Source organism: Sander lucioperca, chromosome 15 (assembly GCF_008315115.2).
Source record: "Sander lucioperca isolate FBNREF2018 chromosome 15, SLUC_FBN_1.2, whole genome shotgun sequence".
NCBI lineage: Eukaryota > Metazoa > Chordata > Actinopteri > Perciformes > Percidae > Sander > Sander lucioperca.
The window spans coordinates 18,920,532-19,152,764 of NC_050187.1; the positions used below are offsets into that span (position 1 = coordinate 18,920,532).

The following is a 232,233-nucleotide window of genomic DNA, read 5'->3' on the forward strand; positions in this document are numbered from 1 at the left end:
ACATCACACACCACCTCACTGAACGATGGAGACGGACGCAAATTAGAGCAAGGGTCAATCTGACAGATCCATCAAGCTATGAAAAGACCCTGCCATCATATTCCCAACACGTATTACATATATGCTCTCTTTAGAGAGCGAGCTCTGGGATAACAGTTTTTTTTCTTTTGAGGAACCTTAAAGCCATTGGGTCAAAGTCAGCCCAACAGAAACAAACCCCATATAAATCTCAGCAGGATATTGTACTGAATGTGTGTGGGCATATCACATTCTGGTAAAACACAATGCATGCGTACACAAAATTATCACATCTCACTGAAGAAATATACTTCGTCCATTCTTCCAATCTCAGAACTTTTGTTTTACAGTTAAAACACTCAAGCTCATTTCCAAGAGTTTCGTCTCTGTTTTCTGTCAATATCATGAAACCTGCTGCAATTCCCATGCCTTAAATAAAACCTCAAATTTCACTTAAATTTTAGAATAAAATGAAATAAAAACAGCGTGGTCTGTCAAGAAGGCCAAACATTCCTATTTTTGTTTGACACAGTCAACTACCAAAGGCACAGTCACTCAGGCCCCATTGTGAAATTCGAATAATTAAAGGATTTAGCCAATCAATCTCCCAGTGCAATTTCCTCCATCCTGGCTCCAGCCCAATGGGGTTTAAGGGCAGCCTGTGGAGGTGAAGGTCATGGGCCTATGGGACGTGTTCAGGAAGTAGCAGCACACAGCGTAGCCTGTAATGAATATCAAATATCATGGGCGTCAGAGTAAACACAACACCACCAGTCACAGCGCAAATCCCACTCTCTCTAGAATATTCTGCATTCCGAGCTAACACTGCAATCTCAGTTACTTCAGAGCTGCTCGCTTGGTACTGTCTGTAAAATAAGTCTAACTGGAGACTGTATGGTATGAATGGATAACTGACAACCAATGGTGGAAGAAGTATTCAGATCCTTTACTTAAGTAAAAGTACTAATACCACACTGTGAAAATACTCTGTTACAGTAAAAGTCCTGCATTGAAAATGTTACTTTAAGCTTTAGTGTGTAACTTTTTTGTATTAATGAACACATTTACACAGTTACATTCAAGCCATTGCCAAATAACTACGCATTATAGCTTTAAGTAAAAGTATGTAAGTATCATCAGGAAAATTTACTTAAAGTGTTATAAGTAAAAGTATTCAATACAGAAAAATCCCTACTTTTCAGAAACTGGATACGATCCAAAAAGTTCTGTCAATTAAGTGTTTAATCGGATAATTATTTCAGCTGGACTTGTAGGTCTGTATATTGCTGGGTGGTTTAATTTATAATAAAACATCATATTTTATAAACTACATGTGTTTTGCAAAAAAATAATTTGTAAAGTAACTATTAACTAAAGCTGTCAGATTAATGTGGTGGAAGATTAATGGGTTAGGGTTTAGTAAAAAATACAATATTTTCCTCTGAAATGTATTGGAGTAGAAGTAGAAAGTGGCATGAAAAGAACAGACTCAAGTAAAAGTACCTCAAATTTGTACTTAAGTACAGAACTTGAGTAAAAGTCCTTAGTTACATCCCACCACTGCAGCTGACAACAAACAAAAAAAGTCTGTCATGGGGGCAATTATAGTTAGCACAGAAACACAACAACATGAATGTGAACCACAAAAAAATAATAAGCTATTAGCTATTAGTCGAGGTACATAGTATGACATTGATTTTCTACCAGTGAATAACGTGGCCATTGAGAGATGGAGACAGAACAAAGGCTGTATGTCAGACCTGGGAAAGGACATCAATCCTGCAAGTGTTTGAAACACACACGGACACACACAGACACACACATATTCCATTTATTTTCCTTAATCACAGATCAGCCGTCCTGTCAAATGGTTTGAGCCACGCTCAGAGAAAATACTCAGTCAGTCATTGAGATCTAAAGCACAATGTGTCTCTCTGTACCTCGCCACGGGCTGTGAGGACAAACGTGAACCAAAATGAGTCAGTCAGATGTCAATTAAGCACGGAATAATACTCTTCGTTCACTGTGGGATGTTTCTTTCCATACAAAAGTCAGGATGTCACATGAGGTGAAAATTGTGATAAGTCAGGTTGTGTCCTCCAGTTTTCAACCCAGTTTAAAAGAAGACCTCTACCTTCTGAGATTAACGTGACCACCTGTGTGTTCAGGAGTCGTCTATCAAAGGCAAAGAGCCAGAGGAGAAAGAAAACCCCAAAACACAACACTATTTATTGAGACAAATTCAGAGCAGGAAGGGAAATATTTGGTTAGCTCGGCGGCTAACCGTCGGCAGCGTAGGAGCAATCCATGGTTGAAGTTGGGGGGAACAGCCGGCCCTTTGTTTGCGGACAGAATGGTGCACTCCGTGGGGTCACTGCAGGAGGCCCTACATCACAGACACAAGGACACACACACACACACACACATTCTCCCTCTCTCACACACATGAATGCATGCACACACACACATACATGTTTGCCTGCACATGCATGCACACTCACACAAAAACCATAACATTCCTCTGCTTCTATGAATGTTTTATTAACCATGTGAATGGGTCACAGAGTTACACCCCCTAGCATAACTATAGTCTCCATAGTCACACACAAAAACACGCTCCTGCTCATTCTCACACTCACACCTACCTATAAGGCGGAGTGGATGACAGTGACCTGGTGGGATTCCTGGTCTTTAAAGACCAGGAATCCCACCAGGTCACACTGTCTGAATCTGGCCAAAAAACATGAATCTCCAGGTGAAGGCAGTCTGTGTTTTATTGGACACTGGTATCCTGGTTACTGCTGAAGCAGGGCATTCTTTGCCACAAATAAGCATTGAAGTATTAGTTCATCCAAATCCCCTCCAAAAACGTTTACTTGCCACTAGTGGTAGTTTGAATTTTATTTGCTGTAACCAAGATTTCTGCTTCCACCCAAGAACAATGGAATTTTGTTCGTGATGGTAACATTCTGCAATGAATTGGGAAACTGTTTCTGGAAAGAGATGTTACTGTTGATTTTTTAAATGCCATTTTCAATGATGTGAGCACCACAAACAACATTCCTTTCAAGTAGGAAGCAGAAATTTCCAAGTTGTAAGATTTTGAGAAATCTCAAAATTTGGACAAATAAAACAAAACTACTTGCATGTCTACTACAAGAGTTAAAGAATGTGTTTGACATTTTGTGAAATATAGGCTACTCATTTGTTTTCCTTCCAAGATTTAGATGCAAGGATCAATACCACTCTCATGTCTGTAATCTAAATATGAAGCTATAGAACCAGCAGCCACCAGTTAAGCAAATTGGTTAGCTTAGCATAGCTTAGCGTAAAGTTTAGTTGTGGTTTTACAGAAGGGTTATGTGCTGAACTATTTCTTGGTAAAGCCAGTGATTCTTGGATTCTCTGCTAGTTGTGAGACCATGGTAACGACAAGACTCCACAACTTCTTGTTTTGTTCTTTCTACATTTTATCTGGCTTTAGCTTTATATTTAGCATACAGATATGAGAGTGGTATTAATCTTCTCAGCTAACTCTCACCAAAGCAAATATTTCCCATACTGGTTTTTTTTTCATAATTTGTGTGACCTGATGCTTTATGAAATGCATCCAAGAAAGAGAAAACTCCTACAGCAATGCAATGATTTAGATGTGGTAGAAGTTGGCATATTCCTGAGGTACACAGGCAAGTCACATATAGCAGCTGTAAACATCCTAGAGGATGCACAACATGAGAACATTTGGCTCAAATTACCCCCTCTTTATTTTTTATGAGCACAAGACATTGCCAGTTAGTCCGTCCCCTATACGCACACAGCACTGTTCTTTTTGGAGAAACCATGATAACATCAGTAACTAGATGATGACTGGCCAATAACTGGTACATACTAAATCCCCTGTGCCCACACAAAAACATATATCAGATCCTCACTGCTGAGCTCTGGAACCAGAAAGTATCAACCAAAACCATGCAAAGGTGTTAAACTAGGAGCATTTCCAGAACCAACCATTGGTCCTTGCACCACACACACACACACACACACACACACACACACACACACACACACACAGGCATGTTCATTCCTCATGCTCCTTCATACCCCCACAGAGAGCACAACACAACTCCTGTTTGCTTTGGATGGCCCTACGAGGGGACCTCCATGTTGAACAAACTATAACACGCCGCTGCCCTGTAACACAGCCGAAATAGTCAGATACAGCAGGCTTCATAGTGCAGTGCTGCTGCAGAGATCAATGGGCAGTAGCTACTCACATCACTTACGTATATATCAGTTATGCAATGATCCACATTGCATCCAGCTGGTAGTTTCTGTTTCATGTCTCTTTCAGCTCTATGGTGCACTGATGCATGCTGTGTATCATGGTGGCTGCAGTTTCAGTTATCCTTTGAATGTAATTTCTGATTCTAAAGACCACATTGCTGCATGTCCACACTTGGCCTGAAAGTGTCTTTATGTGGCTGTATTCATCAAATTCATAATGTGTGGGATTATGATCTCAGTGTGAGCCTGACTACTTCCATGTGTGGCTTTAAAGATCCAATAGCAACATAAGCAAAATCCAATTTTTTTGTGCGCTATGACCTGTCACAGTAATACACCCGTGTTTCAGACAGAAACATTAAAGTAATACTAAAATGACACGTGTAACCGTAGCCTCAGATTACACGCCTGGTTAAGATTGAAACATTTACCAGCGGTTTCTCTGTCCTGCTGTTTTTTTTTTTGTTTTGTATTTTTTTATCTTATTAGATCTAGTCACAGTGATGCTGCTGTCCTCACAGTTGTGATGGAGAGTGGAGCATTATTGTAGATAATGCCCAACATTAATCTCACACTGCCCTACATATTCAGGTTTAGAGGTCAAAGCCATTTCATGTCATCGTCCTCACGCTTGAACTTGTGTTCTCCCCAGGACTATTTATTATGACCCTAATGTCCTGGTTTCAGATATCACTTTAACTCTCCCTTCCTCTCTCTCTGCTCACAGGAATTTTGGTCATAATTTTGAGGTATTTAAGTATAAACTCCTGCATTTTGTTAAATAGTGACTGGTCTGAGTAACATGCAATGGTCTCCTTGTTTTTTTTCCATGTGTTACTTTAGAGAACCGCAATGAGATACTCCCATGCTGTCATAATGACAAGGGTTTTTAATGGCGTATTAATAACAGAGAACGACAACTCAGTGTTGGGCAATTATTGTTTGGTTTTCAAATGTTATTACTTCCAAAGAAAAAAAATTCAACATGTGTTGGTGTAGCCAGGGAGTGGTCATTCCCAAATGCCACTCTGAATTCTTACATTATTTTTCTAAAGATGACACTTAACCAAGCAGAAAACAGTATTGCATGTATTCAAACAAATAACCACAACAATTAATCATATTTTGTTTTTCAACAGAGTATAACTCTGAATGGTATGGGAAAACATTCATGTGTGCTGTGACAAACCCATGCCACTTCAGCCAACTCCTTCATAATGCGCCTCCACTATCACACACACACACACACACACACACACACACACACACACACACACACACACACACACACACACTTTTAAACAAATGTCCAGAATAGTCTCGATTTAAGACCTGTCGCTGGTGTGGAACATAGTGAAAAGGAGTATCCTGTGGGGCCCTTAGGGGCCAGAAAAGTACTATGTAGCTTTGTATGTGTGATCGTGCATGCATGCATGTGTGTATGTGTGTGAGTGTGTGTGTAGTAGTAGACCCGAGAGGCCCAGCTAGTTACAGCTTCTCTGCTGGAGACCACCACTTCTACAAAACAAGCATTGTTGGTACAGAGCTCCAGACACCAGAGACACACACTGGAAACAACTTGTACACACACATACAAAAAATAAATACATGCCAGAGAAAAAAACAAAACATGCGTGAGTTTGAAACCGGCAATCCTAGCAGAGATCATGTTCTGTTTGCAATGAATAAAATCCCAGTAAGTCCTTCGGAAGAGTCTCATCTCACAGCTACACCACAGCCTTTCACTACAAAACTCTCTCTTACACACACAACACACTGTACAAAATGTGGATCACTGTCGCTAACAATAGCCCATGGGTGGTTGGTAGGACTATTATTGAAGGTGTTTCTATGCTAATTATGTGTGACTGAGAGCATGTCAAAAGCAATTACTGGAAATAATGTGGTGAGCTGGAAATGGTGAGGTGGAAAAAAGCACAGTTTGATTTGTTTCAACAGTGCTATGTCTGACCAGTGCTAAACAAATGAGTACTGCACTGAGACACTGTACCAAAGCCACTGGATCAATGTTATTACTCCACGAATGCAAAACAACCTAAGGAAGACATCATCATCTTCATCATCGTCAACATCATCATCATCAAAGAGAGAAAGGGATGGGTCAGCATCATGACCTGCACTTCTGGCTGTGCGCTCTGCAGAGACCTCGTTGGCTGACAGGAGTATACGTCAGCACCTCTCACCGCTCCAGTATAACCCCCTCAAGCCTCTGGCGGTCACACAGACGCAAGTGTAAAAGTAGCAGCTCCAACTGTTGCCCGACCTAACCGATTCAGCATCACACACCGTCTGACACAGAGGAAGGAGACGGCTCACTGAGCACGAAGCGGAAAAGTGAGAGAGGTGGGAGATTTACGCACAGCCTTTTTTTAGTCTGGATAGTTTTGGCGCGTCTTTAAAGTCCACCTTGGATCGTTTTGGACATTTTTCCTCTTGGATGTTGTATTCATTTCAGCACTTAAATGGCAGCTCTGAGTATGATTTCCTCGCACCTGTTCCTGTTGATGTTAAACTATTTCCTGGGTGCTGCATCAGTTAGGATCATGAAAGGGGGCTCTGGGAGCGCACAGGGCAGTAGCTTCCTCCAGCCCTCGTCGGACCCGTTCTTAGATGATCTGGAGCAGGACATGGTCTCCCAGCACATGTCAAAACTGTACGAGAAATACAACAGGGAAAACCGCCTCAGAGAGGGAAACACCGTCAGGAGTTTCAGAGCCAGCCAAGGTGTGTGAAGATATTGATTCATTTGCCTTCAGTGCGTAATCGATAGGTATCGCCTCTTGCAAAATGCAACCATTTAGATTTTTTATTATGGAACAAAAAAGCCTGTGTCATTAGTTCACAAGTAATTCAAGAAAAATTGTAATGAGTAGTCAGAAAGCTCCACTGATCCTCTACATGGATGGTTATTAAAAGCGCTCAGTGGGGCTGCATTGCTCGGCCAGACATTCTAAATAGGTAGGATTGTTTTGGAACAGTCTGAGAATGCATTTAAATGATTTTGGGACGCTGTGCGCACACTGTGTTTGTAGCAGCAGCTGTGCCCCTTCTGCGCGGAGTCTGGTCAACTACCGCAGACAGACGCGCAAGAATGCATGCGATTCCCTGCGAGCAATGCCCAGCTTCAATACAGTGAAACCTCAGCAGCAATAACGCGCTGCAAAGGGTCATTGTCGTGGCTTCTACGTTCCTGTTGTGACTACAGGACCTGTGTGACTCCACGTTCTGGAGTCAAGGGGCTCAAAGCACAGTCGTTCCTCCCTGTCTGATGCTGTTTTTATAAACACAACTCATAGACATTTATATCCCTCATAGTTCTCAGATGGCATATCATAACACGTGTGTATTTTTACTGCTTAGGCTTAGTGTAATCCAAGGAGAGATGTAAGAGAGTTTTCACAACAATGTAAGATCTGTTAAAACAGTTGATTATGTCTTGGTGTCTGGGCAGACAGTGCTGGCTGTATTAGGCTTAAGGGAAAGCTTTAAGAGAAACTGGGGTAAGCATTTCCATATGCAGACTGAATCCGAGGTAATGTATATCTCTTGAGTCAGTCCATACTTCCGCTGAACTCTTATACAATGAACAATAACTCTGCTGTTGAAGTTAATGTTCATCATGAATATGTAGCTCTCTGCTCACCCCCGTCCACCCCTACCAGCCAGATCCCCAGAGTCTGGTTCCTCTTAAGGGCACCTTCTGAAATCCTACCAAGGCATGCAGCCATGTACCAGCCACACAGCTCAGTCATGTAACAAGAAAAGTTTTTAATAGTAACATTTTTTAAGATTTAAGAGTGCTTTTAGTGCTATTTGATACCAACTATTTAGTTCTTTCTTTCTCTATACTTTTTCTGTCATTCCTTCCTTTGAAATAACTGTTTAATAATAGTATAAAATGTGTAAAGTTAAATAAGGTTCAATTTCTGGTTACTATCATCTAATTATGTCAGCTCAACAGCCAAAGAACAAACATAGAAATCTAATCTGTTTCTGTGTGGATTCATCCTCTATGTCCAGGCTCAGTGGGAAATCTTTTAGAAAACATTTTGCTTTTACAAACATCATTCTGTGGATACAAAAACAATGTTTAATTGCCAGGTTGTTCACCTGCCACTGACTGATTGATTGTCTTTGCAGACTTGTCTGACCACAGGACGCTGTACCGACTAAACCTCACAACCCTCCAGGACTCAGAGGTCATCCTCTCTGCCACATTCCACTTCCTGCTCGATCGGCACCCTCATCAAAAACCCTGGTTCTGTAAACGCTTCAAACGCCCATCCTGTCGTTCCTCAGCCGTCCACCCTTCTCCGTCCATCAGCCTGCTCCTTCGCTCTGTCTCCTCTGGGTCAGAGGTCAGATCTGGGTCAATGGGGTCACTTCTAGGCAATGTGACCTTCCACCCCCACAGGAGAGGGGTGTGGCAGATGAAAGATGTGACCCAGGTCATAAAGGAGGCATGGGACAAAGGTCATCTCCTGGTGTCTGTGGAGTTGGACTTAGGGCAACAGTACCAGAGGAAACCAGAGGGGGCGCTGTCTGGTGGTAGCCTGCCCTACCTGTTACTGTATGCTAAAGACCAAGCCTTGGCAGAGCCCAACAGCGTGGCTGCAAGCCTTCAGAGATATGACCCGATCAACGAGGGAGGAGAGCCCTCACATTCCTCCCACAGACCTAACTCTTCACCGGAGTCAAAAGGACGCAAGAAAAGGGAAGCAACGCTGCTCTTTGACCCCATTCAGAACAATGAGCTGCCTGAGGTTGACTACATGCCTGATGGGTACAGGAAGGATCACCTTTGGGACAGCACTTGGTACCTGGCACTCAAACCTAAATTAGGAAGGAAGGAAAAGAAGAGAAAGAGCCAGGAGGAAGGAGTGGAGCAAGGTAGAGGAGCGCATGATAAAGAAGAACCTCGGGTTCTCAAAGAAGAAGAAAGAACATTACAAGGGCTCAAACCTGATGACTCAACAGAGAAAAAACCCAAAGACAGTCGCATGCTGACTACCAGCGACGGACGAAAGCATGAGCGGAGAAATGAGGGAAAGGACGGAAAAAAGCACAAGGAGAACACTAACTCTCAGTCGCCTGTTCTGAGTTTTGATGAACAAACGATGCGTAAGGCCAGAAGGAGGCAGTGGGGCGACACCCAGCACAGAGGCTGCTCCAGGAGGAACCTCAGAGTGGATTTTGCAGACATTGGCTGGAGCGAGTGGGTCATAGCACCCAAGGCCTTTGATGCCTACTACTGCGCTGGCACATGTGGATTCCCAATGCCCAAAGTAGGAGCACAAACACCTATGTCCCTTTCATTTGGTTCCCAAAATGAATTTACCTATTTATATTGAGTAACTACAGTATGTTGTTTTTTCCCTTTATTGATTTTCTCCTTTGCATGCCTCTCTTCTCCACTCAAACTCTCCCAGGCGGTGAGGCCGTCAAACCACGCCACCATCCAGAGCATAGTCCGTGCCGTTGGGATCATCCCCGGTGTTCCTGAGCCCTGCTGTGTCCCAGAAAAGATGAGTCCTCTGGCTGTGCTCTACCAGGATGAATCCAGGAACCCAGTGCTCAAGGTCTACCCCAATATGTCCGTCCAGTCCTGCTCCTGCAGATAGGAAGGGGAGGTCAATGAGGGCAGAGGACAAAACAGGGTGGATGTGCAGAGAAACAGAAAACAGGACTAATGGAGACAGAACCCTACCTCTGTTTGTTAAGTGCTTTCTTGATACTGAGAAACAAAGTCACTTTGGCCGTCGTTATTCCTTGAGAAACAAAGGCTGTAGAGAAATCACTTCCATCTCTTTTGTCCTGCGGCAGCAGACATGAAGAGACACATTGTCTGGCATCTGCCTTAGCAAGAGGAACAGAGTCACACATGTAAAGTCAGGGCTCTGCATGTCTAAGAAGCCCAGTTGTTTTGATTCTGTGTTTGAGATAATATTGAGGATTTCATGGACAGGAGCATTTTTTCCTTTTATCTCAGAATGTAATTATTTTTCAGACAGCTCACAGTGACTTTGTGTTCATGTTTTCTTTGGACACAAAGGCTATAAATAAAAGACTATCAATGTGTCATCGGGCAGCTTACACAGTCACATACAGATGACAGAAATATATTCCATTTTTACATACTGTGTACAGCTGTTCATACTTTTAAACAAATCATACGCCACATTGTAGATACATGCAACATTAATTTGTTTGTGAGACAGGAAGGTTATTGTATATTCTTGTTCTGTACATCCTAAAAAGGAAATATCCAATGGATCGTATAGAGCATCTGGAAATCATTTACACCGACCAACCCCCTCATAACACTTCAAGAATGTTATAATGAAACCAGAAATATTTTTCTATTTTGAATGTGAAACTTGGTTAAAAATAATTTGTCATTGTTACTAGGTTACGTATTACTATGTTCTAGATGAGATGGTGTTTTGTACATGTGTATTGTTTAAATTATGAAAAGGTAGCCTTCTATAAATTAGAATAAAAAAGTAATTTAATCCAATGCTCTTGCTGGAATATTATTGTTTCATACACTTTGTGTTGGTCTTTACTTGGTCATTACTGCATATAATGTTTGATTCCTTTTCATCAAAACAAACCAAAAGGGCACCACTGTTCCAAAATAACTTTGGACAAAAGCAGGAAGGTTCCACTCAAAGATAGCCAACATTCCCCTAAAGCCCCTTGAACCCATTATTACCCCACACCAAAGGCTCAGACGTCTGTTGTCCAGCAAATAATGTGGCTGATGCAGCTGCCGTGGATTAATGGTTGATGGAGGAAGCAGGCACGCACCTATTAGGATCTCAGTCACTTGAACTTCAAAACATGGTGCACTTCCCATTTTTCTACCCCTCCATTCAAAAGCAGAACATTTCCAAGGGCAGGATGTTCTCCTCAATAGCCTTTTTTTAAACAGATGGTTACAGACAGATTATATAAACCACTTTAACCCAACTGCTAGTCACTTTTATTCATAAGAGGAAGAAGGTGGCCCATGTGGTGCCTAAACAGTGTGACAAACTGACAGTGAGATGACAGAGGGAACCTTTTGTTTATTAACTCATTACTCTGTGGTTGTTCTGCCTTGAGCCTGGAAAAAGTTGGCACAAAGTACCACATCTGTTTGCAACAACATAATGCTCTGAAGTTCAAGACCGGACAGTAATTTTGTTTCAAAGACAGAGACATAACCAAGTGGGGGGGAAAGGACCAAAAGATTGAGCCTTTATACTGTTTATTGCAGTTGAGAGTAATGCTATGAGTCTTTTGGCTTGCACTTGTGCATGGAGTCACCTGTTATCATCTCTAAAAATAAATGGTGCCACCGCTTCTGTCTGGATTGCTTTGTCCATTAGATATACAAATACTATTAAAAGCATTCACCCTCTTTGGAAGTTGTTATGTGTTGTATTGTCAGCAAAGGCGGTTTAATGTGGCTTTTTTTTTTTACATTGACCAACAGAAGACCCTTTAATGTGAAAGTGAAAACAGATCTCTACGAATATGACCAATGACTGATGATATGATCAACTCAACAAAACCTTTTCTAAAAGGGGTTGAATATTTTTGCAAACATGCATTTTGTATTTTATATTTGTAATTAATTTAGTCAATTTTCTGCTTGACCAAAATGTTATTTTTTTCTGTTGATCAGTGTCAAAAAAGACACAATAAATGCCATAGGATTCAATGTTGGGTGACAATAACACATGAAAACTTCCAAGGAGAGTGAATGCTTTGTATATCAAACCAGTATAAAAAAGGACAGCGTATTATTTTAGCCTGGTAATAAAAGTTAAACATTCACTAACAAAGTGATGCTGTTTTACTGTAACATATGATGATGATGATGATAAGCAGTATCACAACCCTAAAGATTCAAGAATTTAAATCCATATTTGAGGACGACAGAGAGAGACAGATGAGGGGAGACAGAAATCAGTTTTCTCCATTTTAAACAAGTGGAAATATTCAGCAATTACAAACCTTTTTATGAATGCACCCTTTATGGGGTCTAAACTCCATTTAAATTATGATAATGACTGTAATTAGGGTATTATAAATCATGTTTACATTAATAGATGTTTTAGCATCAGAGTAGGCGGCCCAAATGTAATGAACACATCCAGGTTCATTTTTTCCCTCATTTCCTGACTGATCCCTTTTACAGTCCGGACCCACAGTCTGCTATTACAAAGTGAACCCATGTCAACCGCAATCACAGTCACAGGAGAGTACTTACAATGGTCAATTCCAGCCGAGAAAACCACAGTAGTCTAGGCTCGTGTTCAGAGCCCAATATGCCTAAAAGCCAAAACCAAACGAGGCAAGCGGGGAACCAAGAACAATATTTGTTTTTCCACATGATGACTGTTCAATTAAAGGAGAGCAATACAGCCATTATTAGACAACAGAGGATTTTCTGTGTCTGGGCTGAAATGGCTCTTTCCTCACATGGTTACTGAGCTAGGAGAACTAATAGTTCTGTTCATTAGGACATAGCTTTAATAGAGTGACACTGTGCCTCTTAATCACCCGTTTAATCATGTGGGCCACTGGGTATTTTATTTTAAAATTTTATTTTTCCTTTAGAAAGTAAAATAAATCTACTTTTACCAGTATCCAAATTATAGAACTTTTATTCAGCCAAGAAGTCCATTTTAGTCTGGAAAGAAATATTATTTGGGCTAAAGATAAACAAGTATAAGTGTATTTGTTCTCATGTTTTTCATGTGTAGATTTCAGTCCCAGTAATACAACATACAGTATTATCAGTAGTATGTGAAACTGGAGGATAAATTCTGATACTCAAATAAAAGTAGATAACAGCAGTGTGGGCAGGTTTACATCCCTGCTTACATTACAGAGTGGCTGAACAGGGTCGAGGCATGACTTTCCCATGAACTTCATGCTTTCTTCCCGCCTCATTTACCTGCAACAGAGACGGCTATTTATGTCCATCTGTCGGCAGCCTGACCTGAATGGGACGTGAGCTGCTCGCTATGGGTGGAGAAACATAAAATCACAAATTCAAAGGCTTATGTGGACTCCATCCAAGTCTGTAGATGAATGATAACCATGAAACTTTTTAAACTTGATTTCATTTTTTGAGTGGCAGCCTGGAAGTCTGCCTCTTATTGTTTTCAGCTCCATTTTGTTTTTCAAATAGCATGCTGAAATGTTTGGTAGTCTCAAATGACATGCAGATATTGTATTGATGCATCTTTTAAACAGTAGTTTTGTATCATATTGTCAAGTAGGTGCATTAGAGCAGAGTGAGAAAAAAATACATGTTCATTTCCTCCCATACACTATTCTTTTTTTCTACAAATAAAACTTGTTATTATTCAGGACAGTCTCATAACAAAGCAACATGTTTAGATGTTCTTTATATTGAATCATCTACAGGGGACAACAAGAAAAGTTGATCTCAGTCGCCGCCTGTTGGAGCACACACAAACTGACGCCCAACATGATGGTGGAACCTATGGGTGGAACAAAATACTCAACAGGTCTGTTTCTTTTTCATAATTTTAGATTTCAAAACGAATGTGCAAACACACTCAATCCACATCTTCTTGTACAAATCAGAGCAGAAAAAAACTGATAAATAAGAGGATTGCGTCGAGATATTTATGACAATCATGAGCTGTCCTCGAGATATCTCCGTCTTTTTTCCCTCCTGAGTTCCATAAGGCACAACATAATCATCAACCTAACACACAGGGCTAAAGGACAGACAACACACTGCAGTGAGTTCAGCTTACACGTACCTCTATCGTCATCTAGTGGACAGGCTTTGATGGCCGCGTGTGTCCGTATTGCTATTTTCTTTACAGCTACCTACATTCACTGTTACACACCAAAGTCTCGTGAATCTGGAGTCCAAACCTGTTAAATACGAGCATCATTTAGGAAATAAATTAAAGTGTTTGTTGTCCCATCTTGTCTCAGTTATGAGACGTCATGTGTCTGGACAGGTGGTGCCGCTCCCGGAAGTATTCGTGGCAGATCGGGCAGGTGAGTTTCTCCTCCCTCCTCCTCCTCACGTGGGACTCCGCCGCGAACTCCTTCTTGTGATGAGAGCGCATGTGGAAAACGAGGTCGGAGGTCATGCGGAAGGACAGGTTGCATTTGGCGCACCAGTTCTGCACCGACACGCCGAATGAGGTGAAAGTCGGTGGAAGGATCGTGAGAGAAGATGCGGTCTGCAGCTGAACGCCAATATTCCTGGACCAGTGCTCCGGTGCGTAATGGAAAGCATTGTTTATTGCAACCGGGGAGGGTACAGTCTGTAAGTCACCGCTCAGGATGTTGGATGCCATCAGATTGTTGTATCCCATAACAGTCCTGGGGGTAAAGGCATCGGTCATCTCCTCTAGGCGGCTAGAGGGGGCTGTTGAAGCGCTGCTGAGATGCGCCTGGGGGTCAATAGGGGAAGTTCTTTTACTCGGTTTACAGAAAGCGCTTTTCTGCTCGCCCTGACTGTTGGACAGGACCAGAGAAAATGCACTGCTGCTGGTTGAGTACACACCAGAGCTCTCACCTGCCTCCGACCGTGCGTCCATCTCTCTGTCGTGTGTAAAAGCATCATTCTTACATCCCAAATGATCCGGTCTGATCTTATCAGCTTTCAGTTTCCCCGCAGAGGGAGATGCATCTCCTGCAGTCTGGTCGTAGCCCTTAATCAGCGGTGTAATATTGTCATCGTTTGATATATTCGTTTTCTCCAACAGAACCGTTTTCCGCCCTTTGGGATAAAGTGTTTCCTCGTATTTCCTTCTCTTGGGGAAAATCTCTGCGTCCTCGTTGCTGCCAGATTTTTTGTGTTCCAAATCTCTGGCGATGTTGTGGAAATCTGTCACTCGGTGTTGCCTCTTAATTTCCACATGCTTGTGCTCGTAAATCTCGCGGCTCCAGGTGTCAGTCTTTACTTGAGTACACAGGAATCGGCAGTGAGCCAGGAAAGGATACAAATTCTTGAAGGCCTGGTTACATCTTCCACATTTGAACTCTGAAAGAGGCAAACATCACACGATGGGACTATGTACAGATAAATCCATATATACAATTTAAATTAAATTTACGTCCTCACAGAAGTCAAACATGATAGTACATCCTGCAATAAAATACTCAACGGTGCTGTAGAGGCACACCCTGACCTCTCACTCGCATCACAGAGCTCTGCTCACCTTCACTTGATCCTCTGCTCATGTTTGTGAAGCCCAGTAGGTGAGACAGCTCCTGGTCGTACCACACCAGTAGCTCTTCCTCCTGCCGAATGTCCCGGATGGTCCGCACATACAGCTGACCCGCTTTCAGAAAGGCCTCTGTGTTCTGCTCCTCTCCATTGCGCGCAGCCTGCACGAGCCGCAGCCAGGAGAGCACCAGCGCAGAATTACGCATGGCCTCGGGGTCCACCTGTTGACAGGAATCATTGACATTTTACTCGAGCTCTCACATTTTAATTTCTATCTTTCATACAAGCTTGGAATTCCTAAAAAAAAATAATTAAAGTTACATTTTTAATCAGCAGGTGGCAATCTTTTAAATTATTTAATCCACGTTTTTAAATGTTAGTCCCTCTGACACAGCACCCAAGAAAGCAGCTTCATGACAAACACAGCATACAAATATATTCTCTTAAAATAAAGAATAAGGGACATGAAATGTGTAACAAACTAATCTAGTTCAGTGGTCAATAACTCACCAAAGCAAAGCAGAGATGCCACAAGAGACATACAGTAAGTTAAAATGATGCCTGACAACTGGGCACAGAATCGTACAACTCACCCTGAACACGTAGGATTTGGCTCTCTTGTCGCAGGATTTCTGCGCTATGAAGGCGATAGTGTCGTAGAAAGTGTTTTGGAGCACACATGGACCAAAGCACGTGCCTGCAGGGATGCTGCGCGTAACGACCACACTGGTGTAGAGATCCGCTGGATGCTGGAGGAATTTACTGTCACCAGTCCAGATGGACCGAGGCAGGAAAGTGTGATCCATCGTTGAACTGTAATAAAATACAACTGTTGTTAAAGAGAAGCTGAACAATATTGATGCAAGTTATTTCAAGATGAAGATAAAATCACGAGGCCTACCTATTCTGTAATAGAATTAGACTAAAATCGTGAAAAGTGTTACAACTTATACTGCCTGTAATTATGTTTTAGTCAAACTAAAAAAAATATACAGGAATAATTGGGATATATTAAATAAAATATAGGTTGGAGTGACCTGCCGATTTGGATTCAGATGCTCTAAACCTAGTCTGGATTTTCTTGCATGCAATACTGGAAAAATCTATAAATACAACAGTATTTTATGTTATTTCTGCTAAAGATAAGCGTCCCAATTGTGAAGCAGACGCAGCCGGTGTTGAGGCAAAATGATTTCTAACGCCCTTTGTCTCAGTTTTTCACTCGGTTTCTCCTTTTGTCTCTCCATCTGCCGTGGAGCCAACTGCCCTCCTCTCTGCGCAGGATAAGTTCAATATGCTTTTCCCTAATTCATCAACAATATTAACACATGAAGATTACGTGACTATTGATTTTGTCCCTGTCTGGTCAATACAAATGATTGGATCTTTAGGGTTTTATCTTTTAAAGAATGTTGACAGTTGATTGCACAGCATCATAACAGCATGAGCTGGTGTCTGAAAATGACTTCCTAGTAAAAATAAATAATGACACTTGAGAGAGAGACCGTGTGTCCCTGTGGAGAAAACAGAGAAGTCATATTGATAGTGTGGCATGTGGACTTACCCGCTGGACATTGAGGAGGATGTTTGTGTCGTGTGGCAGCAAGTTGCAGCAGGTGCAGTGGACCTCGGTAACGATGCCCTCTTGGTGACGAGTTACTTATCCGACTGAATCTTCCTCCGTACTGTCGCCCCTCTCCTCTCCCACTCCCACTTATCCCCTTCGGATAGCGCACTGAAGCGTGGCGCATTGATGTAAACACGTGCGCGCTCACGCACACACGCGCGCACACGCCTTGAATTTAGACCCTTGGCATATTTCCCCTTGTCTGATTTACAGTTCTTTCAGGGAAGAAGAGAGAAACGGGCGCTCGCGAGGAAATACAGTGATAATTTAAACAATAATGCATATTATGGAGTCTTTATAATAGGGGTGTTCATCCAATACAGCATGCATGACTGATGTGGATATACTGTGCACCACATATCAACAAGAGTAACATTTTTACCTATGAAACGATTTAAATATATTTGTTCCCTGTGTCTTTACTGTGTGCAAATTGTACAATACACCTACATTTCCTAAAACCACGAGCTTAGAGGACCACATCATGTGGAGCAAGACCTCACACCAGCCTGGGCCAGCCAGCATTTAGTCCGAATTTATTATAATGTGTGCATGGAGCTATTCTGACATCTTATTGTCTCTCATGGTTTTAAATTAAAGTCACTCCACTAATTGTAGATATTACGACTATAGTCTATAAACGCTATGTGGGATCCAGAGAAATGTGTTGGTCACGTTTCTGAAAACTGTAAGTCCAGCTACACGAGAGTTACACGAGTGGGCGAAGTTGTCCTGGCTAATGTGGGCATTTGGAAATTGTAAAATTGGCCACTATTACATGACATGATGCAGGGTGGTCTGGGTTTGCCACCGGGCAAATGCATTATTCATAAACTAAATGTTTCTGTCTAATGAGCATTTAATGGATTATTCTGCATCAAAGCCTTGGTTTGGGTAAATGTCCTGCTGGTTATCGAGCCAACTTTCTGTAAAAAGAAAGCGGGACATAAAAGCCTTTCAGTGGGGACTCCAACTGTCTGGTTACAGTACAATTACACTATAGGCTGGAAACTTTTTTATTTCATGTCCGAAAACATTTCCTCGAATTTGAGTAGCCTATCACATTACATTGTGTTGGGAAGTTTGATGACAACCTCAGGAACCCTTGGGAACCTTTCAGCATCACATCCTGTCATGGGTCGATTTGCATTCAGGCCCATAATTGAATTGTCTTTACAGTTCCCATGTTTTTCATTTGAGGGCGAAATGCCTGAGATAGTGAATGGATGGAACTAAAAACACAAATTCTCCAAATTACCAAATGATTGATTATTCAAAACAAAATGAGGGGTTTACTAAATATGACATTAAATCATTTACCATACTAAAACCGACCTGCTTATTTAATTTCAAAATAACTGTAAAGCGAAACATATTGAGGGGATATGTTGCATCAAAGGATGTGAACATTTTAATTATTTATTGATCTTGTCTGGTCCTCTCATGGTTCGTGAACAAACAAAAAATAAGGCCGATTTATGCGAGGACTGGACGTTTTTCCATTTTCAAACAGTCTGTTATTTTGGGTAATCCCACTCTAGACAGTATATTTATCCCACTGAAAAATGTCTGTGTTAAAGTGGAGTTTTGTATCTCTCCTCGGGTGTCGCTCCTCTCCATCCTGTTTTTCTCGCAGTTGAAAGAGAAGACTTGGAGAGCCCGGCTTCAACTGAACAATACTCCTGTAGGCTGAATGCACTCAACCAAACAGGACGGAACACCGAGGAACAACGCGTTATACACACGCAGTCGACTCACAAACAGATGCTAGAGAGAAAATGTGAAGGTCTTTAGTTGTCACAGTGTTGGAGTAGTCAACAGTAACCGGGAAAGATGGCGAGGACACAGACTCGCACGTTCCTCGCCTTGGCTTTGCTGGGAATGTTCTTCCTCGATGTCTCGGTGAAAGGAGAGCTGCAGGGCGAGCAACAGGAGGAGGAGGAGAGGTCCTGTCAGGGCGCCTTCGACCTCTATTTTGTCCTGGACAAGTGAGTGTCCGATATTATTTACGGCTTTGTTACTTTCTCATCGCTGCGCATTGCCATGCAACCGCCCAGTTGTTTGGAAACGCGGTGCGCATCCGTCACATTCAGTCTGTTGTAACGGTAGGCTACTAAAGAAAAGTAACTTACAAGTTTGAGCTTGCAAATTCGGAAGTGCAGCTTTTATTAATTGGCTTGTTGTATCACAAAATCTTTTTTTTGTTTGATGGGATGACTACACGGAGAGCCCGTCCAAAACCATTTTAACCCTCATTGTTTATCTTTAAGTGTCTTTTCGCACATGTAGGCTATACAGCATTGTATTTGAAGTATGAATAGTATTTCGTACATTGGGGCATGCTATTATTTTCTTTTCGTCCGGTTCAAAGTGGAGAAGAAGCAAACAGATTGAGCTTTTACCCACGGGATGTGGGAAGGGCGAGCAGGATGGATAGAGTTTCAGGCTGGTGACGCCTGCAGACACAGCTGCAGCCCCACAGCGGTGCTATGTAGCCTGGTGATCCTTTCAACTACTCTTCTCTCCATCTTGGCTACTGAATGCCGATTGTATCCTGAACCGACCAGAAACAGAGTCCATTATTTATTGTTTTTCCATATGGGGAGTTAGATTTCTTAAATCTGATTAGGTTGATGATTTATGGAACAAAAACACCAGAAACATGTATATTAGCACCACTTTCTCACTTTCATCATTGGTAAATAAGTTATTTAAGAATTATTTATAGATCAGTTATAAGCCATTTGTAAGAACAACATTTGAATTGTCAAATTATGACAATCCCTTTAGATAGTGTGCATGGCAGCCTAACTTGCTTTGCCTTTTACCTGGCTCCAGGATGACACTTGCAATAGACAACTCAACCACGTACCTTCCAGAAAAAGGGCTTCAGAATATCTGAACAAAGATTTATTTATTTTACAATTTTAAAATCCCTTTTAAAGAATGCCTCATAAAATATACTGTATATGAAAGTGGTACCACTACACCTTCAGAAATGAAGCATGCAAGTGTGAGAATGCCAAAGATCCCCAGCCTGATTTCAATCCGAGACCTTTAGACCTCTAGGCCACTATGACCCTGTTTCTAACTTTAATACCAACTCTCAGACTAACCCCAGATCAATCTTTAAACATCTGTATGCCATATTTAACACTACAACCTGGAATAGACTTTTAGGTGTTACAAATTGTAAGCCAAGAGGAATGCAAATCGGGCCACCTCACAGCCCCAACAAACATACTTGACTTTATGTTAAATTTCATAATAGTACGTTTTTTGAGGCTATATGGTCAGTGAGGATGTTTTTACCACTTTTTTTTGGGCTGTGTAAGCGGCCAGTAATTATCCATGTGTGATCTCTCTGCAGTCTCAGACTGTGCTGCTGTTCATAGCTGCTCAGACATTATAATTTACATTTTTGTCCTATCTTACCTCCAGTCCCAAGGTGAGATCAAGCATGTGGACACAAAACGATCAGACATGTCAAAACATGCTAAGTGAGGAGAGAGAGAGAGAGAGAGAGAGAGAGAGAGAGAGAGAGAGAGAGAGAGAGAGAGAGAGAGAGAGGGAGAGAGAGAGAGAGAGAGAGAATGACAAAAAATAAAGTATGGTTGAAATTGTTGCCCTATTTGTCTGGAAGAATAACATGATGTCAAAAGAATGACTGAGAGCAGTGATTTAGTGGTGAAGCTGTTAAACACTGTGGTATTTGTGTATAACATTTGGGAATATGGTGAGGTAATGGTTTTCAAAAAGCTTGCTGTATACGTCCTCAGTTGTCATATTTGCACCACCTATGAACTGGACACGTTGAGTGACATTTTACTTTGGTTTTCGACACATTTGATGATCTTTCGGATGTCCACGGCAAACATTAGTCACCCCAGTCTTTACTCTTTGCTTCCAAAAGTTTCGGAGAAGCCTGGGGAGCGTGTCACGCATGGCCAAGCCTCTGGTACGCCTCTGTTTGTTTGACTATCTGGACATGCATGCTCCAGCAAGCCTTCAGGAAGCTTTTGCTCTTTTTCCCCGAGATGGCACCGACTTGTTGGCTGTTTTTCAGATCTTAAATGCCACACAGTGACCTAATCTAATCTTCAGAGAGAATGGAGCAAAATCATGCATGCTGAGAAGAGAGAGAGAGAGAGTGTGTGTGTGTGTGTGTGTGTGTGTGTGTGTGTGTGTGTGTGAGAGTGAGTGCGTGCGTGCGTGTGTGCTTCCAATGGATGAATCTCAGCACACACAGAATGAGCATTAGAAAACAATCCTACACTCCACGTCTGGTCCACAATAAATACCAGACTGCATTTTTCCTCTCTATCTGGTTGCCCACAAATAGAATAATAGGTGTTATGTTTTATGGCTGGGTTCTGAGCAGATATCTGTGTTCACTGACCCAAGGACTTGCAGCCAAAAAGAGATTCTGCAGTAATATTATGCAAACGTAGGAATGCAGGTAGAAAAGGTGAAGAATAATTGCTGAATTGGTTGGATGATGGCAGTGATGTAGGTCTGATGAAAGTAGTAAAGATACAGTGTGTATACATGAACTGTACATGAACAATACATGAACTGTCTTTGAATTTATAGTACATTTGCAGAGAATGAGAACTTTCCTAATGCAATGTTTAAAAGCAATTAAATTAACTCATACAGTGTCTGGAGGGTTGTTTTTATAAGTGCTAAATCTCTCGAATAACCTTTTATTCCAAAAAATGTCAGAAGATAATGAAAAATGCACAGAGCCCAGGGTACTGTCTCCAAATTGCTTGTTTTATCTGAAAAAAAGTTCAAAACCTAGAGAAATAAAACAGAAAACATCAAATATTTACATTTGAGAAGCTGCTTGATGATTGCCTTAAAATAATTAATCAATACTCAAAACAGTTAATTTTAGATAATTAACCAATCATTTCCACACATAGAAAATGACAAATATTGCTAATAAGGTCAACTCTTCTTCAGTCATTCATACATATAAAGATAGACTGGCATTGGAGCCCTTTGCTTGACTTTCAGTTTAATGAAAAGAACAAAAGGACTGGTAAACATGTTTTACTTTAGCAATGTTTTAAGGTGTGTTCTGTCCTGCTCACTGGATTGAAACTGTTACAACTGTTGTGTATGTGTAACAGTAAACTCTGTGACTCTTAAAATAAGATTAAGATTTTTTTCAAAGTGGAAGACTTGTTCCCCCAGGAGACTCCTCCTGGATCAGGGCTTTTAGCACGCCCTCCCTCCCAGGGGAAAGGATAAGTAGAGCAGGAAGAGACTGGTTAAATGAGAGCAAAACAGCCATCATGAGAACCCAGCTCAGACCTTCACTCTGTTTATGACCCTGTTACACACACACACACACACACACACACACACACACACACACACACACACACACACACACAGCCTTGCTTTTTGCTGTTTGATGTTGCATCCTTCAATATATAACAGATGACTGAGTGACTGAGTGTCAGACTATAACAGTCTGACACACACATTTACTCCCTGCTGAGTGTTACTTCTGCGTCCCTCTGTTGTTCATGTCACAGTCTTTTCACTCTGTGGACCGCCAACCTGTTGTAAGACTGCCTGTGCTCACTGGGACCATCTGTTCACCCTCACAGTCACACACACACGCACGCACAATCACATAAACACAGATACTACACACACACAGACACACAGGCCAGCTGCCTGCTACATGGTCCCTGCTAGAGGCGGACTGCTACATCTGTCCCTGTCTAACCTCAACCCTCTGGCCCAGTAGCAATTAGCCCCCATTAGTGCCCCCCTGGGACTGGGCTTCATTAAGGACACTGTCATGTACACAGCAGCATGTAGCAGGCCAATCAGCAGCTCTCAATGCTCACAGGTTACAGTCCAAACTAATGGAATGTGACTGAGTGGCCAGAGGAATGTCCTTGAATGTGGAGCAGATAACACTGTTCCGGTTGTTCCTGAAACATATCATGGCCATTAAATCCAGTTTGTACATATTCGTACGTGTCCTACAAAACCTACATTAGGCCTTCCTTTGAATCACATACGACAGGTGATGGCCCTATTCAGATAGTTTTGTATTTTTAAGAATTATTTCTGAATTGCACATCTCTTTTTGTAGGTTTTGCTTTAGTTTTATGAAGCTAAATTGAGGTTTAATAATTTTATGAAGGTAATAGCAGTTTTACCTATGGTTTTACCTACTTTAGCATAAATTAGTCTATAGCCATGTTACCAGCTCTGGCTGTATTTACATACAGCAATTATTGAAGTTATGCTAAATGCTAACATCAGCATGCTAAAATACTCAGAATAATATGCTGATTTTTACCATGGCATTAGGTTTACCATGTTCACTATCTTGGCGTGTTGCAAGCTAACAGCTAATTAGCACTGAACAGTTTAAGAGGTATTGGTCATTAATACAAACATTTGAACAAATCAAAATCTTGACCCGATAATGGCACTAAATAAAAAGATTAGGGATACTTAAAGTCATTACAGTTCATCCTGTGGGGACCATGAATGTCCAAATTTCATGGCATCCAAAACTTGAGTAGACATCTCACTCAAAACGACAAAAGTTGACCTCATGTCGGAAATAGATGGAAAGTCAGGGGACTCCAAAATAGTAGGCTTCATCCTTTGGGGACCATGTATGTCTGTACCAAATTTCATGGCCATTTGAAAGTTGTTGAGATATTTTAGTCTGGACCAAAGTGGTGGACCAACCATTAAAACTGCCATAGTTTCATTCAGTCATCTTTGTTTTTAACTTACAAGACAAAAAAAAACATTTTGTATGAAGCCCAAACTTCCTGTGAGAGCTGGCCACGAATCTAAGTAACCCTGCATTTAATTCAATACTATTGTTTTGGCTTTGGCTGATGATAATTAGTCATCTGTGGCAACATCCAATTTTTTCCTTATAAGGTTGTGTTCTTGTTGTTTCAGATCTGGAAGTGTGAAGAATCACTGGATAGAAATTTACTCCTTTGTTGAGCAGCTGGCAGAGAAGTTTATCAGGTACAAGCCGGATTAGTCATCCAAGAATTTGAATGTTTTCAGTTTTTTGTCTGTCAATTTAAAACAACCATATTTTTGCAGCCCCATGCTGCGAATGTCCTTTATTGTCTTCTCCACACGTGGAAACATCATCATGAAACTGACAGAGAACAGGTAAGACCCATACCTGAACACTGTCACTGCAATTCAACATGTAATTGCACACAGATTTCATCCAGCTTTAGGTAATTCAAAGCATTGAATTCAGTTTACTAGGGATGGCTATTGGCTGATAACTAACCTTGGATACTACCTGAGTACTACTACTACTTGCCATCTCGAACCACTCTCAACCTCTCACTTTCTAACTTCTGTATTGTAAATATTTCCTAATATCTTTTCTAAGAGCAGCTTTCTTTCAATGTATTTTATCAGGCAGTCTGTCTGTTTACCAACAGGGAGGCCATCACTGGAGGCTTAACAGCTCTGAGAAGGGTTATCCCTGGAGGAGACACATTTATGAACTTAGGCCTGGAGATGGTAAGGATGAGACTGAGAACCCAACAAATAAAATCTCAAGAGCTTAGTCTTCGCTACAAGATTTATTCTGGAAAATATCTACTGGATATTAATTGAGCCTGGCAGCTGGAACCAGGGCCAGTTAGATCAGTATGAGGAGTGGCTCAGATAATGAATGACTTGCTGTTTCTTAAAACTGCTGAGCCTTGTTCACGAGTATTTAAGGCATTGTAAAATTAAGCACAAATCCACACTTCCACGTGGTGTAGTTCTCTTTCTTTTTTATTCAATCAGAAACATGTTTTGGTGGTTAAAGATTTAACATCATTTCCAGATGGCATCCCAAGTTTAAAAATGTATAGCAAAGACCAATCAGGTGTAGGAAGGGTTCATGTTGATGTCCTAGCAAAAGAGCAATCTTCAGTCATTAAAATGACACCTGTCCCAAGCTAATGAGTAATGAGCATCACCAGACCACACTGAGCAAAGTGACATTTGTGGGCTGGCTTTGTAACATGTTTTAAACCATCACAGGCTATTGTAATGTCTGAAAGTGTACTTCTTTTATTTTTAGTTAATTTAACTGATTCACAATCGTTACTACCGCCTTCTTTGCAATTGCAGGCTAATGCGCAGATATACCAAGAGAAGCAGGGTAAGCTATGTCTAATACATTTAATTACATTTAGTGTATTGTTTCAGAGAACATGAAAGTTTTGTGCTCTGCAGGTACAGCCAGCGTTATCATCGCTCTGACAGATGGAGAACTGAATGAGTGGCAGTTTGACACAGCTCAGCGAGAGGTAAGATGGATTATCAAATAGACGTTTCAGGGACACTTGATAAATGGATTTTCACTTTCAAACATTGTCACGGGGGTATCAGGGGGTCTTATTACTGTAGGGTCCTGTTCATTCTAGTCCTGTTTGTTAAGTTGTTATTGCTTTTCTTTTTAATGATGCTCTTTGTGATTTTCATATATATGACATCATAATGTTACAGTTTTGTTTTGATAGATGCACCTGCAAATCAAATGACTTGGCTGCTTTAGTGCTCCATTAATTGTTTCACACACACACACACACACACACACACACACACACCCCTCATCCTAAAAGTCACAAATCTAGAGTACTTCCTTGTTTCATGAATGAAGCGCTAGGCGAGTTGAAGCAGCAGCACTTTGTGTGTTTGACCAATCAGCGATGGTCATCCCTGCAAACCCCACTCTGAAGGTTCCTTTACTTTCACAAAGTACTACCCTCCGATCAGGGACTTTTTGGGGGGTAAAAAGGTCCCAACATTTTTTTTCCCAGAACTTAGTTTGGTCTGGTTTTGAGTTTCTCAAATAGTTCCTAGTCCCTGGGAAAAGTAAAAAAAAAAATAATGTGGAATATTTTAGTTCTTGGGTCGATTTTAAAGTTGGTAAATAACTGGTATTTAAGAAATAAAACCAACCTTCATATTGGTATTTTAATTATGTTACTTCAGAGCTAACATCATGTTGTCTCGCTCCAGTCTAAAATTTCTACTGTGTGGACTAAGAAAGTCTGAGTTTTTTGGGAGATGTATTTGGCTCCATAAGCCTACCAGAGTCTCTTTAAAGCTGACTGCATTTTGGTTTATTTGTTCTTTTTTTGCAGGCACAGAGGGCCAGATCTATGGGAGCCATTGTTTACTGTGTAGGGGTCAAAGAATTCAACCAGACCCAGGTTTGATCCACAGAAGGATATTGAAGATGTTGCAAATACATAAAAAAAACCAGATACAAATGTTTCATTTTGTGTCTGTGTGTTTTTGTAGCTTGCAACTATTGCAGACACTGTGGAACATGTGTTTCCTGTGTGGGGAGACTTCCAAGCCCTGAGGGGAATCATTGACTCGGTATGACACATACATACAGCATGTATACAGATACATACTCATCCACACGCAATCATATTAATATGCAAGTAAATTGACTTGTGACTGTGTTTTTTTCCTTTTGTCTGATCTCTCAGATCATCAAGAAGTCCTGCATTGAGATTCTAGCAGCTGAGCCGTCCAGCGTATGTGCAGGAGGTAAGAGGTGTGAGGTGCAAGGGTTTCCCCTCCTTGTTAAGACACTGGGCAGTCACGGTGTGCGATTGTGTCAGATGACAGTCATCTAAAGCCTCTGGAGTGGAACATTAGGTTGAGTAATCGCATGGACGCTTATGACCACGGAGTGACAGAGAGCGTATTGTCATTCACGGCCGGGGGAAATTAGCATAGCCGCTTCAGCACAGCGTGTGTGCAAAAAAGAGGAAGGGGGGGACGGGTGTTGGTCAGAGGAATTAGCCGAGAATCTTTAAGCATGGCTGCTTCTTTGGCCTAGTTTGCCACATCGTATATGTTTATATGGTTGTTTCAATCCTGTCCTCCTTCTTACCTCTTCTTCCATGTCCAGCTCTTCTGCTTCTGGACAGCAGTTTGAGGAAGTAAAAAAACAGGATAAGAGAGACGGTGAGAGAGAGCCGTTATGTGTTGCCAGTAGGATGGATGAGCTTTGACATGACCTTATTAGGACTCACTTAAGAGAGTGCATTTGCAGCCTTGCTACCAGGACAACCAGTTTAGATTAGCATCCATTAAGGGATATGGAGAGGAGAGAGGAGGGGAGAGGAGAGGATATTTAGAGCAATGAAAATGTTGCATTCAAGGACAAAATGAGGAAGGAATAATAAAGAATCACAGTTGTCCCCATGTGATAATTACTGGTCTGTTGCCAGAGCCTGAGTGTGTCACTCGACATGTGCCCAAATATCCTCCAACAGCCTCATTTATTATTCGATTGATGAGCAGCCTAATGGTCAGTGAACTACAAACCAAGGACCTACTTTAACCAAAGCCTGATTCTAATTAATGAAGGGCAAAGAGTGTAGTGCACTAAATACATGCTGCCTTTGTTGTAACACAATGTGTATAAATAATATATAATTACATCTTATGCTTATGGTTGACTTTAAATTGTCCTGTAAAGAAATAACAGGCACTTCTGTCCCTTACTCAAAGCTCATCCTTGCAGTATAATGTGATTTGATGTCAAGCACTTGTCACAATTTAGCAAGAGTTTGCTTTTATTTTGAACTGCAAGACTGTGGACAAGATTCCCTATAGGTTTGAATATAACCATCTACCCACATCCATCCATCCATCCTGATGCATTTACATGTACTTACATACTGACATATTGCATAGGTATTGTGACAGTCTCTCTCTCTGTCTTTCTCTCTGCCTGCATGTACAGTAGTCACATACCATACATGATTTACACCAACACACACATGTTAAGATGTCCTTTAGTCAGAACACACACACACACACACACACACACATCTTCAAGCACATGTACACACATGCGCCTCACATTGATCTGAAGTGACCAGACTGAGCTGCCTGCAAACAGGCCATCAGACTGGACAGTGAACGTTGGGCCACACTATCAGACATGACAGCAATGATTTCCCCTCTCTTACACACACACACACACACACACACACACACACATATATGGGCCTTAGATCTAACATGACAGCAGAGATTGCTGCTTTCATTAACGTCTGACCCTTTCCTCACCGTTGTTCCGTCCTCCTTTGCCCCTCCCTGCCCTTCACTGTCCCGTCGCACTAACGTGATTGAAGAGCCACTGTTCGGACAAGCCATAGTCAATTTTCTCTACACACACAAGACACACATGCATGTACATGTGTATAGTCACACACAGCCACACACTCATACAAAGCTTATCAAATGTTCAGGTGTAAATGTAAATGGACATGTAGCCACAGAGGCAGGCAAGGAAAGCAGAGGAGAGGGCAGAAACATATGTGTTGTACATGTCAGCAGGGCACCACCAGTCCCTGGTCACCACGTGTCTGACAGCACTGACCTTTTAACTCTGTGTATGTGTGTGTGTGTGTGTGTGTGTGTGTGTGTGTGTGTGTGTGTGTGTGTGTGTGTTTTGGTTTGAAAATATTCACGATGACTCAGGATTTAAATGAATAAGATAATTCTCTCATATCTGTTAAACATGTAGTTATAATGCAATGCATACTTAATTGCTGATAAATAAAGCAACACCAGTAAGCAATTTTCTATTACATTTTCTACAGTGCTCAAATTATCTTTTTGTCTTTAAGGGGGTCTCTCTATCTCATAAAAAAAGTTGGCACACCCTGCACATATATGCAGTATATGCGCACAGTAGGCCTAGGCTATTATCTTGTCACACGCACACAACAGACACAGATTTATTTATTTTTTTTACAGAAATGGAGTCCTTTTAATTAATTTCAACATATTATTGATTGTAATAGTCCATATTTCATTTCAATTTCGCAATACAAAGAAATAGACTAAACGACATTCTCAATTTCACAATGAAATAAAACGTAACTCATTTGAACCAGACCACCGTCTCAGATATCCTCAGTGTCAAACCCAATAATGCATGTAGTCTTTAACTTCTACACAGGGAAAATGCACTTCCTGGCAGAAATGAATAAAGCCATTGCACAGCCAAACTATGTTCTAGTCTTATAATGTACACGTAGTGATAACAACACCTGGGTGTTCAGTCGTCTCGTGTGTTGAACCGTGGAAATAAATAGACAAACAATTTTGGAATTTGCACTGCAATGTTGTCAGGAAGCCTATTCACTGAATATTCCGCCATCAGAGATTGCATTGTATTGCTGTTAGGTGTTTCAAAATATCTGGGAACTTTTCCGGAGCTCTGAATGGCAGAGGATAGCTACAGATTTATTTATTGAAGATGTATTGGTGGTATTTACCTCAAAAGCACATTAAGCTAAAAGCAAGGTGACTTCTTCGGACTTGTGAGTGCTGTCAAATTGATCGTAGCCTATGCGGTTTGCTCACATAGTCTAGTGGTGTGGTGGTGAAGTGTAGTCATGCTGCGTTCATGAGCGTAGGGTAGGCTCAGGTCTACGTCCCGTAGTAGCCTATATTTTATATTTTAATTTAACGTCTTTAATGGTAAGAGACCGCACAGGGATGGATAATGAGCGTTGTTTAAGATTAAATTACAATGCCACATATGGCAGACACCTTCAGATATGAGAGACCCCCTCAGATTTTTGACTTTGTTGCTTTCATGGGAGCCAGTCCTCACTCTTTGGGAGCTCGCCTCCCTCTGGCTCCCACGTAATTCGAGCACTGATTTTCTACCTTTAAAAGAGTAGGACAATAATCAGTCCCAAAGTTAGACAGTTGAGTATTTGAGTAATTGAGTAATATCTGCCATGTACCATTTCCAAGTTTGTGCGTGCGTGCGTGCGTGCGTGCGTGCGTGCGTGCGTGCGTGAGTGAGTGCGTGCGTGCGTGAGTGCGTGCGTGCGTGAGTGCGCACGCACGCATACGCATACGCCCCGTCACAGTGCAGCTCATGCTGTTTGATGGTAACATCGTGTGAAAGGGGAATGATTACTAAAGCATGCACGGCACTGAGCATTAGGAATAATTAGTGTCAAGACCTCCAATTAAGTTGCACATTGTTGCAAAACCACATAAACCAGCAGTTTATGTGAAGATTAATACAATCTAAGTTGTATAATATTATATTATATAGTTGTAATTCATTGTTCTGAATGTTGTGGTTTTGTTTTACAGTCAAATTAGGGCAAGAGGAGGGAGAAGACATGGGGCATGGTGAACAGGAAATGATTAGGCTGTCTGTACTGAGATGTGTGGTTAATCGGGTGGTGTATGTGTGTTTGTGTGTATGCACATGTAGAATCTGAGTCTAGCTAAGGAAATGACATGAGCGACACTGACAAGTTGCAATCTTGAACATCTGTAAATAAGCACAAACACACATGCAGAGAGGCACAGTTGTATGAGGTTCGCTGTGGGCACAGTGGAAGGATATTAGAAAGTTAGAGAAGGTTTTATCTTTCTGAGGCTATAACTGCACTAATGCAACGTGTTTAGTAATATTTATATCTAATACCTATATCATATCATATATGTAATATGTACAACATATCCCTGTTTTGTGAGAGCTCAATTTCCATCTGTCTTGTACATCACCAGTTTTCCTTCAGGATCTTCTCCAACAGCCAATCTGCACTCTACAACATTTTTACAGCATCTGTAAAAATGTAGAGATGTGCAGGCAAAAGCAAAGTTAGTTTTTTGCCTCTGTGTATCTATATTTATGGCTTTCATAGCAGCCTGTCTGACCTTTAAGGAAATACTGTCACATATACACCCACACACTGTGATGTTTTTATCCAGTGATCTTCATGCTGGAGCTTTAAATGTTAAAGGTGTGGCAAACGTTCACTTCTATTGGCCAGGATAATGCTAGAGGAAAGCTCAGTGCACAGCCAGAGACCACACACACACACACACACACACACACACACACACACACACACACACTATATGCACGTTCAAACACATGCCTGCACATACATTCATGCATGCACATAATGAAGACATGCAGAAGCTTAGTGCATACATACAGTATGTACACCATGTTACATGCAGATGCATACAGACACAGACGTGTTAATGGTGCCATAAGTAAGGTCAGACCTGCATTGACAGTGCTGTGCTGTTGTCAGCCCTGCAGGCATGTTTTTAAGCAAGTGCTTTTTTCCCCACTCTCTAACATATGCTGAGTAGCAGCCACATAGACACTCCAGCATATGCTGGCAAGCCTCTGTCAGTGCACTTTAACAGTGCCTGGGGGAAACTAAAGGTCAAAGACAGACACACACACACACACACACACACACAAACCTTCTGGCTACTGCACAGTATGTACTTGTGAATAGCAGCACTTTTAGCATTAGCACCATTGGAGCTTATTACGGCCTTTCCATACATACACACACACAGATATAAACTAGCAGTAATGAGGCATGCACAAGTTTCTCCTGCTTAAGTTGAGCACATCAGAGAATGGCAATGGCTGCCAGCACTCACCATAATGGTACAACAGAAATATTATTCTACTTAAAATAAAATAGGAGACCTATTTATGATATTTTACATCTCTGAAATACAGCTGAAAATATTTGTCTTACCACTGTCATGCATGATCATTTCTGATGGTGCCTGTACTCTTTTTTTGTTTGTGTCTCAGAGAGTTTCCAGGTGGTGGTGAGAGGCAATGGGTTTCTCCATGCCAGAAACATTGACCAGGTCCTCTGCAGCTTCAAACTGAATGATACACTCACTGTGGGTAAGTTCTGCAAATGTACACAAGCACACACAACCTTTTAAGGGATTCTGGTTTGGCTTGTGCATTTAAGACAAATGTGGGAACTGTGTTTAGGCTGCAGATGTTAAAATTATTCCTACATGAAGTGTGATTTTGTTTATCCCTGTGCAGATGAGAGACCAGCTGGAATAGAAGATACCTTCCTGCTCTGTCCTGCTCCTGTTGTAGAGGAGGTTGGGAGGTAAGTTACACATCTCTTTTGGCTCTGACTGCCTTTACACCACTACACTCCTTCTCACTCAGCCATCACTCCAGTTGCCAAACTCTCCATATTCAGCTGTAACACTCTGAGCCCAGATATTTGCCAGCTGCACGCAAGTTTGGTGTGGACGCAGAAGACTGCTGTCCTTGAACAAATTAGGGCCAAAGTCATTGAGTGTCTGTGATCAATCAGTGTTTGTCACAGCTAACGAAGCCAGACACCAATCACAAGGGGACAACAGGAGTAGAGCCCAGGAACACGACTTAATGAGAGCCTGCTGGAGAGGACCCTCCGCAACCATGTATGCGTGTGTATGTGTTTGTGTATTTGTGTGTTATGTGATGTATCCCAGTCTTTGTCTGACACTTTGGGAGAGCGAAAGTGTGAGTGAAGTCGGTGGGGCAGTGTAAAGTTTCCTCTGAGGGCTTCCAGCTTTGCTACTGGTGATTCTGAGCAGAAGTTTCTTGCGGGGCAGACAGAGCGATGCTGTGGGCTTAGCTTGGAGAGGTCCGAGGTCCAGCAGCCTTACTGTCCCCACTGCCTGCAGTCCTGTGCATAATTATACACTCGGGCCTGCGGCCTCAGACACCTCCCAGTCATCATCTGTCTTGTCGCTGTCACTCAGATTTCTAGCATGATTTGAGCTTGTCTTGTCTGCCAGTGAAAAGTAATGCTTTGATGGGGAAAGAAGACATTTTGTTTTCACACTGTGGCAGCAGGCAGATTTAAGAGTCTGTCACATACAGTATTATTTTACTCACACATGTTATAGCAGACGTGGCACTTGGAACTCACAGACAATTTTGGGGGATTGACAAAAAGACAGCAACAATTCACCTAAATCACAATCCAGCAATAGTTGTTGCCAGCATGGCTTTATTGCAGGTTGTGCTGCTCCTCCTGAGAGTGGAACAGGGAGCGTCATTACACACTGCAATGGTGCCTCAAGCAGGCGTCCTTCCATGTAACCGAAGCCCATTAGAGCAGAGTCAGCACTGCCCTAACACCCTGAGTGCTACTAAAGAGGAAGTCAGCTGTGGATGGCTGAAGGGCCCAGAGAGGAGGCCAACAGCTGGCTTATGAGTTCTGGGCTGCAGTGCAGTAATGTGCTGAGAGATGTGGAAATATGTAGTGAAGTGAAAGTGCCACACTGTGCAGGCTGGACAGGTGTTTTTTTCTGTTATTTAAGTTTTTATCATTCTTTTTTTAATACAAAAACAAAAGTGTGGTGAATAAAACACATTATCAAAAGAACCTAACAACACAGACTGACTAAGATAACAGTAACAAAAAACATACTCACCACAAGGTCCACTTGCAGGATTTTTCTGAAGCTTTCAACCCCGTCTAATAGTATTCCTCAGTTGATAGAGTCGCTCAAAATTAAACACCAAGTAAGTGGACATTGTGTTGAAAACTCTTTTTTCAAGCTGCTGTTTTCAAGGTCAAGAATTAACTTTAAAGCTGTTGAAGCAAGTTATCACAGCATCTGTCCGAGGCAGAGTCATTGAGTGACCAGTAATACACCAAAACAAAAAAGCAACAAAAATAGTCACGACACTTGTATAAACAATAAATAATACAGATAGAACAAATCAGATGTTGAAAGCTGAACCCACCCACACATCAGGAATTGGACAGATTATACCAATAATATAGATATTGCCTCCTAATACAGATTACAAAGCAAATTCTTTACTTTTTTCTGCCATTTTATTGACCAAACTTGATCAATAATAAAAACAATCATTAGCTGCCGCCCTAAAATTGTCAGATCACATTATATGTGAACCTCTTCCTGTTTTGGGGTTTGTAAAGCCTATACATGAGGTCTGAAGGACTCCAGCTCCCAGCATCACCTCTTCACCCAAACCCCAAAGACCCTCACTCACCTCCTGTTCCACCCAAGCCTTGTCGCATATAATGAAGTCATTGACGTTGCCGTCACACAAATCTATGTTGACTGGGAACCTTCCGGATGCAGCTCCCCCTCCTGCACACGCACAGACACACACACACACAGACACACACACACACACACACACACACACACACACACACACACGGCAAAGACATATATAGTGGGCAGATTGATGATTGATGGGGGCTGAGATCTATCTGTCAGAGAGGAGCTGATAGCACCGTGTCCCCTGCCTGCCTGAAATGAGGGCTGACCAATAAATGGGGATGGGGGGACAAAGAAGGGAGGGAAGAAGTAGAAGAAAAGATGAGTGGCACCTGTACCACCAGTTTCCCAGTCTGAAGTCAGTGTCAGCATGAGTTATGAGACCAGCTACAGTGGTATGGAGAGGAGAGGAGGGGGTGAAAACAGAGTCAGTGATTGAGCAAGTGATGCAGGGGTGTCAGAAGGGAGGGACAGTGCTAAAGTGATGTATAACAGGAAAGGCCCTCCTCCTACCATCCCCCACTCTGTTTCCTCTCCTCTAGCCCCCCCCCCGCCCCCTGCAGTGACCTCCCCCTTGTTGCCCCCTCGTCAAATCTAAACCCAGAGCTCAATGCCCCACTTGTCTCTGCATCCCCAAACCATAAGAACAGCACAAGAAGCCTTTCTCCATTCTTTTCCAAACCTATAACTACAATCTAGCTGTCTGCATTTCAACCCTCAAACGCTGGCCTATCTGTCTTGTTTTTGTTCATATTTTTTAAGAACTATATGAATAACGCCGCAATCCTGTGTACAATCTTTGCTTCCATCAGCCTCGCTATCCCGTCATCTTCCCAGCCAAAAAGTAAACGTTTTCTCCCGTTTTTTGTCCCTGCCCTGTCTGTCTTTGTGCAGTCATAGCTGCAGATATATCTAATGGATACTGGAGAATAAGAAGTCATTTAGCTGTCTGTGGTTTCCACATTAGAGGTCTGGGTCTAATCCAAACAGAATAGATTCCTTCTGTGGGTGGAGAACTCCCTGACCTCTTTAGAGACTTTGAATTTGTGTCTATGTCAGCATGTTTGTGTGCTTGTAAGGCAGCATGTATGGACAAAGTAGATGGAGGAATGTGTTTGACACCTCGGGCGAGCTTGTACAGTAGCCGAAACAAGACTGTGAATGTGAACACACAAGAAGGTGTGCAACTCAAGCGTGTGATGTGCGCTGCATTTCTGTGTCGGATGATAAGACCAGTCACGATTGTGTGTTTTTGCAGGGTGATCTATCTGCAGGTGAGCATGAATGAGGGCCTCTCCTACATCACCAGCTCTGTTCACATCACTACTACTGAATGTGTGAGTACATCCTGTGTATATAGTCCCCACTATCACAACAAAACGGGATGATATTTCCTTCTGGCACGCTGCCTTATTTGATAAAACTTTTTTTTCAACCTTTTCTCTTGGTTTTCTAGTCTTCTTCTTCTCTCCTTCCTCTCTGATGTCTCCTCTGTTGTGTCTGTCATCAGAGGAGGCTGTGAGTACTTTCCCTTTTCATTTTCACCTTTTTCTCATCCATTATTTTATAGTCCAGTTTAATCTCAATCTCGTCATCCTGTGTTTGTATGTAGTTTGACGGCACCATCGTGCTAATATCGTTGCTGGTGGTGTTCCTGCTGTTGGCTCTGCTGCTGATGTGGTGGTTCTGGCCTCTCTGCTGCACTTTGGTAAGTTTGAACTTAATGAGACATTAGTATCAGTCATTTGTTGATTATGTCTTTGGTTCCCTCATAGCATATTTTTTTCAACCTTCAGGTGATCAAAGAACCTCCCCCACCTCCTCCACCAGAGCCAGTAAGACTTCTCATAACTACTTATTAGTATTGTTATTGTCATTGTAGTATTGGTGTTGACATTGAAAGTACTATGTTTGAGAGAATATGAGCTGTGTCATGTAATTGAGTCTAACTCTCAGGACTCAGACGATGAGGATGGGATGCCAAAGAAGAGGTGGCCCACAGTGGATGCATCCTATTATGGAGGAAGAGGAGTGGGTGGCATCAAACGCATGGAGGTATGTATGCACACACACACATTTCCAACGCTTAAAAGAACATACATCTTAATGAGGCTTTCCTAGGTGCGATGGGGGGAGAAGGGGTCCACTGAGGAAGGTGCGAAGCTGGACAAACCTAAGAATGCAGTTGTAAAGATGCCAGAGCAGGAATTTGAACCATATGAGCCCAAGCCTCGAAAACAACCACGCTACCCCCCACAGCAGAGAAGGTGGTACTCACCCATTAAGGTTAGTCTTTTATTCAATTAACTTTCAAAGTTAAATGTATATTTAAAGTTGTGTTTTTTATTTGAAAATCTCCCTTTTTAAATATATATATATATATATATTTTGCCTTCATTTCTTTCTTTCTGGGTCTTCCAGGGGAAGCTAGATGCTCTGTGGGCTCTGTTCAGGAGAGGTTACGACCAGGTATCTCTAATGAGACCACAGGCTGGAGACGAGGTGAGCCAACACCAACACAACACTCAACTGCAGTCTCATTTCATTTTTATTTTCACCTAATACATGACTAGAAACTTGGGTGTACCACAAACAGGCATGATGACTGATACAAAACTATAATTTGGTAATTATGTGTAATTATGTGTTTGGGGGATTGCTCTGTGGGTAACAACCACCTAAAAGCTTTTTAATGAGTTGGATGGTACAGAAGGTTTTAGTGTGTTTTCTATCTCTGCATGTGGACAATTGAGTATCTGCATTCTGTCTGTCACATTGCATAAAGACAACATGTGTCAGTGAGCAGCATGTACAATCTTTAACATAACACAGTAGCTCAGTACTGATTTTCTACATGCACACACACAGTGAGTCATTCAGCTACTGATACCGGCTCTATTCGTCAAAGCTGCCATTGTTCACACACAAGGAGTACTGTACTCTGCTGAATTCCCTGTGCCTCTAAGAAAATGACTGGGTTTCTATCAGGTTTCCAAATAGCATGTTACACAATCACTCTCTACTTTCAAGTGATAATTATAGTAGACATAACAGTGTCAGACTGGGTTTTATTTCAGCTGAAGATTTTAATGTGCTATATTACTGGCCAATACTGCTGCTCCTGAAAAGTCCTAAATCATGACATCACTGTGAACAAGAGAGAGCAGAGCGGCCTCTGTTATCTAACCTTGACCCTGTGTATGGCATCCCATAACCCCACCAACATGTTTTCATCATCATACTGGTTGTCATGGTGAAACAGCTGCTCCGTTGTAAATGGTATCATTGTCGCCTCTCATAGCGGAGGCCATATTGCCGTAAAATGTATTGATTTGTTCTTTGAATGGCATGATTCATCTTTACTATGTAACAGTAGCAGTGTGTGTATGTGTCTACTGTATCTGAAGTCTATATAAATGGTCATCAATGGTTTTATCCCCCTCTTTCCATCTTGGATTCTTTTTTTCTAAGCGGAACAATTAATCTCTGTCAGGACAGACGTTTCTAGAGTCTTTGTCAGCCACTTTCTGTGGGGCTGTGGTTCAACAATGCTGGATGACAAACAGCAGAGTGGGATTACAAAAAGCCCAACAAGGTGGCAAAAAGCACAGCAATAGCGAGCGTGGATCAGACTTTTCAATGCAGATTGTTAACCATCAGCTCAGGCGGAGCTTGTCCTGCTTTCTCCCCACATTATATCTACTTCGCTGCCTCTGCAAACGGCCATCAGCGGGGCTGCCAGTTTCTGCAACACTCCCCGTTTGCTTTTGATCTCTCTTTACCGTGTGTGCGTGCGTGCATGTGTGTGTCACTGCAACGTGTGTGTCAGTTCTCCCGAGTGAGCGTCACACAAACAGATGGGGAGTTGAAAGGCCACGAGCCATATTGTGACAGAAGAGATTCCCTTCTTTTGTCCCCAGAGCTGATGGCTCTGATGGCCCCGTCACACAGAACAGACCAGACCAGAGGGTGGCCACCATCCCTCCGCCCCCCCACATCACTTCACTTAAAGGATTAGTTCACCCAAATTACATAAACAAACATTTTGTCACTTACCTCTAGTCGAATATAGCCATGCTGACAGTTTTAGTTTAAGGTTGTGCTCGAATTATGGTGTAAGTTAATGGTATTTTGTTTGTGGTGCCAATTTTGTTGACAAAGACCACTTACTCACTTGTTTTGAAGCTTTAGTTTGGAGCGTTAGTAGAGCGAGTTTGCGCAGTTGCCATGGATTTTGAAATTATTATTTTTTTATTATTAGCAACATTTGTTTTAAGTAATAGTTTCACTGGTATCCACAGAAAGCGCTGTCAACAGTTTTCATAGGGACTATTTCTTCTATGGAAAGTAGTTCCAGTTTACTTCATTATCTCAAGCAGTGATTCACAACCGATAGGCTGACTGCAAAGTAAATGCATCCAACCAACCTGAGTAAAGGGGGTTATATCAGACAAAAAAAGGCTGGGAACTACTGATCCAGGACAACCGAGCCATTGAGTCTGGGAAAAACGTGTTACTGTTAGAATTTGTAAGTGTAATTTTTTTTTAAGTTAAATGTAATGAGCAAAACAAATGTAATTTACCTCCATTGTGTTGGTATGGAGGAAGAAATCTCAGAAAATGATAAGTCAAAACCTCAGTAGATAAAATCTAAACTATTAACATAGCTAGATGCTACTACATGTAAGCTATAACATATGTATTTTTGTAATTTGGGTAAACCGACCCTTTAATACTCAATCTCTCTCTTTTTTTTACACTTTAGTAGCTGTTTATTTATCGCAAGTATCATTATGAAATTCAACCACATTATCATATATTTTCAGCATATTGTGCTGCCGATTAAGATCTGGGTCCGAGGATATCATGAAACATGTTTCTTTGTCATGGCTGTTGATGTGTTTTCATCTTTTGTACTATATGTGTAATTGTTGTCTAACTGTGTACTTTTCTTTCTCTCTTTTTTCGAGCGGAGCTGCTCAGGAACCCAAAATACATTTCTGTGTAAACCAATAATAAAGTTGTATCGTATGATGATTTAAAAATGCAAATTTATCATGTGGACAGCAACATTATGTTACTGTTTAACTCATTATTTCATCTGTTTCCACATCAGACAGCTCTGAGACTCTTTAAGAGTTTTTTCATTCCTCACATTCATCGTTATCTGCTCAGAAAAACGAGTTTGGTACAAGTGTTGAACACAGACTGACGATCAGCTGAAACAGAAAAAGTTCCTCATCAAAAGTCACTTCACAGAACAGAAATGAATGGACGAATGGATTAAAACATTAACAGGGCTACAAGTAACTTAATATTTTCATTGTGGATCAATGGGCCGATCACCCCCTGGATGAATGGACTAGTTGCCCGGCCTCCAAAATGTCAGAAAACGGTGAAAAATGTGGATCAGTGTCTCCCAAAGCTCAAGACAGCGTCCCCAAATGCCCTGCCCCGTCCACAACTCAGAGACACCCACTCAATCTCTCCTTCTCAGATCTGTTATCCTGCCATTATCTAAGTATTCCATGCTTCAGATCAGCATATGTAGTCTATGATGTGTGTTAACTCTTGTGAGCACACATGGAGCATTTTCCTTATATGAGTGGATCGCTGTAATGTCATGCCAGATGACAGGCAGAGCTGTCAGGTCAAATGTGTGTCTCCTCTCTCTCTCTCTCTCTCTCTCTCTCGTCTTTCTCCCGCTTTCTTATAATGGTGACAAATGTGCGCGCGCATCAGTTCCCTGTAAACGGCCGCAAAGTATCTGCTCAATGTGTGTCTGTGAGGGAAAGGCAAAGTCTTGGGGCTCAGAAGAAGAAACAGAGGCTAGACAGAGAAGTGGTGTGTAGAGGGATGCTGGAGGCGTTTTTAGGGTTTTGTTTTTCTCCTAGAAAGGAGTTGAGGGTTTGAAGTAAACAATCGCCAACAGGGGAAGTAAAAGAGTGACAGACATCACAGCCAAAGGTGCACGCAGGGAGACTGACTATCACAAGTGGCACATCGTTGACCTCTCACCTAACGCATCTATTGTACATATCTACTTTTAAGTGGAAGAATCTACTTTTTCTCCAATCTTATGTTATTTGGTGCTCTCTTGCAGCCAGCCCCCTAACCTTTCTCTCCCTCTGTTTCTGTTATTCATGAGGCCAAGGTTTCATTCAGGCCATATGTTCTGGTGGAGGCATGCTTACAGTCACACACAAACACACTCATATTCATGAGCTTGTGTTCTCATTGTGTCCATATGCTCTCTCTGGTGTTGTGCTGCTGCTCTGCTGCTCACAAACTGGCCTTTTCACCGCGGCCCGGCAACAAGACCGAAGCAGTCACCCCCCGAACCGGGCTGCCCCCAATCAATTACGCACCCCTCAAACAGACACAAACAACAATGGCCCCCTCAGTCACAATGCTACTGCTGCTGGGGTCCCTTTAGGGCCTCTCTGTTTAATAAGGTGTTATAATAAGACCACCAAGGGTCTGTGACACAGAGACCTACTCTCCATCCTTCACACACTGACTGAGCAGGACAAGAGTTTGTGTGTGTGTGTCTCTGTTTATGTGTGTCTGCAGAAGGAACAGAGAGGAAAACCATCAATGAGAACAATAAGAGAAGTGTTCCATTCTCCCCGACTTGTAAATTATGTTAAACGCTAAGGGGCCTCTGTTAACTATTGTGGGGATATTGAAATCCCCCCTTTACATTCCAACAAGTCAAGCACATAAGAGACATAAACCACTTTCTGTTCTGCATCAGGAGAGGCCGAGTCACAGCAGAGGCGCCTAGAAAAGAGGAGGGGAAAGCGGCAGACTGAAAAAGCATGCATGTGTGTGTGCGTTTGCGTCTCTCTTTGCTAGCATCACAGCTATTGTAGTGCAGGTGTGGACAGAAGACAGAAGCAGCTCTATGTGCCCTCCAAGGCCTCAAACACACATGCCTCTGTCAGCAGAGCTGGACCCACACAAACCACTTTGGCTGGTGGATCTTAGAAGCTCATTGATTTTGCACAAAGATGCACTGCATTTGAATCTGCATTCTGCAAAAGATGTGTAGTTGTGGTTTAACCTTTGTCTGCCTGCTTGCGTCTTGCAGGGTCGCTGTATTAGTTTTCAACGGGTCAAAGATGGGGAGTCCTCCCCAAACAACCAGGCTCGTCCTCGCACACATCACGCTCCCTCACCACCGCCGCCTCCTCCTTCTCATCCGCCCGCCGAACAGCAACCTCTGGTCTGTAACTCTGTCCCTCGTACGAAGCCTCCGTCGAGAGGGCCCCGCACCACACCACCCTCCCGCACACCACCTTCGGTGGTCCAACCCCCTCCAGGTCCACCCCCGACTCGTGCACCCCCCGGGCCCCCAGGACCCCCGCCATCTCGACCCCCACCCAGGCTCTGATGATGAAGAGAGGGCCTCCAATTAACAACTGTTACGTCAACTCATTTCATAAAACCCACAAATCTAAGAAGCCATGAGCTCTGACGTGAAGCTCTGTGCTTTGTTGCTGGACAGCAAAAATATTTATCTGATATCAAAAAGTTTCATAAAAAATTACACATTTATAAAAACACAAACATTATAGAAACAACAAGCATGTAGTTACTTGATAAAGCCTGTATGTACAGTATTAGATGTCATTTGACTTAAGTGGTAAGAGGAAGTGCAATCCAACAGAAAGGATTTATGTGTTGTTGAAAGTTAGATTGTGGCAATTGTGTGTGTATGAATGATGATGGTAAACAGTTTACTTTGGGTTGGTAGAGAATAATAATGTTGAGCAAGGATGTGGTGAAAAATACAGCATGTAGTGAAAGATGATAGCAATGTTGGTTATATTGGCTTTAGTAGTTAATGTACACTCTCTTAGTTGTATACAGATCAGACTGATTTATCATTTTTACCTTTTCAACCACAGAAACGTTTTCTACATCCTTAACTTTTAGTGCAAAGGTTCAGTGAACTTATTGCAACTGCAGGGCAGTTTCTCCATTTTATTTATTATAATACAAGCCCTGTCTGCATTTGTATTCTATTGAGTATCGGGTGAGTTTCTGAATTTTCAAATCTTTGAGGGAGGGGAATATCGAGGTGGATATAAGGAAGCATCCTGGCATGGCTTCTGATCTATTAGCATCAAGTGAAAAATTGCATTGAAAGTTTGTATCTTCAGGGTTCTCCTGTATACTGCATTTACTGACTGAAATGATCATTTGCATTATTTCTTTATTAACAACCTTTTGTGTCCGTCTTCAATAAACAATGTTTTTTTAACGTGCTGTCTGGCAGTGATTTCTTTAATATTTATTAAGTATGTTATATTTCAAGAGGACTTTTTTGCACAGTCATATTGTGAATCAGCTTACGAGCACGTTGGGGTCAGTGCAACATACACCTAATGACATTTATTAGTTAATTGAATATTGCAGGATGCAACATTTGGTGTGTTCCTCTTGGAGCAACGTTCTTTAATAAACTAATTACACTCAGGACACTAATAAATCTATCCATGACATTTATATAGGTAGTCTGCAAAATGAATACTAAATTCTAAGATTTTTTATCACTTTTGGCTCTATGGAAAGTCATATTTCTGGGACACATCACTTCTGATATAACTTTTTTTTTGTGCGGTAGTCCTGCAGTGCACTTACGGAAAGTATTAAAACCAAATTTCTTGCTTTGGCCTCGTCATTATGCGTTAGTGTGTCGCAAACAAACATAATAAAAACTATAAGACAAAATGTGTCTGAATACTTTCTGAAGCCACTTTATATATATATTTTACCACAGTGCTGATGATGCCGGTCTGAGAATGTCCTGAATCATTCCGGGACATCTGCTCCCCTCCTCAGAAACACTGACTGACACACTGAGCTCGGACACAAAAGAGTGCCATTAGGAGATCGCTACATGATTCATTTTTGCTGCAATCCATCCGGGGGAATGAATCACACAAGGCTCATTGTATGTTCACTTCCCCAGCACAACAACCACCTACAGTTTCTCTCTTAAGGTCTTTAAGCAGCTGAATTGAAGGTACACTGTCATATGAAAAGTAACCGCAGGCCCGAGATAACTGGGTTTCTCATAAGGAAAATAAGAGATTTTTCCTTTTATACTTTTCAGTAGAAAAACTGCTTTGATTGTTTTTTTTATCATCTTAAAGGCAACACTCCAGTTCACCATTAACAAGCCAGGTGTTCAGCGCCCTCAAGTGACCAAATAACACAATAACAAAGGCAGACTTTACTCTTCCCAAACCAATCTTATTGTCTGTCTACAGATCTAGACAGTGTTCACACAAATACATTTATGTTTATCAAAGAGTTGCAGAGTTTTATCTGATGCATTAAACAGATTACAGTTGAGTGATTTTTTGACAGCCAAAGGCCTTCAAAGCTAAATGACTGAGTATTTCGAGAGCTTTGAAAGATGAACAGTTTAAAAACAAACTGATTTTACCTTCAATGACTGTCAGAAACACACACAGACATACACACACATCCAAGGTGCATGTCTACATTTTAGTATGTTTATAACACACCATCACACACGATGCATTTAAAGTCCATTGAGTAAAACAAGTATGTTCTTCAGGCTTTCCTCTTTCTCTTCTGCATTTTCTTTCCAGACAGCGCCCCTTTCTGGGCTCCTCTCACCATGCCCTGGAACTGGCCTTGCAGTTTGGCACGCTTCCTGTAAACACAAAGAATAAAAAAATGTTAGCCTCTGACATTCTAATATAAATCAATTCCTTGTGAGAAAAGTTTATGAAATTGTGCAATGACAACTGTTACCTTCGATTAAGCTGGGCCTTCTTCAGAGGGACGTAAGCGTAAGGATCAAGCTTTCCTTGTTTCTTCACATCTCCTTTTCCTTTCTGAGAAATATAGGATGAAATAATAGACTCAGAATGATAGCTTCTAACCAGCAACTCCTGCAGTGTGTGTTCCTGCCAAGGTTATAGTTTTGCATTTTTCATTAGTTTTTATTTCATTTTTACTTTTTGTTTTCAAATTCAGTTTAGTTTTAATTAGTTTTTAAAGCGGGTTTTCTAGTTCAGTAAAAAAAGGTCAGAAAAAGTATCGTGTAATAACTCAACAAAAACATACAATTTTAGAAATATGTATTCACAATGTATTCAACGATAACATCAGTACATAAAATGTAGCCTACATAGGGTCATAAATATGTAAACAGTCTACACAAGACGCTGCAGTAAGGTCAAAATGTGTAAGTGACGTGTTCAAGGAAAAAAACCTAAATAGCCAACAGACTAAAGAAGACATACATGAACAGGTGTTTTGAACTTTGATTCGAGTAAAGTGGCGAACTTTTTGAAGTCAATAGACTCACACAGTTGTTTAGACATCCCAGTATCAATCCACATATTAACCCACGCTTCCTCCTTTTGGTGTTCCTGCGTATTTACTAACCAGCAGCTATCGGGTCGCCGGTGAAAGCCCTCCTGTAGTGTTCTCTGTCCTGCTATTGTCTCTGTCATGCTGCCTGGCCCTGTATCATACATCCATGCCCTGTACCGGGGTTAGCTTCTGTTTCGGGGAAAGGGGGCTTCGCGTTCTCCTTTACCTTGTTAAGGTAAGCTATGTTAGCCTCCTTGTGTGCGCTTCTCAAATGTACTTTGAAATTCGTGAGATTTTTCCCTGTAATAAATTGTCCACATATTTTACCACCTTCCACTGCAAGGAACTTGCTTTTATCCGACACAGTCATAATCAAATAGGTCTCTGCCGCTTTCTTCTGACTTTCGGAAATTTCTGGGTTCCCAGTCGGAAACTATACATGTCTACGGGAAATGTCACGGTCGAAAAGATATAACGTTATTTGCTCTATGAAAGACATCGACAATGATGAAAACTAAGGACATTTACTCGATAAATTTTATTTTAGTTATTTTTTGCAAACAGACATTACAGTTTTAGTTTAGTTATCGATTTTTTGTAATGCCTCGTTTTTATTTTTATTTCAGTTAACGACAATGTTTTTTCCCACCTAGTTTTCGTTATTTTGTTAGTTTTCGTTAACGATTATAACCTTGGTTCCTGAATGCTGCCGGACTTACCTTTGACTTGTAGTCTGCCCCGGTGTCTTCCCTTCTTCCCAGAGGTCTGTGGATGCCTGAGCCGCCAGCTGAGAACAAATAAAATGTGCTGCTCAGTCGAAATCACAAAGTTAGCCTAAAAAGAGTCAATTTAATCCCAAACTATAACTATAACCCAAGCTTTATGCACAGGCTGATTTATCACTCAGGATTTTTGGTGCCAGTTCTACCTTTGTATTTTAGATGGGGTTCAATGTCCATGTCCTCATCAAAGTTGTCATCTCTGAACTTCCTTTTCTGTGACTTTTTCTGAAGGCGATTAAAAAAAAACGTAGATGATAAAAGAAAAAACAGCAATAACAATGTCTCTACAGCAACAAGAACGCTAAATAATACAAACTGCGTAACATATATAAGTACTCACACTTTTGACTCCAGCCTCTTCTAGAATATCTTTCATATCTCCCTCATCTGTGGGAAAAGTAATGAACAGCCTGTTCATACATAAAGCAATGCAATGTACATGATGGTTGGATTAACTACAGGATTGCTCTTACCTTTATCTTTTCCATCCTCCTCGTCATCCTCTCTGATGATCAGCCGTCCGTCTGATGTCACCTTGAAGCCGTGCTCAACCTTGGCACTCTTTTTCAGCCCTGGGTTGGTGGCTGAGAAACAACAAAAACATTTGAACAGATACCTCCACAGGAGGTTGACAAAAATGCAGACTCACAGCAACTATCAAAAACAAAGTGTGTTACCTAGCACTCTCTGGGAAACCTTGGGATCCAGGAAGTTAAGTGGGTCATCTTCTGCTCCTTCTTTGAGCCAGGCCCGTGCTTTCTGCGGTTTTCCTGCTTTCTTCTGAGCATTACGAGCCTTTCCTTCATCCTCTGACAAATCACTGTCTGACTCTGCAAGGATGTCCTCAATACTGGAGAGGAGAGGAGTGGAGCTTTATAACAGGAAAAGGGTAACTGCAGGAGGGAAGTCAGGGCTTTGTGTGGGGGAACAGTGGTCTACCTTTGGCTCTTTGTTTTAGGTTCCTCCTCTTCGCTCTCGGAGTCGTCATGCTGCTCTGCGACCTGTTTCCTCCTCTTGGTGCGAGCCTCGGCCTTGCGGATGTTTACAAGCACCTTGTGGTGTTCTGCAGGCAGCATGCTCTTCACCAGCTCAAAACTGGAAATACGGCAGATAATGAGACACACAAAAATACACACAGTACATGACAATGTAACATATAAAAGTGATGTAGTTGTGGTATAAATGTCCCAGAGGAGACCATCTGGTACCAAGACATCCAGTGCAGAACTGGCTTCATGCAAGTATTGTCTGAATATATGGCCCTTCCAAAACAATCCGAGTTTAAAAGGGGTCAGCTGTGTTAACAAACAGCTGGTGCCATTATTAAACAAAGCACCCCTTTGTTAATGTTAATGTCAATGATGGTGCTAGCAGGCTAATCCTAATATAAATATAATTTCACTGGACAGACAGTGCTTTAATCATTCTGGTAGTAGACAAACGGGAACAAAAAGGAATCAATCAGATGCGTCACTGATGATCAAATATCAGTTCCCCATCAAAACAGCACAGAAAGAAATCAACTCTGTTCACTTCCACACAAGCACTTACAGATCATGATTACATAGTCATTTTGATTGTTCTTTGTTGAAGTAAAAGTTGCAGGACGGCCAAAGAAATTACCAACCCAATCTGAAATAATTCACTTGTTTTGAAAAAAGAGTAAAATCAGCTTAATTGGACAATTTTTGACTTTTTGATTATTACACCACCACGTCTCCTTTAAAGCTACAAGTTAGCTAAATTGTGCCCAGTTGAGGCTTATAGTTTCTTTAAAAAAAAAAAAAAAAAAAAAAGTATAAAAGAAATCCAGCACTTACCCAAACTTTCTGATAAACTTAGTGAAGATGTTTTTTAGTTTGGTTCTGAAGTGCCTCCTCACGTCATCTTTGATATTCCCAACTCCCTCCATCTGAACACAGAGAGTGAAATCTGTATTAAATGAGGGCACACCTGTCTCTTATAGTTGATTAGAGTATCTATAATGTCAATGCCTACCATGACAGTGGCATGTGATGCCAGCGTCTTGGGGTCCATGATGAAGAGGATGACCTTGATGAAGCCTAAGGCAGCTTTAACTATTTCTCTGGTACGCGACGACAGCAGCAGACAGATGTTGTGCAGCAGCTGCTCCCTGGTGGTCTCCTCTATAGCGTCTGGGGAATAAAGTACACCAGACTTTATCCAGTTCACAAATATAATCATTTAAAACACCAACAGGAAATTGCTGGAAAGTCAGCAGGCCTACCTTTATATTCAAACACCAGTCGAGTTAGCGCCAACACTGTACAGGTGATCATGGTGACGGAGCCTGTGAGTCCTGCGTACACCAACACTAAATACTGCTCCATGGCGTCTGGATCAGAGACAGATACTCAATTAGTATTTTAAACCAAATCATCAAAATGAGAAACTTGCATCTGCACGTACACAATAGAAGGAAGACAGGTGTGTTACCTTTTGTGTTCCCACAGAAGCGGACAAATGCGCTTCCTATTTCCACCAGCAGGTTGTAGGCATTCTTACGCGCTCCAACAGACACCTCCTTGGTGCATATAATCACCTGACAGAGAGAACAACCTCATGAAGATTTTAAATATCCGTACCCAGTGTGTTTGTTTGTTAGCAAGCACTCATTTGTGTTTGTACCTCTGGCAGCAGCGCTGTGATAAAGTCTTTGTGTTCTTCATTGAGCCTTTTCACAATGTGGATCAGACACTTCAGTCTCGGCTGAGAAAGAGAAACACAGATAGAAAGACCTGGTCAGACAGCGCCGTAAATAAAGATATACAATTTCATCTAATGTCAGCTCTTTTTTCTCCCTCTACACAGCAGTCTCACCCTCTTTGCTGGTGAAGAGGCCTTTTTCAGAGTGTCGAGCAGGACGACTTTGAGTGTTTCCAGATTAGCCATGACAAACGACCTGCACTCATCTCTCTCTCCTCCGCACATCTCCTCCAGCACACGGTACGCCTTCTTCTGCATGCCTGGCTCTTTGTTCTGGAAACAAATGCACCAAGAGACATAGTTTACAAGAAATACAGTTAGGTTCAAAAGCTTTTTATTAAAAACTGGACATTCCGTTAAGCACACTGTGCATACCCTTACCTCTAAATATGGCCTAATCAGTTCAAAGGTTTTAGTCATGGTGACCTCATCGACAGAGGGAGCCATGGCGACTACAAGGTCCATCATTGACAGCCTGAGAGGTAGAGATGGAGTGTAAGTGTACTGATATTTACCCATTTCTAAAATGTATTTAATGAACAGACAAAGGCAGACATAATACTACAGCAATATACTGATATTCATGTCCCACCGTGTGAACTCAGTGGTGTCGGTGCTTCTCAATCTGTCTATGGCTTTTTGCAGGAACGTGCAGATCATCTGAGGAGGATTGTTTTAATTAAAGATAAACCAGCACAAGAAATATGACCCACCACAAGAAATACCATCAGTTCTTCATGAAAGAAGACTAGACATGTTTTTTTTTCTGATCAAGGCCCAGCCCTCCAGCCCTCCACCCCTGGTACACGTCAGAGTGTTCAGTCAGATCATTAAATTATGTAAACAAACATGAAATGCTTCGTCACTGAACCGCATGAGAACATTATGCAGCAGAATGTGAGCAAACTTAACTGACCTGTGTTTCGGTGACAGTTAAGTAGACCTTGATAGTGTCTAGTATAGCCATCCTGTAGGTGCTGGACTCTCCAGCGGCAGGCTGCTGGCCGTACACATTGAAAAGGATGGGCAGGAAGTTCTTGGAGAAGCGGCCCACTTCAGCTTTTTCTTCCTCTACAGAGATAAAGCAGACAGAGTAAGTAGCTGCAGTACTGTTTATGTGTTGTCTCTCTCTGTGAACATGCGTGTCCTCCTACCAGTGGAGCAGCTCTTGTTGACAATAGTGCGTAGAGCCTGGCACACTGTGAGCCTCAGGTCTGGCCGTTCATTAACAGCCATACCGAGTGTGCGCGCGATGCCTTTGAAGGATGCCAGCAGGTCCACAGGACATGTACAGAAGCCAGGGAGCATGGTCCAAATCTGAAAGAAAAAGTACAGGCATTTGAGGCACTTCTCAACAACTCATTCACTGGAACTCTGAATACACCAGAGTTAAGTCAGTGTAGAGTTACCTGCATCTGTAACGTCTGGTAGACTTTGGCTTCGAGTTTCTGCCCTGCTTGCTCTAATTCTTCAGCTACAACACAAAAACAGAGTAATCTGTTAATACACATAAAAAGTAAACTCAGCATCACAGTCATCCAACCCTTAAGTGGAGCATCACACATATGTTTACCTCTATGCTTGAGTGTAGAAGCCAGAGGGAGGAAATAAGAAGCGAAGAAACCAAGGTGAGTGTTCTTCACGTGATCCCGTATGACCGGGACCAGCCAGCTGCGTGGGAACTCCAAGTCATCACTGGTGAAAAAGAATCCACACACAGTCAGTTAAACCACTACAATGACATACAGGCAACTCCGCAGTGTTTTTGTGTCCATGTTATTTGCACTTACTCGTAGCCGGTGATGTTGAGGGGAACAGCACCCAGCACAACTTGAGGCCCCATGCTCTCTACAGCTCCTCCTACGGCTAGGTCCAACTCCCCGCTGAAGGGGAATTGAGGAGTGGAGCGCAGGTCTGCCAGAGACTGCAGGGACTGTCCGGGACACAACACAAAGTCTCAGGCAAACTTTTACTTTTTCTCCACTCACAGAGTGATGTGCAAGGTTTTGTGGCTATGTACCTTGGTCATGATGGGGTGAGCTTGTTTCCCTGCAGCTCGATAGAAGCAACCCAGGATCTGCAGCACAAATGGCCAGGAGGCATGGAAGCGATAGGACAATCCTTCTTCTACGATACTGAAACACAGCCACAATTATCATGATGAGCATTTACATGTAGTCTCTACAAAGAAAAGACTGAGACCAGCTAAGAGTGAGAGAGCTTACCGAAACATTTTGCAGACATAGGAGGGGTTCCCTGCAGAGGCTGTGGCGGTGAGCATGCCCATTTCCTCCATGTGAGGGGCAACACATTCAGCCAACAAAGTCTGAAACAGAAACAAAAATAAATTGTCAATTAGGTTTTTAATGATTTTGCAGACTTCCCTCTTCAATTATAATCCAGAAAAACCTTGAGTCTAGCCTTGACAAAAAAAAAGTTGTCCACTTGAGTTACTCAATGTGGATGGATGACTTCTTTACCTTTAGTGTATTGGTGGCTGCAGAAACCACCTGTGTGTGAGGCGACAAAAGGCAGGACATGGCAGCAGAGAAGAGGCGAGGGAGGTGGCCCAAACTCAGAGAACTCTGCAAACTACACAAAGACACACAAACTGTTGATCCACAAACGTAATCTTACTAGAAAGCAGAGAAAGGATTTGTGATGCCATTGTTTTATTACCTCGCCAAGTGAACATGTGCTTTCTCCATGACAGCGAGCCAAGCCAGCAGAGGCTGCAGGTCGTTCTCACTGGGCAGGTAGTCGTACAGAGCCTGAGGATGAGAAATGGTATATTAGCTTGCACACTACATTTTGCGTTATAACATTATAGCATTGGTTTTGTTTGTATTCTCTCACTGTGATGATCTGTGCGTTAAGTTCCGGTGAGAGGGTTGAAGCATTTGGCTTCCCGCTGAACAGCCTGTGAAAGGCTTGCATGGCACTCGCCGTCACCAGCTACAGCCAGAAACACAGCAGCAGTGTTAAAAGCTACATTTGAGTATCTATGTAGATGAACAAAATGGTATCTGGCTGCACCTATGAATGTCTCTGTGCTCTCACCATATGGCTGAGTGTCATCACTCGCAGCAGAGTTTCACAACAGGATTTGACAGCTCCCAGAGGAAACGTCCCCATCAACTCCTTCAGAAGACCCAGCACATGAAGTGTGGTGGTGTCCTCTTTGCTGCCTGAGGGGGGGAAAGAAATAGACATGAACGACAACTTGCTGGACAACCATAAAAACTCTTTACCTTCCCACAGTAAGAAAGAAAAAAAAAAACAGTTGTCTTACCTCCTGCCTGTTCCATTTCTTTCATGCAAAACTTGGCTGTAGTCACTGCAGCAGGATGATGGGTTGGAGCGTTATCTGTAAACAGGAACTCACTACCTCTGAGAACAGAGCAAATGCCTTGCTGTGCTGCTTTACGGACCTGAGAGGGAAAAGCGGACATGAAATTAAAAGGCACAAAATTGTACGATTTCAGCATTTATTCAACATGGAATACTTTTGAGAAAGTTATTAGCAGGCAGGTGAGACAAACCTTAGGCTTGCTGTGAACTGTGAAGCTGAGAAGGCCGTGGTAAGCCTGAAGAGTAGTTGGGTAAGTCCAGACAGATGCATCCTGCTTCCTCAACAAAGTGGCCAGGCATGACAGGATCTATAGATGCAAAAATGACAAACCTTCTTCAACAGTGAACAATAAAAAAGACAAATGGACACAGAGACAAATCCACTCACCCATCTAACCGCCGAGGCAGTCTCAGACGTGGCCTGTTTAGACATGACGTCCATCAGAGCCTTGGTGGTGTCTGAGAACTTAGACATGAGCACTGGAGCAGGAACCCTGGGGAACACAATACACCAATCGGATGAAAAACATTTTGTGTCGTATCTAATTAGCCTCGACATGAAGGGAAAGGTTTGTTTTGGCGACAAAAGTTGTTAAAAGTCCAACCGTTTCATGACAAGGTTGAGGAGGTACGCCACTGCCGCCTGAGACTCTGGTGAGTCCACAACCTCCAGGGTGGTCATCTACAAAAAGCACATGTTGCATTTTCAGACACAACACAGGTGTAAAACTATCACCTTTCAACACCCCACAAGTTTTTTTGGAAAATGTCTAAGTAAACACTTTTTTTTAATTTTTTTTATTAAAAGGCAGCACTCACCAAAGCAGCAAAGTACTCTGTTTCAGTCTCCTTCCCTCCTTGACCACGGATCACCTCAGTCACAGCTGCCAACACTGCACAGATCTGTGAGGCACATCAGCAGACAATGTTACAGCTACAGGAAAACTCTGCGTCTTGGATTTCCAAGTACATTTGTTAGTAGTGTTGGTATCCTTGCATCAACTCCTAAAAATGTCATCCACAACTCCTCAGAGCTACCCTCAATTGTTTTAGTTTTCGCTCCTAATGCAAAAAGGCGATTTGCCTATATCAAAACAAGACATTTGCAAGTATTACAAATCAACCGTTTAAAGCCATTTATTAATGGGGTTTTGTGAATGTATTGCCTACCTCCTTGTGAGCAGCTGAATTGGACTCCCAGTAGCGCTGCACCTTTCTGAAGGTCAGGTTGGAGCAGTCTGACAGGCCGCTGAGGAAGGTACCTGAGGTTCTTTCTGAAAACGCCTCAGGCTCCTCTTCCATACAGGCATCTTTACGGCCACCGAGCTCAAGCGGACCTGCCTGCAGATCATTGTGTAGCTTAAGAGCATCAACTGTTAGATCGCTCTTTCCTGTGGGGGAAAAAAAGATGTAGAGGTAGCCCATTACATTTAGCTAACCTCCCCATAGTGCAAGCCATCCTAGGGCATGATAGGGTTTCCACATGCACACACTTTTTCATATGTAGCCACCACATTCTAAGACAATGCATATGAATGGATTATAAACATATAACCAAAGCAAACAAGACTGAATGAATGAATAGGTATGCACATAACCTTGATTCAACTACTGTAAGTATGCATTTCATTTGCTGAGAATCAGGCTGAAACAAGGATTAATTGAAGCTTGGTGCAGCACAGGCCTGACAAAGCATCACCAGGAAGGGTAACAAGTATTTGATCATGTCTATGAATTATTTACTTCCAGCAGTCATTAACTAATTGATTTGAAACGTAATATTAAATATGATAACATAATTGTTTTGGTACCCTGAAATTGGGGGGACAATGGCCATGTATAAATAGGTCTGCAATTCCTCATTGTGTACCAAATGTGTGGATGTGAAAACACCCTCAAACTTCAGAGTAAATACATTTAAAGTCTAATGTGCTGGAGCAGAGAGCCAACACAGCTAAATGTCTTGTATCTGGCCAAATACTTAAAAAACTATTTGCTATTATTGTCGAGACTGTTTATTTCAGGGTGTTACCTATAACGTTATGACATCAACAATAATGAGCTTTATCTTAATATATCGACACAGTTAAACAATGTGTCTCATTCAGTCACAAACACACAGCAGTTGTTATCATGTAAAATCGAAGACTGAACTGACTGACACGTTATTTCAGCGGACCAAGGGGAAAAGACAGACAGATAGGAGTTAGGCTTTCTGCTGACAACTTTATTGGGTGGCTGGTGAACATTTAATGGCACAGCATAAAGTTAGCTTGGGCTGTTGCAAGTTAAATGGCTGACGCTAGCTAATGTTAGCACTAGCCACAGACCCACGTGTAACGTTGATGGAAAGCTTACCGCTGGGTCGGCTGAAGAAGCGGCTTTTGGCAGCCTGCCTAAAACGACTAGTCTGTGGGTTTGAGTCGCTACTGTGTCCTTTCTTCCATCGTTTGAGTTTTGACCCCGTCCCAGATCGAAGTTTCCCCGATTTGACCATTTTCGGGGTTGAAAATAATCACGTTACCCCAAACTGTCTCTGCGGGTCCAGATCACGCTGTCGCTTACCAAAAGACGTCACGTGTGACTCATGTGTCTGCCCGGGCCTTGTTGTTATTTGCCAGTAGATGACGCTGTTCAGCAAAAAACAACACACACACACACACACACACACACACACACACACACACACACACACACACACACACACACACACACACACACACACACACACACACACACACACACACACACACACACACACACCTTCAAGAGGAACCATTATCAGCTTATGTGTGTGATGCGGTTGAAAGCCCCGGAAAATCAGAATTTCTGATTCTGATTCTGATTCTGATTCTGAAAAAAGCTTTTAAGTAACGTTACTGCCATTCTACTCTATAAATGTATGAAATATAATGTTTTCCTATCAACACTATTCCTGTTTATTCATAATAATGTATACTCGTATAAGCATTTTGATCACATTTTCCTTCTTAGAATGTGTCATTTGAAGGATTTTATAGCTTTTAGTATCCAATAACAAATGCAAATATTGAGAAAAGTCTGAAAATAAACTTCATTATCATTATCATTATTTGTGTAATTACATTGCTTTAGAATAAGTTCTTATGTTAGATACTTGTGGTTCCCAACAATCAGAGAAGCAGAGAATGGTTTTACATTTTTATTAATAAGTTATTCAAGTACAGTGAGCAACATATTGTACATAAGACTACAGTAACTTGTTTGGAGTGATGAAATAAAAAACAAACCTAATCATTTTCAATCGTATTACCTTTTAGAGAGGTGACTTTGTTAAATGTGTGTCTTTGTTATGAGTTGTGAATTGTAAAATGTAGTGTGCACATAGTTACATGACCAAACAACACATATGGAAACTGACATTTACATTTTTTTCTTTTGTCTTAAGTTTTCCGTTATCTCTACTTCTCAAATCGCATGACATAAATCTAAAGAATAATTTAAAAAAAACATATTCAGTTTAGTACAAACACACATGAGAAGGAGGGGGACCTGTGTAAACAATAGAGCTCTGAGTTGATGTCCACACAGACAGACAGACACTGGAATGTGCATCTTAGGACTCTACTTTTAATCTAAAGTGCTTTTCAATAGACTTCATTTGGAAAAAGGAAAAGTTACAAAAAGGAGCAATATAAAAGCAATAATTTCTTGTATAAAAATGTACACAAAATTACACTGCAGTGCCAACTGGAAAATGATTTCAGGCCCTACTCCTATTCCTGCCCCCCTCTCTGGCATGTCCCTTATATTTTCTCCTCTTCATAGCCCTTTGTCTCCCTCCTCAGTTAGCTATGACTTGAGGGTTCATATTGACAATCACTTGAACGACAAAGTCTTTCTGGATCTTGGCGTCTTGAAGACGAGTCTTGTCAGTCAGGAGCTTCCCGGAAAAGAACCACCTCTGGCGGGTCACGTCAATTTCTTCCCGTTCTTCCAACTGTTTCTTTAGCTCAGCGATGGAGTCCGCCATGCTGGCTGTCAGACGCACATCATTTCCTTAAAAAAACCACAAGGCATAAAAAGAGTTGACACATATTTCTGAACAAGCTGTGACACACTGAAAAGCTATGAATTATGAATCAATCTTCAGCCTAGATGAGCCCAGATGACCTGATGAAATGCTGTATGCATGAAATCTGCACAACATGTAGTTATGTAGATTTAAATGTCATATTATAGGTCTTACTGGGTGTTTCTCACCTGTTGACAATCGCACCCGCAGCTGGAACTCTTGTCTGCACGGAGGGGGTTGAGCTTGTTTCTGTGAGGAGTCAGAGACTTTGTTCTCACTGGAAGTTTCAGAGATGAGATTGACAGGCGGGGCTAAAGTGTAGGCTGGGAGTTGGTAGCGGTTGCCCAGTTCATCATAACTCTCTGTGAGAGAGCCTGCAGAGGGACAAATGGACTACGTAAATTACCAGATTTCAAAAACCCTGCTACCAGTAATAGCAACTGACTTTAACCCTGATATATAAACACCCTTCTCTACTCCAATAAACCAGTAGAAATATGAGGTCATCACATTTACATTATACTTACCTACATCACATTTACATCAACAACACCAGTGTCCTTGAACTAAATGCTTAAAAGCAAAAGCCCTCTTGTGTGTGAGTAGGTAACACGAACAGTGTTTGTTTTCCAACTTACTCTGCCATAGCTTTCTGTGCACCAATCCATTCAAAGTGGTCACGCAGCACTGTGACTATTATGTAACTATTACAGCCGTAATCTCTAAACAACTGATGCATGGGATTCTGCAAAATGTCCTTTGACATTTTGAAAATTATTACAGTGAGTTTATGCATTTGTACTGGAAGTTCCAGGACATTTACTGCTTACAATTGATAGCTGGATAAAGAACATTTCCACATCTGAGGGGTGTGTGTGTGTGTGTGTGTGTTCGTATGCCTGTGGGTGGTTTCATACCGTGTGGCAGAGTGATGCAGGCTCCATCCACTATAGCCTGTGCTAGCTCCAGGTCATTGCACTCTGCAGCTAGGGCTGCTGCTCTGAGTGCATCCCAGATCTCTTTGCGTCCATCAAAGGCGGGAGCCGTATCCCAAAACTCATCCCTCTTACTCCTCAGTTGACCCTCCATCATCGGGTACTCACTCTTCCACTTTGGACGCTCCTTTTTTAGGGGCTCATTGCGCCCTGAAAAAAAAAAAGAAGGCAGTGTTCAGTCTAATCTAAAGACTAATGTAACAACTGATCCAAAGGCTGTAACCCAATATCATCAGGGCTGTGCTCTGCTGGCCGCTTATGCAAACAACTATGTTTTTAAAAGGTGCTATATTTGCAGTGACTTTTTTAATGACATAATGGCCACAGCTAAAACAGTTACTGTAAAAGGGATTACAGGGCAGTAACCAAGTATCTGGTAGTGAAGTTCTGAGAAACCTGCTTAGTATGTAGATGGTTGCCAGGTTGGCTCAGGCCACAACTGCTGTAAAAAATGCTGAGCTATCTATAATAACCCTGGGGCACGTGGGAGTTTAAAAAAATATTGTTGTGTAATTCAAATGTACTTTCTATTACTAATATATTGCCCTAAGCAGAGCTATAATTTCTGACAAAATAAATCACGAAAAACAATATGTCAAAGTTTTAAATGGTCTACTTCTTTGAACATATAAGAGCATCATCACTGAAAATGTCCCTATATAAGATACATTAGAAAAGGTAAATGCTTCAAATGTTCTATAACTTTATTGTTTTATTTACACTTGGTCATGTAAACACCAGTAAGGACAAAAAAAGGCTAATTTTAAGACTCCCATACTGAAGAATCTTCAGTAAAACAGCCCTTGGACGTGGCTGGGTCGGCTCAGTGGGTAGAGCAGGCGCACATATACTGAGCGGTTTATGCCTCGACGCAGAGGTCCAGGGTTCGAATCCAACCTGTGACGATTTCCTGCATGTCTTCCCCCCTTTCTCACCTAGCTGTCCTGTCAAATTAAAGGTGGAAAAGCCCCGCAAAAAAAAATAAACAGCCCTTAAAAATTACAATACTGTTTTATGTGCTACATAGGCTAAGTAACTATTATGCATGCAACTGTTCTTTAGCACTCCAACAACACATAAACCAAGTAACTTTATACACCCACTGCAGGTGTTTCCATGCTGGCATATACTGTATGTTATATCCACTGTACCAGCATACCAAGGAAGTCCATTTGATTCACAGAGGGAGAAACATCAAAGTGATTATTTATAGTACTGTGGATTACTGCAGTGGCTAGTAACACATACACGTGCAGTGACTTGCACTCACACATACACAAGCATACACCAGTGGATTATAGGCAGTAATCAGGTTGCACATAACATGATTTATTTGTCCCTATCCCGTAAGGCATTGGTTGGAGAGATGAGCACTCTTTGGCCAATACAAACAAGCAAAAACTCTCAGGGACTATTACAAGTCTAAAACAACAAGCACACTGAAATATAAATACAAAGCTTATACAAATCAATGATCACATCATCACGCCTCACTTTGGTCAAATATATATTCTTATACCTGATGCAAAAAAATTTCAAAACAAGAATAAATGTCTCCATCTGTTGATTGAGTTGGGCATTGGGTTGCCATTCCCATTATGCGATATGCACAGATTTAAATGTTATTAACAATGCAGGCCAATATATATGATGAATGTGACACCATCACCTCATCCTGAATCTCCAGTTGCCAGTTGGATTTAAAGTGCTTTTCTTGCTTGTGTGTCTGCATACGTATTCACTCAGACGTACACAATTTACAAATTTTATCATTTAGATTTTATGCATTAGTATTAAAAAAAAGCACAGTTTTAATATCAAATCAGCTTTTTCTCGGTTTCAAAGCCATAATTACAATATAGCAGAAGTCCAAAGAAAGTAACTGCTATCAAAGATTATACTCTATATTCCTCTGTGACATTATTATGTTAATAAATATTCCATAATTTGTACCTATCTTGCATAAACATGTGTTTTTAGTCTTTATGTCTACTTTTGTTATTGTGGACTGGCGGCTGCAAAGTTGCAAAGGGATGCATTAACATGTGTCTGGAATCCTAACAAGCAACCTGACTGAAAGAGACTTGCTCTGATCTGTTGGGTGATGACAAATGACTGCAAGAGGTAATCACATTAACAGCTGGCGAAAAAACAAAGTTTTCTGAAACACATTCAGAGATAATGAGGACAAAACCCATTACTAGTTTTTAGAGAGGGACATTTTTAGGTCATGACGTTTGAAAGAACAGACATTAACAGGACATTACACACTTAACAAAACATGCTCAATAAGAGAGTCCTGGTTGTACACACAGTAACATAACATGACTGTAGGTACCTTTTTGGTTACATGTTTTTGCTTACTAGATGAGGTGGACGCATTCAGTGATGACAACCTGCATTATTTGAAGAATGTTTTTTCCACCTCCTTGCCTTGCTGTAGTTTTTGTGTACAGTGTTGTGTGCGTGTACAGAGAGCTCAGCTTTGACAGCGTGTCCTCAGCTGTAAGCCTAGCTACCTATAATCTAAGTTTAGCCAAGTTTGTTTTCCTCAAGCGTAAACATTTCTAGTGGATGGAAAAACTACCAACTAAAAATCTACCAAAACAGGAATTGTTTAAGTCTCTGTCATGTAAAACAAAGTGTTATTTTTTGGCTATTATCGCTGCACCATTTCTATATACTTTTTAAATAAATACTACAAGTTGTAATAGTCGTAGTATTTCAGTGTTTCAGCGTAAACAGCACAAAATGATTGATGAAAACATACTGAAAAATACATTAAATCAGAAGTATCAGCATCTAGGTTAATAAGCAAGCATCTCCTAAACATCAGCACTGCAACCTAATATTATCAGTCTCACATCTCATCAAAGTGACATCATTGTACGTCTCCGTGAACACATGTATTTCACTGAGAGGCAGCAATGTTGATGTTGTGTCAATTATATTGTTATGAGCGCTTTCTGTTTGTTCTATTTTCATTTACATTTACATTGTTTGTTACCGTAAACACCTTCATACAATAACAACAGCATCAACAGCGCAGACAATCTTAAACTCAACATATTATTATTACTATTATTATTATAGAGTGACCAGTGCAAACATATTAACAGAAATAATAAAAGCATTCTTTCACACCACACAAAAACTCTATACTTACTTTTCAGCAAAATCCTAAAGGGTGTGGTTGGACCGTGATAGTAGTTGTATTCCCTGGAGTTTGGTACTCCCATAGCTGTTCTTACACAGATGTTTTGATGTGAGTCACTTAATAGTCCACATTAATGACCTAAAGACACCAACCCTGAGGAAAAGGACAGCCCTGCTGTGTCCAACCAGCTTGTTTGCAACACGCGACTCAATGGAAGAGACAACTACCTGGTCTAGTTTGCCATGATTTTCAGACTCTGACTCAGAGGTCACTTAACGGTTGTGACACTTTCCCAGTTGCTTAAAAATGACCACACTCCAACCACTTACAACTCTTCTAATAACAAATACTTCGCAACACAAAAATACAACAGGATCAGTTCATTGAAAGAGGTTCAATGTGCTGTGAGAGTAAGTTGAATGTCCTAGACAGAAGGTAGCTTCTTTGCACAACAGCGCTAATCCTATCAGCTCTATTTAGAGACAGGATAGAAATACCCAAAGGCAACCTGCTTAACCTATTAACAGACAATATACCTTGTCAGGCTATTACAAGTTGAAGGAGAAGCCACTGTACTTCTGCAAAAAAACAGATGACTGCTTTTCCTTCATGAAGGCTCTGCTATTTGTATAAATAAATGTAAATCTGTCTCCCACATCATGCATCCACAATAATATTAGCTGGGCAGTTCATTACAGAGGCCTTCTGTGTTTGCATCTCACAAAATCAGAAGGCCTGAGTCTGTAAACATGATCTGTGAGGTCATGTAAATATATTCCAAAGCAGGTCGACAAAAGGCAAATCATGCACCAAGTAGGTCAAACTTTGATATGAAAACTCTGAAAGCAGGCCACTGCTGTTGCTGCTGCTCCATACATAATGCATGACAATCCAGCTGAGTGCACAGCCGCTTTTTAAAAAAAAAATGTATTATTATTTTTTGGGGCATTTTTTCCCTTTATTAGATAGTGACAGTGGATAGACAGGGAAGGTGGGAGAGAGATGGGGGATGACACGCAGCAAAGGGCCGCAGGTCGGACTTGAACCCGGGCCGCTGCAAAGGACTAAGACTACATGGGGCACACGCTCTTACTGGGTGAGCTAGAGGTGGCCCCCACAGCCGCTTTTTCCACAGGGAATGAAATGATCAGCGCAGGTCCTCAGCACAGATTAGACTAAGCCATGAGGTCTGAACCATTTAACACCTGAGACAGCGAGCTCTCAGAGAAAGACGTCAAGGCAACAGGGGTGAAGCTAGAAATCCTACCCCCAACCTGCATTTTATCATAAATGCATACATTGTTAAGGCTTCATCTTGTCGTATGTGTCTGATGTATCAGAGGATGTGTGCTGTAACACTTGCATTTACATGCATCAACCCAGAAGCAATTTCCCTTTAACTATAATAACATAATCTAATTTAACGTAACAGTGCTACTTGTGGGCTCTTTTAAATTATATTCTCACCACATTTCATCTCTCTTGTAACAGCACCCTCTGCAAAAAAAAACAAATATATAGAAACTCTTAGTCCCAGTTTCTGGTTTAAGAACATCGTATCTTATGCTTAGATCACTTCCATTACTGCAGCTCTGTTTCTAATACATTCACAAAATAGGCCTACTTATTTCAGAAACTGAAAGGCTGCAGTCCAATGTGTTCCAGCTTCTTACCTCCACGTTTTTTAGTTCTGGTCGAGCTTCGGGCACTCCCTTGTCCATCCATCCTACTCCTCCCAACACAGCCTCCCATCACTGTCCCTACAATCCACACCAAGGAGAAATATCATCAGTCTTCTACATATTTGCCATATAAATGCTTTAAAATTAATAAGTGATAACGCCGGATAAATACAGTTAATGCTGATGTAAAATTAAGTGCCTTATGTGAAAAGCATCATCGGGGGGAATAATGACACCTCAGCACTCCTTGTTCCTGTGAGGTCAGACAAGCTGAGATGTTTACGTCACGTGTACTGCCAGCTGACGGCCGAGGGCACGCGCCTGAACCTCATGCCGCCGTTGCTCTGATTTTCATTCACATAGGCTATTAAAACGTGTTTATGTTTTAAATGTAAAGGATGTAGGCTTACATCCGGTGGGATTTAATGGGATTTGCCGCCTTATTAGTCACAGGTATTTTGCTATATCGGGATTTTTAAATAAACAGTTAATGGTGATTCTTCTTGCCTACCGGAAATCCAGTCTGCTAAATTATGCATTCGTCTGCAGTTTGCTTGCCACATCAGAACTTGCTTCCAAGTGTTATCACCCTGACGCGACGATCAGCAGGAGATGCGAGTTAGCAGGTTGACAGACACAAACTGGGAGCAGTGTGTCTGCGCAGGGCTGGCGGACTGGTGACCAGTCTGGCCCTGCAGAGCCTCCAGGAAATCTCAGCTTCTCCACAAAAAACAGCAATCAATTTCCGTATTCCCCCCGAATCATTATGAATGCAGCTCACCGGCACAATCCGTTTGCACTGATCTAGAATTAAATCCTTATCAGTCTGCACGCATGCGCATCTTAGACCAATTATTTTATCCTGCTTCAAAGCTCATCAGAATAAAAGCGGAAACTGAGAATGACCCCTCCAGAATAGTTAAGCGATTGGAAACAATTATCCACTCAGTTTGTAAACAAGCTGAATTTTAAAATAATAATGAAAAACTTGGTTATAAAACAAAAATGTAAAAAATAAACGTTAGGGGTTATTGTGCAATATGCTAAACATTTGTAAACCTCTTTTCAGGGGTTTTAGTCTGAAATGCGAGGCGGAAGTATTTATTGGATAAGGGTTAGTGTGTTAGTTAGTATTAATTAGACGTTTCTCCTCTCATTTTAAATAAAATCTAGAAATTTAAAATAAAACGCACATCCGTTTACATAGAACTCCTGTCCCTAATAATAAAACAGTTGTTGCTGGTTTCTTCTCCAAAAAGTCCAACTTCTATGAGGTTATTGCTTAGTCATTTACAGTTTCATCAGAATAAAATTGTGTGGAACCAGCCTGATACACTGCAAAACTACAAATATGTCAGTTTAGGTCCACTATTTTTGTATGTAGCCTAAATAAAAGCAACTATAAATGTAAAACTATATTGGATTATGTTATTAGTCTGGGAACAGGTTAATCCCATCCAATTTAATATTGGCACAAAACATTACACAGTTGACTTTAGGCTATCCTATTCATTGATAGGTCTAGTGCATTTGCTGGATATGAAGGTAAGAGTAAAAAGTGCGTGTGTGGTGGAATACTTGATTATTGCTCATGAAGCCAAGCATCCAAATCTTTGAGGGTTGATGTAAGAAAAAAGTGCTCTCAATAAAAATGAGGAAAAGTCACTCTGTAGCCAATTCACTGTGCACAACTTGATCCAAGGCCTTCATGAAAACGCTGAATTTGTTCAAGAGTGAGTATAGGGGTTTTACTATCTGGAAATAAGAGCACATAATGAAGCTATGTATGGACGTGCTTAGCCTAACCCGTGGCCATTATAAACTATGCCAAGCATTCACCACAGCATGTCACTCTAGTGAATGGCTGTTCATGCAAGCACATCCATATGTAACACCAACATACCCAAGTACCAACAGGAAAGTAAATGGTCACAATAAATTAATAGTATATTGTTTTAATATTACTACTGAAATCACGTTTCCTAATTATCCAAACTGATGACCTCTAATAAAAACCAAATTTATATAAAATTCTTATCAATTATCCTCCAAACATAAACTATCTTTCTACCAAACTTGACCAACACTGACATCTGCTGGAAGATTGAATATTGACTGTGTGTGTGTGTGTGTGTGTGTGTGTGTGTGTGTGTGTGTGTGTGTGTGTGTGTGTGTGTGTGTGTGTATACTCTGTTTCAGACAGAAACAGACTTATCAGTGGCTGGGTTGAAACAGGCTGAAATCTGTTATAATCCCTTAATCCAGGGGTGTTAAACTCAGCTTCCCTAAGGGCCACACTAGAAAATGAGAATCACATCAAGGGCCAGACATAGAATGTATTGCTTTTATGTAATGGGAAAAGTTAAATATCTTTGACTGTATTATTATTATATTATTATTGTCTCATATAGGCTTCTCACTTACAGTTTGGTCGACAAAAATGTCCAAAAACGTTTGGAAAAAGTATCAAAAATGTAAAAAAAAACCCGTTGTGAATTGTCTGCTTATCAATTGCATTAAATGTCCTAGGAATAGTTTCAAGTCAGCAGGATTTGCTTTCATCTTTGTGCCTCTCCACTACTGTGGCTGCTTGTTTTTTGATGTAATATATTCATATAAATCTGCAGATTAAATCTGCATATCAATTAGTCCTCCCCTACTAGCAGTGTGTCTCAATGTCTGTCTGCATAAGTAACACTGTGACATAACACAAGCTGGAGTTTGTCTGCTCAGTATTGTAAAGTGATTCTGGAACAAAAAACCTGAACACATAATTGCAAAAATGCAACCTGTGTATGTGTAATACTGTGTATGTGTAAAAATGTCCAATTGTTTAAATAAAGCAATTTATAAAGATTTATTAAGTAAGGACGTAGTAAGTACAAAATACAGATAAATAACACATTATCATGGTACTGCAGTTTTCACAATGCTCAAGAGTCAAGTAAGAGTTTGTATGACTAAATAAAACCCAGCAGAGAACAAAATATCCTTGACATATTGCCTTTTCACTGGTGAAAAATGTAGACCGTCAAACCATGAGCAATGCCACTGCGAGTTTTTGAGGTATTGACGGTTGGCATGACCCCATTTCTTCAGCTGTGTGGAGCCACCACGCTAGGATCCTTTAAGCCAACCAAAACAAATGACCAGAGTAGGTTGGACACAGCAAAGACTGCTGAAATTAGGCTACAAGTATGCCTGAGTAGAGTCTGTCATACAGGTATTAAGTCCTTTTTAACTGGGAAGGCGTCCCATGTCAAACCATCACCAGGTGGGGTGTGTCCAGAGGGAAGGAGAACACGCGTCAACCAGTGACTAGAGACAAAAGATAAAGCGGAACAGGTTACAAGAATTACAAGGCAGAGATGATGAAGAATGGGTAACTTAACAGTTACAAACATCAGAGACACACCTTTTCTTCTCCACCCCAAGGAAGTATTTCCAGTTATTTAGCCTGCCATAGTCGAAAGGGTTTCTGTAAACCTGGCAGAGCAGTCAAAAAAAAAGGAGCATTTAAAAACCATGTGATTTCACTGCCATTTAAACCAAGATAACTTGTGTCTTTTAATTGTGGCTCATCATAAAAAATCTCCCTCAACTTATCACAACCTTCATTATTTTGACATTTAAAATATTTAACATGCTCGCCTCACCCGTCCTCGTTTTGCCAGTCGCTTTCTTTCTTTGCTGTTAATGTGTCTTTCGATGCTGGTCTCTCCTCTGGTTATTAGAACTGCATGCCATATGGTCAGAGCTCCCAGGGCCACTGCCACAGTGCTAATAGAACAAAACACATTTTATTCGATCCACTGCCAAGATAGTAAAAGAAAACCGCCATGTTACAATTCTATTCCACATACTGACACTTAACAGTATGTAATATTTAGTACAACCATGTTTGGAGTAGGCATGAAAGAAATCAATGTACTTTACTGTTTTGTACTAACAGGAAGTGATTAAAGATGTGTCAATCACATTGTAAACTTGGAATGCCTCTGCAAATTATGCTTGACAAAGAGGAGGCAAAATGTTTTTCATAGGGCTGTCAGCATTAACGCATTAATCGCGATGCGATTAAGGGTCAAGCATAACGCATTAAGTTTTTTTTAATCGCATTAATCGCATGCCGCCATTTATTAATTTATCTTACACTTCACTCGGCTTCGCGTCGTGCCTAACAACGCCCCTTAGCTGTTCTAAAATCACTAGAATCTAGCTAGGCTACTATTTTGAACCTTTGCTTTACTTATCATCAAGCTGCCATACTTCCTCGTAACACATCCTGCTGCTGCAGGCATGATGGAGAAAGATAGCAGCAACACAATTCTGAATAGCGCATTTTATTTTCCAAAACTCCCGGACGGCTCAGTAGACAAGTCGAAAGCCAAATGCACATTGTGAAAAGCCAAATTAAAATATCACAAAGCACGTCAAGCTTGAGCTACCACCTACGGAGCTAAGCATAGTAGTACAGTTAACGTGACTCAGGTTGATGCTAGCGGGCTCAGGCAAAACACTATTTTGGGGAGTGCTACTTGCCGACCTGCGGATGAAACCAAATCCAAAAGAATTACTAGGCTATAGCTCTTGCAAAATGGGTGGCAACTAACTGCAGACCTGTCAGCATCGTAGAAGTCTCGGGTCTTAAAGACGTACTACGGTTGGCATGTTCTGAATTGTGCAATAATGAGAGATTCACACATTTTTCTTTTGTTTACAGTAAATAAATAATAAACAAATACAAATTTGAAAGTCAAGTTCATAAAGCAATTATCTTTGCATTCATTTGATTCCCAATCCAAATACACTGGTAAGAATTGCTTTCCATTGTTAATATGTACTTAAAAACAGTTCTGAAATGCAACTGAATTTTAATCATGTGATAAAACATGTGATTAATCGCGATTAACTATAGAAATTCAGCGATTAATCACAATTAAGAAAACATTAAATCGTTTGACAACCCTAGTTTTTTTTCAAACATTTCATACATTTGTTTGTTTTCTGAGATCAACCTGGACCTGTTTCACCACCATCCACAATTTTTTTTGCAGCTATGAGCAGCTCCTCCATTTCCCTAAGGGCTCCTGCACACTGCCTGCGTGGTGTGAGCGTGGCATTTCTGTTGCGTTTCTGTTGCGTGGCGTTTTCTATGTCTTTGCACACCAGAAACGTGTCTGACACGGTGCTGCTGCTGCTAGCCTTCTCTGTGCAGATGTATGTTTCGCATAAACAAACATAAATATATACTGATTTGATAACAGCAAACACAATGTCGGCAGTATTGACGTCAAAATAGGCTACAGAATATTTCGTTCTGTATTGACAGGTGCAAAATTTGATAATCGATAATTTTTTTTTAATTACATATATACCTGCATTTATGTCAAAACCTAGAGACTTTCAAACATCAAAATGTCATTTATTAATATGTATTCGTGTCAAAATGACATATAAACAGCTTTTCGTATTCTATTTTGCCTGGAAGCGCTTCCAACACACTTGCGTGTCATGTGAAAAGTAGGCGTCGGTCCTATTTCTAGCATGCACGCGTTTTCGGCATGGCTTGAGCCACACCTGAGACTTGCGTGTCACGCAGGCAGTGTGCAAGCTCTAACCTGTTAACATGGGAGCCGAAATAAAAACGGACACGCCACGCAGCGGACATGCTCATGCCACGCAGACAGTGTGCAGGAGCCCTAATGCATTGCATTGTGGAACAAGTAAACTTAATTGTGTCATTTTTCCAGTGTGAACACACACTGCATACAGAAATTAGTCCTATATGTATGGTAAGTGGCAATATTAAATGCATATTTTACCTGGTAAGCACCCACATGTAGATGATGCTCTTATGAATCATCTTGTCCTTAAAGGTGTACGGAGGTGCAGGTGTCTGATAGTTGGTCTTGACAAAAATGAAAAGAGCCCATATTACATAACTAACAGATAATGAAAAAACACGTAAGCTTTATCATGTTATTGCGTTTGTACTTTTGAGACTGTACCTGGCCAGGGGGGAGAAGCCCAATGAGAACTCCCATCCCTGTTACTGGTACCCCTGGCTTTACCACATCCAAATGCTTAAAGCTCTAATGGAGTGACAGACAGAAACAAGGCAGGGTCAGTAAGGAACAGTTAACCTTCGAAAAGAAAGACACTAGACATGGAGGAAAAGTAACAGACAATACCAAACAAGCCTTAAGTTACAAGTACAAAATGCAGAGCAGGCCCACAGGGACCAGCTGTGGTGTGTGTCAGAGCAAATCACCTCAATAGCATTGTATGCGTCTAGGAACAGGTCTCTGCCACTGATGCTACAGTAGACACAGCCCAAGGTCAAGGCGACGCAGAAGGAGAAGAAGTAACGGTGGTTTAAATGGCCCACACAGTTATTCAGCCAGGCTGAGATGCTGACGTTAAGGAAAACCATCCCTTCATAGTCACATCAAAAAAAGTATTTGAAATAATGTTGGTGAAAAGGATACGACAATGATGGTCCATTCTCAGAATGCACCTGCAAAGGAAAAATAAAATATAATATGCAGTCTGAAACTCATATAGACAACACTTATTCCAGGTTTTTTCTTGCTTAACATGAGGCAAATGAGTTCTTGCTAGCCAGGTCTGTCCCCTGTAAGTCCATTATATATTCCACTAAGCAGTCGAAAGGAGATTGGTCTACCAAGACAGCTTTTTTTTCTCTTCTTTTTTTAAGATAATTTTAGTCCTTTATTTGTATATGACAGCTTAAGCTTGAAAGGGGAGAGAGAGGGGGAATGACATGCAGCAAAGGGCCACAGGTCGGAGTCAAACCCGCAGCTGCTGCGTCAAGGAGTAAACCTCTATATATGGGCACCCGCTCTACCAGGTGAGCTACCCAGGCGCCCTAGTCAGCTATTTTTAATAATGTCTTTTCATGAAGATTGAGCAATCAGATATTATAACAAAGTGATAATAAAGTGATAGCTCAAGATTCATTAGCTCTGGCAGATACACATTTGCGAACTATTCTGGCGATGCCACGCCCATCCAAATTAGCTAGACACTCATCAGACCACTCATCAATTAGGGAAATACCAGAACAGAAGAAACACAACATTGACTCACCTGTTACAGATACCACAGTGGTGTGTTCTTGCTGGTTTGGGCATGATGCATCTTTTGCAGACTGATACAAATGGACTGTCATTTTTTTCCTGATTGAAAGAAGACATTTTCATTGAATTACTAAATGTAAGTTTATTTATAAAACCCAGATTAGCAAAGCTATATGTGGTTCTGCAGAAACGTGTAGTTGATATCTTACTGTAGGGGGGTACCCAGGGGAAGTCGTGGTGGCCTTGTAGTAATGGAAAACAATCATGACGAGGTTCCAATGTCCATAACAAAGGTGCCAAGCAATCCCTTCAGGGGAGTATGTTTTGAGGACCATAGGCAGTAGGATCACATAGCAGATCACTAAGATGGAGCTCACCAGTATCACCACCAGCCAAACAAACAGCTGTCAGAAAAAAGATAGGTGACATCACAGAAAACTTTTTTCAGAGAAAAACTTTAAAACTCCCTGCAGCTAATTAAAGCACACACACACAGACAAACACACACTCACCGTGCCAAACCAGCGGGTGACATAATCCACAGTCCAAAACACTGGTTCAAAGACTGAGTCGAAAACCACATCTGAGTCTGTGAGAGAGTTAAAGTAAAAGGACTGCACCAGCAGTCTCATGTAAGCCCATATTTCCCTAATCCACAATGGCAGTGTGTTCCTTCCTCTCCTGGGACATGACCGTAACCGCACACACCGCAGCAGATGGAGCGCTGAGCTGGGACACCACCGCATTCTGCATCTGTAATATGCACGCACCTTCGAAAGAAAATAAAGAAACCAACAAAAGATTAGCTGCTGTTTGACAAACAATCCAAAACCCATATTAAATGAATATAAGACACAGAGAAGCGGCCCTCCTCACAAATGAGAAGCTGTAAGCAGACAATGTTTTGCATTTTAGCTTGAAAATATGATTAAAACAATTAATCGACAAGTACTAGTTGGCAATTAATTTTCTGTCGATTGACTACCCTAATCCAGTGTATTAAATCAAACTTACCAAACGCTGAATTTGGGAGCCAGCCAACTTGAAAGTTGAGTTGTTTTTAAAACTCGCCTGTCTGTACCAAGTTCTGCCAAATGAGACTTAAAACTCATCAGGTAAGCCAGAGCATTCATTTGCGAATCCAAACCAACATGTATAAAAAGGGCTGGCAGTTAAATATGTCGAAAGCCTAACCTAAAGTGAGTTGCTTTGCTGCATTCCAGACAGGGTGGAGTCTGGATAGAGGTTTTGCAGCCACCTGCTCAGCCAGGTGATGACCGAGAGGGACAGTCTGAAGTCGAGTTGACTTTTGTCAGCAGCGGCAGCATTCAGCTTCACATCATCAGGCAATGCTAGGCTATTCAAGACCATTACAAATGTAATAGCTAAACTATCGCCTCGTGATGAAAGCGTTAACATTTTAATTTGGACCACTTAGTCCATAATACACATTTCTGTGGACTGACTCCCATAATCCTAACGCTCCCAAATCCCTTTTGTTTGGATGTCATCCAGTGCTTTCCCAAATAAACGTTAACGTTACCCGACGCTGTGTGCTGCGTTCTTATTTAATAACATTTGATTTCAGATTTATTTTGGGGTATACTCACTGTTCTATGAAGGCAAGATACCTGCCGAAACCACCCCTCCCGTCGACATTTTCAAAAGCAAGGCAAAAACAGGATTAATGCCACATATTAGCGAAGAAGAGCAGGATCAGGGACCTGACAGATCCCAATCCTGATCCGGAGTTATTGCGCGTGCGCCAATATCGAGGCGAAATGCATCATGGTAGTATGAGTCAGGAACTAATTACGGCATTTTTTACATCATGGATGTATTATAAGTGTGCGATATGCATCTAAACCTAATACATTCATGACATAAACCTAACTACACTTGACAGGAAACAGTTACTTTACTTCATTAATAGAAAAGTTAGCAGCTGGGTTTCGGTTATGATTCTCAGACTTCTGGGATTTGTAGGTCGTACACGCAGCGGGTCTACCAAGCCTCGCCATGTGGAGCCTGCCGTAAGCGGGGATACCAACTTTCCAACCTCAAGCTAGCTGTGTGCGGTGTTGTCAGTCATCATGTCATTTTGTTTTAACTTCGACGTTCCAGCACGAACAACAAACCCGGACGACGTGGATGGAAAGGAATTGCAAAATGGAAAAAAAGATACTGCTGCTAAAGCTGTGAGTAACGTTAGCTCACTGATAAATTGTGTTCTAGGTTAAGTTACTCAAAGTACTAAAGCTGTCAGGTCGTGATGTCACATTGTAGTTTCTTTTGAGCAGGGACTTCTGCCGAGCGACATTCTGACATGATAATGGCTCTTAATACATAAAAAGAAAGTTACGCTATATGCATGCAGTGGTGGGTATCATTTTAAAAGGGCTAGGGGAAAGAACATGACCCCCTAACCTTCCATAAGACACTAGGCTTAATGCTTAAACCTGTCTTTTTTTAAATAACTTTATTACTGTACAATATCAACATTGCATTCCCATCTAGCAATGCAAAATCTTAACTCAAGGACCACTTACTACCACTTATGGTCTTCATTACTTATTTATACTGTGTATACTTAAAAAAGCTTAGATTCAAGGGGTTAATAACACTTTATAAAACAGATTTCATAAAATCTGTAACGAAAAAGGAACTGAGATGACTAAAACCTAGTTTGGCTCAACGGATGTACATTGCTGGGATAAAGCCTCACGTCTCTAAGGCTGTTGGGGCTTCACCACGTTTTTTTCCCCTATCCCAAAATACAGTAGATAGGTTGTGTAGCCAGACCTAACTAAACCCCTACTGGTTAAGTTGTTGAAAAAGAGACACTGATGCAGACTTTTCTGGACTGTCTGCTCTGCAGGTAAAAACACCCACAAGGAAGAAAAATAATTTCTAAACCCGTTAATGAGATGGGTGGTATTTACGTATAATAATTGGGAAATAATTTATTTGTCTTTTTAGATATTTAATTTTATAGATGAGAGTTTAAATCTATTTGACTAAATCAAAGGATTGATTTTAAGATATACATCTCTTCTGTTATAATAGATACAAGGAAAGATGCTCTTAAATGGACCAGGAAATGGCAGGGACACACCCCCTCACTTATATTTTTTATATATATATATATATATATATATATATATATATATATGCATACATACACACTCTGCATATGCAAATTATTTCATTTAGTAATTTCCACTGTATTATTCCATCACAATGAAAATTGGAATATAAGTTAGGTGTGCATCAACTAGAGAGCGTTGACTAGCTCCTTGCTCATGAGCCTTGATGTCACAGGACAAAGGCATGTCAATAAAAAGTCATAGCGGAAATCATACTGATGTATATTCATACTGATAGTAGACTGTATGTGTTCAGTTTAATGTATCAAACCAAAGTTCAGAGGTATGTAAAAAAAAAAAAAAAAAAAAAAAAAACTTGCACATGGTATTTGCAAACAGTGATTCAGTCGCACAGTGAATAACACGGCTGATTTGTAATGGTTTAATGGTTAAGCATCAACCAGTCTTAATTAGAAAAAGTCAATTGTATCAAGCTAAGAGCATTTTGTTACAAAAAGTCTGTAGCATTATTGTAAACTAATTAACATCCAGTCGAACGCAGCACTGCACGAAGATCTTACATGTTCATGGTGTTTTCACATCCAGAAGGATCCCAGACCTCACAACATTTCATAATTTCACGAGCAGATGTCACGTGAAACTGAAACCCATTTTACGCCAATATTAATATAGTTATCAAAGCCTCAAAAAGCAGTGTTTCAACATCACCTCCACTTTATTAGTAAGAATTAAAAATAAGTTAAGTGAAGTAAGGTGGTGAAGTTCGTTGACAGCTTTAATAATACATTTTAATTGTTCTAATAAAACATGAATGATTGTTTATTTTGTTTCTTTCAAAACACAGCACACAACACAAAATACTTAATTGCTTATATTTATTACTCCACAATTCGTAGGAAATACCTATGAAGACCCAAAAGCACCATGACTAACTCAATGTGAACATTCCTGTGCTATGAGTAGTTGCCTCTAGCTACACAGCCTCAGTAGTGTATTGCTGATTTATATATCTTTACTGTCAAATATGCCTCAAGCCATGATATTTTCAACTTGAAGCACGTGTTTTTCTGTGTACTGTAGTCATATATGCGCACCATCAGACACATTGAAAACATCCCTAACCTCGCCCGCTGCTTTATGTTTTTCAGATGGAGGATGATACCAAACCAGCAGAGCCAGTAAAAGAGGCCAAAGAGCACCTTCCACTATCTGACCCACAGTTTCTCCTTAGGGATGCTGTCACTGAAACGCTTACCATAGGAACTCTTCCTCCTCTTCACTTCCTCAACGAGACCGTTTTTGAAAAGACCGCCTCGGAGAGAGAGGACGGAGAGAAAATTCTGTCTCGCACTGCAGAGCAGAGGTCTGATCTCATCTCTGGCGTGTACGAGGGAGGGCTGAAGGTGTGGGAGTGCACTTACGACCTTCTGGAGCTGATTGAGAAAGATGGAGAGACCTTTGGGGGGAAGGCAGTTTTGGATTTGGGCTGTGGTGCGGGGCTGCTGGGGATATTGGCTCTGCAGAGAGGAGCCAGGCAGGTCCACTTCCAAGATTATAACAGTACCGTTATTGAACAGCTCACAGTGCCAAATGTTATACTAAACTGCCAAGAGGAGGATGAAGTAGACAGTGAAGACGACAAAGAAGGGAGGGGGAAGGGAAACGTACAGGAGGAAGATGGTTGTAAAAAGAAGGTGAAAGAGAAACAAGAGGTAAAAGATGGCATCCCGCCACCTAAAAAAAGAGCCGCAGACCTTTCCCAGCACCCATTACTAGCCAAGTGTCGTTTTTTCTCTGGTGACTGGAGCACATTTCTTGCTTTGGTTAAAAAGGAGGACCCACAACCTAAATATGACATTATATTCACCTCAGAGACCATCTACAACACTGCATGCTACCCAGCGCTACACGAGACCCTCCACAAACTGCTGGCACCCGATGGACTGGTCTACCTCGCCACCAAATCCCACTACTTTGGTGTAGGTGGCGGACTGCACCTGTTCGAGACCTTTGTGGAGCAGAGGGGTATTTTCTCTTTGGATCACCTGTGGGATAGGGAAGAAGGACTTCAGAGACATGTAGTAGTCCTGCGTTTTACAATGGCAAAGGGCACTTAAATAAGTAAAGTAGTCCTGGATTGAATATGCAGCTTTATTTATGTAATAACGGTCAGGGACTCTGTTAAAGAATAACTACTGCACAGTTTAATGCAAATGACAATATTAGGATTTCCTTTCTATTTGAAGCTTGTAAATTGTATACTAGAGCAACCGTGGTAAAACAAAGACAAGTTGTAATAAAATATGCTGTCTCATCTCCTATTTGCACTTTGGTTACCTATACCTTCTTTCACTTCCTATATAGAAATTTGAATATGTCTGCCAGTAAGTGAAGTGCAGTTGAAAGGGGCTGTTACAGGTCTTTAGATGCACAGGGAGGAAAGAAAGGAAATGGGCTCAGTGACCTTTGCAAGTGATTTCCCCAGTGTTCAAACAGCAGCATGAAAGCCAGGCTTGTTTCTGAAGTCTGGCGCAAAATGTCAATTGCAACTTATCCCACCAGCCCAAGGATGTAGTTTGAAAGTGGATTCTAGAGTCACTGCACATCAATGGTGGGACTCTATGGGGTCCCTGTACCTTTTATTCAAGTAATGGCTTCTCTTGATTCTGTCGGTTTTTACTTTCAGTTAATGTCACTACGTAATCTGGGTGTACTCCATTGCAAAACAAAGACATGACACATATTGAGTATGTACATCAAGGAAATACAGTATGTGCAAATATACATCCAAGTACAAGAAGGGAACTATGCTGTAATTTTCCCATCACCATGTGGAATCCCCTTTTTGTCCAGGTCAAGGAAATCAATTGAATTACTCTGACAGGGCTTTTTTTCTGAGGAAGTATGCATTAAATACAGACTAGTTTCTCGTATTTGAGGTGACTAGGTAAAGAGGATGAGGAAATCAGAGGGTTTTTACACGGTCACTGAACAACAAAACTGTTATACTATGGATATAACTCTACTCTAGCTTGTTTAATAACTGTGGGTTTACCCTGCTGAACCAGTCCTGTCATGTTCAGCTGATTGAACACAATCAGTATCACATCCCTGTAATATTTGACTAAGACCAGAGAGCAAACAAAGTTAATTTAGGAAGGCTAGGTTATTGAATACACCACTATCAGACCTAACCTGAATAAGCTACGCAAATATGCACATGAATCGATCTCATCATAAGCATGCCCATGACGCAAGTAGTACACACTGCCCTTCTGACAAATAATATTTTGCTAAGATAAAACACTTCTAGGAAACATAGTGTCACCAGCTCAAACATGACATGTGCATTGCAACACCCACGGTGTGTGGATAGAATTTCCACTTACTTATTGTGTAAATATAGTGTAGTGTTAAAAAATATTTCACTTATACGCACATACAAAACACCCAACACGGTTTCTGTTTGTATATGCCCGGCCAGCAAACTTCCAGTGTGTCCGCTTCGTCATCATCTCTCATCTCGACAGCTGTTCGTGGCCTGTGGGGGAATTCCTGGTTCCTCGAGTAGACACAGCCTTTCCCCTGCTTACTTTATGGGAACAGGGGCAGGGCCAGTCAGATGGTTTTCCTCAGAAACTATTATGTGTTGATTCACTGTGAGGGGGCGTGCTGTTCACCACTCCCACTGTTTCCTTCTTACTGGGAAGTGACTGTCAGGCTTACCGAACGAAGGGAGCGTATGAAAAACAGATAGAGAGGAGGGAGGGCGACTGATGGGTGATGTGAAAGGTGGTGGTATTTAAGGTTCGTTGCTCTGAATGTCAGACAGTATGCTGTATCCTTCCTTGGGACTTGAAGGACATGGGAGAGCGAGCAGAACATGCAGGTGAACCGGGGAGGGATGGCTTACTGTATGTTCATTCAGTTTTGAGACTTACTGCTGATTCAATGCTAAAACATCTTTTTGTTGAGATGGGACTGCTGAAGAGTGTTTAAAGCTCGACCCTGCAAGAGCACAGTCCTGGGAGGCCTTTTATGAGGAGATGTATTAATATGTCCAAGATCTGGAGAGAACGGTTTCATTGAATGACTGGGGTAAGTATATAGTTAGAAAACAATCTCAAACTGCTCAGAGTATGATCAATTTAAAAAATATATACACTGGACACATTTGATCTAAAACTGTCAGAAATGCCTTTACAGAACTTTAAGCTACAAACTTTCAACATGTTTTAAGTTGTGAAATTCTTGGATTAGTTAGAAGTTTTCACAAAGAAATACCAACTTCCACATTTTCTGAGCACTGGCAGATGAAGGGTGTTAATGCTGTCCTCATACTGTGTTATGAATGAACCTGATCTTTCTGTGAGAGCTGTTTAAACTAGTGCAGGCTTTAAGACTGAACGCATTCCCTCATAGGGGAATTATTTTTCTGTAATAGACCGTAGAACCGGTTGTTTCCCAGTCCAACGGCCGGAAAGATAGGAGTTTCCTGAACGTGTTCAGGTGTGGCCTTCCTCAGAAAGTTCATTGTACTCTATTGCATGTATCCTAAAAGAATGTACACTCATACTGAATAAACCCCAGTGACTGAGATAACATTGAGGAATTATCTCACTGTACTGTCACTGTAACTGACTCCAGGCCTTGAACAAGGTGATTTTGCAGGTCGGTTAATATCAAACTTACATTAAAGAAGTCAAAGATACATCGACCAAGTGTATGTCAGTAATCACACTGTCCCAAAGTTCTTTTCCTGGGAGTGTATGGCCATAAATGATGAGTCATTTCAGGCCTCGACCAGAGCACTATCACCAGCGCTTGCATCAGCCCAGTGGATAGACTTTCATTTCAGTGGTTGAGAAGCATTTCAAGAAGTACTTAGAATGGTTGGATTTCCTCAGACAACCCTGAAACTCTCCATAGGCTCTGTCTAACCACAGTATTGGATTCAGTCAATCATAATGGCATTCTGGAGGTTTGTTTCCCACTTGGGTTTTTATTTCACTTACATGAAAATGCCTCTCAACCTGTTGCCAATTTATGAAAAAGTCTGTTTTAAATTACATAATGCATTACTGTATAATGCAAATGCTAACTGTGATTGATCACTGTTTAAGTTGAACTTTCCAGTTGCCTGTAATGGTCTCTTGCTCAATCTTCCATCGAAAGAAGTAGGGCTGACGTTATCTCATCACCACCCTACATTTCTTGAGAAATAGGGAAGGTCATGATTGACTTAACCTTAATGTGCTGCTCAACATCTTGAAGATTATATATCTTAAACCCACTTTTATTGTTAAATACAAAACTCTTTATGTTGTTTTATTGATTATGCATGGTTTTATTTGGGTTTTATTTAATTAAGACAGTAGTAAACTGAGTTGAAAATTACATTGATATAAGGATCATTCGAGGTTCCTGAGGACCAACTTTTGATAAGTGCTGTACTATGAGAACTGAATTCCATAGATGGTGGCGTCTTCAGGTGTCATCTATGGGCTCAGTTCTTTTGGAATGGTACTAGTTTGTCAGCCTTACTGCACACCACCGGAGAGCGGAAATCGTGACCATCAGAATGGATTAATACTTGTGTGGTTGCATGTCTACGCATTACTTTTGTTGTGTTTGTGTATATTGTTACCTTTCTTCAAATGATGATTGAGGAATTCATTTCAAATTGAATATAACATTACTGTGAATAAAATAAACTTGTAAATTACCAATCAGAGTTTATCAAGCATATTGTATATTGTTAATAAAATATATCAAAGTTAATTATTTCCTCTGTAATTTGTTGACGCTCATGACATTTCAGTTGAATTTTAAAATAGGCTACTGCAACATTTTAATACAGGACAAAGAGTGACAATGATTTTCAGAAATACAGGGGCTACCATGCAACATACAACGCACACATGCAGACCGCGTTTTTTCAAATCTTATCTCAGCTTTAGTTCCATAAAAATCTGCAGCCATGTCAGTTAGATAGATTACTTATAAACAATATGATTAACAGCAAACATCCTTTTCAATTAAAATGTCATGGGGATCTAACAAAATGTCCAGCTGCAACTATTGAAGTACAAAATACAAAACAGCATGTTGTTATGTAGACTTTTAAGAGAGGAAGACACAAGCATAGATAGTTGTAGTATACCAGTACTGGTTTAAAGCAGTTTTTGAGGTACCTATAGTGTCTCAAAGTTATTCATGTATATGCCATGCACTGTCCTCGGGGCCCTCCTGATAAACTCTGTACTTGCACATATATCTCCCACATGGCTTGAACAATATTACAGGATAAGGTCTATAGTAGTGGTTTTATTTTCACCATCCTGGTTTGCTAAAGTTCCTGGCCTTCAGGCTTCAGGCATGGCTGTGTATAGCGATAATAGGCAGAAAAAGATGGCTGCTGTTGTACCACTGGATGTGTAGAGTGAGGAAACCAGTTGGCTTATAAAACATTACTTCACTACCGTTGCTCTACTCTTACATTCAGTATTATGAAAGAGATGACAATGCCATGATTATCAGGATTTTTTAAAACTATAAGTTCCTCACCTCAGCATGTTGTGGTTTTTTCTCTCATGAGAAGTGTCTGCGAATGCATATTTTTATGTTTCTGAAATAAATAAATTGCATTCTACAAATATAAGCACTCCTTCCCTGTTATCACTCATTTAGGATACAATAAGGCCTCTGCCTGTGAGTCAAATATAGACAGTTGGCTATGATATGCACTCTCATGCATCAACATTACATAAATTCTATTTTCTAATTAAATAATGGTTTGACGATTTTAATTCAAAACATGCACTATACCGCATATACAGTGTGCAGCACAGTGGTCACAGGTAGGCTACATTTACTACATTAACTTAGTTAGTTTCAGAAGGAAAATGATTTACTTTTACTTTCTGATTTGAAACCAGGTGTTTTTTATTGGATCAGCTCATAAAACATGATGCATTGTTACAGTATAGATTAAACAACTTAATAAGGATGTTAAAATTAGCTCCACCTCAACCAACTACAACATTAAAATTATGATTACATGTTACAATATACAATACTAAAACGTATACTCTCACATGGGCAATTTTTATGTGTAATGTATTCTTTAAATACGTTAAGTTTACTGATAATACCTCTGTACTATTACTCAAGTAAAATTTTGGATCCAGGGCTTAAGAAGAGTGTTGTTACTTTTTCGTCGTAGTATTGCAATAGCAATAGTTATTCGTTAGTTGAGCTTTTGTTTACCAGTTTGGTTCATCCGTCCATCATTTGGCCACCCCCTTGATTGACAGTTTATCAGCCAATCACAATCATCAGAAAATCCACACAAACTTAAAACCTCATTATTCATTGGCCATAAGTAGTCGTCAATCAGTTACGTCACGATACTCATCCAACCAATTGGGAGGCAGTTTTTTGTAGAGAATGAGCAACAGGCTGTGTCCCACTGCCCCTGCTGAGAGTACCATAGCGGTCGGTGTTAAACCTGTATTTTGTCGGTCAACATTTGTAGTGTGAAGCCGCTGTGATTTATGGTTTTCTCGTTTTTGTTGAACTGGGGCTAGATAGCAGAAGATAACTGCATATACGTTGTTGTTTTTTTAGAATAACCAGATTTGTTCCAGGCCGTGGCATGGATGAGGTACGGCCTACCAGTGGTGCTCAAGCCCACGGACTGGTGCCGCTGTTTCCTCCTGGACTGCAGGCTATCTACGGGGAATGCCGGCGTCTTTACCCCGAGCAGGCCAACCCGCTTCAAGTTACAGCCATTGTAAAATATTGGTAGGTACCCCGTATTGTTGTTGCTTGTCTGACAAATCTGTAAGCCCTACATTTGTGGGACAAGTTTATGTAACTTTAGTGATGCTTAGACGTTTAGCCAATAGTTAGCTACTAAGCTAACGTTAACTTTTCAACTAACTACGTCCAAGAGCCCTACTATAAGTAACTGCTACTTTTGTTTCGGGGTGATTAAGGATTCAGTCATTCATTTAATTAAAATGTAGCTCACTACTTTTATAAGTTATGGGCTATGGTCTTTACATAGGTGTACTTCAAAGTAAACACGGCCCACTGAAAACAATAACAATTTTTGACATGGCCGATTGTTTTCATTTTATGCTTCTCACAGGTTAGGGGGACCTGACCCTTTAGACTACATCAGTATGTATAGGAGTACGGGCTGTCCAGCTCAGGACATCCAGGAGCATTGGCACTATGTCAGCTTTGGACTGAGTGACCTGTATGGGGATAATAGGGTTCATGAGTAAGTACGCTAATGTAAATACTTGACTTCCTGTTGCACAGAGGAGTTGGGGTAATTTCAACACGTTTGATGAAATGGATGAAGAGCTTTTTCTTCATATATATTCTATTCTATATATATATAATATTATTTATTTATTTATTTGAGAGTTTACTTTTCATTTAATTAATTTTACATTGTAAAAACCCTGGGAAATCTGTACATCACATCAGGCCTTTAAGTTATGCCAAATATTTGCTTATGTCAGGAGCCCTTAGAGTAGACCACCTACTGACTTAGTCAAGCATTGGGATTTTTACAACGCTCCTGCATATAATAAATAAAAGTACAGCTCATGTTATTTTGTTTACCCAGTTTCTTATTGTGTGTGTCTGTGTTAGATTCACAGGGGCAGATGGGCCCAGTGGGTTTGGTTTTGAGCTCACCTTTCGACTCAAAAGAGAGACGGGAGAGACTGCACCACCAACCTGGCCAGCTGAACTTATGCAAGGCTTGGCTCGCTATGTGTTCCAGTCAGGTAAAAGCACAGGGTTTATGGGAGGTTCAATAGAAATGAAATAAAGCTCTACTTCTTGTATCTTTGCATGGAGTAAGCTACACATTAAAACATCCCAAGATCAAGGCAAGCATTTGTTCTCATACTCTATTGCAGGGGTCTTCAACCTTTTTCAAGCCAAGGACCCCTTAACTAAGAGAGATAGAGCAGGACACCCTACTGCATTTATTGTATAAAATGAAGTTGCGTAAACTGGGGCTACAATAATGTGTAGGGCGGCCTAAAGTCTTTATACATACCTTTTTTGCATAGAATACTAAGCTATTAAAATAGCCTAATAATTGTTGGCATGCTTTTATAAATCAGGTTTTAATGTTAAACATACATGTGGCACAGTGAATCCTTAGAATTAACTATCTGTGGATGGCCTTAGTGACTACCTTACATAAAGGCCAGTAAGCAGTGGGGATTTAAAACAATACTTTGGAGGCCCCCCCCTGCATTGACTCTGAGGACCCCCTTTTGAAGATCCTTGCTCTATTGGTAAAATAAATTATAAATTAGTTTGAACAACTTTATTGTGGACACAGCAAAAATGATGAAGAATTATAATAATTCATACTCGTTCCAGTGATAAGGGATCTTTTTACATTTAATTTATTGTATTGAAATCACCATAATTTGTATCAAAATTATAGTTGGCTTTGTAAAAAGTTGCATGCTTTTAAAAGTTGTAGCTATTGGTCAGATTAAACAAGCAGTTTTGACATAGATTTTGGCTCTGGAAATGTCATTGTCATTTCCTGTTATTTTAGACTTTTTATGGAGGAACTGATTAATTGATTAATCAATGAAGTGACCAGAGGTAATGAGAAACATTGTTAGTTCCTGCCCTACATTTTTCATCCTTCACCTGTAAAATGTTTGACAAAGAGACACACTTTGTTAATAGTCTGGTAAATGATTTACTATCTGCACAGGTTTTGATAGAACAATTCTTTGGCATGCCTGCTTGTAACGTCTTTGTGAATGTAAAGAATGTGTTCTTTGTAAAGGTAGCTTGTAATTCCTGTGATGCATGCAAACATGCGAGTCTGCTGCAGGCAGCAGTCTTAGGTTTGTTGGAGCTCTGGGTATTGACAGGAAGTCTAATCTCCCCTTTCTTTCCCTTCGCCGTTTTAAAAGGATTGTTTTTACGAATGGCAAACGAGACCATTGTTGTAGTGTGTGAATGTATACTCTGTGTGTAATGGGTATGTACTGTGCTGCTAAATTCTTTAAATCGGTCGTGTATTATACTGTGCACAAGAAAGTGTGGTTGGGCCGGCCGGGGCATTTAAAAGCCATGAAAGAGAAGAAGGCTATTCTCTCCAGGCTCCCCTCTTCTCACCACACAACCCTTCTCTGCTATCCAGCTGGGGTCAATTTGCGCGTGGGTGGGCTGGGCTCCTGAGCTAAATGAAGGCTGATTCCTGGCCATCTTCCCCTCGCTTTATTCTTGGAGTGAATCTGGACTGGGTGCATGTTACCTCCCAAACAGACAGATTCCTCAGATGGTTTTTATGCTTCTTTTTTTTTTTGCCCCAGTTCTCGATTTCTCTTTGCTCGCTCTCATTCTCTCGCTGACCAGTGTCCCTTTTCTTGTTACTGCAACTTTCCTTTAGCAATTCTGCACCATAATCTAATGAAAAGTAGGAAAGTAGGACTGCTTCCCACTGGTGGCGGAAGTAATGGACTCTGGAGACTAAGACTCATGACCATGTGCATTCTAGACAACTTAAAACGGCATATATTTATTTTAAAATGAATGTCTACTTTTGTCGTCTCTTTTACAGAAAACACATTTTGTAGTGGCGACCATGTATCGTGGCACAGTCCACTAGACAACAGTGAATCTCGTATCCAGCATATGTTGCTTACAGAGGACCCACAGATGCAACCAGTTCAAACGCCATTTGGCTCAGTGAGCTTTCTCCAGGTGAGTTCAACCATGTGATATTCACTTTGATATTCACTTTTAAGTAACTTTAAATCAAGCACTTTTGGGATATTTTTGTCAACTAAATTAAAGCCGATAACGGGCATTTGGACAAAACATGGACCAGCACTAGAAGAGATGAAGATGACCATAGCACTGCAATTTTATATCAGTGATGATAATGACACATTTAGTTATCCTAAAATTCAGTGCATTTGGCTGAAATACCAAACTAAAATAATAAAAGTTAACACATGAAATAAAAACCTTTTGTGTAATCTAAGTAAAAATTCTGTTTTGTTGTCCAGTAAAATGATAGATCTTTGGAGCCCAAGCGTGTGTGTACACACATCTCGTTTTTTTAGTAAGTTTGAGGAAATGTCTTCATTCAGTGTATGTGTTTCTATGGCACCATGTTGTAGTGTCTCAGTGTCCTCTTTGCATCAAGTCACATCAGCTGTATTGTTAAATGAAAATATTATTATGCAGCTGACTAAACTCACTGTGACATTTAGTTAATATTACATAATGGCATCAAACATCAATTAAAAATGGTGAAGCAGCAACAGTACCCTAACTTATGACAGTGTGTTTTATGCACATTCTTTTCCTTTAATGCTCTTCACTGTCTCCTATAGATTGTGGGTGTTTGTACAGAGGAGCTAAAGGCGGCCCAACAGTGGAATGGCCAAGGCATCCTCGAGCTGATGCGTGGAGTCAGAGTGTGAGTACAACTGTGCATCAGTACGTAATTTGGCTAGATAAAGAAGCCATGTTTTTAGGATACTTTACATACTGGGCTGATATTTTCCTTAAGTTTTATTTTGTTTGTGAAGTGATAGTCAGAACAAGCTAGGTTATCTCTCTGTTTCATAGGTTGCTGTGTCAATATAAATGTCAGTCTTAGCAATTTTAGTATGTGATGGGATACTCATCATTTGGATTTGCAGTAAATATAACTTGACACACACACCATAAGTCATTATCTGTCCTTTTTTGTGAATTTGTGAACTCATTGTATGGTATTAGCAAATCAAATATAGATTACTTTGTTTGTTAAATTCCCTTCCAAATGGTCAGTCATTGAAGTGAAGTGAAAGCAGAAAACACTGTTGCATCGATGCCACTCCTGTAAAGTAAAATGTGTGGAGTCCAGTTTGAGAAATACATTGTGAGCAGCAAGTGAAGCGCTTAGTTACTTGTTCATTTATTAACCCAGTGTTAAACTTGATTAATGGTTAATGCTGTCTGGGACTAATGTTGAATTGTCCTGTGTACAGAGCTGGTGGCCCCTGGCTAATCACAGACATGAGGAGAGGGGAGACCATTTTTGACATTGATCCACACCTACAAGTAAGGCTTTATTAAGTTCTGCACACTCCGCAAAGTGAACTGTATTGTATTTATAGTGTGTGAGATGAGGAGTAGTCTTATGTGCTTGTGCCAGCCAATTGTTTAACATCATCGCAATCCCCTGTTATGTTGCGCAATTGGTTTATTGCGACCTGGGATTGGATAGATGGTCAGTAAAGGGTATTGGGTAAAAAAGTGGAGCTAAATTGTAAAGAGTTTAGTTGAAAGTGATGCAAAGGAAACAGATTGTCCATATAAAGATATAAATGGATAAAAGGAAGCCATTTATAACTTGCAGTGCTCACTTGGACTGGCCTGGAACAGGTCAAGGATTTATCCTGGAAGAGACAAAGTGACCCTGACACCTATGAATCATTTTAAAGGGAACCCTTTATAGATAATGTAGTGTTGTTTTACAACTACTTCTACATTATTTTGCTTTCTGACAGTATTTAGTGCCCCCTGTTGGCCCAGAAATCTGTATGCAATGTCTTCTTCTCATTTCTGAAAATGTTAACCGCATGTGAATTTTATGTGAGCTAGTGTTGATGATTGCGTATATTTCTTGCTCATCTAAGCAGGAGAGAGTGGACCAGGGTATCGAGGCAGAGGGCTCCAACCTGAGTGGGGTCAGCGCCAAGTGTGTGTGGGACGATCTGAGTCGACCGCCAGAGGATGAGGAGGACAGCCGATCCATCTGCATAGGATCCCAGCCACGGAGGCTCTCAGACAAAGGTATGCCCAAAGGAGTGAACAGAGTAGATCCTCTAATTAACCCAAAAATGCTTAACCAATCTATACACAGGAGTTCTGGTTTCATGCTGTCAGCAGTGCATGATGGGATAATTCCATGCTGATCTTTGTTTGTGTGTTGACAGACACAGAGCAGATCAGGGAGACCCTGAGAAAAGGACTGGAGTTTAACAGCAAGGCAGCACTACCGCCCATCAGCAGCCAGAGACAGAGCCACGAGAGACCTCAGTGGGTGTTCCTCCCACACACACACTAACATGGGTTTAGCTCAGCACAAGGGTTGCAGCAGGATAACTCCCTCCGCCATGTGCAATGACTCACAGTGCAACAGACATCTGAACTCTTATCAGCACTTTTCTTAGCTATCAGCATAATATGGTGGTTTGTCACTAATTTGTTGCCATTTTTCTGTCGAAATCGTTGCGTCATCTGCAAAATCAGGTAACTGCTCCATGAAAGGAGTTGTGAAATCTGTGTCTGTACATTTCCGTTTGCAGACAAAGGCCAAGGACCAGCCATTTCCTTCACAGTAGCTGTTTTTCATAGACAGCCATTCTCATATTGTTAACTGTACTATTTCCGACTTTCTCACTTTTGTCGCATCTTCCACTCTTTCTTTTCTCTTCCTTGTCTGCTTCTCAGGAGTCGGAAAGACAGTTTGGAGAGTGAGAGTTCAGCAGCCATTGTTCCTCATGAGTTGGTCCGAACACGACAGTTGGAGAGCGTCCATCTGAAATTCAACCAAGAGTCAGGCACGCTGCTGCCCCTCTGCCTGCGGTACTGCACCACTCTCTCTTTTACTCCCACACATGTTTTCATCCTTTTGGAATGCCCCAAAGACAGACAGATAAAAAAATAGTCCAAACATTCAGGTTGGATGGGTGCGGTCTTTTTCAGATGTTGAAAAGGGCCTTCTGCAAGTCAGACCCAAACTGATTTTCTTTCTTCTACTTTTGATTCCACTTCCAAGTGTCTAGAAGTAAAAAGCTAGCCAGTGAAGTATACATAAATGTAACCTGTTACATGAATACATTGATCGTCATGCATTCATTGTCAGTCAGCTTGTAACTTAAAGAAAGGATATGGACTGGTCCCCTGTATTTGTCTGGCATGTTTTGTGCGAATTACTTCTTTTCTGACCCTTGACTAACTAGAGAAGTCAGCAAAGGTTATTACTGTACATTGACACCATATTTGAGACACTTGAGTCAACACAGCTCATGTACAATAACTGGCTCTCTTTGCTGCTCACCTACCCAATGACAAGTGCATCAAAGGACAGGAAGTAGCTTTAGACGGACAAAGGTCATAATCTGCTGAAATAAAATTGTGATTTTCAGTGATATAACTTCTATAACAAAGTCGCATTATTATTGTGCATTAGCTATCATATGACCAATGGATCCTCACCATGTCAACTAACTTACATTTAAGTCTCACAAACATAAAGGCAATCTTAAAAAAAACATTTATAGCACATAAAAACGTGCTATTAAAACACAAAAACATTCATACACAAACGGTTATTGCATTACATGCTATGGTGACAAAGCAAATGGTAAAATGCATACATAGAAGTTTGCAGGATCTTAACATTTGTGTTTTGGCTTTCTCTGATATGCTCTGTGTCTTTTGAAATGTACACATCCGTTGCTAACCTTTTTTTTTTTTGGGAGTGTGACATTTTTTGCAAACAAAATGCCACCTCCCAAGAAATTACTGTTCAATAGGGTTTTTTTTGTTTTTGTTTTTTATAAATGCTCCTCTGGTGATGCTCCTCTGTACAGACAGGAGACAAACCTGTTTTATGTAATCTCTATCAGAGGAAAGAACAAGACCAAAGTTAGCTGACAGAGAGACCTTTGTGTGAGAGAGGGAGAGATGTGCCGAGAGTGAAGAGTGAGAACACGGTGTAAAGGGCCCAATTATGTGATACTGACATGGGGTGTTATTAGGTCAAATGTTACCTACAAACGATATCACTTTTAAATATCCAAAAAGGTTGTGGGTGATTTTGATTTAATCACAAAGCCACTATATGTTGTTTCTATCAGTGAAATTCGCCTGTCACATTTAAATTATCATAATGGCAGCAGATGCAAATATCTTGAACAGTTTGATTAGTATCTTAAATTATATCTAAATAGTTCACTGTTTCTGTGTTCTAATGTCTGCCAATAATCAGGGAAATTGGCACAAGTCCATGAAGTCAAATGAAGAAACATGAGACATAAAGTTTGTTTATCTTAATAATTTGCAAACATTTTAGTCCTTGCAGTGTATTTCTTCAACAGATTATTTCTTTAAAGCTATCCTGTAAGATGCTGACTGTTACGCTGTCACCTTAAGCGATAGCATGTTTTTGTAAATATCAAAATGGGAAAGTGGCTATCTTCAGTCATCACAAAAAACATTTTTATAACTATCCTTTAAAAGCTTGCTAGTACTTGTCACATGGTAAGAGAAGTATTCTGTTATGGTTAAAATAAATGAAAACACACTCAGGCACTTGTACTGACCTTTTGTAGTTCATACTGTACTGTATTTAATCTATTACAGGGGCCGGTTGCTCCATGGGAGACACTTCACTTACAAAAGTATCAATGGAGACACAGCCATTACATTTGTGTCTACGGGAGTTGAAGGAGCTTTTGCTACAGAAGAGCATCCATATGCAGCCCATGGCCCCTGGCTTCAGGTATACACACAGACTTGCACATAAAGTCAATGTTTCCATGTGGTGCTTTCATATTTGATGCATTTATTTGACCTTCTGCTCCCCTTGTATAGATATTGTTGACTGAGGAGTTTGTGGAGCAAATGCTTGGGGATTTACAGGAACTTAACACTCGTGAGGAGGTAAGTAAACCCCCTTGTATTTAACTTTTATTTTCAGTTTGGTTTTGTTCAACTGCCAGTTTTACCTTGTATATCCTTTCTCTTTGGATAGACAAAGTTACCAAAGGAGTACAGTTGGCCAGAAAAGAAGCTGAAGATCTCTGTCCTACCAGACTCTGTGTTTGATAACCCACTGCAATGAGACAGAGACACTTAATCACCAGCAAACTCCAACACCCCCCCCACCCCCCCCACCCCGCAAACACACACTTCCAGAGTGGACCATCATGAACAGGAGACCTCTCAGAACATGCAGTGACCCTGAGCTGTCAGGGCACACAGATATGTTGTTCCCACACTGGGCGGCCAATTTCACTCCTGAAAATGATGTGAGGGATGACCTAAACACTTTGACTGTTACTGCATTCTCCGACAACATTTCTCTGAGGCCTGAATGCTTTCAAGAATGTCAAACCAGCCTGTCCAGATGGTTGACCTGTAAAACAATAATTATAGGTGACACACTAGTTGTAGGGCAAAACAGGATGTTGTCATTCCTCCAGTAAGGCCTGCCAAGGTCTAAGGTCCAAAATATACGTCACTAATACAGTTGAGAGTGCATCCTGTGATCACCAGACAGTGTCCCAAGCGATAACTGTTGCTGTTCACAAAAACAGTTTTTATTTATTCCACTGGCCTTAGAAAGGACGGAAAAGTCACATGTTGAACAATTTTATCAGTGTTTCTTTCAATTGAGCTCGTGTGTAGTATATTTACAAATGCTGGTCATTTTTCCCTTATGTGTTTGTGGTCATACCAAAGTTTTAACTGTTGGCAGTTCGCTGCCAGTACCGTCTGTGTGTCATGATTCTGTAATAATGACATGACAGGCTGAGCTATGATAAACTAATATTCACTGCCTGTTTGTCTGGGATAATCCAACAAGCATCGGACCTGTTTTCCTAGGTATCTGGCAAATGCAGCAGGTATCACCACCTTTTTTCCCCTTAATCAAGAACAATACACTCCTGTATTGAGTTTTTTTTTTTTTTTTTTTCTCTCGCATGATGATGCGTGTTTTAAAGTTATGAAATGCATCAAAAACTGGGAATCTGTGGTCAGTGTCCTCAAGTGTTGTCTACAGTAGCCACATAAATATGAATTTGGTTTTGTTCATCAGTAGGACCTGCCTAAAAATGAGTTGGATTAAAATTCCTCAGTGCTTTGTGTTGAAAAAGGACCCCATATTCTTTGGTGACTCTTAATGCTGCCTACGGCTCCTAGATTGTTAGAAGTGAATCTGACCTTCAAGGCTGCCTTGTTCGGTCTTTTTCTGATACTGTCATTGCATTCCATTTTAAAACAAAAACAAAGAAAAGACTACTTTTACTACAGTTTCTAACAAAAATGTACTCTTATACAACGTGATGGCTTCTTATTTTTGTTTGTATTTTTCTATTAAGAGTGACAAATGTAAAGTTTAGACATCGTTAATATGGTATTTTGTAATTACTTTTGTTATGAATGAACTGCCTGATTGTAATCCCAAGTGCATTAAAGCGTGTAGGTATTTACACAAATAAAGATGGAACACTAATGCACAAATACATAGGATCTTATTTCATTTAAATATTTTGTATGTAAATGGATGCTTTTATCCATGTGTTTTACAATTTGCCTCTTATTCAGCCATTCACAGACAAACACACCAATGCTACCATGTCAACATGGTGGTTGTGTATACAGTATAGTATATTGATACAGGATTATTCTATTTTTTATGTTCCTATTAATGCCTATAATCCTATAATGGTGATTATTTAATGAATAATAAAATATATCTGCTTATTTATGATTTCTTATAAAATATATGAAAATATTGCACATTTTATAAAGGGTTTAACATATGGCGTAACTGTTTACAATGTTTCCCGTCATGCACTGACCCTCTCGTGGGCCCCTGGGGGTCTCTTTCCCAGCCAGCCAGGACTCGAATTAGAAACCATGGTGCAAAGGATGGCAGGTCACACAAATGTCTCCTGGTCATTTACAATCTCTCCGGTAGAGTTTGCTGTGGCCGTTCCCTTATGGTTCCCTTGTCTTCCTCCTCTCGGCTCCTCCCCGTTGATGTATCAACTCTGACGGGTCACGTTATCGGAGGGGGGTAGTCTGTGTGGAAGCACTGAGCTCCCTACCGACGAGTCACAGTCTGCCTGCACTTACCATTAAATATTAGTCAGAGTTGACGGGAAAGCGAAACCAGCCGAATAACAGCCGGGATTGTTATAAAATTCCCCGACGTTGAGCAGTACGTCGGACACACGGCTGTAATCTAAACTGAGGAGCTAGATCTCATCGCGGGCTGGATGCGAAGCTCGGCATTATAGGTGCATCGGAGTCTGCCGACGACATGAGAAATAAATAGTTGGTAACGTTGCTTTTCTTCTATAAGAACGCATCTAATATGTTTCGTTGGACTAATATAATGCTTTGACAGTAGGAACGAGTGTATGTGCGTAAAAATAAGATGTCAGTTTAGCCCAGAGTGACATTTCCAGTGTTATTCTGAAGCAAGTTGTCACTTGCTTTCAAACGCCACAGCTAGTACCGTCCTGTCGTGAATTCCCCAACGAAAATGTACAAGCTAAATGTTATATTGTCATTGTACGTAATGTGAATTGTTTAATTGTGATACTAGTTTGGGATGTGTTGTCGAAGTTTCACTGAGGTTGGACTTTGTAGGACACTTGAGTTAATCTGACTTGTTTCTTTTAAGTGGAGTCGTCGCCTGCTAATGCTCCATTTGCTAATTGTTGTCCAATTATGATATAGGCCTATTCTTCATACGCATTTACTTCAAAATAAGTTCTCACCTGTGGGTTTGCACGGCCCACAAATTTCTATTCCATTTTAGACTAGATATATGTCAAGTAGAAATACGATGTGGTAGGCTTAATTTTCACAGGGGTAGTTATTTATAGAGCGCCCTGCAGAAAACAGTATTCCATGTTTAGAAATCAATTTTCAGTTTGTTCTCTTTTTAGTCACACAGCATCAGTTTGGATCCAGCTGACGTCATGGATGAAAGTTGGAAAAACTGCTTCGAAGAGGAGCTTCTGTGTCCCATTTGCCTGAATGTCTTTGATGAACCCATTCAGCTGCCATGCAAGCACAACTTCTGCAGGGGTTGCATCTCTGAGGCTTGGGCCAAAGACAACGCTGCGGTCCGCTGTCCCGAATGCAACCATGACTACGAGCAGAAACCCACGCTGGAGAAGAACTTTAAGCTTGCCAACATAGTGAAGCGGTTTAACGCATTGAACACTGAGAAAGTCCCTGCTGTGCTGCACTGTGTCCTCTGCAGACGAGGCCCCCCTCTGCCTGTGCGGAAGGTCTGTCTGCGCTGTAAGGAGCCCTGCTGCCAAACTCATATCCAGACACACCTACAGCAGCCGTGTGCAGCCCCGGGACACCTGTTAGTTGATGCTGAGGAGCTGAGTGCTTGGACCTGTCCCAGTCATGAGGAGTACAGGCTTCTCCACTGTGAGGAAGAGCAGGTGGCTCTGTGTCCGTTCTGCTGTATCTCTCACTGCACTAACCAAAGACACACAGTCTGCGATGTGGATACGCAACGCATACAAATGCAGGTACATAAATCGCTCCCACGCATACAGTAGCCTACTCTTACTTACCCATTCACTTGAAACTATCAGCTGACAGTAATGTGACTGTCAAAAGAATTGATAGATGCACTTTCTTCAATGGATTCTTCTTTGAATTTTAAGGAAGCCGCAATTTCTTTCAGTTCATTGGTCTATAAAGGCCTTCTCTCTTTGCCTCTTCCTTTTAATCTTATCTGACGTAATAGGACTGGACAGGTGAAAGCCACCCCTCGGGGCAGATGATAGCACACACACGCACACACGTCTAGGCATATGTCCCAAACAGCTTTTAACCTTGATCACACCGCCCATTCTACACTGCCACGCCTTCACATTAGCCACCCTTTGCCCTCCGGTAAGTGCTGTGATGCAATCTGCATCCACCGGAAACGATGACCCCTGTGCGTAGGGGGGGGGGATCCACATGTAGTTTGTTTATGTTAGCTACCCAGATTAGTTTTAAGGATTTGTTTAGGAGGAAATGAACACTGGCAAGGCTGCAGAGGCTGATAAACAAATTGAAATACTGTTTTCATGAGAAGGAAATGTGGTGATTTGTGAAAATGTTCGCAAGCCAGCAAGTTTATAACTTTGCTTTTTAACCATTCACCACAGGGAGTTGGACATTTTCAGGGAGAAAAAAAGGTTAGAAAAGAGGAAAATATATTCTACAGTTTGTGTGTTAATCTAACTTGACAGTAGGTAAATAATGAACAGTCTTGGCAGGGTTAACCTCTGGATGAATAGAGGAATGTGTTTTGCATAAGGCCAGGGTGTCATGGCTGTGTCCACTTCTATATTTTTCTTAGTTCTATACATCATTTCAGTTTGCTCTCTTCTCACAAGTCTAATGTAAGTGGCAAGGTGTAAAAAAACAACCACCCACACTGCCTTATACACATTTCTTCCCTGTTTCATCCTGCGGAGCATCTGCCGCGTTGCTTTCTTGTAGATACGTTTGGTGATCGCATTATTCCAGTTGGGAAAGTTACAGACACATTTCTTTCCAGTGTGTGGATCACAAAGTTCTAAATTGGTTGTCTTGAGTCTTAAGTGCAAACTGTTGCTCTGGGTCAGAGCTATTATTGGGACAAAAGATGTCTGTTCAGCCCTTTCTACAGCTGCTCTCTACGCACACACAGATGCACACACCCACCCAGCTTTCTGTTCTTTCACAACTGTATGTCTGCAGGGTAAATGGAGTTATCCAGGAATCAGAGTTCCTGGCTCTTCTCCGATTAACACTGTCCATGCTTGGGCCTTCAAACAGACTGCACTGTAATACTGATAAATGTGGCAATAGCCAAAAGTTAGGCTTCTTGTATGCTGGTTCATTTCTTCAAGTAATTTGAGGCCGAGTGGCTTCTCTTAGACTTAGAGGTTGTTCTCCTTGACAGAGCTGTAGTCTATTTTGGTAAAAAGGATTTTAAATTCCCCTGGCAGCACTCTTGTTACTTTTTGGATAAACAAAAAGGGAAAAACCAATGTAGCTATGTTCATATCTTTGGTTTTCTTTGGCTCTCAAAGGAGACTTTTACAGTAACCTTTTGCAGGCTTGCTGGTAATTTCAAGACGAGAAAGGACGAGTAATATAATAGTTATGTCGTCCCTGGGACAGGCGGAGGAGGAGTCCTCCCACACAGCCTCACCTTGGTTTTCTCAGGCATCTCAGCAGGAAACCATTGCTCATGGAAGCTCTGCCGTTTGCAGTTTCTTGTATCTGGGCTGAAGTGAGTCAGTTCCCCAGAATGCTGAGGGCAGTCCATTGACATCAGAAGTAGGGAATAGTTGTCAGTTGATTGTGAAAGAGACTCTCTGTTCATTGAGCCTGAGGCTCCTCATTTAAACATGAGCTTCCTGGCAACCCACGGGTGTCTGGATGCCTAAATAGGACAGTGGGGAAAGTGATCATTGTTGGATTTAATCTTGATAAAGGTAGGCTTTCACGCTGCTACAGAGAGATCAGCAAGCAGACAGTTCCCTCCCGTCCCCTTATGCTATTTCAAGCACACAAGACAAAAAGGGTATTGGAGGAAACACGGCAAAATGAGGAAGACACAATTGTTGAGCAGAAGCATCTAGTCACAGTGAAGCTGTTGCCATTACGTGAAGCCAAGTCACATAGCAAGCAGTTCATACACTGTTTACGAAAGCAAACATCCCAACAAAGTGTTCATTCCTGTTTTTGTCAAAACAACAGTCACACAGAAGGTATGAGATACCACTGAGCTTTTAAGCACTGTGTTAAGACAGTTATTATTAATGCAGGTGTGCTGTCTGAAAAGTATTGGACAGTGCACACAGTAGTAGTACATGAAAAACTGGATAAAACAAGAAACAGCCAAGTAACTAGGTGCCACGTGAGTTTGCAGGGCAGAGTCAGGTGTTATGGGTTGTTTGAAGAGGACTGTTCAGCTAAAACTGCCTGTATAAGCAATATGTAGTGTGGAGATGTGCTATGAGTGCGTGACACATGATTAAGGACCACACACACACACTTTTCAACATGAATACTGCCAGTTTCATGTGAGAAAATGACATCCAAGTGAGACCCCTTCAATGCTGACTGTTGAAACTGCAACAGGGATGCAGCATGGTTGATCATATTATTGAAAATGCAATGTTTTGAGCTGCACTGATCAATATTTGTGTATGAACAATAGATTAAGTGACTCTGTGTCAATTGGGACTTTGGTTTTATGGCCTAATGGCAACTTTACTGATTTGGTTCACCCTCACCGCTCTCATCAGTAATGTTTCCATCCACAGCAAGGAGCTAGAAAACAGCTTTGAAAAAGCCAATGTACACTTCCTGCCCAGCACTAAATATCAGACTGACAAAGGTAGCGATTAGTTAACATTAAAGTTAGCTAACAGTTAGAGGCTGTGTCTGAAATCACTCCCTCGTTCACTTATTCACTACTCCCTATATAATGGACACACATGTATTGCATTGTGGGATTGTTAGCAGAAAGTAGCGAAAACAATACTTTTGTCTTTCCATTGTGGATTTTCTTATTGAAATTCTTATGAAATTCACACACCCAGAAGTTAGACAATCAGTCAGAGACTAGCTAACATTGAGGAGCATTTAGCTGCTCAGAAGCCAGGTAGGAGTTGGTGGAGACCTTAACAGTGCTAATAGGAGAATGATTAGTGGACATATATTTGTTGGGTGGCCAGAGACATGAGACCATGTCTGCTGGATGTGTAATTAGGCTACTGTTTACATTCACTAACAACTGTATATGGTGATAGTATGCCAATGTGTTTACAGGTTGTTCCACTGTCCCTAAGTAGCCCAAAATGTCACTTTAAATTCTGTTTTTGTTTATTATATTATTCCCTTGTTAGTGCATCCTTTGACAATAGACCAAAGTCCATGTCATGATCCAAGTTATCTTAAATGTGAACTCGAAGAAGACAGAAATATTTCCCTGGTGAAAATTGTCAGCACTTCACTAAAAGGACAGTTTAAAGAATATACAAACAAGCAAAAGTGGGTGTAGTATTATGAATTGGCTGGTATTTAACGTCATTTAGAGTCTTTCTTTGCTGTTTTGTTTTAGAAACTGATGGACTGTTGAAAGTGCTCACTGTGGTATAGTATAGTTGCCAGCCAGTTGTTGTACATAAGACTCCATGAGTGTTGTAAGCAGCTGAAGAGGCCTGTTGCTGTGATACCACAACGTAGCTACCCTGAAACTCGCTCACTAGAGACCACAGGAATGTCCTCATTCTCCGTATCTCTCTTTTTTGATTCAAACTTTCCCTCTGTTGGTTGCACTCTCTTTTTGTCAGTCATTCTCACTTTCTTTGTGTCCGTTCTTGGCATGTGCAAGCAGAGCCCAATAGTACTTTTCCTCTCGTTCTCTTTCTCCCATGCACACTCATGCGGAGGGAGAGAGCAGACCCCAGCATTATGCACACAGACATGACAATCTGTCACTGACACAGGCCAATGCAAACAATGGGAGTGATGCATGTGGCAAAATGAGAACGCAGAGAGGGGTAGTAAGACACCCCCGCTTTTTGCTCCCTCACATACACATCAGCTTTCACATATAAATACATACACACTGCTTTGTTGCCATGACAGCAGGGTTTCTTTTATTTGGGCATGGTGCCTTTCCCATGCAGAAACAGTTCATTAAAAAGTGTACCTGCCCTCCCCTGTTCCTAGTTAGCTGTCAACCTATTACTGTAGATGGATTTCCATCTCCTGCAGTAAATGGAGAGGGATTATGTTTTCTTCTGTGCTCGTTTACTGGCCTTTAGCTCTTTCTGCACTCTGATTCAGCCAACAGAGGAAGTAGGCTGGTCCCAACAATGGACTTCACTTGATGTTGTCACCCTGACAAACTTAGAAGCAATCAGAGATGGATTTTTGCAATTGTGTTTTCCTTTGCTGGTTCTTTCCTCATCAATAAATGCATGTGGTTGCTGCTGGCAGCTGTTGTTTCCTCTGTCAAATCTGGATTATGGATCGGGAAGTGGTCTTAGTTACTCATGAATAGCAGCCAGGTTTTCTGAGGTCACAGCAGAGGTCTGAGTTTTAAGAAAGAGTTAGTATGTATGTTTTTCTTCTTTTTCTTCTTTTTTTTATAGATGTATCCTGTTGGGGATAATCTGTCAAACCCATCTCTTGTATGTCATGTCTCCACAGGCCATGCTAATGAGGCAGCAAGGCAGACTGGATGGTCGTGTTCAGAACATCGATGAGCAGCTCACCAAGCTGGAGTCAGACAAGACACTGATGAAGGTACAGTACAACACGCACATTTCATATACTTACAGAGACACTATTCTAAACATTATCAGTACTTTTTTTTTTCTTCTATGTCTTTACTTGTTTTCTGCTGAATGGTGTTAATAATAATGTATGTAGTAAAGATGCTTATGCTAAAAAAAATGCAGAAATAATTGGTAACATGGCAAAGTTCTTTGTTAAAATTGGCACTCCAGTATTCAATATTGCACCTTCAGGGGACTCGCAAGAGACAGATTAAAGAAAGAATGGTGAAGTCAAAAGTGATGACCTTTTAGTCATTTCTTCTCAGACATGACAAAAACCTCCTCTTGACCCACCAAAGACATTATACAACTATTTTCAGTCATACTCTGCATTGCTAGTAAATTCATTTTTACATGTAAAAGAGGTGCCCATATAGTTTATGTGTGTGTGTGTGTGTGTGTGTGTGTGTGTGTGTGTGTGTGTGTGTGTGTGTGTGTGTGTGTGTGTGTGTGGTCTCCAACCTGTCCTTTCTTCACAGGATGCAGTGTCTGAACTGAAGGAGCGTGTGAGAGCTCAGTATCAGAGGATGCATGCGCTGCTAGAAGCGAACCAGGCTGAAACCCTGCAGATGCTGGAGAGCTCCTACACCATGTATGTGAGGAAAAACTCCCAGCAGGTTTTGCAGCTCAACGAGAAGCGCCAGGAAGCAGAAAAACTCCTGAGCTCAGTACAAATGTTCTTCAAAAGAGCAGACGGCATTAACTTCATGAAGGTACACATGCATTCACATCTGTATACAGCCACACAAACACACATAATACACACACACCTGCTGAAAATGTTTTACAGTATTTGCATCAACATTGTCGCACACAAACCTCATTTGCACGAACGTTGATGCATGTACTCAGACAGACCACAGCAGGCTCATTGTCTATGTATTCTTCTGTTCACCTCATAGTAGCTGTTAGCGATATGTTCAAAGGCAGAAGGTGGGTTTGATCTTCTTATTGTCTTTTTCAGAACACAAAACCTTACCAGCTGCTAATGGACAGGTAAGCATTTCTATGCCTGTTTTCACTTTACTGGGACGTGACTGTGTTTAGCGTTTATCATATGTTAGACAATCAGGGTGAGGATGTACATAGAAGTGCATAACAACTTTATAAATATTGTAGTCACTTAATATGCCAAAGTGGTTCATTTCTTGCTGCTTTGATGCTTTTATACACACTTGTTTTGGTACACTGACCACTATCCTGCTGTAATCAAATATTGTTTTCCCAACCACAATTTATTTTCATATACCTTTGCAAATTTGGAGGACTCTAGCAAATACAAAAGATATAGGAAATCAACCATACTTTATTTCTTTATCTCATTTTTCACATAATCCTACTCAAAATGTGTATGCATAAAGGAGAGATGTATACTTCACTGTTGCATGTAAGGTATACGTCACCAGCAACATAGGCTTCCAGTCTTTGTGTCAAGTAAAGTGCAAGTCTCAAGGTGCAGAATGCATGTCAAGCAAGGTTGCAAACGGCTTATTAAATCTGGTCCACAGTATTTTATGTATCGCTTTTTTTTTTAGGTCAAACTCGCACATAAGTAGTGCTATCCCTCCATTCAGAGTGGGCCAGCTCAACTCTAATCATTTGCTATCTGAACTTTCAACAAGAGAAAAGAACATGCGAAAAATGCTGGAAGGTAAGAAAACATTGCAAGTAGGAGTAAATAAAGATGAGGGAAAAGTGTATTTTAGAATATTTAACATCAATCTCTGGGATATAGTATGATCAGAATTAACTGTTATCTCTTTCTGCCACACCACTACTTCTCAGAACCATTCAATGAGGCGCCTATTGTTGAGGTTGTCCAGTCTCACAGCAGCTCTGCTGGCTCCCATATGGGGACTGCTTCAGGACTACAGAAGAGGAAATATGGCATGGCGTTTCTGGAGAGTAACACAGCAAACTCCACCTCCCACGATCCTCCACCATTGCTCTACAGCAGCAAAAAACCCTTCCTGGCTGATCAGAGCCATCATGCTTCATCCATATATTCCTCTGAAGGCCTCTCCCAGAATCCTCACGACGGCCCCGGCCATAGCCGACTCCTTGACACTGCAGCCCATCACATGGTGGGTCTAGGGTCCAGTTCTAGCCACCACTCAGGGACCATATTCCCCTCCTCCCATTTCTCCAGTGGAGGTGCCTCGCAACAAGCCATGTACGAAGGGAGGAAAGTACTGATGTGCACTCTGAATAACTGCTGCTGCTCCAGGGCCCCCGCTGCTCGTGCCCGGCCTCCGTATCCAGCATTGGACTCCTTCCCCTCCATGACCTCTCAGGAGTTTCCCCCACATGCCACGCTACCTGCAAGCCAACCACTGCAGCATTTTCCCATGAGGGGACTGATGGAAGCCTCCCAGGCAGCCAGACACCCTGACTTCTACGGCCTGTACGGCCAGTCTTCAACCAAGCATTATGGGACCAAGTAATATACCAGAATCAGCATTTGTTCCGTTTTTATGAAATCAGAATTTCCATGTTTGCTTTTTGTTCTTTTCCATTTTGGTTCAGTTTGTGTCTGCAACACGCCTTCATGATAATGTCATTTACTTGAACCCATGCCCTGTTAATGTTGGTATCCTGTTTATTTCCTAAATCACAGTGACAGTAATAATGTTCTAATTTTCAAAACGGAGTTAGTATTTTTATTTATTTTCTGTTTCAATTTGACTGGAAGTGCTAATGTGAATAATGTAGTCTTAAATCCATTCAAGCGGTGAACTAAAGAAACAACATATCCTTCATCACGGGTCCTGACATAGGACACCAGAGACTTCAGTGCCTAAAAAGACTGTTAACATGCTCTTATTGTACTTGCCAGTTCCTAGCTCTTGATTATTTCCTGTTTGTGGCTGAAAGCATGCAGGGAGCCTCTCCATGCACTCCAAAGTCCATGTGGCTTTAAAAACACACTGGACTCCAAATGCTTGTCAGGTTTTTCATGAATTTTTATACAAGATTATGAATAAACCAAAATCAGTGGAAAATATTGAATAAACAAGCATATTATATATACGACCTTTTGTCGTGATTTAAGCATTTTAAGTTTACACTTGTATGTAATCTTGTGGGCTTTTACCTGTGCTTATAGTGTAAACTGTATGGTATCTTTGTACTGAGAAGCACATAGTGTGGTTTGTTTAGGTTAAGAGGTTTTATAGTTTAACTCACTGGGTTACAGTTGAAATGTCAGAATTTCCTGTAAAAAAGAAAAAAGAAGCAAAGCCATTATTGCAGTGCATCCCACCCTGCTATTCACCCACTATCTATTCATAGGCTCAAAGGATTGTAAATGGAAAAAAAAAACACTGGATGACCACATGTTTAAGATCTACCGCATTCAGAGGAATCGTAGAACACAGTGGAGGAGGTTTGGACAATGATTTGTTACAGACCAGGCCACAGCAGGCCCATTATCTGCCAATTTAGGACAGTTCACTTCCTTGTCAACATCCTGGTCTCTGGCAAAATCTGTGTCTCATCCCTCTTTGTCTCATTATTGGAGCTCATTGTCAAGTTAGGTCAGAGAACAGGAATAACTGATGAGCAGCACCTCCCTCCCCTCAGCTCTCTCTCTTCATCTCCCGACTCTCTCGAGGTATCATTTGCTGGGGCTTGACACGTAGGAGGAGGAGGATTTGAGCGGCAGATGATATAAGCACAGAGTTTTAATGAGAGCTGGGACAGCATAGTCATCTACTTATCTGTCACTCATACTCCTTTCATCACCCCCCCCCTCCGAGCTAGACCGTGAGATAGAGGGAGGGAGCTGAGGGGCGGGGTGGACGGCTTAGAGGGAGGAGAGGAGAAAGGGAGGAATGGTTAGAGAGGGGGGAAATACAGGGGGGGATACAGAGCAAGTGAGGCACATCACTTATTAATAGGTTATAAAATGTTCTGTCTTCCTGTTTCGTTCTCCTTTTCTCTTGTCCAGTCTGTTTTTTTTATTCAAGAGAGTGAATACATTTCTTAAATTTCTGATATCCTTACCAAAGAACCCGGCCCCTTTTAGCAGTGAACACATAAGGCAGAGTAGGAGAAGGAGGAGCTGAGGTTTAGTTACAGTGTGGCATGATTCTGACTGTGTGTGTGTGTGTGTGTGTGTGTCTAAGCCTATTAGCATTCCCCTTGAGCACCGTTCCTTCTGTGTTATTAATAAAACATAGAGTAGATAACCTGAAGGAGGCCATACCATTAATTTAATCCATATCATTTCATCTGTATCTGCATGTTTATATCAACGTTGCCATTTTAAACTGTAAAATCATCAAAAATTAGGGATTTAAATGTTAAACATGACTTGAATTCTGTCTGAATTTTAGTTTGAACAATATTTGGAATGCCTACTACAGATGATTACATAGTAATTTACCAACATTTGTATTAGCACAAACTTGAAAAAAAAAGGTATGCAGCTTTGTGCGTTTGGTTTGTGCCACCTTGTGTGCAGGCTTAGTGTGAGTCAATTCTTGGTGTGTGTGTGTGTGTGTGTGTGTGTGTGTGTGTGTGTGTGTGTGTGTGTGTGTGTGTGTGTGGCACAGTGAGGTTACATATAGGGTAAAGGGTGATGTACTTGACAGCTGTGCTCTGTTGTGGCAGGTGTGTTGGAGCTGTATGTATGAGTACAACACGCCCCTGCCTGCAACAGGACATGAGCCTGTAGTGTGTGTGTGTGTGTGTGTGTTTTTTCAATGCATGGGGAACTGTCAGCTGTTGTGCAGCTGTTGTTTGTGTACTTTAGTCAATGGCTAGATCTACTTGGAGTTAGTTTTTACAGTGGGCACTCTCTCTGAGTCTTTCACACACACATTTTCTTGCCCAGAATTTATTATATTCTCAGGGTATATTTGCGTTTGCTAAAATGTTGATACTGTAACAGATGTTTGCATCCTGAGATGTCAGTAATAGCTCTGTAACATTCACATCGCAGCCACAGATCCACTTCTGCTTAAGGCAGATATCTTAAAAATGTTGGTGTCAGTCCCTTAGAATGGGCTTTGTAGATTTACCATTTTTGCGCTGATAAACACTTCATCAAAGAATAACTCCTGGAATCTACTGAACATCACAGACTGATATATAGCAGCTGAGGGTGGGGTTTTCCTCTGTAACTCAGGCCTTTGATAAATAATATTGACATAGTCCCAATACATTTGCACAGCTTGCAGCTTGCATAACCGTCCCGTTGGTTCAGGGGTGGATGTGAGAAGTGGCTGACATGGCAGCCTTAAGTATCGTAGCATGTGGAATAAACAAGTGGCCATTAGCGCTATTAGTCTGGGCACACAGATTCTCAGCAGTCCTTCCAGTAACACTGACAGGAACATGGACATGTACAGCATAATGCATACAGAGTGGCTATTCATCAACCATGCAGAATGCTAACCTTCATCTGATAAGGCCTTTGAAATCAGTGCCAAAACTCCAATCCAGGATAACAGTGTACACACACACACACACACACACACACACACACACACACACACACACACACACACAGTGCAAAAACATCAAAGAAAAATATCCGTGGCCAATGTTTATTGATCTCCAGGTCTATTTTTGCCTGTGGATATCATTGTAATATTAACCAGTCTTCTGTCGAGTTTCAGCTGAAGGGAAACAGGCAACAATAAAACAATGTACATGTATATAAGTGAAATAAGCAAAGACAGGAAGGGTGTGTGCAGGGTAACTTTACCAGTTTGTATATATGAATATGGTAGGCGTTTTAGACTCCCTCTGTAGAGAACAGCTGTATGCAGTTATTGTGTGAAAATACAGTGGCGTGCCTCAGATGTTGCCATAGTAACTTTGGACCACACTGGAGTGACACATGCGTGTCAGAGGTGGAAACTAATAAAATATCTTTACTGAAGTACTTAACATTATGATTATGATTATTATTATTATTATTGCAGCTGCAATATTAATAAATTATAAAATTTTCTCTAAAAGGCTGTAGTAGAAATTATTATTATAGACTTATTGTATCCTAAATTAAACCTTCATTTTATGAACTTTTGTCCATAAGATATATGAACATTTTGCTGGACAATTGAGGATTTTATTTGTGTGTTTTGTGTATGTGTGTGTGTGAGAGATCTTATGGTCTGGTCATGATGATGTGTCGATGACGAGCTAGCAAACAGGAAGTTGTTTCTGCCAGGTATTTAGCAAACAAACGACTTCTCAGATGAACATACATACTTTGAAGTGGCACTTTATTTTTTTTAGTGTTCAGAATCTCATATACACCTATTTCAATTTTTCAGATTCTATGACAAACATACTTATTCTCTTACTTATTCAAGTATAGAAATTAAAAGATGAGATAAACAAACAAACCTATAAATTAATCAACAAACATAACACCATAGTAACAAAACTATAAATAAAACAGAGAGAAATAATTTTCAATAAAGTGAAGCAATACAGTCACACTTCTGCCAGTGCTCAAGAAATTTTTCCATTCTTCGTTGAAGTGGCATTTTTTAAAAGTAAAAAAACGCTAAAAATCCCCTGTTAACTGTCTCTCGGGTTCAATGTAGCGACATTGACAGTAATGCTACTCTCCAAAATAATCTTCATTCCAACATTTGAACGTGGATCGACACTTGAATGAACTAAATGAAGCCTACAACATACACATTTTTTTCTTTACATATGCTAATGTTTTTACACACTAGATATCACATACATTAGTAAGAAATACTCCATCCGTATGTCTATTTGTTACCTAGTTCTCCCTATAGTGGCCTTGACATTGAGGTTCTCTATCAGAGTATGTTTACTAGTGTTGAACTGTCCTACTGCCTTATGCCAACCTGGCCCAGATCACAAGACAGACAGACAGCTGCAGGTGGACAGACGACAGGCCCCTGGCAACCATGGCACATATCTGGATGGATTCACTCAGTCGGCATGAAGAGGAAATGTTTGGAACTGTGATATGCTGTTAATGATATCATGTTTATGTGTGTGTGTGTGTGTGTGTGTGTGTGTGTGTGATTAGAGTGGGCAGTATAACACTGAAGAGCAGCTGTTCTACACTCTTTCTTCCACTAGTGAACTATTGAACACAGAACCTCCAAACTCAGCAGGGTCGAGAATTGAAATCCACTGTGTTTTTTTACCGTAATAAATGCTGCTATTCTTCAGGACAGTACCTGTGGCGTTCTGGTTTGGGTGAACCAGTCTTTCATCACCTTGGTCAACTACGCCAACCGCAATGCTGCATCATCTTATTTCTCATCACATGGCAACAGCTTTTCTGTTATTTGATGAGAGTGGCGTAAAAAATTAGTGACTCAGCATCAGCAATATTTATGATGATGAAACTACTTCTGGCAAAGATGAAGTTGGATTATTTTGTACTTAATTGCTCTCACTGTACTTCATGGTACTTTCCAATCATCAACCATTTGTATTAAAAATCAGTAATCCATGTAGGCTACTGTATGCTGATCTATAATACTTCCACAGATCAGCAGTTCTAAGCCCTCTCTTAATGTACTGAACATTAATGAAGCCAACCTTTTTCCAGATACATTTTTTTTTATTTGTCTGCACCCATTCTCACCATATGGTTGATGGATAGACTTGTATTATATTTCACAAGCTGTTTGGAGAGTTGTGACATTTTCTGCTCATTTGGAGCTGTAAAAAGCTCATGTCCTCGCTGTCATTTGGACAGTTAAACTGTATAATTAAATTAATAATTTCAGGTTTAACATAAAAATATGGAAGAACAGATGTGAACTATGTGACATAGGAGCACATAATTCAAAGAATAGACAAGTAAAGCTATGTTTCTAGTGCATATATTAAAAAAAGGACTCAAATTTAAACGAATGTGTCAGCAAAAAGAAAACTGCTAACACTGTCCCCCAAATGTCAGTGGAGTTTGACATGAAGGTAAATTCAAGTTTGACGAATAGGGGGAACTCTTCCCACAAGACATTTGACCTGGCAGTGAGTGATGTCTCATTTTCATTGACATTTCTTTCAACATGCTTCACCGTGTTAACCAGCAGATTGTTGCTGCCTATGCTACAGACACAAGCCCTGCTCTGGACGCAGCTTTAACTTCTACATCGAAGGTTAAGGACGTAACGCACCACACAGACGCTGCACCATAAAACCCTTATGCCCAATAAATGTGGTATAAATGTTCACAAAACTCCCACTCAGCGTACGCCGAGTTGGACGTGGTTTATGAGTCAGAAAATAAGAAGCAGCAGCACCTGCTCCGAGCCAAGGTGACATGAGGGTTACTCATCTTGTTGCTTCCCTTCACTCCCCACTTTACCCTAATAATGCTAAATCATCTATTTAAGCTTCCTCTGATTAAAGCATCCCTACCCTCCTCCTCCTCCTCCTCCTTAATCCTGTCTCCTTGTTAGCAGAATGCTGCCATCAAGGACATCACACAGGTGGTCATTTCTCATGTTACCATGGCCGCAAATGGCATGACTTATTTGTTGGGACAACACTTGTCTAATGGACATCTGCTGCTCAGCGGTGTGGCTTGTTTGGCAGTTTCTCCCTCAACTTTTCCCTCTCCTACTCTCCCACTGTGCCACAGACATGCTGCCCATCATCATGCAGAGACAGGAGAGGTGTGATTTCACTTTACTCAAGTACTGTACTTAAGTACAAATTCGAGGTACTTGTACTTGAGTATTTCCATTTTATGCAACTTTATACTGCTATTCCATCTCAGGGAAATACTGCACTTTTTACTCCACAACACAGCTCATTTTTCTGATTTCTCCCATCGCTTTCCCTGTATCTCCTCCTCCAGTCTTATCTTCATGGAGCCTGCAGCCTGCTTGCTCTTCCCACAGAAATGATAACAGAAATGATAACTGTGACAGATGGGCAAAACTTTTAACTGGACTGTGGTTTATTGGCTGTTGCAGTTGACAGTTATCTTCCAGATAAATCCTTTATTATACAGTAAAGTACAGCTAAGAACCACTTTTAAATGTGGAGTAAATGCATGTGATGAGAAAGATCTGTCTTTGTAATTTCCTGTCTCTATGTCTGTGTCCAAACTGCAATCAGAGTTAAGGAGCTCCAATGCATTTCAGTTAGTGTCAGTATGAATGAAGATAAAGTGCAGTACATCTACTTCAGCCAGGGTCTCTAATGAATCTGCAACAAACCTGTTGTACAATACAATACAGTAATTTGCTGTTTACAGCCGCCTTGCAAAGACTATGTTTACACGTGAGGATGTTTGTACAGTGCAGATGGGATCGTGATGTGTATGTATTATTTGAGGATGCAGACTGAAACCTAATACAACCACATCTGCTTTCATGAAGCTTTAATATCACACTATTTACTGTCAACATTCAGCCACTCCAATGAGCTGTCCTTTGTTGGTGCTTTACTGTCAGCTTGGCCAATAATTCTACACAGTAACAGTCAACTTAGGAAGTGGTGCCTTCTGGTCAAATATTTGCATTTATTTATTTGTCTAGCTCTCCTCTCATGGTTCTGTTCTGTAGTTACATTGCTTTTTCATCTTTGGAGACTGTAGACCCACTGAATTCAGCTTTACTTTAATTAGACCATTTTGGTTATTTCCCTTAGGAGATTTCTATATTTTTTGTTTTGTCTGGGTCATTTGCTTATAATGGCAGGCCACTGTCAATCAAATTGGATGAAACCAGACACATTGAAAGTCTGAAGTCTTGAAGAGTCTTTTCTCTGAAATGTATTTTTTTGCCATTTTAATCATGGATAGTTAATGTGAAAGTGGTGTACATTGAAATTAAACAATTTTCAGAGGCTTTAAAAAAAGTGCCGTGGTTATAAACTTAACATTGACTAAAATGCAACGTACTTACTGCGTATTTCAAAAAAGGCACTAAACTTAACTATGTAGATACATAAACTGTATAATTTGTATGTAATAGGCTAAAAATTACCATGTTATTTCAAAAGGAAGCTAAATGAAAACAAACAAAAAGTGTTTTGATGCATTCACCAGAAGTACAAAATCTTCACATTTATGGTTGACATATCACATAGAAAAACAGCATTTTTGGAACTACAAACAACTGGAAATGAAGATACTTGTGTGCACCGACAACATTTAATAAACTGTATGTATGCAAGTCATGTGATTGAAATCACAACACACACACACACACACACACACACACACACACACACACACACACACACACACACACACACACACACACACACACACACACACACTTTTACAAGAACAGTATCTATAAACGATACCAGAATCCACTGGTGGTAAAAGACATTTCCACTACTGGTGCAATACATCTGTCAGTGGTGACTGTCTCATATACAGTACAGTATAAAACACTGGGTCGCATTTAGTAGCAAAAACAGTTCGTCTATAATTGAATGTTGTAACCGCAGTTAAATACACTGCTGAGACTAAGAACTCGCAGTGAGAAACTGACGGGTGGAGAGGTGAGAACGTCAAAGCCCGTCATGATGTCACTTCCTCCAACAGCGTGTTCAGCTAAGTTAAGCATTCACTTGGCTGTGTGGAAGAAGTAGTAACTTTGTAAAAAAAAAAGTCTGTCCGGTAAAAAAAAAAAAAAAAAAAAAAAGAATTATTTCTAAGTGGGGCCATTCCAAAAACCTATCAGTGACTTCTCCGCCTACTGCTTTTGCTTCTTCTTTGCTGGTTTAATGGGGGTGATCTCTTCCTCCTCCTCCTCGTCATCATCATCATCGTCGTCTTCGTCATCCTCATCAGAAAAGTCTGACTCTTCAACCTGGGAGGCTGCACAGGAACAGTGGACAAAGTTAAATCACTGTTTTAAACTGAATACTGATATATTTAATTATAAAGGTCAGAAAGGTGACTTTATTTAATCTGCCCTTTTAACTTCCTGCACAGTTAGTAATATGCAGCTGCACACACTCATAACCACTCAAAGAGCAAAAGTTAATCCCTGCAGTATTGATATATACATACATTTAATAACTTACAATCTATATTTAAAACTTAATTGAAATACATATAAAAAGTGTCAAAGGTCTTTTTTTTTTTTTTTTTTTTAATTACAAAGAAATTTGCCATTTTATTGCCTTCTTTTTAAAGATGCATTTAACTTTTCATGAAAATTCACAATGCATTGACATTGTGAGATAGGGAAAGCACTGGGGGAGAGCGCCCTTCTAGTTCATTATATTTTAGGAAAAACTACTCCCACCATTTGCCCAAAAAATAAATATAGTATTATAAGAAAATGGCTGGATCTCACAAACTAAAAGAGCACAATCAAGTATTTGGTATCTATGAACTCGTAATAAGTTGAATATGACACACATAATACATACAAAAAAATATTTCATATGGACGACATTTAATAAACACAATGTTATCGTTTCTCCTAATTTTGACCATTGACCATTGATAAAAGTGTGATTTTTAATGTGATCTAAACATTTCAACGTTGTACTGTTAGATGTTTCTCCAAAGTGTGCCCATAGCAGATTTCAAGACTTCAGACCCATCAGAACAAATGTGGTATTTTTCCTTATCATGCTAAACTTTAAAAACAGTTAAAGCACTGGGAGGGTGAAGTGTTACCTATGAGGTGTAACCCGCTGACAGTAACTGGTCCTGTCCCAGCCTTGAGCCGGATGGTCACTGGCGCTTTCAGCTCAAACTCTCCCAGACTCACCTGAGGAGAAAAAGGTCAAAGTTGAGATACATATCTACCATGTGCGGTACATCAACCTGCTTGAAGACAGAGATCACTGTACTGTACCATAGGCAGACAGCTGATGTGAAGGTTGGCGATGGGCACTGAAATAGTCTTTCCTTGGTGGTTCATGGCCGTTACCTCCACCACATTACTCTCCTCCTTGGCACCCTCTCCCAGACAAACCTACCAAAAAATAATAATTCAGTTGACATTTATACAAACTGTTGGCAGCCAGATCAAAGTATGTTTTTAGCCGAGTTGAAGACAAAACTATGGTTCAACAGCCTTGGATTACACACTTTCCTGTAAGCTTTGCATCCAGTGAATCTGATTATACAAACTCAAGTTGCAATTGTACATACTGTTCTGAGTTCAAGGAAGTGCTCCAGGTCCTCCTCTTCGTCGCCTTGGAAAGTGTAGAAAGGCACTTTAGAGGATAGCTCACAGCCTGGAAGACACGTCAAAACCACGATGATTTTAGGGACAGTTTTTGGATTTCATGTAAGTTAGTGCACTAGCTGAAATATAGAAATATCATAGCAGGTTCTTCACTGTCGGAACATCAAAGATGAGACCCACGTGTGAGCCAACAGAGCTGATAAAACTATTTAAATGGTTCTTACTAAACAGGAAGCTCTCCAACTTCGATTGACCAGCTAGTCCGTGATCATCCGAGCATTCATCGTCGTGGCAAGACATTTTGTCAAAACACTAGATTTGGGTTTGCTGTTAACACTAAAGTCGAATGAAGCCTCCACGAAAAATAACAAGCGCGTCGCAAACCTCAAGCATGCCTGCACGCGTCATCACTATGCGCCAGTTGCTCGCTGACGTTTTTGTTTTCTCTCTCCTCCAGACCAATAATAGATGTATTATCATGGATATATTATAAGACTGTGTATTATACTTCTATATACAGTTTATGGTATTATACAAGAATATTGAATTGATGTAGCCAACTTTCTAAATAAGGAACTTAAGATGAATGTTGAAATAGAGTGAACACTGTCTATGTATCTGTTTTAACCTCTGTTTACATGTACAATAATTACAGTGTAAAAAATATAATGGATGTATTAGACCAATACATTCCACAGGGGTTAAAGCAAGAAACCATTTGTGAGCCTGAAATGTTGCCCTAGAAGAAATGTGTACTGTATGTATTTAATTAAGTATTTTATAAATGTAAAACTGGAGAACTTTAAAGGTGCAGTAGGTAAGACTTATAAAACTAACTTTCTGTCATATTTGCTGAAACTGATCCTATGTTCCAGTAGAACTACATGAAGCAGGTAATGTAAAAAAAATCCAGCTTCTCTGGCACCACCTACAGCCTGTAGTGCAATTTGCAAAAATCCACCGCTCCCTGTTCAGATGCACCAATCAGGGCCGGGGGGGGGGGGGGTGTCTAACTGCGTGTCAATCACTGCTCATGCACATGCATTCATTCTCCCTTGTGGGGGGAGGGGCTTAGGAGACCGTTTTGGGCTTTAGGGGGCCCAAAAGGGGGGAGGGACTGAGAAGTTGTCGATGTTCACATTTTTTTGGCTAAATCCTGGATCTTCACAATCCTACCTACAGCACCTTTAAGCCCTGATTCCATGCTCCTAATATACCTGACATGTTAATTAAAACTAGATAAACAAAAACATTAAGTAAAAAAAAATAAAAAATAAAAGAAAAGAAAGAAACAATACATGGTACTGCTATTTTAAAAGGTTTTCTGATGTGTGGCTATGGAAGGAACCAAAATATGTATTTTATTTGAAGTCAAAAGAGCTTGAAGTTGAAATTAACAATTATCTCTCTCCATTTATATATATGTATTTTGCTCAAGAGCCCTCTCCAAGAAGCAGGTGTACATAGATTATTCCACACAATACACACATGATACAAGAGTTTATGTATAAATACGATTTTGCATAAGGGTTTGTTTTACAATGCAACAGGTAAAGGACAGTTTACAACACCACAAATCCAAGCTCGTGTAAGTTTAGTGCTGAACCTGCGTGCGTACAGTCTACATAACCTTCCTTTTATTTGTCTAAACAGAAACAGCGAGGCTTCTTTCAGTCCAGACAGGCTTACAGAAGGATCTGAGCAACACAAAGGACAAAAAGCAACAAAGGAACTTATTATGGTTTATTAGTTTTGAATCTAATGTATCTTACATACAAATTTTACATTGGTAAACTGTCACTTTTATGACCCCCCCCCAACCCAACCCTAAACTCAGATAATCAAAATGTACAATTTGAGCTTTTTCCCCTCAGTCACAGCCCATTTCTATTAAACCGGTGGGAAGAGGAAGAAAGCTTGAGCATCGACCAACTGCAACATGAACCGTTTAAAACAAGAGTGAAAATTCTGCTGTTGTTTCAGAAGAGGGACAGCAGATCTGTTGGTCAGATTCACGCCTTCAAGGTCAGCACTTTGTATTCCTTAAAGGACAACAGAAAACTAGCCACAATTCCAATGAACATATACAAAATAACACTTTATGATTGACAGTGTTTACAGACTGTCTACGAACTACAGTATCATACTCATAGAGTTGAGTGGCATGCTTCTTCCTCTATGTAGCATAAGATGAGGTTATTCTAATGACCGCCACGGCAAATCCAATACACCTCATGCACATTATGAATGTACACAGTATCAAAACATCACATTGGCAGGCAGCTACTGAAGAGCAACTGATGACCCTTATGTTACAAACGGAACACTCCTATTTATAAGTCCTTTTTTTTAGTTAACTACACAAGATTTACAAAAACAAATGGGAAATGCGTCAGCATATAAAACATTCAATGGACACATAGGAAAAGGCCTACATAGGGATTTCTGCTCCAAGTCCCTACAAGTACAGCTCAGTGCCACTTTGGTGATGGGGTACAAGGGTGCTCACCAAGGCTCATCTGAGAAGACATTCATTTGAGAGTATGCAGTGTTGGAGGGATGCAAGCTGACAGAGGTAAACTGATTTTTCTTTCTATTACCAATGACAAGCAAAAGATCAGCACAGCACATGAACACAAGAACATAGCCCTGCTTAGTGGTTAAGAAAAAAGTGACAGCGGGAATTATTAATCCTTCCAAATCTTCAGGATTCTTACTTATTTTGAACTAATGTATTCTAATGTAAACTGGTGCCAGTCAAATGTTACATGTTTCTTCTTAATAGCAGATAAGAATATCAAGATTTTGGTCGCACTGCTATCAGAAAATGTGAATTTGAGTTCATTCTGTTAAAGAGTAACTGCTTAAATTAATTTGACATAACTTAATTAGATGGTCTGAACTTTCTCTGACAGTCATCTTAGGTTTACTGAAGGATTCTTGTGACATGTGACTGTCAATGTCAGAATACATCTCTGGAATTTGAGCAACAAGGCCAATGTCCTAAAATCCCCCTTCTCTAGCTATATCTGACTGATACATGTTAGAAAGCCTTTAAAACAGAAGACACTGGGGTCTGCAATGTAAACCTAAAATCTAAAAGGCAATGAACCAAAAGGCAATAGCTCAAAGGGAAATAAACCCAAAGCAAAAAAACTGCTGAATTATAAAAAAAGAAAAAAGAAAAAAAAGAAAAATGGCCACAAGCAAAGTGCTGAACAGAAATAGGCTGAGAACCATGTTTGTCAACTTGTGGAAGCTTGTTACTGCTTTCCAAATGTCTACTACTACTACTTGAACGGAAATTCAGAGGCCCTGCTGGATGAGTCTTTAACAATCTCAACAAATACTTTCCCCTTGCTGGTCTGTGATGATCTTTTATTGAGGGTTTCACAAACCCCAAAAGCTACAATTTGCAGTGCAGACACAGCATTGATCGAAACACGGCATTTAAAAGGCCTCTTTCTCCAAGTCTATTGTGGAGCAACTGGAAATACCATGATGTAATGATGAAAGGCAAACTTTCACATAGCACCTCACATCCTGTATAAAGGTGTCCTACTTATATCGACAGCTGCGTTATTTCTCTCTGTCAAAGCTGGGAAAGCAGGATGTAGGGGTAGTAAGACACTACCTGAGATACAGGCAGCCCTCATTTCACAGCTCTGCCTCCATTTCAGATACAGACACTTTGCGTTAGGGCACGCGGGCAATATTAATGTAGTGATTACTGGATTAAATCAGAAAAAAGGCTTATGGAGTTATCACTTCCTGCCTCCTGGAGGTATACGAGTAGTGGGACCCCACAATCATTGCTGGAGTGCCACTCTTCCACGTTGGCTCAAATCAACTGATTACAGATCACTCCTCTGCCTTTTAGCTTTGGGTCTGCTGAATCCAACAGAGCCATAACATCTAAGGTAAAAAGAGGTTTCCCGGGCTAGCCCAGATAGTAATGTAGTATAAAATCATCATGGAAGTTTTTCTCATGAACGTAGCAAACATGGTTAAGCCACGTTGACTTGCTCTCTGTCTGTTATCGAGCAGGACGTTTCTTCATAGGCTTCGTCCCATAATGATGACATCTTTGGGAAAGCCTTCCATTTTGGCCACTTCAAAGCATCCCAGCTTACCGTAGAAGTCCAACATTCTCTTGTCAGTCTGACGAACCTGACAGAACGCACCTAGGGAACCTGGAAGAAAGAACAGATAACAACTACATGTAAGTCAATGACAAAAATTCCAACAATTATCTTCCCCACAATCAGTGTGGCCAAATACGGTGTTAAGCTGACGGTAATCTTCTACTCTGACCAGAAATAAAATGGTTCAAGACCTCTGTCTCAGGAAGAGAATATTATTTTAGCCATTACTTTGATAGTTTATGTTTCTTAAAGCTGAAAGCCCTGTTTTCTCTTTCTTTGCATCTCAAAGGGATGAATTTGATCATTACATGGATAAAATACGTCGTATGAAAACTCAACTCAGAAAAGTTCTTGTTGTTTTGGACTAATTTTCACATTACAATAAGATAAGATCAATGTGCCTGCTTGTTTTAAAACGTTATAAACACAGAAAAAAGTGTTCACGTTACTGATTAATGAACCTTTGTCTAATGTAAAATTTAAATCTCTAACACCCTCTTACCAACAGGACTAATGACACTAATACAATATGCCCTTTCTGTAGTTAGTACAATGAACATTGCTGTCATGATGGAGGCAGCTGCCACCTACCGTTGGCCTTAAGAGAAGATAGAAGACATCCCATCATGCTTTTGGCCACACTGGGGTCAGTGACCTTGGCGTGAATGTCAACCTTGATGAGAGAGGGGAAGTTGGAGAGGAAAGAGGCTGGAAGACCCTCCTCCTCTTCATGGAAACTCAGCATCATCTTCTACATGGACGAAAGGCAGAGACGGTAAAGCATTTCAATTTATCACTAGTGCACACAATCAAATGCAAACCGATACAGAGATCATGATAGTAAGAGAGATGAATTGAGAACCTACCTCAGCCTCTGTGAGGTCCTTCTCACAGTCAGGTTTGAGGTATTTCTCTTGCATGAAGGGAATCCAGTTCAACTTGCATTTCTTGACAAAGGGCTGGACATCCACAGTGCCAAGAGCATAACCGCAGATCCCTTCATCGTCCTCTAGCACAAACCCGTAGTCTGAACTCAGTGCCAGGAGACCTCCGACTAACCTGTGAACAAACATTTTGTCAGCCATGTTGATTTGCAATGCAGGGGATAACTGCAGTCCAGGCTTTAATCTTCTCCATGTTTTACCTGTCTCCTATGAGGTCAGGATCCTTATCAGAGACTGGTATATCCTCCATTCCTTCACAGTACATTTCTTTACAGATTTTATAAATCGCAGTCTACAAAAAAGAAGACAGATACAGCTGTAACTTTTATGACACCAGATAGAAAATCCAAAACTAAGCCCCAAAAAATGCCACAAAGAATGTCAATGTGCATAACAAATGTTTGGAAATACACAATCTGAATCTACAGCAGCACTACAAATGTATGAGCTTCAGAGTGTGTATTTTCAAATACTGAGCAGTTAAGCACACATTAAGTGTAAAGCATTCACAGCTTAAACTATTCCAGTTCTGCTGGGAATACTAGCAACTGGCCAACATTATTTCTGCAACCATACATGTATGACGTTTCGTAACGGTTAGTAATTAAAGCGCACTACTTGGGTTAGGTAGGTAAGGTAAGGTAAGGTAAGGCATAACCCAACAAACATCTTACCACATCTTTGGGGTAGTATGGCCTTATGGAATAGATTTTGGAGGTTGGCATTGCAGGTGGAGGTTGGTAGAAAAGATCGTTTGCCCCCTCTATTGGCAACAATCTCTGTGGGTATCAAAAGAAAGATTCAGTTTCACTGAGACCAGGAGGTGTGCTGCTGTGGCTGCCTCACCCTGCATTTGCTACAGCTGAGCCACTATCAAACCAAAAGGAACTACAGACGAGAGCAAAGTGCTTTGGAATGACGAATATTTAAAAAAAAAATCATATAAAGATATAAACTGACGTTCCTTATTGATCTGACAGTGGACAACAACAGCAAACATCACATCTTTCTCATTTTTGCTAGAGGAACATAGCACAACAAGCACATACACATTTGCTTTTCAAATAATAAAACAAGGGTGGTATTTTGGTCTGACTAAGGTTATACTGGCTGAAGGAGATGCTCCTTTCCCTTTTGTAAGACATCGCAATATTTCGCTGCGCAGGACCCTCCTGTTGAGAAAAATAATGATGCTGGCGCAGAGAGAACTCCAGGAAAAAAACCAATGAGGCAAATTAAATGTGAGCTAACTGAGTAATTCAATGGCATATTGGTTGCCATCATGAGTCTTGCTACTCTCCAAGGATGGAGATGCTACTTTAGACTAGACAGGTGTGTTTGATCATGGAGTTTTCCCTTTGCATACATGCTTGCTTTCTTGCTGGCGCTGCGATGCTTGCGCGTGCGCTTTGCAAAGGGTTGGCTTGGTAATTTGTGCGCTGTTGTGCTTTCCTGCAAAGAAATGAGATGTCATGAAAATAAAAACCTAGTAATGCTCGCTTGCGCCGCATGCGCTAGGGAAAAGCAGCATCTCCTTGGGCAGTTGCTGAAAGAAATTCAAATTAATCAATCAGAAAATGCCGTGCCAAACACTGGCTGTAGCCTCTTTTGTCAGGATGGGTTTCAGGTCGCCCACTTCCCTCCCACAGACAATATCCCCAAATAATACAAGGTCATGAACTTCTTTGGAGAACAAGTGAAGGGGATGGAACCCGGATGTTATGCAGCCCAACCCATTACAATCAGCTCACCTTGGACAGACCAAAGTCCTTCATATCTACGCAAATATTACCATTGTTGTCTTTGCTCACAACACTCTTTTTTTTCCCATTAGATTGCGGTAAATTCAGTGCATTAGATACCTGGAACTCTCCTGCTAGACCGCCCCTAAAGGCCCAGGGTTCTTGGTCTCCTCTAAGGAATTGTGCTGAGGACTGACTACGACACCCTGTTAGGAGCAGAGCCAAGCGGACATTGTTACCACAGGATGGGGCTCTCTGACACAGATGAAGGGAGTGGGGAACTGGGGAGGAAGGGGGTCATGTATCTAATAGCATAATCAATTTAAATAAATAAATTTTATTTTACTCATTAAAACATAAAAAGGACCTAATTTGGACTATATTCAAAGGAAATATTTTATGATAAAATGGGGCTCAAGCAACTAAAGCTTACGTGTTTGCAAGAAGAAATCAGGTCCAAGATATAAATGCACCTTAAATTCTCCGTGTCAATACAACAATGTCAAACTGCTCCACATAAAATGGTATGCAGGTCTTAAGAAATAAGTTATTTCACGCAGTGAGGAACACACGCTCTCCAAAAACTGAAGAGAGAACAGAATTAAGTGCAGTTCAGCCCCCTTTCGTGTTTTAGTAAGGGTAATTCTCGTTTGAAAAACTGACTGACTTCAGAAATATTACACTGACCATCAGAACTGAAACCCATTCTGTTTGTGGACTACAAAAGTAAGCTTCAGCTGCCGTCACCCCACTCATCTTAGCACCCCGTGTGAAGTCACATTCTCATCTTATCTGCCTCGTCACATGACTGGGGAGCATGAGTCATCAAACCAGGAAGACAAAACGAGAGGTAGTATGAACAGTCCCTGAGTTAAAGGGCCTCTCAGCTTTCTATTAAAAGCCATAATCAGACAGACCAAAGATGAAATACACAGTGGGGACAAAGCAGATAAAGAGGAGTGTATATCTGCTGCACACAAGGCTCTCAGAGTCTGTATACAGTGGTGTTCCTGCTAACAAAGTCTAACCTTGGTTGACGAGAAGCCCTTTCATGTGACCAGACAAATGCAGCGCGCGGGAAGGACACCTAATAGTGTTTTACATAACCTCACCCTGATACCTAAAACAATTCCTCTGATGAACTGACACGACACAGCACGCAGATGCACCCACAGGAAGGAACTCTGAACTTGCTTACCTAAATAAAATTAAAAAAAAAAACACGAAACGGACAAAAGAATGATCTCTTGTTGGATGACATCCACCTCAATTATCTATTCAGACTGCATTGCCTTAACACAATCACAGTTATGCAGAAAACATGCAGCTTTTGTTCTTGCATGATCCAGCCAATGTGTGTGTGTGTGTGTGTGTGTGTGAGCACACTTTTTGTAACTACACAATCAGAAATATCCCTGAGTAGAATGAAGATCATGTGTCATGGTAAATTTCAAGCATAAATTCCCTTGAGTAGGTGCACCGGGCTGGTCTGAGCCATTTCTATAGGAAAACAAAAAAACAAGTTAGAGAGATGCTGGCAAAGGGAGAAATTTACAAGTTAACACTTAAGATTCAAAGCTATATCGCTGCGCAAAATGTGACTTCATCCGGAGGGCTGCTTCCTTTCCTCCTAATCAGTGTTTTACATTTATAAATCTAGTTTAAAAAAACAAAAACAAAAAAAAACATAAATCCCTTTCAAACGCAAACAAAACAAAAAGAATCAACGCTTGCACTGTGCACACATCGGCCACTGTCGATCCAATAGCAGTGGAAACGTGTACTGTGGATTCTTCCGTCTGTACATAGTGAAGGGAGAAAACAGTAGAAAATAGTTATTAGTAAGTTTTCTCAGTACATAGGTGCTGGCTGCACAGCTTCTATTAAGGGGAAACATGGGGACTGATGTAAATCCCTGATAATAGCAACAGCAGAAGTCAACAGTTAGGCACTTAATGACACTGCAGTTATTAAGAGGAATATTCAAAGATAACTATATTTATGGGGCACTTGGTTTCCTCTATGTTGCTAGAGTGGTTGGATACAACAATTTACTGAGCCAGTAGTCTGGATTTTTGAGGTGGTTTTGCCAGTGTGGGTATGCTGCCTGCTGTGTACTGTGTCCTCAGCTTGACCATATAGGACAGAAACCTGTGAATGAAACTGGGTTACAGGAGGTAACCTACAGGCCATGCTGGTGCTTCAGACTATTCAAAAGAACACTCCAAAAAAATGGAGATGTTATGGGCTGAATGTCACTCAAACTGCATCAAAGTGCACCATCTGAGAGAATGAAAGAAGGCGTGAGGTGAAGGGAAAGGGAGAAAAGGTGGAGAGAACGAATATCCTGTCTTACAAACAAAAATGGTTGCCGCACTAATACAGATTGAGCAAACAATTCAGAGGGTTAAAATCCACTGAAAGCCTCATTTTAGAGACTACTCAGTGACACAAAACGTCCTGTAATATATTCTTGTGGTTTATGTTAAAAACCAGCAGAAACAAACAGAGACCAATTCAGATATTTCGGACTCAGTTTATGCACCAGAATGGCCTTCCATAGACAGTCAGCTTGCTCTCCAAGCTCGCGTGCGCAATAGGGCATGGACGGGGGAGGGGGGACGGGGGGGGGCTCCCATTCCCACAGACAGAGAGATGGAAGCAAGTGTGTCTGTGTGGGAATGCAGCAGTGATGTTACTGGATACACAGCAAGCAGCAGTAACCCTGCTGGGACATTTGCCACAGAGACCCAGTTTAGATATCACTAAGATGGGGCAGCTTGTTGTGGAATAAATAAGGAGGATGCTAGCAGTGCAAGCAGCATTCAGTCAGAAAAAAAAGAGAAAGAAAATAATGTGTGAAACAAGAGAAATTAATAGAATCATAACTACTGAGAGCTGATGTGAGTAGCCTGATATGTACTTAGCTGATCTATTTTAAGCATTATACATATATGTGGAGGATAAGAACTGTAGGAGTCAAGTCTTTGATCAGTAATATTACCATCTGTTAAGCAGAAATGTGCCTAATTAAACTATAAAGCACTGGACTACGGCATAATCCATGCAACTAACCATTAAAGTGCTCTTTCTTTATATAATCTGTTTGCTCTTTGATTTTTTTCAAAAGGTAATTGATTGAGTTGTGTGTCAATGTGTATCTGAAAATAGCGAAAGTCAGGATTACCAGACTTGATCAGACTACTGCTATGCTACTGTAATGCTCTCGTTTTAAAGTGAGTGCCTTATGGTTCCCTTCATACATACCTAGCCATTGGACAAAAGACTTGACCATAGAAATGATGCTCTTGATGTCCCAGATGTAAGAGTAGAGGTCGTAAAGGATGGTGCGGTTGGCTGAATTGGACAGCCGTGTGAACATCTGGATGACTGAGCAGCACATCTCCTCAAACTTCTCTGCCCTTAATTGCCATTCTTCTACCTGCATGCAACACAGTGATTGGAAATAAGGACAAATAAATAATAATTACCATTTTGGTTTGTAATAGGCATTTTTGCACAGCAGACATTTTTTTACTTGCCATAGTAAGAAAATTGCAGGTTTTTCTTATACCATTTAACAATGGTTGTGTTTTCTTCAAGTGTCAGCCATGACAATTTTGACACGTCATAACTTATTATTTGTTATCTATACCTGTGCTTTTATGTGACATGTCAACATGTCTTTGAGAAAAAGGCAGATGGTTTAACAGGGAAAGCTGTAGTTAACACAAATACTCACAACACAATACTCTTTGGTGCACTCCATCTCCTATCATAACCACACCACCCAATGGGCAGTATGGGTAGTACATATCCACCATTTTGTTTTCAGCATCCAACACTATCAAAGGCAAGTTTAGTTAACAATGAACTAGTTTTCTCAGATAGACCTATTTCTCTCAACTGTGTGTGTGTGTGTGTGTGTGTGTGTTTATTTCAATGAATTAACCCACCTTTTCAGTTTCCTTTCTCTTGCAGTTGACACTGACGACGCTGCTGTTGGCTCTTAGCCAGTTAAACTCCTTTAACATCTGCATGGCCTTGGGTCCATGCTCATAAGGCAGATAGAAGAGCTCTGCCAGCAAGGTCAGGTCCTCCAGTGTGAGGGGCTCTGCTGTGAACAGGGTCTTCTCGTTGGGCCCAGGCACAAACACATCCTGAAGACACAAACCAGAAATAATGCGACTTTGTAGGTAATTCTAATTTGTTTTGGCCTTCAACTGCAGATATAAATGACAAAGGACATGGTGCCATATTACAGTATTATTACATTATATATTGTATTGTATTATACGTTATCTGGGCACCTTGATTGACAACCGGCTTAAATTCGAACTGAACACTGCTTCTGTGCGCAAGAGAGGCCAACAAAGACTCTTTGCACTCAGGAAACTTGCTAAATTCCAGGTGGACAAAACATTAATGACTTTGTTCTACAGAGCTTTTATTGAGTCTGTCCTGACATTTTCTATCATCTGCTGGTATGGAAACCTCACCATCAAGGATAAAAATGTGCTTTTCAAAATTGTGAATATGACCAGCAAGATAGTGGGTGTGAAGTTCAGTAGCCTTACTGACATTTTTAACAAACAGATTCTTTAAAAAAGCCATGTCTATTTACAAGGACACCACTCACCCTCTGTACAGAGAATACATGTTATTACCATCTGGCTTACGTTTTAGCACCCCCTTGGCTCTTAAACAGAGATACAAAAACTATTTTACTCCTCCTTCCATTCAAGCACTCAACTCAGCTAAGAGGAGGTGATAGCCCTTGTTTACATTGATGACCCATTTATTTATTTTATTTATCTTTATTATTATTATTATTATTATTATTATTATTATTATTATTTTCAGTTAGTGTAGTTCTTTTTTTACTTTCATTATCACTCCAATACAACTCTGCAACTATTTATTCTTTAACTCAGGCTGAAACTCCTGTTTTTATTTGTGTTCATTGTTGTGTGGTTTGTGTTGTATATTCTTCATGTGATGTCTTCCTGCTGCATACAAATTGCCATTTTGGGACAAAGAATAAACTGAACTGAACTGAACTGAAGGAAACTCAAAAATGTGAGCGGAACCTGCTTGAGCTGATCATCTGTCTGCATAGGGGCGATATCACTCCCAGGGTCCTCCTGGATAGACCCTTCAGGGGACTTTGACTCTGTCAGACTCTCCTTGTCTGTATCCATGGGCTTCAGGTCCTCAGCCATCTTGTCAGCTAAGATAGGACCAATCTGCTTCTCCTCTGGGTCAGCTTCTGCTTCTGGCTCATCAAGCTTCTCAACCACCATCTCCATGGGCTCCTCATCTGAATCCTTCTTCTCCACCTCCACCTGCACAGGAGCAGTAGAAACATACTTGTAGAACCATATAAGATGCTGTTCTCTCCAGTAAACAAATGTTAAAGAAAGAAAGTGAATGTACTGTATAGCAGAAAGAAGCCCATTCAGTAAAACTGTATAAATGACAATATATTAATCAGATCATATAATATACTGTATTAATAACGTATGTCTTCTTTTATTCACATCAATAGAAAGCTTGATTTGAAGAAGAAACATAATACCCATTCCAGTGCAACTATATTGTCTCATAGTAACAATAAACCTCACCTCCTCTACCTCCCCAGGTCTTTTTGCCATGGGGTGTGAGAGTGGATCCAGACCGAGAGGCGGCATGGCCGGAGACATGATGGGCTGCTGGAACACAGTTGTGACTGTTGTGGAAGAGCAGAGAGAGGAAGCAGCCATTGATGACACGTCGATGGCTGTGCTTTTGGCACCACTCTGAGGTACCTGTCGGCCTGAAAGACAAAATTAAGCCTCACTGCATCATGTTCTTCAGTCACAAAATTATAATTTTAGGCTGTCGATGGCCACACTATGGGTGTATTCCAAGTAGTACTGCTAGAAAATCCATTAGCATAGAGATATGATATAATAATGGGGCTGCTCTCACTGTTGTATTGATGTGGCACAACAAAGTCCTCGAGCCATTCGGTGAGAGCCAGTTTTAGAGCAAGCTGCGGGCTGTAGAGCATATCTGTCTCCAGTTCTTCATCACTGCCTTCATTCTCTAACTTGATCTGAATGGAGACTGTGCTGTCCTCGCCATCTGCTGGTAAAGGGCAAGACGGAGAAACAAACACAGGAAAAACAGCATTAATGAAGGACCTGCATTATGGTACCACGTGACAGAGTATAACCTCATACAGAGAGATCACAGTGTATCCGCATTAAAACATTACAAGTTGGTTAACTTTTGGATCATACTTACTCATAACCACATCCTTGCGCACCCCGTTCATATTTGACTTATACCATGTGGCCAGAGTGTGGATCGCTACAAAGTTGGACTCAAACTCGCAGTTAGGGTTGGTGAGGACTCCCTTCAGCCTGGGGATGAGCTCTGTGGAGCGGCCCTTGTATGGACCCAAGAAAAGCCTCTTCTGGTCATAATCATTGGCGTGAATGTTGTCCCAGATCACAGGGGCTCTTCTTAGGATTTTTGACACCTCCTCAATTGACTCCACTGTTATATCTTTGGACACCACCTTGGGGCCTGCAGAAAAGGAAACATTTCTCAATTCATTGTTTTATCTACTACTTTGACATGTGTGACTGTATGCTAAACAGCAGTAATGGTGTTGGTCAGTTGTCCGGAAACTGTGTTAGGCTTACCTGTCCATAGCACTTCAATGTCAGGCAGAAGCTTCTCTCCTACTGTGTGGAGGTAAGGGGACTGAGGGACATTTGGGTAGCAGAATGTTCCACAGTACTCTGTATTTCAAGGCAAGAAAACAAACAAATAATGAATAAATAAATCAGCAGATGAAACAATTGTGTAAAATGTGCAAATTCAGACACAGAACTGATGTACCTGTGGGACAGAAGAGGAAGGTTTCGGGCTCTCCCAGGTACTGGTAGATTTCGTTGGTAATGGAAACCTGAGCGTGTGCAAATGAGCTAAACACCTCTTTGTCAGCAGGGCACATGTTTTGGTCAATATCGTCAAAAAGTAAGGCAAATGACTTGCAGCCGAAGTGAGTGACCTAAGGTTGGGGGGGAGATAGAAAGGGATTGGAAATGAAATCCATTAAAGTAATTACAGAATGATGCAGAGTGTAAAATGCATGGAACATCTGAAGATATCAAGAGTTTGTCATACAAAATGTTGCAATACCTGATCGAGTTTCCTCTTGAGTGCAGACACCTCTTTCTGATTGGAGAAGGTGATGTCCAGTCCAGGGGAAATAGCATATATGAACTCTATCCCACGCTCCTTAGCAGCACCAATTAAAGTCATGAGTTGCTCTAGGAGATAGATGGGGGAAATCACTCACTGAATGCATTATTGTATTATATGCAACTCTAAAAGCTTTTTCCCCATTTCACCCATGTTTAAAACTGGAAAATTCAGCCTGTCCTTTAGAAGATAACTAGGCATTACTAATTTTCCTTGCCTCAAGACAGCTGATCCCAAGATCTGTTCTGAATAGTCACCTGCTTCTTCCACAGAGTACAACTCTCTCCAGAACATTCTGTGTTTGTAGTCATCTTTGGGTGCATAAAGATACGTATTCAGTCCCCACTTCTGCTGCCTGTGAAATGCAACGTTGTACAAACTCAGTATAACAACTCAAATCATCAAGCTGCAATATTATTGGTATTTGATTAACATGCATGCTTAAATAATTCACAAAGTTCATCATACCTTGTGAACAACTCTTTTCTCTGTTCCATTGTCCATGGTCGACCATAAAAGCCTGCATCAGCAAACAAAACATTTAGTTTCCATGCAGTCTGCAGTGCTGATTTTCAGCTACATTTTCTGTGCACATTCTGCTGCTTGACTGCTACAACCATACAACTAAAACATCTGCCTCCAGGTGTTGGCTGGAAGTGCCATTAGACATGCTTTTTATTTTGCTTATTAAGACTGTAACAGGTTTTCTGTACTTACCAATCTCAAACGAATTATTTTGTCTATGAATTGTCAGAAAGTATGAAAAATGCCCATCTTGAGTTTATTTATTATAGGCCAATACGAATCTTATTTGTCCTTATTCTGTCTGGCCAGAAGCCAAACCACACATTTTATTTATAATATGACACTAACAAAAACGAATTATTCTCCACCTTAATTAAGATGTAACCTGCCAATGTTTGGTATATTTACTTTACAAATGACAATCAAAATTAATCCTATAATTGGAATTGTTGTTGTTATTGAATACCAACTGGCCACCTTAAATATTAATTTAACGATCTGCCCGTGAACGACCTGTGAAAATGTTGATTTATTATCTGCATAACGTTACATGATTACTTTAACTTGCAACATATGAATTATACGCTTTTGTGTTTTAGGCTATTTACAATCGATTTCTGACTATTGATTTCCACTGTACACTGCCCTAATGACTTTAATTTGCAACTGATAATAATCTTCTTCCCCAGGAAGCAGGATTGCTGCATCATTTTGATGCCCTATTTATATAATAACAATACTAATAATAATAAATGTATTTATAAAGCACTTTCCCAAAAAACTCAGGCCATTTATGATATATATATATATATATATATATATATATATATGATATAGATATGACAACAGTGTGAATTTCCCCATTGTGTATGCACAGCACAACTAGATTCAATTTGATTGTTTTAGCTAGCTACTGTTCAATATTACCTTCCACAACTCCACAGATGAATTTCCTGTGGGCCGTCGGTTCGATTCCAATGCCGCACTCATCACCCGGGCCGGGGGCCTCTGCACAAGCATCTCCGGAGACTGGGCTGGGACTAGGCTCACCGTCCACTTGAGGCGTCTCCAGCGTCTTATCTTTTTGAACCATTGTTAGAGATTTCCCTCGGTGTAAAGTCGCCAAATTCAGAGAGCAGCGAGTTATTTTTATGTCTGTTGTTCAGCAGACAAATTCGCCAAGCAAAGCCTGGAGGAAATAAATCGCGTCACTGCCTGTCTGTCTAACGTTAACGTTAATACCGTCTATCAAAAATGTCGAAAAAGTAGCAACTGCTTCTACACGATGTAATCGAAATTACCATCTGGTGTTATAGGACAACATTTATGGTGGTTAATATATAAGGAAAAACAAGATATTCGTTCGTTTTTGTCCGATCATTTTCTTCTCTTTATGCTAGATTTGCCCTGGTTTTCAGTCAGTTCTTCCTGTTTACACAGAGTGCGCATGCTCATAGGACTGGACTAAACCAGTCAAAACTAGATCTGCGTGACCAAACACCGCAAAGATATCACCATGGCAAAGAGATCGGTAACATTTCTACTCCACAACCCACAGTGGTATGTCCGACTCCGCAACGTTAACATCCAATCAGAGAGGATCTTTGATCCAATGTAGCGAACATAAAAGTAAATTACCGTATAAATGCAGCTAACGGACAAATTATTTCTTGATTAAGGCTAAATGACAGCATTTGCATTTGTACAAACTGTCCTAATCACGTTACATGTTTTTTTTTTTTTATATTTGATGTTCTATCTATAAATATGGAATATATAAATCGTGGAAATGTACTCTGATTATTTGTGGCTATTAAGAGCAACAATGACATCGCTGAGTTAGTTCATAACGCTCATTGACGCGCTCTAATCGGTGATTGTGTTGAATATCTCAACAGCTTTCTAATATCGTGGAATTCCAGTCCATATTAGGAATACTGCTGAGCTACAACACCACACCATGGATGTATAATAAAACACATTCAAATGGGAGGTGCTGCTCATCGGTTATGACCGGAGCCGGTGTACCTTGCGTCAGCAAAACACACATGCTTTGTATTAAATCACCATGAAATATACAATTATATTTTGGCATAAATCATCAGGAATTTCTCATACAGCAAGAAACCCCACAAAGGAAGTGCAACGTCAATGTCCATTGGTTAATGAAATCAATGCAGTGCATGCTCTATGAGAGGCCATTTGACTGTTATGTGCCTTTTTAACAGCAGAAATTTTGACTCGAAAATCCTAGGTGGTAAAAAACAGATTAAAAGGTGGGTATGTTTTATTTGGGAGAATCCCAGTAGGCCAGACCCCTTTCAGATATTTTGTCATAAATGGAAAAGCACAGGAGTAATTAATAAGGTTACTAAGTGCAGTTCAAGGGCCCTGGTATTTTGCATGTTGGCTCACTGAGACGCTTCAAGAACTGAGCAATTGTTGATAGTTAGTTTCACCTGTGCTTTTTCTGCAGTCAATACATGTGCAGTGAAAGAATGTCAAAGACCCAGAAACAAGCAGCAAAATAGAATTCAGCCATTATTTACTTACACCTATACTCTTCCTTGGACATGTCAAAATGTCTTATGTGAAAAAGGCCTATCACCTCTCTGACAAATAACTTCCATTTATGTTTTTAAAGATGCAACTAAATGACAAAAGCAATGCAGATATGCAAGTTGAAATGAAAAACAAACTACGCATTTGAGGTTGTTTTTATTTAGGTTTGTAGTACATTTAATGTATTACAACCTCTCCCAGTAATTGGGGAGCTCCATTCCACTTACCTTTCCCCCTTTAAAAATGATTCTCTCCATACAATTCAAATTTGATTATACATTTAAATAAACTTTTAAAAAATTTAATTTTATTTATTCCATTTTTTTTTCTTTTACTACTTTCATTACAAATCTTCACTTCAATAGAAGGTGTTAGCTTGCAGAAATAAAATAAAACAAACAAGAAATAATGCAACAACTAAAAAGTAAAGACAGTGTTGCATGTGAGGAGCCAATGGTTGGCTCTGAGGTAAGTGTCAGCTGCTTCCTGCTGCAGGCCTCCTGTTACCTCTTCTGATTCTGCTGGGCCTGCTTCAATAAAGTGTCGAAATCTAGTGCATGAAACTTGCTTTTCGCAGGCAATGGTTCGTACTCTCTATTCGAATCTGAAAAGGGAAAGACAGAAGTAGTCAGCATTGCATTAAAATAAAAATGGCAGCAGAACACACTCATTTTTATACTAAACGTTTTCATAAACATTTTAACAAAATATGTTTCTGAAAACATTTGAGGCAGAAATAGGCAATGCAGTAACATAATCTTCATTTATATTTGATCAGCGCTGCCATGTAGCACTGCCAGGATATAGTGTTCAACATTCTGAATCAAAGTATACTTTTGATGATAGAAAATTGGGTCCCTTTCCTTTTTAACATGCAAAAAGTACATTAAAAAGGAGAGTATGCTTCTTCCTGCAGTGTGATTATCCCTCCATAGTTACTGGCTGTAGTTTACAAAGTACAATGACTCGCTGGACTTATGGGTAAGGGCTACAGGAAATGTCTGTTGATTTATGTGTACCCAGGTCAGCATAGTTGGTCTTGCAGAACTGCCTCCTTCCACCAAAACAGAGATCAAATGGCAGTTCATCAGGCTTGCGCAGCTTGCCTCCATTCTCGATGGCGGTGAAAGCATTCTTGGTGTCGTAATACGTCACAAACCCATAGTTGTCCCTGTGACAGATTACCAAACCATCAGCATGTATTCATTTTCCATTTGTCAGAAGTGTGGTGAAGGTTATAACAGGTCTTGTGCATAGTTTTGAGCTGTGACTTGCTTTTAAAAGAGCAACCTGGGGTTGTTGCCAGGACGCTCCAGTTATGAACAAGTCTGAATTCGCTTTAGCACTGTAGCTTGGCCTAAAAAGGTCACAAACAAGACCAACAAGGTTCAAAGACAGTGCAATTTGCTCATATTATAGCTTTATTAGAATGTCAAAACTAAAGTAATCCATTATTACAAAAGCTGTCTATGTAATTACCCATGGTCTCTAAAGTGCAGGGTGCATTCTTCAATCTCGCCAAATAAAGAGAAGCGCTCTTTAAGTTCTTTTTGAGTCATCGTTCCCCGAATTCGACCAACGTAAACAACCCGGCGATCCTCCTGAGAGAAGAACGTAGTCGATCAGATGATTCATAGTTACAATATTTTAACCACTTTGCTTAGAGATGGGTGTACTCAGATTAAAATAACTTACAATGGCTTTCTCCTTGCGTCTCCTCACCTCCTCCACATTTGTCGTTGCACTGTGACCATAGCTGGACATACATGAGGGACTGAGGAAGACAAGATAATGCCTTTAGTCATTTTTTTTAACCGCTTGGCAAAGTATTTGCAATGCACAAGTGAAACAGCTATAAAATCCATATAATGACCACCACCCAGATGAGCATGATTCATGTACTGCACCTGTACAATCTTCTGCTTCTACTACACTGTGCTCGTCTCTGAGGGGATCGAGACCGCGACCTGGAGCCACTCCAAGAGCCAGAACGAGAGGATGAATACGAGTACCTCCACCTCCTGGGAGGGGAGCAGGACACAGAGGTAGAGGACCGAGAGGAGGAACGGGATGAGGAGCTGGAACTACTCTCAGAATGACGGAGGCGATACCTAGAGAGGAAATAGGATGGAATGCCAGTCATGAACAAGGGAAATCATACCCCCAAAATGGTAATCAAGATGCTGCATCCACCTAAAATATCTTGACTGTGGGTCTAACCTTTTCTTAGCTGGTGTGTTTGATCTAGAGGAATGGGAGTCCGACTCTGAACCGCTGGACATAGGGCTGGGAGAACGATGGGATCTTCTTTTCCTAGACCGGCCTCCAGTCCTCTCTTTGGAACCAGCTCTGGGGCTGGGTGTGCGAGACACAGCATGCCGGCGGTAGGACCTCCCAAAATGCTCTCTCCTGGGGCTTCCTTCTTTAACAGTATCATCAGTCTCCTGCCGAGCAGGCGAAGCATCAGGAGTCTCCAGGACAGAACTTCTCTCAATTTTATCAGTCCTGTGATCCAGGGGCTCTGTCAGTGGAAACTCTTGTGTTTTGGTTGTAACCACAGGGTTTGTGGTAGACTGGGCAGACAATGACAGAGCAGCTGAGGGTGTTTGTGTAGTGGTTGTACCGGGTTGCTTGATAGGTTTAATAGTGATAAAAGAGGGCTGTTTGACATTCCAACGCTTGCCGGGCTCCCCAGAGGAAGTGCCTTTGTTGGGGAGGCAATAGTCATGGTCCATGCATGCCAGCTCGGGGGCTATAGTGGCAGCAGCAGGAGTGGGTTTGCTGCGGGATCTGACTGAGGGCAGAGGCCGGGCTTCTATCTGGATAACCTTGGAGGGGCTCGACTTTGAGGCATCAGCGACCTTGCTCTTTCCCAGCAGGGCCACAGGGGCCAAGGGTTTCCACATCTGGTGGGGAGGAGTAGCTGGAGGAGTCAAAGCTGAGGCAGAGATAAAGACAGTGCACTACAATTAAACCCAACATTTAAGAGCAGTTTGTCATCTGTATTACGATGTAGTGTTTCATATAATCATATCTAATGACATACAAGGAAGGAATAGAATGGAATTCTAATTCACTTTTCTTTGTTATTTTAATGATTTAACTTAATGGACTCATCTTGAAGCCAAAGTCAAAACGCTGAATTACCTGCAGTACTTGAGAGGTCATTAGCTCTCACACGCTCAACAACCGTTTTCTCTGGAACCAACTCAACACTGTAAATGGAGCACAGAGTCTATTAGTATACCACTGGTAAAGTGAAGTAAAGTAAAGTCTAGACAAAAAAACCCTGTAAAGCAGGTTGCTCGTGATGAGAAGGCAATCACTGTGGCCAGACAAAAGCAGGGTTTGCGGTAGGTCTTGGCAAAAGGTGCGAGTGTGTCATCTCTACACACTGAAAACCAGTTTCATTCAGAGAAACCGTGACTCCGTCACTCACACAGAGCAGCTTAAGGCTGTAGGGTAACTCACCTTGAGTTTCCTACAGCTGCTGCTCTACCAGAGACCTCCGGCACACATTGCTCCCCTTTGGCTGAAGAGAGAAGGAACAAAGGAAATTAGTGCAACAGCACAAGGAATAACAAAATAAACAAAGCAAAACAAACACACCAATAAAAAGAAAGTGTAGATATAATTCTGCTTGACCGTCCAGATAACTGTACAACCTGCATCATACCAGGTGTAAATGCAGTGTAACGTGTTTTGCTCTTGTAATACTAGTACAGTAGTGTATTTTTCCATGGGAATTTACAGAAAAGTCAGCAGTTACATTAGCCATAGTACACAGTATGATGGTTCAATAATAAGCCCACTGACATGAGTAATGGAACATACAGAGGCCAGCTACTTGGTAGGGCTTGGGCTTGTACATCCGCCCAAACAAAGACAGCAGGGTGAGAGTTAAATGGATTTGCGGACAGCGCAGAATTTCAGCAGCTGAGCAGACAAGAGCACAAAGCGGCTTCTCTGCCCCCCCTGCAGCACCCATCTCTTACAAGGGGAATGTTTCAGTGGGGGGAAAAAAAAACTGCCATTTTGAGCCATCAGAAGTCCCCCACAATCTTTGAATGTTAAACACACTTCTCTAGGAGGATCAGATAAGCTTTAAGCTCATAGGAACAGCCCGATAATAGCTTTGTTCCGTAGGTCACCTTTGTGGACTATGAACTCAGATGGCTCTCGTATATGCTCTGTGTCATCTTTCTATCACTTCAAGTCTTTTAGTCAAAGTCCCACTACCCTCCAACCAAAGATAGTGCTGCTATGTTGTATGGCTGTTCCCACCATTATGAAACCAGAAAACTGATACTCTGACTACATTTAGCTTGGTTCCAACTATGTGACACACCAAGCTACTGGCCAGTACAGCAACCACTATGCCAGAAATGAGGTGTGACAACAAAAAACTTTGGTGTGTAACATGGTCAAACATTAAATGGAAAGAGCCCTTTTTTTTGTTTTTTTAGACAGAATGGATACAGTAAAAATCAGCCATTATCGACTACCTTGGGTTTCCTCAAACTGCTCGAGCAAGCTGGTCAGATCAGCAGCTTGAATACCTACAACAACAAAAAAAGATATAATTAGGTATTGTCGTAAAATACAAAACACATAATATAATTATACTTGTATAATAGACAAGACAGAACCGGCAAACAGGCTAAAGTGGTGACAGACAGGCAGGTGTAGGATGATTATAGAAAACAGTGTTGAAGCTACAGAAGGGTGCAAGTATTTAGATTTTTACAGTGACACTGCATATTATTTTGCTGCAATAGCAGCAGACACAGCCTGTCCTAAATTATTTCTCATGCAGGCTTCCTTCACATCAGCCAATCACTGGAGCAGATTAAGTACAGGCTAGAGTTGAAGAGCAGCAGAGATGAGACACTGACAAGGCAATTTTCTCACAAGGACTCTTTTCTGCTAATGTGTTACTTAATCATTTAAATGTGCTTTTGTTCACAAGAAAAATAGCATGCCTTCAATCAAAAGGAACATGTGGAGATAAAATGGTCATTATAGTCAGCATTTCATCAACACAACTAAAAATAGCGATCAACTTTAAGCTCACCTATCTCACTGGTGAAGGCCTCAATCAGCTCCTGTGTGGGGCTCTTCGCCCTTTGGAGTTTCACTGCTGTAGTGGGTTTCTTTTTAGTTTCAAGTACAACAGGTTCGACCTTCGGACTCTGGGAGTCTGAGGGATGGATAGCTGGAGAAGAACAGAGCTGGGTACCATTGGCTGTGGGTTTGAAGAACTTGCCATCAGGTGTGTTGGGGTTATTTAATGACATAGGAGCAGTAACCTCAGGCACCTTCTGGGAAACAACAATGGTCCTCTGGGGAGCACTGGGCGCAGACACAGTTTCAGTGGTGGGTTTGAATGTAGTGGTTTTAGGACCGGTTTTAGTAAGCTCTACCAACTTAGGAAATGCAGGCTGAGATTGGGGTCTTTCATCGACTCCACTCTTTTCTCTTGAACGTACAGGAGGACATTTCCCATTTGCTGACGACACAAACTGAGCGGCAGCTATTAAAGAAGTTGGAGACCCAGAGCTCTGAGGCACACAGGGTACTGCAGGTTGAGCAGTGGTGTGTTGATGTGTGGGTACATTCTTTACTGAATTAGGGGCAGGAGCTGAGGGCTTTTGGGGCAGAGAAGGTTTGGAAGGTTCAGGTGTTTGCTGTTTAGAAACAGGGGTAACGGTGGAAACCTTGCTGGATGAGGCAACCATGTAAGCTGGTGGCACCAAAAGCGCCTCAGGGGTGGGTGGTGCACACGGTCCCCTTGGCTGCCAGGCAGGTCTGACCTCCTCCACTTCTGCCTGGGGGCTGGGACGTCGAAGATCCTTAGGGCTGGGGTCAGGCAGGCAGGGAATGGGGAGAAGCTCTTTAGGAAGCTCTGGAAGGCTGGGCCACTTGGTGCTGTTGTCGTCTTGTTTTTCCACTGGAGCTGGCCTTTTCTGTTGTCGGAGCCGCCGGTACTCCGCAAGGCTGAGCGATTTGGGCTTTGGCTCTGAGACCGCAGGGGCCACATGAGGGAGGGCCTCACTAACAGGTGGTGTCTGGGGTGTTGCAGGACTAGAAACAGCTGCAGGGCTCTCTGTAGACACTGGGGGCAGGACAGCAGAGGGAGCTGCTGATGAGTCTTCAAGCTTCTCAGGAGCCAGAGCAGGCTGCTTAGGCATTTCATCAGGCTGTTTGGAGCTCAATGTTGTAGGTAAACAGCTAGGCTCACTCTTCTCAGGGTTAGAATTTAACAGCGCCATTTCCTGTCTAGGTGACACAGATGTGGCAACTTGCACATTACTTTCAGGCAATAGTGTTGTAGTGGTGATTTCTGTTTGTTTTTTAGTTTGGCATCGATTTAGTTTCTTAGGATTTACAGATGAAGAAGATGGAGTAGTAAGAAGGGTAACCTTTGGGACTTTGTGTTTCTTTTCTTTGACTGACCTTTTTTCAGGCTTTTGGGGTGATTCTTGTGCCGTCTTTCTTACTGTGCCACTCCTAAGGACCCTTCCCTCCACAGGTTCGGGTTGGCACTGTTTCTTGCATTTCTTTTTCTTTTTTCTCCGAGAGGGGCTTTTCTCTTTTATCTCTTCCTTCTGTCTTTTAATGATGATCTCATATTTCACATCTGAACATGGGTCTGGTGTCACAGGGGCTGCAACTTTCACTGGAGCTTCGTCTTCATCGTCAACGACTATATGCTCTGAACTGTCAGAGGCCACTTCTTCTGCTTCATCAAAAACGTCCTGTTCAGTTTCTGAAGCTTGCTCTTGAGGTGGAAGAGTGACCGGGAGATTCATGTCTGGGATGGCCAGGATGGGTTCTCCATTTTCACCCTGGTCCACAACTTCAAGTAAGATGCCTCCTTCGGGCAACATCTGTTCACCTTCATCATTCTCCATACGAATGGACATACAGTACGGGTGCATATGCCTGACCAAGTCCCCCAGGCTAATTGAAACACCATCTTCAACCTCCTGCTCAAAGGTGACAGGAAGCGGGAGGGTCAGACCTTCCCAGTGTAGCAGGTCACTGCAAGGAGAGGAATTCTGACTCAATGGACTCAGAGTGAGGGAGCCATCTTCCTCTTCCTCCCCATCACTTCTCTGGAGAGAGTTTGCCAGTATCCTGGGGAGGCTCTGAGTACAGAGAGGGAGACAGACAAATAAATATAAATATAAATATATATATATATATATATATATATATATATAAAAATTCAGAAAAACCTGATGTACAATTGTATATATATATTGCTTATGAGTGCGAAAAGCTACCTTTCCCGTTGATAGGGCTCTTGCGCTACATAGTGCATCTTTCTCTGGAGGGGAACGGGACAGACACAGCAATCTCCTGAGCTAGAGCGTGAAAGATGAACAGAAGCATAATGACTGACTTATTTTTTTTATATTTGTAGAACCCCTTTCACTCAAGCAAGAATTTGTGAGACACTTGAAGTTATGCATGACAGCTGGGCACTAACCGGAGAGCGTTCCCTGCCCTTCTGACCTGACAGCAGGTCTGAGTCAGGCAGTGTGTCAAATGGGGACAGGGTCTCATCATCCACATTGTCAAGTATCTCCGTCAGGGCAGTTAGCAGCGTGGCTTCACTCTCCTCATCTAGACCCTTAGTCTAAATAAACACATGGAAATTAGGTCACTGGGGAGTATAAACAAACAACTGTACAATGCTTACACATCATATCTCTCTTATGCTACTGTAATACTTAAATTTAACCATGTGACATTTGTCTTGCCTCTATTGTTGGCGTGTCCTCAAAGATAGAAAGAATGGAGGGGTCTAAGCAGCTTTGAAGGGCCTCCAGAGTTTCTGCAGAGTGCAGCCCATCAGTCTACAGTGGGGGAAAAAAACACTTCAGATTTATTTGGAAAAACAATGAAAACATGATTCGCACAAAAAAAGTGCAACCAGCCATGCACAAGTACAGTATTGTGGCTAACATTTAATTACCACAGTACAAAGTGAAAACAAAGAGTTGTTAATGAAAATATGGTTAATCCCTTAGTACGCCAAAATCTAAAGAAACTAAATAAAACCACTTCCATCAGTATCATTTAAAACAGCTCACTTAATTCTATATTAAGCAATATTTAGAAGCGTGACTTATTAAGTAATGGCAGCAACATTATTTTATAAAAAAACGAATGCCTTTTTTAAAGGTTTGTAGAGGGGGGGTAAACATCCTTGTAGTATCATATATGGACCACTGGGCTGTATTCCCATTACAACTGGACTGAAATTAAATAAACAAAACCAGTGGCGTATAATGTAATCTGTTGAGTCAGTTGACAAATGTTCACAGAAAATGTTAAATTTTAGTCTGTGTAAAAAGTCGGATGGTGAAATAGTCAATCTAGCTGGTTTATTTGGTGGTTGAAGGCGCTGGGAGTAAGCCCAAGCTAGGCATTTAAAAATGTACTTCATTTTAGCTCCAGCTTGAAGAAGAGAAAAACAAAATACCAAAGGCATTTTCCTACAATGTGAAATATACAAGAACATTGGAGCAAGTACCGATTGGACATGCAGGACTCCGATTTACACTTACATTGTCAAGTTATAACTTTTACATATAACTTGAACATAAATAAAGTTAAATACCATAACAAGTAATCTGTCCAAAGAGGACAGCATTGTTAAGTGTCAAGTAGTTCCATTTAAATACAAGTTTACAAAATGCATATGAAATTAGTATTAGAATAGTTGGAATGTGCGCGATAACATGTTGAGTCACTTAGTGAGTAACTCTTCAGATTTAAATTATATGCATAACTACAGTAAGTCCAGCACACAGGCCAACCTATATGAGCAACCATAAATGATAACGTTATGTAGTTTCAGCTAAAAACGCAGGAGTCTGACAGTGACCCACGTGTTGCTTTCTACACATGCACATACAGTGCGCAGACATATTTGATCCTCGCCTCACCCCGTCCAAACTAAGGGTGCCACCTAGCCCACGTGTTGCACTACAACAAACACGACAAGGGCCCCCATCTCTGCCCTGTCTATTTGAAGAATTGCCAACTGATAGGCTACATTTAAATACACGTTTACACCAAACGTTATAAAAAAACGCTTGGTAGTCATTTATAAACTACGGACGGGTTTGTGTAGAGAATAAACTGATTTTGCCTGCTGCGCATGTGTGAAGGAAGCCAACGTGATTCACCACGACTTAAGCACATGTGGATATACACAGGTTTTAAATAAAAACGTGGTATGCTGCTACAGTGTGTGTGAATAATCACCCAGGTGTGTGTAACTGTCCTGATTGCAGTCATTGTCTAACGTTAAATACAATAGCTTCATCACTGTGAGCATCACTGAGTCGATCACACATTAACGTTACTGCAATGTGCTGGCATGGAGCCTCTAAACTACATAGCATACTTAACCTATAGCACCTTAACCACTGTCAAGCAAATAAATAAGTATGCAAAACGTTACGCACTGCAGTGATGATAAGCTAACGTTAGCTGACTAGCATCTTGCAGTGTTTGTTACCACGTGTGAATGAATCAGTTGAGCAGCATATTCCACAGTACTTTTGCACATTGATGGAGCTTAAACGCTTATTTCTTATATATTGATTATACAAGTGGTCACATGCCAGGCCTACTGCCAATAAAAACACACAACTGTCACTTCCCTTGTTTAAACAACTGTTTATATTTTATGGGAGAAAACCGGTCTTTCACTAACCGACCGGCCAAGCTACACGACTTAGCTAGCCTATAACGTACAGCTAAAAAAAAACACCAGCACATTTATAATGAAGCATTATGTAGTGTTAAATAAATATGCCAACGAGTTATCTAGCTGTTATCGCCACAAAACAATGAGTACTTTTTAAAATAAGTTTTACTAGTGATACTACGGTGGCATCCACGTGTCAGTTTTCCATGCGCAGTGCACAGCTCGTACACACAACACGCGCTGCCTCTGCTTCTAAACATATACACCAAACTAGTAACAGTGGGATTACATGATAAGAAATAAAGTATAGAACATATTATTTACCTCGCCTAGTGTATCCATAGGGAAAAATTCCATATTGCACGTAGTTAAAGTCTCCTCGCCTACTCCCCACCGCGCCGCCATCTTGCAAGTACACTCCCTGCCTGACTCGTTTCGGAATGAAAAGTGATGAATCGCGCATTGGAGGAACAAACACGCCGGCACGAGACACGTGGTACAACATTCCCGGTAAAATGACGCAAAGTGACGCAGAGGGTCAGGGGTTACGCGACTACGTTTCTCTGTAGTTCTATTTAATATATCTATAAATTGGCTCGGCTGCTGCCTTGTGGTGGCTCGCTGTTTTATCTCTGCTGCAAAAAGACACACCAGTCACAATACCACAATATTATGTTATATTCTATTTTATATTTTAGCCACATTGGTTACAATGACAGAAACATCAGGATTCCAACTATCCAGTAAATACATGCAGGTATGTTAGCTAGTTAAGACGGGTTTTGACTGCAGGACCTTGGGAACTTGTGATAAATCAAATTGCCAAATATTTGCTGGTTCCAGCTTCTCAAATGTGATTGGTTGCTGCTTTTCTCTGTTTATAAATGGAGTATTTTGGACTGTTGGTTTGACAAAACAAGACGTTTAAAGGTGCAATATGTAATATATTTACTGTATTAAATCCAAAAATGACCCAATGCATCATCAGATATAAGGAAACATGCTAAGATGAAATACTATCTGTCGGTACACGATCCGTTCTGCCTGCACGATCCGTTCTGCACATGCGCAAGATAATACTGTTTTACGTATCCATACGACCTGCACGATCTGTTCCACGCTAGCCTATGGCTAGCCTCCACCGGGAAGCTAACGTTAGTTTAGCTAACAGCTAATTCGGCTAACCGCTAGCTGACAGCTAGATTCAGTCTAAAATAACATTAACTCAAACGTAATGGGAAAAGCAGGCTACAGCTAAATTAAGACTTCACAGTAATAACAATAAAGACAAGTATTGAGTGATTGTATTTTAAATGAGCACAAGTAAAGTAGAACTGACGTAACAGCTGTTATATATGTTAGGTGTTTGTTATATATGTCAACGTTTATTTTCAAGTTTTATTTTGAGGGTCTTTTAAAGTTATTACATGCTGTCTCAGCTAGCAGTTAGCCGAATTAGCTGTTAGCTAAACTAACGTTAGCTTGGCTGTCGACCGGAAGCGTGGAACAGATCGTGCAGTGTCGTAAATCCTCGTACAACCGTGCATGCGCGAACATTTTGCGCATGTGCAGAGCGGATCGTGCAGGCAGAACGGATCGTGTACCGACAGGTACCATAGACTGTATATATTAATGGACAGAGCATGTGTGACGTCACCCATTGGTTTGTGGAGATTGTCGGTACACGATCCGTTCTGCACATGCGCAAGATAATACTGTTTTACCGAGGATACGACCTGCACGATCTGTTCCACGCTAGCCTATGGCTAGCCTCCACCGGGAAGCTAACGTTAGTTTAACTAACAGCTAATTCGGCTAACCGCTAGCTGACAGCTAGATTCAGTCTAATAAAATAACGTTAACTCAAACGTAATGGGAAAAGCAGGCTACAGCTAAATTAAGACTTCACAGTAATAACAATAAAGACAAGTATTGAGTGATTGTATTTTAAATGAGCACAAGTAAAGTAGAACTGACGTAACAGCTGTTATATATGTTAGGTGTTTGTTATATATGTCAACGTTTATTTTCAAGTTTTATTTTGAGGGTCTTTTAAAGTTATTACATGCTGTCTCAGCTAGCAGTTAGCCGAATTAGCTGTTAGCTAAACTAACGTTAGCTTGCCTGTGGAGGCTAACGGCAGACCGCTACAATCAGCTAGCGGTTAGCCGAATTAGCTGTTAGCTAAACTAACGTTAGCTTGACTGTCGACCGGAAGCGTGGAACAGATCGTGCAGTGTCGTAAATCCTCGTACAACCGCGCATGCACGAACATTTTGCGCATGTGCAGAACGGATCGTGCAGGCAGAACGGATCGTGTACCGACACTATCTTTTCTGACAACAAAGCTAATGCCAGTATTTTCTCCTTTTGAAATTTCTGTTCCGTGACGGAATGTTTGTTTGTGTTTTGGCCTGTATGTTGGTATAACTGCCCAGTTTGACAGCCAGGCCGGGTTGCCAGATATACCTGTAAAAACTTAAACCCAGCGTGCCACAGCTGTAACGTTAGTACAGCCATGGAAGCAACAAATAAACGAACGGGAATCAACGGAGATAGATTCTAACCGACCTAAAAAAAAAAAGGCATGTTTCTAACAGTTGCGTGACCAGAGACGTAACAAATCCCGGGTAACCCCCGAGACTATTTATACTTTAGTCCAGATTTGATAAATCTAGGTATAGTGGTTTTCAATGTGGACCTTGTTCAAAGTTGTCATCATGTGAAAAAAACTGTGAAATCTTCCTTCATTGTATTTTCACAAATAGAATAAAGCTTTCACAAATCTGAGACTGTGTTTTTAAGACTCTTAAACCCCTCTGGGATAATTTAGTCCAGATTTGACAAGCCTAGGTATAGTGTTTTGGATCTGGACCTGGTCCAATGTGGTCTACATATGAAAAAAACTGTGAAATCCACCTTTATTGCATTTTCACAAATAGAATAAAGCTTTCACAAATCTGAACCTGTGTTTTTAGCCTCTCTAGGATAATTTGGTACAGCTTTGACAAGTCTAGGTGTAGTGGTTTTGGATCTGCACCTGATCTAATATGGTCTACATATGAACAAAACAAAAGTGAAATCTCCCTTTATTGCATTTTCACAGATAGAATAAAGCTTTCACAAATCTGAAACTAGTTTTTTTAAGAATCTTTAGCCTCTCTAGGATAATTTAGTCTAGGTGTAGTGGTTTTGGATCTGCACCTGATCTAATGTGGTCTACATATGAACAAAAAAAAAGTGAAATCTCCCTTTATTGCATTCTCATAAAGACAATAAAGCTTTCACAAATCTAAAAGTGTGTTTTAGACATAATTAATAATTTACCTTAATGACTAACACACTTTCAATACAGTAAGAGGTTCAAAGAACGGAGGATCAGTCACTCAGCAATGTAAGTTATGTTTCCCTGCTGAATCGGAAGCTGCGAATCGGAAGCCAACTTCAGCGTCGTGCCAAGAAAGGGGGGCTGTAAAGGCTCTGACACATGAACCCGACGGCCGACCGTTGGCAGAAAAGACAGTCGGACTGGACATTCGGCTCCAGACGGTCCAAAAAGTGCCTCGGAACACACCGAAGCGATGCCGACTTGAGCATACGTTCTGCACATGCGCGAGATGTAATACGTCTTCATAACAGCAGGCGGCGCTAATTTGTATTGTCGCCCAAAACATGCGACAAACGTGTCACGACCATAATGGCGCATCATTCGGAATACGATTTTGTATTTTAAGAAATTAGTTCACCGAAACGTGTTTCTGAAAACATTTAAAGCGAGAAATAGGCCATACAGTTGCTGAATCTGTCTGTTTTTTTGATCGGCAAAGGTCAGTTTGAAAGATTTTTGTCAGATTTTGAGAGCCGTTTGTCACGCTCATCCCGCTCGTCATTTCCGGCTAGTACTCTACCAATCAGATTGGTCATTGAGTTCGACTGCCCACTGGCCGATTCAACAAGTCAAATCGGCCCAAATTAAAGCCGACGGCTCCTCCGACTGACGACGGCACGGAACACACCAAACAGACTCGAGTCACGACCTCGCCAGACTGTCCAACGGCCGATAATTGGGTTGGTGTATCAGCGCCTTAAATTGGGAAGAGAGGAACGTGAGTTTGCAGTGTGTTTAGCAATTGTTGCCGTAATTCTAAGCCAATAAAGTGTGTATTTCAGTCGGGTGGAAAAGGACGGCAAGGTAGTGGTATTTTTAGCGGTTCCACCGTAATGATAACGAGAAAGTGTGTCTGCCCAGCAGGTGGAGAGGACAGTGAGGTTGTGTGTTTTTTAGCGGTTCCTACCGTAATTCTAAGCAGAAAAGTGTGTCTGTCAGTTGGGTACAGAGCTCCACGTGTGCGCAGGCTTTTATGACTGTTAATATAGCCAGCATCTAACGTTAGCTACTCTGCTGTGCTGTGGAGTAATGTCTGGCTATGTGAGACAAGCGTCTAGCAACACTGTTGGATGCTGCGGTCTCAGCCTGGAAACCAACGTGAACTTCAAGTCTGGGCAGGAGGGGGCGGGGGAGACAACTCTCTCCAGTATTTTGAATTTGGACTGCAGTAATTGACAGTAAATATTGCACCTTTAAAGAGTCATCATGAACTCTTGTGATGGGCATTGACTAAACAACACATTGATTAAAAAATACGTAATAGAGAAAGCTAATTGATTATGGAAATAATTGCTACTTGCAGCCCTATTGTGAATTCCAGTCATGTGAAGTAAACCATCTAATGTTGAAGGTATTGGTGGACAACATGCAGTGCAGACATTCTATAATATCCCTTTAGGGTATAGATGTGTGTTATATGCATCATTTAATATTGTTTGAAATATATAATATTTAGCATGAAATGATTGTAAAATTCATCATGGGATTATTATGGTTGTTTTGTAAGAACAGCCCAACTGTCTGTTTGTCATTAGTACATTGAGTGAAAACTATTCTGCATTGTATAAACACTATTTTCTAATATAATACCAACTCCATTGCTGAAAAAAAACATGACTTTACAATGCACAGGCTGTGTGAAACTATTCTGTTTGTTATACATCTACTTGCCTTGTTTTAGTACACATTCTAGTAACTTGTGTTAATTATAGGAAGTTTGGAAAAAGTTATAATTTTTAGAAAAGGTTAATTGGCAGTGCCTATACTAAAGTTTCTTGGTTATTTTACATCTGTTTGGCATTACTGCTCCCACAGTTTTCGTCTAATTGCTTGTACTTCCAGTGACTGGAACAAGAAAGTAAGGGGGGGCTCTTCAGGAGGACTGGAGGACTCTTATGTTGTTCTTTGTCATAACTCAATACACAAAACCCAGAATAAACTGGAGCCAGAGACTGCTATACCAAACATAAAGATTTTATTGACAATGCATGAAATAAAAGACTTGTCTCCATTCACCTAGGGGACAGCAAGGGAGTTTCAATAGAATGTCTAAATGCAGCCCATAATAAAAATGAGGGCTATAGTAAATTGTACAGACAGTTAATACATAAATCAAAACAAATAATACAAAATATACAAAAATAAATAAACAGGCAAATAAAATAAACACAGCAGAAAGCCCAGGTTACAGACCCACTGCACTGTAGTTGTCCAGTCGATCCAGGAATCCCTCAGGCAACAATAATGAGTCTCACTGTCCCTTGCTGCATTTCGTTTGAAGAACAAGACCCTTTTAGTTATGTGCCACAGCATATAACATTTAATATAACATTTATAAAAAAATTGAAGGGTTTGTAGTTCAATCCCTGGCTCTTCCTGTCCTGTTGAAAATCCTCAAGCAAGACACTGAACCCCAACTTGCTCCTGATGAGTGTGATGTATGGAGAGGGAAACATTTACATGGCTCTCGACTGAATGTGCCTAATGGCTGTAGCAGTGTTTTCAAGGAAGAACAAGTAGATGAAAAGTAGAAGAAAGTTTTAAATATTTGTTCCTATAATTGTGCGATTTACTTGAATGCCACAAGAAGACATTATTGTATTTTTCATCGTTTTGTTTCAAGATCTCGTCTTTGTCTTTACACGGAGACAGTTGGAGTTTTTTGGTTTTAGTCTTTAGTCTGTCTCAAATCCTTGTGTTTGCAGTATTTCACACCATCCCTGCTGTGTACTTTATGTAGTAAGAGTAATCTGCATGTTTAGAGTTTAACTTGATGCGTGATGCAGTTTGCTGCTATTACAGTAGATTTAACTTGTGCTTGCTTGGTGCCTGTTCCCCACGTGTCTAAGACACAACTGGTCCAACCATTCTGCTTCTCATTACCAGTCATGTCCTGATGAATCCACTGCTGCTCAAATTTCCTCTACAGCTTGGGAGCTGAAAGCTGTATGAGCATGTCTGTATGTGAGAGAGACAGAGAAAGAGAGGAACACCATTGTGCCCCAACACACTACTTAACCGCTACCTACCGCTGCTCTGCCGTTGCCATGGATACAGTGCCCTCTCTCCCCCTCTCTCCTCTCTCTTGGTGGATATGGAGGGATGGGGCTGGAGAGGAGAGGAGAAGTGGCTCTGGCTGCTGCCTCTGCGTCATATTCATACCAGTGCAGCTGAGAGCCCCCCCCTTTTTCCCCCCTCATCCTCCTCTTCTTCCTCCTCCACTTTCCTTCCTTCCTTCCTTCCCTCCTTCCTTCCTTCCTTCTCATCATCCAATTTGCACACTGCTAGATCCCCCCTCCATTTGTGTCTCCTATCTGCATCTGTTCATCACAGTCTCCTTCTCTCTCTCTGCTGGCGCAGCTTGGTTACCTCTACTTTTTCGAGTGAGGGTGGGCACAGAAGAAAGAGAAAGGCAAAGGTAAGTGTTGAAAAGGGGGATGTTTAAGAGTGTTTGTCTGTGAGAAAGAGTGTGCAGAAAAGAAAGGGGGGGGGGGCAGAACAGCTGCAAGACAAAAGACTGAGAGGTAAGCATTAATGGCATGAACTCACCTGAGATAACAAGTATACCACCTGGAGCTTTTTAAATATTTTGTTGGGTATTTTGGAAAAAAAAACAAGGTTGTGAGTGCATGTGAGCAAGTGTTTGTCTGCTGTCAGAGGATAACATGCTTAGAGTGAATTAGTGTGCGAGCAGATGTATACTTCAGTGAGCAAGGCAGTCAGTGTGTCTGTGTGCAGGCACTTTGCTGTCTGTCACATAGTGTTATGGAGCTGCTGCATGTTTCCACAGTGAGAGAACAGAGGGAGAACTTCATTATTCTCAGAGCAGCTTTTTGAGCGATATGTTGATGTGTTGACATAGCAGGAATCTCTGTATCTGCAAGAGTAGGAGAGTGAGAGGAAGAGAGGAGAGAGAGAGAGAGAGAGAGAGCATGCCTGACAGTGCAGTCAGTGGTGAAGTGCTCAGCTTCAAAGCCTAATCGCTCCTGGAAACAGAAGCCATTTCCCAAATCACATTCACGCACCCCTCCTCCTTTTCTGCTCTCTCACTCTTATCTCTTCATTTTCTCTCTGTTGCAGTGTTGGGATGCCTCTCTCTATCTCTCATATCTGCCTTTGTTCAGAGTTCACCATTTTACAGTAGCAGAATCTGCTGTAAATGTCAAACCCAGCAGATCGCGACCTACAAGGCGCACAAAGGACCGAATGGTGACAGAATAGCAGCATGACAGAGAGACAGAGAGAGAGAGACAGACCCTTGTTGAAAGAGAAACAAAGTGTTTGTGTGTGTGACGTGGAAATGAAAAGAAGGGGAGAAGACAAGTAAGGGGAAAAGAAGAGGAGGCCCGCAGGGTTATTCATTGTGTCTTGGTCCTGAAAACAATGTCTGACACCGTTTATGACATTTAACTGTGATGCCTCTGCCAGTGCGCTGGTGTGTGGGGAATGCACCTGTCAGCTTTCACTTCAGTTGTGATAGTTGTTTGTCTTTTGTTAGTATATTGGTTGGGAGTGACAGACAACAGAAATCTGAGGTTTGTTAAACTAGGCTTCAACTCACTTTTGGGGGGCTTCTTTAGTGCAGAGGATACATAGATAGGCTAGGCCTATAATAGACCAGTGGTTTGATGTACCCCCACAGTCATTATTTTAAACTGAATGGTATTTAACACCATTATAATATAAAAGTGAATATTACTACAACAACTTTTTATATAACAATTGTCAAGTTTGCATTTGTATGACCTCAACAGAAGCTGGACATAATTTTAATCAGTTTATCTATTACTTTTATCCATTTCAACCATTTATCAATTACATTCAACTAAGTATTTCAACTGTTAATATGTCATTTTACCTAATTACTTGAACTGTTTTTTCTGCATTATTTTAGATTTTTACAATTTTTCCATCAAATTTAGCCATTTATTTCAACCGTTCATGGGTCATCCATCACTTTTAAGCAACTATTTTAACTATCCATTACTTTTTAGCCAACTGTTCAGACTTCTCTGCTTTCTTGCTAACTATGTAGTTTCATGCACTCTCAATTACAACATGTAATATAATAATAAGAAATCATAATTTCTATTTTGTCAAATAAGTAGAGCTCTACAGTCTTTACAAGTACTGCAGAAGTACCCCCTGGGGGTACAATTAGCCTTTTTTTGGTAGTCACTTTATAGTGTAGTCTTTGTCACCAGTCCTGGTGTATTTCTTTGCAGTCAGTTAAGACGGAAGCTGTATTTCTTTAAACATTTTCAATTTTTTCTTGTATTACTTCAGTCACAATGACTCCATGATATGGCTCAGTCTGTAACTACCACCTGACAGAATCAGGTGCACAAGCAACAAAGACATCCAGCTCATGGGAGTCAGTTATGTGTGCGTGTGTTTGTGTAGTACAGTGTGAGATTATGAGATTATTGGCTCGAAGAACAGGCACGCTTAAGTCAAGAGAAGTTATGGGATGAATGGGAAGGGAAACCAGAGACGTGGAGGAAGGAAAGGAAATGAAACAAAATCACATCAAGCTGCAGAAAGGTCGAAGTAATATCAACAGGGTGAGGAGATTAAATAGACAGAGGAAAGTAAGATTAAAAAGCGAGAAAAGAGGCAGCTTCTGCGCAAACAGTCTGCAGTCAAGTCAGACCGTTTACCTGCAGCTCCTGTTGGGTGTGAGCGTGTACACATCCGTAATGCGCGCTCTTACTACCTCCCATGGGTCTCCAGTGTCCCTGCACTCCAGGTGGGCTTTGCATTTTTAATCGATACTGTCTGTAGTGATTAACACCAGTCTTCTCTGGGCAACAGAAAAACAGACGAAAGAAGCAAGAGAGGGAGACAGAAAGATATATGGAAATGTGTCAAACAGAAGGCAGGGTGTGTGAGTGAGTGTTTGTATGTGCTATGTGTTTGGTTGGCAGTAATGACCCTTTGCCTCTGGGCTCCTACTGAGTATGTTTATTTCCCACAGTAGCACCGGGCAAAAATGGACGATACATCACTGCCACACACACACACACACACACACACACACACACACACACACACACACACACACACACCTTATGCATTTTTTTCTCTTTCCTTTCCTTTGCTCTAATTGCATCCCTCTTGCATGTTCCCTTTCATAAACAAATGCACAAACACACAGTCCCTTGCTCCATTCCATATTACTTACTCCAGTCCCACATTATGTAAAGGCTCTTTCTTTCTATTTCACTACTCTCTCATTTCCCCTCCCACTTGTGTTGCAATATGCCTATTAATGATGCAGCTAGAGCTCAACTGCCAACTTCCTGCCTCTGACAGAGAGAGAGGAGTGTAGTTGTGGTGTGTACATGCCCTGCTTTGTACCACTCCCTCTAATCTCTCCAGCCCTCTGTCTGTGTTGTTTTCCCTCAGAGTTAGCCCATGCGAGCAGCGTGTGGACTGAGTGCAGCTGTTTCGTTCAGAGCAGAGCCCAACATGTGAGAAGATGTCTGTTGGAGGTTGTGCTTGTCCCGGTGAGTGCCTACTCTTTTTCTCTCTCTTTCTCCCGTTTTCCTCCTCCGTCTCTGTGCTCAGTGGTGCTGTCAGAAAGATGACTTATGTAAAAGTGCTGCAAAGCCGCCTAGGGCCAGCGTCAAGCTGTGTGTGTGTGTGTGTGTGTGTGAGTTTGTGTGTGCATGCGTGTGTGTGTTGGTGAAGCCATGCTACACTCTCAACACATGTCCTAAAACAAGGTTATAGACTGAGGCTACCACGCTTTAGGATTGAGTTGTTCAGCAGACCCTCTCAGTCACGCTAGCTTGCTGTGCAACAGATCAATGGCTCTTTGAGTTTTGCCACGTACAGACACTGATATATCAATAATGCTTTACTTGCTGGCTCTTTTCACTCCTTTTCTCCACTTTATCTAGCTACTATAGGTCATTATTTGTGCTCTTATAGAGTTGTTGGAAATCACTACTTACTGTCACAGGAACTGTTTTTCATATTTGTCCCATGGGGCAGAATTGAATGAGTCAAAAGTACTTTACTCACTTCAAAATGGTTTAAAGCTGGTCTTTTTTGATGATGGTACTTAAGAAAATGTAACAAAGAGTTACATTTGCTTGGAGTTAAGCTGCTGTTTGGATATTAGGCAGCTCTTTGTGATTGTGACTTTGCATTCCTGCATATTTTAGTTTTTTAATGCAGTTGTTACGCTTGGCTTGGATTTTTCTGAAACCAACATTCTTGAGCTTTAAATTAAGGTTACATAATATGTTATGGTGTCTTATTGGTAATCAGTATCCACACTCTGCTCTTGTGCTACTGTGTCAGAGCAAGAGGAAGGAAATCTAGTACTGTCCTAGTTTGTTTGCACACGTCAGTCTTTGGCAAGCAAAATATTGTAGCAACTTTTATCAAGAAGATCTTATAATCTGTTCTCTCCCATAGAGTGTTTGATTCTGTATGACTTTGGAGCAATTTCTCTTTAACGGTACCACAGTGAGAGCAGGCGGGCTACAGAGACGGTTGTCTTGTGCACAGTGAAAGCCTCACAGTGCCAGGGGACGGAGTCTGTGCAGCACAAGGGAGCAAGTAACAGAGAAAATTAAATCGTAGCATCTGCTCAGGGGGATCTCAGAGAGGGGAGATTGAATTAGGGTGTCAGTATCATTTTAACTGGGCTGCTCTGATACATTGGTAGTTGCCTATCAGATGGAATAATATTAGAGAGGCCTCTGCTTGATGTTCTTCCTCAGATCTTTTCTCTACTATCTTGCTTACTCGCTCTCTCCTGTAGTTTTCCGCTCTCTCTGATGATAGACTTCACTCTGGAGCAGAAACTTTTAATGACATCCATATGTTTTTTTATGTATGCACGGAGAAAGAGGCCGAACCAGAGAGATCTGCCATGTGCATGTTGTGTGCACCAACACTCAAACACTCACAGGTTTACATATGCAGGAAATGCGTGCACATGTACAGCACGCACGTACACTCGCACACAGACATACTGTACATCTTCACAAGGAGCCTGCTCAAACAAGTTTAGGCTGGTGAATCTGTCAGATAACCACAGGGCAACATTGATCAACAATTTCTCTCTTCCTCTCTGTGCGTGCGCTGTAAATCATTATATTTGAATGCTGGTTTGTTTACATTCTTGTACAATGGTGGATGGAAGATCCTCCCCATCCTTTGTGTGTGAATCTGCATTGGAAAAACAAATCCTCTCTTATTCTACACCACTTTCTATTTTCATCTGGTCCCATTTGTCTTCATTTTGTTATTGGGTTAAAGCATTATAGAATAAAGGGATCTAAACTAAGCATATTTACATGTGGCAGAATGTGAGCCATAATACTAAACAGACTCCTCCTGTCTGTCTAGTTCATTGACAACCCTGTGACATCCTGCTGTTGTTGTGACTTTGCTGTGAATCAGCCTTTTTAAGGCTTTGTTCCCGGCATGAAGGAGATCCGTCCTAACACAGTGGAGCCAATCACATCCTTTGTTCAGACTAAATGGTAAAAATAGATTGCCTGTGAGCTGAAGATACCCCCCTCTCTCCCCTCCATTCTCACATGCACTCAAGCATGCGCTCCCCTTTGCTCACCACTCTCTCCATCTCTCACCCATCTCACTCTAACCACCCCCCCTCCCATTTTTGCCTTCCTCATCTCACTCTCTCCCCCTCTTCCCCCCCCACCCCCTCTCCCTCTCTGTCACTCCCTCATCCCTCCTTCACTGCCTTTTTTGCAGTAACAGTGGTGTTACCTCATGCAGAAAGTCACATGGCTCCTGATTGGAGAAAAGTGACTTAAAGCAGAGCCAAGATGGCAGCCAAACAGCCAGGGCTTTTTTGATCACCGTTACACAACAACAAGACTGCCTCAGCTTTATCTCACTGCGCTGAAAGCCTATGCCTCTTTTTTTCCCTTCCTCAATTCTTCACTTCTTCTCTTCTCCTCGTCCCCTCCTCTCTCTACCCTAGTGAGTCTCTCAGATCTTGTTTGCTACATCAAAATGGCTGTGTGTGCAGAGGCAGAGAGAAAGAAGGAATGCGTGGGAGACAGAGATGCTGGGGAGTCAGAGAGATGAGAGGGGGTGCAGATTGGAGACGTGCTATAGTGATGTCACATCTGCTGCAGGCCGACAGGATGGCAGAGGAAAGCTGGCATGTGCCACAGCCGGGAGGAGGGGGAGGATAGGGAGAAGACTAAATGTGTGGGATGGGGAAAATGATTTTCTATAAAAGATGTGCAAGCTGCAGAGTCTTTAAAACATGAAAGCAGGTTTGGTACTGAGGTAGAAGGTGATGGTAACAGTGCTCCGATTGAAACAAAGCTGTGCTTAAAACAAAAGGTGTAAAAAAAAAAGCTGCAGTTATTTGAAAGCTTTGTGCTGAATCTCTCTGCCACCTGTGTATGTGAAAGTGTAAATTTAGCATACAAACCATCTACTAGATAAGTTTATTTTTTGCACAAGACTTTATGAATGTATATTGAAGTAAACAGCCTGCTTGATCTGGTGGGTGTCAAAGATTAATTGAACAGACTAGATGTGCTAAAGTGTATGCAAATCAAGGCGAATATTGATATTTTAGCTGTTAAAGGGATTTCTGCCATACATCCAAATGTTTTTTGTTCTTTGGACAGTAAAGCCTAACAAATGATTTTCTAAACTGATGTCAGAAATTGGAGGAGGACTTGGTGGAGTTGGTCCATTTACTTGGAATAAGCGACTGACTCATCAGGCTTATAGTATTCGTAATGGGACATTAAAATAAGTATTCTGGGCCTAATGTTGTGAATTAGATAAAGTGCCCATATTCCAGTAAATTCAGGTGCTCTTTAAATAATTTTGTGCTGTCTGTTTTTCTATTGTTCAGTTTAAGAACCAACATTAAAACTGAGTTGTTGTTGTTATAATAAGAAGTGTACATTATATTTTATGGTGGATTTAAATATTTTTTTAATAACACATTGTAGTAGTACGTTTGGGTGTGACATTTATTTCAGGCCACGTCATTTCATTCCTTGGATGGCACAACAGAAGCTGTAAAAACGACCAAACTGCACCAGATCCTGTCTGTCAACAACAGACTAATTCTGCCTAAATTCAGATCAGTGACCTCTGTAGCAATGTCTAGAACACCAACCTTCACACAGACATTCACATACTAGCTTTCTTTTATTATCCTTCTTTATCTTCAACACATGCTGTTTAACTTCCTCCTGTCAAGCCACAGTTGTGTCCTTTTGGTGCAGTCTGTGTTAGTTCTGTCTGCTGCCTTTGTTGCTATCACTACCAGTCAGGTGTCACATTAGTTTCCCTGACGGGTTTGTGCTTTCACTGTGGTGTCTAGAAAAAGCAGCAACAAGAGTCTGAACGTGCAGTTCACTCGGCTCTCTTCAGATTTCCTTACTACTGCTTCACTCTCTGTCATAAGACACAATACGTTGGAAGATTTCGAAAAATGCATTCAAAGCATGTTTCCACGTGTATGGTGTATGGCCTGTGTGGAGTCAGTTTAGACTTGTTTACAGCTCATCTCAGTTCTACTCAACTGTAAAAAGAAAAAAAGAAAAAAAAAAAGGTCTAACTGTAAAGACGTCTGAGTAATGGACCAATCTATTTTATATTTTTCTGTATTATAGATCACTTTATTACGTGCCATGAAAGTGCACGTAAGGCAGTTCAGTGTGAATGCTGCTATGCAGTCCACCTCTGCATAAAATAGCACACGCAATGTGGTCTTAGGAGCTAGGGATCTATAAATACAAGAGATCGTGTGTAGTACAAGACCAGTTTTCCAAGGACTAAAATAGGACTTAGTTCTTGTGTATATGACTGCCATTTAATGTGATCACTGCCTGCCAGTCCTACTTGCCAGGTACTCTGTGTGTATGTGTGTACTAAATGTTACTCTTACTAAATACAGGTGAAATAGGATCCAATTCTCAAGACTGAAACACTCCAACAGTAATGTATGTACTGTATGCAATATCCCATATTTTGTGTCGTATGATCCACATTTCCATTTGGCCCATCTTTATTTGTTTTCTGTAATGATAATGCAGATAATGCAGACTTCCTTTAGATGCCTAAGTCTTAAAATATAAGCAGTATTGTGCACGTAAAAGTTATTGTTATAATCATGTATCATAACTAAATGATACAAATGAGAGATTTTATAGTTTTTTTATTAAAAAGATGTTAGTTGTAAATAGTGTACAGTATAAACTCCTGGAAAAAGATCATTTTACTGTATTATACTCTTTTCTATTGTGAAGCATGAGGATGTTTGCAGCATTTGCCAGCAGAGGGAGATGCTGTTCTGTCACATCTCTTCTTGTGCCACTCCATCAACACTGAACAGAAAGCAGGCTGGTGAATCATTGTTTTCAACAAGAGATCCTGGATCTGGTCCTATGTTAAAACAAAAAACTTTAGTCTTTCTTTTATTCCCCTTTGCAGCTGTTTAATAATTAATTTTCTGGTATAACTACACAGTCACTTCTTTAGAGAAAGAGGTTTTGAGGTGCATCTTTTTCCAAAATGTAACCAATGATGTAACCACAGTTCACACCAGATATTCTTGTGGCACTCCCCTCCAGTCTGAACACTGAACACAATCTACAAATGATGCTGTATATCTCTGCTTGATGTGGTGTTTATGCAGTATCTGACTGGTGTGGGTCAGATGTGTTAACTTTCTCAATGAAATGCATTGCTTCGCTTCTCTCATCTGCTCTCCTGGTTTATACAATTCTACAAAATGACAGCTCAAGTGAAAGCCTCAACAAATTTAGCTTTAAATGCACTCTGAGACCACAAAAGGTTTTCCGGGCTTCAAATATATTGCTTGTAAACATTAGAGTGGTTATTGATTAAAAGTGAGGCTGCAGATTATACCCTTACATAATCTGGGGCTCAGGACTGTGGTCTAAAGGATTTGAGTCATCCGTCAAGTCAATCATTTTTCCTTTTAAGCCTTTACAAAGTTCGTTTGAAACAGCCTGTTTAAGTAACTAGTCTTTGTCGCAGATTTGCTAAACAAAACGTCTAAACCTCTGTCATTTGTTTTTTCAATTTGGGATTGTTACGGTCAGGGCGGACTGTAAAGTACTGGATGACCAGTGCTAGTTCACATTGTTCTAGTAGCCCTAGCAAAAAAATGTCCCTATCACTTTATTCCTCATGACTGATTATTATGACTGAATGAGGTTTCAATGCCCCCACCATACAAAGGTTTTATAAAAGCACTATGTTGGAAAAACATTCTCAAATACTGCAGTTTCACAGGATATAACCCTGCAAAAAATATGAATGAATATAATTTCCATTGCACTGGCATCTATTGTTTATATTTGAAATGTAACCGTTATATTATTCCTCATTAAATGTGTTGATATAATGTTAATATTTTTGCACATCCTACACACAACTGTACAGATTCCAATTTTAAAACAGCTATATTTTACATATTTGGTTATAGTCCTTGTTATAGTATGTTGGTAGTATCTTTTTCATATGTTTATGGTATGGTTTATCATGAATCTGAGGACATCATATCTGTCTAAGACTTGCAACAAGAAACACTGTAAACTTAACCTCTGATCTGCCAGTTGGTCACACATTACAAACTCATGCTGTACAGCCAAATATTGTTCAAACCCACACAACTTCTAAATTCTAGTCCCCAAAGTTTCCATACCTAATATGTCCTGAGTGAATTCTGTGGACATGTGTATAAAATTATGCACATTTCAAATATACTTCCATTTGATAGAATGGTGAAGTGATACAAACATAAAGCCAATTGACACAGTGCAAACATCATATAGCTTCAATGAAGAGCTGGACCAAGCTGAGCTCATACATAATATATGATGCTGCCAGACTGTGGAATAAGATTATTTTTTCCATCCGTAATATAGGCTGATAACTGTTCCTCTCAAGTGGACCAACCTTGTACCACTCTGGGTTGGGGACCAATGATGTACGTATGAGTCCTGGACAAGACAAATTGGGGTCCCTGGCTGTCAGGCAGGCCTGTGTTTTGTCCCGGGCCTGTGTGATGGGATGGGCGGGGGAGCCTGGAGGAGGCGGGGCCTTTGTTTTTTTCGTGTCTCGGCTGGCAGGAACAAAGGGTCCTGTAGTAGTAGTAGATAAGATAGCACCATCCCCCAAACAAATGACATTTAAAACATTTAGTTGGGGATTGCTAATTGACAGGAACCAGGGCAACTAACTGGAGTGTTGTACTTTCAGTCGCTATTCGTCTTGTTTGTGATTGTAAGACTAAGGTTACATTATCAACGACCGGGAGCTGGAGTTTTCACCATCCAGCCGCTCCGGCTAGCAGCGAGGCTAGCTGGCTAGAAACACCGAGCAGAGGTGTTGAGCAACACCGCGTATCGGTGGACGTTTCTCTGCAGGTAACTCAAACTTACAGCCTCACTACTTTGGCAGCAACACTGGTTCCCAATAAACCGCTGAAACTGCTTGTAAACAAGCACGGGAAATTATAGCTATAAGTGTGTGGCGGTGATAACGGTAACGTTAGTTTAGCAACTAGCTAGCTAGGTTAATAGCTTAGCAATGGCATCCATCCTCTGCAAACGGTTAATGAATGCGGCCTGCCGTTCAGTCTACGTCTGGTCGCGTGTGTTAAAGTGATAACGTTACCGGCCTTCGTCTTTTGTTAATGTCGACTGTGCATTTCCACAGACCGAGAGCAATGCATTTACACCAGTAAACAGAGCAAGTATGTTTGCATTCTAAACACATCGCTTTGGATGTGTTATTGGCTTAGGGCCAACCTCTGGATGCAGCTCTATTGTTTCCAATGAACAGTTTGGGCGGACTGAACTGCACTAAATTCTCACTCTTTAAAGCTAACCTTTGTTGGAGTGGTTATGCATCATGATCTCTCATGTTATCTTCTTATATTAAATGATGCTGACTGGCAAGACCTTATTGCTGGCTCGTGAAATTGTCATTATGCATGCTTCTGTTAGATTGGGTCCTATAATCCGTAGAGGCTGTAGATAGGTTTAACTCTGTCGACAGGACTTCTTTTTTAGGCTGTGTGTGTTGGTGTTTATATAAGGTGAGAATAAACTGTCAGCAGTTGTGCAGAATGTATATTTCTGAATGTGGAGGCGTTATATATCAGAGAAAATAAGACTCATTTGTTGCATTGGCATTTGTGTTTTGGCACAATGTGCATCAGATTCAACAAAGACTTCATAAGTGGTTGAATGCTGTCTGGGACTGGTGTGGGGGGAGGGGGGTGGTTCTATAGGTCAGCGGTAATTCACAGAGAACCATTGTTGGCTATTCCTCAACAGGTTCACCCATATAGTAATGGGGAGGAGAAGATGACCTGCCATGACTCTTTTGGGTATACTGAATCAAGGGAGTAAAGGATGAGAGAGTAAATGAAGGAGTTGTAGTTGTTCAAGGAGCGGAGACTGGGCTGTGAAGGAAGACAGACAGATCACAGAACACAGACATACTTAACCCCAACACATGCCTTTCCCCTCCATTTCTAGTTGTCTTGACTTAAACCATCACCATTTGTAGTCTGCCGGTGGGGTATCCATTAGTTCACCAAAAGTGATGTGAAACGATTAAAAGATACAGCTCTCGTCCTGTATTAGAGTGGCCCATGTTGATTCTTTCTCCCTCTGCTGGTTTTGATTTGGTACAATCATCATTTATATGCCAAGCTGATAGCTTGAGTGTTGTGCATCAATTGTGACATAGTCACAAATTAACAGCCTTCAGTTGCCTGTTGGGAATATTGGATTTACAAGCAGGGCCAGCATTAACAATATTATCAGGGGGCAAATACAGGAACAGTTAAGACTCTTTATGATCTCAACATTGCCATATTTGTATCACATTTTTCTCCTTATGTCCTAGAAAGTAGTGAAGCTGTAGGGTGGTTGTGATTGGCCAGTCTGGGATTTTCAGGGATTATTTTTCTCAACATCCCGGTCTGCCGCTGGTATACACATTTTTGGGTCAGACCTAATTACAAGCAGTAGTAGTCCAGTAGGTCTCCGTCTCGAGTAGAGATACAGAATAGATATTTTCTCAGAGCCCTGATTGTTTGAGCATGAATGCCTTATATGGACAGACAAGGGTTAACAACAGCTGGGGTAGCGAAAGGGAGGGGGGATGGGTAGAAGAGGCAACTTGAGGGACACACACAGCAGAGGCGCATGGTAAGGATCATATGGGGCTGTATGCAGAAAAGAGGGTTCTCTATAATGGTATGGATGGTACAAGAACACAAAGAACATGCTGTACCATCTCGTCTGCTTGTATCCCCCCATTTCACTCGTTGTTTGTTCACATTTCTGCAGGCTAATAATATGGCTTGTTTTTTTTCCTCCTTGTGATATTTTTTTTCTTGTCCGTTTACCAGATTGAAGATGCATTAGATAATGAAAGCAGCAGGAAATTGTTTTGGCAGCGTGTGTTTTATTTGAGTAAATCTCAACAAAATCATCCAGCATTGGATTACTTAGATGATGCTGTGATTTAAATGAGCTAAATCTAAAGTAATCTAAATCTCCTCTAAATCTCTGCCCTTTTTTCTCCTCCTCTGCTGTGTGCTTGTGTGCAGGCTGTTCGTCAAAGTCATTCAAGCTGTACTCTCCTAAGGAGCCCCCCAACGGCGGCAGCTTTCCCCCCTTCCATCCAGGCGCTATGCTGGACAGAGATGTTGGGTAGGTCTGGGTTATAATGTCACGACACGAGAGTTTCTGTCAAAAGGAAAATATGTCTAAAACTAAGGCTCCTTTAGCATTATTTCTTTGTCTCCTTTTTTACTTCTTGCAAGCTGTTAGTTTTGATGTCATTGTTGTCTTGACAAATATGTTTTACTGAAGAATACAACATATATCTTTAGATGCTGATATATATATTTTTTTTTTTTTTTTTTAATAAATAATCATCTACGTCTAATGATGTTTTACGGCTTATGTTTTTGCACATTCTTCAAATTGGAATGTTTGATCACCCCATCTTTAATAGTGATATTGGAATAAAATCAAATGAGAGGTTGACTACCAAAGCGGATTGGTTTTAAATGTGGTCTAATAAAGCAAAAATAGAGAAGAAGCTACATTCACCCTAATTAAAAGTGGCAGACAAAGTTGGATGTTACACTAACATGCAGTGTGGCTCTCATTTCTTTTTACAGTACAATTTATTACATGTATACTTTTTTAGTTGCAAGTGCTTTTCTATACATCCCTGTTCTATTGTAATGTGGATTATTATTATTAACGCTCTGATAGCCTTGAAACCTAACCCTGAGATCAAGGTTCAGAGGTCATGCCATATGATACATTCACCATACCTAGAGATTGGCATGGTTTTATTTCAGTTAGCCTAATAGCTGGTTTGATTTGCATTGAGAGATGATTTTATGGAAAGTACCCCATGCCAATCTCTAGGTATGGTGAAGGGTATGTGATGATGTGGGGCTATTTTAATTCCAAAGGCCAAGGGAACTTTATCAGGATGCATAGTATCCTGGATCCATGAAATAACTGGCCGTTAAAAATAAAAATCTGCCTGCCTCTATGGGAATTTAACATAGGAGTGTACTTACTTATGCCCCCTGTATTTTAAGGAAGAACATTTTATTTACGATACATTATTCATTCACAAAGAAAATTGGTGTCCTTAAAGGCTGGATTTTTCCTCATTTATTTAAGTAAGGCATAAAGATCAATTTCCAAAAGATTTTTTTTTTTATTCCTCTTTTTAGCTTTAACTTTAGCATGGGTTCATAAACTTATAAGTGCCACTGTATAGTACTAAAACACACATTCTTGGTGTTACTTATGTTTATTAAAAAATGATTGATGTTTATATTTTTTGTTCCTCCTAGGCCTACACCCATGTACCCCCCATCATACATGGAGCCTGGAATGGGGTGAGTACACTCAGTGCATTTACATGCAGTTTAAAAAAACGATTATATTCGGGTTAAGGCAATACCCCGATTTCTCAAACGGCATGTAAACACCTTACCCCGGTTAAAATCAGAGTTCTAATAACCTGGTTAACAGAGGTAGAGAACTCCTTCAGTAACCGCGGTATTCCTCCATGTATAGACCTTATCCGGGCTATGATCGGTTTAAACGTCTACGCATGCTTCAACTGCCCCTCCCCACTCCACTGGAGTGGTTTTTGAACCGGAAATAATCAGTCAGCGCTGTGAGTCGGTGAGCGATGCCCGAATTAGCGGGCCATTGGCAGCATGGAGCCTACGGTCCATCTGTTTTACTCACCGCCGTGGCAGCAGTGGATATCAGGAGATGGCTAGACAGATTGTCCATCTCCAGGGATGTCAACTTTGTGTCTCAGCAAAAAAGAGGGACCGAGCAGCCCAAGCTGCTAAATGTTAGTTAGCTAACGAAGTTAGCTTGCTACTTCCACCTGACACAGGTTAACGTTACTGATACAAACAAGTACTGAACAAGTTGTCAGTCGTCTGGTGAAAACACTGTGCGTTCCTACGCTGTGACAAGAGTGTGTAAATGAACCATTAAGTTGTTAAATTTGACTAATTGAGAGGCCAATTGGTGTAATGTCGACATAGGTCAACCGGAAGGAAACAACAGTAATGCGTTGGCAGATCGCCACCAACTGTATCGGAGGTAGAATTACTCTGCGTGATTACTGGTAGCTTCAGAGCGAGTAGCGACTCTAGATAGTGAGAGGAACAAAGCGTCTCCCCTGTTCTTTCTGACCACGGTGAGACATCTGTAGCAGGAAAAGTTAACCCTCTCCTTGATTTCACGTTGTTTATGGAGAAGGAGAACCAGGAAATAAGTCAGGGGAAATGCAACGCTACCACGCTACGGCCGAGCGAAAATTACATTTTGAAATGCTTGAAAAAGCCTCGGAATCTGAATTGAAAACGTTTACAAGCAAACACATTTACAAAAAACAATGCCCATAACGGGTTTGAATATTAAGGGCTGCCTAATATTCATTTGAATATCAATATTTTTTTTAAATATTCGAATTATATTCGAATACCGAAGTTCGGAGTCAAAGCCCTAAGGTAAACGCACTGACTGATGCTTGCATAGTGAACAAACGGTTGTGGTTTGTCCCAGAGGTCCCATAGGCATTCAATTTGCCTGTACTGAACTTGCTCGTGGCTTATGTCATTTGTTTGCGCTATGGGTGTGGAAAAGCCACTATAGCAGCTTGAACTACAGTGTTGAATCCCCTTGTTTTCTGTTTTAGGAGACCCACACCGTACGGGAACCAGACAGATTACCGGATATATGAGCTGAACAAAAGGCTACAGAATTGGACAGAGGTGAGAGTCACTTCATCAGTCATACAGAGTAATAAGAACTCAACATGCGGTACAAGAACACAGTTACATTCTGCAGCTCCTGAAAACTGTGTTTTCAGATTTTCCCTCCCAGCTGCTGTCTGTGTATCTAACCATGCTAGGGATTTTGTGGGAAATTAAGCCTGAGAATGCACTGACTTAATTTACATTCAGGCTCTTAATAGGATTATCTGATCAACCTGGCTAAAATGTAATTGGAGTGCCAACTGTTTATATGCCTGAGAGCCCAACTGAGTAGCTGTTATGAGCAATGCTTTTTTTATGTGGCTGTCAGTCTGCACACTTTTACATATACAGGATTTAAACTACAATTAAGTCCAGCAAAACACCCAATGTCCCAAGTTTTTGCTTCTTCACTACACCAACAAAATAGGTATTTATCTGCTCATCTTTTAGAGCCCTTCCGTGACTATCATGAAGCATGCATATCTGCTGTCACGTGATTTTCAAACATCCAGTGTTTTACACAATATATAATCAATACAGATTATACGGAAGAAGAGTTGAAGGATTGTACAAGTGGTAAATTTGAGGAAACAAGAATTTCTTCTTTTTGAGTGTTAGTATGTTCATTGTGTTTTTGTTTATTCATTCTCATGCAACTTCCTCATCTCTTCATAGTAAACGCTATTTTTACTGGAGAATATAATAGCATGTATTTCCTCTTCCTGCATTAGACTTGAATGCTATGTTTTATTGTGATTTGAGATTATATGGCAACACAATTTGCCTAGTTATGCTTGCAGTGTTTAAGGAATGAGAATTGAGAGTAATGGTTCTTCCTCTGCTTTCAGGACTGTGACAATCTCTGGTGGGATGCCTTCACCACAGAGTTCTTTGAGGATGACGCCATGCTCACCATCACGTTCTGTCTGGAAGATGGACCAAAACGATACAGTAAGAATAAAAAGAAAAAAAGGAAATGCTCATGTTTATTTGTATTTTCAGGTTCTAATTGTAATGTATGGCATACATTTTGTCTTGATGTTTCATATATCTTTTAAATTTATCTGAGAAATGTTATCATTCATCAAGATAAAGATTGGCATATCACAGTTAGTAGCATTATGTATATCCTTTCTGCTCTATTTTTTTATTTGATTCTTTTCATGTCCGTGTCAGATTTTGTACTACTATAACCACACACCCTCTCTACGTGGAATTGTATTCATTTGATTGACAAGGTTTTGACAAAGTTATCATTGTTGTGTGCAGCTATCGGCAGGACGTTGATTCCGCGATACTTTCGAAGTATTTTTGAGGGGGGCGCCACTGAGTTGTTCTATGTGTTGAAACACCCAAAGGAGTCCTTCCACAGTAACTTTGTGTCTCTCGACTGTGACCAGTGCACCATGGTGACCCAGAACGGCAAACCTATGTTCACACAGGTACTGTTAATGTCACACTGGATGAAAAATGTACAGCCTTATCTTCCTGTTCCTGGTGCGGTAACTTCTAACGTATTCTATTTCTCTCCTGTGGATAAGGTGTGTGTGGAGGGCCGCCTGTACCTAGAGTTCATGTTTGATGACATGATGAGGATCAAGACGTGGCACTTCAGCATCAGACAACACAGAGAGGTCCTACCAAGGAGCATTTTGGCTATGCATGTGAGTTCCAGACTCAAACAACCACACACTCACACTCAAATGCACATACTGTACATGCACTTAAGCATCTCATCTTTTCAACCCAATCATGCAGGATCCCCAAATGCTTGATCAGCTGGCTAAAAATATCACCAGATGTGGGCTGTCCAACTCCACGCTCAACTACCTCCGTGTAAGCAAATCTCCTTATGTTGATCTTATTCTTCTTTTGATCAATCAAAATTGATTTAAGCTAAACTACACTTGGAACAACATATTAATACAGTCATGTCTGTTTGGTTCCTCTTTTTATCTTCCCTAAAGCTATGTGTGATATTGGAGCCCATGCAAGAGTTGATGTCAAGGCATAAGACCTATAGCTTGAGCCCCAGAGACTGCCTGAAGACCTGCCTCTTCCAAAAGTGGCAAAGAATGGTAGCACCTCCAGGTAACGCGCACACCGCAGTTATGGCAGTGTTGCCCTTCCATTCATTAAGCTGTGAAGTACCCACAAACTAATCCAGTTGCAATTGCCTTAAAGCAGCCATATTATGCTCATTTTCAGGTTCATAATTGTATTTTAAGGTTGTACCAGAATAGGTTTACATGGTTTAATTTTCAAAAAACACCATATTTTTGTTGTACTGCACCGCTCTCTCTCACTGCTGCAGATCCTCTTTTCACCTGGTTTCTGTTTCTTCTTCTTCTTCTTCTTCTTCTTCTTCTGTACTATCTTTGATTGCACTTGCACATGTGCAGTAGCTCAGATGTAGATCATGTCAGCTAGCTAGCTCCATAGACAGTAAAAGAAAGGCTGTTTCTACAACTTCGGTCAGTTACAAGGCAGGATTAGCTGGGAGACTTCTAAATGAGGGCGCACATGTAAGTAGTTCTTTTGTAGATTATGGTGAACTTGTGTGTGTTGTAGCAGTGCTTTGCTATTGAGAACGAGGTAGCATGCTAGCGTTAGCATGCTAGCGTTAGCATGCTAACGCTAACGCTACGAGCTAATGGTTGCGGTTAGCCTGCTCGTTTCGGCTTGTGACGTCACAAGCTGTGCCGATTTTGAACAGCTCACCCAGAGACTGAAGGCAGGACACATTCAGAAACTGTATCTCACTCTAAACAGCATGGGTGGATTTTTTTTCAAAGTTTGTATGTGTGTGGAAGCACCAGAGACAGAAAAAGTGTTTTTTTTTCATAATATGGGCACTTTAAAAGTCGTTAATCTGCAACAGGCCTAATAACAACAGATGTACAGAGACTTAAATATGTTATTATGAAACACATCTTCCTTTTGTCTACTTGTAGCTGAGCCAGCCAGACAAGCTCCAAACAAGCGGCGGAAAAGGAAGGTGTCCGGTGGAAGCACCGTGAGCTCTGGCGGTGGCAGCAATAACAACAGCAACAGCAAAAAGAAGAGTCCAGCCAACAGCTTTTCACTCTCCAGCCAGGTACCTGTAAGCATTGCATCTACTTGACCTCTATCTGCACCTCCAAGTTCAGCTGAGCAAGGTATTGGAGGATAAGACAGAGGGTGGATGGGTTGGAGAGAAAGGCAAGCAGGTTAGAAAGTTTTTTGTGGGTGTTGGGGTTGGTAGCTGGGGTTGTTGGTGTGTTTTTAAGGAGGAGGTGTAGCAGCAGGATAGCGATAGCATAGGGTGACTTCTGGAGGTGGGGTTTGAATTCAGGTGTGATAGGGGGAATATGGCTTGCTCTCTTAATTATTTTGAGGATGAGTAAATTTACTTAGACCCCCTGATATGAACCAGTGATGGGCAGTCCCTGGTCCTCTGGGGCCACAGGTTTATGGGTTTATTTAGAGGAGGTACAAGTGACCTCCATTATTATGTAATGTTCAAAATATTTGGGGCCATGGGGTAGGGTTATCTTGCTCTGATTTCCAGTGTGACAATTAGGTTTTCTCTCTAAAGCCGCTGTATCAACACTGTCTATCAGAGCACATGATTCACACAGCACTGCTGTCTTTGCTTATTTGGTTGCTTGATTGAGCGAACGAGACCCGAGGTGGAATGAAACCCCCCCCCCCCCGATGCAGCACTCAAGGATCAGGGATGCCCACTGCTGGCCAGTAGGGAGGGCCCCTTGACCCTGGTTCTTGGAACAGCGGCAGGGAGTCAGGGCCACATGGACTACTGAACTGTGAGGGTAGATGCCCAGACAACACATTGTTCTGTTGTGATTGGGTTAAGAATGAGAGGACACGAATACCTCAGGTTTTTAATACTCCCTTGGTCCGTAAAACTTATCTTGAAGTATCAATTATAATGCATTTCATTAGAAAAAATGAATTTGTAACGCTGGAATTGAACCAAGTTAGAGACCATAGGCAAGAAACAACAGTTACAACTCGTCCGTGCAGCCAGTCATTCCGCGCACCCCCCTGTATTATGGGGATAATATGTACCGGCCCTTGCTGTCCCCTTTAGGACGTGATGATGGTGGGAGAGCCCACTCTGATGGGAGGGGAGTTTGGTGACGAGGACGAGCGTCTGATCACGCGGCTGGAGAACACGCAGTTCGATGGGGCGAATGGCCTGGAGGATGAGGACAGTTTCAACAGCTCGCCTGCGCTGGGGGCACAATCGCCCTGGAACAACAAGGCTCCCTCCAGTCAGGAGAGCAAGAATGACAACTCCCAGTCGTCCCAGTAGAGTGCTGAGGTCCCAGCCAGTCCCTTTTTCAATGCTTAAATCCTACTGGGATCCACCTGAGCCAACACACTAGTGAAAGGAGTCAGGGAGGGTGGCCTCGGGCACTTGAGTTCAATTGATTTTTGTTTGTTTTGTTCCGTCATGTTCTTTTCGAGACGAAAGGAGAGTGGAAAGGGACAATAGCAACAATAGCTGATGGACTGATAAAGCTCTTTTAAAGGACAGGGTCAGCAGAATCCCTCTCGCTCCGTCACATTGTTGCACATGATCAGTGGTGCTCAGCCTTGGCCCTTGTCTACTCGGCTCCAGTCAGTCCTCTTAGAGGTGTGGTGAGGGTGGCGGCGTGTGTGCATGTGTCTTTACCCCCCCATCATTGCTCACCACAGTGTTTGAGCCAAAGTTGGCCTGTCCTGTTGGCCGAGTGCTCGCCATGGCGACCATGTCAGTGGGTTCTTGTTCCAACCTCGGGTCTCTCAGGCGTGCGTTTTCCTTGACGACGCACCCCGTTGTTTCTGTTGTGCTCATGTCACAGGGAAGAAATGCTTAGCTTTTATTTAACTTATTTTTTTGCAGGCTGCAGAAAACTGTGTGCACTCTTAGTATCAAAATTCAACGTTCGGTTTTTAAAAACTCAATTATTTGTTTTTGTAGGACCTGGTTGGAACAAAAACCTGTACAGTGCCGGAGCTTGAGGACCGGAGTTGAGAACCACTACGCTAAATCTTAAATACACACACTCACACACTCTCACACACACACACACACACACACACACACACACACACACACACACACACACACACACACACACACACACACACACACACACACACACACACACACACACACACACACACACACACACACACATACTCACTCACTCACTCACCTACACCTACAGCATAAAACATTGAGGTACTGGAGAGAGGTGGTACGCAGCATGTCTGGACCAGAGCACCAGATGCTACAGAAGTGTGTTTTCATTTTCTATGTTTTAGAACCTGTTTTGAATTGTTTTTATTTTTGTAAACAATTTCTAAAAACTAAACAGACAAACAAGCAAACAAAAACACCCCAGACTATTCTTTGCACTGTTTTCCACTATTAACTCCAATCTATTTTTCTTATGAATTGACAGTGTATTTTTTTTCTTCTATTATTGCTAATGTAAGAATTGTAAAACATCTGAAACCTGCAGTATATTAATGTATACGTATTGCTGTTAGATCATTCTTATTGTGATGGTAATAACTTCCATGTAAGTCTGTGCTTAATATAATGTCCCCTATCTGTGTCAGCCATCACACTGTCATCAGGTCCATTGGCTTCAGTGCTAGACGGGAGAACAAGGCTAGTGTTTTAATACTGTACTCCCATCTTGTTTGATGTGAGTCCAAAGCTGCACACTGGAAACATTTTCCCCACTAACATCCAGCGCCTGGTTTGGATCTGTTGACTTGTTATTGCAGAACTGTTTGCTTTGTCTTGAATCTCTATCTGGGGGTCCTCTCTTCAGAAAACATAATAACAGAAAACTTCTCAAATTTGCTACTCAAAAATATTTTAAAAACAAGTTTTGACAGGATTGTAAAATAAGAAAAAAGACTTTTGTATTAACTTAAGTTTCCCAGAAATGTTTTTAATCAAGATTAAGAAAGCTGCAGACCAAGGAGCTACATGTAAAGATTCTTTAGATATTGATTATACTGTGCTGTTTTATGTTTTATGACGAATCATTTTGTTGGCTTTACTCATGTTTGTGTCTGTGCTTGTATATTTTTAGGTAGTCATTTCTGTAAAAGTTATTCAACGTATCCCTCCCTAGAATTATGAGAAACTTAATCTAATGTAAAGAGATGAAAAGCCCTCTTAAGTCTTTTTAAATGTGATATTTTTAACAGTACAATCACTGATAAAAGAATTTTCCCCTCATTTTAGCAAACTGTATTTATTTTTCTATGTACTGACATTTCTGTTTAGGTCCAACCCACCTGTATTATACTCATGATGATGTATGGAAGAGTTTGTGGGGCTACTGAGTCAGTTAATGCTAATACAGGTCATTCCATTACTTGTGTTTTTTGACATGGCACTCCCAGGTTGTTCTGGCCAGTTTATCACTATGGTCAAGTATGTTATCATATAAGAGATGGCCATTTTCTGCTGTTGGAGGTACCTGGTCTATCTGAAAACCGGATGCACTAAAAACCAATAAATAACCACATTTAGAGAAAATGTTAACCTCCAAGTCATCCTTTTTTATTTCTGTAAAGTTGCTCTATTTTATGGCGAGTCATCCTCTGGGAATGTTCCACAATGGAGTAACCTTCAGTGCAATTTGATCAAATTTACCTAAATGATCAATTATTTTTGTGTTTTTTTTTTTCTTGAAATGTATGCGATGGATGTTTTTTCAGATACATTTGAAATCTGTAACTGATAAGTGGATATTTCATTAATGGCAATATGCTTCGGACCATTGACATAACATCTTGTCGTAGGGGGAAAAATACTCACTGGGCTTGACCTTTTTAGCTGCTGTTAACTATTTTAAAGTAATGTGCAGACTCACCCAGCAGGGGTCTCCCAGAGCACCAGGACAGACTGAGCAGCCTGTCAGAAATTCTCCATTATTATATCTGGTGGAAATGCCGTCTGTAAAACCACACCGAGCTGCAGGCTGTTGTGGTTCCTTCCTTACTCATTGTCTCTAGCACCACTAGTCTACTTTTGTGGTGTATCTACTTAGCAGGCCGACACAGAATTGAATCTATGGGGAACTTTTCATCACCCTGTGTTTCCTGAGTTGACATAATTTAGGGAATAAGGGTTTGTGATATGTGAGACGGAGCTGAAATGGCCATTCACCCATAGCTGGCTCCTGTAGCACCTCACCATAGGGGTGCTTTTATATCTATATATTTTTTGCCAGTTTTCTGTCATTGATAATTCATGTATGGCATCAATAAATTGAATTTTCACTGAAAAACTGTTTTTATTAGACTAAGCTGTGGTGATTATTTTTTTTATCATGCACTGATGCTAACAGGATAAGCAGACAAAAACATTAGAGAAAAAATAAAACAGATTACTAAAATGTTCTCCAGTAATAAACAATTAGATATGCTTTGGTAAATCTGACCTCAGTAAATTCATAAAATCAGCTATTGCAAAGAAAACGTGTTCCAAAAAGTTTTTCTTGCCATGCGAAATGGACACAAGCTGTGTCAAGAACAGTTTACTGAATTTTCTTATGGAAAAAGTTGGAAGTGGAATGTGAACAAGACACTGCAACCCATATTATCAAGGACACAATTCTTGTCACCTATTTGCCAGTGTTTTTTAAATCAGTTATTAATCCTTGGCAGGGCAGAACTAATGTAGAAGATGGCAGCAATGTTAGTTGGCTAGAAAAGAGGAAGGACAACTCATTGTACAAAAAAAGGCAAAATGGAGACAAAAGAGTGTTGACACTTTAGATAAGAACATTTTTCAAAGCTCAGAGAGAGAGGCACATAATGGGCTTCAGATGTGTACCTTTTGATCCAGCAAGTAATCTGTTAAAGCATGGAAGCTAATTATTGACCTTTGGATCTGCATGTGTGATAAAATCATCTCAACTTAAGTTACACTTGCTCTGTTAGAACTTTTAACCACATCATAACGGCATAGTTTATGTTACACTTTTGTACCAATTCAGCCTGAAGTAATGGCTCAAAAAGTGAATCAGAGACTCAACTTTGGTCCCTGGCAACGGTGCTTCTGTAAATCACAAATATGTTCACAGGTGGGAAGCCAGTGCGGGATCACATCCTTATTGAAACACTAACAGACCAACCAGTAGGAGTCTACAGCACTGCAAGGCCTTGGTAGTCTTTACATGGCATCTTTACAAAGCCACTTTGTAAGAGCTCTCTTGGTAACAGATTAAAGGATCAGCCTGTAATTGAGGACTTTGGGTTGAGGTGAACCAGGAATGAGTGATCGGCAAGTGACTTCGGACTTGATAAACAAAACAAGAGACGAGGACAGACACGGGTACAGTATACTCCTTCCGCTTCATTCGCATTCATGTATTACCAAAGGGAAATAAGATTCATGCCTATTGTACAATCACGTTCCTTTTCATGTACATGTGTTTTCTCTCATCTGTGTTACAGACAAGTTACACAGAGAAGGCAGTGTCACGATGCCTGGCAGATTGTGGACCAAAGTTACAAACTAGACTTCATAAACTGATAAAAGGAACGAGAAGAGTTTCTTTTCCCTCACGTCAAAGTTGTGCCTCAGCAGAAGCAGGTTATAGGGGAGTAATGGCACTATCTCCATCTTGTACTAGTGGTTCTTATTCTCTTGATAGTATTTTTATACTAGGCATAGTTCAGTATGAATAGTGATTGTTTAACTCTTGTTTAGGCTTGTTCAGCTGCAGAGTTAAACTGTATATCTTCCTTTTTGACAACGATGATAACATAGGGAAAACATAATTTCTTTCAATAGTGTCTGCTGAGATACTTTTGAGAATTTCTTGGCAACATTTAGTTGTTGTGTTCTCAAAACTCCCTTCCCCAAGTGCATTGGTCCCAGCTATGTTGTCCTGCATATTTGGGCTGTGTTGTTGCTTGTTTGGACACCACACCATTGCAGATGTGGGCTGATTTACTTGAAAAGAATGAATGACTGAAAAAAATTACTATCACAATTGTTACTGACACGTTAAGCTTAACATCCCTGTCTTCCCCACCGAATCCAGGAAACCCAGGTGGGAAAAATACCATTTGTTGGAAAATAACCCTACCAAATATTTGCTTCCTGCTACCACTCTCTCTCCTCCCTTTCTTGCTCCTCCTGTCCCTTCTCTCCCTCCCTCTCTCCTTAGTGCCTGTGTTCTCTGGCCGAGCACACAGTCAGCTTCAACTTCACAGCAAGTGCAGAGCATATCAGGTTTCTACAGGACCATAAGAGTCACACGTCCCTGTGTACTGAAGGACTGGAGATCAGTACAGCGCGACTATCATTCACTGCCTGACCGAGGAAGGTGAGTTGACTGAGAGAAAACAGCCAGATGCTTACTCTGCTCTCCTGTGTCTACATTTTGTTTTCCTCTACATTTCTATTCCTTCCTTATCTCTGGCCTCTTTTCACTTTGAACTCACTTGTTTACCCTCTCACTCACACCTTTACCCTGACAACACTAGACCTAGAGGAACTGCTCAGGCAGTTTGGCAGTTTTCTAGAGCTCATATATGTACAGTTTAAATACCCTCAGGCTGCTGTGTGTTAGGTTAAAGAGGGTGGTCAGGTTATCTAATAATAGATAGTCTCTCTGATTTCAACAGCTTGCTTTAACCACAAGAGAAACATAGATACAGTATGTTCAGTTACTTTAGGGCCTAACCCTTGTGAAGTTATTTGCTTAAGAGAGGTACACCTACACAAAACATCAAGTCGATGAGCAAATAGAAATAACTGACATTAAAATATTGTGCAGGAGTTTCATAAAGACAGAATATGTTTTTACCACTTGTAGTAAATGTTTTACTGGGTACTGTTCTGAGAGACAAGCACGGGTTTGAACAAATAGAGGTGATGCAGGTATCTGATGCGGATGCAGCTTTTTTTATGTGTACACTATGCACAAAGCACTGACCGCCAGACGTTGTAATAACCCATGCGTCATTCTTTCTGCAACGTTTCCTGTAACTTCTAAATGTCATCATATCCTGCACTCAATGACAAGCTCCAAAGTATCTGGTTAAGTGTAGAAGTATGAAATAGATGCCTAAAGGGCACTGCTTTTCTCAGACACGAAATAGGCGTTGGCTTAACATTTATATTTATCATTTACCAAATGTCATTGTTGCACTTCTTCTGCAAAACAGCAGCAGTTTTTTTCCATTACCATTTTGTAACAAACTGCGCTGCGACATCTTCATCTGTGACTCAATCTGTGGGTTTCTTCTCCAATCTCAAATTCTCCTGCCTTGAATGAGTGTCATTGTATCCGGTCTTTTTGTCTTATTTCCAGACGCATCAAGACAGCGCTTGTGCCATGAGGTGTTCACTCTATAAACCGTTTTGACAGGCGAAGTCTTTCCCAACTTGTCTTACCTGTAGACATGGGGTTATGTGAGAGTGTGAGGGGTTGGAGTTGGCCGGGCAGCGCTGGAACGTTCAGGGCCGGAGTAGGAGTGTTGCTGCTGGGGCTCAGCCTGGCCCAGTCTGTCCCTCCACAGCCTGTCTGTCCAGCAGCTGCGGCCCCACAGAGCCTCACCCAGCCCCAGTACCAGGACACAGCAAAGGTGGACGCCGGTGTGGGCTTCATGGCAGCTCTGGTCCAGTCCTTCCTCCGCACAGTCCAGCCTAACCCTTTACCTAAAGGTCAGTGTCATCGGTATTACTCAGTAATCAAAGATCTTGAATCTCATCATGATCTGATGCATAGGACACAGTCTACTTAGTCATTAGCTTGATCATTTTAGCTCACAGAGCAACCAGGTGAAATTCAAATTACATTCAAATCCTTTCATGCTCCATGGTGCTGGGCAACATTTCTCTACAGTCACAAAGGTGACACGTCAGTTTTAACCCTCTTACTTCCCAGCTAATAATGCCCATACAGAAAGATGACAAGATTTGGTTAATCCGTATGTAAATAGAAGTTCTTGTATTTCCCACGGTCAATCTCTAACCATTATGTCATGCTCCGATAAGGCCAGTGTTTCCTCTTTCCCTGACTTGTGATGTGATGTGAGTGTTGCTCCATAAACCCCTCTATATTACTTCCTGCTTGGTATGGATTTCAAACAGTAAACAAAAATGTACTCAAAAACATGTTGAACAACCTTTGCCCAGTTCAAAGTCATTGAATGAGTGTTCATCATGTTGGATATTGATATTGTGAGTGGATTTTAACCAATAGCCACAATCAGTGAGGCATAAAGAACTGTGTAGGTGTCAACAGTTGATTATGGCTTTGTATTGTGTTTTTTTGTTGGTGTAAAATTCTAATGTGTCCAGAAAGCTGTACTGGTTTCCTAGTAACCACAACATGGAGGTGTCAGCTTTCCACTTTTACAATGCGAGAGATTAAGATGTTTGTACGGAGCACAGGACACATTGTCCCAATGGCTGGGCTTGTGTACACGGACAACTGGGACCGAAACCAGTGGCGTGGAATATTAATTAGGTATCCCTGGGCTCTGTGTCTTCTGAAGTTATTCAAAAACACAGTCATAAACCCTTTTTTTTCTTATCAATTTCTTTTTAGATCTGATCCTGAAAATAGTCCATGATTCTAACCAAGTGCTGTTAAATCAAGAAATCATCAAAGAAGTAAGTGAATGTTTTTATGAGTTTAACATATTCTAGGATGTTGTTTTGAACTTCCAGGTATGTGGGTAAAAAAACAGACACACCCTCCTCACAGCCTCTCGAGCTAGTAATCTGAGAATGTTTAATGTTAAAGCAGCCTTGTGTGTATTTTTCCTAGTCGACTGAATTTACTGAGACTCGAGTCTGATTGTGGACTTTCCCCACAGTAAAGTAAAGCTTCTGTCTGGTGATGTCTCACAGCCTGACCACAAAAATCTGCCGCTGTTATACCATCTTGTGACATTTTAGTTGTAATACATGTCATTTGTCTGTATGTACGTGTCTGTGTGCGTGTTTGGTGTTCAGGTCCTGGTGTATGAAGTGGGTTTCCTGGTGTGTGCAGCCATTGGCGTACTGTACATTGTTCTGATGCCCATAGTTGGTTTTTTCTTGGCGTGCTGTCGCTGTTGTGGCAACTGTGGTGGGAAGATGTACCAGAAGCAGACAACCTCCATTCACTGTCGCAGAAGAACTTTCTACTGGACTGCATTCGTCACCACAGTTATTATCCTGTGAGTGTGTGTGGGTTTGTGTGTGTGTGTGTGTGTGTGTGTGTGTGTGTGTATGTGTGTGTGTGTGTGTGTGTGTGTGTGCGTGCGTGCATGCAGTTTTGAACAACATAATGATGTGTTATTTGAAATTAGCGTTGAATAAAGACAGCTTGAATGTGCATGCCTTACAGCCTCTGCCTGTCTCCCTTGGATTATGTTCATGACACAATTTTAATTGTTTGTGTGTGTGTGTGTGTGTGTGTGTGTGTGTGTGTGTGTGTGTGTGTGTGTGTGTGTGTGTGTGTGTGTGTGTGTGTGTGTGTTTGTAGTGCTGGGAACATATGCATGTTCAAAAGTAACGAAGCCATCAAAGTGAGTGTGGACCAGAGTCAAGTGGAGCTCAACCAAACTATAGGCAACATCCAGTCCTTCCTCACTGCTGTGCCTCAGGTAAGAGAAAACCTTGTGTTGACTGCAGAGCATGTTATGAGCATGGGAATATACAAAGGTCTGGGATCTCAATGTGGCAGCATTGATCAGATTAGTCACATTAATTCCTGCCATCAGTTTGCTGTGAGTCGACAGCTTTGTGTGAGATGCAAACAAACTTGCAAATTCTCCAGTCAGTCCACTGACTAAGGATCAGCTCTGCACTCTGCAGTGTCAATACACTTATCTCAAGATACAAGGAAGTGGGAAAAGCAGGGTAGTGTTCTGTTTGTTCTTCTTCATTTGCAAAAGCTGCTATGTACAATTAGCTTGTATTTCAACCCATTTGTTATGTGCACACTTTGAAACTGTTTGCTTCCCCTCTGCCTATCTCCAGCAAGTCAACAATGTGGTGAATGAGAGCTACAGAACTGTAGAGGAGGTTACCAGAAACCTAGATGGTAAGAACAGGAAGGTAATAATGTAAAAATAGAGGAACCGCTTTTGTTTTGACTCCAACGGCTGCGATACAGTGTCTGTTCTAAACACGCGATTAACCACCTCACACCTTTTCCGTTTGTTTGTGTGTATTAGCCATTGGACCTCAGTTGGGAACACAGATCAAGGAGCGATTCAGAGGAACCCTGGACCCAGCGCTGCGCTCAGTTACACTCCTGGACCAAGGTATGGTGTACCTGCATGCTCCATCCTGTTTCAGTCTGAGCATGTTAATCCTTGTGTGCATATTTGACAGGAGGTTAGTAATCATAGGCGGGGTCCTGATCATGAGTGCATTGTGTATTATATTTCACTTCTTACCCTGACACTAAAAAGATTCATGAAGTCTTAAATTATGTCTATAATGACAGGTTTCTTTTTTGTGAACAGCTGTTTTTATTAGTTATTGCATTACAAAATTTCAAGAGGAAATAAAAAGATATAGATAGATAGATAGATAGTCAAAAGCAGGGATGTCCTGATCAGTAATTTTGCTTCTAATCCTGATATGAGTCCTTTAATGTTGAGTGTCTGCCAAACCTACATAAAAAAGGTTAAGCATTTTAACATTTAGCTTTCTTAAATAATACTATACAATTCTTCAGTTTAAGTAGAATAATCATACTTCCTTTCAACATATGGCTGCAAATCAATAAATTCAAAGAAAGTGTTCATTATTGGGTTTTGTAATTGAGTGTGGAGGTTTGCAGCATAAAGTACAAAATTTTTTTGGCTGCAGTAATTTCACCTTTTCCAAGATGACAAATTAGGTGCTGATACATAATTCACCGCCATGTTTCTTCACTGCACTTCCACTCTTAGAGTAACACAGAGCAGGCTTAGTAGAGCAATACGGAAAATATTTGCAATACTTTACTAAAAGCAGCTGGATTATATCTTCCTTTATAATCAATTTCCTGATGTTCTTTTTCTTATGCTGCTCTGTTTTTGTTAGGACTTCCATTCAGTTCAACTTTAAATTGCTTTTGAATTCAGAGCCAGGTAGCATCACAAAGGTCACAGATGAATGTACTAAAATTATTTTCTAAACATGCATACACTGATTGTGTGTGTGTTTTCATTTGTGTGAGCAGAGACTGTAAACACTAGTCTTCAAGTGGACAAGCTGAACTCATCTTTGGCCCAGCTACAGTCCAGCATGGACCGCATTCAGGCCAATGTCACTGCTGTTAAAAATCAAATAAATCAGACTTCATCCAAACCAAACTGCAATAGCTATAATGTCCTGCAGGCTGAGCTACAGAAACTACCAGTGGATACCTCCATTACCGTAAGTACTGATTCTGCGTAACCTGGTGTGTAAAAATGGATGTTCCTGTGTTTTCTTCCTGAATTGACTCCTGCCAGCTCCAGTATTTTATGCAAAAGAGGAATTAGGTTTGACTGCTCAGATAATAAACTTCCTAAAATACAGACTAAGAATTATCAGGTTTGACAAGACATCACAATGAAGCAACAGGAAGATTAATTTATGAAAACTACTTCTGACGCAGGCTGAGACAGCATGACACATATTTATATATAGCTCTTCATTTTTGGTTTTGTCTAAACAGCTCATTTGTCCTCCTCCCATCTGTTCTCTATTCCTCCTACACTAACTCTGACACATACAAACTCTCCTCTCCTCTCCTCTCCTCTCCTCTCCTCGATTGAGGGTGGAATATTTCTACTACCAGATGATGGACAATTTGGATTTCAGTCGTTTGTGGGCTGTAGGGCAGGGGTCTCAAACTCAATTTACCTGGGGGCCGTTCGAGGCAGAGTGTGGGTCAGGCTGGGCCGCGTCAAGTATTCAACAAAAGTATTCTTTGTTTGCTTTCTTAAATAAATCTTGTTGCCTCAATAGACATTTTTTAAGACACGGTTCTTTCTCTCATCTCCCTGGTATTTTGTATACTCCTCAGCATGTCTAGTTGAGTAATGACGTCTGATGTCATATTCCTTGTACACCGCAACTTTCTCTGTGCATATGAGACATGTAGGGGTGCTCCTGTGCTCGATAGAAAAAATATTTTGTCTCCCACTTTCACATTCTAATTGCCTGTGCTCGTCGCCACCCTTTCTATTCACGGCACGTTTTGAGAGAGACATGCCTGGAACTGGGTGATGGCATATATTTTCCGTCACTCTGGAACACGTTTCTATCAAGTGACTAACGTTGATACTTCCCCAGGTACTTCACGGTTGGCTAGCTTGACAACCGTTGACAACAAATGCCGCAGTCACGAGACTAGCTATGGTAGCCCGTAAGTGCTAAACAAATAAAATAAAAGCGTGGCAACACACGCTTTACACACGCAACGACTCAGCAAAAAGGTGCGTTTCAGAACAACGCGCGGGCTGCACTGACACTAAACTTTGATGTCAAGTAGGGGGGCCACAAAATATCAGCCCGCGGGCCTCAATTGGTCCCCGGGCCGCGAGTTTGAGACCCCTGCTGTAGGGGGAGTGTTGTGCTCTGTGGGGGAGGATGGAGAGTTGGTGGTTAGTTTTGATTGGTAAAAGCACATAGTTGTTTAATAGGTTTTGTTGTTTTTTTTTCTTTTGTTGTTTTTTTTTTCTTTTGTCTTTGATTTTCTGTAATTGTGAATCTTCTCTGAAAATGGTCCAATAAAGGGACTTTGAAAACCAAAAACTCTCCTCTCCTCTCCCTCCAGCTGAAGTCTGCTGCCCCCCTCTGTTAGTTTAAGGTACAACATGTCATTACGTTTGATTGCTGGTCACAATGGTTGCATGTTTGTGTCTCTGGTTGTTCCACAGATTCCCAACTTCAATGAGTTCCAGTCTGCAGTGGATGAAGTCAACAAAATAAATCTCAAATCCAAAATCAAGAAAGTCAGTGACTCATGATAAACACAAATATGCTAATAATCATCAATATTGACAACGTATGCCTGCCTACTTAACTAATCTGAATAAGCGTGAAACCAAAGATAATGTAATCATTGCTTAGCTACACACTTTATGTGAAGCTTATGTGTGTAAACAGACTTAAATCACTGCCTGACTACAGCAAAGCTACTTTTTTTTAAAAGAAAAGAGCTTGACAGATAGACACAATTCAACTTCAACACTATATTTAACAACTGTTTACTTGATATTCAATGAACGCACTTTTCAGGTGGAGGATTATCTTGACAGCATCCTGCAGAGTGTGACCAATGACACCAAGGATGTAGTTCAAAGTGAGTGTGAGCACATTTACTGCCACAAACTTTAGGCCTTCACTTCTTTTAATTAACTTTAGTTTTAAGGTAAGATCAATTTTAAAAAGATATACGTTTGTGTGTGTTTTTTAGGCAGCCAGCAGATGTTGGGTGAAATAAAAACACAGATCTCTCAGCTTACCAATGACATCCCGTTATCTGATCTGACCAAAGTGTCGGAGACTCTGAACCAGGTGCAGAGAGAAATCGGCAGGTTCACACCAGCGGTCGAGAGAGCTGAGTATATTAGGTAAAAAAAAGCCTGTGTGTGCAAACACACGTGATCAATGCAAGAAAAAAAAAGACAATCAGTCATTACATGTGTATACCTCTCCAGATGGACAGTGTGCGTGGTCTTGTGCTGCGTGGTCCTTCTGGTGGTGCTGTGTAACCTCCTGGGTCTGGTCCTGGGCCCTCTGGGTCTGACACCCAAAGCAGATCCCACAAAGCGCTCCTGCACGTCGGATTGTGGAGGCATCTTCCTCATAATGTGAGTGCTGAATTGTAATGTCATATCATTTTCTCATATGATGCTCTTATCCAGGGGGGAAACGTCAAACTGTTCAAACTGTTTCACCTCCTTACCGCTTGTTTGACCTCTGACCTGGATGTGGTTACAGGGGCGCAGGTTTCAGCTTCCTCTTCTCCTGGCTGTTCATGATAGGGGTGCTGGTGCTGTTCTTGCTGGGCGGGAATGTTTACACTCTGCTCTGTCGGCCCTGGAGCAACGGAGAACTGCTAAAGGTAGCTATAAAAAAACACAAACACACCTGCACACGCCAATATCTGTGCGCATCAGAAATACAAAGACGCTACAGGCGCTGTGTGAGATATCTTGGTGTTAACATTTTATCATATTGCCTCCTCTCTCCATAGCTCATTGATACTCCTGGTTTAATTCCAGGGTTGGAGATAGGTCCAACTTTGGGACTGAAAACCAACATCAATATCTCTGATATCTATTGGTATGTGATGTCAATTCACCACTCACACAGGAACTAATGCTTATACATATGTGCATGCATACACACAGGCTGGTCGCCATGTAGTTTAGTTTCATTTGCTATCTTGTGACATCCATTACACACCTGTCCATCCCATTGTGGGTTTAAAGTTGGCAGGATTCATAAAGCACTGCAAATCTGTTATATTGTTTAGGTGCTGTACAGATATGTTTGACTTGGTGTTAATATTTACAGGGACTGTGAGAAAAACCAGCCTCTTTGGACAACGCTGCACTTGTATGAGCTCATAAACCTCGGAGACCTGCTAAATGTATCTAAAGTGAGTTTCCTGATTGTCCTTTTTAATTGTTCAAAAATAAATAATGTTCAAACCTACAATAATTTTATTAAACATGTTGAAATGTGTCGGTCACACTCAGTACACAGAGCAGATCCAGCAGCTCTTTGAGAATAAAAACATCACTCTGCCCACCATCACTCTCCTGAGCCCTGAAGTTAAAAAGCAACTCGGCAACTTCTCCAACAGGGCGACAAATATTGACTTCACTGCGGTCACGCAGAAGGTGGGCATTATTCATGGGCTTGCATGTGTCTTTGTGTAGATTTATCGCCATTATTACACGTATCTACGTGTAACGTAATTGTGATCTGGTGTTCCTTTCTTGTCTCTCTCAGATGAACAACATTTCCAGTATCAATCTAAATACAACAGCAGATAAAATTGATGTGATCGCTGTGATACAAGTGAGTCACGAGACATTAAAGTTTTTCTCGATTGCTAAGACACATTTCTTGAATCCCTCACCCATTTTCTTAAAACTATAAACACAAAACCAAATTCTCAAACTATATTCACAAAACATCTGAATCTGCTGGCAAAATCAAACAATGCTTTTAGATCATACACATAGCCAGTCAATAACTTAACATTACAGAACATTCATTAGACATTACCTCAAACATTTGAGAACACAGTGTCCAGGGCATGTAGTTACAGAATTCTCTCTTTTTTAATTTCATACAGTTCACACATATTGTAATGAAAACAAAAAGTAAATCATAACTTCTACTATGAATATCTTGTACACTGCAAGTAGTGCAAGTACAACAATATTGAATGTCTGTATATGACTGTAGGCACTTACAGTAGTCCAACTGCAAAAGGCCAAAGAACAAAGAAAACTAAATGAAAAGCACATGACAGTACACTAAAAAATATTGTGAAACTGCAAAATCAGACACCAACATTCAATGCTCCTGTGCCATCTGTGCACTCTGAACTGGCTTATATTCTCTACAATTGGTTTGATCAGAAACATGTGGTTATAATTTTGAGTCATTGTGTGTAAACAATGACAACTCTTGCTGCCTGTGTTAACCATTTTGAAACACAAGTGCATCACAGTGTGAAATGTGTTTTAGCGAGTGAGAATGTGTTTAGAGTTTTGCAAGAAGAGTGATTGATTCGACAAATGGGTTTAGGTCATTGAGCATTTGGTTCAGAGAATGGGGTTTAGTGTTTTAGCAATTCAGAAAAATTGTAACATAACACATAATGCCCTGTTGATATTTTACTCCTTACTCTGCTTTTCTGCTCTATAAACACGTCACATGATTCCGAATTGAATTGTGTTCTTTCTACTGTTAAACTATTTGCTTTTTTTCAGTTAGACAATGATATTAAAAAAGACCTCCAAAATGAGGCCAGGGACTTGAGGCAGATCCAGACCGACATAGAAACAACCATCATCCCACAACTGGTGAGTATCCTGCCCCATCTCGGCTGCCATCTCTCCTAATCTCCTCATTCTGGTTTTCCTTTTCCCGTAACTTTTTCTTAACTTAACATAGATATCTACTGCTTTTGCCCTCAGAAAAACCTGAACTCGACCCTCAAGAGCCTTGGATCCATCACAGAAAAAATCAATGTGAGTGCACTGACTAACACCTGGAACTGCCAAGAGGAAAGGTCATTCTCCTCTCTTTGTTCCTGTGGCTCATTCTCTCCTGTCTGGCTCATCTAGGGAACAGTGGGGGAGGTGCTGAGCAACGTGGGAGCAGCACAAGAATTCCTCAACACAAAAACAGCACAGATTGTCAAGACCGTGAGTAGAGCCACGAGTCACATGGGTTAGAAGAAAAAGTGCTCCATGTGGTCTGTTAATGCCTGTGGTCAGTCAGTCATTTAGCCAGAGGGGGTGAGGGGGAGGTGGGCTGCTTGTAGTTGAAACAATATGCTTGTTGGTTACACATCTACAGCGCATGAATTCCGTTTAGTGTCCAATTGTATTTGTCTTCAATTGTAGTTGTGCATGCTTTTTGGCAACAAAATACTAGTTCCATTGAAGTGAAGCAGATGTACTGAGGGGTCCAGGATGAGATATTGTGTCATGTATAGTAAACGCTCAAAAAGAAAGAAAACTGAACATATTACACTAATCTTAGGTGTCTACATTGGCTTCCAGTGTGTCATAGAATAGGGTTTAAAGTAAAAATACATCTATGACTGTCCTTGACCATGTGAACCCTCCCTGCAATCTACTAACCGTCCTCAGGGTCCAAACTAAACATGGAGAAACAGCATTTACTTACTATGGACCTCAGAGTTGTAACAAACAAACTGGAACAACTCACCCTGACTTTAATGACCTTTAAATCCACTGTCTTTACTTTAATTAACACATTGCACTTACATCTTGACCTAATGTCAATAAATCCCATGAAAAGACCAAAACTAACAATGTGTAAGTCAATCTCTCCATATCTTCTGACTTCCCAACCCTGTCGGTTGCACTCAGCCCATTTGTTTCTAGTGAAGACAAAGAAATGTAAGAAACAGCTCACACATATCTATTTTTTTGTAAAAAGAAAAAAGAAATTTCCTGAAACAGCTGGACATTATAGTTTTAGGTAAAAGTTGGTCTAAACAGCAGTACATTTGCATTTGTTTGGGACTATTTTAAGATGCTGATCTGGTGCTCTAGTGAGTATTTACGGCACCAGGACTGTATACGTGGGATTGACTCAAAATAAACTACAGTGCCCATGTTTATGGTAATGAAGGACCATGTAACCCAGTGCAAAAGTGTGGCTCATTTATGTGTTTTTAATATTTTTTGGACAACAATGGAGGTCTATTGCACAGAAGAATAAGCTGTGTCAGTGTGTTGGATAAAGTAATTGTTGGTGGTCAGTCTTTTCATGGGATTTGTTGACAGTGAAATATAAAATATCACCAGTTATTAATGTTTTAATGCATTATGTAAAGCACTTTGATTTGCGTCTGTGCATGAAATGTCCTACATAACCTAATTGCCTCGCCATGCCTTATCTTACTGCCATTGCAGTTATTTACGGGTCACTTCAGAGGATTTACCCAGAATTCCATATGCTGAGATGGCCAGACGTTCCACTGATTCCTCATGACCTCCCATTGTAAAGCAGGGAGAAAATGTGTGGAATTTACTCTCTTTTTCTCTCTCATGATCATAGGAGAGCAAAAAGTTTTTGGACTGTCAAATAAATTACTTCATTGTTTATGCTGACTGGGCCAACATCACGGTAAAGTTTGTTCAGATTTTTACACTTTTAACATACAAAATGTGTATCTAATGTGTGTATGTTTGTACTGTTACTGATCTGTGTATTCTCCCTCAGATAACACAGCAGGTGGGCCGCTGTGGGCCGGTGGCGGGAGCTGTGGACTCTGTTGAGATTATCCTATGCTCACACATTGTGGAGTCTCTGGTGAGGATCAGATGTTGTTTGCTCCACCTATAGCTACATCACTCATTGATTTATTTTTGAGAAATACTCTGTAGTCTGGAGAGTATGGACTAGTTTAAAAAATGGCAATTTTTATGTTTGTCACTCTTCAGTCCTGCATTGTACCCTTGCTCTCTCTCTCTCTCTCTCTCTCTCTCTCTCTCTCTCTTTCTCTCTATTTAGAATGCATTCTGGTTCAGTCTGGGCTGGTGTATGATCTTCTTCATCCCCAGTATCATCTTTTCTATCAAGCTAGCCAAGTACTACCGGAGGATGAAGTACTCTGATGCCTATGAGTAAGCACAAACAAAAAAAAACTACAAATATGCATCTACTAGATCTATTTATACACATATATATCCTGTTTTATTTCACTGTTCTATTTCCAGCGACCACTTAATTATGAACCACATACCGCGGGCCCAGATGAAATTTACCTGAGAGGCCGGCACGTGTGGGTTACAGCTTTAAAAGACTGCAGGCACAACTGAGGCATCACTTGGCAAACTAAAGACACATGGTGCAATCCTGAACAGATGTGACACATTGTCAATCTGGTGAAAAGTCTTAAACTAAAAAAAAAGTGAGGTTACTTTAGTCTTTTTTTTTTACTCCAATTTTCACCATAGAGTGGAGAAAGAAGCAAAGTGACTGCAGTAGTCATGCATTACATGTCAAACATCACACACAACATCTTTGACATCAATTGACATCAGGGGGACACAGGGAATCTGCAGGGATTTTTTTCATCATTTCAAATAAACATATCAAAGAGATTGATTGTATTCCATAAATGTTTTGTAAGTATTTAATGTATGAACTGAGCTGCTGCTGGATTGTGAGAATATATGCTTCATATTTCAAACTGCAAAGCAGATTTTTGTTCACCGAGTCACCGAGAATGCAGCAGTGGGTTACTGTGCCAACAAGCTTTTTATAATGTGCCAGCCTCTGTCTGTTCATTGCCATTGTTCTGCACCCTAATTTCAATTTTTCAACTTAATTACACTTGCACTTATAGTGGAAGTCAAAGCACAAATCTTTTTGTATGAATCATGAAATTAATACACTTTTTTTGTGTGACAGATGTGACTGGTATAACTGGTATCAGTGCTGTTTGCAAACAAGACAATGCAAGTTTTTTGGTACAATTTTGATTGCAAATATGTTTTTGTACATATTGATTTTAACTGATGTGATTCATGATTCAATAATGATGATTTTTGTACTTTGTACTACTTTGTACTCAATAGTAGATTGTGTTTGATCTTTCTGTTACACAGCACTTTATATGGTCTGTTTGCTCAATGTGAATAAAAGGTTGTGAACATTTCTGCCAGCTGTTGTGAAAACTACTGAAAGTAAAAATTGCCACTGATAACAAATGCAATGAGTCTGCTGTGCATTTTTCTACCTTTTACTACCGTAACATGAGTGGAATCTCAGGGATCAGTCAGAGTCTATTTTCCACACAAACCATGAAAATGCTTTTCACAGTGCACATTTGTAGCCCGGCATACCCCTTTGGATCGTACACATCAACAATTTGTCAAAAACTAAGTTTAACAAAGTCTGCTATGGTGACAAATTCAGTCTCTGCAAAGAGACACAAAACAGTTAAAAGCAAGTTATGTTTTACTGTGATAGACAAAGATGGTGTGTCTTTGTGATCATGATAACTGTCAGGCATCTGTTATCCATGAAAACAGATCAACTCTTAAGTTCCCCACTCATGTGACACTGATTAATGAACATATGACAAGAGGGAATTTGTGTGAGCTGGTTGTAAACTGATGTAAAGATTTTACAATAATATGAATCATGGTTCCTTGTGTTGATTAGATAATGGTCAAATAACAACAGACATATATTGTGGTAAAGGACTTTTTTAAGCACAGGAAGTTTTATAGCAAAACGTCTGTAGATAACATGACTGAGTTGTACTGAAAGTCCGAGGTGTATAAGGTGAACAGTAAAGGAGAAAGCACAGTCCCCTGTGGAGCCCCTGTACCACTCACCACCACGTCAGACAGAACACGGTCCAGACGCACAAACTGTGGTCTTCCTGTCAGATAGTCAGTGATCCAGGAGACCGTGGACGTGCAGACACCCATCAGCCGCAGCTTCTCACCTACTGGCAGTGGCTGGATGGCGTTGAATGCACTGGAGAAACCAAAAAATGTGATTCTCACAGTGCCGCCACTGCCATCCAGGTGCAAATGAGCTTGCTGCAGCAGATAGATGACAGCACCGTCCACTCCCAGACGAGGCTGGTAGGAAAACTGTAGAGGGTCCAGAGAAGATCTCTGTGTCCTCAGGTAGGCCAAGACCAGCCTCTCCAGCACCTTCATCACATGGGATGTGAGAGCTACTGGGCGGTAGTCCTTGAGGCCAGATGGAGTTGACTTCTTGGGGACTGGGACAAGGCAGGACATCCTTCCATATCAGCGGCAGCCTATGCAGGCTCAGGCTCAGGTTAAAGAGATGCTGGAAAACAACAGACAGCTGGCTGGCGCAGGTCTGCAGGTATTCAGTATTAAAAAGTATCACCAGCCTCAAAAGTATTTTGAAGCGTTGGTGTTGCTTTTCTCTCGTCTCATGAAAATGTCCTTTAATGCAGTTATTCTTCCACTGATGCAGTCATTGACGCAGCTCTGTAGCATATATTCAGCTGTTCAGGGACAAGCAGAGGACGAGGCCAGCCTCTGTTTGGATTCATTATTGTTTACAGGATTACATCTATAATTAGAACAAGTGAATCAAACCCTCGTAATATGAGAGGCTGGATAGAGAGAAACTCAATCTAAAGAAAGAAATGTGTGATACAAAGTGAAAGAAAGAAAGAGGGAGGGAAATATAGAGATTGGCTGATGGATGTTAGGTATCAGGTTTCTGCAGCCCTTTGCTGTTTTCTTGCCTTTGGACAGACTCAGCCTCTTATTACCCTCTCCCTCATACACTGAATATACAGGATAACCTCCACTTTCCACATCTACACTTAATGCCACTCCTGTGATCATATCCCCTTACATCCCCATGTGGAACCTGATTTGCTGTGAGAACCAGCAGCCACACACATGCACTCCGTGTTCTGCTTGCTTGTTTTCAGAGTTAGTTAACAGAAGCTTAATGGGTAACGACTGAACATTCCTCTTATAGACCCTGACCATGGTGCATTTACACACTCAAATCCTTCCACTAGATCACACACACACGGGACTGCAGTTGTAAGTGGATTTGTCCATGGAAGGGATATGGTGAAACTCAGAAATGGGGGCAGTGGATCATGTGAATGAATAATTGTGCGTACACGACTATAGCTAAGCTTTTTTTTTTTTTAAGCAGTAGACTGTTTTTCAGGTTAGACTGAAAACAGCTGTAACTAACTGAATAAATAAACCTGAAAAGAGTATATTGGCCTTGACATGTTAGTTGTAGACTAAATAGCATGTGATATGTCAGCTAGACCTGTTGTTGTCCATTAGAGTGAATGGAATATGCTGATAGAGCTGAACCAACCAGAACTACAGCAATCAGTGGGAACAGAGACGTGGCAGGTAGGTGACAATTATGCATGTTTGAAAGTACCATTCAAAGAAACTAGCTGACACATACTGTACATGTATCCAGGCCCATGTGTAAGGCAGGGATGTAACAGGGAAACAATATAATGCAAGCTATATCAGAGCTACCAGAGTGCAATCAAAACCTCACACTGCATATTACAAGCTTCACATCTGTTGCAGAACAAGTAACTTAATATGTAAAACTTGGAACAGCAAGTAGAAGTTGTATCTTCAGTTTAATAGCATACAGCATCAGTTCATAAATACTTGTATACATTTTTTTTTTTTTTTTTCAAATAACACTTACAGGAGAGCCAAAAGTAAACAAAGTAACAATGTAGATGTCAAATCCAGGAGGAATTCCTATTTGTTAACAGAAACCAGAAGCAAAGTTTAAGTCAAATTAATATTTAACATCTGAGCAGTCCTAGCATCAGGCTGAGTGGGCTGTCTGGGGAAGTCAGGGAGTTCCCAGCAACTCTGAGATGGGCTGAAACACAGCAAAACTCATGGCATTGATCTGAAATCAGTCACACAGATTGTGTCATGCTTGTTTAGGTATACAGAGCTTGAAATGACACCATTAGTGCACCAATCAGACCAGAGTAAGAAATCAGCAGGTTTCATATTAAAATGTAATTAAAAAAGCCTTTGACTGTAGAGGCCAAGAGCTGTTATCCTGGGATCTACCTCCAGTTCTTTCTCCGGAATATGAGAGAAGCTGAGGAGACACAGCAGGAATGTGACACTACCCTGTAAATGAACTGCAGCGCTGTGAAAGGCACTCTAATTATTCTGCAGCATTTTGAGGTCTGATTGTCACTCAATACTTTTAGAGATGCCACAAGAGTCTCTGTCAGTATGTCACCCATGAAGGGCCAAGGCTTGTTATTTTAGTAGTTTTTCAAAGCTTGTTACAAAATAAATAGCATTTTGTTTCAAAGTGCTCCACATTTACATACAAAGAAACACTTTCTTTGATTAAAACACTGACTGCTCAAACACTAACATCAAGGCATAAGGCATCAAAGACAATAGGCACTTAAATATAGTTTTGTTTACAGCACTTAATCAGAAAACATTCATTTCAACAGATGCATGGCACAAACAATACAGAATGGGGTGATATAAAAGTGCAATTAGTTCCAGAGCATGGAGAAAACTAAGAGGACCAAGAAGACAGAGGACCTAACATCTCTAATAACATTACCCTCACTGGGTCCACGAAGGAAAACGTACATGACCTTCTTCGAGCAGCAGGGCTCCTATGTTAGTCACATCGTGCCCAACCCACACTCAAATCCTAACAGAATTACCTCCAAAATTGAATTTAAAGTCAAACTGTGAGTCACTTTTACTGGGTATTATGTCTGGAATGTCCTGCTGCAAGGGAGCAGAGAGGACAAGATGGGGTCTAGAGAGACAAATGAATGACAGGAATTAAAAAATGAAAGCAGAAAGGCAGCCTGTTTTGGGTTTGGTTTACAGAGGTTACATGGTCTAGTTGAACCCATCGAAACCAGGTTAATGTTTAAGCACTTAGGATATAAGTACGAAACTAGAAGTCAGTAAAGGAACCTTGGACTCCCTCCTCCTCTTCTAAACCAAACCACACTTAAAACAAACATTCAAACACAAAGGCCAGCTTGTCTCAGTAGATTACCCACTGTATGAACACACTTTGACATCAACAACTGAAAGGCAGCTATACTTGGCTACAATTAGCAGACATCAGATGGCAAAGACAAATACTCTACACACAGACACGATAAACCCCAAAAATGGGAGTTAGTGGCTTTGTTTTTGACTGAGCAGATAAACGCTACACTGTGTTAACACAATATATGATCATGTATTAATGGTATTCTGATAAAGACTACGCGTATTCAATGCAAGACTATGCAATAACATTCTCAGCCACGTGCAGTTAAGGCTTAAGAGATAAATAACATTGCAGATACAGTATATACACATTAAGACTTAAAATTACCTGCAGTATTTACACTGGTAAGACCTTCAGTAGTCATTTCATAGTTTCTAGTCGTCTTTTATACCAATCTTTTTTTTTTTTTTTTTTTTAAACACCATCAAATATCACAATTGACTGCATAACAGTGATTATACCTGTAACATACTGATATTATTCTGTAATTTGATTGTCAACACACCCTGCTTCACAGTTTGGTCAGATTATGTGTGGAATGTTTTATGAGACTCCATTTTGAGAGTGTTTGTCCATTTCTGTGGAAATCAGACTGGGTTAGCAGGTAGTGCCACCCTGGCTCTTGGGACAGTTGTGTGTGTGGACGACTGCTGTTCGGGTGTTTCTGCAAAAGAAGCCAGGGTGATGTTGTTGCCGACAGATGAGTCTGTGCTAGGATCTGGGGCTGTCCTGGGCTGCTCTACAGGCTTGCGAGGAGGTGCAGGAGGGGGGTATGATGGTGACTGGAGGATGTCTGCATAGCGCTGGCTAGGCTTGGTCTCCCTCTGAAGCACTTTTCTCAGCAGAGGTTTCAACAGCCCGATGGTCAACTGGCTGCTGTTGGAGTCTGCAAAGGGAGCAGGGGGTGAGGAGGTCGTGCTGGACATGGAGAAGGAAGAGGAGGATGATGGGGGGGTGTTAGGGGAGGGGAGGTTTTTCAGCACTAGGTTGAGAATAGTGGTGACAGTGAGGTCCTCAGGGCACAGGGTCCACAGCAGGTCCAAATAGGGGTCCAGGTCTCTGTGCTGAGCCACCTCGCACAGCAGAGTAGTGAAAATCTCTTTGTTGAGCAGCGGACTCTGTTTGCAGAACTTCTGGGCCACCTGGGTGACCCGCTCCCACTGCTGCTTGGCCATGAGGATCCTCAGCGCCTGCAGGATGGCATTAGGCCGCCCACTGACCAGCAGCAGCTCCACCTCCAAGTCCTGCAGCTGGTCTCTGTCTGAGGTCAGGCCGGACAAGACGCACAGGGCTCGTTTGTAGAGCGGAACGTTGTTCTCCCTGCCCTCCACTCCTCTCCCACCGGAGAAGCCCCAGGTGGAAGAGGCCAGGCTCAGGCACAGGCCAGCTGAGCCCTGCTGCTGCTGGGCAAGCTCAAGGAACCGGGGCAACCAGCTGGGCTGGAAGTGGAACACTGAGCGGCAGAGGAGCTCAAACACAGGCAGGGCAGCTGGGCAAGCGGAGCTGGTAGCTTTGTCTTTACAGTTGGCGGCATGATCACCTTTGAGGCTATGATTGTGTTTTGGCCCGCCGTTTGTGAATGGGAGGCAGGATGGGGTGCTGGGTGTCATGACAGGGCCGAGGACAGTTTTCCACACGTCTGGGGGAGCCCTGCTGGACAGAGAGCCCTCCCCGTTGTAGTGTAGCTGAAGGGCGGCCTGCGCCGCTCTCCACACCTGGCAGGGAAAGATGCTGAAGATGGAGTTGAGGTAAAGCAGAGCCTCTTTATCCAGCTCTGAGACTGACAGCAGCCTGGCTACTTCTTTCTCAACTAGACTCTCACACACTGCCTCCACCTCTTTAACATCCCCCCTGACTAAACTCCCCTTCACCTCCTCCAGAGCGACCAGAGCCTTGAGCTCAGCCTCCAGAGAGCCCATCAGTTTGTCTTGTGCTGCTGTGCATTCGCCTCCACCGTTCTGGGACGGCTCTGCTCCTTTCTGCCTCAACCCTTTGCTGAGGTAGTTCCTGACGATGGACGCTAAAGAGGTGGGAGCCTGGAACCTACCTCCTTTCTTCAGCGTGTCCACAGTGAGCTGGGTGCTGCTCAGGCTTCTCTGCTGGTAGTATTTACAGGCCTCCTCAAAGACCGCTTCTACCAAGAGGGCTCCAGGATGAATACACTCCACTGCACCGAGACCAGAAGGCTTCAGCTTAGAGTTGCTCTCTCTGGAGTCTGTCTCTTTGTTCACAACCACAAAAAGTCCAGTTTCTAAGAGCAGGTGAGGTGCACATCTTTCAGCCTGATTTACATACAATAACCCCTCTTTCTTGAGCATGATCTTTTCCATCTCTCTGCCACAATTCACATCTATCAGATGCAGGTTTTGCCCTATCAGCAGCGCCAGGGTGTCCTGGTACATGCAGAGGCTAGTGTGAGTACCACATTTTAACAAGCAGTTGTCTGCCAGTTTGTATACCTGCCGCAGCATCCCATCTTTCTGCAGAAGACACACCCATCCTGTGCTGAGCAGCAGCAGCAGGCCTCCACAGGCTGTAGGAGAGAAGTCGTAGATCTCAGGTGGTTCAAGAGTTGATAAATATCCCAAACAGTCCGTCACCAACCTCTTTAAGTCAGACTCTTTAGCTGAAAGCTTTTTTAGGGGAGTGTTTTTACATGTGGTGCTGACTGTGAAAGAGTCATTGTGAGGGGACCAGGAGAGAAAAAATTTGGAGATACTCATCAGCGGCTTCACTTTCACTTCAGGAAGAAGATGTACATATTCACCTGAGCTGACCACAGTGAATTTAGGATTGTTGTGGAGGGCGATTTTCACTCCTCCCAAGCTGACAGCCCCCTCCTCCACCTCGAAGTCACGTCTGCAAACACAGTATCTCAGCTTATTCTTTGTGGAGCTGAGGGCAGGGGTGCTTTCTGAGGGCGGCCTCTCCTCACACCAGATAATAAGATTGGAACAGGCACAGACAGACGCCACTCTTGCTCTGGGGCTGTTGCACAGATCTGATGTTTGCAGGAGATGCCAGCCAGCTTTGCACTCCTGGAATTTCCAAAACTCAGCTTTTCCATTTTCATAAACCACTGCTACAGCTGCGGTGTCTCTGCTTCTGCTGATGTTATTATGGTCCAAATATAAAATATCAACAATAGGCACGGTTTGTGTTAACCGCAAATCCAGCTTTTTCTGGTTCTGGGCCAGCTCGGGTCTTTCATATTTGTCAAAAGTCACAAGACCGACCTTAGGCTTGCGGAGGATGACATGAACATGACGTCCATCTGGGCTCAGGCGAATGTTTGACGGACTGCTTTTGAGCTCGTTATTAGTCAGTTTAAAGATCTCAGTCAGTTCTTTACCGCCAGTATAGTCCCCGAAATCTGACAGTTGCTCCAACACCAATCGCGCCATAACTCCCTATTTCCAGCCCGAGCAGCGGAATGTAGCTTGTAATTAAATCGACACAACGTATGAACTAACCTGCTAGCTTGTGTGGCACATAAATCTGATCTCGGGCTCCGGAGAGACTAGCTAACCGAACGGCATCCCGTTTAACGTCAACGTTAGGTCCTGAGGTTTCATCCCGTTATTAACGTCCTTGCGGAAGGATACATCCTCCGACAGCCTTCGACCCCGGTAACCCCATGTCGATACACGACATCGGAGCTAAACTACAGGCCAACAGTAACCGCCGAAAAAAGTTCTAAGCCCAAATCGAGAGAGGCACTGTAGTCATTCCGATGCTATGCTAGCACTCCCCTGACATCACGGGATTGTTAATTTCCGGATACCAATGACGACGTTTTTGCCATAGCGTTTTGCATAAAAGGAGGAGCTGTGTATCAACATGGAGGCCAACAAAGAGTGTGTAGAGGCAGAGAGAAGAGCAACTGCCACTGAACGTTCGTCTTCAGTCAGCTAACGTTACGTCTAGCTGGTAAGGCAAGTTGATAGACAACTTTTAACTTTAGTTAACATCTTTGCGTTGAAAAAAAAAACCCTACTTATGTTGAGAAGAGAAAGTAGCCATCTATAATAAGTATTCCATATTTACTCATTATTTATCTTTAACGGTAAAGTTTCCCGCTGGGATCTGACAAATGAGTAATAAAATATCACACTCACAATGTTTGTAATCTGATGCTGAAATAATAATAGGAACTGAGTCAACAGCTGCAGGCCTATGCTAGCACAATCATTTTTTATTTTTATTTTTTTAAAGTAGAAGAAAAATCGGGTGCATGTTGGAGTAGTTTTAGGTTTAGCTTCTGAGAAAGTTGAAGAAAAAGATAACGGTAACAATGTTTCTACATTTATGGTCTCTTTTAAGTAGGCTATCACTTTGTTAATTGTCTCTCTGGTTGCTGTGATTTAGCAGTAAGCAGTTTGTGTGGCCATCTCATATATCTATGGGCCATCTGCAGTTCTGGAAACTTTTAAACTCTGGAAAGGTTGTCAGGAATTAAGTTTTCAGTAAGTTCATTATGTGGTGCGCTTTTGTTTTGAGTCATAAGTAGACTAATTCGGTGTACCTTGCTTTGACAGTCAATACTTTATCAATACATCTATGCCATTCAGGTGTTATCCCACGCCAATTGAAAAAAAAAAACAGTGGAAAAACTGGGGAACTACAGAGACAAGTGCAAATTAAACACTGGGTCACAGTTTTGTAAGTGTTGAAGTATATCTGAGCAAAAATACTGAACTGCTTTCACATCCAGCTTCAGTAGCTGACCTCAACCTCTGATCTTTCAACAGTTCATCATGTTGTTGGAGGAAAATTCCAAATTCGAAAGAGCAAAGAAGATGTGCAGTAATGCTGTCTGAAAACAGCTTGAAAATCACAGTAGGTAGGTTGAAAACAATATCCAGATAAGCACAAATGAGGAGCTGTGCTAATTTCCGTGTCTGCTTTGACAGCATACTTTAATGGATGTTTTTAAAGATAACTTATACGATGTAACTATGGACACCAGTTTTCCCTCCAGGCAAGAACCCTTAACTGAATGCAGCTGAGAAACTGTTTCAGTACATACTTGTTCATTTTGGCAAAAGGCTGTGAAGACAGTGTCTGATCAATAACAACATCAGCTGGGTTAATACCAACCTGAGAAACTGACGTAAGCTCATGTATTGTAATTGAATGAGGGCACCAATGATAAAGTAAATGACACTTTTGCTTGTGTTTAATATTTTTAGATGAATTAGCAGACAAGCTTGTGATACCAATAACGTAATCAAATCATGGTGAAAGTTCCACTGTCTGTGTCTCACTGCCTCTTAATTATATATGGCACAAGCCTTTTCTTACACATCTTGGTCAAATGTTTTCCTTTTACATTTTGACAAATGAAAAAAAAGGTTTTTCGAATTTTCACACCTTCTTCAATATTAGAGTATTACTTGAATTGTTTTTCTGGTGTTTGTAAGTTTACCTCTTATCCAGGAGGAGGCAGTATTTCTCTTCACTCACTGCATGTGAAACTTGTAGTGAGGAAAAATAAATGAAAATAGCCTATTTATATAAGTGTTCACAAGGGTAGAGATAAATATGGATGATGCTGTTCTTTATCATGTATTTTTTTTCTCTGTGACGCTGAGAGCACAAATGCATTAAATCATTGTCTAAGGCACCACAGACAACACTCATTGTGTTTTTCAATGAATATCACATGGCTATAGAGCCAGCATCACAAGGCTGCTGTCTTCTCTCACCCGCAGTTAACTGAACTTGTCCAGTAAATCTCATGACTTTTATTGCAACTGTTTTACCTCACTGTTTCTGGACAGTTCTGGCTACAGCCACAGCCAGCGGTGGGGGTCCACTGAGAGCTGAAGTGCCTTGAGTAGTTTTTGAGGGATGTGAACATTTTTTTTCAAGGACATTTTCCCATGCTAAGGATTCAAAGTAATTATTTTAGGCTCATAAACGCAAAATCTTTAGCCCCTTTTCTTCAGATTCATATGTTCTTTATGTACTTTTATATTACTGGCTGAGAGGTCATTGCTTTGGGGAAAAAACAAGGAAAAGTGTGAAAAAAAGTTTAACTTACCATTTCTTTTAAACTTTCTCTGACCTAATAGCTGAACAATAATGAGAATGATTTTCCTTGAGGTTGCTCTTTCAAAGCGGGTGCTTTCAGCTATCATATATTTATTTTTGGACTGTCTGTATTATTGCGCCAGAAAGCACTTTAAGGGAGGCAGGTTGCCTATAGATATTGGCGCGTGTGTGTCCATGTATTTATGTCTCTGTGTCATATAGCTTATAAAGTATAAGGATACAGTTATTCAAACAGGAGATTCAAGCCCAGCTGCCTCCAGACAGGCTTGCTTTGGACAGAAAACACCTTCCATTATAGAGTGTGTTTAGTCTGCTGTGCCTGTAGAGAGGAAGACAAAGTGCTTGTCTGGAGATTAGAAAGGGTTGGAGGAAGGAGAGATTTCCTTTTTTATGGTGTAGAAAAGAAAACCAATGGCTGCAAAACGTTGCTGCTTGGGGTAAAGAAGATGGGTTGCCTGTAAGCTTTGCATCCCCTCAGGATAGAACTAATTCAATTTAAGCGCAATTTATCTTATTTATATGTCTGTGTATGTCTGAGAAAAATATATTTTTCAGTCTGTTTGGGGTTTGAGTAAGAAGCTACTGCTTGACAGCCTCCTGTTTCCTGTGAGAACAGATATTACTGTCAGTTTGCTCTCGCTGTTGTAAAGCTGTCTTGTGCTCAGCTGCTCTCTCACCATATCTCCCTCTGCTTCTGTAGGGCACGTCACTGGAGCATTTTGTCTTGAGCTTCAAGGGTCTCTCATTGACTCTTCCTTGTGCTGAAATACAGTACAGCATTGTGGGAGGTGAAGTCATCCATATTTTTCCCCCTCTCACACATATATTTTATACTCATATCAGAGAAAAGCAAAAATAAAAGGATCAGACCTGAAGTGGAGGAATGGAGGAAAGATGGAGATGATTAAGAACATTGCTCAATATTGTTGACACATCTTTTATTTATTTTAAGAATTCCATAAAAAGGGCAAATATGTTCTTAATCTCTGTGAGTGCCATTGTTTTCAAACTAAATGCAGTTGAATGGACAGATTTGTATTATGCTTGTGCGAGACAGAAAGCAGAGAGCAACAGACCGATGAGTATCTGCCAGGAAACTCAGAGGAAATAAAGCTAACAATCTGAAAATTGAATAAACTACTCTTCAGAAATTATTTTCTTTCCAGACCTTCATTTCTGACACTGACGGAATCCTTTAAACTGTAACTAATTTCCAGCGAGATTATATTCTAACATGCGAGCAAATACATCAGCAGCGTCTCTGGAATATTGACTGCTTAATGAATTTGTACGAGCACATGGAGTGGTAATTCATGATAGACTGTTGGTCCCGGAGTACAGGGAGGAGAGATGATGCGGAGATAGGGAAGCTTAGCGGTTCATTAGGAAGACAAACTTGTAGATAAATGAGCTATGACCGACTGACTGACTGACTGGCCGAGATGACTGAACAATAACAAGCTGGATGAGATGTTATCAGCATTTTTTTTGGAAATGTTATGGGCCATGATTGTAGCATAATGAAAAATGTTTATAGGACAAGGAAAAAAGTTGCATGAGAATATCCCAGAATTAGTGAAATTCTTGAAAATGAATTACCTAACAGTTTTAGGTCTCATCTTATCCTTTTCTGTATGACATGTTGACTGTGCTCAAACAATTTTACCTGATCAATGGACTCTTAGTGTATGCTAAATTATTTAAGTCTGTCTGCCTTTTTGTGTGTTGAGAGGTAGCATTTCACTTTGATCACCTTTTGTTCAAATGCCCAGGCTAGCTCTGACAGAAGATCACACCTTTTGCTTTGATGAAGCAGAGGGTATTGTGAGTTAAATGTCTTCTCAGCTTTGGTTTATTCTGTTGTTTCCTGCAAACTTGTATACAAACCTGGCCAAAAACTCCTTCTGGTCAGAGAGAATTCTACAGCTTCTTGTGAACCTCTGTCTCCACTGCGCAGTGAATAAAACTCATCTGAACCAGCCACTGAATTGGACATGAAAGAACTTTTTCTTCCACATTCCTCAAAATGAGAGGTCGCAGCAGTGCTGAAATGCCTGCAGCACTGTCACTCATAACAGATACCCCGCCTTATGGGCTGATTAGATAACAGGCCATTTACAATTGGCTGTCCCTCCGCATTTAGCACTGGCTCTTATCTCAATGATCCATACCCCGACTCTGAGCATGAATAGCATTAGCTCTCACATCACACTATTAATCGGATTCATGGGCCTTGGCTCGTTGCGGGATGTGCGGATGTTTTGGGGGGCCCTTTGCCTCTCTCCTATCTCTGCATGTCTCATTCTGTCCTGTCCTCATAAAGACACACACTTGGCTACTGAAGTGTAGTTCCGTTTGTGAACACATTTTGGCAGTATGTGGGTTGGCTTTGATGGTAGTAGCTGAGGTTCATCATGTGAGGATAAAAGGTCGTGCCATCACTGTTCTTACACAGAGGTGGCTGACTGAATTTGCAAGGCAATTCTCCAGCCAATAACACAAGTCCATCTCCTCTGGGTTTTATAGCTATGGAAACAGGTGTGAGTGACTGTGCTTTCTGCAGTTTTGTACTATACAAAGTCTCGCTAGAGCAAAAGATCAAAGAACAGGAATCAGCCGTAGCTTCCTCCTTGATTTCCTGATCATTTCACCTCACTGCCTCTTCATTAATCAGCCTGGAATTGTATCCCTCCACCACTGGTATTTATGCTCTCTTTTTCTCTTTCAGCCTACAGCTTCTGCCTGTCTGTCATTCTTCTGCTTCCATCTCTCTGTCCCTGGATCACATACAATTGCTGTTGAGATAAACCCTCCAATGCAGTTTCTCCTTTTTGTCTCTGAAAACATCCGCCTCAACAACATGGAACAGTCTAACCAGTATCAGCTTAGCCTTTGATCACGCAGAGCAACCTAATTTAACTGGTTCTGTAACCACAAAAACCTTGATGCTGTCACTTAAAAGTCCTCCACCTTGGCTGCATTCTGAAGTGAATTTGACAGCATCTCAGCATGATCAGACTCTGTAAACACAAGTGGTGTTTGTGTGTGTGCATGTGTTGAGCATGTTAGTGGTGGTTTCCTCTTAAGTTTGTCCCACTTGCATAAAAAGAGACGCAGTGAAACCTGCGATGAATCTGTGCGTGATGAGGACCTTAGACAAAGAGCTGGGAAATAATTTCTTTCCACGTCATTAGAACTCGGTAGCATTTGAAACTGTCTTTGTGTGCTTTCAGCAATTGCCTTTATGTGCCTGTAATTTTTTATAGATGGTAATGTTGGCTCAGATAGAGATGCATTAACAACAACATCTGTTTCCCACAAACAGACATGCACTGTCTCCTCTCTCTTCCCCTCCCTCTCTCTTGCTGCTGTTCTCATAAACTAAACGGTATATTCTGCTCTAAGATGTCTGCGTATATGGCAGTTTTCTGCCTGATCCAACAAGCAAACATTATACTGGAGACAGCTTATTATAAATGCCAACAGTCAGCTTCCTATAGATCAGATTGAACATGTAATGAAGCAGACACTTAGGTGGTTACTTGGTGAACCCCCACACGCTCCAAGCCCTTTGTTAACCTTTAGAAGAATATTTTTCAAGGACTCCTGTTGTCTAAATTAGGTCTTATTTTCATAGTTTTTACATTCCTGGGTAATAATATTAATAATAATAATAACTTTATTTATATAGCACTTTTTAAAACAAGGTAACAAAGTGCTTAACAAGACAATACTTCAAAGCAAATAACATTTAAACAGAAGTGGCATAATCATTCAGGTCACATACCCTGTAAAAGCGCACTTATAGAGATGCGTTTTTAAAAGTGATTTAAAAGAAGATATAGAGCTTGCCAGTCTGATCTCCTCAGGGAGAGAATTCCAGAGGGTGGGGGCCTTAACTGAGACAGCCCAGTCACCCTTGGTCCTCAGCCTAGACTGCGGAACAGCTAACAGAGCGCTGGCTGAAGACCTTAGGTTGCGACCGGGCACGTATGGAGTCAGAAGAGCTGATATGTACTCAGAGGCAAGACCTAAGCCCAAGCGGTACTTAAAAGTTATAAGTAATATCTTAAAATCAATTCTAAATCTTACCGGGAGCCAATGTAGAGAAGCTAAAATTTGTGTAATATGCTCTCGTTTTTTTTGTTTTGGTGAGAAGTCTGGTTGCTGCATTTTGACTCAGACATGTATAGAGTGAATTGCAATAATCCAGACGAGAGGAAATAAAAGCAGTTTTTGCGCTTGCGACTTACAATGACTTACAAAGATACATAACATCTACAAGTGTATGCACTATACAGGATTTACCCTATTATACTTTATCGACAGGAATAGATAGGTCAAACAGCAAACAGCCACTCACAAATAGTCTATAAACAAAGCATCAGGCTGTCTTTGAGATTTCACATGAACAACGGTTAAAGTTACTCAGGCTACCGAAGAATACCGTAATTCCTCCGTTCAGTTAGCCCTAAGCGATGCACCCCAAGCTTCCATCCTTAACAAACAGCCATGTATATGGACTCTTCCAGTCTCTCCACTGCTGGCTATTCCAGTTTAACGGGAGAGAGGCGCAAGAGGGGTTAGGATGGTGACCAGCCTCTGACGAGCTGTTACCACCATCATCTACCAGAGAGGACATTATTTCTTCATCTTTTTCTTGCGTTGTCACCCCGGCGGGAGGTGTGCTAACAGAGCTTGCAGCAGGTGAATTGGTTGTGAAATATTCTTAGTAAAACCAAAATTAATTAATTTTTTTTTTTTTGCCATGGCTATATGATGCTAACTGCAGAATGGATTTCAAGGACTTTGTGCGCCAATTAATGGCCGCCAACGTTTATAGTTTTTCTATGAATCTTTGAGTTAACATGTACTAAACATGAGTTGAATTTGCACCGCAGCGCCGCCACGCCTTGATGCTCATGACAAGAATAGCATGTATAGTTATCTTTATTGAAGTGAATTAGGTTTAAATTGCCGTCATGCATGAATTAATGATATTTTTTTGCAATTTTACACATAATAATCCACAATGATCACATTACACAAAATTCAAATGACACATTGTCAATATTTTTAGAGACTCCCCAAAATTTCACAAATCATGTTTTCAGGGGAGCCCATGTCTTATTAAGCGGAGCTGAGCTCCCCCTAGCTCCCCCGTAGTTCGCTACCTGCTGTCTTAATGACATTGTATTTGCCAAGTTAATTGCTATGATCTGGGAATGCAGCATCATTGCTAAAAATAAGTAATAAGACACCCATCACTCTATTTGACCCGGTTCAAATTCGACTTACTGTACTTTAAGGTCAGGGTTAAAACTCTTCTGACGGAAAAAGCACCTTGAGTGTTCTTGAGCATTACCAGCTTCAAGTCTGCTGTCCTGTGGATTCCTGTGGTGGGTTAAAATGTCTTTTTTGAGCATTTATCACAACATTTATAATAACAGTTATCCTCATTCACTCCTCTGACTATGCATGAAAGCATCCTAAAAAGGTAATCACACTTCTGACAACTAAATGACAGCGTCCTTATTTTCCCTTTGACCAGCAGCAGGGGTGTGAAAATCTGGAGAAGAGGCAGGAGGGCGCTTCCAGTCCAGTTGTTTATCATCTCACTAGAAGGATTGTTGTTGTCATTCTGGCCACTTCGTCTGACCGCTCCAACATCTGGTGTCTGAAGAATTTGGCTCAGAGAGCGGCATTACCTTGGCCAATGTGGACTCAGGGAATAGCTGCAGTGGAGCTGGTGCTGTGTATTTTTGTTGAGCTCGTATTCATCTTTTAGATCTCATAGGAGGACAGAAAAGAGAGACAAATGGAGAAACATTTAATTTGTCAACAACATTTTGTCCTTTTTTTTTGGTGTAATTTGACATTCATATTTTATGACATGTTCAACACCTCTACGTTAGAAATGAGTCTTTCTGTGGATTTTTCAGCGTACTGTACGTGAGCTGGTGGTGGCGATACAGCACTTAATATTATACCCAGGGAACGAAATTCAAAATTAACAACAAGACGGGAATGCTGATGAAATATATTTACTTGTTGCTCATGGGATGCCTGCATGCTATCAAAGTCACCCTTCTCAAATTACCCTTTAATCATCCATAATCTGTTTTTAATGGAATGGCTTTGCTGTGAGCTGCCATAGTGAAAGCACCACTGTGGGAGCTTCACATTCATGATCACCATTATTGATAATATGGGAGTGAAAATGGAAATTGCTGTCATACAGCAGCTCTGAAGATAAGCCCATTCTGAGACTTATTTGGACACACCAACATACACTCACCTTTAGTACTGAGATTACTCCAATAGAAAACCAGGAAATATTCACACCATAATTACATGAAGATAAATCAGTATTTTCCAGTGATAGGAGACCTGCCATCTTGCATTATCCTCCCTGCAGACCTGTGCATGCCTGTCCCATTTATTTGACCTTTGCTCTTTCATGCATAGAGGGAGGGAATAAGAATACCTATAGCTACACCTTGCACATTACAGACTCATTGATTCCTTTGCTGTGTGGCTGCATCGCATGAAGAAATGGCATTGGCACTGTTGGCCTTTGCTTGATAAATTAGGTCCCTGGGTAGGCATCCAACATTACACTGCACATTCATTATGAGCTAACCACAGGCTATATGGCAGGGAAAGCTCTATATAGCATATATAGCATATAGCACACATTAGCTAGGCATTATCAGAAACATTGTGAGTAATGATCTTCGCTCCAACGTTTGAATAAAGCTTTGCACCTATCAAAAAAACAATACCATTATTCATATTCACATCACATGTTTGATGCATATGCTATACACAGGCTGTGTAGTCTTTATTGGCTTTTGTCATTGGACTGCAAAATTTAGAGACCTTGGGAGCAAAGAGGAATGAGGTCAGACATGCAGGGGCTAGCAATCAGCCAGCACACCTCCTAATTGGAAGAAGGTGGAGCTCAGGGGACAGAGGACAGGGTTTGGGTACAATGGGTACAATGATTTCCTGTGAGCAGCAGAGGAGCTGGGAGCAGGCCTGATCAGGTAAGGGTCAGATGAGGAAAACAGCTATCTTGAGACTCATTTGTGTTGCAGCTCTGCTCTGAGAGAAAGGGACGCCATGGACTCTTGGACCTGGATCAATGTCCGACTTCTCCCCCCTCCTGCTTGTCTCAGTGGCTGTGTGTTTGTCTGCCTCTTTACTTATTTAATGAACTTTTAGTCTGAGGAGCTTTAGGTGAGAAGATACTGTCTGTCTGACTGTCTTTCAGGAGTCTTTCTTGCATTCTTGATGTTCTGCTTTGTGATTTAATTCTTCCTCATTTCCAGAGTGCGTAATTCAAACTGTACCTCCCTGGTTAGGCTGAGTATTGAACATCAATGCTGTTTTGTTATTGACTGAAACAGGGTTTGTTCAACGTTGACCAAGTTAAATTTAATACTTTTAAATACCTTTTTAATTCCACATAGAATCTAATAAACCCTTTTCCCAGCAGACATTTTGTCTTGTCATTGCAGAATAAGCACAGGTGAAACTATTGGCGCTTACCCACTGCTAATACCAGCTCTACTCTACTCTACTCGGCGAGCGTGGCTGGTCGTCATAGCGATGCCGCAGGAAACTGCCGTGACCTAACGCGACACACACAAAATGTTGAAGGTGTGTTGTTTTTTTACTCTCGGCAAGGAAAAGTTTGTTTCAAAAGAAGCTGGAGGCAGCAAAAAAAAAACCCACCGCTGGCTAAACTATTTTAAAATGGCGGGTTTGTTCAGGACACCCCCGTCTGTCGCTAGCAATGATGACGCAGTGATTAGTGACGATTCTCTCCGACCAATCAGTAGTCTGCAGGTTTTCACGTCACCTTTTGTATCGCCTCAGCTCGCTTGGAACCTCGACGGAGGTGATACTAAAAAAAGTACCTGTTAGCAGGTACCAGGGACTTTTTTTCGTAACGGAAAACCAAAAAAGGCGAGTAAAGTCGAGGCGAGTTGAGCAGGTACCATGTAATGGAAAAACTGGAGCAGGGTTTTCACGGGGTCTTAAAAAGTCTAATAAACTTGTGGCCGTTTAGCTCAGTTGGTAGAGCAGGTGCGCATGTGCAGAGGTTTTTTTCCTCAACGCAGAAAGTTCAGGGTTTGAATCCGACCTGTGACGGTTTTCCTGCGTGTCTTCCCCCTTTCTCTGCTCTTTCATATCTTTCAGCTTTCCTGTCCAATAAAGGCAGAAATACCCACCAAAAAACAGTACGGGCTTGAAGTCTCATGCAAAAATATAATGTGAAGGAGGAAATCGTGGAATTGTTTCAGACGATGTTTCCAGACTCGGTTTTATGTCGTGATATAGGTCTTAAATTTCATTCATAATGGTCTTAAAAATGTCTTAAAAAGTCATAAATTTGACAGGGAAACCTGCAGAAATCCTGTAGAGGAAAGTTTCATGGTTCACAATATTTGATACCCACAAAAGTACGAAAAATGTATGGAGGAAAACCAGCAGAATGATATCACCTAGAATTATTTACTAAATATGTTCATTTATTGAATCACATTCCCACCGTTGAACAATAAAACTAATTTTATTTAGCTAATTAAAACCTATTTAATTGATTGAAGGTCCATATATGAATTTCACATATATTTACACTATTTTTACATTTCCCATCATATTAGTTAAGTAAAACATTTACAAAACTGAAGACTTTTTTCATGCAGGAAGCAAGTTATGTGTTTTCTGTTGTGTCACTAATATTATCAATGAATGCAGACAAAAGGATTAAGACGTTTCTTTTTGTTAGCGAATCTATCTACATTCTACTGCCAGGTGGGAACACGAGCTGTCCATTTGTGATCGGATCACTCAGATTGGATTTTAATAACAGGTGGAAATGGGGCTGATGACTATGCGGTTACAGCATCCCTTCCTTCAGGTTGTCCGTCCCCACCCCCCTCACTTCCTGTCATAAAAGGAAAATAAAACTTTTCTTATCTGTCTTTCTCTTTATCCTCTCTCCTTATTATTTTCTCCTCCCCACACTGCTTTTGTCATGCCCATTAGTCCTCGGCATACAATCGATACCTGAGGCCTACGGCTCTGCCACCAGAAAAGCCGTGAAGTAAATGAGGAAGGGCAGGAGAAAGTATAATTGTAAGCCATGGAGAAGACTTGTGGGGGCTTCTCTTGATATAGCTGTTGTTTATGAAGCACTCTTGTTTATCACTGTCACATCTGCTATTGATCAGAATAAGACCTGGGCGATATGGAGAAAATCAGATATCACGATATTCCTCACCAAATACCTCGATCTCGATATTGAGATGATATTGTAGGCTTGACAATTGTTGCTTTAACAAAATGTTTTCACAATTAGATTTTAGATAAATAATCATCAATAATGTGGATATAATGACAAAGTGGGTAAAGGCAAACAATAAAACAGCTAGAACAGTCTGGTAAGTCAAGAAGATTACATTCATTTACTGTAAAACCAGAAAAAGACAATCCTTATGCCATATCACGATATTATGATTTTCAAAATCTAAGACGATATCTAGTCTCATATCTCAATATCGATATAATATTGATATATTGCCCAGCCCTAATCAGAATTAAGCTTCAAGACAAGATAGGATGTGCTATTGTATAGAAGATGTGCTAAAACTGTCAGTTGTGGATTGCAGGTTCACTTCTTTTTCCACCTCTCTCCCATCTGTCTGTCAATTGTTTAGTGCATTAAACTTTTGCTTTTTAAAAAAAATTTTGGGCATTTCTGCCTTTATTGGACAGGAAAGCTGAGACATGAAAGGGGAGAGAGAGGGGGGGAAGACATGCAGGAAAACCATCACAGGTCGAATTTGAACCCTGGCCCTTCTGCATCGAGGAATAAACTTCTGCATATGTGCGCCCTCTCTACCAACTGAACTAAACGGCCACAAACTTCTGCATTTAAAAACAGGAACATATTGATCAGTGGGACTCAGCAACAGTGCAGGATTAGTAGATTTATAGTTGTGGTTACTGTTTTATGTCAACACGGGTTTTGAGAGGTAGGTGTCTGAGGTGTAAATTAAAGTATAGATCAGGGAAAGCAACAGACTCAGATGCTGCAGGTCTGATGAATGGATAATGATGCTTCTGTTCCAGAGAGCCCTGGCATATGGCAAATAAATCAGCATGCACACATGGAGGGCCAGCAGACAGTCAGACAGGTGCGCGCACATGCACACGGATACACAACAAATTCTGTTTCGCGCCAAGACGCTACAGACAAGAAAGACTCAAAATGAATCCAAAACATAGTTTCATTAAAGGGTGTCTTTTTATAGGGAAATGCAACCTTTAAGTAAAATACATACTACTTTGTCATTCCAAAAGCAAGTGTCAGGGAAATTCTTCAAGTTATCTTGAAAATGACAGAGTCGATGGTGAGATGAATCAAATCTTTACTTCATGCAGCATGGAGGGAAGACCTGGACTGGTGTTCTCTGAAGTGTCTTCAGGGTACCTTTCCTTATACTGTATATCATCAAGTAAACAAAAGAACAACAGTTGCTGACCTCATGACAAACTTGATTCAGTCAGGCATTTACGACATACAGTACCTGAGCTCAGTACCTGAGGGTTTGACCATTGGTAAGAAGCACTGAACATTTGCAGAGTAATTTAACAATGATGCTACAGTGATTAGAATGAGACAGCATTGATAAATGTTAATATATTTGCCAATACTTTCCCTGCACAGGAAATGTAAAATCCTCAGACTTGGTCTCTTCTCTCTCTCCTGTTTTTACCTCCTCTACACTTAATATCCATCACTTTCTAAATCTCCATCGAGCTGCAATGACTCAGCTAGTGTGTTAGATAACTGAAAGATGGCTAGAGAGACAACACGCAGCAGTGCGTGGCTTCTAAAAACAGCCCCGTTATTACATCAATCTGAGACTTTAATCTTTATTCTAACAGACACATTCATCACTTTGCCATAAATCGTGCACCTCTTCTAATAAAGGTCTTCACTTAATTGAAATCAGTTGGAATATTGTTTTTTTTTAATTTATTTTTATATTGCAATCATTAACCAGAGAGCCTTCTTTCATGGCATGCTGCACTTGATTTGGTTGAACGATGATAAAGTCTTTCAATAATGCAACAAATAGGGCCGTAATAAATAATGTCACTTCCTCTGGTGATTGATGATGTTTATATCCAAGAGCAATGACAGCAACAGATGCTGTGATTAAGAAGACATTGTCACACACACACACACACACACACACACACACACACACACACACACACACACACATGCTTGCACACAAAGATTAAAAACTTGACGTGATGTTTTTTCCAAGTATGTGGCAGATGTACGTATAATGTCATGATAAAAAAGACAAAATGGATAATGATATATATAGAGTGATATATATATTGATATATAGTATATCTTTATTTAGAAGTAATAATCTTAACTTGCTTATTCCTGTTCACAGTAATTGGAAACAATGCAGGGAGGTATGGAAGGAGTGAACATCCTTCGCAGACAGACAAATGTAAGTCAGTAAGAGAATTGGCTTGTTTAAAATTATTACAACTAATGCAAACTCTTAATTGCAATAATTACTCAAAGCTTGGAGTTATTAATGGTCACAGTTTAAATGTATTATTGTGTTACTCAGGCATCTGTGTTAGAACTGGATATTGTGCTGGGAAATTGCTCTGGAGTGACAAAAAAAAACTTTCCTTGGTATAAATGATTAATGTGATAAGTAACAACCCGTTGAACAACTGAAGTGTGCAAGATTGTGTGAGTACACAAAAGTGGAACACTAATTAAACTTACAGACAAAGTATATTTTCCCACTAAATTGCAAATGAGTTAATGGAAGCATTCTCACAGTCACTATACAGCCAATAATGTGATTATATTTTATACATGTGTACCCACTGAATATTCAAACACTTGAGCTTATTAAGGTGAGAGGTTTCACTGTGATTGGCAGTCCTCCTTAGTTCAAAACATGGCTCATGTTACAGTGTGGTATACTGATATGACTAAGAAGCAGACACTCTATCATGCTGTCCTGCTCGTAATTCTATCAGAGTATTTCATGATTCAGCAATCTATAGCTGTGCTGCGAAGATAATGTGGTGGCTTTTAAGGGGATTTACACAAGTAGGTGTTGCTGTTTCCGCCGACGCTGTGGCAGGGTTTTCGCTGTTGTGTGCTGGGAAGTATTTGACTGCGAGCTGCCAATGACACCATTGGCAGAGTGGGGTAAACATGGGCTGCATGCAGTCTAATACCTTGGCATTAGCTGTAGAGACTGGGACTGAAGGATTTCATAGCCCACTAAGCGAATATCTGGGGAGATAACGAGTTATTGGCCAGACTGATTTCAAATGCTGTGTGACTATCTGAAAAGGGGTTTTCCAAAGCTCACTCCAAAGCTGTACATGTTTGGTCCTGTGTCATCACCAGCCAACTGGATTGGATTCTATTTCTTCAGTTTAAAATGAAGAAAAACATGTTTGATTTTGGTGAAATTTCTTTTGTCAAAGTTGGGAAAACTCATCTTCAGCAATGTTGTAGATCTAAGTGTAAAGGTGGCGATTGTGGAACAGATGTGAAACCCCGTTCCCCCCACACCTGTTGTATGACCGTTATCAGGTATCATCAGCTGTGTGTCAGTGGTGGCCAACCAAGCCTGAGAGTATTTTTAATTTATAATATTTTTGCATGTTTCCTTGTTTGACAGCAACATGGCATTGGTGGCATTTGACTTACATTTGTGATTGCATCCATGCTTCTGATTATAGCTTTGTGACAGGTTATGTCAGTTCTTGTCATGTTAATTGTATTTTACAGTGGAAATGAGGCAGACTTTTTAAACATCAGTAAGAGTCCTGATGCAAGCATGTCCTCGCTACTAGAGTATTTATGGATGGCTTTTCCATCGAGGTGATGACACTTGATAACATCCACAATTTAAATGGTGGAATTAAAAAAGTAGAAACGGCCACTGTGAAAGCAAGAATTACTTCATGTTGGATATTTGTTTTAATTCCTTAGTTAAATGATTGACATTCTAACACAGTATTATGCAATTATTAGTCACTAGATGACATTGATAATAACTGCTTAATCTTCCATATTACTGGAAATGTCACACTTATTTCTAAGGACCAAGGGAATGAGCCAATTAGGAGAGTTTTAGGCAACGTTTTGAGTGGTTTTGCCCAATTAATGAATTCTGCTATATGAGTATTCTGTCCTCATTTTATTGTTGAGCAGTTGCTTTTTATAGGCAGCTGGAAATTATTTTAATGGAATAGGAATAGAGCCTGGTCTTTTTTCTCTCTTCCACTTCCTGCCTGTATCTTCCTGTCTCTGTCTGTCTGTCTCTCTCCAGGCTGTGAGGGGTCTCATGTACAGGCCCTTGACATGCTCAACCAAGCATTCACACTTCACTTTACATGTCACATATACACACTGCATACCCAACAAACACACACATGCATGCACACACACAAAATACTGCCTTTCCATCCAACTGACAAGCTGTCTGCTGCACTTCATCCCTAAAAACACCTGTCAAGTCTACCAGTTCACTACACAGCTCCATGCTTTAATGGCGGCAGGATGCTGGGATTCGGTGAGCTGGGGGAACTCTTCCCCAATTATCCCTGAGGATACCAAGATAAGTGTGTGTGTGTGTATCTGTGTATGTGTCTGAGTGTGACCATGTGCTTGCTTACGGATGACTTTCTGCCTCTCACTCGGAGATCATTAGAGAACCACTGAGTTGTAACAGATCCCCCTGGAGGGAGGCAGTAAAGAGAGGAAAGCAAGAGGCAAAAGAGGGAATGAGCTTTTGTTCGGTAAAACTGTAACAACTGTTATTTTCTGACTTATTTGGATTCTCTGAAAGACAATAAACCAGTTATGGAGCTGGTTTGGGTACCAACATGCTATCTCGTTGTGAGATAAACAACAACAACAGCAACAGCTCTCTTCTATCATCCTGTATAGTTTTTCCAGCTTTATAAGAAAAGAAAGTAAAAAAAAAACCCTAAGGCACTCTATAGTATCTCTCAATCTGCTTCCTTCCCCCACACAGCTGAAGAGTAATTCTGCCACTGAGTGGAGCAGTATATGTGTGTGTCTGCCTGTCTCAGTGCTGAGATAAGGGGCTAATATAGGAAAAGCTTGGGGAGATGCTAAATAAATACTGCCTCTGATTAGCAGTGCAGTGAGGGAGCGCTCCTCTGTTGTGTTTGTGATATGAGGTGGAGCCAGGTGCTGTCAAAAGAAAATGGTTAATAGATGATATCTACTATCTACTATATATACAATTAAATGTTGTCACAACCAGGCTGTTCACATCTGCATCCACATCCTTGCTACATAAGGCCAAACTTAAAACTTGTACACAAAAGGAGACATTTACTTTTCAGACTAATTCCAGCTGTGTATGTACAATATGCACTTAGTTGCCTTGTGTATCACATTAAGGCAGCGCAACACAGGTGTCACTAATTATATTAACGATGCCTTGATAGATTTTTGTGACAATTCTGCTTGCTCAGCCATTGATCTCTCTCTTTTGCTCTCTGTGTGCTACACCAGTGCTTATTATGATAGAATCTTAATTTTGTGTTTTTTTAGCCATCATTCTTATCTGTAATTATAACCCCAAATAACACTAAATATAAACAATTTCATTGCTGAGCTGAAAGCGTGGCAACACCAAGACAAGGAACCTTTTTTTTTGTTTAGTTTATTTTTAATATTTATGTGCCTACATACACATACATGCATATATACATACTTACACACACATATACACATGCATACACATATACACACATGCATACACACATACAAAGTACGTGTACACATTTTTTTTTTTCTTTTACAGCCATCACCTACCGGTTTCCATGTTTCATCTGTCAGTTAAATCAAACTGAATAATTATCCATCCAAACTAGACATAATAAATAACCCAATGATATATATGAGCATACAAGTTGTGAACAAACTCCAAAAAAACAAGGATAAGGTAAACAAGGTAGGCCAAACATATTTGGAATAAAAAAAAACAAGGCACCTAAACTGTCCATAACATCCATTACAGTTTACAGACTGACTTCCTGGTTCATTTTTGACCTACTGTTTTTGCTGTACTTTGCAGTTGAAAGTCTTAAAACTAACAGTGTTAAGGCGTCTCTCTTTGATTTCCATCATTAGCTGTGAACTGACAAGTGTGTGTGTGTGTGTGTGTGTGTGTGTGTGTGTGTGTGCGTGCTTTTGTTTCAATGTTTCAATGTGGGTTTATGTAAAACATGCATTTATGTGCATGTGTAGGTGGAAAACTCTCTAAAAGCTGAAAATAAGTGGACTGATAGATTTGTACTTCCTGTCTTATTCTGGGAACACCACGCATCTCCACTGCTGAGAGACATGAGGTAAAAGTAGTACTGGTTGTTTCTACTGTAGATGTCTCCATTGTACCTCCATGAAGCCTGGTTTGCTTTGCATTTGGAAACATTCTCACCAGCCTCAGAGGAGCTGTTAGAGCCAAAGTGTAGGAGATAAAATAATGATCATTATTGCTTCAGTGAATGTGCAGCCTTATGTCCTCCTGTACACAGATAATGTCCCTATGCATTGCGTTGTGCAATGATGCACAATGCTAAGGACGTGACCGCAAATACACAAATGCCCTGTTTTTTTCTCATTATGTCACATTCTTTCTCTCATGCAAGCTTCATTTAAGACTCTCCAATGTTCAGTTAAGACATGTTAAGGGTTGTTTTTCTTTGCTTGACACCAGTGACTTGGGTAATATCCAATACAGCAGGGAACCTGTTTCAGAATAATAAGCAACCAGTGCCTGGCTCATCATCACATCTGTTTCCACATGACATTAGCTACACTGTGGTTCAGGCTCATTTTATTATGCTCAAGGGGCAAAGGGTCTTTGATGCAAATAGAGAACATATTTAACCAGATGGGGACAGTGTTTGGAATGACAGGTACAGTGTTTCGGAATGTTTAGACATCATGGGGCTGTTTTTGTGCACCCCGCTTGGTAAAAAATTACATTAGTGTCATCGTTTCACCTTGAAAGCTTGTTTACTGTCCAAGTGTTTTTGCAGAAGGAGCTATTAGATCAGCCATTAATTAATGTCATTCCGAGTTAGCGTAGGAGGTTCTCAGGCAGTCCTTGGCTTGTCTCCCAAAACAAGAGCAAGAACACACACACACACACACACACACACACACACACACGCCCGCCCGCACGTACGCACACCCGCCCGCACACACACACACACACACACACACACACACACACACACACACACACACACACACACAACCGTGCAAGCTTAATAGATTTTATAAGTGTTTCATTGCTGGCATATTTAATGAAATAACAACCACATTAAAAGTCTCCTTACAGTCCAACATTTTGTTTTATTTATATCTAACACATTCATGTCAAACATTTCCCTCACCTATCTCTGTTCCTGGAAAAATGGACTTACCTCATGCTGGATATTTGTTGTAATTACTTAGTTAAATAATTTACAATCCATCACAGTATCATGCAACTATTAGTCACTAGATGACTTGATAATAACTGCTCAATCCTCCATATTATATCATACACCACACATCACATACATACATCAAAACATATGTTGACAACAAGCAGTGTTTTTGTTGGATTATATTTAGTGGTGAGAGTCTGCCAAGCAGTGTCCATCTTGCTTTGGCAGGCGAAAAGGCCATCTTGGTCCAGTTTGGCTGCCAAACCCAACAAGACAAAAGGTGCATTAGCAAACTTTTGTTGCAGTACACCGATGAGCTTCTTCCTCATAGTTTGACAGGTGAGTTGTACCATCTGGTCTCGGTTGACCTCTGTCCATGGTGCTGTAGTCAGGCTGCCCTATTATGCACAACAGGTACTTTTATTTTGGAAAAAGCCCTCACCTAACCCACCATGTAAATGTTTATTCATGTAGTGGCAATTCAGCCTTTGTACAGAATGACAAATGTCAAATATTGTAACTTATGTGAAGCTATGTGTCCCAAAAAGGCATCACTGGTAAATTGGTATTACCTGTATATCAGGTTTAATTGACTCCATACAGTTATGAAAAGTGATATATAATATTTTGTACTATTTTACAGGACTACACAGGCTATTAAAATAACGGCGTGCTGGAGTGAACAAGAGAAAGACAATGCGCATATTAAATACTACCAAGTGTCAGGGAAGTTTATGCAAAGTATAAATACTCTAGACAACTGTAAATCAAGATTTGCCTTTCATTAGAGGACTTTGAATTATTTAACTCCTGCCTCTCTCCTCCTGATATCTTATATCTGCACTGCTTTAGGTTTATATTGCTACACAGGAGCTGGGTTGCCTTCACTCTGGGACTGTGATTAAAAAGAGAACGAACGCCAGTAGTAACCTTGGAAAATAATTGGATTATTTTTCAGTGTGTGCCAAAGAAAGTGAATTGTAATAATCTACTTCAACTCATAATTTCCCTGCCATTATTTTCACTCTGCAGTTTAATCAAAATACAAACACGCCAGACACTGACGCGCATACCCACTCAAATGCACACAGGCGAAAGTGGACTATATCTTCCAGTAGAAATATTAGCAAATAGAGAAATAATAGGCTTTCTTTTATCCTAAGGACTGACAGAACTTGTATCTTCCTTATATTCATCTTCAGTGAGGTGAAAATGAAACCGTTTTTTTCAGTTGGCTTCAGGCAGGTCCTGGAGGTTGTATAGCATGCTGCCCCAAGCTTGCTACTCTAAAAACCCTGTTGTGTTTGCTTCTCGGTGTGCGGACATTGCCCTTCAGTTGACTGCAGTAGACTGTGTGGGGTGAAGCTGCCACCGCGGAGAGCTTAGCGAGTTCCTGACTGGAGCTAGAGTTCAGTGTTCCAGCAAGCAGGCATGGAGAATGGACACAGAATAATGTATGAAGTGGCTTCTCAGCCGCAGGTTAAAGTGCTGCAGAATGTGGCAGAGTGAGAGCTTTTGGGAATGTGAGCGTAGGTTTGGGTGGGCACGATAAATGCACATAGAGTAGATCTTAAATGGCAAAGACTTTATTTTTAAAGGAGAGTGGGTGTTCCATCATAGACTTCTGCATTCTCTTGTTTCAATTCCAGAGAGCCTCGTAGATAGCACTGCTCACAAGATTCAGGGTCAAACCAAAATATATTATATACGTCTGCGTTTGTGTGTGCATATTTATCATTTAATTTGTTTAAATTAAAATTTTTTTCAATCTAATCAATGCATCACATCGCGCACATTGCCATATATTAAGGTATGGTGCTGGCTACGTTATCAACCAAAGCTAATAACAGCCTATGTTAGCTAGCAGCAGCAGCAGCGAAAGGCTAACGTACAGTAGCTACATTATGACAGTTAAGCCGCTTACACATGATAGGCGGCAAAACCGCTTTGTTCCAGCCGTTCTATTGATTTCCTATGGGGAGGGCGGTGGCGCCCAACTTTGCGCTGCGCTACCTCTGGCGTTGCGCACTGCTCGGATTTGCCGCTTTGTGCTGCGCTCAAAGTTCAAATTATTTTGACTTTGACCTAGTTGACACTGACCTTTCGAAAGCACTGCCAATGAGATAACAGCATGTTGTTATCTAGCAACGGGAAATAGCTTCCTTGCTACCCTTGATGACATTTACCTGCGCTGCGCTTTGCTCTGTGCCCTACTAGCGGTGCACAGAGAGCAAATTGCGTATCATGTGTAGGCGGCTTTACGTTACTGTGCGCTCTGTAGAGAAGAGAGAGGCTCAGGGATGTGATGGTTGGGGCTATCGAATCATGCTACATTATACATTCTCTACAGTCAATATGCTATTTGCGATTTAAACCAACAATCACATGTAACGTTAGTGAAAGCTGATAGAAGTCGTCTTATCTTATTTTGTTATAAGATGATAAATTAATTCCCAATTGGTTCATGTAATAAACTTGTATTATTATTATTTTTTTTATAAATGTATGTATAATAGCTTAAAGGTCCAGTGTGTAACGTGTTTAGTTGTTCATTACCAAAATCTGTGTTGCCCGTTCACAAACTTGTCCTTTTTCATGAATATTTACCACCACCATCAATTCCAAGTATTCCTTTTGGCTTGAAATTTTACATTTACATTCGCATGAACTGGGGTAGACGCTCCATATTAATGCGCCATCTTGAAATATGTTAGCCGGTAAGGGACATACAGGACATACTGCTCCACCTTTCGCGTTTCGCTGTCACATGATAAACTCACAGGTGCTGCTAATGCTGCTAATGGGTATCGTAGCTTCCCGGCCCCGGCAAGTTTGAAGAAGGAAACATGGAGGACCACGCGTATTCAAAATCCAAATTTCAGGCACAGGAGTCTTCTTCTTTGCCCAGAAAAAGAAAAAGGATATTGAAAAGAGCAAGAAACCGGCGTCATCAGAAAAAAAGAGTGAAAGCTACCATAGCTGTAATACGCACTTTGAACTGCATTGCACGAGAGAGTTGATTGCAATATATGATCTCAACGCTAGATGGGAGAAATTCCTACACATTGGACCTTTAATGTATTTCTGTATGCTTAGGTATGCCTTCATAACAAAGACGACTGAAGAAGGGAGAGAAAGAGCTTAAGGAAGCAGCTATAAATACTGCAACTTTGCAGAGCTGGATCAAAACTGGCAGCAGGCCAGCTGCAGGTGAAGCATTTGATCATTTCATTTTGATAATGTCAAACAACCATTTTATATGAATTTAATGGGAAGTAGGCCTATTTTATCAGAAGCAGTTTTGTCTAAAATGGAATAGGCTAATAACTCATTAAAAAGTAATGTTAATCAATAATAAATGCACAGTATATTCTATCTGTGCTGTGCATAGCATTGTGAATTAGTAACTATTTTATGTATGGGGCTAACCCCAAAAGCTCCAGTTCACAGAGCATTTGAGAACCTGTGTTGTTGTGATTAACAATTTTTTAATTCATTTTTTAAACAACATACAAAACATACAATTCGCAACATGAACACATCCCTTCCCTGCTTTCTCAAAACAGCAGCAGAAAAGTTCTTTGGAGTCAGGACGAGTTTCCTCTAAGAAACTATTCACAGGGAAGATTTTACAGTGGGTTATTTTGTTTTAAGGAAAGCAGAGGCAGCTTAAACCTTTTAAAAATATATGCTTGTAATCTGTGTTTTTAACTGAAGAGGCTATCATTGCAGTAATTACCACCGCCACTCAATCTCCAGAGGAGATACAACATGCACACAACACTTAGGGAAGAATTGTCATTTTTACCATAAGTGTTGGCTGGATTGATGTAATGATTTTAAAAGTGATCTCATAATTGCTGGAGAGTTACAGGCATTGTGATGGACTAAGACATTTATTGCTCAGCGAGTGTGGGTAACATTTCATGTGTCGTAGTAAAGAATTGTTTTATCTTCGCACAACCTCCCTCCAACTCTTCTGGGAATTTTTTTTTCCTGCTTCAATGCTTGGAGAATTGCTTTTAGAGAGGCTTTTAAAATCATAACTGAAAAGCACATTACTTTTAGAATTTGTTTCTAAATTGGCCAATTAGGACCACCTTTCAGCTTCAGATGGCTTCGTGAATATGGCCCCTGTTCATGATTATTTCATGTGCTCTTATTTGGACTCATGAATTATGCAAGAGATGTCATAGGTATGAGTGTTTGGCCCTGTGAGCGACCTTTGTGTGTGTGAGTAAGAGAGATGTGTGGATTCATGTGAGTTTGTGTCATGATGAGTGTCCCAACTCGCTGAAAAGAGTGAGAGAGATAAGAGAAGGGACATATTTGAAGCCATCTGCAGTGAAGATATGAATGAAATATTCTTATAGACGGGGAAGGAGGGAAGCCAGTATTTAAACCACAAAGCTCTAAGCCTTGTGGGTAAGTTTCTTAAGTCAAAAAAACAAACGTGCACAAAAGACCATGCACGTGTTAGTGGAGGCAATAAACGTGTGTTTGTGTTTAATAATGTAACAGCTTGCCCCTCTTTCCTCTTTTGTGTTTTAGAGATTAGGCAAAGTTCCAGAGAGTGCAGTCACGAACCCACACTGTATTCTATGGTACACACGCATGAAGGGAGACGGCATTACAAACTCTAACCTCACTTCACGAATGCATATTTAATGTCTGCAATGGGTTTAGTTGCTTGCAGAACTTTTAATCAGCCGCAGTAGTAATGTAACAGAGGCTGGTTCATTCTAAACATTCTAGATATAAAATGGATATATTGTAGATATAAGAAACACAAAAAACCCACTCACATAGTACATTTACAGTATAATAAATCTCATCAAACTAACATCAGTTTTACAAGAATCAGGAATTACTATAGGAATTATGACGGAAGCAAAAATCAATGCACTTTGGCAAGTATTACTGATTTGCATAGTGTTTGTTTATGCTGTGATTAACTATATGGCTTTTAATCACCCCTTGTAGTTGGACTGTTGGACAGTGTAATAGAGTCACAACGAATTAACGTTTTCCCAAAATGTCAGACTATTCTTTGATAAAGGTAAGAAGGTGTGCTGTTACAGCCAGGACATTGAAGTCCATTCTCATATACTGTTAATTTAATGTACTTAAATAAGGCATCCTTTATGAGATTTGACAACTGAATGCATAGCTGATACATTAGCTGACATTGATATTGAATGATATTAAGTGAATTGCACAACATATTATTGAGCAAAGTTCCAAAGCTGTATATTAAGTCACTCACACAATTCAATGTGACTTTGAATTAGTTCCTTTTCACTTTGGCTCTTTATCATTACATTGGAGGTAATTGAGAAACTGTTAATTATACTACTACTATTACTACTACTACTACTATTACTACTACTACTACTACTACTACTACTACTACTATTAATAATAGTGTCAGGCACAGTAGTACCCATATGGTTTTAGCAGTGTCTGGACACTCATACCTCTATGTATATACCTTAGGTGAACATTGATCCAGTCAGCTCTCTGTGTAAGAGTTGTGGGACGAAAGCATGTAGGCTCACATTGACTCTTCACTCTCCAAAAATATCTACATTTGCCTGCATGTGTGTGTGCGCACACGTGTTTGAGAGGCAGAGTAAAATACTTTACGAGACATGTATGTTAATCCTCCTGTTTCCTGGGGGTAGCAAAGCGTAGTATGGCATGCACATACATTAGGGGTCCTGTCAGGGCAGTATATGTGCTTGTAATGTGTTGCATTCAGTCTTCTTGGCAGACCCAGGGCTACAGAGAGACTGGCTGTATTTATTTCTCTGTGTTGTCTGTCCAGGAACACTCAGGTTCACAATATTACAGCACAGCAGTCAGAACACTCTATCTTCTTTATTACTGTTTTTGTATGAATTTCTGGTAAGTACGTTTTGTTGATTTCATAATTTTGCTAGAATTGAATGGTTCAAATGCTCTTTTATGGATTCAGAAACTTTCAAGGGCCCCCAAACCCATTTAAACTCCATTATGTTACAGAAGTGCTGTAACCCATTCAAGATTTAATAATGGCAACATCACGTAGATAGCAAGCTGCAGTTGTTGTGACAAGAAATGAGAGTGAAATAATATAAAAGTCTTAAATTTGATCATTTAGACTGTTCCACTCTGATAGTTGTGCCATTCATCTCACAAGAATCACCCTCCTGTCTGTGGGTACAATAGTTACTCTAGACCACTAGTAGGAACCTCTGTGTGACTATGTCATATTATAGATGTGATCCTGTTGAGTTCCCTCTCACCACAAGTAAGTGGCCTTCAATACTCTGAAAGAAAATGCAGGAGCAGCCTCTCCTGTCTCGCCCCTTTTGGGACAGGCAGCAACACCGTGAAACTAACTTGGGTAACTTTATAAGGAGGCGAGAGGGATGTAGTAGAGGAAGGCAGTGCTGGTGTTGGGTGCTTTGGAATGCAGCGCAGTAATTAAATGCTGCTAAGGAAAATGAATATACCCAGTGCCAACATTACCCAATGAGGAGAAAATCCTCCTATCATAATTGTTGCATTGGTTCAAATTGTTCTTTGTTCATCAACTCCACTAACCCTGGTGCATTTTTGTTTGTATCATGTAAAGCCTGTTGATCAAACAAACTGCAGACCCTTATCTATTTATTTTTAATTCCCTGACTTCTAAGCCAATATGGCCATTAGGGCTTTTTAAAACAATCAAGTTTGAATGAATTGAAACTAACACGTAACTTGTTTAAATTAATTTTAATGCAACCCACATGGCTTAATCCTAAATGTATTGAATTGATGCTGCTCACTCTCGGTCCCTCCGCTGCCTCACTAAGTGATAATCTGATGTTTCTGTGAGGCATTTTATGAAGTCAGAAAACAGCCTTACCTCTGTCCATGTTTGATCTATTTGTTGTGTTGTATCTAAAATGCCCTGTCACATTAATGAAATGAGTAATGTTCAGCACGGCTCGCTGGGTCCCTCCATTTTGCGTGTATAGCCTAACTTACCATTCAGCCACAATAGCTCCATCCAGAAGACAATTGGCTTTGTCCAAATTTAGCTCGAGCCACTTTGGACTAAATTATACAATCCTAAAATGGACATTGTTAAAGATTATGTAAATGTTAGGTTCCATTTAGCTAAAATACTGATTTTGACAACATTTGGTTTAGTATGAGGTTTTGGATGAAGAGGTGGTTGTTATGTGAAAACACATGTAAACGAATCATTCTGGCAGCTCTTCTACTCAATGGTATGTCAGTACATGGAGCACAGCCTGTTTAAAAAAGGTTGGCGTCGGATGGTTTTATGACCCTTTTTAAAGATCATCTTCCTCTTCGGCCAGATGCTTATCGATCGTCAAGGTGGATCGATCGGATCTACCTTGAAATTCAAAATCTTACCAGGAGCCCCTCTTGTGATCGATCATCTTACAGAGCACAGGACTGCTGTGGGTGGACAGACAGGGATTTAGAGTTTATAATATTGGGTGAGTCACACTTAAATGCGATCACACACACTCAGTGCACACATAAACACGCGTAATCACTTTGATAAATGGGTTTGCATTGATTGGTCTGGAGGTGGTCAATTATTCCTTCCAAGCAGCTTATTCTCTCGCAGAAATGCCACTTTCTTATATTGGTCAAACAGTTTACGGAACGACATCATGGGCGTAAATCTGATCTAACAGTAAGGGGGGACAATAAACATAAAATTTCTGAAGAGCAATTTTTGAAGGGGACACAAATAATACAGCCACAATTATACTTGTAGAGGACATGTGTACACATGCCACAAAAATACCTTAAAACATAATGACTTATTTTGAAAAAGAGTCCCCATATAAAAGAAATACAATACTTTTGTACACTTGTTAACTTAGCTGATCATAATGTAAATTAGTGAGCCACTAGTAAAGCTCATCAAATATGAATTAGGTTCATAGGTTCACCACGTGGTCATATTATAATTATAAAATGATCTTGCGTCCTCTGCATAAATATTAGGTTTCGTCTGGGACAGAGGATATATATTTAACTGCAGCAAACCCACTGATCAGCCACTTCAAACACAACTGTAGCTCTTCAATATTAACCCTAATATCAGTTCACACACATAACGTTAGACTTATCGCCGTGGTAATGTTAGTTGTAGTGGGTGCATTTCTATCCAACAAGCTATTAAACAAGCTAGCTAACGTTACATTATATTACACTAACATAGCGAACTTTTTGTCATAACTAATTCATTAATTACTCAGCATCATTTCTATTTGAGAAAAGAACTTCATCCGATGTTTAATGTGAATAAAATAGCCTTGATCCGCCTACTTACTAGCTACATTCCTGTCACTACCAATGTGACTGTGAGTCGAGTTCTCTTAATACATCCACGGTCGAGTGCAGATCCGATTCCTAACTACAGCATGCAGTGGACCAAACCACTGTGAGGCAAGGGAGGGGGGACTCAAAATGTTTCTAAACTTAAAAAGCATTTTTTGGGGTTTGTATTGTTTTACTACTTACACAGATATTTTAAGTATACATCATTGTGTTATTTACAATACACAGCATTGTTTTAATGATATTTCTAGGGGGGGACAACCCTTAGAAGGGGGGGGGTCCTGACCCCCCCCGACCCCCCTGGGATTTACGCCCTTGAACGACATTGAAAGAGCGCTAAGAGTAGTTTTTTTTTGCCTTGGTTGTTTAATTGGACTTGTTCACCGCAGAATTTCAGAATTGTATCACTTTTAATCTAGTCCTCTGTGTTTAATCACAAAGCGGTAAATATAACTCAACTAAAAACACAATTTTTTCCAGGGGGCTAAATCCCACAGCTTTGCCCCTGGCTATTAAACCCAGGCTGTTGTGGACCTGTAGCAGCCCACCAAAACAAGCAGAGTTTTGTAATGAAGGAAGGGGTTTGTGGAGGAGAGAAAAAGCAATCAGTGGTCAGACGCCGAGAGAAAGGAAAAAAGACCTCAAGGAGTCTGGGCAGAAAGGCAGAGGGAAGTGATACAGATAGAGAGATGTTTAATTTGGCGCGGTGTTCCACTGAGACACTTAATCTCCTTCAAATCTTGTGAAAGGTGAAGGCAGGTTGGCAGAGGGTGTGAGGGGTTGCCATGGTCAGGTGGAAAAGCCACAAATCTCCCGCAAATGACCACTGAAAGCCTGGTGTGTGCTTGCTGCTGACTGAATGTCCTCTTAGCTGCTCCCCTGACCAGTGTATGCCATACATATACATTTCATGTCATATAATATCAGGAATGTATTTACTTAAAAATATAAAAATAAAAGTCAGTGAACTGAGTTGTATCCTGCACAAAGATTGACTCCACAATAGCAGAGTGAAAGGATGTAGAGGGAGATTTGTTTTTTGAGAGTTGAAGTCATGGCCCATCAGTCCAGACATTTATTTTGGCAGCGATTTTAATGACAATTAACAGTCAATTAACAGTTAATAGCCCGGTTAAATGTCCCTGTTCATTTAGATGGCAATTTAACAATGATGAATAAGGTAGTGATTTTCCTCTTAATGGCTGGATTATCACTGGTAACACCAAACCGGTGTGCAGGTGTGCTATAGGACAGAAATACAATACAAAGAGGAGGAGGGGGTTAGTGGAGAGAGGAACAAGAAATACTCGCCAATTCCTTTTTTTCTTCTCCTCGAGATTTGCTTATGTAGTGCGAGAAGCAGAGGGTACATGAAGTTCCCTAGCCACAAAGAAATGGCAATTCAATCAGGAGATACTTCATTGAAAGGTGCAAATGAGTTTATTCATCACATAACGCACAAGATTGAAATGTACAGAGTCTTTGACGATTAGACTCCATCGCTATGTAAATAATTTTATAAGGGGTAGAGAAGCCATGACTACCCCGATGGAGTCTAGACACTTGTGGTTGTGAAAGAGCCTGAAGAACTGGATGGATGTACGGGAGCGGGGCTTCTGGAGGAGGACCCAGGGTGCTGAGAATGATGACGACTAGAGGTGAATGGAGTGTAGGAGGGTTGCTCGATTTGCCTGTAATGACAACTGATAGCAGCAGAGAGAAGAACTGATTTTTCAAGCAGGGATGCAATGATGTAATTGGCTCATGGAATTCATGGCAAATTCTGATTGGTTTAACTGAAGAGTCATCGCCATGAATCAACTGATCAGTTTAGGAGAGTAGAAAGCTTAATAAGTCTTCCTGAAAGAATTTACGCTGAGCTTCATTGCATGTGAGTGAGGTTAGGAGACTAGCATAATGATCTGAGATATGGTAAGAAGACACTATATTTATACCAAAAAAGACACAGGAAGCAAGAAATTTAAAGAAATGTGAGATGCAAAGTAACTTGTGCAGTCTGAGTTAACAGCAATGGGGTTTAGGGGTTAAGAGACAGTCCAGTATAAGAAACAAGGACTTGGATTACATCATGAATGAGGATAAGTGGGGAATGGATAGATGTTCCAGGAAGCTATAGTGTTAGTATGTTTGGGTTTATGAGTGCTGTGTTGCACACAGTCAAGAATAGTGACCTGTGTTGTAATGATGATGTACTAATAGGGGTCCACCACCGCAATTTAGTATTGCACTACCATGAAGTTAGGGGGCTGACAAGAGGGGAAATACGAATCTGTCAAAATCTAAAACCTTGCAGTAGATGCAGAGATATTCTGACTTTTAATCCTTCATATGGGAGAATCTAGTTTTTTAAATGTTCTGATATGAACACACACACACACACACACACACACACACACACACACACACACTCACACTCACACTCACACTCACACACACACACACACACACACACACACACACACACACACACTTTGATCTGAACATGTGGGGTACAGAGACATCTGTCTCATATGGTTGTCAGCCACAGCAAGCTCTATCTCCAGTGGAGCATATGTCTCTACCTAGCATGGCCCCATGCTAAGGTTTTGCTCCCTCTTTGATGTTATATAACACTTCCATATTTTTATGTTCACCCAGACTGTGAACTATTTTGCTAATTTCATTATTCTTCATGACATTTAAATATGTGTTGGGTTGCTGTCTAAAAAATTGCTATGTCCCTAAAGTCAGAATTTAGCGAAAATATAATTATATCATTCTTTATTATCGCAGGGAAAGTTGTATTTTCCTCACACAGCATTTGTGGAGCTGTTTGGGATTCAATGCCTTGCTCAAGGGTGATTCAGTGTGGCAGAAGTGCACTGACATGGGGCTTGATCCTGGGTGTCTCTCACCCTATGGGCCACCCTGCCGGCCTACATGGAGTGATCACCAGAGCTGGGCGTCACGCTGCACCTGCTGCCTGGATTCTCTCTGCCAGGGGGTATCAGTGGGGTTTATGCCGCTTGATTGAGGTGCAGATGGCCAACAGAACAAAACGCCTCATGTGCCTCTGTTTGCAAAACCACTGAGTCACACAATGTGATTCACAAATGACTGACTTTGACTTCTTCTGTGCCAAAGAAAGCATCTAAAATAAAAAATAAAAGAGGTATAGCAGCTGTTCATCTCATGGTCTGACATGAAGTCCTTTATGGTGCCCATTCAAATATCAAACATTTTATATCTGCCCATCTAAACCATGAGTGCCCTTTGAGTCGGCAATCAGTCATTTCATATGACTCAATTTAAAAAACAATCTTATGGGGGGAAAATTGCCTTCATGTGGTTCTGAAGATATTCATATATCAGATTTTCTTCAAAGGTTAAATTCTTTTTTTCTGCACTTATTATCAATTTGTTTTTGTTTTTTGAGACATTAAAATATATACAGTATTTGCCAATTCAAGCCACTTTTAGGGATACTTCACCGATTTAGCATTAAGCTTTGTATCAGTAGAAACACGGTAGTATTTTCGAATGACCGTGCTTCCCTCCCTCATGTCCCCCTGAGAGGAGAGATCTCTGTATTGTGGGTCTGGAAAAAATCTTCCGATGATGGAAAATGACAATTTTTGCCCAGAGGCAATAGACTACATCCAGTAGTAGGAGCACCCGAAGGTTACCGAAGCAAAATGAGTGTCAGCCATCTTGAAGCTTCGCTAACAGGGAGCTCCGTCTTTTTAGCAGAAAACTTTTACAACAATTATATGCATTCAAACTACCGCACATATGTACCACCGGGATACATTGGTACAGATCGGAGAATATGCAGGACACTTTATTACAGACGGAATACTCGACACACTACGCAAGCTTCGCCTGCTACGGAGACCAGCACCTCAGCCTGCGGTGTCGCCCAATGCCGCTAGCCGGGGAAAGGGACCTCGACAGCGGTGTGCAGAAGTGGAAAGCAGCTAGGTGAAAAGCTAACGCTAGCCAGCCACCTGTTCCATCAATCCTGCTTGCAAGTATCCGCTCATTAGACAACAAACTGGACTACATCCAACTTCAACAAAACTCCCAACGGGAGTTCAGAGACTGCTGTGTTTTTGTTGTTGTGGAAACATGGCTGAACAACAGTGTACCGGACTATCCAGCTACCAGGCCTGCTGCTCTGTCGCCGGGTAAGACTAGTGGAGGTGGACTGTGTTAACACGGACTCGTGCAGAAATGGGGTGCTTGTATCCAACTAACTGCTAACTGCTGGTGGAGTTTGTGACTGTTAAATGCCGACCATTCTACATTCCGCGCAAATTTATGGCTGTGTTTATCAGAGGTGTGGACTCGAGTCATGTGACTTGGACTCGAGTCAGACTCGAGTCATGAATTTGATGACTTCAGACTCGACTCGACAAAATATACAAAGACTTGCAACTCGACTTGGACTTTAACATCAATGACTCGTGACTTCACTTGGACTTGCGCCTTTTGACTTGAGAAGACTTGCTACTTCCCATGAAAACTGGGGAAGAAAATGTTCACACGGCCGCGCCGCTCTCAGTTTATCTGCATCTGTGAAAAAAATGTGCACCACCTGTATGCATGCAGAGAGCACGCGCGCGACATCCAATCACTGTAGTCCCACGTTGTTTTGATTCGACAGCATCTAAGCAGGCACATTGCAAGACAACCAATGAAGCACAAGCAACAACGCGCCAGTTGGCAAAATGATACCGAAGATAGTTTTGTTTGGCTATAAAAATTACGAGGTAGTCGACAAAAAAAGAGTTGCAATTTGCAAAACATGCGGGCCCTTATTTGATTAATGTCATTGTATAAAAAGAGGTTTAAATAAATACAAATCTTACAGACATACATGATTTGTATAAATTTTATTTCTGTGGTAAGAGGACTTGAAATGACTCGAAACTAAAATGGTAGGACTTTGGACTCGACTTGAGACTTGTTGGCTTTGACTCGACTTGACTCGGGACTCGAGGGCAAAGACTTGAGACTTACTTGTGACTTGCATAACAATGACTTTGTCCCACCTCTGGTGTTTATACTCGGTGTTTACAGCCCACCAAGCACTAATGCTAGTATGCGTTAGCTGAACTTTATGGAGCCTATAATGTGTGTGCACTAAATGTAGCCTGTTTCATATGTCGTTTTTATATAATGTCATTTTTATATATTTTAAACGTGTAACACCACTTGAGCCACGGTGAAACGTTTCGTGTATATGGTTGAAATGACAATAAAACACACTTGAGTTGAGTTGACCGTCTCACTGTCCGTCTGTAAACGGTAGGCGTGGCTTGGGAGTGGACCCTAAAGCAGCGAAGCAAGTGCATTCTGGGATTTGGTGTCTTTCATCCACATGAGCCAAAAACACATTTTCTGGCTTTTCTCGGCCTAGAAGCCACCAATTTCTAAAAGAAATTCACATTTCTACTACATAAGTGACCCAATTTAAAGATATATTCATCTTTCCAATGGTGAAATATCCCTTTAAAGCTGCACAGATTTGTGAGACATCCCTCTCCTCTCTTTGAACAATGTCTGGCTTTGAATATATTTAGCACAAATTATAAACGTGCAAAATCACAAGTGCTTGAACCATCTAGATTCCTCTACTTATATGCATACAGTAAGGGATATACAGACAATCAGAATGACACCACGAACAGCACCGTGAGTATGAATGTAGATAATTTATGCTGATTTTATAACTACGGTATATCCTTTCGTGGGTGATGATTTGTGTAGCCTCAGAATAATCATGGATACTTTATTGATTGCAATTAAAAGTCAAATTAAGTCTTCAGTGTTGCAGACAGATGGAGGGTTTGGTTCAATTAAAGCCTTCATCAATTTCTGTATCAACATAGCTCCCCATCCCAGGTGGTGTAAAGTGGTTATCAATTGCAACCACTCTTTTTATTGCTCTGAATGTGCACTTAATAATGAACACACCTACGCACACCTACACTCTCACACAAGCTGTTGCACTTGAAGACATTCAGAGGCTAAAGAACAACAATTAAGTAATCAAACCTGTTAACAACAACAGTAAAACCGGTAACATCATTTAGCAGAGTTTGATTGAGGTAGTTGGTCATACATTCTGTAAATGTAGAACAATGTTGAGTTGAAGTTGAGATTCAAAACAAAATAGACAGAATCTAAATATACCAATAAAAAAATGGAGTCATATGCAATAACACTTTCAAACCAAAATATGGAAAGAAATGTCTGTGCCAGATAAACAAAAAGTATCCTCTCTCAGCAAAGTGTTACGTTGCCATGACTACACACCTACAGCTCGTATTTATGAAAGTAATTTCATTTGCAAATGAAACTAACACCACAAAAACTAATCTTGAGAAGGTATAACAGCTAGTTCTGTGCCTGTGGTTTATGTCATATATATTTTTAAAGTAAAAAAAAAAGTGAAGTAAGCTCTCCGCCTTCTATCTCGCTGACTCTTAGAAGTGCTTGTTGTAGCTGGATTCATGTCAGAGAGTGCATGGATGGACCTGCATGTGTGGGTGAGCGCTTGCCAGGTAGAGAAAAAGATTGCTGTTTGTAGGTGGAGGTTAAATTCTGTGTTTAATGCATAAAGAGTCAGCAATAGAGCGACAGAGAAAGAGAGAGGGAATGCAAATTAAGGTGAAAGCTGTTCAGCCTTGCCAGAGGATCATTATGTGGTCTATTAGCATACTTGGTCCAGCATGACTTCAGGTGATTGTTTTTTCTTTCTTTCTGTGCTTCCATGTGTTTTGATGAACCAAACATGGACAGTAACATAAGATATTATGGACAAGAAGTTGAAGAAAAATAGCTCATAAAGAGTTTCAGTAGAGAGGAGAAATGAAAGAACAGATGAGGGCAGATAGAAGGAGTAAAGCATCAATGAGGAAAGACATTGATGAGACGAGACGGAGGGGGGGGGGTGGACAGCAGGATGCCCTGAGGACATGGGGCGTAGAATGGGCAGAAAGAGGTCCTCCAGTGTCCATAATACATGAGTCTTAATGGGAGATGTGTGATCAAAGCTAGCTGGTTGGTGTTTTACTGCTGAGAATAAGTAATGCGTGTCTCCTTTTATTTAATTTTGCTTCCAGCTGAAGTACATTTACAATGGTTCTCTCACCCTTATGTTTATGGAGAGGAATATTTCCACTACTCATATCTATAATATTTGTGTGTTATATGTTAGGACACGCTTCTATTTGGGGACAGAAGTCTAGTGTAAGTTGCAGGAAATTGAGTGATTTTGTAAGTGTGTGTGTCTATAGGAGTGCAGTGCTGTTTAAATGTAATCCATTATGCTGATGGACGAGGACAGAATTTCAATCAGACTAGCTAAGTGAAATAATAACTATGAGAATATTAAAACTATTGTGTTTATTGATTGTGTCATAAAGGAATCCATGCAAATGCAATTTGTATAGATAGAAGCTCTTTGTGAATTTTACTTCACAGGGTGGTTATCCTACTGTAATATAAGAAAGTCTTGACATTGTAGGAGATAGTGAAAAATAGGGCATCAATCTGGAGCTGTTTTTTAACTGACATGTTACTGGACTTACTGGACTGTATCCCACTGTGAGGGTTTGATGATAATGATGCAGTGGGTTAGTGCAATTGTTAAGGGAACATGTTGACTAGAAAAAAAGCTGTTTTGCCTTGATTCTGATGGACTAAGGCTTGTTTATTTATGCTGTTTAACATCCCATCAAGTTTTTTTCACAGTGTAATTTTCCATAACACGCTTACTCTGCCCTCACTTCTGGTTGATAAATGGATGGTTATGTTAAAAGTAGGGTTGAGAAGTCAAATGATAGTCTTTATAAATTGCCACCAATACTTTTGTGACACATTCCATTGCTGACTACTCTCTATCATTCTTGTCCTTAACTCGTGACCTTTTGTTTTCTCCCGTAAGCATGAACATGACTCTTCTTTCTCTCTCTCTCTCTCTCTCTCTCTCTCTCTCTCTCTCTCTCTCTCTCTCTCCTCTTCTTCTTTTTAAGTTTAGTTCTGCCAAATAATGGCTGAGTCACATCGTTCTGCTCTGAAAGTCTATTGTCATCTAGATTCTCTTTTCTCTCTCCCGGCTCACTGACTCCTCATTCTCTCTGTTTGCCTTTCATCTGTTGTTTCACCCTTCCTTTCATAACCTCTATGGGAAACAATGCGAGTGATCAATGTCGTAGGATCTCATAGGATCATGTACATGCAAGCAAACAGAAACAGAAAAGGAAAACCCTGGCACAAACATGCATACTCCATAAAAAGTGGACAATTATTTGAGACTAAAGTTATGTTAAATGTATTGTGCATTATGGCTTGTTCTACTCTATTCTAGTTTGCACACAGTCTTCTGCCCTCCCTTATGCTGTCACACACAGACAATCTAACCCATCAAGAAGCCCTTCCTCTTGTTTGAGAAATGACTGTCACGTGCAATCAGAAAAGATGAAGAAAGAAAACATTACCTATTTAATGTCTTGATTTGAAGGCATTTTTTGCAAACCTTTATGTATATTTTATAAGAGAAAGGAAAAGGTGCTGTGGGTGTCTGTGTTGCAGAAAGGATCAAGATTGGTGTGCCTGCATGAATTATAAACTGGTTTGGAGCATACTGAAGTAGATGGTTGCTTTTGTTTAAAAGAAGATCCTGGAAATAGTCAAAATGGTCTAAAACATGAATATAAAATGTTATGTGGACTATTATATTTATGTAATGTATATCTCTTTATATTAATGTTTTTTATATTTAGGTAGAAATGTATAATTTAAGTAGCAAACTAACCCATCTTTCTTTAAAAAAAAAACAACCAGAACGACAGATTATCAGTGCAATTGTCCCATCACATTTTCTTTTCATATGTCTCGATATCTAGCTGACAGATAAATAAACATTTGTACATTATACTGTACTGTAAGCTCCATGAAGGACATTCTTTTTTAAAGTTGATGAATGAATTAATGTTCATGATGATGAACAATTCACTTGTATGTGAAATGACTGGAATTACTGTGAGCAACGCTGTTAAAGATTTTATTTTATTCCCACTATTTTGTAATGTCTGCACTAACATAAAAGTAATAAAACTTTTAATTCCAACAAAGTTGACAGCGCCTGACAAAGTTCTGTACAATTTGGCTTCCTACTTTAACCAGTAAATTATTTGATTAATTAATTAGCTGATTGAAAGAAAATTAATTAGCAGTAGTTGAAGTTTAACAAAAATCCCCCCAAATTAACTTGTACAAGCTTATTTAATGTGAATGTTTGGTGGTTTTCTTATATATATTTATACAAAATTCCCCACTCGCCCCATCCTGGGTGGTCCCCTTCCTTCAAGCTCAATCCTCTACCAGAGGCCTGGGAGCCTGAGGGTTCTAGGCAGTATCTTAACTGTTCCTAGGACTGTGCTCTTCTGGACAGAGATCTCAGATGCTGTTCCTGGAATTTGCTGGAGCCACTGTCCCAGTGTGGGGGTTACAGCCCAGAGTGCTCCAATTACCACTGGAACCACTGTTGCCTTCACTTTCTACATCTTCTCTAGCTCCTCTCTAAGCCCTTGGTATTTTTCAAGCTTCTCATGTTCTTTCTTCTCTTCGACAGTGTCCGGTTGGTTAGCCACCACCATTTTATCAGTCTGGATCTGGAAGTCCCACAGGACCTACCACCTTTGGAGGTGCCTCCCACTTTGACCTTGGGACTTCCAGCCCATATTCGGCACAGATGTTCCTGTACACTTGGCTGGACTGTCTCAGGGGCATCTTTGCACCTGGGGTCCTATCGGGTATGGTAGACCCCGGCCTTTATTGATCTTGTGCTCCATGCTCCTTATGGCCTATGTTCATCTTGTAATCACTGTTGCTATAGTGTATATCAGCTTGTTAGTTGGTCTAGTGATGGGCTCGGTAGAGATAGTATGTAGCGCTGCATCCACGTCTTCTAGCAGACTTTCAGAGGGTACTCTTTCTCTTAGCCTTGGTAAAGCGACCAGGAGGGTCTACTTATGATCATCTCTCTCAGGTCAGCTGCCCTTGTGTTAAGGGCACCAGGGCTTGTTCTTGAGGCTTGGTACCCAAGCTCGGCCAGGACCTTGCGTCCTACCTCGTAGGCCTATGTCGTCCTAACATAATCTATAGTTGCAGTCCTACTGCTGTATATTTGGATACATATGAAACAGAAGCAGTAAAAAGCAGACAACATGTAATGAATTTAATTTCAACCTTATGCACATTAGAAAGCGCATTAAGAGCAAAGACAGTACAGTGACAACTGAGTGCAGTCACTGTAAATTACCCTGAAGCATATGCCACTACACACACCCACCCACACACGCACGCACAAGCGCGCGCTCACACACGCACGCACAAGCAGGCACACACACACACACACACACACACACACACACACACACACACACACACACACACACACACACGCAGAACAAACTGTCACCCATATACATATTGTTGACATGTCTCCACTTAATCCTCCCTAAGTCCCTTCAGGCAGATAGGCGCAGCAGCAGCAAAAATGCGATCTTTGTGTTTATGGGTTCCATGCAAAGCAGCAGTCCTCATCTCCACCCAGCCATATCTCCTTGGCCCTCTAGAAAGCACTGTGTGTGGATAGACTGTGTATGAGTGACATTTCTAGGCTAATACAACTCATTGCCATTCCTGTTCAAGAAATTCAGTGATTCATTTTACAGAAGTCAACCCTGACAAAGTCAAACCTGACATTTAAGCCTTCCGTTTAATGCAGGCCCCTGCAGCTCTGTCCTCGGTGAAACAGGCTCATATGACATACAATGGAACATGAAGCAGAGTGTAATAATGTTGTATTTTGGTAGAGTAATCAAGAGGGAGAACGGCTCCTAGTCTTGTCAGGTCTATCCTTGCTGACATTGTTAAGACTTTGCTTCTAAATCCTTTACATGTTGGAGTCAGTTTTGCAGCCAGCAGTCATTACTGTAATGAGTAGATTTACATGTGTTATGTAAGACCATCTCAATAATAAGCTCAATTAGATATGTCACATTTGATTTGGAGTCTGAGAAGTACATTTTATTGGAGGATATCTTTCATCCTCCAATAAAATTATACATTTCTTTACTGAACCTTCTTTTCCTGATCTTGTGGAATTTGCAACTTGCCACGCACGCACGCACGCACGCACGCACGCATACTTACAATGATCAATTTAAAATAAGTAATATAAGGTAAAATTCATTCCTCCTGATCATTTTGCAGCAAAAGTGTGTGTGTGTGTGTGTGTGTGTGTGTGTGTGTGTGTGTGTGTTTGGAGGGACAGGGAGGAATGGGGTTTCCCTCTCTGTAGTCTGGCTGCAGACCTTTTTGAATCGCCCTGGGTTCAGAGCCTCGTTTGTCATGTGAACAGCTCTGCCTATGGCCCTGACGCTGTGTGTGTGTGTGTGTGTGTGTGTGTGTGTGTGTGTGTGTGTATATATATATATGGGTGTGTGGAGGGACGACTGATAAGAGAGCATTTGCATATCCCTCCACCCAGTGGCATTCTACAGCGCTCTTTCAATCAGAAGGTTTTTGGATTTTGTTTGAATAATGCAAGTTATGAAAGATGGGATTCATTCACGGCCAAAAATAGCAAAAGCCCCTCAGGTATGACTGTGTGTGTGTGCACGCCCGTTTGTGAAAATTTATTACAGCTGATGGGCCAGAGTGATGGCCTGCTCACAGCTTTAGCGGCAGATGAGTGTGTGTTGGTTTGCGTGTGTGCGTTATACATGGATCACAATCTACAGTGATAGCCTTGGGTAATTAAAAAAATTCTTTCACACCGTTTTCCTATAAAATGCAATTTGTCAATATCTGTCTTGTGATCAAAGCGCAAATCTCTTTACATATAAAGGTATGGCATTAAAGTTTATGTTTTCTGTCTAGCTCTGTACCAATATAGAATACTTGTTTGTGTGTGAATATATGTGTGTTTGTCTGTTTGAGTGTGTGTGATATTCATCAAGTATACCAACAATTTCCTCAGAGTACAGTGTCAACAAAGACTGGGGACCAGTCAGCTACCCAATGAAAGATGCACCTGTGTGTTTGTGTGTGTGTGTGTGTGTGTGTGTGTGTGTGTGTGTGTGTGTGTGTGTGTGTGTGTGCGTGTGTGTGTGTCACACACAGTGTCATCTTCAAAAACTATATAGATTTCATATTCTCTGTTGCTTACCTGCCTTTACACCCTCTCCCTCGAGATGGATGTCTTTTCATGCTCCCATGGCCGCATGTGTGTATGTGTGTGGGTGGTGTGTGTGTGTGTGTGTGTGTGTGTGTGTGTTGGGGAGGGGGATGCTTGTGTATGAGAATGAAGAACAGAGCACAAGTGCATGAGGGACAGAGAACAAGACAAAAAGCAGCTGAAATCATTCACATACTTCATAACACGACAAAACAAGTGCTGACGATTTTCACATTTACTTATTTCTTTTTTTCTGTCTCTGTCTAGTCTGGTCCTATTTTTATCCTCCATGTTCTGTATTGTGTTCATTATAGTAGTTCAGAACAACAGCATGAACACCTGTAAAAGCTTTGCAACATAGCCCAGTAATACCGTTGGCAAAATACCCAGTTTTCTAAGGTCTGATGCTATAATTTATTAATCTTTAATTTCTTCCCTTTATTAGCAAAGAGCAATGAACCTAACAATGAACCGATCTTTTTTTTAGCGCTGATCAACTATTTTACTTGCTGGCAAATTTAATATAGCGGTAGCCATTAACCCCACTGATGTCGTCAAATTTATTTAAGTGCAATATGATTTTGCTAGAGTAGTCTTATCTTTTCAAACAAAGGCATTATTCAATGGTTTCCCAGGCTAAGCCGTACTGCTTCTGATGACTTTAATGAACTTCATGTTTTAAATTGGTGGAGTGACCCCATACATTTGGAAGTATAATAATAATAATAATAATAATAATAATAATAATAATAATATTATAAGCACAATGGAATTTGGCTAGTTAATATATCTCTGCAACCCAATTTCAGTACATGGCCAAAGATCATATTGTATGAGAAAAACAACAATGATGAAACAATTTAACTGATTACATCAAGTACATTTCAGTAGCGAGAATACAGTTAAACTGTCATGTATATCATGCTAATAATTCAACGTATTTGAAATTAGCAGCCTTGGAAAAATAAAGTGCTCAAAAGTAGTAGGCTACACTATTTTCAATGTATCAGATACGTTTAATAAACATTTCAGATTGTGTATTCAGTATTGGAATATAAAGTATTTATATTATATATTAAGTATCTGGATAGTTAGTTAGTTGTAGTTAATGAGACATCTAAAGTCCCAGCTCAACATATTGCAGCTGCTGCATTTGTACAAGTAACACAACGGACTTGACAGCACGATTTCACTGAAGCTTCAAAATACGACATGTAGGCCATTTTTAATGTACAGATTACTACAGGCAATTTTGGATTGATTCTTATAACATCCGATGATCCCTCACTCCGTCGTCAACTGTCTCGACATGTTACATGCAGTCTAAAGAACACGCTGTGATCTGTCTTTTGTTTGTCATGCACTTGTTTACTTCCTCTGGTTATATTTTGTAGTTTCCCTCTTTTCCTGTTGATGTTTTATCCACCTCCTCCTGCTTTCTTCCTGCTTGATGGCGTCTTGGGTCTGTGGTTCGGTATTTTGACGTTTCGCTCCTGCTGAGATTAATTAGCTATCTACCTCTGAGATTGGTATAGGTGCCTCATGGCAGCCTTCAGTTTGCCTTGTCATTTCTCTCTCAGGCACTCATTTTTAATTTCCTCCTCTTTTTTGTCTCCTTTTTGTCCATCTAGTCTGAAGTATCTGCTATTCTCAAACAGAAAAATGCCCCCATTTCAGCCTAAATCTGTCTTTGCATGTGTTGAGAAAACACAATTTGATAGATGTGTACTTGATGCACTTGAGGCAGACTGTGCTATTGAACAGTTTGATAAATTAATCTGTATTCAAACCATGAGCTTGCCTGCGAGGCTTACATGCTGTGTGTACAAAGAGGTAAAGCAGATAGGTCACCAGAGACAAAAGCTTAAGCCTTTGATGATAAAAGGTTCAATCACTCTGCTAGAGGACACGATCAAGAAGGTTCAGCAAGATTTATAGTGCTATTTGGCACATTAGAGAAATGTTTGAGCTCAGATTTGTGTCACATGAGCAAATCAAAAGGATTTTTTTTTTTTTTTTTTTAATGAGATGTTTTAAACTTTTTCCCTAAATGACATGTAGATGTCACACCCTTAGGTTGAGAGCACTTACCATGCAAAAATACAGCTCTACATAATTTTATGCTTGTGGAAAAGTAAGCTGCAGATGTTCCGAGTTCTTTCTCCATTACTAACAGCACTCTATTTTAAATGTTTGTGTGCTTCCAGAGTGAGTCCAAGTAAATGCTGTGGGAGGAGGTCTTGTCAGGCTACGTTAACTAAGAGCTGCGGTGAGGGAGAAGACAGCAACACAGTCCGTCAGTTCAGCTGATGAGTTGCATATTTTAAGCTATATTCGGTTAACATCCCGTGTAGATGTTATTAAAATGTGTCCAGCCTTAAAGGATAACCATTTAAATTCAACACAAAATCCTATGAGATGATTAGGTATTTAGACACAACCACAACTTGAACCTTGTAAGTAGGAACAGGGATGGAGAGAGAGAGCTGCAGAAGAGGTCGTTTACCTGCAGTCTATTTATACAACAGGCCTAGTTGTGTTGCCTCCTTCTCGTATGGATACAACTAAGTTAAAAAAAAAACCCTGCAGTATGTTATGCTTCTGTATTTTTTAAAACTTTAAAATTGATGTTCCTCTAAAATTTACTGTTTTTTTCCCTCTCACATATTACAGTCTGCAGGTGCAACACCTTGCCAGTCAAGCTCTCTTACGACATAAATCCCACATTTTAAGGACAGTGACATGAAACCCTGCATTACATACTGCAGTAAAAACCAATCCAAGTCTTCTGTGATGTATTTACAGATATAACAAATTACCAAGTAATACAGTCACCTTCAATTGAATGTGCAGCTGTTCTGAAGTAGAAACATTGTTTCTCCTGTTCTGCACCTGTAAATAAAGAATTACCGTCAAGATACTTGCAGTGTGTGAAGAAAAAAAAAATAAAAAAAAAATCAAACTCTCAAATAGTATTTTTTATATATATATTATTTAATATAATAGTCATTTGTGTTACGATGTGGAGGATTAAAGGACCCAAATGCAGGGACAGGCAGGTAGGCAGGAGAGGGTTTGAGCTTGAGGATTTATTACCAAAATACAAAAACAAACCTAGGGAGTCACGTGAGCTGTAGGGTGTCCAAAAAAACAAGCAGGAAGAAACAGGAAGCACGGAAACTGACGGGAGCTGACACAGACACATACAAACTGACCGGACCATGACACAAATGATCTGACAACAGACAAAGGAAACACAGGGGCTAAATGAACTAGGTAACGAGAAGACACAAGACAGGTGACACCAGGGCTGGGGAACAGGTGGAGCACATCAGACAATCACACAGGTGGGAAAACACAGGAAGTAAAACTAGACATGACAAGACAGAAAACAGACTATCAAAATAACAGGGAAATACACAACAGGAAACAGAAATATACACAAAATATACACAGACCACGGAATACAATAAACACAACAGGAAACATACAGAAATAATAATAACAGGCAACAGAAATGTCCACAACCACAACAGTACCCCCTCCTTAAGGGACGGATCCCAGACGTCCCAACAAACAAAAAAGTCAATCCTGGGAGGGCGGAGAGGGACCGAAGGGGGAATAATCAAAAAGGTTAAAAAAACAAAAAGTGTCCCAAGAACCAAAAACAACCCAAGGAGGGCGGATAGAGTCTGGGGGAGGCAGAAAGTTACTGGGGAACTGGGGACAGAGGGCGCTCAGGAACAGGGGACCATGGGCACTGGGGGCCGTGGGCACTAGGGCACTGGGGAACTGGGGACAGAGGGCACTAGGGCACTGGGGACCGTGGGCACTAGGGCACAGGGAACCATGGGCATTTGGGAACAGGGGACTGAACTGCTTAGGCCAGCAGGACCGCTTGCAGCAGTGAAGGGGGAACCCCTCCGATGGCCGAACAGGCCATCGAGGACTCCCAGGCTGCCGGCGGCAAAGGTGAAACCCCTCCGGCGGCCGGCGGCGAAGGCAAGATCCTTCTGGTGGCCGAGCAGGCAGGACGTCGAGGACTCTTGGGCGGCCGTCGGCGAAGGCGAAACCCCTTCGTCAGTAGGTCTGACCGCCGACAGGACACGAGGGGCAGGAGTCGGTCTGACCACCAACAGGACACAAGGGGCAGGAGTCGGTCTGACCGACAACATAGGCAAAGTCTCTGGGGTGCCGGTGACCGGCAGAGTTTCAGGGGCTGTCTCAGGGACGGTCTCAGGGGCGGTCTCAGGAGAGCCGGAGATCGGCAAAGTCCCAGGGGCGGTCTCAGGAGCGGTCTCAGGGGCAGTCTCAAGGGCGCTGGGGACCGGCAGAGTTTCAGGGGCGGTCTCTGGGGAGCCGGAGATCGGCAAAGTCTCAGGGGCGGTCTCAGGGGCGGTCTCAGGGGCGGTCTCAGGGGCCGTCTCAGGGGCCGTCTCCGGAGCGGCTTCAGGGGCGGTCTCAGGGGCTTGTAGTGGAGTTACTTCTAATTTTACTTGTAGTGGAGTGTTTTTGGTATTTCTACTTTTACTTAAGTAAAGGATGTGAATACTTCTTCCTCCACTGTAACGCTATTACTACAACTTCATGCACACCACTGTGGCATGTGGAGAAATACAAAGCTTGACAGGCCTGGCATGCCTAGTTTACAGTTGCTACACTATGATTGGACTATCGCTGTTTTGGGGAGGGGGTTAGCAAACGTTCAATTAAATACTACTACTGTTGACATGTCGTGACACAGCCCTCAAGGACAACGATCTTTCTTAACACTCAACCCACATGACTAACATTCACTGACCTCCATGTTAACAACAGACTTTCAGCTTCAATTTCATTGGGATTCAGAAAGCTTTACTGTTGTAGTGCACAGCACAAAGGCTTTCCCAGGCAGACATCATGTGGAGTCCCTTCACCGGTTGTGTAATCTAATGATTGCTCCCGTGGTGCACGTAATCTAAATCAAAGTGTGTGTATTAGTGTATGTGCTTGAGTGATGGCACAATAAAAGCTGATGTCCATATTGTCTGTACAGAACACCAAAATAAAAACACAGGAAGAACTCAGAACCATTTTATTCTTTGGATAATGCATGACAGACATCATGAGCAATGTTATGGATGGACACCACAAAAAGGGACAATATGTTTGTGAGGCACAATATGTGAATTTCCTTGTTTCTTTAATGAATATGTATGATGCGTGAATATGAATATGATGAAGGTGCACGGATGTTTGCAAACTCTTGTGTATGCTTATGGTCGCTCACCCTTGTGTCATAAATCCAAATGATAACCCTCCATTTTCAATCATGCGGGTCCCATTAGTGCAGAGTGCGATAAGTGTAGCTAAGCCCCAGTGTGATTGCAGGGATTTGAGCTTTGGCAAAAAATAATTAGAGATGATTACTGCATAGTCACACAGGCGATATCCTCTCATTCTTTACTTTGTGTCAGGAGACCATGGCTTGCTTCGTTTGTTGAATCCTCTCTTTAACACAATAAGATAAAGCTTCTCTGAGATCACTTTCACGTCCAATTTTCCTTCCCCTAAGATCATTGGCTGAAAATGTGTTTGTTGTTGCTCTCTATGTTGTAGTGCTGTATTTGTTCCGAGACAAGATGGGACAAAACATCTTTCATTCCATCCTCCTCGTGTGCCCTTTTTCTGTTCTTTATTTAACCTATCTTGGCCACTGTCCTATTCTTTCTCTCATTTTCATTCTCTAATCTCATTAGAATGTCCCCTTTCTTTATTCTTTAGCTCATTTTCTGTAGCCTGCACTTGAATCCACAATGCCCTCTTGTATTTTTTTTCTTTCAGTTCAGACATCAAATTTCAAAGGAATGTATAACATCACTCAGCTTCTTCTACTCTTTCTTTCTTCTTCAGTAACTAAGAGGCACTATCAACTGTATATTGGATAGTATATACATGGCTTATAGATGGCTTAGAGGGAGAAGATTGAAATGGATTGTTAATGGATAAGATCTTTATCCTGTGGCTGTGTAGTGGTTATTGATCAGGCTCTCTATTTGCACCCTGGGGTGCTAGCTTTGTACTCTTCACTCTATTGACATGCACTCATGTCTGCACAAATGCACATGGTATGTGAACATACACACAGAAGTACGTAGTTATAAGAGATCACATGGACAGTGTGCACAAAGAAATACTACATCATCTCTAAACCTGTGAGAGATCATTGTGAGAGCAATCACTACAAACCTGTAGTTTGAGTCTTTACACACTTTTTTCAGGGCACGGCAGGGCAGACAGAAAGCACTGAAATAATGAGTGGGAATGAGAGTGAAAATAAAGACATCTGATTGGCTTTCCACAACTATATCCCGAGAAAAATATTCCACCGCTGTCATGTTCCAAAGAATTCTGATAAATTAGTCCCTTT

General features: G+C 41.0%; 15 protein-coding genes, 1 long non-coding RNA gene and 1 other non-coding gene across 40 annotated transcripts; 8 read left to right on the top strand and 9 right to left on the bottom strand.

The window, feature by feature from the left end:
- The first annotated feature begins 6,785 nt into the window (after positions 1 to 6,785).
- On the top strand, positions 6,786 to 10,840 carry gdf10a (growth differentiation factor 10a). Its single transcript, XM_031304582.2, has 3 exons — positions 6,786 to 7,047; positions 8,464 to 9,608; positions 9,753 to 10,840. The coding sequence occupies exons 1-3, from the start codon at positions 6,786 to 6,788 to the stop codon at positions 9,942 to 9,944; spliced, it is 1,599 nt and encodes a 532-aa protein (XP_031160442.1). The 3' UTR covers positions 9,945 to 10,840.
- Positions 10,841 to 13,858: 3,018 nt separating this feature from the next.
- Positions 13,859 to 17,314, bottom strand: prdm8 (PR domain containing 8). The gene is made up of 4 exons (XM_031304610.2): positions 17,106 to 17,314; positions 16,135 to 16,354; positions 15,534 to 15,762; positions 13,859 to 15,355 (listed from the first exon to the last, which is right to left on the bottom strand). The coding sequence occupies exons 1-4, from the start codon at positions 17,114 to 17,116 to the stop codon at positions 14,292 to 14,294; spliced, it is 1,524 nt and encodes a 507-aa protein (XP_031160470.1). The 5' UTR covers positions 17,117 to 17,314; the 3' UTR covers positions 13,859 to 14,291.
- antxr1d (ANTXR cell adhesion molecule 1d) lies at positions 14,421 to 42,346 on the top strand. 2 transcript variants are annotated; one of them, XM_035992118.1, is made up of 18 exons: positions 14,421 to 14,587; positions 24,123 to 24,194; positions 24,276 to 24,347; positions 24,632 to 24,713; positions 25,317 to 25,347; positions 25,422 to 25,495; positions 26,336 to 26,404; positions 26,496 to 26,576; positions 26,693 to 26,753; positions 31,828 to 31,926; positions 32,077 to 32,146; positions 35,332 to 35,410; positions 35,686 to 35,781; positions 35,870 to 35,908; positions 36,030 to 36,128; positions 36,195 to 36,359; positions 36,495 to 36,575; positions 41,167 to 42,346. In XM_035992118.1, the coding sequence occupies exons 3-18, from the start codon at positions 24,280 to 24,282 to the stop codon at positions 41,467 to 41,469; spliced, it is 1,497 nt and encodes a 498-aa protein (XP_035848011.1). In that variant the 5' UTR covers positions 14,421 to 14,587; positions 24,123 to 24,194; positions 24,276 to 24,279; the 3' UTR covers positions 41,470 to 42,346. The 2 variants fall into 2 exon arrangements, with proteins under 2 accessions (XP_035848011.1, XP_031160459.2); XM_031304599.2 differs by lacking the exon at positions 14,421 to 14,587 and adding an exon at positions 18,773 to 19,156.
- Positions 42,347 to 43,203: 857 nt separating this feature from the next.
- On the bottom strand, positions 43,204 to 53,885 carry rrp12 (ribosomal RNA processing 12 homolog). The gene is made up of 34 exons (XM_031304594.2): positions 53,654 to 53,885; positions 52,466 to 52,686; positions 52,115 to 52,198; positions 51,901 to 51,977; positions 51,684 to 51,789; positions 51,487 to 51,603; positions 51,237 to 51,375; positions 51,005 to 51,132; positions 50,801 to 50,899; positions 50,624 to 50,715; positions 50,425 to 50,536; positions 50,170 to 50,270; positions 49,965 to 50,079; positions 49,735 to 49,877; positions 49,518 to 49,639; positions 49,354 to 49,418; positions 49,099 to 49,261; positions 48,861 to 49,015; positions 48,537 to 48,604; positions 48,326 to 48,419; positions 48,059 to 48,217; positions 47,867 to 47,947; positions 47,675 to 47,780; positions 47,466 to 47,573; positions 47,216 to 47,373; positions 47,038 to 47,129; positions 46,157 to 46,312; positions 45,895 to 46,067; positions 45,691 to 45,801; positions 45,558 to 45,604; positions 45,364 to 45,442; positions 45,155 to 45,222; positions 43,869 to 43,951; positions 43,204 to 43,767 (listed from the first exon to the last, which is right to left on the bottom strand). The coding sequence occupies exons 1-34, from the start codon at positions 53,790 to 53,792 to the stop codon at positions 43,665 to 43,667; spliced, it is 3,864 nt and encodes a 1,287-aa protein (XP_031160454.1). The 5' UTR covers positions 53,793 to 53,885; the 3' UTR covers positions 43,204 to 43,664.
- An 825-nt stretch (positions 53,886 to 54,710) lies between these two features.
- ubtd1a (ubiquitin domain containing 1a) lies at positions 54,711 to 61,746 on the bottom strand. Of its 3 annotated transcripts, none has more exons than XM_031304618.2 (5): positions 61,695 to 61,746; positions 61,175 to 61,261; positions 56,267 to 56,494; positions 55,538 to 55,723; positions 54,711 to 55,333 (listed from the first exon to the last, which is right to left on the bottom strand). In XM_031304618.2, exons 1-5 carry the CDS (start codon positions 61,744 to 61,746, stop codon positions 55,119 to 55,121), a joined length of 768 nt encoding a protein of 255 aa, XP_031160478.1. In that variant the 3' UTR covers positions 54,711 to 55,118. The 3 variants fall into 3 exon arrangements, with proteins under 3 accessions (XP_031160478.1, XP_031160485.1, XP_031160499.1); XM_031304625.2 differs by lacking the exon at positions 61,695 to 61,746 and adding an exon at positions 61,356 to 61,450; XM_031304639.2 differs by lacking the exons at positions 61,175 to 61,261; positions 61,695 to 61,746 and adding an exon at positions 59,511 to 59,953.
- A 2,269-nt stretch (positions 61,747 to 64,015) lies between these two features.
- zdhhc16a (zinc finger DHHC-type palmitoyltransferase 16a) lies at positions 64,016 to 70,042 on the bottom strand. 4 transcript variants are annotated; one of them, XM_031304727.2, is made up of 11 exons: positions 69,897 to 70,042; positions 68,799 to 69,056; positions 68,496 to 68,690; positions 68,297 to 68,385; positions 67,675 to 67,703; positions 67,458 to 67,591; positions 67,195 to 67,278; positions 67,009 to 67,094; positions 64,840 to 64,963; positions 64,599 to 64,669; positions 64,016 to 64,501 (listed from the first exon to the last, which is right to left on the bottom strand). In XM_031304727.2, exons 2-11 carry the CDS (start codon positions 69,030 to 69,032, stop codon positions 64,399 to 64,401), a joined length of 1,149 nt encoding a protein of 382 aa, XP_031160587.1. In that variant the 5' UTR covers positions 69,033 to 69,056; positions 69,897 to 70,042; the 3' UTR covers positions 64,016 to 64,398. The 4 variants fall into 4 exon arrangements, with proteins under 4 accessions (XP_031160587.1, XP_031160597.1, XP_031160604.1 ...); XM_031304737.2 differs by having other exon boundaries at positions 68,799 to 69,059; positions 69,897 to 70,012; XM_031304744.2 differs by lacking the exon at positions 69,897 to 70,042 and adding an exon at positions 69,301 to 69,416.
- Positions 70,043 to 70,169: 127 nt separating this feature from the next.
- mettl18 (methyltransferase like 18) lies at positions 70,170 to 73,720 on the top strand. The gene is made up of 2 exons (XM_031304756.2): positions 70,170 to 70,484; positions 72,542 to 73,720. The coding sequence occupies exons 1-2, from the start codon at positions 70,380 to 70,382 to the stop codon at positions 73,508 to 73,510; spliced, it is 1,074 nt and encodes a 357-aa protein (XP_031160616.1). The 5' UTR covers positions 70,170 to 70,379; the 3' UTR covers positions 73,511 to 73,720.
- A 1,448-nt stretch (positions 73,721 to 75,168) lies between these two features.
- sufu (suppressor of fused homolog (Drosophila)) lies at positions 75,169 to 88,708 on the top strand. 5 transcript variants are annotated; one of them, XM_031304700.2, is made up of 13 exons: positions 75,169 to 75,282; positions 79,023 to 79,199; positions 79,549 to 79,683; positions 80,064 to 80,200; positions 82,015 to 82,157; positions 82,796 to 82,881; positions 83,438 to 83,510; positions 84,092 to 84,245; positions 84,389 to 84,491; positions 84,906 to 85,040; positions 86,823 to 86,961; positions 87,054 to 87,122; positions 87,214 to 88,708. In XM_031304700.2, the coding sequence occupies exons 1-13, from the start codon at positions 75,215 to 75,217 to the stop codon at positions 87,301 to 87,303; spliced, it is 1,509 nt and encodes a 502-aa protein (XP_031160560.1). In that variant the 5' UTR covers positions 75,169 to 75,214; the 3' UTR covers positions 87,304 to 88,708. The 5 variants fall into 5 exon arrangements, with proteins under 5 accessions (XP_031160560.1, XP_031160554.1, XP_031160574.1 ...); XM_031304694.2 differs by having other exon boundaries at positions 75,173 to 75,282; positions 84,089 to 84,245; XM_031304714.2 differs by lacking the exon at positions 75,169 to 75,282 and adding an exon at positions 75,289 to 75,491 and having other exon boundaries at positions 84,089 to 84,245.
- Positions 88,709 to 89,209: 501 nt separating this feature from the next.
- Positions 89,210 to 98,581, top strand: trim8a (tripartite motif containing 8a). 3 transcript variants are annotated; one of them, XM_031304684.2, is made up of 7 exons: positions 89,210 to 89,525; positions 90,146 to 90,748; positions 95,430 to 95,525; positions 96,037 to 96,270; positions 96,522 to 96,553; positions 97,093 to 97,208; positions 97,343 to 98,001. In XM_031304684.2, exons 2-7 carry the CDS (start codon positions 90,179 to 90,181, stop codon positions 97,999 to 98,001), a joined length of 1,707 nt encoding a protein of 568 aa, XP_031160544.1. In that variant the 5' UTR covers positions 89,210 to 89,525; positions 90,146 to 90,178. The 3 variants fall into 3 exon arrangements, with proteins under 3 accessions (XP_031160544.1, XP_031160539.1, XP_035848208.1); XM_031304679.2 differs by having other exon boundaries at positions 89,211 to 89,529; XM_035992315.1 differs by lacking the exon at positions 89,210 to 89,525 and having other exon boundaries at positions 90,179 to 90,748; positions 97,343 to 98,581.
- Positions 98,582 to 106,138: 7,557 nt separating this feature from the next.
- npm3 (nucleophosmin/nucleoplasmin, 3) lies at positions 106,139 to 108,126 on the bottom strand. Its single transcript, XM_031304758.2, has 5 exons — positions 107,910 to 108,126; positions 107,649 to 107,734; positions 107,350 to 107,469; positions 107,169 to 107,262; positions 106,139 to 106,355 (listed from the first exon to the last, which is right to left on the bottom strand). Exons 1-5 carry the CDS (start codon positions 107,983 to 107,985, stop codon positions 106,231 to 106,233), a joined length of 501 nt encoding a protein of 166 aa, XP_031160618.1. The 5' UTR covers positions 107,986 to 108,126; the 3' UTR covers positions 106,139 to 106,230.
- LOC116053682 lies at positions 107,018 to 119,338 on the top strand. The gene is made up of 3 exons (XR_004105903.1): positions 107,018 to 107,030; positions 117,485 to 117,494; positions 119,167 to 119,338. It is a non-coding gene; the product is annotated as an uncharacterized LOC116053682 (long non-coding RNA).
- Positions 109,415 to 123,760, bottom strand: oga (O-GlcNAcase). Of its 2 annotated transcripts, none has more exons than XM_031304669.2 (18): positions 123,226 to 123,760; positions 122,242 to 122,293; positions 122,031 to 122,128; positions 121,711 to 121,841; positions 121,408 to 121,579; positions 121,209 to 121,307; positions 120,805 to 121,089; positions 120,487 to 120,642; positions 120,141 to 120,331; positions 119,607 to 119,861; positions 118,473 to 118,676; positions 117,784 to 117,958; positions 114,637 to 114,722; positions 113,449 to 113,553; positions 112,975 to 113,066; positions 112,697 to 112,889; positions 112,422 to 112,581; positions 109,415 to 111,878 (listed from the first exon to the last, which is right to left on the bottom strand). In XM_031304669.2, exons 1-18 carry the CDS (start codon positions 123,389 to 123,391, stop codon positions 111,742 to 111,744), a joined length of 2,757 nt encoding a protein of 918 aa, XP_031160529.1. In that variant the 5' UTR covers positions 123,392 to 123,760; the 3' UTR covers positions 109,415 to 111,741. The 2 variants fall into 2 exon arrangements, with proteins under 2 accessions (XP_031160529.1, XP_031160525.1); XM_031304665.2 differs by having other exon boundaries at positions 120,487 to 120,645; positions 123,226 to 123,759.
- A 1,237-nt stretch (positions 123,761 to 124,997) lies between these two features.
- On the bottom strand, positions 124,998 to 135,116 carry pprc1 (PPARG related coactivator 1). 2 transcript variants are annotated; one of them, XM_031304651.2, is made up of 14 exons: positions 134,915 to 135,113; positions 132,630 to 132,725; positions 132,356 to 132,505; positions 132,150 to 132,230; positions 129,935 to 132,011; positions 129,366 to 129,419; positions 128,332 to 128,392; positions 128,008 to 128,075; positions 127,081 to 127,798; positions 126,768 to 126,971; positions 126,556 to 126,634; positions 126,340 to 126,461; positions 125,880 to 126,031; positions 124,998 to 125,464 (listed from the first exon to the last, which is right to left on the bottom strand). In XM_031304651.2, exons 1-14 carry the CDS (start codon positions 134,993 to 134,995, stop codon positions 125,364 to 125,366), a joined length of 4,044 nt encoding a protein of 1,347 aa, XP_031160511.1. In that variant the 5' UTR covers positions 134,996 to 135,113; the 3' UTR covers positions 124,998 to 125,363. The 2 variants fall into 2 exon arrangements, with proteins under 2 accessions (XP_031160511.1, XP_035848499.1); XM_035992606.1 differs by lacking the exons at positions 124,998 to 125,464; positions 125,880 to 126,031 and adding an exon at positions 126,032 to 126,217 and having other exon boundaries at positions 134,915 to 135,116.
- LOC116056734 lies at positions 126,123 to 126,263 on the bottom strand. The gene has a single exon (XR_004106647.1). It is a non-coding gene; the product is annotated as a small nucleolar RNA SNORA50 (small nucleolar RNA).
- A 6,047-nt stretch (positions 135,117 to 141,163) lies between the features above and the next one.
- Positions 141,164 to 162,854, top strand: ldb1a (LIM domain binding 1a). Of its 8 annotated transcripts, none has more exons than XM_031304786.2 (12): positions 141,164 to 141,396; positions 144,387 to 144,487; positions 153,601 to 153,703; positions 154,876 to 154,920; positions 156,246 to 156,321; positions 157,155 to 157,257; positions 157,576 to 157,748; positions 157,848 to 157,970; positions 158,065 to 158,142; positions 158,274 to 158,397; positions 159,261 to 159,409; positions 160,400 to 160,624. In XM_031304786.2, the coding sequence occupies exons 2-12, from the start codon at positions 144,460 to 144,462 to the stop codon at positions 160,622 to 160,624; spliced, it is 1,227 nt and encodes a 408-aa protein (XP_031160646.1). In that variant the 5' UTR covers positions 141,164 to 141,396; positions 144,387 to 144,459. The 8 variants fall into 8 exon arrangements, with proteins under 8 accessions (XP_031160646.1, XP_031160637.1, XP_031160655.1 ...); XM_035992180.1 differs by lacking the exons at positions 141,164 to 141,396; positions 160,400 to 160,624 and adding exons at positions 161,276 to 161,351; positions 161,408 to 162,854 and having other exon boundaries at positions 144,290 to 144,487; XM_035992181.1 differs by lacking the exons at positions 141,164 to 141,396; positions 160,400 to 160,624 and adding exons at positions 161,276 to 161,351; positions 161,408 to 162,854 and having other exon boundaries at positions 144,292 to 144,487; positions 159,261 to 159,403.
- Positions 162,855 to 165,008: 2,154 nt separating this feature from the next.
- Positions 165,009 to 178,763, top strand: prom2 (prominin 2). 3 transcript variants are annotated; one of them, XM_031304826.2, is made up of 24 exons: positions 165,009 to 165,662; positions 166,653 to 167,005; positions 167,895 to 167,959; positions 168,305 to 168,510; positions 168,819 to 168,939; positions 169,316 to 169,379; positions 169,513 to 169,602; positions 170,511 to 170,707; positions 172,198 to 172,272; positions 172,559 to 172,622; positions 172,737 to 172,893; positions 172,981 to 173,133; positions 173,264 to 173,387; positions 173,520 to 173,608; positions 173,843 to 173,927; positions 174,028 to 174,171; positions 174,284 to 174,352; positions 175,276 to 175,368; positions 175,483 to 175,536; positions 175,633 to 175,713; positions 177,101 to 177,169; positions 177,266 to 177,355; positions 177,557 to 177,669; positions 177,763 to 178,763. In XM_031304826.2, exons 2-24 carry the CDS (start codon positions 166,744 to 166,746, stop codon positions 177,812 to 177,814), a joined length of 2,517 nt encoding a protein of 838 aa, XP_031160686.1. In that variant the 5' UTR covers positions 165,009 to 165,662; positions 166,653 to 166,743; the 3' UTR covers positions 177,815 to 178,763. The 3 variants fall into 3 exon arrangements, with proteins under 3 accessions (XP_031160686.1, XP_031160697.1, XP_031160707.1); XM_031304837.2 differs by having other exon boundaries at positions 166,742 to 167,005; XM_031304847.2 differs by having other exon boundaries at positions 165,009 to 165,620; positions 166,742 to 167,005.
- A 2,396-nt stretch (positions 178,764 to 181,159) lies between these two features.
- On the bottom strand, positions 181,160 to 186,427 carry LOC116053725 (Hermansky-Pudlak syndrome 6 protein). The gene has a single exon (XM_031304857.2). It carries the CDS (start codon positions 186,004 to 186,006, stop codon positions 183,190 to 183,192), a length of 2,817 nt encoding a protein of 938 aa, XP_031160717.1. The 5' UTR covers positions 186,007 to 186,427; the 3' UTR covers positions 181,160 to 183,189.
- Between the last annotated feature and the right edge of the window lie 45,806 nt (positions 186,428 to 232,233).

Bases quoted from the DNA above. Each gene is read 5' to 3' on its own strand.
- gdf10a (XM_031304582.2), top strand. From the start codon at position 6,786: ATGGCAGCTCTGAGTATGATTTCCTCGCACCTGTTCCTGTTGATGTTA. The intron at 7,048-8,463 runs GTGTGTGAAGAT...TTGTCTTTGCAG, and splicing joins GAGTTTCAGAGCCAGCCAAG to ACTTGTCTGACCACAGGACG. The intron at 9,609-9,752 runs GTAGGAGCACAA...AAACTCTCCCAG, and splicing joins GTGGATTCCCAATGCCCAAA to GCGGTGAGGCCGTCAAACCA.
- prdm8 (XM_031304610.2), bottom strand. The intron at 15,763-16,134 runs GTGAGTTGTACG...TCCTGTCAACAG, and splicing joins CCAAATCCTACGTGTTCAGG to GTGGACCCCGAGGCCATGCG. The intron at 15,356-15,533 runs GTGAGCAGAGCT...TGCCTCTTTCAG, and splicing joins GAGCAGAGGATCAAGTGAAG to AGTTCAAATGTGGAAGATGT.
- antxr1d (XM_031304599.2), top strand. From the start codon at position 19,002: ATGGCGAGGACACAGACTCGCACGTTCCTCGCCTTGGCTTTGCTGGGA. The intron at 19,157-24,122 runs GTGAGTGTCCGA...TTGTTGTTTCAG, and splicing joins CTCTATTTTGTCCTGGACAA to ATCTGGAAGTGTGAAGAATC. The intron at 36,576-41,166 runs GTGAGCCAACAC...TGCGTCTTGCAG, and splicing joins GACCACAGGCTGGAGACGAG to GGTCGCTGTATTAGTTTTCA.
- rrp12 (XM_031304594.2), bottom strand. From the start codon at position 53,792: ATGGTCAAATCGGGGAAACTTCGATCTGGGACGGGGTCAAAACTCAAA. The intron at 52,687-53,653 runs GTAAGCTTTCCA...TTTCCCCCACAG, and splicing joins CTTCTTCAGCCGACCCAGCG to GAAAGAGCGATCTAACAGTT. The intron at 48,420-48,536 runs GTGGGACATGAA...TCTACCTCTCAG, and splicing joins GACACCACTGAGTTCACACG to GCTGTCAATGATGGACCTTG.
- ubtd1a (XM_031304618.2), bottom strand. From the start codon at position 61,746: ATGTGGCAAGCAAACTGCAGACGAATGCATAATTTAGCAGACTGGATT. The intron at 61,262-61,694 runs GTAGGCAAGAAG...TGTGGATTGTAG, and splicing joins TTTAGCAGACTGGATTTCCG to GGACAGTGATGGGAGGCTGT. The intron at 56,495-61,174 runs GTAAGAAGCTGG...TTTTTTTTTCAG, and splicing joins CAGAACTAAAAAACGTGGAG to GGCGCAATGAGCCCCTAAAA.
- zdhhc16a (XM_031304727.2), bottom strand. From the start codon at position 69,032: ATGCGGTGGTGTCCCAGCTCAGCGCTCCATCTGCTGCGGTGTGTGCGG. The intron at 68,386-68,495 runs GTAAGATATCAA...TCTTTCAATCAG, and splicing joins CCCCTGGGTACCCCCCTACA to GAAAAAAATGACAGTCCATT. The intron at 64,502-64,598 runs GTGTGTCTCTGA...TTTTGTCTCTAG, and splicing joins CTTGGGGTGGAGAAGAAAAG to TCACTGGTTGACGCGTGTTC.
- mettl18 (XM_031304756.2), top strand. From the start codon at position 70,380: ATGTCATTTTGTTTTAACTTCGACGTTCCAGCACGAACAACAAACCCG. The intron at 70,485-72,541 runs GTGAGTAACGTT...TATGTTTTTCAG, and splicing joins AAGATACTGCTGCTAAAGCT to ATGGAGGATGATACCAAACC.
- sufu (XM_031304694.2), top strand. From the start codon at position 75,215: ATGTCAGACAGTATGCTGTATCCTTCCTTGGGACTTGAAGGACATGGG. The intron at 79,200-79,548 runs GTAGGTACCCCG...TGCTTCTCACAG, and splicing joins ACAGCCATTGTAAAATATTG to GTTAGGGGGACCTGACCCTT. The intron at 80,201-82,014 runs GTAAAAGCACAG...TCTCTTTTACAG, and splicing joins TCGCTATGTGTTCCAGTCAG to AAAACACATTTTGTAGTGGC.
- trim8a (XM_031304684.2), top strand. From the start codon at position 90,179: ATGGATGAAAGTTGGAAAAACTGCTTCGAAGAGGAGCTTCTGTGTCCC. The intron at 90,749-95,429 runs GTACATAAATCG...ATGTCTCCACAG, and splicing joins CGCAACGCATACAAATGCAG to GCCATGCTAATGAGGCAGCA. The intron at 96,271-96,521 runs GTACACATGCAT...TGTCTTTTTCAG, and splicing joins ACGGCATTAACTTCATGAAG to AACACAAAACCTTACCAGCT.
- npm3 (XM_031304758.2), bottom strand. From the start codon at position 107,985: ATGTCTTGCCACGACGATGAATGCTCGGATGATCACGGACTAGCTGGT. The intron at 107,470-107,648 runs GTATGTACAATT...ATTTTTTGGTAG, and splicing joins ACTTCCTTGAACTCAGAACA to GTTTGTCTGGGAGAGGGTGC. The intron at 106,356-107,168 runs GTAACACTTCAC...GTTCCTGTGCAG, and splicing joins CAGCGGGTTACACCTCATAG to CCTCCCAGGTTGAAGAGTCA.
- oga (XM_031304665.2), bottom strand. From the start codon at position 123,391: ATGGTTCAAAAAGATAAGACGCTGGAGACGCCTCAAGTGGACGGTGAG. The intron at 117,959-118,472 runs GTGGGTTAATTC...TGTTGCATGCAG, and splicing joins AGAGAAAGGAAACTGAAAAG to GTAGAAGAATGGCAATTAAG. The intron at 112,890-112,974 runs GTAAAACATGGA...GTTTGTTCACAG, and splicing joins CCTGACCTCATAGGAGACAG to GTTAGTCGGAGGTCTCCTGG.
- pprc1 (XM_031304651.2), bottom strand. From the start codon at position 134,995: ATGGCGGCGCGGTGGGGAGTAGGCGAGGAGACTTTAACTACGTGCAAT. The intron at 132,506-132,629 runs GCAAGACAAATG...GTGTTTATTTAG, and splicing joins AGGACACGCCAACAATAGAG to ACTAAGGGTCTAGATGAGGA. The intron at 132,231-132,355 runs GTTAGTGCCCAG...TTCACGCTCTAG, and splicing joins AGGGCAGGGAACGCTCTCCG to CTCAGGAGATTGCTGTGTCT.
- ldb1a (XM_031304786.2), top strand. From the start codon at position 144,460: ATGTCTGTTGGAGGTTGTGCTTGTCCCG. The intron at 156,322-157,154 runs GTGAGAGTCACT...CTCTGCTTTCAG, and splicing joins GGCTACAGAATTGGACAGAG to GACTGTGACAATCTCTGGTG. The intron at 157,258-157,575 runs GTAAGAATAAAA...TGTTGTGTGCAG, and splicing joins AGATGGACCAAAACGATACA to CTATCGGCAGGACGTTGATT.
- prom2 (XM_031304826.2), top strand. From the start codon at position 166,744: ATGGGGTTATGTGAGAGTGTGAGGGGTTGGAGTTGGCCGGGCAGCGCT. The intron at 167,006-167,894 runs GTCAGTGTCATC...ATTTCTTTTTAG, and splicing joins GCCTAACCCTTTACCTAAAG to ATCTGATCCTGAAAATAGTC. The intron at 177,670-177,762 runs GTAAGCACAAAC...TTCTATTTCCAG, and splicing joins AAGTACTCTGATGCCTATGA to CGACCACTTAATTATGAACC.
- LOC116053725 (XM_031304857.2), bottom strand. From the start codon at position 186,006: ATGGCGCGATTGGTGTTGGAGCAACTGTCAGATTTCGGGGACTATACT.